Consider the following 203,321-nt stretch of genomic DNA (forward strand, 5'->3'; position numbering starts at 1 on the left):
TATGGAGGGTATTGCTATTGCAGTACTCCAGACCTTGGAGTATTTGCAATTGTTATATGTAATGTTATATATATATATATATATACATAATAGTTGCAGGTCGGCACTGCTTGTTTGAAGTCGTGGTGCACGTGTCTGTGGGATGGCGCCCCCAATGAAATATTACAGAAAAGACTGGCACTCGCTGTAGATCAATCTTGTATTTATTAGTCAATCACATATACAGAGAATAAGTGACGCGTTTCGGTGCTACCGCACCTCATCAGACTTATAGGTCTGATGAAGGTGCGGTAGCACCGAAACGCGTCACTTATTCTCTGTATATGTGACTAACTAATAAATACAAGATTGATCCACAGCGAGTGCCGGTCTTTTCTGTAATATATATATATATATATATATATATATATAACACAAAGCTGGACCTGTACAGCTCTGCACTACCATCTCTATTTTTACTACTTGATTACATCATGGACCCCCCCCCCCCACATACACCAAAGAGGACGAGGAAAGAATCCTACAGGGTTTGGTGAGTGATCCTCAGTTTTTATCCACCCCCACCACTGTTGACCTTAAAAAACAGTATGAAGCTGATGCCAAAAAGATTGCTTCTATGGACTTACATCTTATGACATTGGGTCAATACTACAAAGAACATAGAATTCCCATGGGGATTCGCTCACAATTGAAACCTAACTTATTCCCTGGTGGCTCAGCTTGCGCATTGAAGTTTGTGCAGATATCAAATAAATATGCCTTTGACATCATATTGCTCAATTTAGAGTATTTACAGCAGGAATTGGTGGAAGTGAAGGAGAGACACTTGAAAACTAAAACTGCACTTCAGTCACTACTCAATACAGAGGAATGGGATCAGTATGATCGAAATTGTACTCAATATCTGGACAGATTTGTTAAAGATCAGGAGAGCATAAACAGAAGGAAATGGCTCCGCGACTCTGATGATTATGCCAGAGGAAAAATATACACCTGGCAGGAAGACACGCAAAGGAGACAGATGCCACCCTATCGCTCCTCAGTGAGGAAACAATATCCATAACCTAATCAATACCAGCAGCAACAACAACAAAATAATATGACAACTGTATCCACAATGGACATTGCATCCTCTTTATCTACGCCTTTTTTAGGCCAGGGGCCTACATTAAAAGAACCAGACGGGGAGGGAGGAAGCACCACAAGTGGAGAAAACTTCAAAAATCTGAGACCACAGAAGCAAACGACACGTCCCAAAAAGGGGAACCAGTAGGGGTGGATGAGTCTTCTATCTACAAACCTACAGTGGTAAATATGTCCTCTGTTTCCTTGTCTGATGCTCAGATAGCTTTATTGTCAAAGGGTTTGTCCTTCTGTCCCTCTACGAAGGTCGACTGGTTTCAACTTGAGGTGGATATGCAACGTCTGTTCAGGAATATCAAATTACAAATTTGGTTCTCTGAACATCCACCTCCAGCTGACCACAGATCAATTACAGGTGGGTCTGAACTCACTCTGGGACTAGTTAATTTGTCTCCCAAGAGTGACTTCACAGATAAACCACCACACTGTAGAAACATTTATGAAAGCGGTGTCATTGGATATCAGTGGACTCAAATCCAGGGTCCTTGATACACCTGTGCAACACCCAAATATGACCTCAGCTGACATTAGATCACTGGACGAGTTGTGCCATGACAACAGCCTCACCATCAAACCGGACGATAAGGGCGGTGCGGTTGTTGTCATGGACACGTCTTGGTACATGGGTGAAATAAGGAGACAGCTAAATTACCAGAATGTGTATAGGGAATTGCCAGGTGACCCAAAATTTGAATATATTAAAAAGATCAAAAATGTATTGGATGTGGCACGTGATCATGATATCATTGATGAGGGTGTGTACTCGTTTTTATTAATAGAGAATCCACGCACGCCAATGATCTACGTATTGCCAAAAATACATAAGTCCCTGACAAACCCCCCTGGGCGACCCATTGTGTCGGGTATCGATTCAATCTGTTCACACATTTCCATCTTCCTGGATCGCATACGCCGCACTTATGCACTTATGCAATCAGCACAAAATCTTATATTAGGGACACAGAGTTTTATATGGAAAAAATCTCCGTGTGTCACGAGGGTGTCAAGAACCACGCCTGACTCCGTTATACCCGGGGTCAGGAAGTCGCAGTGGTTGGCTGCGCGCTCTATGTAGAAAGATAGGGCTGTTTCTTTATGGTAGCTTTCTGGGTTTGCTTTGCAACCCTTTTTGGCTCACTCAGGGATCCGTAGCTCCTTCTCCTCAGCCGTTCCTTGTCCAGCACTCCCAACCTCCTTATATTCCCCTCTCCCACTTCTCTGGTTGCCAGATATAGAGCTTCCTGCCTGGACTTCTATACTGACCCACTGGAGCTGTGTTGCTGTGTTCCCTGGTTGTTGTCCCAGAACGCTACCCTCCGGATCCCTGTTGGGCCTTTATTGTCTGTCCTCTCCGTGGTGTTTTCCTCTTAGTGTCAGTGGTGCGGACTAGTGATCCCACCACCCCGTTCACTACCTAGGGCTCATCTTAGGGAAAGCCAGGCTTTAGGCACGTGATCGGCGTACGGGTGAGGAACCCGTCTAGGGACATCAGGGCAGTCAGGTGCCAGCCGCAAGGTGAGTCAGGGGTCACCACCTTTCCCTCTCCCTTGGGCAGGGCCTTCCCTTTTCCCTCCCTTTGCGTGACGCCGGTCATTACACCGCGAGATTGCCTAATGGATGTCTGGTGGCATCTTTTGATGTCACCAGTCTCTATACCTCTATAGATCACGAACGGGGAGTCAATGCGGTCAGGAGATGTTTGGAACGCAGTGATTATTTTGGAGGATGCTGTGATTTTATTATTCAATTGTTGAACCTGGTCCTGAGGCATAATTATTTTATTTTTGGGGAGCAGTTTTTTCTGCAATTACGTGGGACCGCAATGGGGTCCAATGTGGCCCCCACGTATGCAAATGTGTTTATGGCGTCACTTGAGGAGGATCTTGTCTATGTATCCCACCACTTCAGTCAGGTACTGGGGTGGTGTCGGTACATAGACGACATCTTCCTCATTTGGCGAGGTGACATAAAATCCTTGGAACAGTTCCACTGTTACTTGAATGACATGGACAGTGAGATTGTATTCACATTAACATACTCCAACAAACAGGTCCAGTTCCTTGACACAATGGTGTCTATTGTTGGTGATAGACTGTCTACGGACATCTTCACCAAATCAACAGATTGCAATACATTATTGCGATATGAAAGTTGTCACCCTAGACCCTGTATCGAATCCTTACCACGCAGCCAACTACTGCGTGTGAAGAGAATTGTACAGGATCCAGAAAATCTATCGGTCAGATATGAACAAATAGTCAACAAATTTAGACAGAGAGGGTACCCACAATTTTTTTTAGCAAAACATCTTAAGAGAATACAGCATCCGCAGGGGGGGAGGAAAAGAAATCTAAACCTAAACAGATCCCTTTTGTAACAACATATTCAGAGCAGAGTAAGGATATAGCTAGTATATTGAGAAAACACTGGCCTATCCTACAGAGTAATTTCCCCAAGATTGAAACACTGACTAGGCCCCCACTTCTATCATATAGACGACCCATCAACCTGAGAGACAGGCTTGTGAGGGCTGACGTCCCTATAAAAAAGAAAGTGCAGAAGGACGGGATGTTTCCCGTGCCTTACACGCGTGAACTGCACTTATATGATTAAGGGCAATGTGTTTTTACACCCGGGAACTGGAGTACAATATGACATTCATCATTATCTGACATGTGACAGCACGTTTGTTATATACATGTTGAAATGTCCATGTGGTCTCCTCTATGTGGGCGAGACCACATGTGACATGAAAACACGTTTAAACAATCACCGGTTTTCGATAAGACGTAAAAGATTAGACCTACCGGTCCCGAAACATTTTGTGGAATATGGCCATACTGAAAAAGACCTAAAATGTATGATTATAGATCAGGTTCAAAGAGGTAGACGAGGTGGTGATCGCACAGTGACCCTTAAACAACGGGAACTGCGGTGGATACATCGCCTACAGTCATTCAAACCACAGGGCTTGAATGTGGATTTCAAGTGGAATATCATGTACATTGTTGGGGCCTCTTTTACCTCTCTGAGGGTTTGTTTTCCTCTTCTACCAATTTGGTTATGTGATCACCTTTGGTGTCCATTATTCTAATTATTATTTTTTCTATTTTTAGAACTTTCTGGATCCGAAAAGGATTCATCTACTTTTCAAGTTTATTATCGGTGGAGGAGAATGAGGGCGATCGTCTTTGGCGTTTTAGTTCCAGAACAGGAGAATGGGGTTGGAATCAAAAGAAAAATGGATAAGTCGTGAATGGAGGAAGTTATGGCTACAGGAGATGTATAGGGGGTGGATGTGGAATGTAGGGATACGGGGTGTGGACAACACTCTGTGCCCTATGGCCCTATAGGTGTGTAGGGGGGGGGATCACTAAAGTGATGCTCCCTTATATACCGCACCCCCTTTTCTCCATTCAATACATGTTAGGTTCCTATTAAGGACTATAATCCTCTGATATTTACGATTTAATATCCTGATTTATTTATAATAATTATCTGCAATAATCTAGTGAATAGTATCCACAACCCGATCATTCTCTTTCTGTTCTTTTTTCCCTATATAGGCCTCACTGCTGTGCTCTGACTGATCCTGAGGATTGCGATGCGTTGGGGGTAAGCGCTTCCTAGTTGCCAGGCTACGGTTCACGTGACTAGTCATGTGACCGGGAGGCCGGACAGGGAGACGCTGCCTCCCGTATAGTCATGCTTCGGGGGAGGTGCCTGGCGGCTGGTGTGTGCATCATAACCGACGTCACTGTTGAGCGCGGTCTTTGATTGTATACACCGGTATCCAGGATACTGAGCATGCGCAGTGAGGCCCCGGGGACGCCAGGACATCTGCCACCATACTACCCCACTCTGTACGTTTTTAAATTACGCGGCCTATTGACCGCCCAATTAGCACTTTCAGGTGATCACTGATACAAATGCACGAGGCACTTTAGTAATTAGGCCATGTTTGTTTCTGATTTTTTGAAAATCACCTATGAGGTTTGATTATGTATGTAAAATTGTGGCCGATGTATATGAGATATGTAATGAATTCACATGTAATCATGAAAAAATCTTAATGTAATGTTTTTTTATATACTATTGATCATGTTATTGCCAATTACTTTGTTAATTGACTCACTAAGCATTGTGGGTATAAATGTAGATGCTGTGACACCATTGTTATGCTTGAGAAAGACTGCAATGAGCAGTTAAAACGTTGCACAGGGGAAATAAAGCGGATCATTTTTCACTTTTATCCTGGAGTGCTGCCTCTTCTTTGAGAAATATATATATATATATATGTGTGTATATATTTAATTTTGGTGTGTATATATACTGTATATATATATATAACTTTATACACTTGGGGTCCGAATTACCTACTCATTGTGCTTCCTTGCCTACAGCAGTATTGAGGGGGTTTTGTTCCATCTTGCTCGTTGCTAGTTGTTTCAACTACATTATATGTTATTTGTCTAATTATGTTAATAAACATTTATATTTCTTATATATATTGCTGAAGTCCTTTATGTGAAGGGGCTATTGACCTGTCTTTGTAGGTTACATAGCATACTGCTGTTAGCCAGGATTACAAAAGGGAGACATCAGCAAGACAGCTCATGGAATTGCCACTTATCCAGCACTTTGTTCCTAATACTGCTGGATGTACCACAAGTCATATTTTGCACTAAGTAAAGAGAGACTTTTATCCATTTACTTGTGGCCTGATTCTTAAAAACCACCTTTTCACTTCACCCTTCACCAGGGACACAAGTACTACCCATTCCATCCTCTGCAACGGCTCCTCAAGAATGTAAAGCACTACTGATGAGGGCACTCTCGGAGAGCATTATTGCTATTGTGGCACTGTTACTAAGGAGGACACTATGAGAAATAATTATTACTGCAGTACACCGCCCTGCAGGGTGAGGCGAATGGTGAGGTCACAGGGGTAATTACTAACCAAGGGTGGTTGTAGTACTCACAGTCTTTTATATACCCTGGGCAGACGTACAGCAGTGATGGAGAGGCTGGCACAGGGGACCTCTGGGGCACTCTCTGTGTATAGGGACCAGGCCTGATGGTAGATGAGGTGCCCTGGATGTTGCAGGTGTTTTTAATGTGCCAGTGGCAAGATCCCTTCAAATTTGTGACGCCAGAGTCGGTAACAGTGGCACACCGATTTATGGTAGGAATAATTGAGGAACACAATGTTGTGGTGTACCAAATCTTCCTTTTACTGGAACAATTAACTATATACAGCCTTTTGGTCAAAGTTCCATATGTAAGCAGTAACATGCAGGCTTTATATCAATTGGCAGGCACAATGTTCTTGCAAGATACTCAGAGGGTTAAACACTTACAGATCAGGCTGAACTTTTCCTCAGAATCCTGTCTGTCTTTATCCCAAAGCCCGTATGCCCTATTGTTGGCTTTATCCTTGGTTAGAGGAAACTTCCTCAGGTATATGTCTCCTTGCTTTAAATAGATCCTTCTGCCTTTAAGCTCTCTGGTTCGGCTGGAATCACTTTGGCTCTGCACTGTACTTTGTAGGAACTTAGTTTCTCTCAGGAGGTAAACCCTTCTCCTGGTGGCAGCTTCTGAGCTTCTTTACTCAGGACCCTCAGGCAGGCTAGACTGCACTGACTAGCCTCCTGGATTATACTGCACTGCACTGACTCTTTCCTGTCTGGGCCTAACTAAATATACTAGGGGTTCCCTAGCTCCCTCTACTGTCTAGGAGCAGGAACTACCCCTAATAGGCCTGATACAGGAGATACACAGGAAAACACATACAAACATCATATAAATGTCCCGGCCACGGTTATGGCCGTGACTCCTTGGGAGCCGCATACAGTTGCCCGCGGTTTGGGTTGTTGTTTCAACCGCAGCTTGAGGCATCATGTGGTTTGCCTCAAGTGTGGTTGCCGCGGACAACAGCTATGTGTGCGGTTCCCTTGGAGTTGTGTGCGTGTGTGTATGCACTTTTGTATGTCTGGTGTGTTTTATGTTTGCTGCGCACGGACATTTTCCTGCACTGTGGTTGCCCGTGGCAACGTTTGGTGATGTGTACATGTGGTGGCAGTGTCCCGGCCTTTGGGCTGACTCCCAGGACACGGTTGCCACCCATGTCGCTGCCAGCGGTAACAACCACAGTGTGTTTGTTGTGTTTGGACACGGTTCCTTTAAGTTGGTGTTTTCCATTTCCTCTGGTGCTGGAAGGGTTAACTCCCTTCCCAGTGTGTGTGTGTCACTGGGTGTGTCCGACTGTGGGGTGTGGCTTCTTGGCCTATAAAGCCTCACTGTTAGTTCAGGTCTGAGGGTTGCTTCAGTCATGCTTGGCTGGAGCAGCCTCCTGTCTATACTACCTGCCAGTGAGAGCCACCCCTGTGGTCATAAAGATATTGTCCTTATGTTTATGTCTTGCTGTGTGTGATGTTGTATGTTATGTTCTGTTGGGACCTTCTTATGTGTTTTGGTGCAGCTTACGGTTCTGGATTCCTGTTTACGCAGGGATCCAGTCAGCAAGGCTGTGGCAGGTTGGTGGAACTATTAGTTCGCCTGCCATACCCGTAAAGCTGTTTGTGTTCCCTTTGTCCCAGTGGCTTGGCCATGGAGACTCCTGCTCCTCCGTAACTAGGAGGAGTAGGTCGTCTTACCCAGCTCCTAGCTCAGGGATCTGCGGAGGGTAAGTCAGGGCTCCGAGGTTCCTGCGCATGGGTCCTCCTACCTTAAAGGTCGGCCCATGCAGGTAGGAGTTAGGGTCAGGTTAGGGATGCTTGAGGAGGTGACCTGCTCCCTATCCTGTTCTCATGGCCGAGTAGCCACAACATCATCTGGCATCGCACGGCTGAGGGTTTCCCCCATCCTCAGCTGTGACAATAAAATACAATGACCAATAACGTGGCCACATTGACCCTTGTGTAGTGCCCACATTTACCTAGTGGGACACTACATACCCCATTGCTTTGAGGTTGCCTGTCCTCGGCGCAACATAGGGGGCCCGCCCAGCTGGAAACTGCAACCTGAAAGACAAAATGAAAAGCAGGCATACACAATAAGCACTACTTTTGCAGTACGAATATATCAGGCAGCTCCGCTGGCAAAGGAACAGGTGCGGTGACAAGGGGCGTCGTTCTCTTCATACAGGATAGAAAAGGGGCGCTGACCAGGAATAACCAGGATAGTACATAATAATGAAAATTGAAACAATAACATAAGGTCCTGGAGGCTCAAAAGAATTAAATGAGTCCGTACCCGGGTCTTGTAGATAGTTAAACAGGGGTTTCCCAGGAGGGGCTACTCTGGCCCACAATGTAGTCTCCGAATCTCACAGGTAAGTGCCCCTTAGTAGGCCACATGGACTATCTTACTGGCAGAGGCTCTTCCTGCCTTGGCCCAGGGGGGCCAGAGGAATCCACAGGCTCTGGAACCCTTTCAAGTACACCCTGGGACCGGTCATCCTTGGGTTGAGAACTAGCAGGAACTGGAGCCGGTACCACCAAGTTCAACCAGGGTGTGAGGAACCAATGAAGTGGCTCCTTGTCATGTAACAGGTTTTCAACAGCCTGCATAGGATCAACAGGTTGGGCTGACAACTCGGGCTCAGGAGATTCTGGCTCAATGTCTCCTGCTGCAACTTCTTCTTCCACGCAGGGTTTTAAATGATTTCTGTGTACAATTTGGGAGCCTTTACCTTCCCTGGAAATCTGATAAATGTGGGCCTCAGCATTAGGAATAGCAGTTATAACGTAGGGAGTCCTTTCCCACTTACTGTCCAGTTTACTGGTTCGGTGGTTATTCTTCAACCACACCAGGTCTCCTACAGCTAGAGGTTCCGCATGAGCAGCCAGGTCATAGTCTCTCTGCTGTTGCTCTCGGGCACTTTTCATGTGCTCCTGAACAATCTCCTTGGCATTAAGAAGACGTCTTTGATCCTCCACCACCCAATCAGTATTTGGTAGTGGGTTGATGACATCAGGCACTTGTACATCCAGGGAATGGTCGGCAGGCAGCCTCCCTTGACGGCTAAAAATCAAATAGAAGGGCGCGTACCCGGTGGAACAGTGAATTGTATTGTTATATGTATACATAAGTTGTGGCAGCAGAGTAGGCCAATTACCCCTTGTCTCAGGGGGTACTTCTCTCAGCATTTCAATGAGAGTTTGATTCATCTTTTCACAGAGTCAGTTACCTTGCGGATTATAGGCTGTGGTCAGGACCTTCTGGCAATTATGTAGCAGGCACATCTCCTGGAACAACTGTGATTCAAACGCAGACCCCTGGTCGGTGAGGATTTTCTCTGGGCAGCCATAGGGCAGGAGGAAATGCTTTCAGAATGCTTCTGCCGCAGTCTTGGCTGTCAGGTCCTTCACGGGCACTGCTACAACAAACTTAGTGAAGTGATCAATAATGGTCATGGCATAAGTATAACCTGAGCGACTTGGCTCCAACTTCACATGATCAATGGCAACAAGCTCCAGAGGAGTTTTAATCAGGATAGGATTGAGAGGCGCTCTCTGGTCATGGCGTTCACTTCTCCCAACGGCACAGGCAGTACATTCCCGGCACCATTTTTCAATGTTTTCTCGCATCCCAATCCAATAGAACCTTCTGCGAATGGTGGCCTCAGTTTTCTGTACGCCGAAGTGTCCGGACTGGTTATGATACATCTCTAACACCAGACTGGCATCTCGATGGGGTATGAGGATCTGGTACACCCTATCGCAGGACACTGGATCCAGGCTCCTTCTTAGCAACAGGCTTTTTTGAAGGAAGAGTAGGTGGCGATGTCTCCACAATTTCAATAGTTCTGGGTCTGCACTCTTCCTGCGGACTCTTTCAAGTGTCTTGGACACTTGAGTATACCCCCGCCTGATCCCCTTTTCTTTGGCTTTTTGGTGGGGTAATATCTCTAATCATTTGTATGTGTGTTGTTCCAATGGTTGGAATTCTCTTGTTAGGGCCTCACTAGGACTTCCTATACAGGAGCAGAGTTCCAGTCTGGGCCACCCCTTGCAAGGTTTTTTGGACCCCGTCCCTTGGACACACTTTTTAGGGTGGACCAGGACAAGTAGGGAGGCAGTAGGGCCAGTGGGTAATATATACCAACACCTTCTCGCCTGTTTCTCCACGTATATATTTGTCCAGTCTATCATCTATATTTATGTTTGTTTTGTAACCGTCCATGCTCTCTCACCATACCACGCTGAGGGTACGCACGTCTTACTTGTTGTATGTCTGTAGGGGCCTTTTTTATCTCCTATACATTATAAAAAGTAAAGTTTTATTGAGTATACTGCCCCTTATAGTTTTTCCCCTGTTGTAATTTTTTTGTAGTATTCAGGGTGGCATCACTGCCTTTCCTGACTGACCATCTTTATTTGTTCAGTATGAACATTATCTTGCTGAGCAAACTTATTATAAAACGCCGGCATTTCCACTTCTTCCCAGGCAACCTTTGGTTCATCTGGTGCTTCTGTAGTGGGAAGCCGAGACAGGGCATCAGCATTATCATTTGAGCGGCCTGCTCTGTATTTCACAGTGAAGTCATGATTGGCAAGGCGGGAGGCCCATCTCTGCTCCAGGGCCCGTAAATTGGCTGTATTCAGGTGTGCCAGGGGATTGTTGTCCGTAAAGGCGACAAACGGAGTGGCAGCAAGGTAGTCCTTGAACTTTTCAGTCACAGCCCACACTAACGCAAGGTATCCCAGCTTAAAGGAACTATAATTCTGATCGTTTTTCTCAGCTCCCCTCAGGGATCTGCTGGCGTAAGCAATCACCCTCTCTTTGTTGTCTTGCACCTGAGCCAACACGGCTCCCAGGCCTCTTTTGCTGGCATCCGTATAGAGGTGGAACGGGTAACCCAGGACAGGGGGTTCAGTCAGCTTCTTCTTTAGGAGCTGGAAGGAAATCTCCTGTTCTTCATTCCATTCAACAGGGATAGGAGTCTTTGGACTCTCTTTGGGATGCCCCCTTGGGAGTTCCTAGATCGGATCCGCAATCTGTGCAAAATGCGGGATGAAGCGTCTGTAATATCCTGCAAAGCTGAGGAAACTTCTCACCTCCTTCACGGTGGTAGGAGTAGGCCAATTGCGGACAGCAGCCAGTTTATCAGGATCAGGCTGGACTCCTTCTGCACTAACAACGTGTCCTAGGTAATTTACCGCTGGTTTCAGCAGATGGCACTTGGATGGCTTGATTTTAAGGCCATATTTAACAAGGACTTGGAACACTTCAGCCAGATGTTTTAAATGGTCCTCATATGTCTTGGAGTATATAATGACATCATCCAAGTATAGCAGTACAGTCTCAAAGTTCTTATGGCCTAAACAACGCTCCATCAACCGCTGGAACTTCCCTGGAGCGTTACACAGTCCGAAAGGCATGTACTTAAATTCAAACAGGCCCATAGGCGTAGTGAAAGCAGTCTTTTCCCGATTTTCCGGGGCCATAGGTACCTGTCAGTATCCACTGGTTAAGTCAAGAGTTGAGAAGTAGGCTGATGACCCAAGGGCAGTCAAAGACTCTTCAATGCGTGGCAACGGATAAGCGTCTTTGTGGGTGATTTGGTTGATTTTTCTATAGTCCACGCAGAACCTAATACTGCCATCTTTTTTGCGAACAAGAACTAGGGGCGCAGCCCAGTGGTAATGACTGTCCCGGATTATATTAGAGTCCTTCATTTCCTGTATCATCTCTTTTACGGACTGATAGGTAGTAGGTGGTATGGGTCTGTATCTCTCCTTGATAGGAGGATGAGAGCCAGTGGGTATGGTGTATTTGATTACACTGACCTCTCCATAGTCCGTGGAGTGCTTGCTAAAGGCCTTGTGGTGCTCTTTCACCAGATTCAGGACTCCCTCTATTTGTTCCTTCGGGGTAGATTAGTTCCCCACATGAAGTTCCTCCCACCAGGATACTGAAGAGGCGCTGGCAGGGGCACTGCTGCTCTGTGCAGTTTGGAACGTCTCCGTGGCAGGCAGACGGATAACATCCTGGAAGGATACCTGGAAAAGCTGAGCAACCGGGCAGTGCTTAGGGAGAGTAACAGGGTGATCACCGAAATTAATCAAACGGACAGGTACTTTACCTTGAGATACAGTCACCAGGCTCTTGGCTGCTCGCACGAAGGGATGATTCTCCATTTGGATTGGCTCCACTAGGGCTTGATAGTTTTGGCCCTGGATCCCTAGCACAGCACGGCACCACAGGATGATCTGGGAATTCGGTGGTAGGATTACCGGCCGGATATCCCGGATCCGGGCAGTAACTTGGTCCCTTGTCAATAATGGGAGGAAGATGGTTAGCGAGAACTGTGCCCTTGAGTACCTGATGCAGGACTACCAGAAAGACACCAGAAGCACCACCCGCGGATGGCTTGTCTTTCACCATGGGGATGTGAAGTACCCCATATCTGGGGTTACTACAAGTTGTTTATTGTGCATTGTATTTCACTGTTTGCTTCCTGGCTATTATTACCAGGAAGGAAGGTATAGCAAAGGTTTGCCGAAACAGCGTTAACCACTTTTCCTCACCTCTTTGTTGGAGTGGGGGGAGTTCCTGTCTTGAGACAGAGTGAAGTTGGCACAGACTGTAGTTTTTCTATTAACTAAAGCCTTGAAAAGATAACGAAAACAGAGTGAACTGTTAAATTCAGCTTCTGCTGTGATATGAGGAAATGTCACCCTTCACCAAACAACCACCAGGCCAGTATCATCATCCTCATCATAAAGTGCTGAATCGCCACCAACCAACCTGCCTTAAAGGGATTCTGTCACCTCGTTTTCTGTTATAGAGCTGCAAACATGCACGGCTAGATCGCCGCTAGCATGTCTGCAATATACCTGTCCAATAGAGCTGTTTCCTTTTATCTTGTTTAAAAAAATATTTTAGAGATATCTAAATGAGCCTTGTAACGTGCCCAAGGGGCTGTACTAACCTTCCTGGTGCCCAGCCACGCCCCCCTGTGAAGGCTCATTTACTTATTTCTAAAATCATTTTTTAAACAAAATAAAAGGACACAGCCCTATAGGACAGGTATATTGCAGACATGCTAGCGGTGATCTAGCCGTGCATGTCCACAGCTCTATAAGCTAAAACGATGTGACAGAATCCCTTTAATATCCTTGCTGGTACCAGAGAAGAATTGCAGTAAAGTCTGCTACTACTGTATCAATTTAAAGTTCTACATTGCACTTAGTAAAAAAGACTTTGTTATGTTTAACTTTGGCCTCATTCTTCAGTGCTACCACTTTCACTGCAATGGACCCCAGGGAACGATGGCCTGAGGTAGGACACTGTGACACTACAATTACGGCCTTATCACTCCGATGCTCTACACCGCCTTCAGGGGGGCTCGCTGCAGATATTTTTTCCATACAAGCAGGGGCAGTACTAACACATAAAATCCCCACCACTAGGGGGAGCTCAATGCAAAGAGATTATTATAGCATCCCTGTAAATTGTATAAATTCCTACGCATTGAGCTCCCCCTAATGGTGGTGGCCAACTTTGTAGTACATGGGAAGCAGATTTATCAATGTATTTATGCCAGTGGTCTGGTGGTCTGTCCCTCACAAGAGCCTCAGAACGCCTTGAGTCGCCAGTACCTCCCCTTGTGATGACAACTCTACCCCCTCTACTGCAACGTCATGACATCCACTCCCCTCCACTACATCAGCTTATTTGTACAGTTGTAGTAGAGTTAACACACATGCTTAACTAGATGCATTAACTAAACTATTAGTGTTAAGCTGACACCTTCAGTTGGCTTTTGTTACAGGATATCACGATGAGTTAAGAAACTTGAGTTAAGAGTTTGAGTGTTAACGCTACTATATCTGTACTTCAAATCTTGTGCAGTGATGACGTCAGCAGCGAGGAGCATGGGCTCTACATACAGTGAGTCCAATGCCCAAAATAGGCAGTGGCGTGCCTAAGGAGTTTGGCATCCGGGGTGGATCCTTTCTCTGGCACAATACCCCCCCCCCCCCCTTCAATACTTTCAAAAATTGTGCCACCTCACAGTAGCATTGCCTTCACATTGTGCCCCCCAAAAAACCCTTATCCCTTCATTGTTCCCCCTTCACAGTAGTTATGCCCTCTCTGCACCCCTTTATAGTAATAATACCATTGTGCCCCTTTCATATTAATGCCCATTGTGCACCTCTACATAAGACCGCTACATGGCTTTGGTGCTTGGTGCAGCCGGTCATGCAACATACTTTAAACTATGTTAGCTTCCTTGCTGGTGACGTTTAAGACCATTTTACACTCCATAAACTGGCATAAAAAAAGATGAATAAGATGGGACGTAAAGGGAACCTGTCATGTGGATATTTGATTACAATCTAACTAATTATATACAATCATTAACTACTAAAAAGTGCCTTAGATGTATTCACTTACTGGTGTGACAGATGGTTACCTCCTAACATATACACAAAGATGCCGCATGCAAATGAGCTGATTTGAGTCCAGCGTGATGTCATTGAGTCCAGAGTATATTTAATTCAGAGCCATAGCCACTCCCCTGCCCACCTGCTGCTGATTCATATGGAAACAAACTGTCATTCAGCAGCAGGTGGGCGGGGAGAATCAGGAGCTCATTAATATTCATGACTCATCATTATCAGCTGGAGCTTTTCAATACAAGATGTTGGCAGAACAGAAAGAAAGTGACCCAGCATTGTGTTAAGAGAATCAATCACTTATTTATGTTGCCCTTAGTTAGGACACCTTAAAACTGGTGACAGGTTCCCTTTAAGTCATTGTCTACGCCAGAAATTGAAGTAGAAACTGATCTCAGCCCACCTTCTCCCCCTCCCATGATATGCCCCATTTTCGATCTGTTTGAAAAGTGGCGTGATAGGGGAAAATTCGCAGATTTGGTCTGTGACTGATATAAGCCACAAACGTGAAGTATATCAGTTCATAAATGAATCCCTCAGTGTCTTATAATATTGACTCTGTGCATTATTATGTGGACTCTGCATATTATAATATGCATTTTATTATTATATGGACTATGTATTACAATATAGACACTATTGGGGGAATCTATCATAGACCAGCGTTCTAGAATCTCCAGGCCTGGTGGAAGCTTCCATACTCTCTATGATGTCATAATTAATGCCAGGTCTGCTCACACTTATTGTGATGTCATAATGAGTAGAATCTTGATGAGGTCAATCTCTTGTGATGTCATAATGTAGAATGTGGGTAATACCGTCTCACTCCCTGGTACCTATGTCAGTCTTCGTCTGGCTCACGATGTGCTCACGAAAGCGACGCAGATTGGAGATCGGTCAAGTGGAGGAGATTTTGCTTAAGCGATGGAAAGTGGAGGAAGTCGTCCCACACAAGAGACGACGAGTGAAAAGGGATGAAGTTGAGGATATGGAGGTCGGGGAACGGCAGTACCCCGACGATGTAGACATGGTGGATCTGGAAGAAAAATACGACTTTGACAGGGACGGGGACTGCATTATGAAAGATGTCAGCGCCCCCAAACAGTGAACCCCATAATAAGGTGCAGGGATTTCTCATTGTGTTTCTTAATATTGTTATATCCTGAATGCTTGTACTTATTGTTTTGTATTTCTTCTATAAGATCTGGCTGCAAAGAACATGGGAGTCCTTCCTTGGAGATACCAAACTTCACCAGGGATGATTCATGGGAAGAAAAACATCTTATGGACAAATATCTACACAGAAGTGCACAGCTGAACATCCACAGATCACAGCCAAAAATGACAAAAAACTCATTAAAAAAAAATCTTTCAATAAACATGTTTTTCCCCCCTGGGGAAAGGATCATTATATTCTGGCTCTACAGGGGAAGCATTATATACTGGCATTATGGGGACGATGGTGCAGCATTATACATACAGAGGGAACTAAAGGGGCCATTATACGTACTAGCACTACAGGACCATTATATCACAGGGGGCATTACAGGGGTGATTATAATACTGGGGGCACTACAGGGGGTTATAACTGTGGGGTGATTAGAAACTGCAGGGGGGAAGGACATTATAAATACCAGAGAGCACTATGGTGAAAATATTACTTATAGAGCTTCTGTGGGGGCATCATTATTATTGGGTACAGTATGGAGGGTATTGCTATTGCAGTACTCCAGACCTTGGAGTATTTGCAATTGTTATATGTAATGTTAGGTTTTGCCATGTAATGTTAATGTAAGTACAACAGCATGGTAGGAGTGGGCTGGTCCTGCTTCCTGCCAGAAGGGGCAGTCCTAGTCCTGACAGAGTGGAGGAAGGACACACATGCTTGAGCTCCTTCTCCAAGGGTCCTTTTCCAGATCTTCTGTGAGACCACCACTTCAGAGAGATTCAGAAAACCACTTCTATCTTACCTACAGAGCAGTTAGTCAGCAAAGTGACCAGCAATCACAGCTTTACAGACCCTGCTGCAGGTGAGGAATTACAGTTCAGAAACCCATCACCTAAACAACATCCAGGCCAGACTAACTCCCAGTATGTATTATGCAGTGGACACCTATCTCCACAAGTACCAGCATACTGCCTCCTGATGAAGATGAAGCCAGCTCGGTGGCCAAAAGTGCTCAAGGACTTTTCTTCCTGTTTTATCTTTTATATGTGGGAAGGTGTTTCCCCGCTATCCCTGGATGCCACAGTGATATTAGTGTTTGGTGTTTTTGGTGCCATCACTGTACACTATATGACCCTAGCTCTTTATATCCTGTATTATACCAGGTTTTGTATTACATCTCTATGCTGCTGTACCTACACTTTGTGTGACTTTTATAGACTGCCTTATTGACCATAAAATGTATTGGATTTCATTATATTTGCAGTGTTGTGACACACATGGATTTAAAGTGCACTTATTTTAAGTTCTTTATATATTTGTAGGGCCATATGGTGTGTCATTTATATTATTATTATTATTTTAGGGGTTGGTGGATATGTTATTTGTTTAATTGTCTTAATAAACATTTATATTTCTTATATATATTGCTGAAGTCCTGTATGTGAATCGGCTATTGACCTGTCTTTGTAGGTTACATAGCATACTGCTGTTAGCCAGGATTACGAAAGGGAGACATCAGCAAGACAGCTCATGGAATTGCCACTTATCCAGCACTTTGTTCCTAATACTGCTGGATGTACCACAAGTCATATTTTGCACTAAGTAAGGCTACTTTCACACTTGCGTTCAGAGCGGATCCGTCTCAGACAGATCCGCTCATATAATGCAGACGGTGGCTCCGTTCAGAACGGATCCGTCTGCATTATATTGGTAAAAAAATTCTAAGTGTGAAAGTAGCCTGAACGGATCCGTCCAGACTTTTACATTGAAAGTTAATGGGGGACGGATCCGTTTGAAGATTGAGCCATAGTGTGTGATCTTCAAACGGATCCGTCCCCATTGACTTACATTGTAAGTCTGGACGGATCCGCAATCCTCCGCACGGCCAGGCGGACATCCAAACGCTGCAAGCAGCGTTCAAGTGTCCGCCTGCTGAGCGGAGGCTGAACGCTGCCAGACTGATGCATTCTGAGCGGATCCGCGTCCACTCAGAATGCATTAGTGCTGGACGGATCCGTTCAGGGCCGCTTGTGAGAGCCTTCAAACGGAGCTCACAAGCGGACACCCGAACGCTAGTGTGAAAGTAGCCTAAAGAGAGACTTTCATCCGTTTACTTGTGGCCTGATTCTTCAAACCACCTTTTCACTTCACCCTTCCCCAGGGACACAGGTACTACCAATTCCATCCTCTGCACCGGCTCCTCAAGAATGTAAAGCACTACTGATGAGGGCACTCTTGGAGAGCATTATTGCTATTGTGGGCACTGTTACTAAGGAGGACACTATGAGAAATAATTATTACTATTGATAGGTCTATGGGGAGCACTATTACCATGGGGAGGATCACTGTATATATCACTATTATTTAGCAATAGAGTGTGAGCTTTAGGAAGCACAGTAGTGGGGGTAGCAGCAGGATAATATTGTTGTGGCACCAGGACGGGGAGTTTGTGTTGAGAATCTGGGGAGGATAATGTTAAAATGATGAGCCTAAGATGTTTGTGTGGTAAACTGCAGAGACAAGATGCAGCTGACATAATTTATCATGATAGTCTGGCCCAAAAAGAAAAGATGAGGAGAGAGAACATCCATATCAAAGAGATGTAAGGTATGTGGTGCTGTATTCTCCTGTATGTTTGTTATAGCAAAATGTAATGTCCATCTAAATATGTCTTTAGCTGTTGAGCTGGATAAAGAGGTGGGCGCCATTTCAATTTTCGCCTCCAGTAGAAGAGAACCTGGAACTGACCATGGCTTTCCTCTAATGACAGCAGGCTACGACCTCTGCCTGGAGCTCTAGCATCTATCCAGGAGCCTTGCACAGCCTTCATTCAGAAGCAGAAGGAAGAGGTTGGATAGATTACTTCAGAGACCAAGGGCATTTAGTTCCACAGCATGAAGAGAAAAAGAGGCTTCCACCAGCGCAGCATGCTAAAAAATACATTATTAAAACAATAAAAATATATAAAATCACATATAATGCGCTTCGGAGGTGTGCTGTCTCCTTCCTCAGATACAATGATACTACTGGCATGTATATAGCCAAGCAAGTCAAGATGAAAACAAAAACATGAGATGAAGTCCACAAAAGGGTAACGTAAACCACTGTAGTTTGTAACAAGGTCCAGAACATCTGTATGCACTGAGATATATAAATAAATGGACAGAAAACACTATATAAATCACAGAAATAATCCCATCCTCGAACAAAGAAAAACTACGTTGTGGAGCAAGAAAATGTCAGCCAGCAAATATGCAGCAGGAACACAAACTATAATCACAGAGAGGCTCACATGCTTAATGGTTGCAGTGCAGGCAGTCTTGATGGTTACATAGGCACAGTCTATTAGTTACAGCTGGTTGTAGTGGTTGCAGCTGCATCTCATTGGTCACTACTAGAGTTGAGCGGACACCTGGATGTTCGGGTTCGACGGGTTTGGCCGAACTTCACAAAAAAGTTCGAGTTCGGGACCCGAACTTGACCCCGAACCCCATTGAAGACAACTTTTGAGCACTAAAATGGCTGTAAAAATGTCATGGAAAGGGCTAGAGGGCTGCAAATGGCATCAAAATGTGGTTAAGAGCATGGCAAGTGCTCTGCAAACAAATGTGGATAGGGAAATGACTTTAAATAACATAAAATACGTAAAAATGAAAAATAATAATCTTGATCTAAGAGGACGAGGTCCATATGGAGTAGGAGGTTGAGGAGGCAGTGGATGTGGCGGTGTAGGTAGAAGCGGCGGTGGAGGAGCAGGAGGTAGCCTACACTGCTTTTTGGTTTAATTTTTTTTAATTTTTTTTATTAGGGTACACCCCAAAGCTAAACACACGTTCAGACAATACATTGGCTGCAGGGCCATGTGCCTAATTTGGAGACCCAGGAGTTGCAGGGGCAGACCCATCAGTTTGTGTAGGAGTGTGCAAACATACTGCCCCACCATGTCGCACGTCCCCGTGATGTTCACGATCCAAATCGATATCTGCTCTATCAACTTTCGATGTTCTTTTCTGCATTGAGCTCCATCTTGAAAAATAATGCCTTTCAGTTTGGGGACCAGTGGTACAAATACAAATTTGGCACTGAGATGGGTACGCCCATTGCATGTACCTTTGCCAACCTTTATTTAGCTAGACTACAAGATAAATTCATATATTCAGCTGTAAATAGATTTCTCCCATACATGTATACGTATCTAAGATTTATAGATGACGTGTAGTGTTGAGCGCGAATATTCGAATAGCGAATATTGCCACTTCGCTAATTTGCTAATATTTCTAATATAGTGCTATATATTCGCTACATCGTTTTTTTAATCTGAAAACATGATTCCTCCCTGCTTCTTTCTTGTGGGTCAATGAGTCATTGGCCCACAAGCAACTTAAGCAGGAAGGAATCATGTTTTCATATGGAAAAAAAATTACAAATATTCTAAAAAATGAAGTTATAGCAATATAGCGAATATTCGTAAAATACACATATAGACTGCAATTTAGCTAATATAGTGCTATAGTATTTTTTTTTATAGTGTAAATTTTTTCCAAAACTGAAGTTCAGAGGAGACCACAAAAAATAGACTATAAAAAAATATTATAGCACTATATTAGCTAAATTACAGTCTATATGTGTATTTTACGAATATTCGCTATATTGCTATAATATTCTTGTTTTAGAATATGATGAATATTCTAAAAAACAAAGTTATAGCAATATAGCGATTATTCGTAAAATACACATATAGACTCTAATTTAGCTAATATAGTGCTATAGTATTTTTTTATAGTCTAATTTTTTTTGTCTCTTCTGAACTTCAGTTTTGGAAAAAATTTACACTATTAAACAAAAATACTATAGCACTATATTAGCTAAATTGCAGTCTATATGTGTATTTTCCGAATATTCGCTATATTGCTATAACTTCGTTTTTTAGAATATTCGGCATATTCTAAAACAAGAATATATAGCAATATAGTGAATATTCGTAAAATACACATTGTGGGGAACTGTACTCACTTGACCAGTGTACAGAGGCAGGGACACCAAAACGTTCAACAAAAGTCCTCTTTATTTAGGCTCTTCATATCAGTACAGCCAATACATCCGGATCACAGCCGGGTCAAGCAGTTGTAGCACGCTGACAGTGTTACCTCACACTGTCTGCCTTTCCTCCAGACTGAGACACACCCAAGATCCAGCAGCAGGATTAAATAGGATCCCTAGACATGAGCATGCCTCAAGTCCCAGAATGGAAAATGGGGAACAGGCACCAACCCAATACATTGCCTGTTCCCAGTAAAAGCCCGCCCTGAACTAGCTGAACCAGCTACACTATCTATTTTCTGTGTCCACCTAGACTAGGGCTTTTACTCCACCAAGGCCGGGCACCTTAGTGGCACATTCCTGGTAAGCAAGCCGCTTTAGAATGCTTCCTGCAACATTCTGGGTGACACATATCTCCCCTCATAGATTACTCCTGTCACCGCCTCACAACATGTAGACTGTGATTGAGTTAATATAGTGCCAAAGTATTTTTTTTTTATAGTGTAAATTTTTTCCAAAACTGAAGTTCAGAAGAGACAAAAAAAATTAGACTATAAAATAAAGATTACCGTATAGCACTATATTAGCTAAATTACAGTTTATATATGTGTATTTTTACGAATATTCGCTATATTGTTATAACTTCGTTTTTTAGAATATTACAAAAAACTAAATTATAGCAATATAGCGAATATTCGTAAAATACACATATTAGCCATAGCCATAGCCAACCAATAGGAAAGTTGCCTTTTACAGTTAAAAGAAAATCGCAATACGCGAATAATTAAATGGCATATTATTCACGAAAAATAGTATAATGAGGAATATTCGATTTCGACGAATATAAGTTGAATCACTAATAATTACTTGTTCTTTTCTGTCCCGTGTAGGACTGCAGTAAATGATTATTTAAGTAATTGAGTATTCTATCGATTATTTTTTTACTATTAATCGAGTAATCTAATAAGAAAAACCTTCTTAAAATAACGTATTGCTTTATAAAAATTTCCCCCTTTCCCAGTGCCTCCTATGCCATCCTCCATGTCCCCAACTCCCCTAGTGCCATCATATCAGCAGCCCCTACATACCATGTCCCCCAGTGCCCCCATAATGGCACTGCCATCAGCCCCCCTTCCAGATTGCCATGATGTCCCCCTTCCCCAGTGCCTCCATGCCATCCACCATGTCCCCCACTCCCCCAGATCAGCCCCTTCATGTGCCATATCACAGGTGCCCCCATTAACCCCTCTCCCCCCGCCAATAACGTTATACATGCCAAATCACAGGTGCCCCCCTGCCAATAATGTTATACATGCCAAATCACAGGTGCCCCTATTTTCCCATGCCAAATCAGAGGAGCCCCCATTTCCCCCAGCCCATGCCAAATCACAGGTTCCCCCATTTCCCCAACCCCCCCACTGCTGCCTCTACTAACTTTATACTTCCCTTCAGTGCAGAGTGTGCCGACACATGGAGTCTGCAGGAGACGCGTCTTCATCCCAGCATGCAAAGGGGACCTGTCGTCACACACAGCGTCAGGCAGCTCGCTGACGATGTGTGAACGCAAGATCCTGCAGCGCGGTGCCGACGGGAGGCCACGGAGCGGTGAGTGAGAAGCTTCATTTCACTCATGCTCCGTGGTCATGTGATTTAAACGAATCCTCGATGCAGAAAAACTGCATCAAGGATTTTTTTGCCTCGATTACATTGATTAAATCGATAAATCGTTTTAGCCCTAGTCTGGTGAATGCCTAATGTTTGGGGCCTGTTCTCCACTGGCCTGCAGTAAAATAGATATCAAATGACCGTCTAATATACCTCCAGCCACATAATCACTTGATGTTTTCTGTCCGGTGAATGAATCATTTTTGGGGCCTGTAGTCCACTGGCCTGCAGTAAAATTGATATCCATTGACCGTCTAATATACTTACAGCCACATTATTACTTGATCTTTTCTGTACGGTGAATACCTAATGTTTGGGGCCTGTACTCTACTGGCTTGCAGTAAAATTGATATCCAATGACCGTATAATATACCTCCAGCCACATAATTACTTGTTCTTTTCTGTCTGGTGAATGCCTAATGTTTGGGGCCTGTACTCCAGTGGCCTACAGTAAAATTTTTATCCATTGACCGCATAATGTACCTCGAGCCACATAATCACAATTTCTTTTATGTCACGTGAATGCCTAATTTTAAAGGCCCGTATGCCTGTGGCCTTAAATAAAAATTTTCAAGGCTCCAGCAGGGCACATTTCTGAGAATTTCCCTTTAAGACGCATAAAAATGTCCCCTGATTAAGATACATATTTTTTGTGGGAATTTTTGTCATTGATCCTCCTCTAGTATGTCACTGTCCCTGTTGTGGGACTATTTGTGCACATCTACTAAGTATTTGGTGGCTGCAAATATGACCTGAAGGTTTTTCAGGTTGACGTGCCATTAAAGTGAATGGGGCCCGCCGCAAACTTGCGGTTCGCGAACATTTGAACGCGTTCTCGAATCGGCCCAGTCCATGTTCGTCCATCACTACATCACTATTCCTGGCGGATGCTTCAGCACATGTCATGAAATTATCTGCAAAGACCGCAGCTTTATCAAATGACTCTTGTAGGGCAATTTAGTTAAGATCATGGAATGGAGATGCGGCATCAAAAAATAGACTTTGTGCCAACCCTTGTGAAGGGGATTGTTTATTTGTGAAGACCCTGGACGATATCCTAGAGAAGACCTCTAATAAGAAAAATTGCTTCCCTACCAAATAGAGATTCTTTTATCAAAGACGTAATTTTCGCTCCCAGAGACGTCCTGGATTTGATCAGAAAAAGAAGAATCAGGGATCTTCGTGGCAATCGTCGAAAAGCAAGAATAGTGGATTCCTCTTCTCGGATAAGTCCTCTCGTCCAAATACTACACAATGACGCCAGAAGTCCAGTCGGGGGAAGATGAAAAGAATTTAACCAGGCCTGGATCAAATTCATGCATCACCTTGGGTGCTGTCTGTAATAACATCAGGATACAGGCTGGAGCTATCAAATGTTTCCCCAGACAGGTACCTGAAAAATTCAAGGTTAAAAAAGGAGAAACAAGAAGCTCTAGAGGAGCAAATTGCACTTCTACTTCAGAAAGAGGTGATAGTCCAAGTTCCCCCAGAGGAAGAAAAAAGGGGCTTCTGTTCTTCAGTCTTTTTGGTAAAGAAACCAGACGAGTCATTCCGATTGATAATAAATTTGAAGAATTTAAACAAATTCGTAAGATACAAAAAGTTCAAGATGGAAACAGTCAGGTCCACAATCAACCTAATATCCAAAGACTGGGTAATGCCAAAAATAGATCTCTCCGATGCTTATTACCACGTTCCAATCCATCGACATTACCAGAAATATTTAAGAATGGCAGTCTGGATTCGGGGGAGGATCAATCATTTCCAATTCCAGGTGCTTCCCTTTGGCCTATCCTCTGCCCCAAGGGTATTTACAAAAGTTATGGCAGAAGTTTCGAGCTTCTTACATCTATCAGAGATAGTCTTAATTCCATTCCTGGACGACTTGTTGATCGCAGCCCCGTACAGACATTATCAAATTTAGGTTGGATCATTAATGTGAAAAAGTCAGACCTGGTTCCGGAATATCGGAAAATATTCTTTGGTGTACTTCCAGATTCTCATCTAATGTCCTCTTTTCTTCCGGAAGAAAAAAGGAAGACCTGATCAATAGAATAGCAAGGGTTCAACGTTTACGCAAGACCTCTTTAAGAGAGATCATGATGATTCTGGGAATCATGACTTCCACAATATCATCAGTGAAATGGGCCCAGGCTCACTCAAGAACGCTTCAGTCCTTCCTGTTAAAGGGAACCTGTCACCGGGATTTGGGGTATAGAGCTGAGGACATGGGTTGCTCAGCTTAATTTGCATATGTATCAAATCTGTTTTTATACACAATAAAAGCACACAGAGCTATGGGGACTGGGTATTGCGGATGTGCTAGCAGGCATCTAGCAACCCATGTCCTCAGCTCTATACACAAAATCCAGGTGACAGGTTCCCTTTAAGGTCCTGGGACCGAAAACAAATATCTTTAAACAAGAAATTGGATATTCCTTTCCATGTAAGGCGCTCTCTCTCCTGGTGGCTCAGAAAAGAGAACCTTTCCAGAGGCGTGGAATGGCGGCAGTCAGAGCCACTAGTGGTCACGACGGATGCAAGCAGCCAAGGCTAGGGAGCTTACCTGAACAGCAGGACAGGTCAGGTTCTATGGCAGAAAAGCCCTATCCGGTCATCTTCCAACATGCGAGAGCTTCAGGCAGTCTGGCAAGCGCTAAAATTTTTCTCTCCATCCCTGGTCCAGAGTCATGTAAAGATACTTTCCGACAACTCGACTTGCTTACGTGAACAAACAGGGGGGACAAGAAGTCCTCTCCTCTCGGCGGTGGCAGAAAAGATATTTGTTTGGGCTGAAGAAAATCTAAAATCTCTGACGGCGGTCCATATAAATGGAAAATAAAATCATCTGGCGGACTTCCTGAGCAGAGAAAAGCTGAGACAGGGAGAATGGAACTTGAACCAGACAGTATTCGACCAGATTTCGGCAAAATGGGGGATGCCGTTAATCGACTTGCTTGCTTCAAGAAAAAATAAGGAAAATCAGCAAGTTTTATTCCCTATCCTACAAAGACAAACCTCTGCAATTGGATGCTTTAGCGCACAGGTGGCAGAAGGGTCTCCTGTACGCCTTCCCACCCTTCTCTCTAATTCTAAAAGTCCTGACAAAAACGATAGAAGAGAAGTCCCAGATAATACTAATAGCCCCATACTGGCCGAGAAGGGCGTGGTTTCCGGTACTCAAGTCTCTGGCAGGGGAGAATTATTGGATCCTTCCCCTTCTTCCAGACCTTCTACTCCAGGGTCTGGTTCCCCATCCCTCAGCTCCATCTGACAGCCTGGAGATTGAGCGTAACATCTTGAGATAGAAGGGACTCTCCGAAAAGGTAATAGATACTTTAAAGCACAGCAGAAAACCAGTTACTTCAAAAATATATCTAAGGTCCTGGAAAGCCTTCCTGGCCTTTTCTAAGACTTCCTGGGACCCGTTCAGGCCCCCAGACCTGGGACTAGTTCTAGATTTTCTCCAATAAGGACTAGACCTAGATCTTAGAATAAGCACGTTCAAGGTACAAGTGTCAGCATTAAGTGCTTTTATGGGAGAGAAACTGGCTTAAACAGACCTAGTTAGAAGGTTTTTTTATAGGCGCTAGTAGATTACACCCAAAATTCAGATCCTCCATCCCTTCATGGGATTAAATGTAGTTATTTCCGTCGTCTCGGATTCTCCCTTTGAACCCATTTGAGATTTATATATGAGGCTTTTGACTTTTAATACAGTCTTTCTACTAGCAATTACGACAGCTAGAAGGGTTGGGGAGATTCAGGCCTTTTCTATTCAGCCACCCTACCTTACAATACTGGAAAATAGGATTGTTTTATGACATTCTCCTGAATTTCTTCCTAAAGTGGTATCTAAATTTCATTGCCGTCAAGAAATTTCTCTCCCTTCATTCTGTCCTCAGGTTACCTCTGAAGGGGAAAAGAGATTCAGTAAACTTGACGTGTTCTTCAGTATTACAAAGGACTTCAGAAGGACAAATCAGTTATTGGTCCAGTACTTGGGCACTAACCGGGGTAGAGTAGCTAGCAAGGTTTCCATAACACGTTGGATTAAGTCCTGTATATAACTATGTTACAATGAGAAAGAGATGACTCCGCCGTCTGGACTGAAAGCCCATTCTACGCGAGCTATGGCTGCCTCTTGAGCAGAGGGGGCCTCTGCCTCTCTTGAAGTTATTTTCAGAGCAGCGACTTGGTCGAACACTTCTACTTTTTATAAACATTATAAACTGAATGTAATATCCAATAGAGATCTTTCTTTTGGCAGGAAAGTTTTATCTGCCGTGGTCCCCCCGAGTGGATTTCTTTGTTATTCCTCCAGGAAGTGCCGTTGTGGAGGCGTGGGGAAAAGATGAAAATTACTCTTACCGGTAATTGGATTTTCCCTTACCCTCCACAACAGCACGGGGAATTCCCATCCATTTTTTTTGTTTGATTTGATATTGGTCGGCAGTTGACCCTTTTTTTCACTTGTATTGTTATGTTACTTAACCTTATTAAATGATGCATCTACTTTGGAGTTCTAGGTTATTAACAGGTGAAGGTAAAGGGGAGGGGGCTTTATTACGTTGATCTCCAATGTATTCCTGTCCCAGAAGAGGCGGGTACCCTCCAGGAATTGCCATTGTGGAGGCTAAGGGAAAATCCAATTACCGGTAAGAGTAATTTTCATTCTCTGGCAGCACTGGATAAAACCTTCTAAGCCTCTTTACCACCAAATGTGCACAGGCAGAGAACATGTCTCCGTTTGCCCAGACATATAGTAGGGCACAGCCAATTTTTTGCCATAGTTGCTCACTGAATTGATCAGTTGTAAGGGGCAGAGAAAAGCTAGTAGACCTCTCCCTGTGTGGTAAATGACATCAGCTTGTCTGACGTGGTTTCACAATCCATAGCTTCTCTCCCCAGGCATAAAATCTGTAGCATGGCATTGTCTCAGTTTACATGAATAGGGCTCTTGTGTGGAGAAGAAGAGAAGCAAAGCCAGAAGTCAGAAGCTAACCTATCCAGGGGGTTCTGGCAGCCCTGCCTGTGGTTGTGTCAGAGTCCACAAGACTAGACGTATACAGACGTATACTGTCTCTGGTTTCTTGACTTATCCAGGGGCCGGAGATGACATGCATCTGATGGAGAAATCCTGTGACTGCCCCATGTTGACTGCAGCTCCATATTAAGAATGAGATGTCATAAAAGTGTATACTATACCAGTAGACAACCGGAGGCATATGGGTTTTTGTTGTACAGAAATTCCTGCCTAACATCTGCACCTCCAGCCCCAATGAAAAATCAAGGTGAAGGGCCAGCCCTTGGAGCCTGGAAAACAAGAATGACCAGAGCGTTTAGCATCGAGGTCACTTCACAGTTTCTAGGGGTTTTATTGTTTTGGCCAGTTGTTTGCTGTGGTGTGTGTGCCCCCCCCCCCTTTTTTGTCTTCACAGGACTTACCTGAGGTTGATTGTTCCAGTTGTATCCGGTCCAGGTGGTTTTCTGCCCAGCAACAGTCACTATATGGTCACCAATCAATTGGTGCAGTGGTCAGCGGTGGAAAAACGTCTTCATCTGTGACTGGATGGCCCAGTTTTAAGCAGGAGTCCTAACAGTTTAATGAGAGGGGTCGGAGCTATATTAGCCCAGTGTGAAGAAGACCAGGACCAGTGCCCTGCAATCCCTCCCTTTATTAGTCGTGTTGCTTTCTTTGTGGGGATTTTGTCACCCAGCTAATGCTGGGTGGACTTTTGGTCGATATTTATTGGTGGACTTCATAATATTAAATTGATTAATTCAAGGTTATTTATTAATATTTATTTATTGGTGGTTTTACCTTATCTCTGGGTAGACTTCACTACTGGTTTTGGCTCATGATCACTGATGGAAATAACTGAAGTGTGAACTTGGCCTTGGGGTACATGCACATGAACGTTGTTTGGGTCCGCACCCAAGCCGCGTTATTTGTGGCTCGGATGAGGACACATTCACTTCTATGGGGCCGCAATAGATGAGGCCAGCACCCCTTGTGCTGTCTGCATCCATACCTCTGTTCTGTGGACCCACAAAAAAAAAAATTAGAACATATCCTATTCTTGTCCGTATCAGGGACAAGGATAAGACTGGTCTATTGATGGCCAGACCTTCCGTTCCGCAAAATGCCGAATGCATGGGGACAGTATACAGGTTTTGCGGATCTGTGATTTGCTCATAAGAGGAGGTGAGAGCTGCATTTACAGATGCCACTTGAAGCCCCAAAGGACGTCCTCTCACAATTTGGCTCCATTTATCTAAACTGTGGCAGAAACATACACAGCTGTGTGAACATACTCCAAGAATATGTTGTGTAGTATATTTTTTGTACACAGTCGAATTATAAAGTAGATGCTTCTGCATCCTGGCTTCTCAAATGGACATTATTTGACATATGTTTGGCTATTTAAAGGGTTTCTGTCACCAGATTTAACCCTATTAATAAGCTAGCTGACATTAGCGATGTGCTAATGTCAGCTAAACCTAACTAGCCTATTCCTACTTTTATCTATGCCCCCGTTACACCAGAAATCTAACTTTTGTAATATGCTAATTAGACTCTAGGAGCAGGGGGAGGGGGGTGTTGTTCCTGCTTCTAGAGCAGGGCTGGCCAACCTGCGGCTCTCCAGCTGTTGCAAAACTACAACTCCCAGCATGCCCAGACAACCTACAACTATCAGCCTACAGCATGGCATGGTGGGAATTGTAGTTTTACAACAGCTGGAGAGCCGCAGGTTGGCCAGCCCTGTTCTAGAGGCTCCGTTCTCCCACATTTCTCGCCTCCCTCCAAGTCCTGATTGACAGGGCCAGGCAACGCTCGCATCTGTCTGCCGTTCAGCATTCGGTGCAGGCGTAGTGAGGGAAAGACGCTCGCAGACTGCCAGCTTCCTCACCGCGCCTGCGCCGAATACTGAACGGCGCAAGATTTGGCCCTGTCAACTTGGAGGGAAGCAACAAAGGTGGGAGAACGGAGCCTCTAGGAGCAGGAACAACGCCCCCCCCCCCCCCTCCTAGAGGCTAATTAGCATATTATAAAAGTTAGATTTCTGACGTAACGGGGGCATAGATAAAAGTAGGAATAGGCTAGTTAGGTTTAGCTGACATTAGCACATCACTAATGTCCGCTAGCTTAATAGGGTTAAATCCGGTGACAGAATCCCTTTAATGGCTCATGTGGTGGGGCACATATTGCGGCCTGCAAACAGCGGATCCGCAATATACAGGCCATTTTTGCACTGCATCACATGAATGGGTTCACAATACGGAAGGTGCAGTGCGGGACAGAGGCGCGGAACCCCATGGAAGCTCTACGGAAAAAAATGGACCATGTTCAGGCCAGGCTGATCTCAAAGGTACATGATGCGAGGCATCACCTTTGTATTTTGGCAGTGTGAGATCAGTGGTCTGAATTCATTTAATCACGGATGCGGACCCGTTCACTTGAATGGGTCTGCAATCCAGAAGGCGTTCTATTTTTGCGGTGTGGACGGATCTGGATCGGTCTGTGGAATTGCGGTCCCCAATGCACGGAATGGCCAAGCAACAGCCGTGTGCATGAGCCCTAAGGCTGCTTTCACACATAGGTTTTTGCTACCATTTTTCCACCAAAAAAAAACCCAAACAGCTCCAGATGTTATCTGACAGTTTATGGGATTTTTTTTTTGCTACTGGCATTTTAGTTCATTAGGTGGCATTCTTTGTCTTTCTATGTTTTGCCAAATCGCAGCATGCTGCAACTCAACAGCATTTCTTCACATCACATTCTCTACAGGGGGAAAAGAAAACACCATGAAGAAAACACTAGTGGGCAAACACACAATGGCTTATCTCATGCATTGGTGGCATATCGCTAGGATATGCCCCCATGTCTGATAGGTGAGAGTAATGTTAAAACCACCCTAAATGACACCTCCGGGACCCGCACCTTAGAACGGAGCCCGCAGAGTACTCTATTCATCGTGCTTTGCTATTTTCGGAAGTTGCATTGAAATTAATGGGAAGCGCTCTTGTATGGGGAATACAGAAATAGCCGAGCCAGCGCTAGTGATAGGACCCTCAATCTTCAATATGGGACAATCTGTTTATTTTGGCCAAAAAAAAAATGACACTAAAAAACAGCATGTGGTTTTTATGGCTGTATAACGGATCCATATGCAGGAGAGGACTCCGACATAACAGAAACCGGACGGATCCGTTATGCAGGACATAGACTTCTATTATGACGTTATTAATAATGGAGTTAATAATGGAAAGGCATTCCGTCATAGAATTGCGTTATGGTCCATGGTAAAGGAATCCATAATGCAATTCAGTAAATACCACAACACGAACCGAAGACGAATTTTAAAATATGAAATTCGCTCATCTCCAGTGGAAAACCTATATGTACAGCGCCACGGCATGAATGGCGCTTTAATAATTAATAATGTCGGCTCACATATTTGTATTTTTTTTGCTGACCATTAATGAAAAAAATCACAGAGACATGCACTAGTACTTTGGTCTCTGATGTGGACCGAAGACGCCCTAAGCGGAGCTGAGAGCAGTCTAGTTTTTAAACGATTATTGTCCCTTCTCGCCTCCCATAGTACGGTCACGTGGGTGACCATACACCGTGAGCTTTTTTATATTTTATATACTGAACACTAGGTGAATAAATATTCGGCTTCTATTGTCTGCCTATCCGCGGCCATTTTGTTGTAGCAGCTTATACGTCAGATATTCCATATCTCTTCAAGAAAATGGCGTCGTTTAAGCGCAGCGTAATCTCTGACGTCGTAGCCAGTACACACTTCCTGCAGCCCGTCACTGGCTGTGGCCGCGGATAGGCTGAGGTCTCTGCAGCAGCGGTTAGGTCTTGTGTCGCTGACGATGGCAAAGGGGCGGGCTGTGTGAGCTCGGTGTGGGGGCAGGGAGAACCGGCTGGACCGAGGAGGACGTCGTCCACTAAGCTCCAGCTGTACTAGCGACCTCCCTCCTTCCTCTCCCGCACCGACCATGGAGGCTCCGCAGCGGGGCAGCCTGAAGCCGGCTCTGCTCATCCTCGGCCTGTGTGCGCTGCTGCCCGGCCTGGCCTTGGCCATCCAGGAAGATGACGGGACACACCGCAACAGGGAGCCCCCGCTGCCCCAGAGACCCGAGGAGGTGGCCCGGCCAGAGGTGAGGGGCTTACGGTGTCACCCCCTCCTCCATAGATTGTAGGATCAGGCTTACCTATGTGGGGGCTCCATTATGTTCACACCTTATAGTGCAGACCCCCATCTCCCTGCAACATTATGTGCTGGACCCCTGACGGAGGAGCTGTCCTTCTCCTGACCGCTCTCCTGGCCCCTGATGGAGGAGCTGACCCCTGATGGAGGAGCTGTCCCCTCTCCTGACCCCTGATGGAGGAGCTGTCCCCTCTCCTGACCGCTCTCCTGTTGTCCCCTCTCCTGACCGCTCTGCTTTACTAACTACAGTACTTGCATTCCCCATGTAATAACAATTCTGGAGCATCTATTCTTATGACTCCGTGCTGTGACCTTTATTATTCCTGCTAGAAGCGAAGAATGAATTACTAGCAGGGTAGAGATGGATGTTACGCAGTCTGACACGGGAAGCGCTGATTGGCTACTGTCAGACTGTGCAGGGACACCCCCCACAATGGTAAGACCCATCTGGACCTTCATTGCAGACTGCCGACCATTCATAACTTCTAGCAGGAATAATAAAGAACAGCACAGAGCCATAGGAATAGATGCTCCGGAATAGTTATTACGAGGGGGTGTGATTCTGGGAGCTTTCAGTTTGACATTAAGTAATGTAGACAAACCGGTTTGGGGTAAGTGGAGGTGAAGTCATCTCCTGCAGCAGATGAAGGAAGGAGGCCCTCGGCGCCGGCGTCCTCTGCGTCTAGTCGTCTACTACAGGAGATTGCACTATACTCTGTAGGTCCCTGTCCTGGTTTACATGCCGAACACTGACCAAATACTGACCGTGTGAACGTGGCCTTAGGATGAGTTCACACATCGGTCATTTTTCTGAAAGCAAATCCTCACAGTCCACAGTGAAAGCTGCTGATGTTCCACGCAACTGTTTGGTGGATTTTGGCACGGGTTTATTGCATGGCAGTGAATGGAATCTGCAGTGAAAGCGCTGCCTTTCCGCCATAGATAGGGCATGCTGTAGATTTGACAACCCGCGGCATGCCTCCACGCCAGGGGGGATATTTTGCGCTGTGATTGGGGATTATTCAATAAGATTGTGCTGTACCTTGTTGTGTGAGCTCGCCTCGGGATACGGCCACACGTGGAATTACCAGCAGTAGCCTTAAAGGGGTTTCCCATTTGAATACGGGTTAGCTGAGAAGGGTCTGAATGCCGGGACCCCCACCAGTTTGGAAAAGGGTGTTTGAAGTGGTGTCCGACCATGAGCGCTGCTCCTATTCTGACTCTTAGGGACTACTCATCTCCATAAGGACCATAGAGTTTGAAGAGGCAGAAGCGTGTGATTGAACGCCACAGGGGGGGGGGGGACACAGGACCCCGTTCTCAAAACTGGTGAGGGTCCGACTGCTGGGTCAGGCACTTATCACCCACCCTACAGATACAAAGCTTTGATATACCTTTGTGTGTGAATAAGGTACATTGTAGAGCTGTGGAGCAGCAGGACGTCTCATAGTCTGATGATTAGCTGGCATAGCTCTGTGTGCCATGAAATGCCAGCTTCAGTTGCTGAGAAACCTCCGGTATTAATAAAGAGCTGCTGCTGTGGCTGGCACAGAGCTGAGCTGGCATTATATGCACCGCTGGGCGCTGCTGTGTGCCAGCAAGGCCGAGGGCATGGGCTAAGTGCAAAGTCATCTGTATGCACTTAGAAGAGGGCCTGATAACACGCCAAGTACATAGGAGCTGTATCCTGCCATGTTGTGTAGTATCAGGGCACCCCAGTGCCAGTCTATAGCAGTGCCCTCCTTGCTGCAGGAAGGAAGTTAAAGGGGTTGGTCACATTATAGTAAAATGACATCACACGTCCTAAACTCTTACGTAGTATCACATTTAGGGCTGCAACGATTAATCGATGTAATCGATTATATTCGATAACTGGATTCGTTGTCGACGAATCCAGTTATCGAATAATCGCCGATTCGTTGCTATTCGGGCGGGCATTCATGAAGTGGGCGGAGCAGGCGCGTTACGTGATTGAGTGACGTTACGCCGCCGTCCGCTCTGCCTGGCTGTTACAGGAGCGGGAGCGTCATTGTAAAAAGGTAAAATAAAGATGCAAGCGCCGGGGCTGTTAGGGGGAAGGGGGGTCTGTGTATAGCACTGCTATGGGGCGGGGGGAGGATCTGTCTATAGCACTGCTATGGGGAGGAGGGGGGGTCTGTGTATGGCACTGCTATGGGAAGGGGGGTCTGTGCACTGTTATGAGGAAAGGGATCTGTGCACTGTTATGCCCATAACAGTGCACATATCCCCCTCTCCATAACTACGCCGTCCACAGATCCCCCATAATAGTGTCGTCCACAGATCCCCCATAATAGTGTCGTCCACAGATCCCCCATAAACGCCGTCCACAGATCCCCCATAAACGCCGTCCACAGATCCCCCATAAACGCCGTCCACAGATCCCCCATAACCGCCGTCCACAGATCCCCCATAAACGCCGTCCACAGATCCCCCATAACTACGCCGTCCACAGATCCCCCATAATAGTGTCGTCCACAGATCCCCCATAAACGCCGTCCACAGATCCCCCATAATAGTGTCGTCCACAGATCCCCCATAAACGCCGTCCACAGATCCCCCCCCATAAGTGTCGTCCACAGATCCCCCCCATAAGTGTCGTCCACAGATCCCCCCCATAAGTGTCGTCCACAGATCCCCCCATAAGTGTCGTCCACAGATCCCCCCATAAGTGTCGTCCACAGATCCCCCATAAGTGTCGTCCACAGATCCCCCATAAGTGTCGTCCACAGATCCCCCATAAGTGTCGTCCACAGATCCCCCATAAGTGTCGTCCACAGATCCCCCATAAGTGTCGTCCACAGATCCCCCATAAGTGTCGTCCACAGATCCCCCATAAGTGTCGTCCACAGATCCCCCATAAGTGTCGTCCACAGATCCCCCATAAGTGTCGTCCACAGATCCCCCATAAGTGTCGTCCACAATTTGTTTTAATATGGCCTTTGAACATAATTTTTCAAGTAAGATCATATAAACCTCTGTTTTGTAATTTTGTCGTTTTTCCCGATTAATCGATTAATCGTAGAAATTAATCGGCAACTAATCGATTATTCAAATAATCGTTAGCTGCAGCCCTAATCACATTCCAGTGTTATGGGGCTGTTCTGTACTCCACCTCTATACCGGAAGCCCCCCCGCTGCCTGTGGACCGGGTATTTAAACACTGGTCCGCGCAGGTGTCTGTGCAGTAGCTGAACAGTGTTCTTCTCCAAATTCTCAGAGAGCTAATCTTTTATAGGAATTCGTAATAAAGACTATACGTTCCCTGTCTTTACAGACTAGATCCCTAGTTCTGGGACAGCGGGCCAGTCTTGCTGAATTTGGAGGGGTTTACCAGTAGACACAGTGTTGGTTTCCTGTAGTCATTACTCCCCAGTGTGCCCTTCACACTGCGCGGTGAGCACTCTGCTTGTCTATAAGGCTGCATGCACACCAACGTTGTTTGTTTCTGTGTCCGTTACGTTTTTTTTTTTTTGCAGATAGGATGCAGACCCATTCATTTCAATGGGTCGACAAAAAATGCGGACGGCACACCGTGTGCTGTTCGCATCAGTATGTCCGTTCCGTAGCCCCGCAAAAAGTAATAAAACATGTCCTATTCTTGTCCATTTTAGGCATTGTTACAATTAGGGGTGCACCGAAATCCCGGCGGCCGAAAATATCGGCCGAAAATGCACCTAATCCATTTCGGCCGATATTGATACATATCGGCAAAAAATAGCGGGGAGGGACTGGGAGGAGGAGCTGGGGGCCGGTGCGTTCACTGTGCTCCGGCCCCCAGCTCCAGTAGTTATAAAATGTGTACAATTAATAAGGATTCTATTCATGAGGCCCCCTCTGCAGTATTACATTCAATACAGCCACATCCTACTCACAGGGCTGTTATCTTAAAGGGCTTCTGTCACCCCACTAAAGTGATTTTTTTTTTTTTGGGCTAGTGAAATTAGTTATATTGCGATATATCACAATATAATTGTGTTACTTACTTTGATCCAGCAGTTTCTGCTAAAAACGAAGTTTTAATATATGTAAATTCGGTCTCTACCAGCAAGTAGGGCGTCTACTTGCTGGTAGCTGCTGCAGAAATCCGCCCCCTCGTCGTGTTGATTGACAGGGCCAGCCGGGATCTCCTCCTCCGGCCAGCCCTGTCGGCATTTCAAAAATCGCGCGCCTCTGTTGATTCGGCGCAGGCGCTCTGAGATGAGGAGGCTCGTCTCCTCAGCACTCCCTCAGTGCGCCTGCGCCGATGACGTCTTCTATTTCGGTGATGTCATCGGCGCAGGCGCACTGAGGGAGTTCTGAGGAGACGAGCCTCCTCATCTCAGAGCGCCTGCGCCGAATCAACAGAGGCGCGCGATTTTTGAAATGCCGACAGGGCTGGCCGGAGGAGGAGATCCCGGCTGGCCCTGTCAATCAACACGGCGAGGGGGCGGATTTCTGCAGCAGCAAGTAGACGCCCTACTTGCTGTTAGAGACCGAATTTACATATTATAAAACTTCGTTTTTAGAAGAAACTGCTGGATCAAAGTAAGTGACACAATTATATTGTCATATATCGCAATATAACTAATTTCAGTAGCCCAAAAAAAAAAAAAACACTTTAGTGGAGTGACAGAAGCCCCTTAATGCTGGCCGGCCAGGCAGACGAGCGGCAGCATCACGACTGACGTCATGTGCCCGGCCTACTTTCTGAATGAAGGAGGCGGCGCAGGCATGTGACGTCAGTCGTGACGCTGCCGCTCGTCTGCCCGGCCGGCCAGCATTAAGATAACAGCCCTGTGAGTAGGATGTGGCTATATTGAATGTTCTACTGCAGAGGGGGCCTCATGAATAGAATCCTTTTTAATTGTACACATTTTATAACTACTGAACGCACCGGCCCCCAGCTCCTCCTCCCAGTCCCTCCCCGCTATTTTCTATTAATTGTACACATTTTATAACTAGTCTGTACTGGAGCGGCAATGGGGGGGGTGGGTGGGGGTCTGTGGATGGCACTGTTATGGGGTGGGTGGGGGTCTGTGGATGGCACTGTTATGGGGTGGGTGGGTAATATGATTTATTAAATTCATGAAAAAGAATTATTAATAAAATCATTAAAAAAAAAAGTATTTTAAAAGTATTTGGGCAAAAAGGCGGTTTCGGTTTCGGTCAAGGGGTATCCTGAATTTTCGGTTTCGGTTTCAGACCAGAATTTTCATTTTGGTGCACCCCTAGTTACAATGGATCCGCAAAAAAAAGACGGATGTTATTTTATTTTTTGCGAATCCGCAATTTGCAGACCGCAAAACACATTCAGTCGTGTGCATGTAGCTTAAGGGTGTACAACAGGGGTCGGCAACCTTCAACACTACAGCTGCTCTGAAACTACCACTCCCAGCATGCACACTTATTCGGCTGCTCTTGTAACTTCTTTGGAAGTAAAAGGAGGATTCTGGGAGTTGTACTTTCAGCCGGAGGTGCTGATCCCTGGTGTACCAGGTGGATGACAGTGGGGGCTCAGGATTAGCCTGGAGCGCACGCTGTTAATCCAGAGCATGTCCGCTCTCTCGCTGTGGATCAGATAAGGACTGATGAATACAAACATTTTATATTATGTGGTCTGGCTGTTTGCTAGTCATGACCTGTTACTGAATGACCTGGTCATCCACAGATATTGTGCCAGATTGGATTACAGCCTTTTTACTGTTTACTTTGGTGTCTGTATCTTCTACAGGTTTATCCTGTGGATAGATGATACGTGACTGCTAGGGGGTCCACCGCTTGGACCTCCACGATCAGATCACCAATCAGTCCCAAGCCTCCATTAGAAGACATTTGCATGGGGCAGGCGGTCATTCATGTCCCCTGGTGCACCAGTCGGTGCCTATGGGGATATGGTCATTCTGTGAGGAAGAACTAGTCCTTGTCTGAACCCCCAGCAATAATACATTATCCTATACCCTGCATATAGGAGATATATATGGTGGGCTAACCCCTTTGACGGGATAGCGGCCTCAGAATTTAGGTGACCTTATATTACCTCCTTAATTAATCAGGTTAAGGCCTCATGCACACGAACGTATTTTCTTTCCTTGTCCGCTTTTTTTTTTTTTTTTGCGGACTGTATCCGAAACTATTCACTTAAATGGGACTGCATTCTGTTTCCGTATGTCCGTATTTCCATTCCACAAAAAAATAGAATATCCCCTCTTACTGTCCGCATTACGGACAAGGATAGTACTGTTCTATTAGGGGCCAGCTGTTCCGTTCCGCAAACTACGGAATGCACACAGATGTCATCCGTATTTTTTGCGGACCGCAAAATACATCCGGTTGTGTGCATGAGGCCTTATGAAAAGAGACATGCCTGCCCCTCCGGCAGAAGAAGAGGCTGTAGCTGCTGTGATCTTCTTGGACATGGTCATCTTTTTCCTGTGAGATAGATCATGGCCCCTGGGGGTCTCTCCTTCATCCACTACGTCTTGGACCGTCCACTCTGTCACCTCTGGATTGTGGAGGCAGAAAGGATGTTGGTCCTGACATGTCACCCCAATGTTAGGGTGGACGTTTCAAAGCGCAGATGTTTCCCTAGAGAAGTAATGCAACACCAAGACCCTGATCTGTCACATAGGTCCATTAGAGGGAAAGCTTCTGAGCGTCCTAGGAATTATCCAGTAGAGGGGATTTATCAAAACTGGCGCAAAGACAAATTGGAGCCCCCAGCCAGCTACCAGCTTTCCAGAGGTCCTGTGACTTGTCTGAGCGGCTGCGCCGCTCCTGTTCTGCCGGTCTCCCCAGTCCCGCCCCTAGCGATGATATCCTGTCAGACATCTGACAAATGGGAATGTTACCGGACACGTTTGGATACCTTTCTTTTTTATTAACCAGGTGAAGGGTCGCTGATGAGTAGCAGATAAAACTCCCTCTTGCGGGTTTGCTGTAGTGCTGTGATGCTATAATTGGCGAAAAGTGTAAGGTAAATGTGCTTCCAGCCGACCGCCACATGGTGGTAACTGCAGCAAAACCACATGGCGCTTTTCAGATGCGGTTTTAGCTGCACCTCCACCATATTTCCTAACTGCTCAGCTAAACACTACTTTCTGACTGTCTCCAGCTGGGGGGACTGGCAGTGGTTTACCCTTGTTTTTTTCGTTCAGTCCTAAGACCCCCCCCCCCCCCCACTTGTGAAAGAGGCAGAAGTCCACAACATGATCGGACACGCTGAGGTTTTAAAATCCACCCCTCCTTAAGTTGTGCGTGGAGGTTTTCGGCAGCCTTTGGATAAGATTTGTTAGACTCTTATTCACGTTGCCGCTAATGTAAAGTATTGCAGATTTTCTACAAGGAAAAACTGCAGCACGTATGCCTTGTGTGGACGTACCCTTTAAAGGATTTACTGTAATGGTCACTGCGCTGGCACTTGTGGGTAACTAGAGCAGGCAGATACTTCGGAGTGTGTGTAACATGGTGTAATGGTGACTGGATTAAGCTGGTGCCGATGGACGCTAAGAAATGTTCACCCGACAACCTGCTCTCTCGCATTACATGCTTTTCTTCTATTTCTTTCCACAGAAGCTCCCCAGCCAGCCCCCCGCTGTACATGTTGCGAGTGCGGAATTGAGCTCCTCTGCTAACCTGGGGTTCATCCATGCCTTTGTAGCAGCCATATCTGTGATCATTGTGTCGGAGCTGGGAGACAAGACCTTCTTCATAGCCGCCATAATGGCAATGCGCTATAACCGCCTGACTGTCCTCACTGGAGCAATGCTTGCCTTAGGACTGATGACTTGTTTATCAGGTGACTTGTGCACACCGCCCTATGGATGAAAATAGTGTTTAATTAAAGAGTGTAGAGATATAATTTCGGATGACAGAGTGCATTATTCCATTAGATACTGTATATATAAAATCTTTTTAATCAATTTTTTTGCATTTGGAGAATAGTTTGTCAGTTGCCAATATAAAAAATGATTTATCCTGCAGTGCATGCATATTGTGATCAAACCCTAAGGCTGCTTTCAGATGGAGTGTGGTCCATGAAACCCACCAAAGTGCCAGGGAAAAACATTGCTCTCCATGACACATGATGTAAATGAGGAGGTTCTTGCCCGCACTTGATGCCGTGTCCTTGTTTCCTTCCTCAGTGTTGTTTGGATATGCCACCACAGTCATCCCCAGAGTTTATACCTACTATGTATCCACTGCCCTTTTCGCCATATTCGGCATTCGAATGTTACGGGAAGGGTTAAAGATGAGTCCAGATGAAGGTCAGGAGGAGTTAGAAGAAGTCCAAGCTGAAATCAAGAGAAAAGATGAAGAGGTACTTATTAATGCTGGCACGTCTTGTAGACCACTTAGAATTCTTAGAATACTTTTTATGTGTTGAAGGGCAGCTATACCCAGTCATAGGACTTGTTAAAGGGTTTCTGTCATCAGAAAAATCGTTATGTATCTTGCTGACATTAGCGATGTGCTAATGTCAGCAGAACATAACTGTATGACTTATAACTCCCTGCCTGCCGCCATTCGCGCTAAACAATGACTTTTACAATATGCTAACGTGTCTCTAGGTGCAACTGGGGCGTTGCTGCAGCACCTAGAGGCTCTGTCTTCTCAACCTTTGGCACGCCCAGGTCCAGTTGATTGACGTCCTAGTTCTCCTCAGTGCCCCGTAAATCCCGCTCCTGCGCAGTCCTGTTTAGTATTCGGTGCAGTGTGTGAAGACGGCAGCAGGAGAGCGTCCTTCACTCACTGCACCTCCGAGGAATACTAAACGGGACAGCGTGGGATTTTATGGGCACAGAGGAGAACTAGGACGTCAATCAACTGGACATGGGCGTGCCAAAGGGTGAGAAGACTGAACCTCTAGGTGCTGCAGCAACGCCCCACTAACACTGAGAGGCTCATTAGCATATTATAAAAGTCATTATTTGGCGCAAATTGCGGCAGACAGGGAGTTATAAGTCATACAGTTATGTACTGCTGACATTAGCACTTCGCTAATGTCAGTCAGCCACAGAATGATTTTTCTGATGACAGAAACCCTTTAAAGAAGCAATCGCTCAAAAAATTGTATTCTCTGACCTGTTAGTAAGGTACATGAGAAACTGTAATGCAGGTTATCTTCTTACCAGTGACTGTATTTGTGAGTTATAACCTCCCTTCTGATCCTCAGTTGTGTCATGTGACCAACACTCTGATCTCCATCTGACACAGAACAGGAAGTCAGTTATCTATTCATTCCTATGAGACTGACATTGAGGCTCCCATAGGAATACATAGAGAAACTGACTTCCTGTCCACACATAAGATGCTGTGTTATTTGGAATGTCTGATTGCTGGTCACATGACACAGCTGAGGATCAGAACGGAGGGGATAACTCACAAATACTGTCACTGGTAAGAAAATTACCTTCACTACAGTTTTTGTCATGTAACCTTCTAACAGGTCAGAGAATAAACATTTTTGTGAGAGTGCTTCTTTAGGGTCCATTCACACGTCCGCAAATGGGTCCGCATCTGTTTTGCAATATCGGGAACGGGTGCGGACCCATTTATTCTCAATGGGGCAGAAATGGATGCGGAGAGCACACCATGTGCTCTCCACATCTGCATTTCCAGAGCGCGGTCCCGAACTTACGGACCGCGGCTCCGCAAAAAAATAGAACATGTCCTATTCTTGTCCGTGGACAAGAATAGGCAGTTCTATGGGGGGTGCCGGCCGAGTGTGTTGCGGATCCACAATACACTACGGACGTGTAAATGGCCCTTAAGCTGTGCATATTTCTTTCATATTGACTTTTCTCTTTTTTCTGAAGCTTCAGAGAACAAAGCTCCTGAACGGTCCTAATGATGTGGAAAGTGGAGTTGGACCAGCTATTCCCAAGAAGAGATGGATGCAGTTCATCTCCCCAATTTTTGTCCAAGCGTTCACTTTGACATTCCTGGCAGAGTGGGGGGATCGCTCTCAGCTAACTACTATTGTCTTGGCAGCCAGAGAGGTAAATGTGTTCTTTTCAATACCTGTAGTGAGTAGTATGCTTGGTAACTTGTTTTAATGGCATGAGTAGGGTCCAGAAATGTGTGTCCTAATGCTTAGACATGAAACTCCAGCTTTAATATTATATCTCGGATCTCCATAAATACCAGTCTCCTGCTGGTAGTATTGGATACACCCCCAACCTCCATAGGAGTATTTGAAGATCGTTCATCCACCTTTCACTTTGTGTTGTGCCGTGTGAACTTTAAACGAGCGACATATGTTTTGTATGGCACTATTTATTGGCCCAGCAGTGCAGGTACAGGTGAAACTCGGAAAATGGGAATATCGTGCAAAAGTTCATTTATTTCAGTAATGCAGCTTAAAATTAGAATGTTGTGAAAAGGTTTTTCGTGTTTTAATACTGAAAAAAAAACTTTGGGGAAAATGTTTTTCTTTTCATCACGGTATTCAGTCACTCATAAAAAAAATAAAAATAAAAAAAATCTATGGAGCCGTTTCAGGGATAATTGTTTGCAGCACGATATGTAGTTTTTACTGATACCATTTTGGGGTATATGTAACTTTTTTATAATTTGTTATTCCTTTTTTTTCATTTTTTATCATTCACAGTATGTGATAAATATTTTTATATTTTAATAGTAAAGAAGTTTTTGGACCCGGTGATGACTATTTATTTTCTTATTGTTTGGTTTATTTAAATTTTGGGGAAAGGACTTGATTTTAATTTTTATACATATTTTATTTATTTTTATTTTTTTACTTTTAGGCCCCCAAGGGGACCTCAACATGCAATCATCAGATTGCCATTTCTGTTCAGTAATGTAATTTTTTATAAAAAATAAAAAAATTCCGTATATTCCACCTGCAGGCCTTCGTTGGATTATACCAGTAATAGGCCTGGAAGCCTTGTACAGGCTCAGGACCGCCTGTTTTTTGCTTCATGTTCATGCAGTGTTTCTATAAGGATTTGGAGAAGGCTCTGATGAGGACATGAAGCAATGAGCACTGCTCCAATGGCACTCTGTCTTGCTCTCTGTTATAGAAAACATATCTGTAGTTTGTGCTGTGCTGTGCTGTGCTGTGCTGCTATTACACATAAGGGACACTTAAAGTTAAAGGAAATCTGTCACCAGCGACCTACCTATCCATCTGTTTGCATAGACACATAGCTGTGGTTCACCTGATTTAAAGCCCAAGTGTTCATACTTTTTCCTTATATGCAAATCTGGCCCTCAGTGCACCGAGGGTGTCACCATTGCTCTTCTTGCTACCAATCTCCGCTTCTTTCGTGGCCAGCCCCTTTCTCCGTGCTTTGATTCACAGGTCCAAGCAGTGGTAAAGCAGCGAAGAAGGAGCTGGCCACAGAAAGGAGCGGAGCTTGGGTGCACTCCTGCCAGTCATCTGTATGAAGAGGCTGCAGAGGACGGACAAGCTGTGTCCTCTTCACAGCATGCCAAGCACAGCGCTGTACATTGTGTAGTGGCTCTGCTTAGTATTGCAGCACAGACCCATCCACTTGAATGGGACGAAGCTCCAGAAAGGCCATGTAGCTAATGGACGTGATTTCACAGGTCACCTTTCCATCCTCCCAGCAGTTCTGCTTCTCCGGCAACATCAGTCCACCTGGAAGTGAAGGCACCGCTGCTCCACAGGCAGCCGGCAACCGCACCGCTGCTCCACAGGCAGCCGGCAACTATTTGCCCTAGTAAAAAAGGAATATATAATTTTACTCGGCGTGATCGACCCTATCCAGCATTATGCCTGATTTAATAGGATTGATCATGATGACAGAGGCTCTTTAAGTTAGTTAGTTTTTTTTTTTGTTCTAGTTTACAGGTACATGCACCCACAAGCCACTGACAGGTGAAGTGAATCATATTATCTCATTCCTAGCAGTGGTATTCCCTTATGACGGTGGTCTTTCAGCAGGATAATGCCCCGCCACACTGCAAAAATTGTTCAGGAATGTTTTGAGGTCTTAAAGCATCTGCCACAAAGGTCTTAAAATAATGACAGATACCACAGGACACCTTCACACGTCTTGTGGAGTCCTCCTTGCCCTGACAAATCAGAGTTGTTTTGGTGGCATAAGGGGGCTCTACATAGTAATAGGCAGGTGGTTGTAAGGTTATGGCTGTTCAGTGTATATGGCATACAGCGTGTAAACTGTTCCTGAGGGCCCGCTTTTTAGTTTGTGTGTCCGGTATGGAGAAGAACTCTTTACGAAGACCACTCCCAGATCTTTCTGTGGCTGATTTTGATGTATATTAGCCCACCTCTTTGCTCAGGCCACCACTACAATACTGTCTTGTCCACCAGTTTTGAGTGGTCATTTCTTATTAAAAAAAATTGTGAAACCTCTATCTTGTTAGTAAATGCATACTTCATAGTGTTTCTTTTCTTGCAGGACCCATTTGGCGTTGCTGTTGGTGGTACTATAGGGCATTGTCTATGCACTGGGTTAGCGGTTATTGGGGGAAGGATGATTGCACAGAAAATTTCAGTTAGGACTGGTAAGTAACCAAGTTGATTTTTATAGAAATATATATGTGTGTGTGTGTGTGTGTGTGTGTGTGTAAGATGAGGAATATTTACATTTACATACTCTTAAAACAAGATCCAGTGAAGTTATGACACTTGCATAGTTCCGAACCACCTAGTGGTCAATGTGTATAGCACTGTGCATGTCCATCTACTGATCAGACTGCAAGCTCTCTGCATAGTGATCTAATACTAATGGCTCTCTTCTCTGCAGAAAGAGATTGTAAAATTGTTTCCTGTAGTAAAAGTGTACACCTCTTGCCTGGTCCATTCCTTTTAATAAAATATGGACTCGGTCATGGATTTGTGGTAGGTAGAGATGATTTAGCTGGATGCCCATGCAATAAAAAACAGTGTGCAAAAAAAAATGTCACAGGTTATCTCAAACAGTTTAAGAGGTTTTTCAGCACCTGTCTTCAGGATAGGCCACCAATATCTGATTGATTAGCGATGCAGCCTCTTCCTAGGCCATTGATCACATGGCCTATTTTACAGCTCAGTGCTGTGAGGAGACTGCAGCTTTTGTCCATGTGCTGCGGCCCTTTCAAACAGCTGATTGGCAGGGGTACCATGAGTTGGACCCCACCGATCTGATATTGATGACATATTTAATTGAATGCACGTTAAAACACTAAACCATTCAAAGATTCAAGAATAAATAGGCTTGCACAGGCTAAGTGAAAAAAATGTTTTACTAAGTGTGATATTAAATATATTAAAGATAAACAACTCCCATACATAGTAAAAAAACTATCACTCTGACCTGTGTTCAAACCAAAAAGCAAGCTCTAATCTGTCACGCTACCCACACAGCACATGAACAATGCCCGAGGTGATATGAGCGACATCATTCTTCACATGATGTCTCCTGGAGCTTGAAGCTCTTTGTTAATGCGGAAAACTTTACCTCAGGGACATCCTCAGGAGGAGGGTCCAGAAGGTATAATCACTCAGGAAGACGAGACCAAGTAGCTAAGTAACTACATTCAAGGAATATAAAGGTTAATATAATTAAAGGGGAAAATGCCAATCGGTATTAAATTAAGCAAGTCAAACGTCAGTTCCATTATTTCTTGTAAAATCCCCTTTAGTATGTATTTTTTGTATAAACAAGTTACCAATAAGTCTTATGTCAGACTCTTACTGCTTTCTGAAAACAAATGTCTATAGAATACTCAAACTCCTTTAACACTACTCAGTTATGTTATTGGATATGTGACACATAATATGCATGCTGTGACTAGTGTGAATGATGCCTCTAGTGACAGCATTAAAGGGGCTAGTGACGGCATTAAAGGGGTTGTCCAGGTTCAGAGCTGAACCCGGACATACCCTTATTTTCACCCCGGCAGCCCCCCTGAGCCTAGCCTCGGAGCAGTGAAAATGGAGGGATGTCCAGGTTCAGCTCTGAACCTGGACAACCCCTTTAAAGGGGTTTGAGTACTGTATTAGAGACCTGGAAATCTGTAGTAGTATTCTCACATGTGCATCTGTCTGTCAGAAAGTCATTGAGCCAGTCATGTCCTGGCTTAAAGAGGATCTGTCACCACAAAATGCAATCTGCAAGCTTCATGTTCTAGAGCAGGAGAAGCTGAGCAGATTGATATATAGTTTTGTAGGAAAAGCTTCTGTAAACATTTCTTATACATTGATATCTTAGCTTTTTCCACTTCCAGTGAAGAGCTATTGGTACAGGAGATGTTATCAGTGACGGTTTTACTGAATTTGCTCAGCTCCTCCTGCTCTATAACCTGCTGCCTGCAGAGTACATTGCATCTTGTGGTTACAGATCCTCTTTAAGCTTACTCAAGTTTTCTGCAAGTGAAATTTCCAAAGCAAGTTATCAAATTAGTGCTTAACGCGTCTCTTCTGTGTTTCTCTTTCTTTTACAGTGACCATCATTGGTGGAATAGTTTTCCTCGCTTTTGCATTCTCCGCTTTATTTATAAGTCCGGATTCTGGTTTTTAGCTATTTTCTGGTCTTCAGAAATTGACAACGTGGAAAGAGACTGCTTTTTGTACTGTAGTTCTGTATATAATGTATAAAGGTAGAGATGAGACATCTGCTGTACAGAATCGCTCCATGCGGGTGACTATTTTTATGCTCAGTCTCTAAGATTGTGACTCATTCTAACTTCATGAATTCAGTCATTTACAGATGTGAGGTCAACTCTATCCTTAATATTTTAGCTTCATTTCTCTTGTCTTGAGATACGGGTTTAGGGTCTACCTCCACATAGGCAGGAGGAGCAGGTCTAGCTTGGACCATGCTGTTTTGGATCTTGTGGTACCTGTGAATTTTAAAAGAAACTATTGAAATATTTCAGAGGTGTAGTTCACCCTGTACGCATTAGATCTCCCCTATCTCCACGCCTCTGTCCATCACTATTGTGCCGAGAGCGGGCACAGTATCCAGTATATAGCAGTTGTCAATATTTGACATGACGATTGGTTAAAAGCAGAAAGTCCTGGTGTCTAGAAATGTTTTCATTTCAAATAAATGTGTAATGTATATATTTTTTGTTCAAATCTTAAAACTGCTGTAAAGAAAGCCACAATGTTCTGTGTCACTATATAACTGTCATTTCATGAGATTACAGTATTATACTTAAAGGGATTCTGTCACCAGGTTTCACCCCCTCCAGATAAAAATATGGTTATGTTCAGGGAGCTTTAACCATTTCTAATGTGGTCTTATAAATGTAATCTGTAGGCTCATTTTGCTAAAAATACACTATTACTAACCTGTCATTCATAAAAATAAGGTGCCCAAGGGGATGTAAATGGATCCAAGCTGCCGCCCGCAACCGCCGCCGTTCGTGCCCAGCGCCGCCTTTCCCGACCTCAGCGCCGCCTCATAATCTTCTGTGACTCCTCCCGCTCTCCCTCCCTCCCCCCCCCCCTCCTCCTCCTGCTGTAGGATTGCTGTGACGCCTCCCCCCTCCTCCTGCTGTATGATTGCTGTGACGCCTCCCCCCTCCTCCTGCTGTATGATTGCTGTGACGCCTCCCCCCTCCTCCTGCTGTATGATTGCTGTGACGCCTCCCCCCTCCTCCTGCTGTATGATTGCTGTGACGCCTCCCCCCTCCTCCTGCTGTAACATCGCTGTGACGCCTCCCCCCTCCTCCTGCTGTAACATCGCTGTGACGCCTCCCCCCTCCTCCTGCTGTATGATTGCTGTGACGCCTCCCCCCTCCTCCTGCTGTAACATCGCTGTGACGCCTCCCCCTCCTCCTGCTGTAACATCGCTGTGACGCCTCCCCCCTCCTCCTGCTGTAACATCGCTGTGACGCCTCCCGCCTCCTCCTGCTGTAACATCGCTGTGACGCCTCCCGCCTCCTCCTGCTGTAACATCGCTGTGACGCCTCCCGCCTCCTCCTGCTGTAACATCGCTGTGACGCCTCCCGCCTCCTCCTGCTGTAACATCGCTGTGACGCCTCCCGCCTCCTCCTGCTGTAACATCGCTGTGACGCCTCCCGCCTCCTCCTGCTGTAACATCGCTGTGACGCCTCCCGCCTCCTCCTGCTGTAACATCGCTGTGACGCCTCCCGCCTCCTCCTGCTGTAACATCGCTGTGACGCCTCCCGCCTCCTCCTGCTGTAACATCGCTGTGACGCCTCCCGCCTCCTCCTGCTGTAACATCGCTGTGACGCCTCCCGCCTCCTCCTGCTGTAACATCGCTGTGACGCCTCCCGCCTCCTCCTGCTGTAACATCGCTGTGACGCCTCCCGCCGCCTCCTGCTGTAACATCGCTGTGACGCCTCCCGCCTCCTCCTGCTGTAACATCGCTGTGACGCCTCCCGCCTCCTCCTGCTGTAACATCGCTGTGACGCCTCCCGCCTCCTCCAACATCGCTGTGACGCCTCCCGCCTCCTCCAACATCGCTGTGACGCCTCCCGCCTCCTCCAACATCGCTGTGACGCCTCCCGCCTCCTCCTGCTGTAACATCGCTGTGACGCCTCCCGCCTCCTCCTGCTGTAACATCGCTGTGACGCCTCCCGCCTCCTCCTGCTGTAACATCGCTGTGACGCCTCCCGCCTCCTCCTGCTGTAACATCGCTGTGACGCCTCCCGCCTCCTCCTGCTGTAACATCGCTGTGACGCCTCCCGCCTCCTCCTGCTGTAACATAGCAATGTTACAGCAGGAGGAGGAGGGAGGGAGAGAGAGCGGGAGGCGTCACAGAAGATTATGAGGCGGCGCTGAGGTCGGGAAAGGACGGCGCTGGGCACGAACGGCAGCTTGGATCCATTTACATCCCCTTGGGCACCTTATTTTTATGAATGACGGGTTAGTAATAGCATATTTTTAGCAAAATGAGCCTACAGATTTACATTTATAAGACCACATTAGGAATGGTTAAAGCTCCCTGAACATAACCATATTTTTATCTGGAGGGGGTGAAACCTGGTGACAGAATCCCTTTAAAGGGAATCTATCAACCCGATTTTTGACCATTTATCTACAGTAATATATGTAGTACTGCAGATATGGAGTCCGGATCACTGTTTATTTTAATAGTAACATAGTTTATAATGCTGAAAAGGACATCTGTCCATCCAGTCCGGCCTGTTATCCTGCAAGTTGATCCAGAGGAAGGCAAAAAAAAAAAAACTGTGAGGTATAAGCCAATTTTCCTCATTTTAGAGGAGCACAGCAGTCCAGACTGTATTTCAGTGCAGCTTTGAGTGCTGACAGTGGGGGAATGGGAGGCAGTAGGACTGTAAAAAAAAAAATTTGTGATCTGGACTCCATATCTGTAGTACTACTCATGTATTGCTGTAGGTAATAGTTGACATACAACCCCTTTAAAAGGATTCTGAGATTGGAAAAAACAAAACCATGGCTGCGGTCTTCTAGAAACAGCGCCACTCTTGTGCATGACCTGCATGTGGTATTGCAGCTCAGCTACAGTAAATAGAACTGCACTGCAATAATGGTGATGCCCCTGGGGAGCAGTCACAGCGCAGCTCTCATTTTGTTTTCTGCTCTAGAAAAGAGAAAGCTGTGCTGTGATTGGTTGTGATGGGGAACAAAGACACTTTTTTCTTAGACATTGGGCCTGTTTATCATTTAGTTCGATAGTTTTATGGCATAAAAAAAGTAGCAAGCTGTATATTTGCAACTTTTTAAACACCATTTATGCAAAATCTTTTGCACAAGTGGCGTTTTTCCGCCATATTTTCCAAAAAGGAGGCGCGGTGAGAGAAAGGGTGGGGCTAGCAGGCCCTCCACATTTATCTTTTACACTATTTTTCTAGTGTAAAAGAGCACCAAAGTCTATGCTGGCATAGACATCATAGGAGCATGAACTGCAGGATGCTGTGCCTAATTTAGGTGAAGCCTCCAGTAGCAGACGGGGTTATCATAGACCACCACAAGTCCATGATAAATCAGGCTCATTGTCTTCATAGCGCTCTGTTCTGCCTTCTGTGCAGAAAACATGGGGCAGGTATACTAAAGAAAAGTGTAGGAATTTTGACAGCTATGCAACAGGAGTTGTCCACTCTTTACGAGTGATGGCCAATCTTCAGGATACAACCGCCCCTGCCAATCGGGGACCATGGTTTTGCATTCCAGACATTGGGGCAGGCTTACTAAGGCTACTTTCACACTAGCGGCAGGATGGACCCGACAGGCTGTTCACCCTGTCGGATCCGTCCTGCCGCTATTTCACTGGCCCGCCGTTCCGTCCCCATTGACTATAATAAAAGTACTGCATGTCTGACTTTTTAGTCCGGCGGCCTCTCACTACGCACTGCTGTGCTGTGCCAGAGCTCTGCCCCGTCCCCATTATAGTCAATGGGGACGGAGCGGCAGCACGGCAAAATAGCAGCCTGTCTGATCCGTCCTGCTGCTAGTGTGAAAGTACCCTAATGTAGACAGTAAACACACCAAACTTATCAACTGGCTTACTTTGCACTAAAATGCCACGTCTCCACACTTTACAAGGGGCAGTAGATGTGCTGAAACAAGACAAATTTTTGTGCATTTCGCAACATGGTCTAGGTACAATCACAAGAAGTACGCTTCATTATTTTGTTCAAAGTATTTGAGGTTGGCATTCTGATTAAGTAAACATTTTATACCTTTTAAAGCTTATGGACACCTTTTTGAGGCATTTTTTAATTGCACTGTGCTTATTTTGAGATCAAAAATATTTTTCAGTTGGTCTGTATTGAAACATCCGAAGTCGATTTGCATAGAACTTTGTTCCAATACTGTATGGAGCAGGATCTCTGTACAGTATTAGAATGTATTGGCTCCGATAAGCCAAAGTTATTGCTTTGCAAAGTCTCGCGATACTTTGGGTAGTAACTTCATAAATTAATTTGTACTGTAAAAACTATTTCCCGAACTCAGAACCGAAGCTCCTGCTCCATCCAGAGTGAATTGACTTTGGATGTTTCAATACAGAAAATGTTTCATCCGAAGTCTATTCGCTCATCCCTAATTATAATGCTGTGTGACCCAGAGAGTACTGGAATCTTGAATTATACTGACATAATGCTGTCAGTGTAATACCATAGATTCCAGGACCATCAGGGTCACACAGCATTATCAATTTTTATAATGCTGAGCAGTCCTGTCAAAGGATCGAAGGTGAGAACAAACTCAGACTGACACATTGAACTCTTTCAGCAACGCAGAGATAAATGTTACAGACCAGTGCCTCTGACAGATTTCACTGTGAAGGAGAAAGCAGCATTCAGTAAATGTGAAAAGGTACTGGCTGTAGAAGACCAATGGTTGACATTTTATAAAAAAAATAAAGACCAATTGTAAAAATGTTTTTAAGCCAAAAATAGGCACAATCCCTAAAAAAGGGGATTCAAAATTGTACATAGCCCTTCAGTGGTTTCATTAGGCCTCATGCCCACATCTGTGTCTGTAATGCGCCCTGCCTTTGTCACTCCCTTCACTAGAAATAACTATTCTAGTCCACAATAAGGGCATGATATAAAATTTCCAGAACAGACATATGGATGCGGACAGCAACCCATAGAAATAAATGTGACCTTGTGCTGTCAGTCGCATAGGCAGAATGTGGATGTGTGCATGAGCACTGAACCATATGTTGTGGCAGGAATCAGGATAGATTAATAAAGTATGCCCACCATGCCAGTATTTTCTTTTCTGGTGCCGAATGCAATTGACTGATCTTACGCTGCTCCTTTTGTTTGCAGTAAAGCTAGAGTAGCCCGTAGAAGACCAGCTTATCCTGCCATGATGGATTTTGGTAAACTGAAGCTATTAAAGGGGCCTGTAGGATTTTACCCCTGTGTAAGCTCATTGTTATTTTAGAGCTGCTGGTTTTATATTTTTTTTTTCCCCTCCGTTTCGGTATCATGCATTCTTATTGGACATATTTAAAACGTGAAAATACTTGGATTTATTTCCAGAAAATCAGAAAAAGAAACTTTACCTTGCAGTCTGCGGTACAGAACTATTACTTCTCTATCAGAAGCGGACCCTGGCTCTTGATGTCACAATGGAGGGATGGATGGGAAGCAGCTAAGTCTGTTCCCTTCTGGCCATGGTGATACACAGCCAAATATCTAATCCAGCCTGGTCTATGGTAATATGAGGGATAAATAACGGGTCATACTTCTATTTCCATTGCAGCAATGGCTCTTGCCTGTGACCAGCACACAGAAACACCAGTGAAGTGTCCTACAGGCAGCAGATCATTGCTCTCCTGACTTCATATATTTATTAGACACACAAATCTTAATAGGATTGGTTGCTTTTGGCTTCACTTTTCTTCTAATAAATGATGTGCAAGTTTCCCTTGGTAAGAAAAAAAATATCCAGTTTCTTATTCTGGAGTAAAGATAAAACTCAATGAAAAGCTCTTTTGATTGTAGTTTCTACTACAAGGCCTGATGACCCTGTCCACCAAATGCGGATACTTTCCTTGTGCATTCCGCATCCATTCACTTCAATAGAAATACGAAATTTGTCTACAGTGCGGACCAGAATAGGACATGTTCTATCATATGGATATGTGCATGACTCTAGAAGTTAATGCGTCAATGTGCTATCCACAAAAACTGGCAGACAGATAAAAAGGCCTAGTATTGCTCTTCAGTAGGGATGACTTCTGTTTTCAAGTTTGGCGTACAAGGTTTGGTTTATCCAAGACTTTCGTGAAGGATTCTGCTACCACCAACCATATAAGTTATATTCCGTGGTAGCAGAATCCATAACGGAATTCTTAGATAACCCGAACAGAAGTTCGCTCAACACTACTCTTCAGTTTATACACCAGCAGCACTCCACGTTTTATTTTTTGGAAACTATCGGATAGAATAAATGGTAAGCTGCTAGAAGGCTGTGTATAATTCACCATACAGCTACACTTGATTCCTGTGACTTAGGCCTCCTGCATACGAATGTAGGTGTCCTGTTTCCGTATTACAGACCGCATATGCGAATTTGCAATAAACAACACAGTTCCGTGTGCATTCCGCATCATGGATGTGGACCCATTAACGCAAAAAGATAGAATTTGCCCTTTCTTTTTGCAGAACGGGAAGGCCGCACGAACGTTCTCCGTGCATTGGGGGCTGCAAATTGCGGTCCACAATGAACGGAACACATATGTTCGTGTGCAGGAGGCCTTATGGTTGATTTTGTTAGCTGTAATTAGCCACAACTTCAATTGAACTTGATCACTTAAATGCATGGTGGAATAAACGCCTAAAGAGTCTTACAGCAACTGAAGCGGTTTCTGAAAAGTGTTATACTGCTGTAAATCAAGTATTTTGTGGTACCTTTGTCATTTCCATAGGGTGGGCCCAGAGTAGTGAAAAGCTCAGCTGAAGGGGGTTTATAAGTTGCAGCTGTATTTCCCAGGATAACGAAACGATCAAGCAACAGCACTGTTAGGCCACCTGCAGACGAGCGCGGGTGAATGCACACACGATCAGCATGAATTTCTGCAGCATATCGCCACCAAAATCTGCAATTTCTCATTTGTGGATTAGAGGCGGTTTTGCCACCGATCTCACTCTTCCATTGAAAAGGGTGAAATCTGCAGCTAAAACTGCAAACATAATTGACATGCTGCAGATTCGTAAATCCGCAATTCAGTTCAATTTCTGCACTAAAAGTCTGTTAAGCGTACATGAGAATTGTGGAATTTGATACACTTTGCTGGTACTGTACTGCGCGTGCAGGTGGCCTTAGGGTGCCCTCCAACACTGCGCTTTTTTTGCAGAATTTTTCACTCACCTGAATGTGGCTTGCAGAAATCTATGCCCTTGTTCCTCATTCAAATGAATGGTACTGATTAGCAGTTGTGGATCTGCAGTGTGCAACGGCACCCTTAGGGTGCATGTACATGACTGCATGTATTTTGCGGTCAGCAAAAAAGTGGATCTACAAAAAAAAATAATGGTGACATCTGTGTTGCATTTTTTTTTGTAGACCCATTGTAACAATACCTATTAACCACAAAACGGTGTGCTGTCTGCATTTTTTTGCAGCCCCATTGAAATTAATGGGTCCACATCTGATTCACAAAGAAATGCGGGTCGGATGCAGACAACTACGCTCATGTGAATGGGGCCTTACACTTAGTCCTTTATCTAACCACTCTGATGCCATTATATGCATGCAGTGGTGCATGCCACAGGTTAAGGTTATAGGCCTCGTCCACAGTTCAGTGTCACTATGACATACGTGAATTTAAACAACCTTATATAATCTGTGAAGATGTCCATGAAGGATTCGTGGTAAGTCTGCCAGCCGTAATCCACAGACTAAAATTAATTTTGTGAAAAACATTAATTTTTCTATCTGGCTTCTGTGAAAAACACGCACCACAGATGCCATCCGTGTCGTATCAGTGATTTTCATAGACTTCAATGCGAGTGCTTGGTCTGCATCACGGATCAAAGTAGTGCATGTCCCTGTGTTTTTTTTTTACTGGCACACGGTCAGTAAAAAAAAAGAAAAAATCCTGAAAAGTTAACCAATACACTTAAATTAATTGGTACGTGTGCTGTCTGCAGAAAACGCTGACAGTGCACGCGGTCAGTTAAAAACTGAAATGTGAACAAGGCCCTATAAAAGTACCAGCAAAATGAATGACATTTGTCAAAACAGAAAATGTAGAGACTCGGCATGTAAACAGAATACAAAAATGTATGTCCAAAAATGTATCTTTATTGAAATCGATAAGGGTACTTTCACACTAGCGGCAGGACGGATTGGACAGGCTGTTTACCCTGTCGCATCTGTCCTGACGCTATTTCGCTGTGCCGCCGCTCCATCCCCATTTTAATGGGGATGGGGGCAGAGTTCCGGCGCAGCATGGCGAGAGGCCACCGGACTAAAAAGTCGGACATGCAGCACTTTTAGTCCGGCAGCCTTTGGCCATGCTTCTCCAGAGCTTCGCCCCGTTTCCATTATAGTCAATGGGGACGGAGCAGTAGTCCGGCGGCAGGACGGATCAGATAGGGTAAACAGCCTGTCGGATCCGTCCTGCCGCTAGTGTGAAAGTAGCCTAAAACAAATAAATAGATGCATAAATTGGCAAAGACAAACACAACCACATGGAGAGTGCACACAATATGTCGGGACATCCAGTTATTGCATTACAAGTAATGGAAAAACAAGTATAAATAAATACAAAATCAAAACAAGTGGCTCCCCCACCTAGATAAAAAATTAAATAAACATGATTCACAATACAGACCTCAACGCGTGTTTCGTGTCCGCTTCCTCGTGAAACACGTGTCGGTGTCTCTAGGAGGTGCCACTAGCCGGGTCTGTATTGTGTATATGTTGTGAATCGTGGTCTTTTATCTAGGTGGGGGAGCCACATGGTTTGATTTTGTATTTATTTATACTTGTTTTTCCATTACTTGTAATGCAATAACTGGATGTCCCGACGTATTGTGTGCACTCTCCGTGTGGTTGTGTCTGTCTTTGCCAATTTATGCATCTATTCATGTTTTATTGATTTCAATAAAGATCTATTTTTCGATATACATTTTTGTATTATATCTGTGTATATGCCGAGTGTCTAGGAGCCATTCATTTTTGACACTTGTGTTCTATTTGTGTTGTACAGCCGCATTCCGATTTTGTGTTTTATTGCTCATTGATCCCCCCAAAACAGAAAATGTGTTGCTTGTTGTTTTTGGTGCAGATTTGATGGGGATTTTCTGCATTGAAAAGGATGAAATCCGCACAAAAAAAATTGCATGATTGACATGGTTCGGAATTTAAAATGCAAATGACAGATCAATTTCTGCAAAAAGATATATATATTTTTTTTTACATGTTCCGCATCTCCGGACCCATTGAAGTGAATGTCCACGGAAGGGGCGCAATGGGCAGCACACGTTCGTATTTAGGAGGCCTAAAGCTGATATTTTTACTGAGCCTTAGGGCTCATGCACACAAACGTATTTTCTTTCAGTGTCCACATCTACTACATATATCCTGAAGTCCGGTCCTAGGGAAATTATACTAATCCAAAACAAATGGTGAAATGACCAAAAAACTCCCACTAGGGACCCACTTTTTACGTCTTTATGCAATATACGGAATGCACACGGATGTCATCCGTATTTTTCTGCAGACCGCAAAATAGATACGGTCGTGTGCATGAGCCCTTAGGGGTAAGAAGGTGATACTTACAAGCTTAAAAAATAAGTTCTACCCTAGAAAACAGCCTTCAACATGTGCCAAGAGTTTTTGTACGCCAACCTTCAGCAACACAACCCCTCTATCACCTGCATTCTCTTCTAAGATTAGATATTGACGTAGCTTCAGAATATCTAACTCTATATTGGGTTTACATGTGAGATTTGCTGCAGAAATGTGTTACTGCCCCATTTGTGTACTGGACAACCAGTGGCACCTCCACCAATACTTTTATGATTTATTTGCAGTTCCACCTCTTGATTCCTTGCAAACACTTAAAATATACAAAGGCAAAATGAGAAACTTTTTTTTGTACAAAATTAAAACATTTAATGTTCTAGGAAAAACAAATACAATATTCACGGTATCTAAAGACAACCAAAGTGAATTGAACAGCTTGGATGCATTTGCTCAACATGAAGGTCCCAGAACGCTTCTTTGGTTCTGCATCTCGACTGTTAATGACTTCTTTCTGTAATAGAATTCATGGCAAACAGAAATATAATTCATATATACTTTAATCAATGATTAAGGCCTCATGCACACGACCGTGCCGTTTTTTGCGGTCCACAAACCACGACTCCGCAAAAAACGGAAGCCGCCCGTGTACCTTCCGCAATTTTCGGAACGGGCGGCCCATTGTAGAAATGCCTATTCTTTTCTGCAAAATGGACAAGAATAGGACATGTTATATTTTTTTTGCGGACCACTGAACGGAGCAACAGATGCGGACAGCACATGGAGTCCTGTCCGCATCTTTTGTGGCACCATTGAAGTGAATGGGTCCGCATCTGAGCCGCCAAAACTGCGGCTCGGATGTGGACCAGAACAACGGTCGTGTGCATGAGGCCTGAGGATGGTATATGAAAATAGATGTCTACAGACCATAGGGGTTACCACTTCTGCCATGTGTCCTAATAAAGGTGGGGAACTAGCCCCAGGGTCACGGTTTCATTTGAAAATGGACAAGCGCCAGGCACACCACTAAATAGCCTTGTACTGACTGCAACCCTGCTCTGTCTGCTCATGATTTTACCACATGGTCACAATAGATATGCTGTTAGATAGCCACTGACCAGAAAGTCGTAGCTACTAGCAAACATGTGTCATCATGGGAGCAGACATGCTTCTGCACTTTCTTTAAAGGGCTGTAAAGTAAAGTGTGCTGCCGGGCCCGTATTGCGGCACATAAACAGCAGGTCCATAACATACGGGCACTGGCCATTTGTGCACTTGAATGGGTCTGAAATCCGGAAGGTGCTATGCGGTGCAACAGTTTTGTTTTGCGTTCTGATCCATCAGAAGAACAGAAAAAAAAAAAAGGGTGCTTTATTTTTAACATCCATCGTAACCATTTCCCTCTGAGAAGCGATATCTTAGATTAGGGATCAGCAACCTTCGTCACTCCAGCTGGTGTGAAACTACAACTCCCAGCATGCTCTTTCCACTTGTGTGGGAGTTTAGAGAGCAGCCAAGCAAGTGTGCATGATGGGAGATGTAGTTTCACAACACCGGGAGTGCCGATGGTTGCTGACCCCTGTCTTAGAAGGAAAAAAAGTACTTAATGGAGGACTCTTCCCCCCCCCCCCGTCTAAAATGGCAGATCTCAGACGGAAATGGCTAAAACGGATGCAAAATGAGCATAACGGATGCTCAAAATAAAGGATCCATTTTTTTCCTCTGATGGATCAGAAGAATGAAAACAAAACAGTAATGTGAATTTACCCTAACTTGTGTTTTATTCAAATTCCTGCTTACTTTTGGTTTCGGGCGCAGTCCTATCAGTGACTGACCGCCTTCCTTGTATAAATGTACACACACATGTCAGCCAAGGAGCAGTAGACCCCCGAAAGAACAGCACCAATTCTAGGGTTATTTAATGCTAGGGCTACATGGGCCGTGGCCAGGATTGCAGAGTAGCGGTGGTCCCATAGAAATGGATGCGATCACAGCGAGTCACTAAAAATCCTGCATTGTTGGATTTTTTGCTACTCACACTGCGATCCCATTCATTTCTATGGGATCACTGCTACTCTGCGATCCTAGCCACGACCAGTGTTGCTGTGTGGCCCTAGACAGGAGGAAGCAGGAATTACTGACTTGTCATTCATGAAGTGAAAGGAAAAAAATAAGTCTGTGGTTCCCGCCTTTTGTAAACCGGATATGCTAAACCACACGGTGACCTATTCAAACAAAAGATTTTTGAACAGGTGCGTAGTCTAAAATGAAGTCATAATTTAAGGGATTAATAGTCAACTAAAACCAAACCACAAAAGGAAATTCTGCACCACATAAAAAAAACGAACAAGTAAAGTATATGATGATGTGGGAAGGGACTGATGAGTCCTGCTGAAAAGCCAAAAACAGAAAGGTATCAAGGGGTAACATGGCAATGTCGCATATCACCCATTCTATGCCTTATATAGCAAAATACAACAAATAAATATATATTTATACTCATTGACTTCCCCTATATAAAGGCCCCTACAAAGTGCGGGAAGAAGACTTCTTATACATGGGGGAGGCAGTTTTGGAGCTATGTACACCTTCGGAGGCAAATTTTTTTAGGATTCCATTTTTACTCATATTAGGCTAAAAATCATTTTTTCAAGTGGTCTTTATTGAAAATATTGAGCCGTTCTGTCACAAAGGGTTAACTGTCTAGCTGTGTGAATTGTACTGTTTACTCTCCCTTTGTCATCTAATTACCCTTATATCTAATTTACCAATAAGAACACTTATTTAAAGGGTTTCTGTCATGAGAAAAATAGTTATGTAGCTGACTGACATTAGCGATGTGCTAATGTCAGCAGAACATAACTATGATTTATACCTCCCTGCCTGCTGCTGTTCCCTCAAAATAAACGTTTATAATATGCTAATGAGCCTCTAGGTGTGCCGAATACTAAACGGGACGATGCAGGCGCTGGATTTATGGGACACTGAGAACTCTGACGTCAATCAACTGGACCTGGGCGTGCCAAAGGGTGAGAAGACGGAGCCTCTAGGTGCTGCAGCAACGCCCCACTACCACCTAGAGACTCACTAGCATATTATAAAAGTGTTTATTTTGGAGGGAACGGCGGCAGGCAGGGAGTTATAAGTCATACAGTTATGTACTGCTGACATTAGCACATCGCTAATGTCAGCCAGATACAAAACGATTTTTCTCATGATAAAAAAAACCCCTTTAAGCCATATACTTATCAGTAAGATAAGAACTGAACTATAATGAGTGTTTATAAGGTCAGACTAGGATAAGGAGCCCAGAAGAGAGAGAAAATTCAGATCCCTCTATTAGAGCATCTCAGCCCTGTACAGAAAAAAGGGTTCCATATCTGTAATAGACCAATTTAAAAGATGATTTTTAGCTCAAAATGAGTACAATGCAATAATAAAAAAAAAATTCTCCAAAGGTATACATAGCCTTCAGGCCTCTTGCACACGACCGTATGGCTTTTTTTAAATTATTTTGTGGTCCGCAAAAAATACAGATGGCGTCCGGAACGGAACAGCTGGCCACTGATAGGACAGTACTATCCTTGTCCGTTATGTGGACAATAATAGGACATGTTCTATCTTTGAATGGAACAAAAATGTGGAAATGGAAGGCATACGAAGTACCTTCACTTTATTTTTTGCGAATCAATTGAAATAAATGGTTCCGTATACGATCCATATACGGAACGTAAACGTTCGTGTGCAAGAGGCCTTAAACTAAACCTTTGATGACAAAATAAGGGGGCAGAAGCACTGCTCAGAGCACTCTGCTCCTTCCTTTCTTCATCAAAAGCTTAGTTATCTTTAAATAATCTTCTTACAGCATATAACTAGTTTGGGAATTTATGGTCCTTTTACACAGACCGATACAAACACTCATCCTCTATAATCATCCTGGGTTAAGGCATGTCTTAACAGCGATTTACTGCCCAGGAAAAATTATTCTCTATGGGGACAAGCAATCGCTCTAGAAATTAATTTTCCCCATTAGGGCTCATGCCCACGAACGTAAGGGCCCCTGTGCTGCGGACCGAGCCACATGCAGATCGCGGACCCAATCACTTGAATGGGGTCTGCACCGCAAAAAAGTAGTGCATGCACTACTTTTTTGCGGTACGGAGGCACAACCAGAAGCACCCCGGAATCACTCTGTAGTGCTTCCGATCCGTGCCTCCGTGCTTGCGGACCCATTAAAGTGAATGGGTCCGCGATCCGTGGTACACACGGCCGATGCCTGTGTATTGCGGCTCGCTATACGGCCATAGCCAGGCAACGGTCGTGTGCATGAGCCCTAAAACGGAGACAATCTGGTTCATTCTCAGTAATTGCCTGACACATCAGTTGGTTCTGTGGATACATTTGATAGGTTAGGGATCTGCATGGGTTCTGCTCCTCAAATGCTTCTATATTTCTTTGGTTCTCAAATGGCTAGTTTCAGTCATTGTGGGTTACGTTTAAATTATTAGCTCCTCAACCTGTTACGGACACATGACGTACCGGTACAGCATGTTGTCCCGGTACTTAAGGACACATGACGTACCGCTACGTCATGTGCATTTCCGATCACCGGGGGGTGCGCGGGGGGTCCCGTGACCTCCCCCGTGTCGGCGATCGCCGCAAACCGCAAGTCAATTCAGACCTGCGGTCTGCGGCTTTTTATGGTGCGGCGGTGCCATCGGGTGCCCATGCGGCTGTAGGGGGTAACGATGGTATGGAAGGCAGCGCAATGCCTTCCTTAGGCATCTGCGCTGCCTTCCGGTGACGAGCCTGTGAGATCCAGCCCCCTGGATCTCACAGGCAGGAAGCTGTATGAGTAATACACACTGTATTACTCATACAGCCAATGCATTCCAATACAGAAGTATTGGAATGCATTGTAAAGGATTAGACCCGAAAGTGGGACAAAAAAAATTAAGTGAAAAAAAAAGTTTTCCCCCTAAAAAATTTAAAGTTTCAAGTAAAAATAAACCAAAATGTAATTTTCCACAAATAAAGTAAAAAAAAAAGGTACAAAATAGGGGAAGTTGACATATTAGGTATCGCCGCGTCCGTATCGACCGGCTCTATAAACATATCACATGACCTAATCCCTCAGATTAACACCGTAAAAACCCACCAAAATAGTACACATCTAACAGTCACCTCATCCCGCAAAAAATGAGCCCCTACCTGAGACAATCTCCCAAAAAATAAAAAAATAAACTATGGCTTAGAATATAGAGACATTAAAACATAATTGTTTAAAAAAAAAAACTCTATTGTGTAAAACTTACATAAATAAATAAAATATACATATTAGGTATCGCCGCGTCCATATCGACCAGCTCTATAAAAATATCACATTACCTAACCCCTCAGATGAACACCATAAAAAATAAAAACTGTGCTAAATAAACCTTATATCACAAAAAGTGTAATAGCAAGCGATCAAAAAGTCATGTGCCAATCAAACTGTCATCTCATCCCGCAAAAAATGAGACCCTACCTAAGATAATCGCCCAAAAACTTAAATAGAATATGGAGAAAATTATATTATTGTGTAAAACTTACATAAATAAAAAAAAGTATACATATTAGGCATCACCGCGTCCATAATAACCTGCTCTATAAAAATATATCATGACCTAACCCCTCAGGTGAATACCGTAAAAAAATTAAAATAAACTGTAAAAAAAAAAGCTATTTTTCGTCACCTTACATCACAAAAAGTGTAATAGCAAGCGAATAAAAAGTCATACGCACCCCAAATTAGTGCCAATCAAACCGTCATCTCATCCCGCAAAAATCATACCCTACCCAAGATAATCGCCCAAAAACTGAAAAAACTATGGCTCTCATACATAAATAAAAAAAAGTATACATATTAGGTATAGCCACGTCCGTGACAACCTTGTCTATAAAAATACCACATGATCTAACCCGTCAGATGAATGTGGTAAATAACAAAAAATAAAAACGGTGCCAAAACATCTATTTCTTGTTACCTTGCCTCACAAAAAGTGTAATATAGAGCAACCAAAAATCATATGTACCCTAAAATAGTACCAACAAAACTGTCACTCTATCCTGTAGTTTCTAAAATGGGGTAACTTTTTTTTTTTAGAGTTTCTACTCTAGGGGTGCCTGCGCCGATGATGTCACATCTACACCAGGTGCAGGCGCACTGAGGATGGAGCGGCCGAGCGAGTGTCCTCCTCTCAGTGCGCCTGCGCCGACTGAAGACAGGTACGGCGCAGGCGCCAGATTTTGAACGCAAACAGGGCCAGCCAGAAGACGAGGGCGTTCGCTGGCCCTGTCAATCAACATGAGGAGGGGGCGTCTTTATGAAAGGAGGATACGGCTGCTACCAGCAAATAGCCACCCTACTTGCTGGTAGACAGGTAATTTAAATATTATAGAAGTCAGTTTTTTTTAATTAACTACTGAACCAAAATGAGTAATAGCATTATATATTAATATATCGCAGTATAAGGATTATAAGAAGCCCAAAAAAAAAAAAGACTTTAGTGGGGTGACAGAAGTCACATTTTTTAAACAAAAACAAAACATGTTTTAGTCTGAGAGACATAGTTTTGTTTTTGGGCAATTGTCTTAGGTAGGGGCTCATTTTTTGTGGGATGAGGTGACTGTTAGATTGGCACTATTTTGGGGGGCATACGCCTTTTTGATCGCCTGGTGTTGCACTTTTAGTGATGTAAGGTGACAAAAAAATTGTTTATTTAGCACAGTTTTTATTTTATTTTTTTGACGGTGTTCATCTGAGGGGTTAGGTCATGTGATATGTTTATAGAGCCGGTAGATACGAACGCAGCAATACCTAATATGTCTACTTTTCTTTTTTTTACTTTATTTTGGGAAAAGGACGCTTTTTTATTGACTTGAAACTTTAAATTTTTTTGTAAAACTTTATTCAACTTTTTTTTTTTTACTTTTACACTTTATTTTTTGTCCCACTCTGGGACTTCAACTTTTGGGGTCTGATCCCCTTTACAATGCATTCCAATACTTCTGTATTCAAATGCATTGGCTGTATGAGTAATACAGTGTGCATTATTCATACAGCTTCCTGCCTGTGAGATACGGGGGGCTGGATCTCACAGGCTCTCCACCGGAAGGCTGCCACGATGCCTAAGGAAGGCATCGCGATGCCTTCCATGCCATCGGGTACCCATTAAAGCAGCACAGGGACCTGATGGCTTCCACAATTGCCGCTGGAATGACCAGTAAACGCTGCAAACCGCAGGTCTGAATTGACCTGCGGTTTGCAGCGATTGCCAATATGGGGGGGGGTCACAGGCCCCCCTCGGCATTGTCGCATGGTGCCTGCTGCACGGCGGTGATCGGAAATAGACAGGGCGCACAGGTACGCCGTGTCCTTAAGGACTCGGACATCAGGGCGTACCTATACGCCCTGTGTCCGCAAGAGGTCAAAGGGGTTGTCCCATGATTAAATGTAAAAAATGAAAATCAGACCTACACTACATGACAATGATCCAGCCCTGTACCTCACATGGATCCAGAGATCTCCCCATTCATTGCTCTTCTAGATTATTTTTATTATAAGCTGGCAGCTCAGGGGGAGGGTCTTTTCTGCTGCAGTTTGGGGGGCGTGTCCATGCTCTACCTATCACAGCTCAGGAAACAGTTTAAGGCCTCGTTCACACTTCAGTGTTTGGTCAGTGATTTCCATCAGTGATTTGTGAGCCAAAACCAGAAGTGGAGCCTCCACAGACATGAGGTAGAAGGGAAAGATCTGCTCCTGTTCTGTGTTTCGAGTTGCACCTGTTTTTGGCTCACAAATCACTGATGGAAATCACTGACCAAACACTGAAGTGTGAACAAGGCCTAAGGATGGAACTGAGCATGTGCGGCCTTCTCAGTGAGCAGGTCAAAGAAATAAGAAAAAAAAAAACTAACATCAGGTGGCGCTATACGGATATATATTATTGAATAATTGCATTTAATTACATGCAATTATAAAAGTATTCAGATCCAGGTGCTAGTCTGAAAAAGAATATTTTTCGTGGAACAACCCCTTTAGGTTGCCAAAGGTTAGTCCCAGTGTATGCTGTAACTGCTTGCCCGACTTGCTGTTGCACTAAAGCCATATGCCCATTTTTAGGCGCAATGTGGTTGCGACTCCTAACAGACACTGATAAAATACCCTTAAACGCACTAAATGATGGATACAAGTAGAAACCCTTCAGATTCTATCCTGACACCATTTTGGCATAAATATTATTTCGATTGTCTCTTATTAACCTTTTTTTGGGGTAGCAATGGAAAAGAAAAATACCATTGATTTTTGCACTTAAAATTTACAATGTGCCACATACCTGCCATACTACTTTTATTTCATGGGTCATTACAAGTACTGCAATATGAAATATTGCATATTCGTCTCATGCAAAAACAATAGTTTATTTTGCCGCATTCCAAGATCCATAACCTTTCCGTCAATGTAACCATACAAGAAAATGTTTTTCCAGGACAAGGTGTAGTTTCATTGGTACTATTTTGGAATACAAGTAGCATATTTGTCTTCTTTTTTTTTTTTTTTTTTTTTCCACAGGAGGAAAATAAAAAACAATCAGTTATTTTTGTGGGGGAGTTTTACATTGTTCAAGGGGTAGTTTAAATAACTATGTTTATTATACAGGTTCTGGCGAATGCGGTGGTACCATGTGTGTGTGTTTTTCCCACCTTTTACAAAGTAAAACCACTTCTTATAGAAAAAAAAAAATATATATATATATATATTTATTTTTTTATACACTTTATAAGGACTCTTTCACATGATCAAATCTTGGTGATTCACTGGGTCTGTTCACATGTTTTCCTCACACCTCTGTGTTCAGGAAAAATTGAGCATGTTCTATATTGTGCGTTTTTCATGCAGATCTGGCTTCATAAAAGTGAATGGGTCTTGTGTGAAAAACGGAAGGCATCCGGATGCAACGCGTTCCTGATGGTGGCTAGGAGATGTTGAGTGTGTGTGAAAAATGTATTAAAAACTGACTGCATCTGCGCGGAAAAAACAGAATCACAAAAGAATAAGCCATAGCCTTTAATTATTATTTTTAACCCCACTATGGGACATCCGCGGAACAGAGCAGCCGCCCATAATAGAACAGTCCTGTCCTTGTCTGTAATGCGGACAGTAATAGGACATGTTCTATTTTATCTGGAACGGGCATAAGGACATATGAACACGGAATGCACACGGAGTAATGTCCGTTTTTTTGTTTTGGTGGCCCCATTGAAGTGAACAGTTCCGCAAATGGTCCTAAAAACAAAAACGGACAACAAAATACTTTTGTGTGCTTGAGCCCTAACTCTGTCTAAGTGCCTAGATGCCACAGATAATGAGCATGGCATCTAGGAGATTAAGTGGCTGGGTTAAATTCCATCTCGGATTCCTACTGTTATACATAGGGGCACAGCTTGAGTTAGTGCCAGGCTCCCACAGTGATCGGGAGCGGTGTATCAGTGCAGCATGTGTGTGTGGTCTCTTCAGTCCCTGCCAACTGCGCCAAGAGGAATGGCACAAGTGGCAGGGACTTAAAGGGTTTCTGTCATCAGGAACATGGTTATTAAGCTGTCTGACTTTAGACATACTGATGTCAGCTGAAACTAACAGTCTGTCTCCCTTCTTTCTACGCGCCTCAGTTTTTGTCAAAAATGAACTTTTATTTTACGCAAATGAGACTCTAGAAGCAGTGGTGCCCCTACTCCTAGAGGCTCTGTTCTCCCTCCTCTGGTCGCACACTCATCATGCCGATTGACAGGGCCAGACAAGATGACGTGAACGCTGCCTGGCCCTGTCAATCAGCATGATGAGGGTGTGGCCATAGGCCCATTGCTCCTAGAGGTGCATTTACATAAAAGTTCATTTTTCACAAAAATGTAGGCACATAGAAAGAAGGAACAAAGACTGTTAGCTTCAGCTGACATCAGCACGTCTTAAGTCAGCCAGTTTAATAACCATGTTCCTGATGAACAATTGAATCTACAGAGCTGAAACACCAATCCGGACCATAAAAGCAGAAATGCAGATATGCAAAAGGCTTTACATGGCATTCTATGCTGGAAAGTTGCACTCGGTCTGAACAAAAATCCAGATGTGGATCTTTCACCAATTACGCACCTTCTGTGCATCCCCTGATCCCTGGATGCCAGAGTTGCACAACTTCGAAATTCAGTTTCACTTCATAAAAGTAACTGGATATTCAACTATTGTGCAATGTTGTACTGCTCCAGTAGAAGTAACTAGGAATAAGTGCCAATATCTGAGTTGCATAAGTGACATAAGTTTCAGTTGCAAAACTCACACAGCTAAAGTTGTAGTGCTGCCCTAGCCTGAAGGGAGACACAGCAGTGATTTAAATGATAAAATTAACTAGCAATTAAACGCACAAATAAATCTATCAATCCCCTGCACCAGAAATGTGGCGCTAAAAAGTCAAAATTCTGGACAATATTTGCAGACTTTTTGAAAAGTGGATGGGATAAGCGGTGTAGCCATGTTAATAGGGTGCACACCAGATTTATCAATTGCGACTTTTTATAAAGCTTAAAGAGGACCTGTCACCTCTCCTGACATGTCTGGAACATCTATTCTTATGTCTCTATGTTGTGTCATTCCTTTATTATTTCTACTAGAAGTTATGAATGAATTGCTAGCAGTCTGCAGTAAGGGCCCAGAGGGGAGGTAACCAGCTTGGGGGGGGGGGGGGGGGGGGGGAGGGTGTACCTGCACAGACTGACTCTATCCAATCAGTGCTGCGATTTGCAGACTGTGCAGGTACACACCCCTAACTGGTTACCTCCCCTCTGTACCCTTACTGCAGACTGCTAGCAATTCATTAATTCATAACTTCTAGAAGAAATAATAAAGAAATGGCACAACAGAGACATAAGAATAGATGCTCCAGGATTGTTATTACATGGGGAATGCATAAAGCTATTAAAACAGGCATGTCAGGAGAGGTGACAGGTCCTCTTTAAGGCTCACTCCAGTACAAGATTGGTATAAACAAAAAAACTGGAATAACATCTCTAGACAAAAGTACTATTTTTAAAGGTGTGCCAAATTGATCTAAAAACGTGGGAAATTTGATAAACTTGCTGAGCATTACATCAACCAACAAAATGGTTTTAATAGTTTCTACTGCATAGACAGCCAGAAGATGTGCCAAATTTATTAAGAGGCCTGCCTCTTAAAGGGAATCTGTCACCACAGGCCTCCATAGTGCTCTAGACTTATTCCAACGCCCCCCAACCCCATCGGTTCCTGCATTCCTGAGAAATCATTAAGTTTTTGAGATGCAAACTAGCGGTTTGGTAAAGAGAGGGCATCACGGCTGCGCCAAAAGCTCTGCTCCTTATATTGTCCAGTTCCGATCCCCAGCTTTGAATGACAGGGCCAAGCATGGGAGCTGTAATCTGGCATGGCAGGAATTGGTGCATGTGTTGGCCAGGGTTGAAGTCATCTGTATGACGCAGCCCTGACAAGCATAAGGGCTGTACTGCACCGATTCCCAAAGTGCCCTTGTTGCACCAAAGTGATCATAAACACATAAAAATTATAATAATAATAATAAAAAAATTAGACCCTGATCTGGATAGGGAGGAAGGAGCATTGGAAACCGGAGTCCAAACGACATCAAACTGGGATTACTATGGAGGTATGTGGTGACAGGCCCCATTCAATAAATTTGAGGAATCTTAATCCAGCAAACTTTATAGTAAACCTGGTCTATCAAAAGCCAGTCTTTTTAATCTGATCCTTTTCAAAAGCAAGTAGTGCGGAAAATGAGCCATCCACTGGGAAAACTGCAGATATGTTTCCTATTCAATGCAATAGGAAGTAGCTGCACCCTGCAGTAACTCTCTGCACTGTCTAATAAATGTGGGTCCCATACAGCATAGCCTACCCCTAGGACTTCCATATTACTTACTAGAGTATATTTTCCTTGATATTCAATTACGGTACTTTTCACTTTATGTGTATCTATAAAGCAAATACTAGCAAGTGCTGCCATTGTGCACTGCCCTAACAGCATCAGGACAGTGCACACATTATAACCTGACGCTGCACGCAGTCAGGTCACAGTTCAGTGCGGGCCCAGAGAAGACCAGGGAGTGCGACTGCAGGAGGGACCTCTGGAGCTGCAGAGTAGAGGTGGAGCAGGAGAGGCAAGTTAATTTATTTTAGCTCTGACTGGGGTCAGATCTGACATCCGATATGGGGGTTTGATCTGAGGATCTGATATGAGCATGGGCGTAGGGATCACCATAGCAGCCATAGCAATGGCTATGGGGCCCAACGCCACTGGGGGCCCGGGTCGCTGGCTTAGGATTATTATTTTTTTTAAATTCATGTGGCGTAGCTACAGGGGTAGCAGGCCCCTCTGGGACGGACAGAGAAAGCGCTATCTGCAGGGCCTGCAGGCTGTGGGCGGTGCGATAGGGCGCAGCCGGAGGCAGAGAGGCATACCTGCAATGAGGAGATGGAGTGGTCCCGCTCCCAGTCTGGGCGGCAGTCCAACTGGCCGGAAGTGGAGGAGGCGGAGCGTACAGCGAAGCTGCGTGCTGCTGGGCCTGGCAGCGCTGCTGGAGTGTGGGCGCGCAGATGTTCAAGTGGCTGTGAGGTGAGGGCTGGCTGACTCTGGGACTGGTAAAACTTACTGTGGAGTCCTGGACCATTATATCTGGGGAGGAGGGGGAAGCAGCAGCCTGGAGGTCTGGACCAGTACATTTAAGGAGAAGGGGGGGAGCAGGACCCTGGAGGTCTGGACCAGTACATTTAAGGAGAAGGGGGGAGCAGGACCCTGGAGGTCTGGTCTGGACCATTATATAGGGGGGGGGGGGGAAAGGACACTGGAGGTCTGGACCATTATATCTGGGGAGGAGTGGGATCCCCGAGGTCTGGACCATTATATCTGGGTAGGAGGGGGGAGCAGGACCCTGGAGGTCTGGACCATTATATCTGGGTAGGAGGGGGGAGCAGGACCCTGGAGGTCTGGACCATTATATTTAAGGAGAAGGGGGGGGGGGGGATCAGGACCCTGGAGGTCTGGACCATTATATTTAAGTTAAGAAGGGGGGAGCAGGACCCTGGAGATCTGGACCATTATATTTAAGGAGAAGGGGGAGCAGGATCCTGGAGGTCTAGACCATTATATAGGGGGGAACAGGACACTGGAGGTCTGGACCATTCTATTTAGGGAGAGCAGGACCCTGGAGGTCTGGACCATTATATTTAGGGAGGAGGGGGAAGCAGGACACTGGAGGTATGGACCATTCTATTTAGGGGGGAGCAGGACTCTGGAGGTCTGGACCATTATATTTAAGGAGAAGGGGGGAGCAGGACCCTGGAGGTCTGGACCATTATATTTAAGAAGGGGGGAGCAGGACCCTGGAGGTCTGGACCATTATATTTAAGAAGAAGGGGGAGCAGGATCCTGGAGGTCTGGACCATTATATAGGGGGGGAACAGGACACTGGAGGTCTGGACCATTCTATTTAGGAGGGAGCAGGACCCTAGAGGTCTGGACCATTATATTTAGGGAGGAGGGGGAAGCAGGACCCTGGAGGTCTGGACCATTATATAGGGAGGAGCCGGACCCTGGAGGTCTGGACCATTATATATTTGGAAAAGGGGGAAGCAGGATCCTGTAGGTCTGGACCATTATATATGGGGAGTATGGGGAAGCAGGATCCTGTAGGTCTGGACCATTTTATATGGGGAGTAGGGGGAAGCAGGATCCTGTAGGTCTGGACCATTATATAGGCAGGAGGGGGGAGCAGGACACTTGATGTCTGGACCATTATATCTGGGGACTGGCAGTGGAAGATTTAGGGTGGGAGGTCTAGGAGGGGTGTGGGGATGTTGGGGTGGGAGGTCCTGGAAGGGTGTTTGGGTGGGAGCTCTGGAAGGGGTGGGGGTCTGAGAGGTATGTGGGGGTGGGAGACCCGGGAGAGGGGGGCCCATAAAAAAATGTTGCTATGGGGCCCAGTCATTTCTAGCTACGTCCCTGGATATGGGGGTCTGATTGTGGTCTGGTATGGAGATCTGATCTGAGGATATGATATGGGGGTCTGAATGAGATCTGGTTTGGAGATCTGATATGGGGGTCCGATTGAGATCTGGTATAGGAGATCTGATATGGGGGGTCTGATCTGACATCCGATATGGGGGTTTGATCTGAGGATCTGATATGGGGTCTGATTGAGGTCTGGTATGGAGATCTGATCTTAGGATATGATATGAGGGTCTGAATGAGATCTGGTTTGGAGATCTGATATGGGGGTCTGATTGAGATCTGATATGGGGGTTTGATCTGAGGATCTGATATAGGGTCTGATTGAGGTCTGGTATGGAGATCTGATCTGAGGATCTGATATGGGGGCCTGAATGAGATCTGGTTTGGAGATCTGATATGGGGGTCTGATGAAAAATATTTATTTTCCTCCTCTAAAACCTAGATGCATCTTATCAGGCGAAAAATACGGTAAATCGGGTTCAATTGTATTACCAGACACAGCCTACGTACAAGAGTAGACCTGTTTCTGGGAATAGAAAAAGTCTTGTGGGCAGGTTTTAAGTGATGAGTTCAAACCTATGAGAACTAAGACCTATATAGAAAAAAAGAAGCCCTAGGACTTATTTATGAAAGGTCACTGTGGCTTCCAGTCAGATATATACTTTAAAGTTCGTCTGTAACCGATTGATCATTATAAGCAATGGCAACAAAATAAACACAATGTAAGCTAAAAGACTCTAGCACAGTCCGTAGCTACAAGTAGCATATAAGGGACATGGCTGAAGAATACAAGATCCCTTCAGAACTGGCGCTACAGTCTATATGGTCTCGCACCTCCTTCCCTGTACAAGTCCTACAGGATGAACTACCGTAATTCACAAAAATGTATTTTGTTAATGGGGGATGATTGGACTTTAGCCTCCATTTTCTTATATGGTAGAAATACTGTGCTGTAACATAACTTTTGTGCTTCTAAAGCAAATTCTGACCGAAGTCAATGCATTCCTATGACTGTCACCCAGGCAATACACTAATGGAATCATTGGTGTATAGTGCGGAATGTAATTTCCACAAATGTCATTTCAATGTTCACAGGTCCCAGGCTAAAATATTTGTATAAAGTGATCTGCCGAGGTGAGACAAGAGAGAATTGGTAGATGCAGAAAGGGCTCCTTCCTCTTCCGCGGTTTACCCTGAATAGAAGTACAAGGCACTGTATAGAAGAATCTCAGCTGACAGTTTGGGTTATAGCCCTCTATAGACAGTAACAACAGCACAGAGCTGGCTAAAATATATTGTATATTAATAGATTTTTATCTTTTTTTTTTTTGTGCAAATCACTCCTAGAACGGAACCTTAGTTTTTTTTTAAATTCTGTGATTAAAATATCTCTCCCATTACAAAAAATAACTTCTGAGAGGTAAAAGTTTTTACACCATCAAGAAAGAAAAGTGCAAATTTAAACATATTAACAGATAACCATGTAACATGTTGGGAAAGTACTATGGGCAATAGTAAAAAGATATTTGTCGCTTTGATATAGTCATTAATTACCCCAAAAAGAAAGGGGGGGGGGACGGGGAACGCACGCACAATGCACAAGCATACTAATCCCACAACTTATGACACAGTACCACACGCGACAAAATTATAATACACGATGTATAAAAACTGGAAAAAAAACAATAAGAGACGACAATGGGATGGGCATGTCAAAATTCAGGTTCAGAGAGACATAAAACCTACGGCCATGCAGCATATAAAATTTGGTTATTTTTATATTATCCATATATATATGTAATTATTTACAGAATATTTTACACCATCTATACAACAATGAATCCTCAAAATAGTGTTTTGTGGTTTACAAAAAATAGTAATGATTACACTTTATGTTATCAAACGCAGCATAATTTGTAACATGCCGATTGATCTGTCATCGCTGCCACATAGGCCACATGCACGTGACCGTGTACAGTTCGGGAAACGCAGCCCGCGTGTCGACTGTATCTCCCAGACTGACGGCGGGATGTGTTTCCCAGGATGCACACGGTGGCGTGCATGGGGTCTTATCTTTGGTTCTAGAGATTCATGAAAAGAACTGGTCTTAATAATGACAATTGGACAGGATAATAACTGTATAATAATCGTTTGGTCACTTAGGGCCAACCATGTCACACAAAGTGGAGCATAAACTCTTTACAAAAAGCATGTGCAAACTGTCACAGAATAAATTTTTTTTTTTTTTTTTTACACATGTATATATCTATGAACGGTTCAAGTTGCAGTATGTTTTGGCTTCTATTGGTTCTTTTATTTTTAAGATCGGTCTGCTTGTGGAGCTGCAAGTTCAGAACTCAGAGGACAATCTCTGAGAAGTTGGTCTTATTCCCCCCCCATTCCTTCTTTCTAGCCGATGGGTAATACAGCTCTGGAATTTCCTTTGTGAATAACACTATCCTGCTCTGACCACAAACACATCTGCAGTGCTCAGAAGGTTACAAATGTGCACATAACCTTAAAAATTACAGACGTTAGCTTGAAGTGTTATCACCATTGAGTTTCTACTAATTCTGTTGTCCTTAAACACTTAGGCACATCTAATAATTTGGGAAAAGCCTTGAGCTAACTGTACATACACTCTTTGGGCCAACAGCTCTCTCTCCGGATCATCCCATACATATGCATGTTTGGCTTGGCCATGAGTGGGAGAGGGAAGATCACTGCCAGACTTTTGGCTTATTTCCTCAAGAACCAAAAGGATGGGCTGAAATCCAACATGACCAATTCTTATCTACCCTGACATCAGCCACTGGGGGAGAGTTGGGGGGCCCCATATACATTAGATGGTCTAATCTTTATGGCCAGCAGAGGGCAGTATTGCTCCAACTTGCCGGAGAAACAGAGCACTCCACTGATATTCTGAACAGCAATGTCAGAATAACCTACAACAGGTCTCTTAACCCAAGTGCCCGGGTCTTATTGCTCCTGTGTAGCTACAACACAACTACTGCATGCTGAAGATGCACAGTAAAGACCTGAATTAGTATTAGAATTGTCATGTAGGTACTGTGCACAAATAGTATAGAAAGTAAGACACCGGTCTGGACATCAGCCATTTGCAACCCAAGCTATGGGTAAATTTTGCAGAAAATGACCAGCTGCAATACTTTGAGACTACACTGGCACTCTGTCTGTCTAAGAGGGTGTGAGCAGAGTATCCTTGCCCCATTGTGTAGATGTCCAAGCCAATGACATCAATGAAACATACACCAAATAAAAAACACAAACAAACACAAATGCCAATAAGGAGCTATGGGAGTTATCTAGATCATTAGAGAAAAATACTAAGTCTGAGCTTGAACGTGTGCATACATATACATGGGGACTAATCCAAACTGGTCACCCATGTAAAGTTTTTAAGCATATGGGTTGTGGACTAGATATCAGGTCAGATGGGTACCACAGATCTTTCTGTATAAAGCACAGGGTGCAGAAAAGGAGCACCCCTCTGATATCCTGAACAGAATGGTCAGAATAACAAACAAGACTAGTCATTCTGCACTAGGGTAAAGTGAAAGGGTTAATAGAGTAGGGTTGATGAAAGAGGGTTAATAGTTAATAATTTATAGCACATGGCCAGGAATAGGGTCCCAGCAATCAGAAATGTTTATAATGAGAAACACTCCATGGGCTCTGCTTGGTATTGCCATTGAAAATAAAAGGACTCTTCTTCCGAAACCCGGACAGCCCCTTTAACGTGGGGCACACTTGCACATACAATTTACCTAAAGTTCATGAGATTGTTCTACAGCAACTTACATCTTCGCAACCACAAGCAATAAAATGTGTGCATGTACTGATAATAAAGCCCGCTGTGCACAGATATACAAGAGTCTGAAGATGCATTTGGTGAAAGAATCTAAAAACTGGCATCACATAAAAATCTAAAATTGTTATAAGTTTCATATTAAAACCAGAACACAAAAAACCACCAGTACACACTAGTGTGCTTCTACAGAGCGGTGGAAGTTTGCCAGCATCTCTAGGACCAAAGGATAAAATAAAATCACCCTAATGCTGTATTACAGCAGAGCCGTACGACAAAGCATATAAGCTCCCAGTGACTGAACTCCGTCATCTCGTACCAAACATTCATCGCGCTGCTTTAGTAGTGATACCAATCTCAATACTCCCATCAATAGCCTCTTTATAATGTCCACCAGAAGTTATTCCTACAGTTGCTGGACTTTAGAAGGATCACTCATGCTGTCAGTCCTGTGCCGCGTTAACTGCTGCTGGTGGGATGGAGCAAAGGTGCCTTGTTGTACAGGAAAAGAGGAGAGGATGAGCTGAGCGGACTGGTTCCCATGAACTAGCCTGGAGGCCTGGAGAAAAAAAGCAGACACACATCTTGTTACCCATATTGTAAGGGTATTTTTTTTAAAGTACTGATAGGTTCTGTCCCTTTAATTTTGTTCCCTTTTATGATTACCATTCTGTATAATGATGTGCCTTGTAATGTAGTACCAATCCCTCATTGTGCTGATGAGACCACATTCCTGAGTGATCTCAGAGACATGTGTTCTGCACACTAGAGGAGGGGCTAACAGGTTGAAACTCTGTGACATACGTACATTCGAGGCACTCCATTGAAGACTTCATTCTAGGTAGGACGTAAGTATTGATTTGTCCTGTTTCTTGTACACCCTGGGGTGTCGTCCATGCACTATGACACGGCGACCGGAGTGCCACCCCATAATGCATGTTGCATATTTAGGCTAGTGATGTATATTTACTTTTTATTATTCAGTATGCAATTTGTTTGTGTATAGATAGTCAATTAGTAAATATATTTAGTCACTTAGCCTGCGTAAGCTTATTTATTCTCCAATCTTTTGAATTCACATTATGTTACATACAGGAATATCACCCCACTGAAACTCTCAATTCAAAGCTACCCTAAAACTTCCAGTGTGGCCATCTGAAAGATGGCATTACCTGTAAGAATTGTTGTGGCTGCTGGCCTAGTTGTGCTTGAGCTTGCTGTTGTTGCACAGATGGCAGCTGCTGTGGTTGCTCCTGCTGGCTCTGTTGCTGCTGGGTAATGGAAATGGTCTGTGGTTGTTGCTGCTGTGTGGCAAATGTTGAGTACGCAGTTACAACTGGCCCCATGAACATTGTGCTTGGAACCATGACTGCTCCACAAGCCACTGGTGTGGTCACAAGTTTGGTTACTATCTGCTGCGCTTGTGAAAACCTGTAATATAGGTTATATTAAAATCATTTAAGAATTTTTTATTTATTTATAATTATTAAATTTTTTTTTTACTTGCCTAATTTGTCGGTCTTGGGGAAATGTGCTGACAGCGGCTCCCTGGTTACCCTGCTGCATGTTGGATGGCATTGGCACCATATTCGCAGAGGATGGTTGAGAGATCACCATTGTGTTGTACAGTGGTGCCTGGCTGGACATAGATGTCTGCTGAGAATGTCCTCCATGTATGTTTTGCTGGCCCTGAGGTAGAAGAAGGTCTTTTTAGAGCAACAGCAAAGCACCGACTCTGGATGGATGAAAGTATACTACACCTGAGTTCACATCACTATCTTACCTACAATTGAATATGTAAACCGTGGAAGTAAGCACCGTCTTAAGGACTCTTGCACGCGACCGTATGGCTTCTTCAGTATTTTGCGGTCCGCAAAAATTTTTTTTTAAGGAACAGCTGGCCCCTGATAGAACAGTACTATCCTTGTCCGTTATGCAGACAATAATAGGACATGTTCTATCTTTGAACGGAACGTAAATACGGAAATGGAAGGCATACAGAGTACCTTCCATTTTTTTGCGGATGCTTTGAAATGAATGGTTCCTTATACGGAACGCAAAAAAAGGAATGGAACGGAAAAAAAAAACCTTTGTGTGCAAGAGTCCTAAGGAGCACAGAAAACAATGTTCTTTCAGCAACCATGCGTCGTACCTGGCTAGTGTTTTGTAGAGGTGGCTGCTGGAGCATGTGCGGAGCTCCCATGTGGCTGGTGTTCATAGCCCCCTGCAGCTGGTTATTGTGAATCACTTGACCCTGCATGGTTAGCTGTGGTAGCTGCTGAATGTTTGAGCTGGTGCCTGATGAAACCTGCACTGGTCCAAAATTCAAGCCTGGGGTGGGCTGCTGTAGAAACATCTTCAAAACAAAGATAATGGTGTATAAAAAACAATATACAAAATATAACACAATATAGAGACAATTTAAAAGAGTATGCCAATCCTTCATTAGTGAGAAAAACAGGCATGTGCCAAAGAAACAGTAGATGTTCTGTATGGGAAGATACTTCAATGCACAATTCTCTACATACAGTACACACATACCATATTCCTTAAAGAAGCTATTCAGGAGTTACTTAACATTGACATAGTGCAAGAAAATTTTGACTAAAACATTCAGAATCCCAGGTGCATATCCATGAAGCAAACATAATTGCAAAAAACAAGATGGCTGCACACCGTTATATATGCAAACAATAGAGCTAAGAAATGGGGGTCATTTTAGATAAAAGTGGTACAATACAGACTATAAATGAGTAATGGAAGCTCTTAGCGCACATACGTGTCGGGCCCATCTACCAGGCGTCAAGGGGGCTTCTGCAGATGGGAGCCCATCTGCAGAAGCCACCTTGACGCCTGGTAGATGGGCCCGACACGAATGTGCTCTAAGAGCTTCCATTACTCATTTATAGTCGGTATTGTACCACTTTTATCTAAAATGACCCCCATTTCTAAGTTCTATTGTTTGCATATATAACGGTGTGCAGCCATCTTGTTTTTTGTAATTTTGTTGTTAACATTGACATATCCATAGGATAGATTCTCAAAAATCAAAATCAACAGTGATCCCATTCCCAACAGCCACCCCGATCTGTTAAAGTGTGAAGATGAGGTTTCTGATCATTTGAATTCCATTTAAATTTCATTTTAAGACCTGTGAATGCAGGTGCAAGGGAGTAAGGCTTTGTCTATATATTTTATCAAGGTTGTTTTGAGATTCTGACTCACTGTGGATCTGGGAACTTGCCGCTCCAAGGTCTGTGATAGCAGAAGAACGCGTACACAGCGACAATTCTGGAGCGCCTGCGCTGGCTACGGAACGGAGGGAATGGAGCTTTTTGTTTAAGCTGTATAAAGCTGTAACCCTTCAGGAACTAAGTCAGAAGCTCATCCTACAGGAGGCGCCACGCGTAGGGACCTAATTGAGACTCTGGCTGATTTTGCTAAAAGGGCTTCCCAGCTGATGTCGCTGTCAGATGATGTTAACTCAATCGGTGATGTAAGTATCTTCATTCTGGATGTAGTCAGGACTCCAGCTGAAGTGTTGTTATAATTGTGTATGTTCTTTATCCTTTGTATATACTGTAGATAAGTGCAAAAGAAGGACGTTATATCACTACATGGATATACTATTAAAAAAAAGGTGGATCGGATGCAGACCAAAAATACGGTCGTGTGAATATAGCCTAACTAGTATCCGAATCGGAAGTCTTGCTCTTATCAGCAAAACATCTGTGGTTTTCACGAACTGTGGCCTCAGAGCTGCTGGTGCCTGGTTCCGGCGCCAGAGCACAAGAAAACAGCTGGCTGGCACGGGTGCCAGGAGTCAGACCATTGGTGATCTGCTATAGATGTCCTATTCTAAGGATAGGACATCTATAAGTCCCAGACAACCCCTTTAACAAGTCACAAAAAGCTCCTTGTTTAAGCTACTGTAATAAAATGGACAGATTTTGGTAGCTTTTCGAAAAGGGACTCTTGCATCATTCAAGACCCCATAACTATAGGCAAAGTGATGTTCTTTGGGTAGAGATATGTCTGCATTATAAATGGTATAAAATCATGCAGTTATGATAGGAAAAGACCATATTGTGCAGCGAGACACAGGTCGATACCTGGAAGCCCTGACCATGGACCATCTGCAGCTGCTCTTGAATCTTCCGCAATTCCTCCTGCTGCCGGTGAATGTTCTCCTCTATGATACGAGTTCTTTGCTCCAACTGATCCTTCAGGTGTTTCATGGCTCCAAACTGTGCTGTAAACTGAAATATGGACTGAAAATCATTAAGAAAATGGCAAAGGCTCAAAATCATCTAAAATGAACTCAACACAAAAATCACATTTCAGGGTTGTAAAAAGGAGATGTGACGGCAAAAGCATCTGAGTGACATCAACAAAACTATACATAAAATGTTTGATGGGATAGAATACATACACCCCCTAGGCAAGAACATTAAAAATGGCATACAAAAATGTGTTTTATTAACACGCACTGTGTCATTCGGAACTGTATTAAAATCTAGAGCTTTAATTGGATATAAAGAAAATAAATGTATAGATAGAATGGGTAGAGACTGGTTACTATAAGGAATAGTCAATATAGATACAATTAGCTAAATATTTTATCCACCCTAATACATATAATATTTCCACTATCCCATATATATAAAAACACAGCAGTCAAAAATGTATTAAAATGTATATAAGAAGAAAAAATGAAAAATAAATAAAATGTAAAAACTATAGTCCCCCCAAAAAAAGCTCAGTTTTCAAATCAATTATTGATAATTAGTGTTCTTTTTGTTGCTCCATATTTGTATCCAAATCAAATATCTTCATGATTGAGGCAAAAAGTTCTTATTTTACATGATTAATCAAGGGAATTATATTTATCGAACCCAGTGATTGTGAAAGAAACGTAAAATTGTAAAAATAAGAATAAAAATGAGTTTCAATTAATTATAGTGATCTGTGATTTCTTCAATTGTTGTTTCTTGATTTGTTGAAAATATAATATTTAATATATTTTATTTCATTAGATGTCCTTTAATATATTCTATTTGTATATAGTCTCTCTTGTTGTAAAAATAAAGTAAAAGTGATAATATCCCTTAGATCATTAGTTTAGTTCTATAATGCCCCCTATTTTATTCGGAGCAGAGTATTCATTCAGAACAGAATAACCAATAGAGTATGGTTAGAGCGTTATTGCTGCTGAGCAGCTACATTACCGCCTTGACGTCTTCAACAGGAACGGCTCCCCACACACCGAGCGATGTAGCCGCAATGATGTCCTTTCCAGGTTTGGCGTCCCACGTATTAGTAACTTTGCCTTTCCTCTGGGTTAACAGACCACTACTAAGTTTGGGACTATTGAACCTTGACCGAAACCGAGTGTTTATAATATTTCCTTCCGTTTGTCTTTAGTAAATGTCGATCCCATGTTTGTTTGCGTTTTATTAGTGGCTGTAAATCTTGGAATATAATCCTTTAGGGCAGTGGTTCTCAACCTTTCTAAAGCCGTGACCCCTTAATACAGTTCCTCATGTTGTGGTGACCCCCAACCATTACATTTTTTTCCTTGCTACGTCATAACTAATTTTTCTACTGTTATGAATTGTAATGTAAATATCTGATATGCAAGATGTATTCATTCATAACCACAGAACTTTAGCATAAATACAAAATATTTGTAACCCAAATAAATAACTTAAAAATAAATAATAAACAACAAATACCCCCTAAAAAATAAATCAGTGGTGCGCACAGTACCCCCCCCCCCCCAAAAAAAAATAAAAAAATAAAAAATAAATCAGTGGTGCTTCAAGTCCCCCCCAAATAAATAAATCAGAAGTGCTCAGGGTCCCCCAAATAAATAAATCAGAAGTGCTCAGGGTCCCCCAAATAAATAAATCAGAAGTGCTCAGGGTCCCCCAAATAAATAAATCAGCGGTGCTCAGGGTCCCCCAAATAAATAAATCAGCGGTGCTCAGGGTCCCCCAAATAAATAAATCAGCGGTGCTTCATGTCCCCCCAAATAAATTAAGCCTTGCTCAGCCAAATAATTAAAATAAAATTAGCCAGGCTCAATTAAATCATTGGTGGCAGTGGTGCCCAGCGGCGGTGTCATTAACGAAAAAACTCGGACCTCAGCAGACAGGCGGCCTGACTTACCCGTCCAGACGTCAGGCTCCTTCAAGCACAGGCAGTGATAGGACATCACTTCCTGTGCGCGAGGATAAGGGGCCGCTGCCGTTGTGCGGGCGACCCACAATAGGAAGCCTCAGGCGACCCCCAAAGGGGTCGCGACCCCTAGGTTGAGAACTGCTGCTTTAGGGGGTCTTCCTAGATTGCATTTAATCTGTCACCAAACGAGTTTCGGAGCCTGCGCGCTCCTGACAGGTATCCATTCTGTGGGATTTTCTTAGATCATGACAAGCTTTTTTATAGATTGCGTTTGGTGACAGATTAAATGCAATCTAGGAAGACCCCCTAAAGGATTATTTACCGAGATTTACAGCCACAAACAAAACCCAAACAAAAAAAGAGGATCAGCATTTACTAAAGACAAACGGAAGGAAATATTACAAACACTCGGTCTGGATGAAGGTTCAATAGTCCCAGACTTAAGCCTCATTCACACATCAGCGTTCCATGGACCTGTGCTGTACATGTTCTCCACGGACATCACACGCCCCCATTCATTTTAATGTGTGTATTCAGACATCAGTGTTTTAGCACGGTCCGTGGGTCAGTGTTTTTAGCACGTGTGCATGCTCTATTTTGTCCGTGGTCATGGATCCATCACGCCCATTATAGTCTATGGGTCAGTGAAAACCACGGATGCCATCCGTGTTGCATCCGTGTTTCACGGATCATTAGGAAGAGATGCTTTGAAAATTATTTTCAGCTGTTCAGTGTCAGTGAAACACGGATGCAACACGGACAGCAGAAAACAGACACACGGACCAAAACGGATCCTTCACAGATGCATCACGGACCACCTTCTCACGGATTTGAGCACGGACACGGACGTGTGAATAAGGCTTTAGTAGTGGTCTGTTAACCCAGAGGAAAGGCGAAGTTACTAACATGTGGGACGCCACGTGGCACGTCAAACCTGGAAAGGACACCATTGCGGCTACATCGCTCGGTATATGGGGAGCCGTTCCTGTTGAAGACGTCAAGGCGGTAATGTAGCTGCTCAGCAGCAATAACGCTCTAGCCATACTCTATTGGTTATTATGTTCTGAATGAATACTCTGCTCCGAATAAAATAAGGGAAATTATAGAACTAAACTTATGATCTAAGGCAGGGGGGCACAACCTTTTTTGGTCTGAGGGCCAAATTGTCACAACGCTCTATTTCAAGGGGCCGCAAATAAAAAAAAGAAGTTGATTGCCGCTCATTTGCATCAGCCTATTACACAGGCCAATGTAAAGTGACTGGGGGGGGAATGATCGCTATCACAGTCATTCCTCCTTCATTTAGTTATATTGATCATCAGTAGCACATTCCCAATTACACAGAGAGATGTGTGGGGTGATTATACCGGCCAGTTATCATGAACACTTGTTCCCAGTAATTGACCTGAATATCTCCCAGTGTAATAAGGGCCTAAAGGGATTTCCCTGTAAAAATGAATTTTTAACAATTCTTGGCAGCCTGGCCCCTGAAACCAAAGAGTTATACTTATCTGATCCGAAGCGCAGTTTTTACTTGGTAGCGAATGGCCATGGGCACATACACCTCTGCAGCCAATCACTGGCTTCAGCGGTGATGTGGCCACAAGCAGCGTGTCACTGCTGAAGCCAGTCATTGACTGGAGCAGTGTATGTGACCATGGCCATGCACCGACAGGTGTAAAAGTTCAGGAACCAGAAGATGGAAGCTGAGGGGGCCAGTGTGGCATGAAGCAGGTAAGTATGAATCTTTTGTTTCCGGGCCATGCTGCACGAACTTGTTAAGTCATTTTTACGGAAAAGTAGAGACATTTCCTTCCTGCCTCCTATTCATAAAACCGGCGCTTTACTTCACTACAGAGGATGGCGCTCCCTTGTTATTACCACCTCCTGCCAGTTACAGGAGCCATGTAATAACCAGTAAGCATTTTCCCTAGTTGGGAAAGTGCTTATTGGTTAACACTTTAATAACCAGGCCTGAATAGACACTTTTTTTTGTGATTTAGCACATGTGGTGGTTCGAACTGTTGTAACTTTATGTGTTGGGACTACCAAAATAATTTCTGCAACAATTTTTCACTTGACACATAGGGCCTTATAATTTATTTATTTTTGTTTAATTTGGGGGAAACTGTACAAAACATTTTTAAAAAGGATAGATTTTTTTAAAACTATAGCTCCTTATTCTTCAACCCCTTCGCGACATATGAAGTAATAGTACGTTATAACGGCAAGCGACTTGCCGCATTTTGACGTCCTATTACGTCACCCAGCAGTACCTCGGGGTAGCCCGCAGTGTGATACTAATCATACTTTTCATCAGGGCTGTGGAGTCGGTAGATAAATGCTCCGACTCCTCAGTTTTTTGTACTTCCGACTCCGACTCCCCGACTCCGACTCCTCTGTATTTAATATGCAAATGTATTTTATACATTCCTTGAAGGAAAGAAAGAAGTTCTTCTAAGCTCTTCTAGCACAGAGAGGTAGTTGGGCAGAAGCTGCTGCCTTCTCCTTTGTGTGCTGATCTTCTGCTGAAGATCGGGCAGTGGGAGGATCCAGGAAGGGACATTTATTTTAAAACATGATTTCCCTAGAAGAATCCCATAGTCATGTTTAAAGTTTAAGATAACAATCTGAGTTTACACGTTTTTATAGCCTTGGCTGAATGACAGCAGTTTTTCCAATGGTTTACAGCTTCAGTCTTGAACTATTGACCCTCCATTCCCTTCACTTATACAAGTGTCTCTAGTCCTGCAAAACACATATTTACTTAATCCCTTATCAGTGAGAGGCTAGGTAAACCATGGGCATTGTGTTCCCTGTAACATCAGAACACAACACAATGGAAAGTATATGTATTGCCACTCCTAATTGTGCATTGCGTGCCATATAGTGAAACATATGAAAAGCATGCTTCTTCACATCACTGAACGCGTCTGTTTTGAGGCACTGCATGCATTGGCCTTTATTCTTACAGTAGAGAAGTCATTAATTATAACTGTTTATGAATTCGGACATTTAAACTTGCTTTTTTTTATTATTATTCCAATTTAAATTTAGTAGGAGTCGGAGTATTTTTTGCCGACTCCGACTCCAGGTACCCAAAATTGACTCCGACTCCACAGCCCTGCTTTTCATCCTGCAGTCTGATGCTGCATAAGGTCAGAAAACAATCTTTTATCCTCCGTCCGTGCTAATTTGCATTTCAGCTTGAAGTCAAGGGGGCAGCGGCCTCCTTGCTTCAAGTCAAGGTAACCATACCCCCTCTTGCCTTTGAGTGACAGCCCGCAATTCCGCTTTGCTTTACCAAGTCTCGCGCATGTGCAGTGCCCTCTGTTTTACTGCGCGATCCCATGTCAGGGCATAGGATCGCGCAGTAAAATAAGAGGGCACCGCACATGCGCGAGACTTCGGAAAGTGAAGCCAAATTGCAGGCTCTCGCTCAAAGACAAGAGGGGCGTGGTTACCTTGACGAAGCAAGGAGGCCGCTGTCCCCTTGACTTCAAGCTGAAATGCAAATTAGCACGGACGGAGGATAAAAGATAGTTTTCTAATCTTATGCAGCATCGGACTGTAGGATGAAAAGTATGATTAGTATCACACTGCGGGCTACCCTGAGGTACTGCTGGCGGTTTTACATGCATTGAGGAAGGTCACAGGTTCCCTTTAAAGGGTTTCTACCACTTGCATATCACATATTTGGTGATCAGACACTAGCGATCCGCTAGTGTCTGATGTAGCTTACAAGCTAATTATTACCTTAATCCGTTCGGCCCATACCTCAAAAAAAGCACTTATATCTTTATGCAAATGAGCCTCTAGGTGCTATGCAGGCGTTTTTCCAGCACCTAGAGGCTCCGTCTACCTTGCAGTTTGCCGCCCATCGCCTCGCTCCAGCACGCCCATCTCTTACCGTATTCGATCCTCCCCCTGCTTCAGCCTTCAGAAATCCCGCGCCTGCGCCGTTCGTCGCGGCATTCGGAGGCATTCGGCGCAGGCGCAGTCAATGTCTGACCGCTCCGTGCTCAGACATTTCCACTGCGCCTGCGCCGATGTCATCGGCGCAGGCGCAGTGGAAATGTCTGAGCACGGAGCGGTCAGACATTGACTGCGCCTGCGCCGAATGCCGCGACGAACGGCGCAGGCGCGAGATTTCGGAAGGCAGAAGCAGGGGGAGGATCGAATAGAGTTGAAGATGGGCGTGCTGGAGCGAGGCGCTGGGCGGCAAACTGCAAGGTAGACGGAGCCTCTAGGTGCTGGAAAAACGCCTGCATAGCACCTAGAGGCTCATTTGCATAAAGATATAAGTGCTTTTTTTGAGGTATGGGCCGAACGGATTAAGGTAATAATTAGCTTGTAAGCTACATCAGACACTAGCGGATCGCTAGTGTCTGATCACCAAATATGTGATATGCAAGTGGTAGAAACCCTTTAAGTAATAAATATTTTATGAGGTATAACTTTGTTTTAAAAGCAGAGAAATAGAAAGTTTGAAAATTGCGAGTTTTTCAAAATATTTGGTAATTTATATAAAATAATTAAATAAATTAAGGTGAAATATATTGACTCGGGGGGCGGAGCCAACTGAAGAGCAGGACGGCTGCATGGGATTTGAGCTCCTGCTTTCTGAGCTAATTTTTACCATTTTTATGGATTTTAACATCAAAATTGAGTGGCTCTGAAGACACTAACAGACTGGGAGACGACCCAGCTACTTTATTTGGCTGTAATCGCCTTACTTACGGCGAATATCGTGCTATCAGAAGCGAGGCCTGTTCCCCTGCAGGCACTGGTGTCTGCGCTCCCGGAGGAAAACAAAAGCCGGCAGAGGACGAATAGTCCCTCTTTTTCAAACGTTTGCAGTACCCCAGTAATTGTTCGGGACAAGCGTCAACCTACGGGCACTTGCGCTGCGGGATCAAGCTGAAATAGAAGGCACCGGAGCGGCGCTCCTAGCAGAGAGCGGAGCCGATTGAGAAAAAGAAGTCCCGTTTTTTCAAGACCTTACCTACTGAGGAGGATCGGTGACAAACACCCGAAACCTAGCCTGAGGACATCATCGAGGTCAGTGGTATTTTACACTGGATCCTGGAGAAAATTCGTACCGGTGAATGTAGTTCCGGCCGGAGCTACAGCCAGCACATTCTCTGCTTCAGTCCCTGCTTACAAATCCTTCCGCGCCTGAGTCCCGGCACCAGTGTGGGGCCGATAGGTGCTCCTGGGCTGAGAGAACAGGGGCACAAAGTTTAACTAAGCACAAGGCACCACTGTGGGGCCGATAGTTGCCCCAGTGCCCTAAAGAAACGATTGCTGGACCTCCTTGTGTGCGGCTCCAGTGGGATTAATAAAGACCTCACATCCTCAGGCATTAACAATAGATCACAGAGCTGCACTGACACCGATCTTTAAGGCATACATAAAGTTTCTAAAGACTCTGTACCCTGACTTTTTATATTCATAACAGGGCTCAGCTGTGGCCAGAAGAAACTACCGGTATTATTATCTGGAGACACATTTACTGTCACAGGTTTGAGCTGCGCTGCAAGGAGGACTGAAACACTGAATATTGCAATATTGCAGCTAATTAAAGAGTGACTGCTAAAAAAAAAAAAAAAAAAAAAAGGCTAACTGTGCTTCAGAAACTCCTTTTGTTTATAACTCATATCTCCCGGGGAGCGGAGTCTGTACCGGTGCCGAATGGCTATGTGAAGTGCTAGCAGATCCCTCATAGCCCTTTATTATTAGCGAACTGGACTACAAGATGGTCAAGATCGGTGGCCAAAAATCCGCTGACCAAACAGGTCCCAACAGATCGCTGAGCCAATCTGGTGAAATGGAGAAATTCATTAAGAAAGCGGCGGCTGCAGCAGTGAGCAAAGAACCTAAAATGGCGCCAGGGACACCTCGCTCTAGCCACAAGCAAGCAACAGCTGTAAGCGCCGATAGAATAGAAGATGACTCCGGTGACATTGATTGTCTGCCCATCTCCAGGGCTTTCCTTAAAGAAGCCCTAGCTGACGCCTTAGGGCCCCTCAGCTTGGATCTCTCTTCTATTAAAGAAGATGTACGCCACATAGGCCGCAGAGTGGAAGTATTAGAAGACACCCAGGCAACAGTTTTGCAACATCAGAGCGAAATGACCTCCAGTTTGTCCCTTGCCCAGAGCCACATTAACACCCTGTATACCGCTATCGAAGATCAAGAGAACAGGGGCAGGCGGAACAACCTCTGCTTTAGAGGCATTCCGGAATCTATTTCTGCATTGGATATTACGGAAACTGTTATCCAGATCTGTCTTAAACTTCTGGGCACAGACTCTGCGCACGAGGTTTTAATAGAAAGAGCTCACAGAGCACTTCGCCCCAAGCCGCAAGCCAGTGAACCCCCCCAGAGACGTGATCTGCAGATTTCTGCACTTTCCGGTGAAAGAAGCGATTCTGGCTGGTTCTAGGAACTCTGACTCTGTGGAATGGGAGGGCAATCCCATTACTATTTATCAGGATTTAGCCCAATCCACCCTGAAGAAACGGAAAATGATGAAACCACTCACTGACCTGCTGCGTCACCACAAGATTCTATATAGATGGACATTCCCATTTGGACTCTCCTTTCTCCACGATGGGCGCTGCGTCCACATTGCCTCCTACAGCGACCTGCATAAAGCTTACGATCTTCTCCAGATATCGCCGTTGCCGATAGAAAATTGGGACATGGCCCAGAACTTGACCGCCTTGCCGAACCTACCTACGACAACTCCATGGGAACCTCTCCGCACCCCCAAATCCCAAAGATCCAGAAGGGGAAATGTTACACCTACTCCTAAGCGCCTAACTTTAGCTGATAAGTAATATTCCTCTAATCCTTCCTTTCCTTCCTCCTTTCTCTCTTTTCCCTATAAAAGGGACTTTATAGGACTCAATCCTTAGATTCTGGTACTATTACTAATATAATGGTGCTCTCCAAAATTTTTGGCTCTATACTCTGGGTGGTGAACTAGGAGTTTATTCTTTTATCGCCCTTGCTGGTAGCTTATCCCCACTCAGTGTAAGAGGAAGATACAGTAGGGACCCCCATCCCATCTGTTTGAAGGCTATTATAGCTTTATATATGAATAGTAGTTCCTGAGTCATATATGCTAACCCATATACTGTGTCCCCTTTTTCTTTCTCTCCCCCATCCATCCCCCCCACCTATACCTGCGGAGACGGAAGCCCTAACTTAATGATTGTCCCCAGGTTTGATACAATTTCGAGGGCACCCCAACTTAACCTTCCAGTCGTATTAATCCCTTTGAGGGAGCTGCTGCTCTATGGTATTCACCCATATCTTCCTCCCCCCACATCATATCACCTACTCAGGGAACTAGAGTCGACATGTTCCCATTCTCTAGACATCTAACTAACCATCTACGATTATTTTTTCTGGTTTTGTTCTTGAAGTTTAATCTATGTTATTCTGACAGGCGCTCAAGATTTTCCTTGATTGCTCTCCTTATGGGCGATCCCGACATGGTGTTGATTGAGAAGACATGGTCCCGGGACGGCTTGGGACAATGGTTTCGGATACGCTTCTCTCGAGGTGGCACCCTCCTTCCCCCTCTATGGTTGGTCGTTATCCTCTTAGCTATTATGCCAATTAGACCCTGCGTCACACTTTTCTCCATACTCAAAAATGTCTGACCTTAAATTGGTATCTTATAATGTCAAAGGCTTGAGATCCCCCTCTAAGAGAAGCCAAATCTTCTCCTTATTGCATAAAGAGAAATGCTCAGTGATCTTCCTCCAGGAAACTCACTTTAAGCATGACAGATACCCAGACCTCTCTCACTCCAAGTTTCCCTGCTGGTACCATTGTGGAGCCGGGGGTGCTGCCTCGAGGGGAGTCAGTATAGGTTTCTCTAGAGGGCTTCCCTTCCAGTATATGTCCCATTTGCAGGACCCAGACGGTAGATATCTCATCCTCAAGGGCAAAATAGGGCAAGCCATGTTCACATTTGTCAATATTTATGCCCCTAATTCAGATCAGGTTAATTGGCTCTCTAGTACCCTAGCCTTAGCAGACTCACAAAGGGAAGGATTCTTGATCATAGCAGGAGACTTTAACCTGCCCTTTAACCCTCTCATTGATACTTCTTCAAAGAAGTCATCAATTTCTGCAAAAGCCCTCAGATCACTGCATACTAAATTATATAACTTGGGTATGGTTGATATATGGCGCTGCCTCAACCCTGATTCAGTGGATTTCTCCTTCTATTCCTCAGCTAACTCCTCATACAGTAGGATCGATTATATTCTAGCTCCAAAAGAAAAACTTCAGCTTTGCTCCTCAGCCCGAATAGGAGATATTACACTATCTGACCACTCCCCTATATATTGTTCTATACGTCCTGAAGTCAAAAGCAGTAGATATACAAATTGGAGGTTTAATGAATCATTGTTGGGTAACTCCAAACATAAATTACAAATATCATCCTTTCTTGAGGAATATTTTAGACTAAACAACACCCCAGAAATATCCCCCCAGGTCCTCTGGGACGCTCACAAGCCCTATATCAGAGGCAGGCTGATCAGCCTCTGTTCTTTTTTAAAGAAAGAGTCTGAAAGGAAGCTTAATACTTTACTGTCCAAAATCCACATAGTGGAAAAAGCTCATAAACAATCCTTGCTTGCCCATCATCTAGCGGAACTCTCTTCTCTTAGAACACAATTGAAGAACTTATTAAACGAGCGTTCAGCTAAGTTCTATTTGTCGGCTCAACAAAAAATTTTCGCTCACGGAAATAAAGCATCGAAATTCATGATGCGCAGAATTAAACAGAGAAGAGATTCCCGTTATGTGCAAAGCATCAAATCCCCACAAGGTACTCAGCTTTTTAAAGCTGAAGAAATTGCGGACCAGTTTAAACTGTTTTACGAAGCTCTATATAACCTCCCTCCACCTGCTCTTCCAAACACCTCCCTAGACAGAGAAGCCAATATCAAATCTTTTTTGGATACCCTCAATCTCCCGTTCCTAACTACCACTCAGCAAGAATCCCTGTCCAAGCCATTTACCCTCCTAGAACTAACAACGGCCATCAACTCTACCCCCAAAGGAAAAAGCCCTGGTCCCGATGGCCTTCCTATATCGTACTATTCGGCCTTTGGAGAACTTCTACTTCCTTACATGCTCCCCATCTGTAACAGTACACTAACCGGCCACCCACTTTCTTCAGACATGACGAAAGCCACAATCACAATAATCCCCAAAGAGGGTAAAGACCTCACATCTTGCTCCAATTACCGCCCCATATCCTTGCTTAATGTGGACCTCAAGCTCATTGCTAAAATGCTTGCCACAAGACTGCAAAACTTACTCCCTCACTTGATACATCCTGACCAGGTAGGGTTTGTTAAAGGTCGTGAAGGGAAGGATAATACTACTAAAATACTCAATGCCCTGTTCTACGCTTCCCATAAAGCCCTCCCCCTGGTCATGATCGGCACGGATGCTGAGAAAGCATTTGATAGAATAGACTGGACATACATTAAGCTAACCCTCTCAAAATTTCATCTGCCTGTACAATACATAAACGCTGTGTTTTCTATGTATGTGCATTCTTCGGCATCCGTGTCGGTCAATGGACTGATGTCTTCCCAGTTTCCAATAAGAAATGGCACGAGGCAAGGCTGCCCACTATCTCCCCTTATATTCGTCCTGGTTATGGAGTCTCTCCTACAAATTCTTCGGCAAGACAAAGAGATTAGGGGTTTGATGGTTGGGCGTCACGAATTTAAATTGGCGGCCTTCGCTGATGACTTACTAATCCTAACCACCAACCCCCATACTTCCATGCCTAGAATTTTGTCAAAGCTCTCCCTTTTCAGCTCACTATCCAATTTCAAAGTCAATCCTTCGAAATCTCAAATTCTCCACATGGGTCTTTCTCCCCTGAGTCTCTCATCCCTTCAGGTAAACTCCCCATTTAATTGGCAAACCCAACTATTAACATATCTAGGAGTCAGGATTTCCCCCCATTTGCCAGAATTATTTAGCTTAAATTTTAAACCTCTTCTAGCATCTATACAAACCCAAATAGACTCACTGGATTTCCCATACCTTTCTTGGTTTGGTAGGAAAAACATTCTAATGTCCTTAATTATACCGAGACTCACTTACTTAATGCAGGTACTCCCTATAGAAATCCCTAAATCCTTCTTTGCCTCCTTAAATAAGCTCATACGAAAATTTATTTGGAGTGGTAAAAACTCCCGCATCTCATTCCTTACACTAACTAGACCTAAAGCTAAAGGCGGAATTGGACTCCCCGACCCAGAGTCATATATGAAAGCCATACAACTTTCTCGGGTAGTTGACTGGATCAGAAATCCACCCCATAAATCTTGGCCCATAATAGAGAATGCCTTCCTATCTTCCCCCATCAGAGCCCTCTTACTCGCTGATAAACCACCCCCTTCACCTGGCTCCATCCCAAACCCCCTCATCCGTAATACATTAAAGGTCTGGAGAAGTTTCTCACTTGGTTCTAAGGTTTTAAATCTGCCTTCCCCTCTTCTTCAGATAAGAGATGTTATCAACCTAGCTCCCAAAGACTTGAGGGATAGCTGTCCTTTAGCTTTGAGGTCTCTTGATATTCCTGTCTCTCGGCTCCTTGACCCAAACGGTTGTATACTCTCAGACTTAGAAATTTTTAGAGTGCTAGATACGCAGATTCACAACCCAGTCCTTTTGAGTTTCATTAAAACCAAATCCCTTCTCCTCACAAACAAGACCTCTTCTTCCAGCACTACCTGCTGGTTTGAAGATTTGATCAGTAATAAGAAATATCCCTCTAAAATCATCTCCACAATATATAAAAACCTGACGTCCTCCCCTACAGCCCTCAAACCCGCAGTAATTGGTTTATGGGAAAAAGACCTCCAACGAACTCTGACACCTCCCGAAATAGCCAAAGCTCTAATTGCCCCACATAAGATCTCCAGATGTGTGCGTATCCAGGAAAATAGCTACAAGGTCCTTATGAGATGGTACAGAACCCCTGATAAGACGTGCCTATACAACCCGAATGCCACAGATAGGTGCTGGCGTTGTTCCAAATCCAAAGGTTCTTTCTTGCACATCTGGTGGTCATGCGAACTAGTTAACCCGTGGTGGCTTAACTTAAAGGGAACCTGTCACCGGGATTTTGTGTATAGAGCTGAGGACATGGGTTGCTAGATGGCCGCTGGCACATCCGCAATACCCAGTCCCCATAGCTCTCTGTGCTTTTTATTGTGTAAAAAAAATGATTTGATACATATGCAAATTAACCTGAGAGGAGTCCTGTCCCTGACTCATCTCACGTACAGGACTCATCCCAGGTTAATTTGCATATATATCGAATATTTGGCTCTATTATCCATAGGAATAGGGGGGGTCAACTCATTTAAGTCCTCACTCTTCTCACTCCTGATAGCTGCTGCCAGACTACTACTACCGACTTGTTGGCTGTCTTCTGAAGTCCCTAGTTTGGAACAATGGATTAGCAGAGTTGACCAGATCTACAGAATGGAGGAGATCTCCCATTGGGAATCTCGCACCAGACACACATTTCTCCAGATTTGGTCCCCCTGGAGAGCCTATAGGAACTTCTCCTAAGCTCTCCTCCCTCACCCCAATGTCCCTGGGCCAATACCTTAACTCTACTCTAACGCTTCTCATACTTACGCCATGTCGGTTCTATCTTAGTACCCTGTCACAAAGTTAATTTAGAAACAATAATAGTACACCGCGCGCTATATTAGAAGTGGTGCCGAACAAGTTAACCAAAGCACACTCTTCCTTATCGCGTACTTTTACACTATAGGCAGTAAATCTGTGTGTTCGTCCTACCTTTACTCAGATGTATCTGCCGCGATGTGGTGTTCCGTGATGGTCCACGTGTCTGTACTGTGTTTGAAGCAGGGCAGGAGACGTAGATCCAGGAAGGATGGCTGTGGCGTCGGCCTTTTTGGTATTAAGGTATTGGGCAGTGATTCGCCCCGGCCGGTAGCAAAATATGCCCGTTACCTGTTTTAGATTAACGCTCACGTCTGAGCTGGTGACGTCACCGTTGGTATGCTACGGGTAGCAGTGGAGGTCAATCCTACGCGTTTCAAGTGCAACGGCACTCTTCCTCAGGGAATGTTACATCCACTGCATTGAAGCTTGTTATTTATAGTCCGTGCTGTCCATCCTTCCCACCCCTCTAATTCCGTGACTTATTCAAAACCAAACAGTTCAATTTCTGAGTTGAGGCCTTTTGGCAACATGGTATCTAGGTTAAAGATCCATTCTGTTTCTTTTTTTGATTGTTTCTTAATGTAATCTGTAAAGGTGCAGGAATTGTGGGCAAAAAGATAAATACAAAAACCAATCTCCTGCAAGGATTTTTTCCTTGCAAAAGATGTGTCCCATGTAAAAATACAGCTAAAAATACAATTAAAACACAGTACGTAAAAAATCCTGAGGGCACCTTTGAGCAAAAAATAAGGGGTCACATCTCCTGTAACACCGAAGGGGTTATCTATGCCATCAAATGTCCCTGTAATAAATTGTATATTGGACGCACTAAGAGAAAATTGAAAAAACGTATTAGCGAGCATATATACAATATAAAGAAAAAATCTATAGGGCATCCCTTATCTAGGCATTTTACGGAAGAACATGGAGGACGATTAGAAGGTATGTCCTTTATGGGCATAGATAAAATAGAACCAGACGCCCGAGGAGGAGATTACATTAAGAAACAATCAAAAAAAGAAACAGAATGGATCTTTAACCTAGATACCATGTTGCCAAAAGGCCTCAACTCAGAAATTGAACTGTTTGGTTTTGAATAAGTCACGGAATTAGAGGGGTGGGAAGGATGGACAGCACGGACTATAAATAACAAGCTTCAATGCAGTGGATGTAACATTCCCTGAGGAAGAGTGCCGTTGCACTTGAAACGCGTAGGATTGACCTCCACTGCTACCCGTAGCATACCAACGGTGACGTCACCAGCTCAGACGTGAGCGTTAATCTAAAACAGGTAACGGGCATATTTTGCTACCGGCCGGGGCGAATCACTGCCCAATACCTTAATACCAAAAAGGCCGACGCCACAGCCATCCTTCCTGGATCTACGTCTCCTGCCCTGCTTCAAACACAGTACAGACACGTGGACCATCACGGAACACCACATCGCGGCAGATACATCTGAGTAAAGGTAGGACGAACACACAGATTTACTGCCTATAGTGTAAAAGTACGCGATAAGGAAGAGTGTGCTTTGGTTAACTTGTTCGGCACCACTTCTAATATAGCGCGCGGTGTACTATTATTGTTTCTAGTCTTTCTGAGTCTTGTACAGCTAGTCTGTACATTACCTTATTGGCAGGTTGCGGGACTGCTAATACACCGCTGCGAATTCCATGCGGTGTAGCGCTAGTTGACAGCGTTCTATGTACAAAGTTAATTTAACTTAATGTTTTTGTTCCCCTTTATATGATGTTTGCCTTTACATGGCCATATAGGCCTCTCTCTGCGTTTACAAATGCACACTGTACTTTTGACTGTTAATCATAACTATCGCTTATGTATATCTTTATACATTGTATACCAGTCAATGCTCTTATTATGACTATGTTTATGAAAATTAAAAAAAACAATAAAAATTGTTAATATAAAAAAATAAAAGAAATATATTGACTCAAATTGATGACCTATCATGAAGTACAATGTGTCACGAGAAAACAATAAGAATGGCTTGGATAAGAAAAAGTGCTCCAAAGTTATTACCACATAAAGTGACAAGTCAGATTTGCAAAAACTGGCCCGGGGTAGAAGGGGTTAAATATGCAATCTGACACCAAAATAATTTTTTTTTATTAGTTCCCTATTTTGTGTCGATGGTGTGGGTGTTTTTTCTTTTATATATTTTATTCTTTTATTTTTTTTATCTTTAACTTACGGTAATTTTTAAAATATTTCTGCTACAAATACACTGAATTTTTTTAAATTTTTTACTTTTTCATTTTTATTTTAACTTTTATTTGTATTTTATTGTATTTTTTTATATAATTGATTTATTACTTATTATTTAAAATATATTTTTGCCACATAATATGTCCCCCAAGAGGTCACAAAAAGACTGGTGGGGGACAATGAACACTACTATTTTGCACTTTTTTATTTTTATTTTATTTTTAATTTTCTATTTTTTTTAAATATATTTTTGCCACATAATGTGCCCCCCCCAAGGGATCACAAAAAGACTGTCTGTTAGGGGATAGTAAACACTTATTTTGCAATTTTTCCTTTACTTTTCTTTTATTTGTATTTTTTTTAATAAAATTTTCAATTTTTTGCCACATCATATTTTTCCTTTTTCTTTTATTTGTGTTTAAAAAATAAAATTGGTTCAAATTTTTAAAGTAATTTTTTTCCGCATAATTTGTCCCCAAGAGGTCACTGAAAGACCTTTGGGGACACAGACTTTTTTTTTTTTTTGCACTATTTCCACTTTAAATGGGGCATCCAAAGGAGCACCAGTTACAGGGGAAACAAGCCTGCTGTGGGGGCATTGTACACAGGCCTGACCCTGCAGCTCTGCACTCCTCTGCCCCAAGCCGGGTCCACCCTGCATAGTGTGCCACTCACCTATCTGAGGAGAGGGCAGAAGCGCTGATACACTGCTTCTGCCTTCTCCTCGGCTTCCCCACTGTAACTGACAGCCGGGAACAGACCTGCTCCTGCTACAATGCAGGGGCAGAAGCTGTAATGATTCGTCATGTGGCGCTGCAGGTAGAAACTGTCCAGGAGGCCAGGGGCTGCAAACCTTGGCTCTGGGGGCCACATGCGGCCCGTGGGTTGTGCACCCCTGATCTAAGGGATATTATCACTTTTACTTTATTTTTACACCAAGAGACACTATATACAAATAGAATATATTAAATGATATTATATTTTCAACAAATCAAGAAGCAATTGAAGAAATCACAGATCACTATGATTAATTGAAACTCATTTTTAGTCTTATTTTTTTTTTTTACAATTTTACGTTCTTTCACAATCACTGGGTTCGATAAATATTATTCACTTGATTAATCATGTAAAATAAGAACTTTTTGCCTCAATCAGATATTTGATTTGTATACAATTATGGTGCAACAAAAAGAACACCAACAATTGATTTGGGCTATAGTTTTTATATTTTATATATTTTTCATTTTTTCTTCTTTGTATATACATTTTTACAGCTGTGTTTTCTTATATATGGAATAGTGGAAATATTATATGTATTAGGGTTGATTAAATATTTTGCTAATTGTATCTATATTGACTATTCCTTACAGTAACCAGTCTCTACCCATTCTATCTATACATTTCTTTTCTTTATATCCAATTAAAGCTCTAGATTTTAATACAGTTCCGAATGACAGAGTGCGTGTTAATATGATTAATTTTTGTATACCTCTTTTTTGAGAGGCTTTTGGGGTAAGCCTTTTTAACAGGGCACCTCACTCCAGAAATCACGACAGGTGAGTGACTACATACATTATTTTACTATTCTAGAACATTAAAAGTGCTTCTGTCATCAGACACATTGTTATTAAACTGGCTGACTGTAGACATGTGCTAATGTCAGCTGAAGCTGACAGTCTTTGTCCCTTCTTTCTATGTGCCTCCGTTTTAATGTAAAAATGAACTTTTATTTTATGCAAATGAGCCTATGAGCAATGGGGGTGTTGCCCCTACTCCTAGAGGCTCTCTTCTCCCTCCTCTGGCTGCGCCCTCATCATGCTGATTGACAGCACCAGCCAGGATGATGTGAACACTCAATCAGCATAACGAGGGCGTGGCCAGAGGAGGGAGAACTAAGCCTCTAAGAATAGGGGCAACACCCCTAGAGGCTCATTTGCATATAATAAAAGTTCATTTTTCACAAACAGAGGCACATAAAAAGAGACTGTTCAGCTGACATTAGCACATGTGTACAGTCAGCCAGTTTAATAACCATATTCCTGATGGCAGAAGCCCTTTTAAATGAGATTCTTTGAAGAAGTACTATAAGTAAGTGATCTCTGCATACCTGACTTATCCCAGACTGTAGATGGATGGCAGGAGGTGGTTGCTTCTGTACTGGCTGTGATAATGACTGGTTAAGAGACTGCGAGCTTATTGACTAGAAGGGCAAATGAAACGTTATTCCAACCTGTACATACATAGAGGAAAGGCCTTCCTATTTTATGAAATTTTATATGCAAGCACAGCCTTACCTGACTGCTAATGGAGGAGCGCCTCTTATCCAAGCCTGACAGAGCCTGTCGTGGAGGCGTACTGGTGTCTGTTGGAATCTTGGTAGGTGTGGCTAGAGACATACGCATGGAAATGAGAATACCACAAAAACAACGACCATACAGCTTAGAGCAGGGATCAGCAACCTCCGGCACTCCAGGTGTTCTGAAACTATAACTCCCAGAGTGCTCCATTCACTTCTGTGGGAGTTAGAAGAAAAACTGAGCATGTTTACATGCTGGGAGTTGTAGTTTTACAGCAGCTGGAGTGCTGAAGGTTGCTGATCCCTGGTTTTGAGAATGAATAGGATACACATGTATGTATGAGTCCATGGCATACTCACATGATGGATCAGACACGGCCGTGTGAGAAGAGGATTTGATGGAACTCTTGGATGAAGGAGATGGTGTCCTGCTGTCATCAAACCTTTCCAAGGCATCCTTCAGACTGTCCTTGTTTATATGATGGTCTGAGACACTGTCCTGATTCTAAAGAGACACAATGCCAGGTTTTTCTCACAAACCGGACTGTGCAGTGTCCAGATAAGAACCATGCATAACCAACAGGTAACTGCAACACAAACGTCATTAGCATTTCCCTCTCAAGGATATATGATCTAAGCTATCACACAATGTTCTGCTGTGAGAAGGAACAATTACACAAAGGCCTGATGAATAATTATCCATTCCCATCATGAAGCAAAGCTGTGCTGCAAAATGGATTTTAACGAATGGATTGATTTCAAATTCTACCTGCAAGATCTATCCCTGAATAAATACACCAGGAGCATTTTCTCAACCCAAGAGCATCATATAATTCTGCAAATTGCCAAATCCAACATCTAGCCTGAGGTGGTTTCTTCCCATTCTCTTAAATTTTACATGTGAATGGAAAATGACAACCCTTTTTTGCAGATTTTTTTCTGGCCAATATGCAGCAAGCCATGGTACAGATGGAGGTGTGCTACGTTGCAGTGGCAGGCAGCGTGTAAAATGTATAAATGTATTTACTTAATATGCTTAATTCAAGAACCAAAAAAAGTCCAGGCACTCTAAACCTAAAGTCAGGAAGACAAGCACTTACTTTATCCGAGATGATCACTGGTGGGGAATCTTCAATACCACGCTCACGCCTCCTTTCTGAACCAACCTCAGCATAGCTGAAATATCAGATACTTTATGAAGCATTCACTTTAATTAACATATTTTTCACAAAAAAAAACCTCCAAAAAAAACCAACACAGGAATAAAATACCTAAAGACCAAAACCTCTTAACCACCCAACAGGTTTGAAAAGCACTTGAAAAAGGCCATATCAGATCGGCGGGGTTCTAACTTCTGGCACTGCAGTGGCGAGCAGGTGTAATTACAGCTCAATGTTATTCACTTAATTGGGTCGGAGTATAACTACAACTGCTCCTTCTCATTCAAACAGCTGATCGGTGGGGGTGCCGGGAGTCGGAATAGTTCATCAATATCAGTCAACCCTTTAACAGTTCAGCAGTTAAAGGGCGAGGGAGGGCTGTTTAATGTCTAAGCTTTAAAACAAGACCAGATTCACAGCATTATCTCCTCTACATCAGGAGATATAGCTGTTAGATTTCAGGTGGGAGTGATAGCAGCTGAAATTGAAAGCAGGTTTCACCCATTGTTACTCCCAATGGCTATATTTCCTGATGGAGTAGAGATAATGCTGTGATTCTGATCTTGTTTTAAAGTCTGCCAGAATCACTGCCGCAAATGTGAAAGTAGCCTAAAAGAGGAGAGGGGGGTAGGGTTGGAGCTAACAGCCTGCAGTATAGGAGAGAAAAGATATAAAAAAAATATATAAATTTGGCAACATCATAATTGTAGTGACCCACAAAATAAAGACATCATGTTATTTTTAGCAGTGAACACCATAAAAATAATTCCCCCCAAAATAACGTTAAAAATTAAGTATATTACCCCAAAAAAAATTTAAGGGCATTTACAGCAGGTTTTAATTCCAAGAGAGCACTTTTTTGTCACTGTATAACTTTTCACAATTTATATTTTTTTAGACAGAGTTTTAATGCCATATTCTGTGTATCGGTAAGATTACAGCAATACCAATTTGTTTTTTTCTTTTCTCTTTACTTTTGCTGAATAAACACATTGTATTGGGGGGGGGGGAATTGACCGCAACTAAGGAAGTAAAAGCTGTAACGCCCCAGTCACTTGATCGTTTCATGGCCAGGTTTGCTTTGTGGACCGCGTGCAACCAGCATCACCATCCAGAGCTATTAACTTAAATGGGCCCGCGGTCCGCATGTTGCAGACAAAGTCCATGTCCTACCTTTTGCAGCACAGCTTCCATGTGCTTCCTGGTCCGTACAGTCACACCGCAAAACACAGGACATGTCACATCTTTAGTCGCATCTTGCAGATCGCGGACCCACTGACGTTAAAGGACACACGGACAGTGGTCATGTTTTGCAGATCTGTGGTTTGCAAAACGGACACGGCCATTATAATGGGGCCTATTTGTTTGCCTCTATAAAGAAAATTGCATGCATTTAACTAGAGTGCAACTAAATAACTCTATATTGAGAGCACCCATAAGACGACCAATATGAAAAAGTATGTCGCTGTCTGGGGACTGACAGCAGCCCTTGATGTACATTTTCATTGAGGGTCTTTAAAGTAGTTGGCCACAGTCTATTACTAGCTGCACATGTGCTAGGAACAGCATACTAAAAGGGAATGTCAGAAATCCGAAAATTGACTAATGTTCAAATCACATTTTTTTTTTCTTCTTTGGGTGATATTATATTTTTTTTTACATTTTTGCATGTCACTATATTTTAAAAAATTTAGACAATCCTGAAATTTTCACACTGTCCACAAGATGTGGCAGATAAGCTGTGATATCACCTATTGTAAATGGCAGATAGGTCTTGTTTGATTACACGTTCCAAAAATCTATCACTGCCTTCATTCACATGCACTGGTTACAAGTGTGTATGGGCTAGTACCCTTGTTACCCCCAAGAGTGAGTGAATGGAGGCCGCTGATTGATGGGAACTGCCCTAAGTGGCTTTTTTGTAAGTGCAGCACCAGGCAGCAGAAGAGAAGACCTGCAAGAAAACATAAATTAGGCATATTAAACCATCAGACATTGGTACCGATAGTTTAATAATGCTTATTACTAGCTGCATGCATGTGCTATTCCTGGCATATGTGCAGCTAGTAATAGATAGTGGTCAACTCTTTTAAGGGGTTATATAAGACATACTGTAACCTGGGGGTTTCTGTGACAACATATCATTATCACCCCACATGGGTTGACTTGTCAGAACGTTACAGCTTGTTTATGTATATGGTTTTACGTAGAAGAGTGGCGATTCCCAAATCTTTTCAGGTCATGGAATCACAAAACTATATGGATGATATGTCAGCAGACCACAGTGGTTGTGTCCATAGTGGAACATAGTGGAAGCTGCTACCACCCTATATAACACCACAATAAGTACATCTCTGGACACTGTTGCCCCCCTCACACAACAAAATCCGGAAAATCAACAGACAACCCTGGCACACCAACCTGACCAAGAAACTCAGACAAGCTTCCAGGGCTGCTGAGCGGCGATGGAAAAAAATCCCCTTCTAAAGATCATTTCACTGCATACAAGCATTCCCTCCTCATATTCAAATCCTCACTCGCTGATGCAAAACAGGCCTACTTCTCATCTCTCATATCTTCCTTGTCACACAGCCCTAAACAACTTTTTAGCACTTTTAACTCCCTTCTCCGCCCCCCAGCGCCACCACCCTCTCCTCTCTTCTCAGCTGAGGACTTTGCCAAATATTTCAAACAAAAGATAGTCCACATCAGAGAAAGCTTTACTACACAGCCCCCACAGACCCTCTACACAACTGCTCGGTCCTCTCCCCCCAAAACCCGCTTCTCCACCATTACAGAAGAAAAACTCTCCACTCTACTCTCCAGATCACATCTCACCACCTGTGCACTTGACCCGATCCCATCCCACCTCATCCCTAACCTCACCACAGTGTTTATCCCAGCCCTAACTCATCTCTTCAATCTATCACTAAACTCTGGTGTCTTCCCCTCTGCTTTTAAACATGCTACCATTACACTCATCCTCAAAAAGCCTTCACTTGACCCATCTTCCTTGTCCAGTTATCGCCCTATATCACTTCTTCCGTATGCCTCAAAGCTACTTGAACAACATGTCCATTCAGAACTGTCCTCCCACCTCTCCTCCTGCTCCCTCTATGACCGCCTACAATCTGGCTTCCGAACCCACCACTCGACCGAGACTGCCCTTACCAAAGTCACCAATGACCTACTGACAGCCAAAACCAAGAAACAATACTCTGTCCTCCTTCTCCTTGACCTGTCCTCTGCCTTCGAAACTGTTGACCACTCCCTTCTGTTGCAAACTCTCTCATCTCTTGGCATCACTGACCTGACTCTCTCCTGGATCACATCATATCTCACAGACCGGACGTTTAGCGTCTCCCACTCCCGCACCACCTCCTCGCCTCATGCCCTCTCTGTTGGTGTCCCGCAAGGCTCTATCCTAGGATCCCTGCTCTTCTCAATCTACACTTTTGGCCTGGGACAGCTCATAGAGTCCCATGGCTTTCAGTATCACTCCTATGCTGATGACACACAAATCTACCTCTCTGGTCCAGACATCACCACCTTACTATCAAGAATCCCACAATGTCTATCTTCTATATCATCCTTCTTCGCCTCTCGCTTTCTTAAACTTAACATGGATAAGACAGAATTCATAATCTTTCCCCCATCTTGTTCAACCCCCCCAACAGACCTATCTATCACGATCAATGGCTGCACATTATCCCCAGTCAACAAAGCCCGCTGCCTTGGAGTGACCTTAGATTCTGCCCTTTCCTTCCGACCGCACGTCCAAGCCCTTTCCACCACCTGCCGCCTCCAACTCAAAAACATCTCCCGCATCCGTGCTTTCCTTAACTTTGAATCTGCGAAAATGCTCGTACATGCCCTCATTATCTCCCGCCTAGACTACTGCAACATTCTCCTCTGTGGCCTTCCATCTAGCACTCTCGCACCCCTCCAATCTATTCTCAACTCTGCTGCCCGACTAATCCACCTCTCACCTTATTACTCCTCTGCCTCTCCCCTCTGCCAATCCCTTCACTGGCTCCCCATTGCCCAACGAATCCACTTCAAAGTACTAACAAACACATACAAGGCCGTCCATAACCTGTCCCCTCCCTACATCTCTGAGCTACTTTCCCGATACATGCCCACACGCACTCTCCGATCCTCACAAGACCGCCTTCTCTCCTCTCCTCTTATCCCCTCTTCCCACAATCGACTCCAAGATTTCTCCCGTGCATCCCCCATACTCTGGAACTCGCTACCCCAACATATCAGACTCTCACCTACAGTGGAATCCTTCAAAAGAAACCTGAAAACCCACCTCTTCAGACAAGCCTACAACCAGTGACCTTGCTGCCTCTATACCGCCATGACCAACTTAACCCGCACCTACTGTGTCCTTCTCCCATACCATGTAGATTGTAAGCCCTCACGGGCAGGGCCCTCTCTCCTTCTGTACCAGTTTGTAACTCATCTTGTTTATGATTAGTGCAATTGTCGGTGTTATGTATGTGCACCCCTTATCACATGTACAGCGCTATGGAATGAATGGCTCTTTAATAATAAATAATAATAATGATAATAACGCTGTGGGGCATATCCACAAGCATTCCATATATCCCAAAACTCTGCAGGTCAATTGAAGAATAAGGTCAATTATTTCAGGAAAAAGTTCACCTTTTTTTGTCTTTAATTTCATTTTTATTACATTAGTTTTTTGTTAGTTTTTTTTTTACAGAAAAAGGAGATTGGGGTTATGAGACAAGGGTACAAAATAGGAAAAAAGGCAGAAGTAAAAAAAAAAGCAAGTTAAAACCGATGGAGAAGGTTATAACGAAAGACAAAGAAAGTATCATAGCAATACAGGAGTAAACATCAGTGTCGGAGTTTGTCACTGTATTCGTTGCAAGCAGTCCTTATCTTTGAGGACTTGTCCATAGAGTTGTGGATAAGTGCTGAAAGGTATCCCAAGGACTGAAGGTCCTTAATCCAAGCACCTAAATCTGATCTCGATGACGCTTCCAGAACAATTAACGCAAACATTCCACAGTCATCAGCAAATGGAGGAGCAGCCTGGCACAAGAACCTCTAAATGTCCTGGGAGGAACATTCAGAATATATGTTGAGTGTTAAGGTCGATTTGGCATTTAAAAACCAGATTGTAACAAAGATGCTACTTCTGTCCAGAACTCAGTGATTACTGGGCATCTCCAAAAAATGTGGTGAACATCGCAGGGAAGAGCATCTCCAGCAAACATCTGGTATCCCAGAATTATGCTTATGAATCAGTTCCAGGGTATGGTGCCAAGTTATCAGTAGCTCGATTTGGTTTTTCTAGTACGTGTTGCAGAGAGTGCTTGAAAGTGCCCTGGACCAAATCACTTTCGGCAATCAAGGGAACTGAGTATTTAGGAACAAGATTTCTCCAAGAGAGTAATCCGCCTGTGGATGTCTAATACATATGTAAAACATAGTAAACTAACTGCAAGCCAAGGCCTAACCATGGACAGGGTCATGATATCAGGGAGATGTGGAATATATAAAAAAGAGCATGGGACGGTATATTGACTGGACGGCCCCATATCTTGGGGCCAGGGTGAATCGAACAAGCCAAAGTCGCTCCACTTCAGTGTCTATAAGAAAGTAGAGTAGTTCATGAGGCAATAGGTCGTAGATAAGAGAAAAAAAAAAAAAAAAAACACCTTCTCCCTGACTGTGACGCTCTCCGCTGTGATTGGATCGCGGCACAGCCAGGGAGAAGGAGACACCCATTGACAAACCCTGGCGTCTCCTCCTCCCTGTACCGATGCTCAGTATTAACATGCTGGGTGGGAAAACTACAGGGGGGCACAGGAGTGATAAGTATGGATTTCCATTTGTTAAATAACGAGTAAGTGTCCTTATTAATTTAGGTAACTTAGCTTGAAATAAGCATGAATATAGGGGGTAATATGAATCCCTAAGTATGTTAAAGATTTCTCTTGCCAGAAATAAAGGAAATAATATTTTAGGGTAGGCACCTTAATTGAGGACATATTGAGTGGTAGGGGTTCTGTTTTGGAGAGCCAGCTGTATCAATCAAGGGTGTGGTGAAGATTAAAAAGGGAAAACGACAGGGTGAGTTAAGAGTTAGAAGAACATCCTCTGCAAATTGGGAAATTTTAAAAGATTTATTGCGAATTGGTATACTAGATATATGTATACTAATATATACTAATGTAATATATACATATATACTAATATATGTATATTAGATTTCACGCTGATCTGTGTGCAAGAGGCTCAAAACATATAGGAGTAATGATAAGGCTACTTTCACACTGGCGTTTTGGCTTTCCGTTTGCGAGATCCGTTCAGGGCTCTCAGAAGCGGTCCAAAACAGATCAGTTTTGCCCTAATGCATTCTGAATGGAAAAGGATCCGCTCAGAATGCATCAGTTTGCCTCTGTTCAGTCACCATTACGCTCTGGAGGTGGACCCCAAACGCTGCCTGCAGCATTTTGCTGTCTGCCTGACGAAGCGGAGCCAAACGGATCTGTCCTGGCACACAATATAAGTCAATAGGACGGATCCGTTTTTTCTGACACAATCTGGCACAATAGAAAACAGATCCGTCCCCCATTGACTTTCAATGGTTTCAAGACTGATCCATCAAGGCTATAGAAGACATAATACAACCGCATCCGTTCTTGACGGATGCATGTGGTTGTATTATTGTAACCGAAGCGTTTTTGCAGATCCATGACGGATCTTCAAAAAAACGCTAGTGTGAAAGTAGTCTAAAGGACACCCTTGAAGGGTTCCATTATGGATAGCGAAAGTAGAGGCCCTCCAAAGCCAATGTGCTTTAAGATGTGAAACACAAATGACCGATCTACATGGTCAAAGGCCTTTTCTAAATCTAAGCTTAGAAGGAGGGCCACCACTTCTCCCAGTGTCAGAGTTAAAGAGACATCTGAGGGTGTCTTTCCCGGGCTTCCAAGTATGGAAGCTAAAGAGACAACTGGGCCTCTAAAAACTGCCTTGTGCACTTCCAAAAAAGTTGAAGCTAATAACAAGGTTTGGTATTAGTAAGATAACTGGACGAAAGCGATTTGTTACGATGCCAATGAGTCCGTTGCAGAGGGGGAGAAGAAAAGTCAACCTCTACTGAGACAAGTGCATGATCTGACTAAGATATAGATCCAAAGTCGGCAGAAATCAATTTGCAAAGTAGCGGAATAATTCCAAAAAAGTTGTCAGTCCAAGTGTGTGTATGACGAGGGTGACCGTAAAAGTATATCTACACGCCATAGGTCATATAGTGCATGGGTATGAATAAGTCTGCTAAACGCCACGGAAAGGCATTGGATTGACAAAGGCTATATGTCCTTTAATATTGGAGTTTAACGCCTTTACATTAAAAAAAATAAACTTAACCATAATTACCAGTAATCAGGGTGTAGTGCTGTGCCAACCTGGTTAAAATGTTGCGTAATGGGAACTGGGGTTCAGGGAATGCAGTCCAGGCTACTCCTCCTGCTGAGAATGGTCACATCTTGTATAAATCTTGTAAGAAAGAAGGATATATGCGGATGGGAGATAAAGAATAACAAAATAACTATGGTCATAAGGATCCATGAAGAACATATTGAGAAATGAGACTATCAGCCCATACAAGTAGTCTCTACAAGGGAGTGAGAGCTTGTAAACGGGACTCAGCAGTACCATGAACACTACTCTTTTAAGAAAGAGTGAATTGTGAAGATTAAGTTAACTCCCAGTGTGGAACATAGGAGCCACCATGACAAAACATGTTTAACAATATCACCCACTAAAGGCCCGATATAAGAAAAGGTATAGCAAATGAGCCCTTGGACATCCTATGCTGCTGTAGATAAATTGAGGACGATATACAAAAAGACTAATATTAAACTGACTCCATGACATTTATTACCCATGCTATATATGCCTATAAAAGATTCATAAAAAAAGAATGCACTACCACTTAAATCATGGAGGCGGAGTGCGATCACCATCTGAAGTATGGTACCTCCCCTCAAGCTAACCAACTTTTTGCCAGGTGGGCAGGATGGGGGGGGGGGTGTAGTTTCAAAGATCATCTTGAAAACGGAGCGTCGCTAAACTTCTGTTATTTTGCGCGGTCAGGCTGAGGGGAAAGCCTCATCTGTAGAGAATAATATGTTCTCTAGGGGTAGACCTTGCATTTCTGAATGGTAATCCAAGAAAGGTCTTGGAAGATGTGGACCTGTGCACCCAGAAAATCAACAAATAGAGTTGAAAGTGCTTTAGCCGTTATTTCCTCTTTAAGGCGAAAATCATAAATATAGCTAATTATCTCTCTGGGAGTGCCTCCGTCCATTTTTGGGTGGAGATCCCTCTATGCATGGTCCATTATAATCACAGTATATCGCAGCCTCCTTAAATTAGAGTTAAATATATGTTGTAGCTTTTCCTGAACAGGGACCACTCACACTCTAAGTCCCCCACATGGTGTTGTAAATCTTGAATGATGGTAGTTTTGTTAGGATACTGGATTTTGGAAATGATGGACAATTGCCTGCAATGTGTTATGGTCTTTTTCAAGCTGGTTGAGATGCTGACCAGTATTCTGAACATCTTGTCGAATCTCAGCCCTATAAGCTTTCATAACTTCAGAAAAAAAGAGCACAAAAATCCTGTTTGATAGTGAACTGTAGTACATGAGACCATAAGTCAGATGGGGGGTTCATTAACGCTGGCTGAGGCAGCAGACCTTGAGGGTGAGGTGGACCAACATCTTAAAGGAATCCTGGAGTGCAGGAGTTGAGGAATATCAAAATGGTCATAACGACATGAACCCCTATGGGAGAATTGTGCCTGCTGCAGATCCTCTCTTATGTTTTAGCAAGCAAGATCCTCAAGGCAGATACCCGTGAGAGGGAGACATCAGGGTCCAGTAGTGAGGGAGGCAGCACATTATTAAAAGCAGGAGGCTCCAAGGAAGCAGGAGGGGAGTGCAAAGTTAAGGAGCCATCTGAAGCTTGAGGTTGATCCGGATTGCGTTGCACAGTAGAAGGAGAAGGCAGGGCCATCTTGCTGGCTTCTGCTAAGCTTAAGTTCTTTGTTTGTGCTGCTGCAGAAAATATCGGAGATGTTGGCATGTTGATTCTGTGAGATCCCGAGGCCAGGGAGAGTGAGGAACCAGACAACATGTTGGGTGAGAGATACAAAAGGGGGTCCTGACACGCTGGTGGCTATGGACTCAGCGCCAACTTAGATCCTGATGGTGAACTATGGGAGTCTTTGCTCAAAAATGCATCCATGGTGAGAGCGGACGGAAAGGATTGGGGCAATGTTCGAGTCTTCGTAGGTCTTTGTTTTTCCCAATTGACAAGGGGTGCAGATTTGTTGTGCTAAAGTGCCTGTAGGTCTGGGATCTCATAAGTTACATGTCCGCTGCCGTGGTCTTCCGGCCATGCCACTCATTACCACTTTGAGCAACTGATCGTCAGGTGCGACTAAAAATACACGCTCATACCGTGGATCTCGTTACACATATACACAGATTTTAGTCTAAGCGTCCCAACACAATAACAGTTGTACACAAGTACATTTTGATTTGGGGAGAAAAAACAACAACTTGCACATTATACAGGGTGGGCCGTTTATAATGATACACCTTAATAAAATGGGAATGGTTGGTGATATTAACTTCCTGTTTGTGGCACATTAGTATATGTGAGGGGTGAAACTTCAAGATGGGTGGTGACCATGGCGCCATTTTGAAGTCGGCCATTTTGAATCCAACTTTTGTTTTTTCAATAGGAAGAGGGTCATGTGACACATCAAACTTATTGGGAATTTCACAAGAAAAACAATGGTGTGCTTTGTTTTAACGTAACTTTATTCTTTCATGAGTTATTTACAAGTTTCTCATTGTTTACAGCCATTGACATGTCGCCGAGGTTAACACGTGCGGAGCGGATAGAAATTGTGTTGATGTCTGGTGACGCCGTGGGTCAGTTGAATGGCCCCCAAGGTCTCCCGATCTGACCCCCTTAGACTTTTATCTTTGGGGTCATCTGAAGGCAATTGTCTATGCTGCGAAGATACGAGATGTGCAGCACCTGAAACTATGGATACTGGAAGCCTGTGCTAGCATTTCTCCTGCGGTGTTGCTATCAGTGTGTGAAGAGTGGGAGAAGAGGGTTGCATTGACAATCCAACACAATGGGCAGCACATTGAACACATTTTATATGTGGTCAGAAACTTGTAAATAACTCATGAAAGAATAAAGTTACGTTAAAACCATTGTTTTTCTTGTGAAATTCCCAATAAGTTTAATGTGTCACATGACCCTCTTCCTATTGAAAAAACAAAAGTTGGATTCAAAATAGCCGACTTCAAAATGGCCGCCATGGTCACCACCCATCTTGAAAAGTTTCCCCCCTCACATATACTAATGTGCCACAAACAGGAAGTTAATATCACCAACCATTCCCATTTTATTAAGGTGTATCCATATAAATGGCCCACCCTGTAGTTTCATACAGTTATATTGAATCATCAATCCACTTGAAATCTGCAAAGTGAGACATCCTGTCTCATACAGATAAAATATTCACCATCTCCAGATTGTGTGTAGCGGTTAATACAAATCCTAACATCTCCATTTGGGATGGTGTTCTTTAACCAACAATAGCACACACATTGAATATTCATGGGCTGAACAACAGAGAAGTAAAACATGTACAGACACAAGTAGACACTGTCTGGATGTAGGACAGGAATTCAGTGCTCTTACCTTACGACAGTATGTGTGCACACAATGAACTCTGGTCTGGAATTCCACTGATGGTAGGTGATATAATATCGAGTCTGCAGCCAAATCCACTGTTGTCCCTTTGTCAGGAACCTATAGTAACAAGACTTTCCTTTCCCATACTGCATTACTAGAAAAGAAAACAAATACAGAGAAAAACAATTAAACCAGTGAATCATCTAGTTAGTACTGACCGACTATGCTGTCACTATTATCTAAGTCAGGGGTCTTTACTCTTGCTGCGAAACTACAACTCCTAGCATGCCCCATTCACTTCTGCTGGAGTTCAAGGAACACATGCTGGGAGTTATAGTTTCACAACAACTGGAGAGGCATTACATCAAATAGATGGAGGTTATAGAGCTAGTCAGAGTGGCACTGCAATAACTGGATGAGTCCCTTCTGAAGGTGTTGTTCACCGGAGTGCTTAGCAGGGTATTATCCATATACTGCATATACTCCATCAGTGGTGCTCAGCCCAACATGTAACCAAATTGTTACTATTATCATACACTTGAATAATGACAGACAAGGGCGGCACTCACTGGTACTTGCAGAGTGGTTTCTTTATCCCAACATGATGAAAGGTAGGGAGCAGACTTGCATACATGTGTGCATCAGCAGGACAAGGCGATGGCCGTTTCGCACCTAAGTGCTTCGTCGGGCCTATAATCAAGCGGTGAATTTCACCTGCTTTTAAAAGCCTGCTATGACGCGATTCTCTCTGCGCCGCCGTCTTTTTGTAAATGCCGTTGATTATGCTTTGTTTATTGCAAGTTTATCTGTATTATTATTTTAATGTAATAGTTCATTCACACAGTGACGCAGCTCTCCCTCCGTGACGCACAGGTAGGCGCCAGGTGAGCGCAATGCCTGGGCGGCGCAGAGAGAAGCGCGTCATATCAGGCTTTTAAAAGCAGGTGAAATTCACAGCTTGATTATAGGCCCGACGAAGCACTTAGGTGCGAAACGGCCGTCACCTTGTCCTGCTGATGCACACATGTATGTGTAAGTCCCTACCTTTCATCACGTTGGAATAAAAGAAACCACTCTACAAGTACCGGTGAGTGCTGCCGTTGTCCTTCATTATTCAATTACATCAAATAGACCAGGGTTTCTTAACTCCAGTCCTCAGGGCCCACCTACTGGTCAGGATTTGAGAATATCCCACAGAATGAATACTTGTGGTAAGTCCTGATGCATGGACACTAATTCCATCTCGAAGTACGAGTGTGCAGATCTACTGGGCTATATCCAGCCAGTCTGGCAATGGGAAAAATGCTGGATTAGAAAGACTGAGTTCCACATTGTGGACATGTTGTGGGAGAAAACCGCATTGCAAAAAGAACTTGGTTTTAAAGGGAGTCTGTCATCTACTTTTAGCATTCTAGACAGCTCATTTATCGTTATTGCACCCTCATTTAAACAGTACATTTATGCCTCATTCACACGTCAGTTATTTGGTCAGTGATTTCCATCAGTGATTGTGAGCCAAAACCAGGATTGGAGCCTCCACAGACATAAGGTATAAGGTAAAGATCTGCACCTGGTTCTGTGTTTAGAGACGTACCTGGTTTTGGCTCAAAATCACTGATGGAAATCACTGACCAAAACGCTGACGTGTGAATGAGGCTTTATTGTATAGATCCCACATAGAGAAGCTGAAAAAACGTGTTTATAACAATATGCCAATTAGGTCTCACAAGTGCCCAGGGGTGGCGTTATGGACTCAAGTGCCCAGGCCCCTCACCAATGTGCCTGCCTTGCATTCCTCTGGTCCACCCTGCTCTAGTTCGGCGGTGGACAGTGCAGGCGCAAGGTGTCAGGGGCAAGAAGAGGATGATGAACAAAGAGGGAAGGGCGGGTCAGAGGGCTACAAAGGGAGTGGTTAGGCGGGCACATCCGGCGAGGGGCCTGGGAACTTGCGGCCATAATGCTGCCCCTGGGAACTTGGAATCCCTAATTAGCATATTGTTACAATAAAGGTACTGTTTAAATGAGGTGCAACTTCGAAATGAAGCAATATGAGCGGTATAAAGTGCTAAAAGTAGACGACTCCCTTTAAGAGGCAGCAATTGTCCTTGATGCAGCTTTGATACATGTTTTTACCTTAAAAACCTCATCGGCAGATTTCACATCGCAAAGTTGCAGCAATCACAGTAAAAAAAAAAAAATGTACAAAGTGTTTTTTGTTCCAGTTTTCATCACAACTCATCCACAATGTATAAACCCAAACTAAGAATTCTGGACCATGGAGCATTGGATTAAAGGATTACTACTACAGGGCAGGTTAACTTGCACAGGGCTCAAGCTCATTAAAGGGGCTGTCAGAATTTTTTTAACAAATGGGTACTGTTATAATAATAAAAAATGATATTTCTGCCCATGACAATGTACTGGCTGCAGCCATAACATGCCATATATATACTGCTCATGACCGCTGCAGTCAATCACTAGTCTCAATGGAATACGACATGAGATGGGAAGGTACATCGTTTTTTTATAATTTTTATGACCTTGCTGTTTGCAAAAAATACACATCTCGGACAGCACCAAAGGATAGGGATTAACTAACTGATCAGTGGGGATATGACTCCTGGGACCCCCACATTCCTGAGAATGGGGGTCCACTGTTCTCCAAGTTTGATGGAGCAGCATAGCTTAGTGCTGTACTTGGCTATCCCCGGTGGTCCTATAGAGAATGAATGGAGTAGCAGGGCTCTGAATTGGTGGTCCCAACCGTCGGATCTCAGAAATCAGTTCATTATAACTTGCAAACTTGGCCATACAACCCATGCCACTGTCTTTGAAAATAAATCTCAAACTAGTCAGAACTAGTTATCTATAAAACAGTCCCAAGCCACTTACAATGTTGATGACATTTTGCAAGATTCTCCAAGTCGTCCACATGATAGTAATCATAGCCTGAAGTGCCCAGCACCTCAAAAGGCAAGTATCCAATTATTGGAGGAGCTCTAAAGAAAGAAGACATCAGCAATGTGTTTTGAGAAGACATCATACATTATAAAAAGTACCTTCTACAGACACACAAATGTCTTGTAAATGTGTTTGTCCAAGCTATTCAACTTATTCTAGCTCCCTAGCAGGGAGGAAGTAAAGGACTGCAGTAATTCAAGTCTTCTGTTACTCTGTCCCATACTGAAATGAATGGAGCATACTGCAAGTTGATGGTGCCAATAAACAGCATAAAAAACTAACACACACACACACACACAGCTAAAGGCTTCAACTTCCATGTTAGCAGAGCTAAACATGGCAAAACAAAAAATTTCAAATAACAGAATATTTTCAAACATTTTTCTAAGGTACGGTATATTGCCGTAATGTGCAGACAGCAATATCAACATATATATTGATTATCCAACTGTAATAGAATGAGAACCATTGTTTTGTCGCTATGATTTACCATTGAATGCACCACTAAATAAGTATTTTCCTGAATTTAATGTTTACCATTCATACATTAATAGAGAATGGATCAGTCACATGGTACGGAAGATTGTTAAAACCCGAATTATGTTCTAAATTGAATATTGGCTTAGAAATATTTATGTAACCATAGTGTACATAATTAAGAAAAGCACAATGGGCAAGGGACAAGAGCTTCTCATCGAACATCAGGTTCTGCAGAGAAAAAAGGTTACGTATCAAGTAGGTTTGTAGAGGGGTTGTGAGAATAAAGCAAATGACTCAGGGAATGGGGAGAGTACTGCCAGGGAACAGTACATATTCTTATTATTTTATAGCAAATGGTACACTGCCTATATAACATGCTGATTAAGGAACGATGCCAAGCACCTAAAAGAGGCCGCTCATCCTGCAGCAACTCACAGGCTCCCAACTAACCTACCTGTGATCTAGGAAGAGGAACTTCCATTCCAAGCTGTGTCTTGAGGTGAACTCCTCATTAGGTTCCTCCACAGTGCACATTTCCTGGGGTGAGAGACAGAAAACACAATGAAAATAGTCAGTATCAAATAATTACAAGTAGGACCTATTTGTCAGTTCTCCTCTTTGTGAAAAAATTTCGGAAATGACGTGTACTGACATAGTAAGGCCTCTTTCACATGTCAGGGTTTTAACAGCGATTTTCATCAGCGATTGTGAGCCTCAACCAAGATAATGTAGAATGGAGAGATTTTCTCAGGTCCCGTGTTTCTGACCAGCACCTGGTTTTGGCTGACAGAAACCACTGACCTGAAAGAGGCCTTGGCCTTACCGTGCTGAAGCCCCCCTGCTGCCCATGGGTACAGTGTGCAAACACTGGACATTTACTCACATGCAAATCATGGGATACTTTAAATGAACACACTGCAAAGTTGCCTATTTTTCTTTTTTTGATCGTTTTTATTAAACAAGTATTCAAAATACAGAACAAATTCAGAAAATTGTCAAGACTTATTTTAATAATTGACATCCAAATTTCAATAGCGTAAGCAAAAGAAACAAAAATATACCCTTTCAGATGGATACCCTCCCCACCATCCACCAGCTGCAGCCAAAAGGGCTGATCCTCCATGTACCAACATAAAAAGGTCTCCTTTCACATAATTTAAGAACCACGTGAATAGTGGAGTGGTCAGATAGACTTCTCGGCAGGTATGTAGCATCCACTACCAAAGACAACATATCCAGGGACCCTATAGCTAGGACAATCCTAGAGAGAGGGTGATGAGAGCTGGAGAAAAAGGAGAATCTGCGTATGTCCGGATTTCTCACTCACCAGATATGGTGGAAATCTATCTCTCGTAGTACTGTGGCAAAGTTAGTGTCTCTAGCTGCACCCAATGCCCCCATCCTGTCCAACCTTGTGGACGGGCAAGTATTGAAATCACCAATTATTAAAATGGGACACTGAGGGAGCTCCTAAACATAGGCCATTACCTCTTTCAGAAATTTACCATAGGGGGAGGAATATATACTGCGACAAGGATAAAGGAGAAGTGCTATCAAGTACAATACAGGCACACATATCTACACGGGACGAGTGACATGTAAATGGCAGAGATTTGTGAATAAGAACACTTCCCTTCCCCCAGAATGTGTGGAGAGTGTCGAGTGATACGAGTGGCCCAACCATGATTTGTGTAGCAAGCGAGTAGTGTTGGGAACCAGATGCATCTCTGACAGGCATATCACTGCGGGCTGACAATGCTGCAGCGCAAGAAACACCGCAGCACGTTTTGCTGCCTCTCTCTGTCCCCTAAGATTCCATCCTACAATTCTAAGTTTGTCAGCCATGGTAATAAGACATGCCAGGATAAGTATCTCGGGAACTCTGGTGCTCTGACCATCGCTCCATCCATAACCAGATTATCAGTGTAACCGTCTCAGGCTACTTTCACACCTGCGTTCGGGTGCTCCGCTTGTGAGTTCCGTTTGAAGGCTCTCACAAGCGGCCCCGGAACGGATCCGTCCAGCCCTAATGCATTCTGAGTGGATGCGGATCCGCTCAGAATGCCTCAGTCTGGCACCGTTTGTCCTCCGCTCCGCTCAGCAGGCGGACACCTGAACGCAACTTGCAGCGTTCGGGTGTCCGCCTGGCCGTGCGGAGGCAAACGGATCCGTCCAGACTTACAATGTAAGTCAATGGGGACGGATCCGTTTGAAGTTGACACAGTATGGCTCAATTTTCAAACGGATCCGTCCCCCATTGACTTTCAATGTAAAGTCAAAACGATTCCGTTTGCACCATCATGAACAAAAAAAAATAAAAATATTTTTTTTTTTTGTTCATGGTAATGCAAACGGATCCGTTTTGAACGGATCTAAGCGTTTGCATTATAGGTGCGGATCCGTCTGTGCAGACACCAGACGGATCCGCTCCGAACGCAAGTGTGAAAGTAGCCTCACCGCTAAACCCACCCAATCCCCAAACCCAGACAAACAGTTTAAACAAAGACATTTTCCAGAAATGTGTTCAATAAACATTTTTACAAAAAGAAAATATATGGGGCAAAAAACATCCCTGTAGCCGGGCACCAGCAAAAAAACCCTATCAAAAACATATTTTGAATAAACATTGAGCAAGGTTGCTTCTCTAACCTGCCTCCTAGACCGTACAGTCTGCAGTGTGCAACATACAAGCGAATTATGTACTATGTAAAGTGCGTCCTCTCAACAGAGTGGCCTAAAACAGACGTATACACTCTAGTAAAAGTGCACTACCTCTTGGGAACCAATAGTAAGTATTATTACAGAGGCCTAAGAGGTCTAACACTAAAGAGAGAAACTGCAATAACTAAGTAAAAAATATATATTGCACTTAACGGACGAGTCCCATGTATTTGTAGGAGACTTATTCAGCATGTGCTCGCCGAAGCTTTGAGGGAGCGTTCGTTGGTTTCCAACCACTGCGCCACATCCAACAGTGTTTCAAATATACAAACTTCTCCATGCGCTGCCACCCGCAGCTTAGCAGGGTACAGCTTAGTAGGGAATCTTTAAGTCCTGTAGGCGGTGTTTGACATCCTGGAATTTCACTCTTCTGCGCTGGACCTCAGCGGAAAAACCCGGAAAGATAGATATTTTATTTCCATTATATTAGTAGATCAGGATGATCCCTGGCCTTCTCTGTCCCTGACGTGCAGCAGCTTCATCAGGACTGGACGAGGGGGGCCCCTGGTGGCTAAGCGCGGAATGGCACCCAATGTACTCTTTCGATGGCAAACACACGAGACAAAGCGTTCTTGCCGAATTTAAGGGTCACCCAGTCTTCGAAAAACACCACTGGGTCAGATCCCTCAGCCTGAGATTATTTCTGTGCGACCTGTTTTCTAGGTCGTCAGTTTTGGACATTAACAGACACATTATGTAAAATTCTGCCGAGATCCCTCTTCACTGGGGGGTAGCTGATCCTCAACAGTGCTCACTCTATCTTCCACCTCTTTGATCCTCTCATTCACCTGCCTGAGGTCTTGCCTGATGAGGGAGACAGTTCTCTTGCAGACTGCCCATATGTGTATTAAGAATAGTCAGTGAACCGCTGCAGTCCTGTACAGCAGCGAGGATATCTTTAATGGTGGGCTCATCTCCAGTAGTAACAGAGTGCTCCAACTCTAAGTTTAATTGGTACTTCACAGGATGGGGCGTTTTCCTGTATAACCTTTCCCCCTGCTGATTGTAAGGCTGCCATTTTGGGGGCCAAGTGGACCTTTTCAGAGACTCCAGAAGGGTTTGACATGGGCTCCCCTAAGGGGTGTACAGAGGTGTCGACCGCTACCATAGTGTCGGAGGGGGCACAGAGTGAGCGTATTTACCCAGGTGGGCTGCTACTTCCGCTGCAGCGCCATCTTGTTTTGGGGTTGCCGGAGGCCCGACGTCTCTCTGATCCCTCTCCTTCTTCCCAGTGCGAGTCATTCTGGCACAGGGGGGAACCACACAGCTCAGGGAAGCTGCCCAGGGTCTGTAGAAGCGGTAAGTAGCGCTGCAGACTGATGGAGGATTACAGGAAGGCAGGACAGGAGTCTCTCAGTGCTGAGTCCTCTCACATGCCCGACCAGGCCACGCCCCTAATGTGTTTCCTTTTAGATGCACTTAAAGGGAACCTGTCACCTCTACACTGCTACCCTCACTGAGCGTTTCTAAATGTTCATTTTGTTACCCTTAACATATAAATTATACTTTTAATTTCATTTGCAGACGAATTCAATAAACTATTATGCATTTTTGTACTTCCCGCCTTTTATGCAAATTAATATAAAAGAGTCATATCTTACTTGTGTGACCAGAGTAGAGTCATATTTTCAAGCTCTGACTCATCTCAGGATAATTTGCATATGTATCAAATTGTGTTTTTTTACACAATAAAAGCACACAGAGATATGGGGACTGGGTATTGCGGATGTGCTAGCGGCCATCTAGCAACCCATGTCCCCAGCTCTATACCCAAAATCCAGGTGACAGGTTCCCTTTAAACAAATGCTCTGAAAGTGGACTTTCCCTTTAAATGCTAGGAAAGCTCACATACATACTGTACATTGAACACATGTGCACTGCTCAAACATCCTACCTATCTGCAAGGGCGAACAGGAAGAGCAGCAGGCTTGACCCACCGATTAGCAACATCTACTGGGGCTTGTGGTACATGACTTCTGCCTCTGCAGTATTATGCCCCTACACCTCCCCTCTCCGTGTTAGCTATGCAGAGCAAGTCCAAGGAAACATTACTGAGCAAAGCATGCTGGGTTTGGTTAGGAAGCTGATAAAAACAGGAGGTTACAGAAAAAAAGGAAGAAGAAAGCACAGGCATGAAAAACAAGTACATGAGGCAAAAATATGCAGTGTTTGGGGTACTCTGGGAAGATAAAAAAAAAAAAAATTATAAAACTAGAGAACTGATTCAAGGTCACGGGGTGGATTTTGTCCTGGTTGGACGTTCCATAGCAGAATCCACACAGAAACAGCCTCCCATTGTTTTCCGTGCTAACACCATTTTAACTGAAGGTGGCTAAAGATGCGGCTGATTCGCCATGATCAAAGTGTAGAGTCCAAAAAACGCGATGGGAGACTGCCACCAGGCAGCCATCCCGCAGTTTTGGGTGCAGAATCCACCATGTGGGTGAGGCCTTTCCAGAGAAAGCCAGAAGTGTGACAAGTCGGTAGGATAAATATAATTCCGTCCTTTAAGTTTCTAATTTCTCATGAATCCACTTCTGGCTTGCAGTGGTTTTTGTCCGGCTGAATAATGGCATATTTGCCGGGTTGCAGCTGGATCTCCGCCGGTCCCTATTATAGTCAATGGGGCAGGCGGTCTCTGCTGGAACCACTAACGGAAGTGTGAAACTAGCCTTAAAGGGAGTCTGTCACCACATTTTAGCATGTTAGACCGTTAAAATAGGGTTATGTGATCCAGCCAGAACATAAAAACGGTACCTTTGTGGTAGAAAACGGACTTTTCAATTTGCCGAAAACGAAGTTATAAGATTATCTTCTGAGCCCTCTCAAGTGCCCAGGGCGGTCTCTCAATCCTCGGAGCCCCAGGCAGGCACCTCCTAAACGGCTGATAACTCCGCCCTCCGTGCGCCTCTGCCCGCCCGTTTACTCCCCTGTCCCTTTCCACTGCGGCTGTGCGGTACAAATCATAGCGGGCGCATGCGCAATGCGATGCCCGCTCCTGGCAGGGCATCGCAATACCTATTGCGCATGCGCCGGCTAAACGGCGCGAAATCTGCAGGATTAGCCGGCCATGCGCAATAGGTATTGCGATGCCCTGCCAGGAGCGGGCATCGCATTGCGCATGCGCCCGCTACGATTTGTACCGCACAGCCGCAGTGGAAAGGGAAAGGGGAGGGGAGTAAACGGGCGGGCAGAGGCGCACGGAGGGCGGAGTTATCAGCCGTTTAGGAGGTGCCTGCCTGGGGCTCCGAGGATTGAGAGACCGCCCTGGGCACTTGAGAGGGCTCAGAAGATAATCTTATAACTTCGTTTTCGGCAAATTGAAAAGTCCGTTTTCTACCACAAAGGTACCGTTTTTATGTTCTGGCTGGATCACATAACCCTATTTTAACGGTCTAACATGCTAAAATGTGGTGACAGACTCCCTTTAACTGCGCATTTCAAATGATGGGCGAGATTTGCGCCCAAACAGTATCAACTCCGCACCAAAACCTGCTATTATCTATTGCGGGTTTTGGTGCTGTTTGGATGCAGAAATGCACAGAAATCCACGCAGAGATGCATGTGGATTTTCTGCATGTTGACCTGCACCTGTATCCTAAGGCTTCCTTCACACCCTTTTATTTTTTTTGTTGCACTTTCAAATGTTTTTTTTTCTTTATAGAAAAGTCTATACCCAGAGAATGCTGCATTTTGAATGTTAGACTTAAAATGCAAAGTGAAAAACACCAGAAAAAAAATAATAATTGTGCGTTTCAGAATGTCTTATTGACCTACAGCTAACATGTTTGCGCAAAAAAATAAATAACTGTGAACCCCCCCTTCCCCAGCAAAAGAAGACATACCTTAATGAACTGAGGTGTAGCCAGCCGCACAGTAGCTACAAAGCAGATTCGGTCCTCGTATGTGGGCCTGAGCGATCTCTGTAACGTCCCATCAAAGCCATTGTGTGTTGAATTCGACACTAAATTAAGAAAGGAAAGAAAGGTTAGAGGATGTAACTGCACAAACCTATCAACTAGAGCATATGAACGTCAAAAGGGATGACGGTGTGCTCAGAACCTCCATCATCTTAGCCGGAAAGATGGACTCCCAGTATGGCACACTCATAGTAGTCAGTAAAATGGGAAACAAACGGCCGCTTGGAGCCTCTCCAATGAGCACTGCTGAGTGTCCCACTAGTTTTCCTTTGAAAGGAGGTTGTCCCCTTAACAGAAACCCTCTGTTCAAAGTAAAAATAATGTCATCCTCAGACACAAAGGTCTCCCGGTGTCTTAGTAAAAATCACACACTATCGCACAATCCACTGTAAATATACATCGAGATGTGTCCATGATGCATACTGTAAATGTAAGTTACCATTGTTTAAGGACTTGAAGTTTCCAATGCATTTTACAAATTCATATGTGGCTGGTTCTTCTGGGTCCACGGTTCCTCGCAACATGTGGCAGCAGAATTCAAGTTCATTCTTTGCTGAAAGAAAGGGACAGAAAATGCCTGAAAGGTTGAGGATACCCCATATTTTTCGCTTTATAAGACGCACTTAACTATAAGACACACCCCAAGTTTGGACAACAGAAAACTAGGAAAAAATATTTTATAGGTCCTCTTTGAAGTGAATGTGGTTTACGGGTGGTTTACTCAAGTGGAGGGGTCAAGCTAAGTAACATTGAGATGTATTGTGGGGGTGGGGGTGGGCAATAGTTTTGGTTAGCTCCTCTTACCCTTATCTGTAATCAGCTGACCACTGTAACAACCAGAAATGGTGCACATGGTCACCTCATTAAATGTACCTATCCAGATAAATGTGTCTCCTGTCATTACTCTATTTCCTGCCACGCTAGATTACTTTTAGGTATCTGTCACATGGATTATTACTATTAAAGTACAACTATTCCCATGTAGAACATAACACCTCCTTCTCTGATGTACCTTCGATTAAGCATTTCTTATTTTCTATCTTGCGAAGATCATCTTTGTATGATATGCAAATTAGGCAGTAAGGTGCCCAGAGGGGCGTTATTTTCTTTCAGTGGTGCCCATGCAGTGCCCAGGCCCGTCCCCTCTAGCACACCCAAGCATGCCTCTCCTGGGCCGAGACTCCACATCCCCATCAGCGCCACTGCCACCCCTCCCCCGCTATCTCACTGAAGCGAGGTAATGCCACTCACACTTGCCTTCAGCTTCACAGAGAAATCTCGCACAGGCACATGCCCAGTGACACATTTGAGGCTGATGCCCTCAGCATGACATGAAGCGTGCAGGCAGTCTTCGGTACTGTGCCTACGCAATATTTCTCTGTGAAGCTGAAGGCAAGTGTGGGCAGCGTTACCTTGCGTCAGTGACTTAGTGGGGGGAGGGGTGGCAACGGCGCTGATGAGATGTGCTTGGGCTCTGCTGGAGGGCGGGCCTGGGCACTGGATGGGAGCATTCCTGTGCATCATTGACCGAAAATAACGCCCCTCTGGGCGCCTTACTGCCTAATTTGCGTGTCATACAAAGATGATTTTCCCAAGATAGAAAACAAGAAGCGCCGAATGGAAGGTACATCAGGGAAGGAGGTGTTATGTTCTACATGGGAATAGTTTCACTTTAGTAGTTCATGAGCTAAAAGTAAGTGGTTGCTGAGAACCAGCATCATAATCACTGCAGCCCAGGCCTGGAAAAAAGTCAAATCTACTTGAGAAGAGTCCTGGTTATTCCTAATCTCCTGCTCTCCCTAACCATCTGCTGGTGATTGGTAGATTTCTCCTGGAGAGAAAGGGAGAAAACTCGGTAGAAGACATCAGCAGGTGGGCAGGAGAGCAGGAATTCATGAATAACCAGGACTCTTCTCAGGGGGCCAGGACTCTTTTCCAGGCCCAGTCTGCAATGATTGTGATGTTGGTTCTCAGCAACCACTTACTTTTAACTTTTAAATGACAGCCCTCTGAAATCATCTCACCTGTCTCTACTTTATTCTACCTTTAGTATGAGCAGCACAAGGTTGATGACAGGTTCCCTTTTAAAGGGGTATTCCCATCTCAGACAATGGGGGCATATCCCTAGAACATGGCCGATTTCTTCCAAAAACAGGTTATGTGTGGTTCTGCAGCTTAGCTTCAGTTCACGGCAGTGGAGGTGAGCTGAAATACCAGACACAACCGCTGGACAGGAGGGGTGATCTTTTTTGGAAGAACGCTGTCATGCTCTTTTTGTCCTAACCTTGAGCAACGCCTTTAAAAGTTTTGTGACATATTGTGAAATATTACATTTCTGTTAGATCTCGCCAAGCGGAACACACTTTCAATTGGAAGTGTATCTGAGAATGCTATTGTGTAAAGATATTGCTGATACACACTTGTTATGGTGCCCCCTGCTGTTCTTTTGATTCCCTCTCAAAATGAATGTGCTGCCAGTAGTCACTTCTCCAGCCAGTCAGCACACCAGAAGTCACTTTGCTGCTGTGTACAAGAGAAACCGGACAGTGTGATCATCAGCAATGGATACATTAGGTGGACCTGGAACGAGCACCAGGGGGCGCCATAGCAAGTATACAACTGTAATATCTACATACAGGAGCATTATTAACAACTGCTTTCAACTGGAAATTTGTTCTGTTTCATGCGATTTCACAGAGTAAATTAATATCCATCTATAATCTAATATCTATAGGACAACCCTTTATTTTATAAATAGAGGCTATTTTATAAATAGAGTGTTTACTTCCCCTTAATTATCTGGACCATTTTTTTCATTTTAGCAATGGGCCTATCTAACTGCAAACAAGTACCGTATTTTCCAGACTGGAAGATGCACTTTTATCCCCTCAAATGGAATCGGTCATCAGCTTGCAGGAGGAGCGGGGAGTGGTGAGGGAAGCACTGCTCTGTCTCTACTCACCCTACCTGGTCTTCTTCCAGGACCTGCTGTGCACTGTGTCCTGGCAGCGTACAGCACGTACGCGCGCACTATGACCTGACGCTGTGCGACGTCGGGTCATATTGAAGACCGGGGCCTGGAAGAAGACCAGGGAGCAATGAGTCCTGGACCTGCAGACCTGGAATTGGACTTTCTTTTATGCCATCAGATGACTGATATAATAAAAAATAATAATTAAAGGGAACCGGTCACCTCCAAAAGTGATATAAAACTGCCAGCATTACCTTATAGCAGCCCCCAGTCTGTAATTGATTGTGTGTGTGAGCCAGAAATTCGTCAATCCATACTTGTGAAAAACACTTTTATTCTCCCTGAGCGCTCTGTTTGCAATGAGCTTGAAGTCAAGGGGGCAGCGGCCTCCTTGCTTCAAGTCAAGCAATGCCCGCCTCTTACCCGTCTCCTCCTGACTATGATTTACATATTTACCATTCCTTGGGATCATGCCAGTCGGGATTGTGCAGGCGCCACACTGGCATGATCCCAAGGAATGGTAAATATGTAAATCATAGTCAGGAGGAGACGGGTAAGAGGCGGGCATTGCTTGACTTGAAGCAAGGAGGCCGCTGCCCCCTTGACTTCAAGCTCATTGCAAACAGAGCGCTCAGGGAGAATAAAAAAGCGTTTTTCACAAGTATGCATAGACTCACACACACGATCAATTACAGATTGGGGGCTGCTATAAGGTAATGCTGGCAGTTTTATATCACTTTTGGAGGTGACAGGTTCCCTTTAAGGAAAAACTGTGAAAAGTATAAAGGATGAAATGTGTATGTATATTTTACACACACAAAGTCCGCTATACTATTGCTAAAACTCGCAGACTCCTCCCATTGCAAGCATGGTTACATGCTGGAGGTAACTGGTGAGCTGTTTGTGTGTCGGCCTCATGCTCCTGTAATTTGCCCACTGGCTCCTGGTATCGCCGATACGGCGGCTCAGGTAGGAGAGTGTTAGGTCCCGGGCTACTCGAGAAACCTTGACGTGGTGCCCGGGATTAGACATGTTCTACACCGTAGGACATGTTGACTAATCTCTCAATTTTAAAATCAGTTTGAGGGTTTAGTGAGACTGCAGAGTGCACCTGTCTTTGTTATTGTTTTGTTATATTGTTATATTGATTATGACATCCGCACTTGTTACCTTGTGTGAGATGTCTATTGTGGTACTTTTGGTTCGCCGCGGGCATCCTCCACCGTATGCATTTTGCTGGGGATCGTCATTAGCAACGGGCCACAAGTGCAGGATTTGCTCCCCTGTATATATGCACGACTGCATGTGGGTTTGAGCACCTCCTGCTAATGCCACCCTGTCTTTTTGGTTTGTAAAACTAATAAATATATTTTATTTTTTAATTTAACAAAAAAGGGGGGAATGTGTGTGTGTAGATATACATGTAGTCTACTATATTATTGCTAAAACTAGTAACTATAGCCATAACATTTCTTTCTTTTTTTATACATTTTTAAATTTTTTATTTATTTTTTATGGGAAAAAAAGTGAATTAACCCCTTGCTGCCACAGTCAGTACAGAAAGGGATTAATTCACACACTGCAGGCTCACAGTTAATTTTACAGCCAGCAGGGGGAGCCCTCACATCAAGAAGCGCACTGCCCTGTAGGCTTTTTTACAGTGCATTGGATCGCTGTACACGGGAGACCAGTTTGCCTGCTCTCTGGGATTATTACAGTCACTGGTTAATAAGCTGGGCTATCACTTCATACAGATATGAAGCATTACAGCTTCAGTAAGCGTATATCAACTTATAAAAATCCTAGATGTGTACAAGGAAACAATGACAGAATATGAGATGAAAACACTCACTTTTCAGATAATCTGAGCCCAAAGAAGAACTTTCCACCATGCGCGAGGACAAGATTTTATAGATTTCTGAATGTTCCCCCTCGGGGACAAAATTAAATATACTCTGATCAACAAGATCAGACTGAAAGAGAAGAAATAAAATAGTTAAAATCCAATATATAGTTTAATAAGCCAGAACATATAGGTCTAGTCCAGAAACATTACTAGGTAAACGCACACAGACAGATTTTATTATAAGTTCATTATCAAGGACACGTTAAGATTTGTATAAAGTAGATGACTTTGGTTACTTGGAGAGAAATCCTTAAAGGGGTAATCGGTTAGATTAAGTTATCGCTTATCTACAGCGGTAGGGGATAACTATTAGATCGTTGGGTGTCCTAACACTGGGACCCCCACTGATCACAAAAACAGGGGGACCCATACCCCTGAAATGAACGGAGCAGCCGTCGAGCATGCGCGTGGACGCTCCATTCATTTCTATGACAGTCCCAGAGATGATAGAGTAAAGCGCTCACCTATCTCTGGAATCCCCATAGAAATGAATGGAGCAGCTGCACGAATGCCCGACCAGCCGCAAAAAAAATGATCACGCCTGGCAAAGTGTCCCTGCCTAGGGTGGCTTCATTACCTTGGCACTTACATTTAGGTGACACCCTGAGGTGTCTAGTTTCCAAATATAACCTATAACTGAAATGATATCTTGTGTTCCGTGTGTTTATTGACAAGCTGCAGTATTCAGAGTGCACAATAGGTGGCGATAATGATCCAAGCGTCACACAGGTCATTATACCTCATTTATCATGCTTTATTTAGCAAATGACTCATTAAAAGAAATGAATAGAGCCAGATCCTACACACAGTTCACCTGAGGTGAAAGTGTGGACCAATCTAACTACTGTGAAATAAGAAGTCGTATAAATGTACAGTCAGGTCCATAAATATTGGGACATGGACACAAAATTCTAACATTTTTGGCTCTATACACCACCACAATGGATTTGAAATGAAACGAACAAGATGTGATTTAACTGCAAACTGGCAGTTTTAATTTGAGGGTATTTACATCCAAATCAGGTGAACGGTGTAGGAATTACAACAGTTTGCATATGTGCCTCCCACTTGTTAAGGGACAAAAAGTAATGGGACAATTGGCTTCTCAGATGTTCCTTGGCCAGGTGTGTGTTATTCCCTCATTATCGCAATTACAATGAGCAGATAAAAGGTCCAGAGTTCATTTCAAGTGTGCTATTTGCATTTGGAATCTGTTGCTGTCAACTCTCAAGATGAGATCCAAAGAGCTGTCACTATCAGTGAAGCAAGCCATCATTAGGCTGAAAAAACAAAACAAACCCATCAGAGAGATAGCAAAAACATTAGGCGTGGCCAAAACAACTGTTTGGAACATTCTTAAAAAGAAGGAACGCACCGGTGAGCTCAGCAACACCAAAAGACCCGAAAAACCACGGAAAACAACTGTGGTGGATGACCGAAGAATTATTTCCCTGGTGAAGAAAACACCCTTCACAACAGTTGGCCAGATCAAGAACACTCTCCAGAAGGTAGGTGTATGTGTGTCAAAGTAAACAATCAAGAGAAGACTTCACCAGAGTGAATACAGGGGGTTCACCACAAGATGTAAACCATTGGTGAGCCTCAAAAACAGAAAGGCCAGATTAGAGTTTGCCAAACGACATCTAAAAAAGCCTTCACAGTTCTGGAACAATATCCTACGGACAGATGAGACCAAGATCAACTTGTACCAGAGTGATGGGAAGAGAAGAGTATGGAGAAGGAAAGGAACTGCTCATGATCCTAAGCATACCACCTCATCAGTGAAGCATGGTGGTGGTAGTGTCATGGCGTGGGCATGTATGGCTGCCAATGGAACTGGTTCTCTTGTATTTATTGATTATGTGACTGCTGACAAAAGCAGCAGGATGAATTCTGAAGTGTTTCGAGCAATATTATCTGCTCATATTCAGCCAAATGCTTCAGAACTCATTAGATGGCGCTTCACAGTGCAGATAGACAATGACCCAAAGCATACTGCAAAAGCAACCAAAGAGTTTTTTAAGGGAAAGAAGTGGAATGTTATGCAATGGCCGTGTCAATCACCTGACCTGAATCCGATTGAGCATGCATTTCACTTGCTGAAGACAAAACTGAAGGGAAAATGCCCCAAGAACAATCAGGAACTGAAGACAGTTGCAGTAGAGGCCTGGCAGAGCATCACCAGGGATGAAACCCAGCGTCTGGTGATGTCTATGCGTTCCAGACTTCAGGCTGTAACTGACTGCAAAGGATTTGCAACCAAGTATTAAAAAGTGAAAGTTTGATTTATGATTATTATTCTGCTCTATTACTTTTGGTCCCTTAACAAGTGGGAGGCGCATATGCAAACTGTTGTAATTCCTACACCGTTCACCTGATTTGGATCTACAGGGAGTGCAGAATTATTAGGCAAATGAGTATTTTGACCACATCATCCTCTTTATGCATGTTGTCTTACTCCAAGCTGTATAGGCTCGAAAGCCTACTACCAATTAAGCATATTAGGTGATGTGCATCTCTGTAATGAGAAGGGGTGTGGTCTAATGACATCAACACCCTATATCAGGTGTGCATAATTATTAGGCAACTTCCTTTCCTTTGGCAAAATGGGTCAAAAGAAGGACTTGACAGGCTCAGAAAAGTCAAAAATAGTGAGATATCTTGCAGAGGGATGCAGCACTCTTAAAATGGCAAAGCTTCTGAAGCGTGATCATCGAACAATCAAGCGTTTCATTCAAAATAGTCAACAGGGTCGCAAGAAGCGTGTGGAAAAACCAAGGCGCAAAATAACTGCCCATGAACTGAGAAAAGTCAAGCGTGCAGCTGCCAAGATGCCACTTGCCACCAGTTTGGCCATATTTCAGAGCTGCAACATCACTGGAGTGCCCAAAAGCACAAGGTGTGCAATACTCAGAGACATGGCCAAGGTAAGAAAGGCTGAAAGACGACCACCACTGAACAAGACACACAAGCTGAAACGTCAAGACTGGGCCAAGAAATATCTCAAGACTGATTTTTCTAAGGTTTTATGGACTGATGAAATGAGAGTGAGTCTTGATGGGCCAGATGGCTGGATTGGTAAAGGGCAGAGAGCTCCAGTCCGACTCAGACGCCAGCAAGGTGGAGGTGGAGTACTGGTTTGGGCTGGTATCATCAAAGATGAGCTTGTGGGGCCTTTTTGGGTTGAGGATGGAGTCAAGCTCAACTCCCAGTCCTACTGCCAGTTTCTGGAAGACACCTTCTTCAAGCAGTGGTACAGGAAGAAGTCTGCATCCTTCAAGAAAAACATGATTTTCATGCAGGACAATGCTCCATCACACGCGTCCAAGTACTACACAGCGTGGCTGGCAAGAAAGGGTATAAAAGAAGAAAATCTAATGACATGGCCTCCTTGTTCACCTGATCTGAACCCCATTGAGAACCTGTGGTCCATCATCAAATGTGAGATTTACAAGGAGGGAAAACAGTACACCTCTCTGAACAGTGTCTGGGAGGCTGTGGTTGCTGCTGCACGCAATGTTGATGGTGAACAGATCAAAACACTGACAGAATCCATGGATGGCAGGCTTTTGAGTGTCCTTGCAAAGAAAGGTGGCTATATTGGTCACTGATTTGTTTTTGTTTTGTTTTTGAATGTCAGAAATGTATATTTGTGAATGTTGAGATGTTATATTGGTTTCACTGGTAAAAATAAATAATTGAAATGGGTATATATTTGTTTTTTGTTAAGTTGCCTAATAATTATGCACAGTAATAGTCACCTGCACACACAGATATCCCCCTAAAATAGCTAAAACTAAAAACAAACTAAAAACTACTTCCAAAAATATTCAGCTTTGATATTGAGTTTTTTGGGTTCATTGAGAACATGGTTGTTCAATAATAAAATTAATCCTCAAAAATACAACTTGCCTAATAATTCTGCACTCCCTGTAAATACCCTCAAATTAAAGCTGACAGTCTGCAGTTATAGCACATCTTGCTGGTTTCATTTCAAATACATTGTGGTGGTGTATAGAGCCAAAAATGTTGCAATTGTGTCGATGTCCCAATATTTATGTACCTGACTGTATAATGCCATAACCGCCTAAAAAGGGAAACTGTCAGCAGATTCAAGGTGCCCTAACCACTGACAGCAAGAAATGCCGACAGGCTCCCTCAACAAAATGAGCTAGGTTTTACCCTAGAAAGCAGTGGTGTTATAGAGAAAATATAGAGTTAAATGGAATGTATCATCAGAAAATGACTTATTGTTTAAATTATGCCACTTTTGTGGCGTGAAGTTAAAAACTGTGTAACTGACTTTTCAACAGCACTTGCACAAAACTTTTTGCGCAAGTGCAGTTACTCTGCTGGCCCCAGTACGTTTTTGTCCAGCCAAATCCTAGCATATTTGCCGGGCAGTGGCCAGATCTCGGCAGGACCCCACAATAGACAATGGGGCATTACGGTAACATCCTCCAAAGCTGGTCCTAATTTATTTATATATATATATATATAGTTTTAAAATATACTATTTTTGCTGCAGGACGGCAAAGCATAGCGTGCTACACGTCTGGATTTTTTTTCCCTAACGTATAGGTTAAACATGGTACAAAAACATGATGTGAACAGTCCCTAAAAAGGTGATCCAGTAAGGAAAACCCATTTCCATACGCCCTCTATTAATCAATTCTGAGTTAATGGAGGATCTGTTGTTCTGGAGCAGGGATGGCCAACCTGCAGCTCTACAGCTATTTTAAAACTACAATTCCCACGATGCCCTGCTGTAGGCTGATCGCTGTAGGCAGCCTGGGCATGCTAGGAGTTGTAGTTTTGCAACAGCTGGAGAGCCGCAGGTTGGCCATCCCTGTTCTGGAGTCTCAAGTTTCACCAACAATAACAGCTGATCGAAGAGGGTTTCAGCGGGGGACGCTCTCTGACCTGCTTATTGTAAATCGACCCTTATAAGTAGGGATTGTAAAAGACTGTGAGCTGTTAAACCGTCTACTATACAGAAATGGATATAATTAATGCGGCTTTGTCACATCTACTATACTAGTGTGGGGGTCACATAGCATGAAATAGTAAAGCGGAGTTTGGAAATGTGTAGATTCCGTACCATCATGTAAAGCTGCATAACTGCTGCCCGCACAGTGTGACCGCTCTCCCTGTACACAGACTGATAACACATAAGCCGCCATCATCTGTGTGGACAGACGGAAGCACGGCTTGCAGGCTTGCTCTAGGAGTCCGGGCACCGTTTTCACAGATTTTTTTTTTTCCATTCTTAAAGTGAGTAATTCTGCAATAAATCTCTGCCGGCAGTGAATACTTACAGGTAAGTGTTCAAGTAAAGGTGTAACACTCTCTGATACATAGATGATGTTTCCATCCGTCATAACTGCCAGGAAAAATCCATCCAGGGCCTGGAAGCAGAGAACAGACATGCTGTATATCCAGGATGTTCAACCTGCGGCCCTCCAGCTGTTGCAAAACTACAACTCCCATCATGCCTGGACAGTCTACAGCTATTGGAACATGCTGGGAGTTGTAGTTTTTCAACAGCTGGAGGGCCGCAGGTTGGGCATCCCTGCTGTATATAAAAGGGGATTTTCATTATTTTGGGTGTTTTGCTCAAACTGCTTTCACAGTTATTCTGGAAAAGGGCTTAAAGGGGGTATAACCACCCTAGACTTTCATCCAGGGTACGCCGTAAACATCCAAAAGATGCGAGTTTCACATCTTGTTCCAGATGGAGGTCCCTGGACCCAAATAACAACGGGAGAGGCAGCTGTATCCTGACGTAGAGTGAATGGAGAAGTGACCACACATGTACAGCTCTGTCCCTTCATTTACATAGGATTTACAGAAAGCAGCATCTAGATGGTCTGAAATGTATAGCATCATGTATCGCTACCATGATCTACATACGTCATACTAGAGCCAGAGTACATACATGTGACAAAAGACAAACTGTACATGGGCACAATAAACTACCATGTATACAGAAGATGCTGTGCACCGCTGTAGTGTTCTGCATATTGTTACCACTTAAAGGGGTTGTGCCACTAGTAACACTTATTCCCTATTCACAGGATAACGAATAAAGCGTTTGATCACTGGGGGTCCGACAGCAGATCATATAGGGGTCTGCAGGTGCTGCCAAACTCTCCCATGAGAATGCAGTCGGGCTACACCCACTAATCCATTCATTTCTATGGGACTTCCAGGTGCACTGTACCCATAGAAGTAAATGGAGTGGTGGATGTGGCGCCACTGCAATCTCATGAGGCAGTTTGGCGGCATTTACTTAGTTGGCCCCTGAGCGATCAAACACTTAATCCCTATCCTGTGGATAGGGAATAAGTTATTATTTGAGGCACAACCCCTTTAACAGGAGGTTCACAGTGCAATGATGACATGTAAAAGATGTGCACTAATGGAGGTGAGGAGTCTTCAGGGACTTAAAGAGGTTGTCTCATCTTAGACAATGGGGGCATATCGCTAGGATATGCCACCATTGTCTTACAGGTGCAGGACCTCCTGGGACCCACACCTATATCGAGAACGGAGCCCCAAAAGTGGTGGATGCCGCACTGCGCATGTGCAGCCGCCCTCAATTCATTTTCAATGGGGCTATTTTCATTGTGCCCATAGAAGTGAATGGGAGCGATGGACGGTCATGTGCAATGTGTCCCATTAACTTCTAAAGGGAGAGCGCTTGGTGGTGGCCGGACCGGAGTCCTCCAGCCACCAATTTGCACGGCTGCATTCCCGACCGCTGGGACCTGCACCTATAAGACAATGAGGGCATATCCCAGCGATATGCCCCCCTTGACTGAGACGAGACAACCCCTTTAAGGCCCCTTTACACTGCCCGATGTTTGAGCAGATTATTGCCAACAAGCACATATGCACGCCTGTTAGCGATAATCTACCGGTGTAAAGGTGCTGTCGATTACGTGAACAAGCAAAACGCTCATTCATTGGATAATAAGATCATTCTTGTGGTCACTTAAATCATCGTACAGCAAAAATGCATTTGTGAAAGCAGCATAATGCCATCTCTCGTCCCCATACAGAATCATTGTTTGACGGCAGCAGAGTGCTTTTTAGACACCAGCCGTCAAACAATGATTCTGTATGGGGACAGGAGATGGCATTAGGCTGCTTTCACAAATGCATTTTTGCAGTACAGTTTTGAGATCCAGCATGGGGTATTAAAACCACAGCAAAACACTTCTGTTCAAATGATACAACCAGCTGCATCTGTTCAGAACGGATCTGGTTGAGGACACAGTTTTAAATTAGAGGGGCAAAGGTTTAAAAGTAATATAAGGAAGTATTACTTTACTGAGAGAGTAGTGGATGCATGGAATAGCCTTCCTGCAGAAGTGGTAGCTGCAAATACAGTGAAGGAGTTTAAGCATGCATGGGATAGGCATAAGGCCATCCTTCATATAAGATAGGGCCAGGGGCTGTCCATAGGATTCAGTATATTGGGCAGACTAGATGGGCCAAATGGTTCTTATCTGCCGACACATTCTATGTTTCTATGGTTGTATTATACGGAAAATTAAGAAACTCGTGTCCAATAAAAAAACAAAAAAATAATAAACGCATTCGGCACCTTTGACCTACAACGGTTTTTGGTGGCAGATCCAATTGTTTAACTTCCCAAGCCAAACCCCAAAACGCCGCTTGCAGCAATTTTGTCCCCAATATGGGAACACAACAAACCAGAAAGGAATGCATTCTGGCGCCCTCCGTTCTGGTTTCTTCAGTTTTGTCCTCATTGACAATGAATAGGGACAAAACTGAAGCTTTGTGCTGCGGTTTTGAGACCCTGTGCTGGATCTCAAAACCAGACAGCACACTGCAAGTGTGAAAGTAGCCTTAGTGATCATTCCTCCACAAAATCAGCTGTTGGAAGAAGCCCTGTGAGGTCACATTCATTGGTCATGTGACTGAGCTGCAATACCAGACACAGCCACTATACAATGTACGGCGCCGTGCTTGATGCAGTATGAAGCTGCTCAGTTTGAGTGCCAGAAGTTGGACCCCCATCAATCTGATACTGACGACCTATCCTGAGGATGTTATCAATAATTCATCCCTGGAAACCCCCTTTAAAAAAGGGATCGCTTTATGAAAACAGCCCCAGTGCCTATGTCCTATTAGAGAATATGTAGTTCATAGCGAGTGGTTCTCAATTAGCCACATCAGAGGGCTGTTCAATAAGAGGTTCTGGTGGATTTGAGATGTCCATGTATTTCATGCTCAGTCTTTGATTTGAATGGCATCATGTAACCTAATGTGTCCTGCAGCTTACACGTCCACGTCCCCCCCCCCCCCCCCCCCCAGAGGTCCCCAGCTTCTTAAGTAAACTATTCCAGTGATAAAAAAGGCATAAAATGGTAAAGACAGGATGACACTCACTTCCAACATGAGCTGTGTAAACTCCTCATTGCTAAGGAACGCCGGCTTCCAGTCCTGTCGGATTTCACTGGCGTCTGACTGTGCACTAATTTCTGTAGACAAGACATTCAAAATTACTTCAGTATCATTTGTGGTGTACAGGAAAACTGGTTCAATGGACTGCGCTAAGCAGGACTAAAGAGGCTGTGTGATCTCTGCTGAAGGCGGTCTACGCTACTCACTAGTATGGGGTCAAGTCAGGCCTTGTAGGCATTAGAACCACATAAAAATGTAGGTTTATATATTGCGCACACCTCATCGGGTGGTCCTCATACACAAGGCTGAGGGGGGCCACTGTCCACCCAAGACAAAGTGTGCAGGAAGCAGTCTCTGAGGGCAACTGCTGCTGTTCATTCCATTTAAATACACTTTGGAAAAGTCAGACAATCCGTGACAGAAATACCAGGCTGACCCTCAGATCTCTGCTGTGGATTTGTCAGGCCGAGACCCAGCAGTTGTGACAGAAAGTGGCCAGATCACCGCCGGGCCCCATTATAGTCCATGGGGACCCAGCGGAGAACTGTAGAATCCATCAGGCTGCTCTCTGTCAGCCTGCCAGATCAGCTGCCGCAGATGTGAACCTACTGGTACAACTTCTTTTTTTTTCTCTTTGACCCAGATTTCGATGGAGCGCTGAATGCACAGGGATTGTAAAATCTTGGCACAGGGTGAGTGTCAGAATCACCTCAGAGGGTAACTTCACAAATGCACCAATGTCACCTGGCTATACTGGCATATCACAGAGATGATCGAGCAGGTGGCCCGCTGTGATTGGAAGCTCTTTTTTAGTCTTCCACACAAAACATACATTTATTCATGACTCTGGGGAAGGAACTATAAAAGACAAATAGGGCAGATGTAATATTCAGTAATTCTATTAAACACCAATGACATCCATGACCCATGTTACATAATGACAGTAGGCAAAACAAATCCTTTGTCGCTAGAACTGAAAAATATTTTACCTTTGTGTTTCCGCAGAAAATCAATACTCTTTTGCAATACTGTGGATTTATCCATCTTCCGAGCATTTCCCGGCAGCATAGAGCCAAGCTCTTTAATGAGCACATTGAACTGGTCTCTACGCTTCTTCTCAGACTTGTTCCGAGACACCCTATAAGGTAAAGAGTGTTAGCGGCATGAGTATATACAACATTGTACTGTGATTGTATGTACATTTACATCGTGGACCGCATTACAAACGAGCAGCAGAATTTTTATGTACTGAAAGGTTTGTAAAACTGTGAAACCAATATGATAAACTACAATAATGGTACTCACTAATCACTATTGTAATTCACGGACCCGCATGGGAAATTGTAGTGTGAGAGGAGTATTCCAGCAGAAGCATTTATCACCTACCCAATTCTAGATTGGTGGGGACCAGTGACGTGCCTAGGGAGGGGCAGGAGTTGCGGTCCATTACAGTGTGGGGGAAATTACTGTGTGGGTAAAACTACTTTGTGGGAGGCAGTATTGGGAAAATTACTGTTTGGGAGGCAGTGGGGGGAAATTACTATATGGGGGCAGTGTGGGTGAAATTACTGTATGGGGGCAGTGAGGGGGAATTACTATGGGGGGATTACGGTGGGGGAGATTACTATATAGGGGCAGCGTTATTGGGGAGGCACTGTAGGGGAAATTCTATTATTTCTGGGGACACTATACAGGGATTATTGCCTGGAGCACAATATAGGTTATTATTACTGGGGGCACTCTAGAGGACATTATAGCTGCTGTGGACACTATATCAACATTTGGGGTAATTTATCAAACTGGTGTAAAGTAGAACTGGCTTAGTTGCCCATAGCAGCCAATCAGATTCCACCTTTCATTTTTGACTGCTCTTTTGGAAATCCAGTTCTACGTTACACCAGTTTGATAAATGACCCCAATTATGGCTACTGGGGGTCACTATTTTTCAGCAGTATAGTACCTGGGGCATTGGGGGGCACAACGGGCACAGTATTGGGGGTGGCAGCAGGAGGACACTGTGGGGACACCAAGATGGGGAGGTTGATGGAAAAACTGAGAAATCTAAAGTGTCTGTGTTACAGATGTGACTGAAAGAATTTCTCATGGCGGTCTAACTAAGGAGAAGAGGAAAAAGAAGGTCTACATGACAGGAGATGTCCCTGGATGCAAGAGGTATGTGGTCAAGTATTGGGGGGCGAGGGGGGAAGTGCCAGAGAAAGAACCCGCCTCAGGTGCCAAACACCCTAGGTACGCCACTGGTGGGGTCATGATTGCTTGGAGCCTCACGACTGCCAGAACAGAGGACACCAGTTCCCCTGCTTTTCCCAGCTGCAAAACTGTGGCTAGTAGGAGTTTAAATAGAGCAGAGCTCGAGCATGGGCTGAAATAGCAGCGTGCTGTCCTAGCGGTACCGATCTACCATCTTCCAGTGGATAGGTGATAAAAGGATAACATGATACAATTTATATTAAAAGGGTGGTCTGGGTTACAGATATTGATGACCTATCTGCAGGATAGGTCATCAATATCAGATCAGTGGGGGTCTGACACAGAGCACCCTCGGCAATCAGCTGTTTGAAGGGGCCATGGTGCTCAAGCGCTACAACCTCTTACCTGCATGCTATCTACATTGCAGCAGTAGTGCAGTGTAATTACAGTTCCTCTTATTCTAAGGCTCCAGTCAGACGTCCATAGAATGTGTCCGCACCCGTTCCACAATTATTCGGAACGGGTGCGGACCCATTCATTCTCTATGGCGCAGGAAAGGATGCTGACAGCACACAGTGTGCTATCCGCATTCCCAGAGCGCGGCCCTGAAATTCCGGTCCGCGGCTCCGGAAAAAAAATAGAACATGTCCTATTCTAGTCCGCAATAGCGGACAAGAATAGGCAGTTCTATAGGGGTGCCGGCCGGGTGTATTGCAGATCCGCAATACACTACGGATGTGTGAATGTACCCTAATGAACCTTAAAAGAAGCTGCATCGCCACTACAATGGAGACAGCCTGCACATAAACACGGAAGACGACACAGTGACTGCGCAAGCGCCATGGCCCCTTCATTGGCACATCATTACACAGAGCATTCGGAATGCTTTCACTCTTTTCTCATTTTGTTATGTTGCGGCCCCAAAAAAATTATTCTACTTCCCTCCTTCCCCCCCATTATTCTGCACTCAGTACCCCATAACGACAGTGAAACATGTTATTCGAAGTCTTTGCTCATTTATTTGAAATAAAAAACGAAAGTCTTGTATTAACATAAGTATTCAGACCCTTTACTTAGTAGAAGCACCTTTGGCAGCGATTACAGCCTCCAGTCTCCTTGGATATGATGCCATGAGGTTTGCACATCTGGATTTGGGAATTTTCTGCCATTCTTCTCTGCAGATCTTCTCAATCTGTGTCAGATTGGATTGGGACCATCGGTGGACAGCCATTTTCGGGTCTCTCCAGAGATGTTCGATTGGGTTTGAGTCAAAGCTCTGGCTGGGCCACTCCAGGACATTCACAGAGTTGTTCCTAAGCTTCTCCTGTGTTGTCTTACCTCTATGCTTAGGGTCATTGTCTTGTTGTAAGGTGAACTTTCAGCCCACTCTGATGTCCACGGCCCTCTGCAACAGGTTTTCATTGAGAATACCTCTGTACTTTGTTGCATTCAGTTTTCCCTCAACCCTGACCAGTCTTCCCTGTCCAAGCTGAAAAACCCCCCACAGCATGATGCTGCCACCACCATGCTTCAATATAGGGATGGTACTGGGCTGGTGATGAATAGGGCCTGGTTTCCTACAGACATGACTATTAGAATTGAGGCCCAAAAGTTCAATATTTGTTTTAATCAGACCAAAGGATCTTGTTTCTCACAATTTAGAGTCCTTTAGGTGCTTTCTTCAAATTCCAGGTGAGCTTTCATGTGTCTTTTACTGAGGAGAGGCTTCATTTGGGTCACTCTGCCATAAAATCTGCAGTGATGGTTGACCTTCTGGAAGTTTCCTCCATGTGCACACAGAATCTTTGGAGCTGAGCCAGTATGACCATTGGGTTCTTGGTCACCTCTCTTACCAAGGCCCCCCGCCCGATTACTTAGTTTGGAGGGGCGGCCAAACCTGTCCCAAACTTGTTTCATTTAATAATCGAGGTGGGGTGCATAGCAAAGGACCTGAATACTAATGTCCATGCAAAATGTTAGCTTTTCTTTTTAATCAATTTGCTATTTTAAAAAAAAAAATGCTGTTCCCACTTTCTCATTATAAGGTATTGAGGCAGAATGATGGGAGAAAACTGAAATGCTTTTTATTTTTATTTTAGCACAATGTGAAATGAGTGAAAAAAGTGAAAGGGTCTGAAGACTTTCTAAATAGACTATTATATATGACCAATATTTTTCACTTTACATACACCATTAAAGGGGGGCTTCCCAAGATCCCAATGGACTTAGAAAAAATCCCTTTACCATCAAAGGAACAATCATATATTCAGTACAGCATACTGCTTTCCAGACAACCAGTCCGGCAGACAATCATGGCACGGCCCAGTGACGTCCGAAGAATGGCAAACGTCTTTGGGTTATATAATACTAGCTGTGACTCTGGATCAGTATAAGATGTGTAACGTAATCAGTTTGCAAAGATACAAACTTTTTATGTAGTTTATAAAAGTAGTTTGTGCCATTTCTCTATAATCCCTACTATAAATTTAGGAATAAATTACCAGCTTGGGGGGAGGGGGGGCTCACCATTCCCCTTGCTAAAGTGCTACAACTGTACAGGAACACACTCCCAACTATAGTTATTTCATATGGAATGCAATTATATTTATCAAGGGTCGACATAACAGACGCACAGAACGGGCACACCAACATCAACGCGTAGACATAACCTGCACATAAATCAATATGTCCAATTTTCTAGTGGCTTGAAATCTCAGATAATCCAACATCTCGGTGGTCACCAGTATGCCAGATTATTGGTATTTCACTGCAATAAACTCCCATCCCCCACACCTTTTCATGCATACAAAGGGTCTCAACCGGGAACTCAAAATATTAGACTGAAAGAAACCATGAAATACCGTTTTGCTTTATCCCTGTCATCCTCTTCCACAAGTCCATCAAAATTACTCCCATCATCTCTATTAAGACACAAAGCATTGTTACCGACCACAATATAAAAGATTGGTAACAGAACGGTCTACATGTTCACACCTGAACGTCCTTGCCTGCACTAGTGTAAATGCACAACATGACTAGAATACTAAAGAACGCATATAGTCTTAAGATTATCCACTACCCCAAGAGGTGTCGTCAGCGACCACTCCTCGCAAAGCTATATGGAAAAACACTACAGACATGCGCTGGAGCGAGGCGAAGACGCCGAGTGCTGATGGGGGGAGGAAGGCAAGAACTGATTGCAATGATATGCAGATAGAAATGTATATTTGACACATTATTCTTTATAATACTGGTGAGATACCATGTGGGGTTTACGGAAGATATTTTATAGGTGCACACACTGTTAGCCTGGATGCATCTATACATAACGTTACACATTTTGAATGATGACATTTTCACAAATTGTGCAGAATTGTAATTCACGTCACCTGTTCACACTGTGACTGTGGTGTAACTATACCGGTCACTGTGTCCCTATTGTTAGGCTGGAGCTCAGATCTCCTTAATTATTTTGCTATGGACAAGTGGTCCAAACAGAAGCAAGGTCCAGCACCGACGACAATCCTCATACTTTATTTGGTAACCTCTAAAAATACGCTTCAGCTGGGTTCACATCAGGTTTCTGTCTGACATTTAACAGATACATGTTATATACGAGTTAAATGGATGCCTCCGACAGTTGCTGTAGAGTGACAGCCATCATCAAAGAGTTCTATCATTAAAAACAAAAAACAGCTATCCATTTTAGGATACTTTCACACTAGCGTTATTAGAATCCGGCCGGCAGTTCAGTCTCATCCAGAATAACGGATCCGGTATTTACATTTTTCCAAAAATCAAAAGTGAAAATAGCACTTACTATGTCCCGGCACTTGGCCAGACCAGAAAACCGGATCTGGCGGTGCGGCAATTTCCACAACACTTGGTCCTGGATCCAGCATTAATACATCACTATGGAAATCCGGCAAGTGCGGTATTGTGGACAGAAAAAGATACTGCAGCATGCTGCAGTATTTTATCCGGTCAAATACTGTAAAGGATGGAATGGAAGACATCCCGAGGCATACTGAACGGATTGCTTTCCATTCAGAATGCATTAGGACAAAACGGATGCGTTTCTTTTCAGTATTGAGCCCTTTTACCGGATTCCAATACCGGAAAAGAATAATGCTAGTGTGAAAGTACCTAGGCGTCTGACCACTGGGTCCCCCAACAATGATACAATGATGAGAACTGGAGCCTGAATAAGCATGAATAAACTACCCCATAAGCATGGAGCGCATGCGCATCCTCCACTTCATGCTCTTCTATGGGACGGCGGAGTACAGCGCTCGCTGCAGTCCCAAAGAAGTAAATGGAGCTGAGGATGCAGAGGCGAATTACCGCTCCATTCACATGGGACAGTTCGGCGACTACAATAATGAAACGTTTGCATTAGATTAATTTACCTGTCTGTAATGGAGCTCATCTTATGGCTGCTTATGGAAGAGAGCAAAAAATCCCACACTTTAACCTCGTAGGAGACATTTGTAAGCTGGTCTGTGAAAAGATAGGAAGTGATCAAGAGCAAGTCCTGACCCACAAATCCGCATCTATACAACCATCAAAGAGCCTCAACATCAATTCAATGGTTTCTAAACCACAGGTATTAAAATAGGACTCCTAATGATTAACCAGATCTTTCAGGATAACCAGGACAAGCGCTCCATGGTCGACTATGTGTTTGCTTAGGCTGGGGTAATCACTACCAGGCAGCTGCCAATTTGCCAATTTAATGCAAACAGTCAAGAGCAAACAAAGTTCAGCAGATCTATGGAGACAAAAACAAGGCCGAGACGTCTCATAACAAAGAGCCAGAGGAAAATCACAATTTCCTCATCTCTCGCCGCCAACAGACATGTACGGTATCATTATTTATGAGACCTATAAAAGGAATAAAACATTTTTTTTTTAAACTTTCATGTAAATTAAAGAAACAAAAAAAAAACCAAAAAAAAAACACCAACATTTTGCATTACATTACTTATATGCCAACAATATGCGGCTGGAGATTCTGATGACACGAGCAGTGTTGTCATGGGGGCTTTGTGATGATCCCAATACTCAATTGCATGGATGTCAGGTAGGAAGCAGACAACTGTAACTATAATATCTGTGGTCGTTAAAATGTAACATTTATTAAATTATCTAAAAAAAAGACAGGTGGAAATTCTCAAATACATATATAAACTACATATATACACTGTCTTGGGGTGGCACCCACTACATGTATACAGGTGATACCGGCCAAACCCAATACTGTATGTATCGCCAGGGGGGCAGGCCAGTGACCAGATCGGTGGGGGGTGGATTTATTGTAATGTATACTCCTCCATCAACCCCAAACATAAATCAGTCACACACATAAGTCTGCACTCCCTCTTGGGGCTATAATAATCGGCTACCTAGCTGTGTCCCTAAAAGATTTGAGGCTCTCCCCCCTGTGATTTAGGGTGAGCAGCCTAGCTCGACGACGCGTTTCTCTGGTGACTTTTAATACTGCCACCAATTCATCAGGAGCGCTGTAGACCCATACAAACACACACAAAATGTGCTGACATACTCTGGTGCATAGCGTGCAGCACGTAGCCTGCGGCACTGGGGCTGCCGCCCTCCTCCGCCGCTAAAGAAGAGAACGCCACGCCCCCTATGCCAAACGTCATCTCGAGGGAACCAATGGATACGGGGTATGGCTTAACAGAAGCGCGCCCCTGTCCCGCCTCTGTACAGAATTCTCGGAGGCATAGGAGGTAGGAAATATTAAGTGAAGTGACTAATCGGCGGTTAACTTTGTTCCAGGTATGGTCATGCTCAATATATAAACTAACCAGGAACCCTGCTAGAAAACACAGGACCAGCATAAACGCTACAGCTGGTATGTGTGACTGGTTACCAAGCATATAAACGCCTGTATAAGCATTAAAGTGCAAGATGACGTCCATATGGCATCAGTCACAGCCACATGGATAATACGTATAATGTACAGAGATTAACCAGTATAGAGCCAGCACTAACGCAACATGGCTCTACACCTGTAGGACATTATCTGTCATACAAATTACAGGTGGTGCTGGCATATTCAACTTCTACCTGAATAATGTCACCGAATAAAGCTGGTATACGAGATGAAATCATTCAGCCCACGAGGTTTCACCGTCTGTAATGTAAAAGTCCACTGGGCCTCCTTGCGGAGGATGAGGTTGTCCACATCTCCACCTCGTGCAGATACTCTGACATGCTCGATTCCTTGAAATCTGATGCAATCAATAGTGTCGGGATGCTGTCTCAGGATGTGCTGAGCAATTGGCGAGTCGGCTGTGTTCGAGATATCGCATAGGTGTTCACCGATACGGCGTCTAAATTCGCGCTTAGTTTTCCCCACATATTGCAAATTGCAGATACATGTTGCTACATATATCACCCCAGATGTTCTGCATTTAATGAAGGATTGGATCTCATATCTCTTACCTGTGGTCGTGCTCACCACCTCCTTTCCCTTCTTGATAACCTTACACGCCACACACTCACTACAGTTGAAGGTGCCTGACGGTCTATTGGGCAACCACGTTTCCAATACTGGGGTGGAGAAAGAACTGTGTACCAATCTATCTCTCAGATTGCCACCTCTACGGAATGTTATTAGAGGATATTCTCCCACTAAATGTCCCACTATCGTTTTAGACTGTAAGAGGCCCCAGTTGTCTTTAAGAACTTTACGCACTTCCCTATGTTCTATATCAAATGTGCCAATGATTCTTGCTTTAGGGTTCTGGCCACTTTTGGATGGAGTACATTTTCTCTGTTGCATCCAGCGGCATGATGATATGCTTTCTTCAATGGTTCCGCTGGGTAGCCTTTCAGACTAAATCTAGTTCTTAGATCCATCGCCGCAGTCCTAAAATCAGCCCACTCCGAACAACTCCGCCTTGCCCGCAGCTATCGTCCTTTAGGGATGCCGCGCTTCAGTGGGAGTGGGTGACCCCTCTCCTATATGAGCAGCATGTTTGGGCTGTTGGTTTTCTAAACATGTTGGTGATGATTGTCCTATCCGGACCAATCTTAATGCACAAGTCAACGAATGTCAGTTTGGTGTCACTAATGTCACTGGTGAGATACAATCCTAAATCATTCTTATTAAGGATGGAAACTAATTCCTTAAACGCTGAGGCAGTATTATCCCAAAGAATGAACACGTCCTCGATGAACCTCAGACACAAGGAAGCAGACAAGGCAACAATACTTGCTCACTGGTACTTGCTCAGTGCCGTATTGAGGACCAGGCACTCGCCATGTGCACTCCGTATCAGGGATGCAAACCCATTGACTTGAATGGGTCCACATCTGCCAGATGGGACCGAAGATAGGGTTTCACCCATCTTTTGCGTAACGGAGGCACGGATCGGAAGGCCAGAGAAGCACTAGGATTGCCTCTGCACTGCAAAAAGATAGAACAGGTTACATTTTTGGCCGCATGTTGTGGATCACAGACCCCTTGTCAATGGGTCAGAATGCGCAAACGGAGTGCACACGGCCGATATCCGTCACGCAGCATGGGCATTGAGCCATTACGCTCGTGGGCATGAGCCCTTAGGCTGTGGTCTATAACTTCAGTGTATCACTTCTCTGCATTAGACCTCCCACTTGAGCATGCAGGATCAGTCTCATAGAGATGACTACAGTGGCAGTGCATATGCCACCATCTTCATTGCAGGGGGACCTGCAGGGTATGGTGCCTCTAGTCTTGTGATCAGTAGGGGTCCTACTGACAGGACTCCCACCAATTTATTAGGGATTCCCTATCCTGCGGTTAGGAGAGAACTTTAACTGACTTGAATACCCCTTTAACCCCTCAGGGACCGGGCTCATTTTCACCTTAAGGACCAGACCATTTTTTTCAATTCTGACATGTGTCACTTTATGTGGTGATAACTTTAAAACGCTTTGACTTATCCAGGCCATTCTGAGATGTTTTTTTTTCCGTCACATATTGTACTTCCCGACACTGGTAAAATGGAGTAAAAAAAAAAAAAAAAAAAAAAAAAAAAATTTATTTATATATATAAAAAAAAATACAAAATTTACCACAAATTTTAAAAAATTAGCAAATTTCCAAGTTTCAATTTCTCAACTTCTATAATACCTACAAAAATAGTTATTACTTCTACATTCCCCATATGTCTACTTCATGTTTGGATCATTTTGGGAATGACATTTTATTTTTAGGGGACGTTACAAGGCTTAGAAGTTTAGAAATTTTCAAAAACCTACTTTTCAATGACCAGTTCAGGTCTGAAGTCACTTTGTGATGCTTACATAATAGAAACCACCCAAAAATGACCCCATTCTAGAAATGCACCCCTCAAGATATTCAAAACTGATTTTACAAACTTTGTTAACCCTTTAGGTGTTCCACAAGAATGAATGGAAAACAAAACTCAATACTTATGGCCCTGATTCTATAGTTTACAAAAACACCCCATATGTGGTTGTAAACTACTGTACAGGCACACGGCAGGGCACAGAAGGAAAGGAACCATACGGTTTTTGGAAGGCAGATTTTGCTCGACTGGTTTTTTGACACCATGTCCCATTTGAAGCCCCCCTGATGCACCCCTAGAGTAGAAACTCCCAAAAAGTGCCCACATTTTAGAAACTACGGGATAGGGTGGCAGTTTTGTTGGTACTATTTTAGGGTACATATGATTTTTGGTTGCTCTATATTACACTTTTTGTGAGGCAAGGTAACAAGAAATACCTGTTTTGGCACAGTTTTTATTTTTTTTATTTACCACATTCATCTGACAGGTTAGATCATGTGGTATTTTTATAGGGCAGGTTGTCACAGACGCGACAATACCAAATATGACAAAATATAACTTTTTTGGGTTGTTTGTTTCAGTTTTACATAACAAAGCATAAAAAAATAAATAAGATTCTTTAGTCTCCACATTCTGAAAGCCATAGTTTTATTTATTTTTGTTAGGTGCTATTACACTTTTTGTGATGTAAGGTGACAAAAACGGCTGTAAATCGTTTTTTTTTGTTTGTTTTTTTTTTTTTTTTTTTTTACGGTATTCACCTGAGGGGTTAGGTTATTTGATATTTTTATAGAGCAGGTTATTACGGACGCGGCAATACCTAATATGTATAATTTCTTTTTTTATTTATGTAAGTTTTACAAAAATAATATTTTTTAAACACCCAAAGAAATCATGTTTTAGTGTCTCCATATTCTGAGAGCCATAGTTTTTTTTCAGTTTTTGGCTGATTATCTTAGGTAAGGTCTCATTTTTTGCGGGATGAGAAGACTGTTTGATTGGCACTATTTTGGGGTGCATATGACTTTTTGATCGCTTACTATTACACTTTTTGTGATGTAAGATGACAAAAAATGTTTTTTTTTACACTGTTTTTATTGTTATATTTTTACGGTGTTCACCTGAGGGGTTAGGTCATGTGATATGTTTATAGAGCGAGTCGATACAGACGCGGAGATACCTAATATGTCAATTTTTTTTTCTTCTATTTGAGGGAATTTTTTTTTACTTGAAACTTTTAATTTTTTTTGTCCTACTTTGGGACTTCAACTTTTGGGGGTCTGATCCCCTTTACAATGCATTTCAATACTTTTGTATTGGAATGCATTGGCTGTATGAGTAATACAGTGTGTATTACTCATACAGCTTCCTGTCTGTGAGATCCAGGGAGATGGATCTCACAGGCTCTTCACCGGAAGACAGCGCCAATGCCTTAGGAAGGCATCACGCTGCCTTCCATGCCATCGGGTCCCCATTACAGCAGCACAGGGACCCGATGGCTTTGCCGATCCCCGCCGGAACGACCCGTAAACGCTACAAACCGCAGGTCTGGTCACAGGACCCCCCGCGCATTGTCCCAGGGTGCCTGCTGCAGCAGGCACCCAGTTCCGATCACCTCCCGCTGCGCAGCGGTGATCGGAACTACACATGTAGTAAGTACCAGGACATCATGACGTACCGGTAAGTCATATGTCCCCAACAGGTTAAAGGGCTTATCTTGGAAAAGATAATGATGACTTACCCTCAGGATAGGTTACCATCAGCTGTTTCAGGGAGCCGCTGCGCTCACTAAAGCTATGGTGAGCGATGCAGGCTCCCAGCAGCTTTCCAAGGACTGCACTGTACAACTAGGCCATGGGACCAATGTACAGTGATGTCACTGGCCTAGGAAGAGGCTCTGGTGCTCAAGGCCTCTTCTAGCTGATTGGTGGGTGTCCAAGGTGTCACACCCCCGCAGATCTAATGAGGATGATTATGACCTATCCTGAGGATAAGGCTACTTTCACACTTGCGCTTGATCGGATCCGTTCTGAACGGATCCGATCATATTAATGCAGACGGAGGCTCCGTTCAGTACGGATCCGTCTGCATTAATAACTTAGAAAAAATTCTAAGTGCGCAAGTAGCCTGAGCGGATCCGTTCAGACTTTCAATGTAAAGTCAATGGGGGACGGATCCGCTTGAAGATTGAGCCATATGGTGTCATCTTCAAGCGGATCCGTTCCCATTGACTTACATTGTAAGTCTGGACGGATCCGCACGCCTCCGCACGGCCAGGCGGACAGCTGAACGCTGCAAGCAGTGTTCAGCTGTCCGCCTGGCCGTGCGGAGGCGAGCGGAGCGGAGGCTGAACGCCGCCAGACTGATGCAGTCTGAGCGGATCCGCATCCATTCAGACTGCATCAGGGCTGGACGGAAGCGTTCTGCTCCGCTCGTGAGCTCCTTCAAACGGAGCTCACGAGCGGACAGCAGAACGCTAGTGTGAAAGTAGCCTAAGTCATAAACATCTTTTACTGGATAACCCCTTTAAGGATTTGTATGTGTCTGCAATATTCAAAACATATTGATGTCAATACAGATAAATAAGGAGCAGAATTTGAACTTAGTACAGACACTGACAAATTTCAAAGTGGACCATAGAAAAGAGATATTTACCTGCAGATCGTAGGCAGATCCAGTCTTGTTTAGTAGTATCTGCTGTTAACTATGCATATGACCACCAGTGTTGCTAACCATCCATAAATTCCTGGACACTCTGTAAAAATAGGAGACTTTTTTACACTTTCTGTAAAAAGAATGTGATGATTGTGATTTTGTTGAAGCTGGAGAAACTTGTGCAGGTTATTTATTACCTTTGGAATTATCATTTGACAGCTTGTGGAAATACTACTATTGTGTTAATAATAGTATCTAAGCTATAGAAAAGTGTCCGCCGCCATCCTTGCTACACCCCCTTTTCAAGAAAGTGGCGAGGCTGGTAGAGAAACGCCACTTGCACAAACATTTTTGCGCACGTGGAGTTAAAAAAAAAAAATAAAAAACACAAACATGCAATTTGCCACTTTTTCACACCACAAGTGTGACATTTTTATGATAAATCTGCCCTTTTTTTTTTTCCTTTTTTTTTTTGAAAGAAAGGGTGGATGGTTTTCTGGATATACTTTTTTTTACATCACTCCATGTACTCTAATGTAGAAAAAAAAGTTAATACAAGGCACTTACTGATGTATTGCGATTGTCCATATTGTCTCCTTTGCTGGCTGGAGTCATTCTTTCATCGCATTATATACACCACTTGTTTCCGTAATTACGACCACCCTCCAATCCAGCAGTGGTCGACATGCCTGTTCACTATAGAAGAAAGCTCTGGACTATGCACACTACATCGGTCCTGGCCACCAGAAAGGCTGGTGCTTTTTCCTATAGTGTGCAATCATGGAAACGAGCAGTGTATAATGTGATGGAAAATGAAAAAAAGCCAGCAAAGGAAGCAATATGGACAATCACAATACATTAGTAAGTTCCTTGTATTAATTTTCTCTACATGATAAATGCCATTGGCTGAAGCGAGATGACCCCTATCCTTAGAATATCAGTTTAAGGCCTCATGCACACGACCGCTGTGTGTTTTGCGGTCCGCAAATCACGGATGGCGTCCGTGTACGTTCCGCAATTTGTGGAATGGCGCGGACAGCTATTAATATAACTGCCTTTTCTTGTCTGCAAAACGGACAAGAATAGGACAGGTTATATTTTTTTTGCGGACCACGGAATGGAGCAACGGATGCGGACAGCACACGGACTGCTGTCCGGATCTTTTGCGGCCCCGTTGAAGTGAATGGGTCCGCATCCAAACCGCAAATACTGCGGCTCGGATGCGGACCAAAACAACAATCGTGTGCATGAAGCCTAATGCAACTCAGTCAGACCAACACAATGCAAAGGTTATTCTGTGGACATCTTATCTAGGCCTACCAGGTGAACAATAGCTGTCATACAGTTATCCCAAGTCTGCACCTACTATTATAATGAGGATTACCCTTCAGATACCACCTTCATTATCACAGAAAGGAAATTAAAGGCCCTTCCTAAAGGCAGAATGATATTATAAAAGAGTGGCTGTCACTGTGAAAGTATTTTAAAATGTCACACAATAGTATCAATTAAAATTTGCAAATAGTATGTAACCAAAAACATTTGTGATGGACGTGACCCGTTAAAGCAAAATTGAACCACACAGTCAGGATTACGAAGACCTCTGCTTGAGACATACAGGGTTTCTTACTAGGACCTGCAAAAGTTAACCAATACCTTAAAGCATATGATACATCTGTTAGGTATTTTTCTCCTTTTGTTCTTATTCCTAGATGCACACTGTGATACTTCACGACTAGCCTATTCTAACAGGAGGCATCTATGGTTACCTGGCTTTGTGCTGTCAGAGTGAATGGTCTCCTCTGCAGCGTGGGTGGTTCCCGCAGCAATAAATCTTCACAATCACTCCAGCCTTCAGCTTCTCAGGATTCAAATCTGCAAGAAAAATAATGACATATTACTACAGCTCCACTTCCAACATATGTACGTCTACAGAGGGCTAAGCGCAAGCATATCTGTATACGAGGCTATGTCACATCAACGACCTAATACACGTCTAATATCCGGATCAATGCCAATAGGTTCTCCCAAAGGTACAGAAATCCAATGTCTTCATAGATGGTGCTGATGCCAACATGCAGCATCCAATGAAAACTTGTAGGGTTAGCCACTGACAGCTGACTCATTGCTGTATGTTGTGAGCACTTACATAGGCATCCGTGCCAACGTTACAGTATCTCCAGGGACGCAGGGCGGGAGTATCTAAGCCAGTCATGAGCAGCGGTGACTCAAGGAGCTCGGCTGCACTACATTTATAGGGACTGACGAGTTACTGAATATCAGGGGGAAAAGCTTTTTCCCAATTAAAAATCCCTCGGAAATACAGCGGGTAAAAAAAACACTGGAAGCACACAATAAACGGCATCAGCCCTCCGGCGCTGCACAGGGGTATGACCTGTTACTGGGGGGGATGCAGGCCGTCAAGCACAAGAAATTAATTATTAGGAGGGTCTGATGGACTGAGATCAGTTACAGGCCATGCTGCTTCACCCGATGAGTCCAACCACACGCACCTGCAGTCGAAATTCATACTATTAATTATAATAAAGGAGGTGGTCCTAATCAGCTGGTAGACCCCGCTAGCTTTTGGCATCTACAAAAACATAAAAATAAATAAATAAATATATATAGAACAAAAAAGGATGGGACAGGCTCCAGTGTCAGTATTACTTCACAACATGAGAACTAATATAAATTAGTACATGAAAGTTACAACATTGTTATACACTTTTCTCCAACCAATCGCCTGGCACCTCTCTAAGTACCAAAAGCTAAAGGCTCGACTCAACACTTCATCAGGCCTCATGCACATGAACGTATTTTGTTTCCATGACCGTTTTTTGTTTTTTTGTGGACAGGATGTGCAGCAATTCATTTCAATGGGTCCGCAAACAATGAGAACAGCACACTGTGTGCTGTCCGCATCCGTATGTCCATTTCGTAGCCCTGCAAAAAAGATAAAGCATGTCCTATTCTTGTCCGTTTTGCGGATAAATATAAGCATTGTTACAATGGATCTGCAAAAAAAAAAACAAAAAAAACAAACTGATGCCATATGGATGCCAAATGGACATCATCCGTATGTTTTGCGGATCCGTGTTTTGTGGACCGCAAAACACATACGGTCGTGTGGATAAGATGCAAGACAACTGAAAACCGCAACTCTGCCTACACCATTGTGTCCAATACAGCGCAACCTACATCTCGTCACTTCCATCCATTGGCATTCAAGGGGATCTGTCACCCCAATTGTGGACCATTATATACAGTAATACATGAGTAGTGCTGCAGATATGGAGTCCAGATCACTACTTTTTATTGTCCTACTGCCCCTGGTTCAACTGCAGTCAGCCCTTAAAGCTGCACTGAAATACACAGGACCGCTGTGCTCCTCTAACACCATGGAGAGGACTCGTGGGCACATGCCCGGCAGTCCTGACAATGTATTTCAATGCAGCTCTATGCGCTGACAGCAAGGGAACAGGGGCCGTAGGAAGATAAAAAATAGTGATCTGGACTCCATAACTGCAGCACTACTTATGTATTACTATAGATAATGGTCCAAAATTGGGGTGACAGGTTCCCCTTCACTCTCAAGACAACCCTCCAATGTGTTAAGACAAAGCAGCCTTATATCCATTTCTCTTAACGCCTCCTGCAACCCCAGTCTCTGGTATCTACCACTTACTTCCGACACAGATGGCTCATGTTCGTTCTAAGTATATTACGTATAGTGCCACATCATATGATAAGTAATACACTACAATAACAATAAAAAGAACACCTAGAAAACTTAAAGAAGTTATCCAATACTATAAAAGAGCAATCTGTAGGCCAACATAAGAAATTAGCAAAATGCAAAGAAATTGTCATTTTTTAAATCACTTATAGATCAAAATGAAAAAATTCAAAAACTTTCATTTATAAACACTTCATTTATAAGATCATTTATGTAAAAAAATGATTAAAAAATATTTTAAAAAAGTTTAAATCACCCCCCTTTCCGTATAATGAAAAACAAAAAAAAACAAACAAAAAAAACAATAAATATAAACATCCTGGGTATCACCGCGACCAAAAATGCCCATAATAAAATCTAAAAAAAATACAAATCCAATACGGCAAATGGAGCAACAGAAAAAAGGCTCAAAATGGCCGATTTGCAATTTTTTTCATTGCTTCTCTTATTCCAATTTTTTTTATAAAATGTGATCCAAAAGTCATGCACACTCCAAAATGGTATCAATAAAAATTACGAATTGTCCCGCAAAAAATGAGCCCGTAAACAGCTCAGTAGACATAAGTATAAAAAAGTTTTGGAGGCCACAATATGTTGGTGTAAAAAAAAAAAAAAAAATTAAAAAAACCCCCTCAACGTTAACATTTATTTTTACACTATTTACACATAAAAAACCTATACATATGGGGTATTGTTGTAATCATACTGACCCAGAGAATGAAGGGCATGGGTCAGTTTTGCCGTAAACAAAACACCGTGGGAACAAAACCCGTAAAACTGTGGTGGGATTGCGTTTTTTTTTTTCCAATTCCACCCCATTTGGAATTTTTTTCCACGCTTCCCACCACATTTTATGCCATAATTAATGGTGGCATTAGAAAGTACTACTTGTCCCGCAAAAAATAAGCCCTCATACAGCTATGTGACTGGAAATATATATTAAAATAAAAAAGTTATTGCTCACAGAAAATAGGGAAGAAAAAAAAAATGAAAAAGAAAAAATAAAAGGGTTTAAAAAAAAAAAAAACGAACAAAAAATAAATAAAAAATTGTGGCAGCATCATCCCCATACCCCGCTAGTACAGGTATTTAGCTCCTATAAGTAAAACAGATGAAAGGTCCTCTTTAAGGCCTCTTTCACACGGCCGTTGCAGAAAAATGTGCGGGTGCGTTGCGGGAACACGCACGATTTTTCTGCGCGAGTGCAAAACATTGTAATGAGTTTTGCACGCGCGTGAGAAAAATCGCGCATGTTTGGTACCCAAACCCAAACTTCTTCACAGAAGTTCGGGCTTGGGATTGATGTTCTAAAGATTGTATTATTTTCCCTGAATGCATAGTAAAATAATGCTGGAGGCTTACGCAGCTGGCATCTCTCCTGTTTCTTTCTTTGCTGATTGCAGGACCTGTGGTAACGTCACTCCGGTCATCACATGATCTTTGGATCATGTGATGACCGGAGTGACGTCACCACAGGTCTTGCAATCAGCAAAGAAAGAGACAGGAGAGATGCCGGGCTGCGTGAGCAAGTGGATTAAGGCAAGTTAAATTTTTTCTTTTTTTTTTTTTTCTTAACCCCTCCAGTGCAATTTTACTATGCATTCTGTATTCAGAATGCTATTATTTTCCCTTATAACTATGTTATAAGGGAAAATAATAATGATCGGGTCTCCATTCCGATTGTCTCCTAGCAACTGTGCGTGACAATCGCACCGCATCCGCACTTGCTTACAGATGCTGCTGCGATTTTTATGCAACGCATAAGTGATGCGTGAAAAATCACCTCTCATGTGACTAGCCCCATAGAAATTAATGGGTCGGGATTCAGTGCGGGTGCAATGCGTTCACCTCACGCATTGCACCCGCGCGGAATACTCGCCCGTGTGAAAGGGGCCCAAGTACTTTCATTTTCTTAATTCCAGGAGAACCCCTTTAACATGCTGAATTGTAAATGCACGAGTAACGGAAACACAGCAGTAAGGGAGCTACACAGTGCTGATGTCACAGGACACGGTATATATCAGGACACGTGTAAAGAAAGCTCTCAGATACTGTGGGAACAGGGCTGTAACACTGCGCTGTGTAAACAGACCCGAAGGGATTTAGCTAGCACACGCTGTAAAAGAGCAAGTCAATGAACTCTCAGATTCTCTATTGTCCTAGTAACCTGCTGGCCCAGTTACCTACTTTCCCCTACAAGTGCTCACATGGCTGAAGGTTACTATTTATGCACAGAAATAAGTTTAACCACTTCAAGACTATTTCCCCCTGTATATGACCAAGCAGTTTAGCTTTTAGTATATCATATAGAAAATCATCTTTGCTCCTTTTTACCACTATGATTCATGGGGATTTTTATATATATATATTTTTTTTTTCTTAACTCAAAACGTCAGTGTTTATTCACACTTGAGGCAATCGCACAAAACAGCACTTAAAGGGGTTGTCCGAGTTCAGAGCTGAACCCGGACATGCCTTTTTCCCCCCCCCCCCCAGGCAGCCCCCCCTGAGGCTAGCATCAGAGCATCTCATGCTCCGATGCGCTCCCTTGCCCTGTGCTAGATCGCGCAGGGCACAGGCTCTTTTGTTTTCAATCACACACTGCTGGGAGGAAACTTTCGCCCGGCAGTGTGTTCGGTGGGCGGGCTTTAGCTCTGCCCTAGCGTTTTACTGGCTAGGGCAGCGCTAAATCCCGCCCATCAGTGCCAATGACGTCACCGGGGTTCCTGGCAGCCCCATGGAGAGCCTAGTACGTCTTTGTTTAAAAAAATAAATAAAAAATGCCTTTACCTTGCGCGATTTAGCGCAGGGCAAAGGAGAGCATCAGAGCATGAACTGCTCCGATGCTCCCTTCAGGGGGGCTGCCTAGGTAAAAATGAAGGGATGTTAGGGTTCAGCTATGAACCCGGACAACCGCTTTAACTTAGCAGTCTTGGAAAGTTCATATAACAAGTCACCTTGCTGGCAGTTCTGCATCCAGTAGTCCACAGCAGGCGGCTCTCAGCCCTCCAGCACGGCACAAAGCATCAGATCCCTAAAAACAAAGTCATCTCTGCTGAGCCCAGCTGCCTATTTAAGGACAGCCAGGTGCTGCCAAAACCCAGACCGGCACTTAAACTACGGTCTGGCATTTGGAAACCAGGCCAGCCGCACATGCTGGGAGGAAAATACCTGCCTTGCCAGACACAAACCCTCAATCTGTCACATAACACCCCCCCCCCCCCCTCCTTTTGTTCAACCCTGCGGGGGTGGACACACACACACAATGTACCCAAGACAGAGCATCCGCGTTTCCCTGAAACCAGCCTGCTCGGTGTTCTACCAAGAGCTTAAAGTTCTGCACAGACAAAAAACATCTAGTGACCCAGGCATTCCCGTCTTTGCCTGGCTCATCCACTTGAGGGGAGTGGTCGGTCACCAGGCAGAACTTTCTCCCCAACAAATAGTAGCGGAGAGATTCAAGTGCCCACTTGATAGTCAGGCACTCTCTCTCCACTATACTGTACCTGGTTTCGGCTGGGGTGAGCTTGTGGCTTAGGAAGACAACGGGATGCTCTTCCCAGTTGACTTCCTTAGACAGTACAGCACGGAAGCCTCTTAAGTCGGGCGTCACTAAAATCGGTGACCCACACAGGGCCGACTTCAAAGCGGAAAAAAAATCTTCCGCCCGATCATCCCAGCGAACCATCACTGATTTTCGTCCTTTCAAGAGCCCTCACAGGGGCGCGGCTAGAGTAGCAAAGTGGGGAACAAACCTCATGTAATAGCCCACCATTCCCAGGAATGACTTTATTTGCCTAGTGGTGACAGGTCGGGGCCAATTCCGTATTGCCTCTATTTTGTTCACTTGGGGTTTCACGACTCCACACCCAATGACATACCCCTTTGTACTTAGTCTCTACTAACCCTATCGCACATTTTTATTGGGTTAGGCCAGCTTTCCGAAGGGAGTCCGCTACAGCCTGCACTTTGGGTAGCAATGAAGGATGATAATCTCAGCAGCATATCCAGTGCGTCATTTATTGGAAGCCTTGAGCGCACACAAAACAAAAACAAAGTACGACGTTTCGGCTAGGCAGTAGCCTTTGTCAAGTGTCTTACTCAACATACTTGACAAAGGCTACTGCGTTGACGAAATGTCGTACTTTGAGTGTGCACTCAAGGCTTCCAATAAATGACACACTGGATATGCTGCTGTGACTATCATCCTTCATTGCTGTTCCTGGACTGCTGTGGATTTGCGGTCCCATCGCGGCTGTTGCATTCCTGTTTTTTGGTCGAAAGGTCCGGTTGTGCTGCTCTACTAGCTACTATTTGTGCACTTTGGGTAGGTGACTTTTCCAGTCGGTACTGTGGATGACAATATCGTCCAGGTAAGCCGAAACGTACCGACGATGTGGACGAAGCACAATGTCCATTAGTTGCTGAAAAGTGGCGGGGGTGGCATGCAGACCAAAGGGTAAGACCTTATATTGATACAGCTCCTCAGCGTGATGAAGGCAGTTTTCTCTTTGGCAACCTCTGTTAAGGGCACCTGCCACTACCCTTTCAAAAGGGCCAAAACAGAAAAATACCAGGCTTGTGATAACCTCTCGATGAGCTCATCCACCCGAGGCATGGGATATGCATCGAATTTGGAAACCTCGTTAAGTTTTCAAAAGTCATTACAAAACCGCATTGTTCTGTCCTGCTTGGGTATCAATACTATAGGACTGGCCTATTCACTTTTTGACTCCTCAATGACATCTAGCTGCACCTTCTCCGATATGGCTGGTCGCCGAGCCTCTGGTACTGGGTATGGTTTTAATCAGACTTTTGCCTGAGGCTCAGTGACAATGTCGTGCTGGATTATGGAAGTGCGTCCAGGGAGGTCCGAGAAGACATCCGTGTTCTGACTAACAAACTCCCTGGCCTCCCGAGTCTGTTTAGAGGAGAGGGTGTCAGCAATTTTTACTGTGGCAGCCTCCTCTCTTGCATCAGACAGAGGGGCCGGTACCTCTTCTCCTAGAAAACCCAGCCGCAGGCTTTCTTCTGTACAGGTTTCCCTATCCTTCCATGGTTTGAGTAAATTCACATGGAAAACCTGCTCCGGCATTCGCCGCCCTGGCTGGTGTACCTTGTAGTTTACATCTCCAATTTTCTAGAGTACCTCATGGGGGCCTTGCCACCTAGCTAGGAACTTACTGGCACCAGAACCAAAACTCGATCACCCAGGTTAAAAGATCCGGACCTGAGCCTGTCGATTATAGACCCGACTGGGCTCGCTGAGCTGCCTCCATATGCTCCCTAACAAGAGACAACACTGTCTCTATTCGATCCTGCATCTGGGTAATGTACTCAATGACACTTATGTGGAGTGGATTATTGTTCCCATGCCTCTTTGGCCACGTCCAAGAGACGGCGAGGGTGCGAACATGAGATAAAGCAGGACTAGGGATCGACCGATATAGATTTTTTAGGGCCGATACCGATAATCTGTGAACCTTTAGGCCGATAGCCGATAATTTATACCGATATTCTGTGAATTTTCATTTTTGCTAAAAAAAAAAAATAATTCCTACACAAATCTGCTGAAAATGAATACGTTTATTGTTAACGTGTAATTTTTTTTTTTTTTTAACTTTCTTTTTAATTTATAATTAATATTTTGGTGTGTGTTTTTTTTTTTTTTTTTTTTTTACACTATTAGCCCCCTTAGGGCTAGAACCCTTGTCCTATTCACCCTGATAGATCTCCATCAGGGTGAATAGGACCTCACACTGTCCCTGCTGCTCTGTGCTTTGGGCACGGAGCAGCAAGGGAGACTACTATGGCAGCCAGGGCTTCAATAGCATCCTGGCTGCACCACTAATGATTAACCACTTCAACCCCCCTAGCTGAAACCCCCTTAAAGGGATTCTGTCACCAGTTTTTGACCCCCACATTCAAAAATATGTTTATGTGCATGGTGCCCTTGTGATTCCTAATGTGGTTTTATGAGCTAAATCTGTGTGCTCATTTAGTGTAAAAAACGTTTTATCTAACCTGTCATTCATCAGATTAAGGTGCCCAGGAGGACGCTCATGTCTCCAAGATGCCGCCCGCCGCCGTCGTTCGTGCCCAGCTCCTCCTTTGCTTTCTGAAGCGATGTGCCCAGCTCCTCCTTTGCAGTCCTGCTCCAACGGTCTTCAATCTGCCCAAGGGGCGGCATTTCACCTCTCTTGCGCCCAGCCAGCCTCCCCAACTGCCGCTTTGACGCGCCGCCCAGCTCATGAATATTCAGTTTGCTGGGCGGCTTCTGCGGTCCCCGCTCTGAAGCGCTGCGCTGAACAGTGCCCTGCGCATGCGCCGGATCTTGTGAAGTCGGGGACAGTAAGCGCCGCCCAGCGAAGTGAATATTGATGAGCTGGGCGGTGCTTACTGTACCAGACTTCACAAGAGAGGTGAAACGCAAGAGAGGTGAAACGCCGCCCCTTGGGCAGATTGAAGACCGTTGGAGCAGGACTGCAAAGGAGGAGCTGGGCACATCGCTTCAGAAAGCAAAGGAGGAGCTGGGCACATCGCTGATGACAGCAAAGGAGGAGCTGGGCACATCGCTGATGACAGCAAAGGAGGAGCTGGGCACATCGCTGATGACAGCAAAGGAGGAGCTGGGCACATCGCTTCAGAAAGCAAAGGAGGAGCTGGGCACGAACGGCGGTGGCGGCGGGCGGCATCTTGGAGACATGAGCGTCCTCCTGGGCACCTTAATCTGATGAATGACAGGTTAGATAAAACGTTTTTTACACTAAATGAGCACACAGATTTAGCTTATAAGACCACATTAGGAATCACAAGGGCACCATGCACATAACCATATTTTTGAATGTGGGGGTCAAAAACTGGAGACAGAATCCCTTTAATGACCAGGCCACTTTTTACAGTTCTGCACAACACTACTTTCACCGTTTATTGCTCGGTCATGCAACTAACCACCCAAATGAATTTTGCCTCCTTTTCTTCTCATTAATAGAGCTTTCATTTGGTGGTATTTCATTGCTGCTGACATTTTTACTTTTTTTGTTATTAATCTAAATTTAACGATTTTTTTTGCAAAAAAATGAAATTTTTTCACTTTCAGTTGTAAAATTTTGCAAAAAAAAACTACATCCATATATACATTTTTTGCTAAATTTATTGTTCTACATGTCTTTGATAAAAAAAAAAATGGTTTGGGTAAAAGTTATAGCGTTTACAAACTATGGTACAAAAATGGGAATTTCCGCTTTTTGAAACAGCTCTGACTTTCTGAGCACCTGTCATGTTTCCTGAGGTTCTACAATGCCCAGACAGTACAAACACCCCACAAATGACCCCATTTTGGAAAGTAGACACCCTAAGGTATTCACTGATGGGCATAGTGAGTTCATAGAACTTTTTATTTTTTTGTCACAAGTTAGCGACCTGTAAAATCCTAAAGTTGCTCTTTGGAATGTGTGCCCCTTTGCCCACCTAAGCGGCAAAAAAGTGTCACACATCTGGTATCGCCGTACTCAGGAGAAGTTGGGGAATGTGTTTTGGCGTGTCATTTTACATATACCCATGCTGGGTCAGAGAAATATCTTGGCAAAAGACAACTTTTCCCATTTTTTTTATACAAAGCTGGCATTTGACCAAGATATTTATCTCACCCAGCATGGGTATATGTAAAATGACACCCCAAAACACGTTCCCCAACTTCTCCTGAGTACGGCGATACCAGATGTGTGACACTTTTTTGCAACCTAGATGCGCAAAGCGGCCCAAATTCCTTTTAGGAGGGCATTTTTAGACCTTTGGATCCCAGACGACTTCTCACATTTTCGGGCCCCTAAAATGCCAGGGCAGTATAAATACCCCACATGTGACCCCATTTTGGAAAGAAGACACCCCAAGGTATTCAATGACGGGCATGCCGAGTTCATAGAATTTTTTATTTTTTTTGGGCACAAGTTATCGGAAATAGATTTTTTGGGTATTTTCTCATTTCCGCTAACTTGGGACAAAAATTTTAATCTTTCATGGACTCAATATGCCCCTCACGGAATACCTTGGGGTGTCTTCTTTCCGAAATGGGGTCACATGTGGGGTATTTATACTGCCCTGGCATTTTAGGGGCCCTAAAGCGTGAGAAGAAATCTGGAATATAAATGTCTAAAAAATGTTACGCATTTGGATTCCGTGAGGGGTATGGTGAGTTCATGTGAGATTTTATTTTTTGACACAAGTTAGTGGAATATGAGACTTGGTAAGAAAAAAAAGAAAAAACAAACAAAAAAAAAAAAAAAACTATTTTCGCTAACTTGGGCCAAAAAAATGTCTGAATGGAGCCTTACAGGGGGGTGATCAATGACAGGGGGGTGATCACCCATATAGACTCCCTGATCACCCCCATGTCATTGATCACCCCCCCTGTAAGGCTCCATTCAGACGTCCGTATGATTTTTACGGATCCACGGATACATGGATCGGATCCACAAAACACATACGGACGTCTGAATGGAGCCTTAAAGGGGGGTGATCAGGGAGTCTATATGGGGTGATCACCCCCCTGTCATTGATCACCCCCCTGTAAGGCTCCATTCAGACGTCCGTATGTGTTTTGCGGATCCGATCCATGTATCCGTGGATCTGTAAAAATCATACGGACGTCTGAATGGAGCCTTACAGGGGGGTGATCAATGACAGGGGGGTGCTCAGGGAGTCTATATGGGGTGATCAGGGGTGATCAGTGGTTCATAAGGGGTTAATAAGTGACAGGGGGGGTGTAGTGTAGTGGTGTTTGGTGCTACTTTACTGAGCTACCTGTGTCCTCTGGTGGTCGATCCAAGCAAAAGGGACCACCAGAGGACCAGGTAGCAGGTATATTAGATGCTGTTATCAAAACAGCATCTAATATACCTGTTAGGGGTTAAAAAAAAAAAAAAATTATCGCATCTCCAGCCTGCCAGCGAACGATCGCCGCTGGCAGGCTGGAGATCCACTCGCTTACCTTCCGTTCCTGTGTGTGCGCATTCACAGGAAATCTCGGCTATTGCGGGAGGACGCGTATATGCGTCCACCCAGAAGAGCAGGGCCGCCGCCAGGAACGCAATCCTGCGTACGGCGGTCCTGAGCAGGTTAATACTGGGTTTCATTAATTCATATACAGGAGGCAGGAGCTGGCTGCAGAATCACATAGCCGTCTCCCGGCCTCTATGAGCGTTAGCTGCGATCCGCGGCAGTTAACCCCTCAGGTGCAGCACCTGAGGGGTTAACTACCGCGGAACACAGCTACTCGTCATAGAGGTTGGGAGCCGGCTATGTGATTCTGCAGCCATCTCCCGCCTCCTGTATATGAATGATAGAGGTATCTTCATTGGTGGCGCAGTGGCCACAGCCCCTCCCCTCCTCTTGTCCTCCATCCTCTCATTGGTTGCAGCGGCAGCAGCAGCACAGGGGGGAGGGAGACACTGCTTCCTTTTCCCCTGTGCTGCTGAGGGAACACGGAGAGCGTTGACAGCAGCGCGATCCGTGGTCCCGATTAGTTATCGGAATATCAGCAAAATAGATGCCGATTCCGATGACGTTCAAAATCCTGAATATCGGCCGATAATATCGGTATAACCGATAATCTGTCGATCCCTAAAACGGACGTCCGTACTTGTTTTATGTGCAGCAACTTCCAGAGTTCCCTGATCACCTTGGACATAAAAGGGGTCCCTTGGTCGGTCAGAACCTCTTTAGGCAGTCCTACTCGGGAAAACATCTCCATTCATTCCTTAGCTATGAGTTTGGCCGAGGTATGTCGCAGTGGCATAGTCTAGAATGACTAAGATGTGTTGATGCCCTCTGGCGGACTTCGGAACTGGGCCTATGAGGTCCATAGCTATTCAGTCAAACGGTACTTCGATAATCGGGAGAGGTACTAGGGGACTACAGAAATGTGGCTGGGGGCTAGTTATCTGGCAGGTCGGGCAAGACTTACAAAACTCTTCCACTTCTTTGAATATGATGGGCCAGTAAAACCGCTGTAGAATATGATCCTGCAGCCCCAGGCGATCCCCGAGAATGTGTTGGTGGGTTAGACCTAACACAAGCTTGCGATAAGCCTTGGGGACCACCAACTGTTTAATAAGCTCATCCCGTAGTTAGTTTACCTGATACAACATATCCTGAAACCACAAAAGGGGGAAACACTGACTCTGCCTTGGGTTGTTGTGGTTCACCATCTACTAGGCGCGGAATAGGGTTGGGTCCCGACGTTGGGCGGTACCAAAAATTCAGGACCCAGCGGCAAGTCCTCCACGTCTCCCATGATCACACTTAGCGGGGTTGTCTTCCCCTCTTCCACCGAAGTGGCGGTCACCGTTACCGCTGGCCCTTTGGTCTCAAGTTCCCAAGGTTCTGGTCTCTTCCCCCGAGCCAGGCCACTCTGCTAGGGTTACCCCTGTCTCATGGGTATCAGTCACTCTCATTGCAGGCCACAGTGCCAGGAAACCCGGAAAGTCTCTCCCTATTATAAGTTCATAGTGTAGATTTGGGGCAACTGACACTTCTTGAGTCCATCTGCCAGCCCCTGTGGTTAGAGACACCAGGGCGGTGGGATAGTCCTTTAAGTCTCCATGGATGCACATAACACCGACTTTTCTGCCAGTATACTCAGCTGATTGTACCAGGGGAGCCCTTACTAGGGACATCAGATTCCCCAAGTCCAGCAGAGCCTCCGCTGGAGTGTCTCCTACCTCCATCTGGCACAGGTGGTTTAGAGTTTTTGGATCACCTGCTGCACACAGCTTCCTGGCATATAGCAACTGACGTAGCCATAGTTAGTATCCATGGGTTCCACCTGATGGGGAAAGTAAGCTCTTACGTGGCCCGTCTCCTGACACCCCCAGCAGACTATCGGAGACAGGTCCATAGAGGGTACACCCCGGGTGGGTTTGGTTGGTACAAGTCGCTGGGTCAGGGATAGAGGTTCACAGGGTTTGACTGTCCCACTCCCTAAAGAACCCCCTGTAACAGTCTTAGTAGCATCGTAGCGCTCCACCAGGTCCACCATTTCTAGGGCGCTGCCAGGAGACACCTGGCCGATCCAGTGCTGGAGAGGGGATGGCAGAGCCCTCCAGAACATATCAGCCAATAGTCTATCCAGCATAGCCGTGGAACTCAGCACATAAGGCTGTAGCCACTTTTGCAAGAGGTGGAGTAAGTCATAATACTGGATCCTCGCAGGCTCAGCCGGCTTAAACCCTCACTGACATACCCGCTGGGCCGGGACCAACACATTCCCCCCCAGTCTTGCCAAAATCTCACCCTTTACTTGTTGGTAGTCGGCCGCTTGATCGTCTGGCAAGTCAAAATACACCTGCTGGGAATCGGATGCCAGGAATGGAGTGACTACCTCAGACCACTGGTCACAGGGTAGCTTTTCCCTGATGGACACTTTTCGTACATCGTAGGTTTTGATGTCGTCTGTGGGGCTCATCTTAGGAATCACGGACCGCTTTCCGGGCATCGTGGACGCTCGGGGTTGCTCCTGCTGTCTGCAAAGCCATCACGTGTTGTAGCAGCAACTGGTTAGTCTCCTGCTGCTGCTTATTAGCCTCGCGTTGCTGCAGATTAGCCTACATGAGGGCCTTCACAACAGCCTCCATTTTGTCATGGGGCACTGGTTGTAACAGCTGGTTTAATGTACGACATACAACCGTGCCTGAAAAATGCAGAAACCAAAAATATTGGCATTCATGCCAGGTTTACTGCTACCACCGCATCTTCCACCAATTGTGGGGTTTCGCTCTGGTAGATAGGGTAAGCAGGCGCAGTACAGAGGCAAAACACAAGTTCTTAACTCAAAACAAGCGTTTATTCACACTTGAAGCAATTGCACAAACCAGCACTTAACTTTTCAGTCTTGGTGTTAATTCACACACAATGGAAAGTTCATATAACATAAGTCACCTTGCTGGCAGTTCGGCCCCCAGTAATCCACAGCAGGCTTTAGGGGGCCTGTTTTCACAGTGTGCGGCACTCAGCCCTCCAGCACGGCACAAAGCCTCAGATGCCAAAAACAGACATCTCTGCTGAGCCTCGCTGCCAAATCCCAGACCGGCACTTAAACTCCGGACCGATATTTGACCTCACCTGGCTGGAAGCCAGCCCAGCCGCACATGCTTGGAGAAAAATACCTGCCCTTGCCAGACACAGCCCCTCACTGTGTCACTATACACACACACATACATATACATACACACATTTGCTCTCTGTACTGTTAAAATTAAAAGATGTAGGTAACAAATTTAACAAAAAACTAGTAAAATTCGATAATGTAAAAAAAAACATATCAATATATCCATCACGCCCCTATTTCTGTTCCGATCATTTTTATATAAGATATATATAGATGGGTCATCAAGCGTGAGGCTACATATGGTTTGGGCTAGTGCTGGCTTTTACTTTTTATTTTTAGAAAACATACGTACAGTATCATATACAGCGAGACCTTACGGCATACTAAAGACCGCATATACTGAATTTTCGGTGAAACAGTCAAAAGTTTTCCGATGTTTTAGCTACATTAGTAGCATTTTAAAAACAAGCAATGATAATGGGTGTATACGTACAAGTTATGGATACAATATCAAGTATCACCTGCGCAGTTACAGCGATAACAGAAAACATTCCCGTCTTCTTCAGCATGCAGGTCAACAGTTTCATTTCACACAGGTTGTTCAAGGACAAGGCCGACCGATGTATACTAATACAGAGTACTCCCAGAAGTAAGGACAGGCATATCCTAATACAGAGTACTCCCAGAAGTAAGGACAGGCATATCCTAATACAGAGCATTCCCAGAAGTAAGGACAGGTATATCCTAATACAGCGTACCCCCAAAAGTATGGACCGGCATATGTTAATACAGAGTACCCCCAAAAGTATGGACCGGCATATGCTAATACAGAGTACCCCCAAAAGTATGGACCGGCATATGCTAATAAAGAGCACCCCCAGAAGTATGGACCGGCATATGCTAATAAAGAGCACCCCCAGAAGTATGGACAGGTATATCCTAATACAGAGCACTCCCAGAAGTATGGACAGGTATATCCTAATACAGAGCACTCCCAGAAGTATATCCTAATACAGAGCACCCCCAGAAGTATGGACAGGTATATCCTAATACAGAGCACTCCCAGAAGTATGGACAGGTATATCCTAATACAGAGCACTCCCAGAAGTATGGACAGGTATATCCTAATACAGAGCACCCCCAGAAGTATGGACAGGTATATCCTACTACAGAGCACTCCCAGAAGTATGCACAGATATATCCTACTACAGAGCACCCCTAGAAGTATGGACAGGTATATCCTAATACAGAGCACCCCTAGAAGTATGGACAGGCAAGGACTTGTTTAAATCCTAATTTGCCGATAGAAAATCTGCAGTGAAATACAGTGCCAGCAAAGTGAATGGGAGTAGGAGAAATCTCATCCACAGGTTGTGAAAATATTATGGTTTTGGCTCCCTTTAGCCAATTCTCATGTTGGGTCACTTGATCCCACCCTCTCTGAAGGAGGAGGATGCTAAGGGCGCACGTTCTTGCCCTGTAGTACAGCGCATGCACTGCCTGTGTGAGAGGATTCTGTAGTACAGCAGACAGTGGGTCAAGGGAACGCACACAGATTGGCCCATCATATTAGGAGTACAGAGGCCGCTCCCACAGTCTCAGAGGGCTGCAGCTCTGTGGATGTGATGTCGGCAGGAGTAGGGGGCTTGCAGAGTGGACAGGGTCATGCCTAAATGGCAATTACTGTAAACGACAAAATATATTTTGTCAATTGGAGTTTTTTGAGAGCAACTTGGTCAATTCTGGACAATCCCTCTCAGCCGGTCACACACTTCAGATGGCTGTTGGCCGGCAGTTCTTCCTCTCATTGATGCAATCCTGGCACTACTCTCCACATAGCAGTCATAGTTTGTACAACAGGAAAGCCAACATAAAAGATAAATATTGTTGGGGGAAAGACCCCAATGCCGGATGAACAGTGGATTCCGAATTAGAAGTTATGAGAGTTAATATAGTATTATTCTGGATCATTTCCAACTGAAGACGTAGTTAAACATTTCCAACTCATTAAAACCACAATCTGAAAGGAACATCTCTTGGCTATACGCCCGGAGCGTCTCCCCAATCCTAAGTGTAGGTGTTAATCATGTACCAGTCTTTCTAGCAATTATAGAAATTCCTTATTGGACCAGGGTGGTGGGGGCTAGGAGTGACCTTGAGATTATAGAAACCTTAGCAAAGAAGTTCACAGTTCATAACATAAAATAGTAGTAGTAAGCACAAGATGGAATCTGAAGGCCCAATATGGAGTCTCGACCCTCACAATATCAAAGACAAATGTCATTTGGGTTGGTAAATGTGAGCCTTACTAAAAATGCCAGCCGCAACAGCAGTCATTATAGTAAACGCCCCCTAATGTCACCTGTGTGACTATATTTCAGACTTCTTAAAGGGGTTTTCCAGGAGGTTAAAGGGGTTATCCCATGACTAATGTTAAAAGTCTAAAGTAGACATCATATAGTCCATGACAATCTCTTTCTAACAAAGTTATAACCAGCCCGGTACCTCGCATGGATCCAGAGATCTCCCCATTCACTGCTCTGCTAGGTTTATATCAAGCTGAGGAGAGTATTTTCTGCTGCAGCTAGGGGGGCGTGTCCATGTTCTCCCTATTACAGCTCAGGAAGCGTGTCCATGTTCTCCCTATCACAGCTCAGGAAGCGTGTCCATGTTCTCCCTATCACAGCTCAGGAAGCGTGTCCATGTTCTCCCTATCACAGCTCAGGAAGCGTGTCCATGTTCTCCCTATCACAGCTCAGGAAGCGTGTCCATGTTCTCCCTATCACAGCTCAGGAAGCGTGTCCATGTTCTCCCTATCACAGCTCAGGAAGCGTGTCCATGTTCTCCCTATCACAGCTCAGGAAGCGTGTCCATGTTCTCCCTATCACAGCTCAGGAAGCGTGTCCATGTTCTCCCTATCACAGCTCTGGAAGCGTGTCCATGTTCTCCCTATCACAGCTCAGGAAGCGTGTCCATGTTCTCCCTATCACAGCTCAGGAAGCGTGTCCATGTTCTCCCTATCACAGCTCAGGAAGCGTGTCCATGTTCTCCCTATCACAGCTCAGGAAGCGTGTCCATGTTCTCCCTATCACAGCTCTGGAAGCGTGTCCATGTTCTCCCTATCACAGCTCAGGAAGCGTGTCCATGTTCTCCCTATCACAGCTCAGGAAGCGTGTCCATGTTCTCCCTATCACAGCTCTGGAAGCGTGTCCATGTTCTCCCTATCACAGCTCAGGAAGCGTGTCCATGTTCTCCCCATCACAGGTCAGGAGGCAGTTGAAGGATGGACTTGAGCATGTGCGGCCTTCTCAATGTGCAGGACAAAGAGAGAAGACAAAAAATAAACAGCAAGTGGCACTAAACAGATACATTTTATTGAATAACTCAGAGGCTACAGTAAATTTTTTATTACATGCAATAACAAAAGTATTCAGATCCAGGTGCGGGTTTGAAAACTGTTAAATATTTTTTGTGGGAAAACCCCTTTAGGCTACTTTCACACTAGCGTTCGGGTGTCCGCTTGTGAGGGGCTCACAAGTGGACCCGAACGCATCCGTCCAGCCCTAATGCATTCTGAGTGGACGCGGATCCACTCAGAATGCATCAGTCTGGCGGCGTTTGGCCTCCGCTCCGCTCAGCAGGCGGACACCTAAACGCTGCTTGCAGCGTTCTGGTGTCCGCCTGGCCGTGCGGAGGCGTGCGGATCCGTCCAGACTTACAATGTATTTCAATGGGGACGGATACATTTGAAGATGAAATGGCTCAATCTTCAAACAGATCCGTCCCCCCTTGACCTTACATTGAAAGTCTGGACGGATCCGTCTGAGGCTACTTTCACACTTAGAAATTTTTTAACATTATAATGCAGACGGATCTGTACTGAACGGAGCCACCGTCTGCATTATATGAGCGGATCCGTCTCAGACGGAAACGCTCTGAACGCAAGTGTGAAAGTAGCCTTAAAGGGAACCTGTCACCAGGATTTTGCGCATAGAGCTGGGGACATGGGCTGCTAGATGGCCACTAGCACATCTGCAATACCCAGTCCCCATAGCTCTGTGTGCTTTTATTGTGTTAAAAAAACGTTTTGATCCATATGCAAATGACCTGATATGTGTCCTGTATCCGGAGAGGAGCTCAGCGGAAAGGAGCCCTGCACTGCCCCGCGTCCTCCGAATCTCCTCCTTGCTGGCTGACGTCACAGAGCTGGAGCGCCGAAATCTCGCGATGCGCGAGCTAGCGCATGCGCAGTGTCGGCATCATGTTCATTCCCTGTACTGGCAGCACAGGGGACGAACTACGCATGCGCTAGCTCGCGCATCGCGAGATTTCGGCACTCCAGCTCTGTGACGTCAGCCAGCAAGGAGGAGATTCGGAGGACGCGGGGCGGTGCTGGGCTAGTTTCCGCTTTACTCATCTCCGGATACAGGACTCATATCAGTTCATTTGCATATGGATCAAAACTGTTTTTTAACACAATAAAAGCACACAGAGCTATGGGGACTGGGTATTGTGGATGTGCTAGCGGCCATCTAGCAGCCCATGTCCCCAGCTCTATGCAAAAAATCCTGGTGACAGGTTCCCTTTAATGTTGACGGCCTATCTTCAATGATATCTGATAGGTGGGGGTCCGAAAGCTGTTTGAAGAGGCTGCAGCACTCAGTTGAGCACTGCTGCCTGTTTCTAGATCAGCGACGCCATTGGAAACAGGGCCTATTTGATGCTCAGTCCCATTCAAGCTAAAGGTCTTTGTCTGCAATACCATGCACAGCCACTATACAATGTACGGCGCTGTGAGGTACCACTAAAGCGCTGCGCCTCATCAAAAAAAGTCGATCAGCAGGGTGTCGGTATTCGGAGCACCACTGATCAGATAGAGCAGGCATGCTCAACCTGCGGCCCTCCAGCTGTTGCAAAACTACAACTCCCAGCATGCCCAAACAGCCTACAGCTATCAGCCTACAGCAGGGCATTGTGGGAGTTGTAGTTTTACAACAGCTGGAAGGCCGCAGGTTGAGCATGCCTGACAAACAGAGGATAGGCGATCTATACTAAACTATCCGAAAACCCCTTTAATAGACAAGAGGCTGCCTTTGTAAAGCAATATCAGAAAGGACTTCACCCGCAGCAGAACATGCAGTACACGTTTTATTCAGCAATGGAGAAAACTGAAGCTAACTAGACAATAGCGTTTGTACTGATTCAAAGGAAATTTAAAAAAAAAAAAAAAAAAGACCACGCAAATGGAAACCATTCTTAGTCTGCAGCCACATAAAAGCACTCTGGTTATATTGATCGGATGTACTAAGCAGCAGGATCAACTAAAGGTTTACATCTGGAAAAGAATTGAACCGGTTTGTTCCTGGCGTGTGCCACCTCACGAAGAAGGTGGGCAGCGCACGCTCCTAGCAACTAGTGCTAAAATTAAACTGCAAAGCTCTATGCAAGAGAAGCAAAACAAAAAATAATCGGCTCCGGGTCACACGCGGCACACCACAGCAGTCGCATGACGCGCACGATGAGAAGTAAAAACTCTGGAATATCAATGGTTTTCTCAGATCAACTGCACAACAACAACTACAAACGCTACCAGCTACTGAAAGTACGGCGGCATGCTGCCCATCATCATGATGCTGATCCTATGGCACGGGCCTAGAATAAACCAAAAGTTCTCTCAAGAACACGTACACATACATGTGTAACATTGCTACAGGAGCAACAGGGGTGGTGTCGTTACACCTAGAGGCTCTGCTCTCTCTGCAACTGCTGCGCCCTCTGCAGTTTGATTGACAGGATGAGGCAGTGTAAACTGGAGCCCAAATGCTGCAGGGCAGATATGCATGTAATGGAAGACCATGTTATACAAAGTGGGAATCCTTCTCTATAATGTTCATATACCTAGTAGGGAATATAGACAGGACCTGAAACTATGTGCCCCCATCCCACACCCCCACCCCTTTATTTTAAAGGGAATGCAGTCTTTAGAAAAATAAACTATTGTTTAATAGGGCATCTGTCAGCATGAAACTGGCTGACCTGTTACATGTGCACTGGGCAGATGAAGGTATGTTGGTCCCATGTTCATATGTGCCCGCATTGCTGAGAAAACGGTGTTTTAAAGGGGTTCTGCAGTTTGTTTAAACTGATGATCTATCCTCTGGATAGATCATCAGCATCTGATCAGCGGGGGTCCGTCACACGGGACCCATGCCGATCAGCTGTTTGAGAAGGCAGCGGCGCTCCAGCAGCGCCACGGCCTTCTGTTTACCGCAGGCCCAATGACGTCACGACTAGTATCAACTGGCCTGGGCGGGTATTTATGCAGGGGAAAAAATGCGTATAGCAGCACAACGAAAAATTCAAGTCTTATCTTGTGGTGGTGCCAGCCGTGTTGGGAGCCAGTCAGAAGTTCCCCCTTGGATGCGTATTTATGCAGGGGAACCATCAACAGTCTAAATAAATTCTCTCACCTCCCATCAGCCCCCCTCCAACACAGTCCCATGTAAATAACCTCACTCCCCTCCTGTTAGTCCCCCTCCAACACACAGTCCCATGTAAATTACATATCTACCCTTCCCTCAGCCCCTCCAACATACAGTCCCATGAAATTAACACTACTTGCCTCCCACCAGCCTCTCCAATACACAGTCCTATGTAAATAACTGCTCTCCACTCCCTTCAGCCCCTGCCAACACACAGTCCCATGTAAATAACTGCTCTCCACTCCCTTCAGCCCCTGCCAACACACAGTCCCATGTAAATAACCTGTCCCCTCCCTTCAGCCCCCTTCAACATACAGTCCCATCGAAACAACATTGCTCCCCCTCCTGTCAATCCCTCCAACACACATTCCCATGTAAATAACATTTCTCCCCTCCCTCCAGGATCCATGGACATAACATCACAGGAAATAAAATGCTGCATGGACATGGTCATAATAGAAGATAAGAGCAATAAAAGGCAAAAAATATAAAAATACAATCACAAAATTACACCTACTTTGAAAATAGTTATTTTAAAGGGGTTTTCAGAGATTTTAATAATGATTACCTAACCTCAGGATAGGTCATCATTATCCGGTCAGTGGGCGTCTGACACCCGGGACCCCTGCTGATCAGCTGTTTGAGAAGGTGGCAGCGCTCGCAGTAGCTCTATGGCCTTATCTCTGCTTTTCTAGGCCAGTGACGACACGTTTATCACACGTGGCCTGAGCGTGACACCAAGCACAGCCGCTATAACAACGTTCGGCGCTGTGCTTGGTAAGCTGCGAGAAGGCCTTAAGACTCACAGGAGCTCCGATGCCTTCTCAAACAGCTGATCAGAGTGTGTCCCGGATGTCGGACCCCCACCAATCAGATACTGACGACCTGTCCTGAGGATAGGTCAGCAGTATTTAACTCTCAGAAAACCCTTATAAAAGACGTTGATGCAAACCGGAAAACGCCCTCTAAAAAGTCTGTTGTCCATTCTCTTCCCTTTCTCTGCCTCCTTGATCTGTGAGCGCTATGCATACAAAAGAGAACGTGAGAGCACCACTGGCGCCACATCTTATGCCATAGCTCTGAAATTCTATGAAAAACTATACATACTGTACATCATAAATGATGGAGGACAAAAGTATGGCTAGTTTTGCATCTCCGGCATTGTGAACCGGCAGCCAGATCTGGCAGAGAATGCTGGGAATCGTCCGAACACAAACAGCAGCACGCAGCAGTTTCTGTCGGGCGGATTCTCTGCATATTTGCCGGATTGAGGCCAGATATCCGCCGGACACCATTATAGTTAATTGGGCAAGCGGGCATTCCGTTTTCATCCAGCAGTGCCAGATCCGGAGAATTCCAGCAGGGAAGAATTCTACAGGGTGGCCCATGAAAAAGTATCAAGATGAACGAGCAAGTGTTTTTTTATTTTATTTTTTTATTACCCACAAGTCACAAAAGATGCTGAAAGTGGTCCCGGTCGGGTCTATGCATCTTTGGGCACCTCGGATTCTGTTGGGTGATGCTGCAGAAGAAACTGGGGCAACATGCCGCACCTCACGGGACTCACTGACACGGGTTCACAGGGCTCCAGATGGCGACCGAAATGGTCGCCAATGCGACTTAGAATTTACAAATGGCGACAAGACTTTTTAGTCTTGTCGCCATTTGCGACTATACCCGCCGCCGCAGCTCTGCAGTTGAATACAGCGGCAGGGCACAGGAGATGATAGTTCTCTGCCCCGCCGCCGATGTTTTTCTCAGCAGCGCAGTGGAGAAGGAGTCTCTCACTCCACCCTGTGCTGCCACCACCTCCACCAATAAGAAGAGACGGGAGGAGGAGGAGGGGCTGTGGCCACTGCGACACCAATGAAGATAACTGACCTGTTAATACAAATACAGGAGGTGGGTGCCGGAATCAAATAGCCGGCACCCGACCTCTATGACAGGGAGCTGCGATCCGCTGCAGTTAACCCCTCAGGTGCGGTACCTGAAGGGTTAACTGTCGCGGAACGCAGCTCCCTGTCATAGAGGTCGGGTGCCAGCTATTTGATTCCGGCACCCGCCTCCTGTATTTGTATTAACAGGTCAGTTATCTTGATTGGTGGCGCAGTGCGCCCCCCCCCCCCAGTATAATAAACATTGGTGGCGCAGTGGGCAGTGCCAATGAGGGTTAAAAAAGTCTCCTGTTCTTTCTTCAGGACCTGTGGTGACGTCACTGAGCTCATCACATGGTCCATTACCATGGTGATGGATCAGGTGATGTACCATGTGATGAGCTCAGTGATGTCACCACAGGTTCTTTGACAGGTCCTGAAGAAAGAACAGGAGACCGGCATCTACACGTTCAATTGGAGGAGGCGAGTTAAATTTTTTTTTTAGTTTTTAACCCTCATTGGCACTGCCCACTGCGCCACCAATGTTTATTATACTGGGGTGTTGGGGGGCGCACTGCGCCACCAATGTTTATTATACTGGGGTGTGGGCGCACTGCGCCACCAATGTTTATTATACTGGGGTGTATATAATGTTTATTAAATTGACCTTCTATTTTGCATGCTTTATTAAAGAATGCTATTATTTTCACTTATAACCGTGTTATAAGGGAAAATAACACAGTGAATAGACTTTTTCATCCTAGCAGCCATGTGTGAAAATCGCACCGTATCCGCACTTGCTTGCGGATGCTTGCAATTTTTACGCAGCCCCATTAACTTCTATGGGGCCTGCGTTGCGTGAAAAACGCACAACATGCTGCAATTTTCACGCAACACACAAGTGATGCGGGAAAATCACCGCTCATGTGCACAGCTCCATTGTAGTGAATGGGTCCGGATTCAGTGTGGGTGCAATGCGTTTACTTCAAGCATTGCACCCGCGCAGAAATCTCGCCCATGTGAAAGGGGCCTAAGGGTGAATAGGATAAGGGTTCCAGCCCCCTAAGGGGGCTAATAGTAAGAAAAAAAAAAACACACAAAAAAAAACAAAACAAAAAAAACACACAAAAAAAACTAAAAAAAACACTAAGGCTACTTTCACACTTGCGGCAGTGTGATCCAGCGGGAAGTTCCGTCGTCGGAACTGTCTGCCGGATCCGCCAATCTGGATGTGACTGAAAGCATTTGTGAGACTCATGCGGATCCATCTCACAAATGCATTGCAAGAACAAATCCATCTCTCCGCTTGTCATGCAGACAGACGGATCAGTCTTGTATCTTTTTACACATTTTTACCAGTCTGCACATGCGCAGACCAGAAGGACAGATCCTGCATTCCGGTATTTTGAATGCCGGATCTGGCACTAATACATTCTTATGGGAAAAAATGCCGGATCCGGCGTTCAGGCAAATCTTCAGTTTTTTCGCCGGAGATAAAACCGTAGCATGCTGCGGTTTTATCTTTTGCCTGATCGGTCAAAATGACTGAACTGAAGACATCCTGATGCAAACTGAACGGATTACTCTCCATTCATAATGCATGGGGATATGCCTGATCAGTTGTTTTCCGGTATAGATCACCTGTGACGGAACTCTATGCCGGAAAAGAAAACCGCTAGTGTGAAAGTACCATAAAATATTAAAGAGGACCTTTCACTAGAATAAAAAATCTAAACTAACTATAGAGGCTTTTTTTCTCTCAGGCTATGAGCTGAGCGCTGCGATTGGCCAGTGCTACAGCATGGGAGAATGAGACGCCGGCAGGTTCAACTGGGGGGAGCCTAACATATGAAGATACCGGAGGCTATACCGGGAGAACGGAGCGGCGCCTGGGGATAACAGTAAGTGCAGGGAGATCCCTGGGCGCCGCTCTCCATGTCTGTATAGTTAGTTTTAGGGCTGCAACGATTAATCTATGTAATCAATAATAATCGATAACTGGATTCGTTGTCGACGAATCCAGTTGTCGAATAATCGCCGATTCGTTGCTGTGCGGGCGGGCACTGCATCTTTATTTTACCTTTTACAATGACACTCCAGTTGCTATGGGGAGGGGGGGGGGGGGGTCTGTGTATGGCACTGCTATGGGGAGGGGGGGGGGTCTGTGTATGGCACTGCTATCGGGTGGGGGGGGGGGTCTGTGTATGGCACTGCTATGGGGAGGGGGGGGGGTCTGTGTATGGCACTGCTATGGGGAGGAGGGGGGGGGTCTGTGTATGGCACTGCTATGGGGAGGAGGGGGGGGGTCTGTGTATGGCACTGCTATGGGGAGGGGGGGGGTCTGTGTATGGCACTGCTATGGGGAGGGGGGGGGTCTGTGTATGGCACTGCTATGGGGAGGGGGGGGGTCTGTGTATGGCACTGCTATGGGGAGGGGGGGGGGTCTGTGTATGGCACTGCTATGGGGAGGGGGGGGGGTCTGTGTATGGCACTGCTATGGGGAGGGGGGGTCTGTGTATGGCACTGCTATGGGGAGGGGGGGGGGTCTGTGTATGGCACTGCTATGGGGAGGAGGGGGGGGTCTGTGTATGGCACTGCTATGGGGAGGGGGGGGTCTGTGTATGGCACTGCTATGGGGAGGGGGGGGTCTGTGTATGGCACTGCTATGGGGAGGGGGGGGGTCTGTGTATGGCACTGCTATGGGGAGGGGGGGGGTCTGTGTATGGCACTGCTATGGGGAGGGGGGGGGGGGTCTGTGTATGGCACTGCTATGGGGAGGGGGGGTCTGTGTATGGCACTGCTATGGGGAGGGGGGGGGGTCTGTGTATGGCACTGCTATGGGGAGGAGGGGGGGGGTCTGTGTATGGCACTGCTATGGGGAGGGGGGGGTCTGTGTATGGCACTGCTATGGGGAGGGGGGGGGGTCTGTGTATGGCACTGCTATGGGGAGGGGGGGGGTCTGTGTATGGCACTGCTATGGGGAGGGGGGATCTGTGCACTGTTATGGGGAAAGGGATCTGTGCACTGTTATGGGGAAAGGGATCTGTGCACTGTTATGGGGAAAGGGATCTGTGCACTGTTATGGGGAAAGGGATCTGTGCACTGTTATGGGGAAAGGGATCTGTGCACTGTTATGGGGAAAGGGATCTGTGCACTGTTATGGGGAAAGGGATCTGTGCACTGTTATGGGGAAAGGGATCTGTGCACTGTTATGGGGAAAGGGATCTGTGCACTGTTATGGGGAAAGGGATCTGTGCACTGTTATGGGGAAAGGGATCTGTGCACTGTTATGGGGAAAGGGATCTGTGCACTGTTATGGGGAAAGGGATCTGTGCACTGTTATGGGGAAAGGGATCTGTGCACTGTTATGGGGAAAGGGATCTGTGCACTGTTATGGGGAAAGGGATCTGTGCACTGTTATGGGGAAAGGGATCTGTGCACTGTTATGGGGAAAGGGATCTGTGCACTGTTATGGGGAAAGGGATCTGTGCACTGTTATGGGGAAAGGGATCTGTGCACTGTTATGGGGAAAGGGATCTGTGCACTGTTATGGGGAAAGGGATCTGTGCACTGTTATGGGGAAAGGGATCTGTGCACTGTTATGCCCATAACAGCGCCGTCCACAGATCCCCCTCTCCATAACAGCGCCGTCCACAGATCCCCCTCTCCATAATTTGTTTTAATGTGGCCTTTGAACATAATTTTTCAAGTAAAATCATATAAACCTCTTTGTTTTGTAATTTTGTCGTTTTTCCCGATTAATCGTAGAAATTAATCGGCAACTAATCGATTATTCAAATAATCGTTAGCTGCAGCCCTAGTTAGTTGAGATTTTTTATTCACAAGCAGTATCAGCCAACATAATCCGACCTGCCCGAAGATGCAGAGATGTGACCTGTCTCTGACTCATCTCAGGTTAATTTGCATATGTATCAAATCGTGTTTTTTTACACAATAATAGCACAATAAAAAACACAATCCACTCGCTCGTTTATATTGTCATACTACCGCTGGAGGTGGGCTGCTTTTTCGTGGGCCACCCTGTATTTTAGGATTCCTTTAAAAATTTGTTTGTCCCTTTAACACAAAATGTTGATCAAATCAGGAGCTCAAATATATGTAAGACTATAAATAGGGGATGGTTACCAGCTATTTCATCAGCTCTTGCTGCTCCACAGCTTTTTAGCATATCTCCAGTAGGGTGGAGCTAGGATCAACATTTACCAACAGTCTCTACAGGGATTCCTAGGTCTGACACACACTGTCATAGTTCGTGCCTGTTCTCAATGGCTCTTATGTACAAACATAGGTCTATGACAGTCGTAGGGGAGAGAGGGGATTTCTAGTATAGCAAGAGCAGAACGATTGTAAATCACAGACTTCTAAAGCTGAAATGAGGAAAAGATCATCAGGTAATTGATTATATATATATATATATACACACACACACATACACATACATACACACACACACATACATACATAATGACCATGAAAAATGTAGATTCACACTGAAGGCATCAAAACTATGAATTAACACATGTGGAATTATATACATAACAAAAAAGTGTGAAACAACTGAAAATATGTCATATTCTAGGTTCTTCAAAGTAGCCACCTTTTGCTTTGATTACTGCTTTGCACACTCTTGGCATTCTCTTGATGAGCTTCAAGAGGTAGTCACCTGAAATGGTCTTCCAACAGTCTTGAAGGAGTTCCCAGAGATGCTTAGCACTTGTTGGCCCTTTTGCCTTCACTCTGCGGTCCAGCTCACCCTAAACCATCTCGATTGGGTTCACGTCCGGTGACTGTGGAGGCCAGGTCATCTGGCGCAGCACCCCATCACTCTCCTTCATGGTCAAATAGCCCTTACACAGCCTGGAGGTGTGTTTGGGGTCATTGTCCTGTTGAAAAATAAATGATGGTCCAACTAAACGCAAACCGGATGGAATAGCATGCCGCTCCAAGATGCTGTGGTAGACATGCTGGTTCAGTATGCCTTCAATTTTGAATAAATCCCCAACAGTGTCACCAGCAAAGCACCCCCACACCATCACACCACCTCCTCCATGCTTCACGGTGGGAACCAGGCATGTAGAGGCCATCCGTTCACCTTTTCTGCGTCACACAAAGACACGGTGGTTGGAACCAAAGATCTCAAATTTGGACTCATCAGACCAAAGCACAGATTTCCACTGGTCTAATGTCCATTCCTTGTGTTCTTTAGCCCAAACAAGTCTCTTCTGCTTGTTGCCTGTCCTTAGCAGTGGTTTCCTAGCAGATATTCTACCATGAAGGCCTGATTCACACAGTCTCCTCTTAACAGTTGTTCTAGAGATGTGTCTGCTGCTAGAACTCTGTGTGGCATTGACTTGGTCTCTAATCTGAGCTGCTGTTAACCTGCGATTTCTGAGGCTGTTGACTCGGATGAACGTATCCTCCGCAGCAGAGGTGACTCTTGGTCTTCCTTTCCTGGGGCGGTCCGCATGTGAGCCAGTTTCTTTGTAGCGCTTGATGGTTTTTGTGACTGCACTTGGGGACACTTTCAAAGTTTTCCCAATTTTTCGGACTGACTGACCTTCATTTCTTAAAGTAATGATGGCCGCTCGTTTTTCTTTACTTAGCTGCTTTTTTCTTGCCATAATACAAATTCTAACAGTCTATTCAGTAGGACTATCAGCTGTGTATCCACCTGACTTCTCCACAACGCAACTGATGGTCCCAACCCCATTTATAAGGCAAGAAATCCCACAGGGCACACCTGTGAAGTGAAAACCATTTCAGGTGAGTACCTCTTGAAGCTCATTAAGAGAATGCCAAGAGTGTGCAAAGCAGTAATCAAAGCAAATAATGGCTACTTTGAAGAACCTAGAATATGACATATTTTCAGTTGTTTCACACTTTTTTGTTATGTATATAATTCCACATGTGTTAATTCATAGTTTTGATGCCTTCAGTGTGAATCTACAATTTTCATAGTCATGAAAATAAAGAAAACTCTTTGAATGAAAAGGTGTGTCCAAACTTTACACAGGTATATTTCATCTATTTCATTTCATGTTTATGTGCGTCATTGAAAGAGACAGTATCCACTATAACAGTGAGATCTACAGCATCCCACCCCCTTAACAATGACCTCCACAGCCCCCCACACCGCTTAACACTGACGCCCCCACAGTGCCCCGTCTCCTTAAAATGGGACCTACACAGCAGCCCACCCTCTTAACAGTGACCTCTACAGCACCCGTCCCTTAACACTGACCATAGGTTATAGTCCCCTTAACTGTGAACTTCACCATTCCCAGCCCCCTTAACAAAAACCTCCACAGCGACTGCCCCTTTAAAAGTGACTGCCACAGTACCCCACTGCCTTAACAGTGACCTCACAGTACCCTGCTGCCGCTTTAATAGTGGCCTCCACAGTCCCCTCCACTCTTAACAGTGACCTCCACTAGGGATCGACCGATATTGATTTTTTAGGGCCGATACCTATAAATTTGTGAACTTTCAGGCCGATAGCCGATAATTTATACCGATATCCTGGGAATTTTCATTTAAAAAAATAAAAATCCTACACAAATCTGCTGAAAATTAATGTTTATTGTTAATGTGTAGTTTTTTTTGTAAATCTTTCCTTTTCATTTATACTTAATATTTTGGTGTTTTATTTTTTTTAACCTTTTTTTGTTTGTTTTTTTTAACTAACTTTTAGCCCCCTTAGGGACTAGAACCCTTGTCCTATTCACCCTGAGGGGTTAACTACCGCAAATCACAGTTATTGCTCAGAGTTCGGGAGCCGGCTATGTGATTCTGCAGCCAGCTCCCGCCTCCTGTATATGAATTAATGAGACAGTTTTCTTCATTGGTGGCGCAGTGGCCCCCCCCCGTGCCCCCCCCCCCATGTCAGCGACCGTAACAAACCGCAGGTCAATTCAGAAGTGCGGTTTGATGCGCTTTTTGCCGTTTCTGATCCCTTAAACCAAGCACTTAAAGTGACACTGGTCAGATTTGCAAAAAATGGCCTGGTCCTAAGATGTAATAAGGCTGTGTCCCTAAGGGGTTAACAGTGTCATCCACAGCGCCCTGCCCCTTTAAAGCTGACCTACAACAGTGAAGAAAAATGGCTGGGTTGTTATGGAAACCTGGTGTAAAACTGTGTGTATGTGGAGACTAAGGGCCTGCGAGCTTCTATTGGCTGATAAGGGTTATGTGACCAGGCTTATATTTTTGGGGAATATCTCAGGAACAGTACGTGCTAGAGAGCAGAGACACCTGATGTACCTGTGTGCCAAATTTCGTGATTGTAAATGCGATTGTGCAGATTCCTTTAGCGGACATACATACACACACACACATACACTTAGCTTTATATATTAGATATATAGTGTGACAACTCAACCTTCGTAAAAGAGAGCCTGGAGGGTGGATTTAAAAGCACAATACATCTAAACGTCAAATACAATATGAAAAAAAGGAAAATAAAGCCCAATTTGTCATGAATCATTCACATTAACCCGCTGAGAACGTGGGCATGTCGGCATGCAGGAGCTTGTAGTATGAGTCATCCTGGCACACTTATAGTAACTACTTATTTGTATTGTGTAAGGGACTGCTTTTCTCGTTTCTAAAAACCAAGACTAGATATGGATTCTATAAGCTCGCCTGTCTCATGAATGATTCCTACATACCATTCGCTGTTCTACATGTGTTTAAGGGAACCTGTCACCAGGATTTTGGTTATAGAGCTGGGGACATGGGTTGCTAGATGGCTGTTAGCACATCCGCAATACCCAGTCCCCATAGTTCTCTGTGCTTTTATTGTGTAGAAAAAACGATTTGATACATATGCAAATTAACATAAGAGTCATATCTTAGGGCTCTTTCACACCTGCGTTGTTCTTTTCCGGCATAGAGTTCCGTCGTCGGGGCTCTATGCCGGAAGAATCCTGATCAGTTTTATCCTAATGCATTCTGAATGGAGAGAAATCCGTTCAGGATGCATCAGGATGTCTTCAGTTCCGGACCGGAATGTTTTTTGGCCGGAGAAAATACCACAGCATGCTGTGCTTTTTCCTCCGGCCAAAAATCCTGAACACTTGCCGCAAAGCCCGATCCGGAATTAATGCCCATTGAAAGGCATTAATCCGGAACCGGCCTTAAGCTAAACGTCATTTCGGCGCATTACCGGATCCGACGTTTAGCTTTTTCTGAATGGTTACCATGGCTGCCAGGACGCTAAAGTCCTGTTTGCCATGGTAATATGTAATGGGGAGCGGGGGAGCAGTATACTTACCGTCTGTGTGGCTCCCGGGGTGCTTCGGAGTGACGTCAGGGCGCCCCACGCACATGGATGACGTGATCGCATGGACCACGTCATCCATGCGCATGGGGCACTCTGACGTAATTCTGGAGCGCCCCAGGAGCCGCGCGGACGGTAAGTATACTGCTCCCCCGCTCCCCACTACTACTATGGCAACCAGGACTTTAATAGCGTCCTGGCTGCCATAGTAACACTGAACTCATTTTGAAGACTGATCCGTCTTCAAATGCTTTCAGTACACTTGCGTTTTTCCGGGAAATGGAGTACACGACGGATCCAGACAACGCAAGTGTGAAAGAGCCCTTACCTGTGTGACCAGAGAAGAGTCATATTTTCAAGCTCATCTCAGGTTAATTTGCATATGTTTAAAATCGGGTTTTATACACAATAAAAAATAAAAGCACCCAGAGCTATGGGGACTGGGTATTGCGGATGTGCTAGCGGCCATCTAGCAGCCCATGTCCTCAGCTCTATACCCAAAATCCCGGTGACAGGTTCCCTTTAAAGCAGATATGCAATTTTCGGTCCATTGGGAGAGATCAATACAAGCACACAATACAAAGCGAGCAATGGTCTCGTCCCCAGTGCGGTGAGCAACATGTTTATCAATCGGTACCACACATTATCTTAAAACAAGGTCAGGTCTAGTTAGATATGTGAAATAACGGGCCGCTGCTGCTCTTCTCATCTCTCCTGGTAGCCCTGACCCACCTTCCGCTGTTCTAATTCTTCCTGGCCACTAGGCTTGCCCTGTCCCTCTCTCTTCTCCTGCCTGAAGGGCACACGTGCTCCCTCCGGCTCTTAAGGGGCCAGGGCACCCTGATCTTCCAGAGCCAATGGCTGGCATTTGTAGGGTTCTTTAGGCACCTGTGGTATAGTGCCTAAGCAATAGGTTTTCTACCGTGCTGGTATTCTACAAAGTTGTCTGTTCTGTTGTCTGCCCACATACAGACTTTCTACCTATTTACTGCATTCTGACCCTCCGTTGCCGGCCCTGACTTCTGTATTGACCCTTTGCTGCCAGCCCTGATCCAGGACCATTTATAGAATAGCACGCACTCCACCTGCCCTGATCTCGGCTTGTCCCTGACTATGATTCTGACAGTCCCATCAGTGATCTGCACCAGAGTCTCTGACCCCCATAGCTCAGCTGTCAATCATAGGGAGACTTATCCAGGAGGAAGCAGCCTGGTGGTTTCCCTACAGCAAAGTCCAGCTCCCTGTACAGGAGTTAAAAGGGGAAAACTAGAGGAATGCCAGGATTATGCCCTTAGGAGAAGCCCAGTCAAAGCTGTTGGTTGACACAGTGGCTCTACACAATTGCCATAACCTCACCTCATGTTCACAAGCTGAGGTGTTCTCTAATGACGCTCCTGCCCCACAGCAGCACGTCTGGTCCTCACTCCTACCCTTCAGATTGTGAGTACTAGGTGAGGAACTCCGGAGCACAGGGACGCAGCTGAGCCCTTAAATCAGCTGTCATCTGCACATAATATAGAGCTTCACAGTGCCGATACCGGCAGAGACCAGAGTTTACATAGGTCTCTGCTTTCTCACACAGGCCGCTCTGCAGTTTCGTTAAGAGGACGGATTTTATGCTCAGCGGCCATTTTAACTCCTTCACCGATTGTCTCCTAAACAAACGAACCATAAATATTTAAAGGAATTTAAAGGGGTTCTGCAGTTTTTTTAAACTGATGATCTATCCTCTGGATAGATCATCACCATCTGATCGGCGGGCGTCCGACACCCGGGACCCCTGCCCATCAGCTGTTCGAGAAGGCAGTGGCGCTGGCAGTAGTGCCGCGTAGGGCTGCAGTAAACGAATATTTTTGTAATCGAGTATTCTATCGATTATATTTCTCGATTCATCGAGTAATCTAATAAGAAAAAGCTACTTAAAATAACGTACGTAATTAGGTATGTATAAAGTTATTGGTTTGAAGGGGTTAATAACTTTATACATGCCTAATGCCAAGGTGCTTCCATTAACCCCTCCAAACCAATAACTTTATACATGCCCATTGGGTTTGGAGGGGTTAATGGAAGCACCTTGGCATTAGGCATGTATAAAGTTATTGGTCTGAAGAGGTTAATGAAAGCACCTTGGAGGTGCCTTCATTAACCCCTCTCTAAACCAATAACTTTATACATGCCAAGGTGGTGCTTGCAGCCTCCATTAACCACTCTCTCTCCATCTGCCTCCCCCAGCCTCTGATCTGCTTGCCCCCGCCTCTGATCTGGCTCCCCCCCCCGCCTCTGATCTGCCTCCCCCCCCCAGCCTCTGATCTGCCTCCCCCCCCCCCAAGCCTCTGATCTGCCTCCCCCCCCAGCCTCTGATCTGCCTCCCCCCCCAGCCTCTGATCTGCCTCCCCACCCCAGCCTCTGATCTGCCTCCCCACCCCAGCCTCTGATCTGCCTCCCCACCCCAGCCTCTGATCTGCCTCCCCCCCAGCCTCTGATCTGCCTCCCCCCCCAGCCTCTGATCTGCCTCCCCCCCCAGCCTCTGATCTGCCTCCCCCCCAGCCTCTGATCTGCCTCCCCCCAGCCTCTGATCTGCCTCCCCCTCCCCCAGCCTCTGATCTGCCTCCCCCCCAGCCTCTGATCTGCCTCCCCCCCCAGCCTCTGATCTGCCTCCCCCCCCAGCCTCTGATCTGCCTCCCCCCCCAGCCTCTGATCTGCCTCCCCCCCCAGCCTCTGATCTGCCTGCCCCCCCAGCCTCTGATCTGCCTGCCCCCCCCAGCCTCTGATCTGCCTCCCCCCCCAGCCTCTGATCTGCCTCCCCCCCAGCCTCTGATCTGCCTCCCCCCCCCAGCCTCTGATCTGCCTCCCCCCCAGCCTCTGATCTGCCTCCCCCCCAGCCTCTGATCTGCCTCCCCCCCCAGCCTCTGATCTGCCTCCCCCCCCAGCCTCTGATCTGCCTCCCCCCCAGCCTCTGATCTGCCTGCCCCCCCCAGCCTCTGATCTGCCTCCCCCCCCCAGCCTCTGATCTGCCTCCCCCCCAGCCTCTGATCTGCCTCCCCCCCAGCCTCTGATCTGCCTCCCCCCAGCCTCTGATCTGCCTCCCCCCAGCCTCTGATCTGCCTCCCCCCCTCCCCCCAGCTTCTGATCTGCCTCCCCCCCTCCCCCCAGCCTCTGATCTGCCTCTCCTCCCTCCCCCCAGCCTCTGATCTGCCTCCCCTCCCTCCCCCCAGCCTCTGATCTGCCTCTCCCCCCTCCCCCCAGCCTCTGATCTGCCTCCCCTCCCTCCCCCCAGCCTCTGATCTGCCTCCCCTCCCTCCCCCCAGCCTCTGATCTGCCTCCCCCCAGCCTCTGATCTGCCTCCCCCCAGCCTCTGATCTGCCTCCCCCCAGCCTCTGATCTGCCTCCCCCCAGCCTCTGATCTGCCTCCCCCCAGCCTCTGATCTGCCTCCCCCCAGCCTCTGATCTGCCTCCCCCCAGCCTCTGATCTGCCCCCTCTGGTAACGCAACCCCCCCTCCCCAGTATTAATCATTGGTGGCAGTTCCGATCGGAGCCCCAGCAGTGTAATGCTGGGGCTCAGATCGGTTACCATGGGAGCCAGGACGCTGCTTAAGTCCTGGCTGCCATGGTATGTTAGTGAGCAGAGAGCAGCGCATTATACTCACGTGCGCTGTGGCCGGCGGTCGCTCCTTCTCATAGGTCTGTGCGGCGCATTGCTAATGCTGTAAGCATTAGCAATCCGCCGCACAGACAGAAGAAGGAGCGACCGTCCGCCACAGCGCACGTGAGTATAATGCGCTGCTCTCTGCTCACTACTAACATACCATGGCAGCCAGGACTTAAGCAGCGTCCTGGCTCCCATGGTAACCGATCTGAGCCCCAGCATTACACTGCTGGGGCTCCGATCGGAACTGACACTGCCACCAATGATGGGGGGGAGGAGGGGGACCCTGTGGGATATGGCCGGCACATTCATTGGTGGCGCAGTGGCCACAGTCCCTCCCCTCCCCTCCTCCTCCGTCCCTCCCCTCCTCCTCCTACTTGGTCTTCAGCGGCAGCCGCGCACAGTGGGGAGGGAGAGACTCCCTCCTCCTCCGTGTCGGCCGCTCAGTCCTGCCTCTCTGGCTCCGGAGGACACGGAAGCGGTGAGTGAGACGCTTAATTTCACTCCCGCTCCGTGATCACGTGATCTGAACGATTCCTCGATGCAGGGAAACTGCATCGATGAATTTTTTTACTCGATTTAATCGAGTTATTCGAATAATCGTTTCAGCCCTAGTGCCGCGGCCTTCTCGCTGTTTACCGCAAACCCAGTGATGTCACGACTAGTATCAATAGCCTGGGCGGGGCTAAGCTCCATTCAAATAAACAGATTAGCCACACCCAGGCCATTGATACTAGTCGTGACGTCACTGGGCCTGCGGTAAACAGACGCGGCACTACTGCCAGCGCTGCTGCCTTCTCAAACAGCTGATCGGCAGAGGTCCCGGGTGTCAGACCCCCGCCGATCAGATCTATCCCAAAAACACTGCAGAACCCCTTTAAACAAAAGAGGGCTCAATCACAAGTATAACACACTGCAACTTCTGTACTGCAATGTACTATGGCAAATACGGTCAGTATTTTTATGCCAAAACCAGGTATCGATCCAGAACACAGAAGAGTCACAAATCTATCCATTATTCTTTCTATATAAGGGTCTAAACCTGGTTTTAGTTTACGAACCCTGAAACAAGATACTGACCAGAATACTGTCGTGTGAAACTGGCCAAAGGCCGATAGGCTTGCTATTAGCCCCAACCTCCAACAGCCTCTAATGGGTGTAAATGCCCCTTTACATGGCGCGGTCTAGCAAGCGATTGTCAGCAAGGAAGCATTCCTTCCTGACAAACTCTTGCTCGTCAGTGGAGGGGACCACTGTATTTACCATGCAGCAATCTCCTCTACAGCATGGGGTGGAGCGATTGCTAATGCCATCGCTCGTCCCCATACAGAATCATTGTTTGCCGGCTGCAGATCGTGTTATTCAGACATCTGCTGCTGCCAAACGACGATTTAGGTGTCAGCACCAAAGCTCAATTACCCAATAAACAAGAGTTTCGCTCGTTCATAAGGTAATTGGCGGCACCTTTACACAGGCAGATTATCATTGAAGAGCGTCCGTATGAACGCTTGATAGCAATAAGCTGGCCAAACAATAGGCCGTCTTCCGCTTGATCGCATTCCGGAGGAGATGGGCGGGCTGGAGGGACGAGCTGGGCGGCGGCATCTTATGAAGGTAGACCGATCCTCTAGGTGCTAATGACGCCCCCATAGCACCTAGAGGGTCATTAGCATATCAATACAAGTTCATTTTTTAGCTAAACGGCTGCCCCAAAAGCTATTATAGTAGGATTGTTTGGCAGAGCAGACACTAGAGGATCGCTAGTGTTTGACACCTAATTATGTGAAAACAAAGTGGTCTGTATTCGGCGCATGCGCAGTGAATGTCCGACCGCTTCCCTGCGCCTGCGCCGATGGAGCACTATGACGTCATCAGGTGATAGATGTTGGGAGTCTCCATTCAGCCCTCCACTGCAATGAGAACCAACAGGGAGGAGAGTGTGCCAAATGCCATCGTTTCTGCAATCGATAACGTCATCAATAGGGTTAAGGGTCCAAAGACATACTGATAAGGAACGAAGCTTGTGAGCCCCACTGGGACAGCAAGCGATGCTAATGTCTGTTAAGTGCTGCGGAATATGTCAGCGCTATATAAGGGCATAAAATAAATAACATTTCAGCATTTTTAGTTATTCTGAATAACTGCAGTCATCCTCACCAAATCAGTTTCACGCTATATCGGTATCACCTATATGTAAGCAGGTGTCTATTTCAGTCGTCGGCACAGGACTTTCTGGCCTCCCAGTCTCAGACTTGCACATATAAATAGCGGGTCCACAATACACGGGTGCTGGTCGTGTGCGCTCCATATCACGGATCACTTGACTGGGTTTGCAATCTGCAAGATATGGAGTGGTGCGGAGGCACGGAGCGGAAGCCCATGACAGCACTACAGAGCACTTCTGTGGGATTTTTTTTATTTTTTTTGCAGTGCGGACTGAATCTTGTGGATCCTGAACCCATTCAAGTGAAAGGGTCAGCATCTGCAAACAACAGGCACACCGCACGGACCACATGGGCACGGGGTGCATAAACCCATATACAGGTATCCTGTAAAAAAAAAAAATTGGCATGTAAACTGCTCTATTCAATAATGTGTAACCTTCATGCAACAAATGATGGGGTGTAAAGCCGGCCTTCCACACTGCATCTCATGATACGGTCACGAAAGAGAACTGTTTGGCCAGCTCTGTAACATGGCCGGCACTACTGAAGAACGCTTGTATACATCCATCATAAAAACACTGACACTACGCTGATTGGCCTAAAATCCAAGGCTACTTTTACATCTGGAGCCGCTGGGAATCAGAAACAAACCGTAGCGTGCAGCACTTTCTCTCCAGCCAATTCTCGGCATCTTTACCGGATCTCCGCCGGCCAATTGGATGACCTACCCTCAGCGTAGGTCATCAATTTCAGATCGGCGGGGGTCCGACAGCAGACACCCCTGCCGATCAGCTGTATGAAGAGAAGGCACGTGCCGTGCCATGTGCTAGATCATCTCTAAGGAACAAAACTCATTGGCAGGTAATAAAGGGAGTATCAAAATAAACGAATACTAATTATTCTGGCACAGAAAGGGTTAATAGGGAGCACACACACACACACAACAACAACAACAAAAAAAAAAAAAAAACATTTTTCAAGCAAAGAGCGCACAAATATTTCCTGATACAGGACAGACAGCTACCTGGCATAGTTTTCATTTGCATGTCAAGAAGCTATGGCGCCACGTCTTCCCACCACTAGGTGTGGCCAGCTCAGGGCAGATTTATGACACAGGCATGCTGCACTCATAGACCTCTTCTAGAATTACGTTCATGTGGTGCCCTGGACTGCACTTCTATAAGTAGTAGGCAAGGCGTGTGCCTTAGTACAAAACTGCCCTAGTTCCTAGAGTAAAAAGGTGGCGTCATTACCCTTCACCTGGAGGCGCCATTACAAAAACGAGAGGGGCAAGGTTTAGGTAATTTGGTGTGATCATTTTCTGGGAGCATGGAGGTCGTGTTTAGGTCTTCGACGACCGTATATTTGTGTCCACATCTGTTCCACAATTCATTTCCATGGGGCGGCAAAAGATGCAGACAGCACACCGTGTAATATCCGCATCCGCACTTCTGTTCCCTGGCCCCGCAAAAAAAGACTGAACACGTCCTATTCTTGTAAAAACACAAAATACAATCGCACACTGCAACCAGCACTCTGCCCTGCCTTTATGCTGGATGTTGAATAAGGCATTGGTGTACATTTTGGCCAAAGCGTAATAAGCCACTCACCACGTCAAGGTCGCCTTCATGAGTGGTCCCTAACACTAGTTCCTAGCTTTTATGGGCCATGACAGCCACACAAAGTCCAGGGAGCGCAGGCACAGCATGCACGCCAAGCACACTCTGCTTTTAACCCCGTCCGGTGCCATTACAGCTTTCATCGGATCCAGGGATGCAAGTACTCACATGCATGCTGAGCCCACTATATACTTCTATCATAGGGCTGGCCGTTCCACAAAATGCGTTACGCGCACATCCGGGATCCGCAATTTGCAGAATCAGATAAAGTCGTCTGAATGAGCCCTAAATAAACAAATGGCCAGAAAATGAGGCAAGTACGTTTGAGTTTCTTGGGAGATTAGGGCATAAATAGCCAGAAAGGCGGAGGCAGAGCTACCCAGCACCTCAAGACACATGGCAAAAGCTTTCATCGAGAGGCGCATAAGCTAATCCTGGAACCAATAAACCTGTATCATCCTATGTAACAGCTCAGTGACTTCTAATCTGCCAAGGGGTGACCCCTCACTTAGGCCTCTTTCACACGGGCATCTCGGATTTGCTCCGGATGCATCGCGTGTGCATTGCGGGAAACCCGCGCAAGTTTTTTCTGCGCGAGTGCAATGCATTTTGCACGGGCGTGAGAAAAAACTGAATGTGGTACCCAGACCCGGACTCAGGTTTGGTGTTCTATCCATTTTATTATTTTTCCTTATAACATGGTTATAAGGGAAAATAATAGCACTCTTAATACAGAATGCTAGATAAATTGTCCATTAAAGGGGTTAAAAAGTTAACTCACCTTGACCACTTGATCGCGCAGCCGTCTTCTTTCAGGACCTGTAAAAGGACCTTTGATGACGTAAGCACGCTCACCACGTGATGACATCAGCGCAGGTCCTGCTAAATGAAGATAGAAATCTTCTATCTTCATTCAGCAGGACCTGCGCTAATGTCACCGGGCTCACCACGTGGTGAGCGCGATTACGTCATCAAAGGTCCTTTTGCAGGTCATGACAGAAGAAAGAAGACATGCCGGCTGCGCGAACAACAGGATGAGGTGAGTTCATTTCTTTTTTAACCCCTCCAGCCCTATTGTACTATGCATGTTATAAGGGAAAATAATACAGTGATTAGACTTTAATGGGGTCGCTCATCCCGATCATCTCCTAGCAACCATGCGTGAAAATCGCACCGCATCCGCACTTGCTTGCAACTTTCACGCAGACCCATTTACTTCTATGGGGCCTGCGTTGCGTGAAAAACGCTGAATATAGAACATGCTGCGATTTTCACGCAACGCACAATTGATGCGTGAAAATCACCATTCATGTCCACAGCCCCATTGAAGTGAATGGGTCCGGATTCAGTGCGGGTGCAATGCGTTCACCTCACACATTGCACCCACACGGAATTCTCGCCTGTGTGAAAGGGGCCTTAGACATTCAGTGCTGGTAAGTCCATCAACGCCACATTACCATATCATTGGCATCAAGCAGTGGCTCTGACATTGAGAGCGTACATTTATATATGGAGTAGAAAATCCCTAAAAATTTGACTGTTACTGCGGGGAGACAGAGAAAATTTGCGGCAGCGTCGCCATTATCGGATTACTACTTTATATTAGCATAAGGCGTATAAGGTGAACAAAGGTGAGCATTTTTTCAGGGTAGTTTCTCATTCTTCCTACGCGTCTTCCTCTCCTATATGGCAGGGCCTCCAGCTCCCTGAGGCAAAGGCGGGTACGCTGGAAAACCGCCACAGTAGGGACATATCTAGTGAGAATTCTAAAGAGGCAGATCGCTGTACCTGCTGGTGCACACACTTCTCCTAGGTAATTCAGCTGCCATTCTTCCTCTACCTGCTGTTCCATTAGGGTACCTACATGTGCCCATAGCGATTCGGGGGGGGAGGGGGGGGTTGTGGCGTGTGGATATAACCGATTCAGCATGCCCGCTATGAATCAATAAGTGCTGAGGTTCTTGTCCAACTCGTAATCCATGTAGATACCCTGGTTGGTTACAGGCCTGCAGAGCAGTACAAATACGCTAGGCCCACACAGGGCAATGCAGCTTTCAGATGTGCGATGTCCATGTTTACAACGGACAGTGCCCATACTGAACACAGAACGGGTACATTCACACGGGCTACTTCCCACATGGACACTCAGTCCATGCAGAGAAAATGTCAACATGTTCTGTCTTTGTCCTTTTTCCCTGCAAGATTCATTCATTCAAGTGAAAGGGCCTGCAGGGAAAAAAAAATGTATTTCAATCATTTAGAGTATCATTGAAAAGTTAAAGAGGTTTTATGAGATTTTTACCAATGACCTATCGTCAGGACAGGTCATCAGTAGAGATGAGCGAATCCACTTCGGATGAAACATCCGAAGTCGATTTGCATACAACTTGGTTCTAATACTGTACGGAGCAGGAGCGCTGTACAGTATTAGAATGGATTGGCTCAGATGAGCCGAAGTTATTGCTTCTTGTACCGGTATGGTAAAAAAAAAAAAAAAACATTTCCCGAACTTGGATTCAGTTCCAAGTGGTATCTTGGAACCGAACCCGAGTTCGGGAAATGTTTTTTATTACAGTACAAATCAGTTTCGCTAGACTTAGCAAAGAACTAACTTCGGCTCATCGGAGCCAATACATTCTAAGGGCTCTTTCACACTTGCGTTGTCCGGATCCGTCGTGTACTCCATTTGCCGGAATTACGCGCCGGATGCGGAAAAACGCAAGTGAACTGAAAGCATTTGAAGACGGATCCGTCTTCAAAATGCGTTCAGTGTTACTATGGCAGCCAGGACGCTATTAAAGTCCTGGGTGCCATAGTAGTAGTGGGGAGCGGGGGAGCAGTATACTTACCGTCCGTGCGGCTCCCAGGGCGCTCCAGAATGACGTCAGAGCGCCCCATGCGCATGGATGACGTGCCATGCGATCACGTGATCCATGCGCGTGGGGCGCCCTGACGTCACTCTGAAGCGCCCCGGGAGCCGCACGGACGGTAAGTATGCTGCTCCCCCGCTCCCCACTACACTTTACCATAGCTACCAGGACTTTAGCGTCCTGGCAGCCATGGTAACCATTCAGAAAAAGCTAAACGTCGGATCCGGCAATGCGCCGAAACGACGTTTAGCTTAAGGACAGATCCGGATTAATGCCTTTCAATGGGCATTAATTCCGGATCCGGCCTTGCGGCAAGTGTTCAGGATTTTTGGCCGGAGCAAAAAGCGCAGCATGCTGTGGTATTTTTTCCGGCCAAAAAACGTTCCGGTCCTGAACTGAAGACATCCTGATGCATCCTGAACGGATTTCCCTCCATTCAGAATGCATTAGGATAAAACTGATCAGGATTCTTCCGGCATACGACTACGGGACTCTATGCCGGAAAAGAACAACGCAAGTGTGAAAGAGCCCTTATACTGCACTAGAAACGCTAGTGTGAAAGTAGCTTTACAGCATTTACAAGGCATGGTCCATAGACACAATGGTCAGGAGGGGACCTCAATGACTTCTATGGGGGCTTTCTAGGCATGTTCTGTGCCCTGTGCAGAGATCATTGTACAAGGAAAGAATAGATAAGATGTGACAATCACCTATTGTGACTGGTGGATCCTGTCTTATCTATACACAGAGGTGATATCATTACAGGCAGGATTAGAATGAATGCAGTAAAGTGATCTGTACAGACCAAGAAGTGGCGCCCATTATTAGGCTTAGGGGCCAGTGCGAAAACTGCAGGATTTTATCGTTTTTGTTAAAATATAGATATTGACATGGAAAATAAAAAATAAAAAACTGCTTAAAAATGTGTTAAACATAAAAAAGTGATTTAAACAATAGGTAATTTTGCATCTAACATAATTATTCTCAGTAATGCAGAGACATATGAACATGGGACCAACACAGAGGCCTTCAGCTGCCAAGTGCTCATGTAACAGGTCAGCCAGTGTCATAGGCACAAATCTGCTGACGGACGCCCTCTAATATCTCGCCTGCTTTGCTGGTATTATAAAACACGGCAGACTTATCTACGCCCATAGGTGATATATCCAGCTTGTTGCCACAATACACAGTAATAAAACTGTTGTGTTGTTAGCTCCTGTCACCTGAAATGCCTTATATTATAGGGACAGTTAGGTTGATATGAGCAGTCATATAACACAGTAACTGTAGATACACACCAGCCCGTCAGTCACTGCGGAGAGCTGGGTGAGGAGCGCGCTCCCTGTAATATGTGCACAGTCAGCAAAAACTTCAAGGAAACGCAGAGTAACCTGCAAGGAGCTAAAAAAGCTGAGCAGACTTAGGGCTCATGCACACGAACATATTTTTTTTCCACGTCCATTCCGTATTTTATGCAGCCCGTATGCGGAACACATTCACTTCAATGGGGCCACCCAAAAAAACTAAACGACTCCATGTGCTTTCAGTTTTCGTATGTCCAAATCGCTGTTCCGCAAAACAATAGAACATTTCTCCCTTTCATCCTTGTCCGCATTTCAGACAAGGATAGGACTGTTCTATTAGGGGGCAGATGTTCTGTTCCGCAAAATATGGAATGCAAAAGGGTGGTATTCGCGTTTTTGCGGATCTCAAAACAACAATGGCCGTGTGAATGAGCCCCAATATATAGTTTTACAGGGAAAGCTTCAGTATAACTCATTTTAAGGCTTCAAGCACATGAACGTATTTGCACGCCGTATCCGATACGCATTTTTTGCAGATTGCAGAAAGACCCATGCATTTCTATGGGGCTGACAGCACAAGGATGTCATTCATGTGCCGTCCACTTCCATTCACCCACAAGGCAAATGATAGAACATTTCCTATTCTTGTTCATTTTGAGGGCAAGAATCGACATTTCTACAAGAAGTTGCGGGATCCACACGGCCAGTATCCGTACTTTGCAGTTGCGATGGCGAGCAGGTAAACAATAAAGGGAAAGCTGCGCTAGTCTGGGCGCTGATCGGTGGGGCTGCTGGGTGCCAGCCAGTAGAGTGCCACTACAGAGGTCCCGTTTTTCTTCCATTTTCTTTGATTTGAACAGACGGTCGGCAGTTACCCGCAGAGCCGCCAGAGGACACCGCTCGCTGAGTGGTATAGAAGTACAGCCCACTCTTCAAACTGTTCTGGTTAAGGTAAGCGCATTCCCATCATTTTCATAGTCAGATGTAAAGTGAGCCTGCAAACGAGCCTCTGTTAATTTTCCTTATCCATAGCCTGCTGTAAACCTGCTCGTCGCAGCAACTGCAATTACAAGTATGGCGTCTATCGGACAGCTCTGCGGTATTCACTTGATTAGGAAGGAGTCTTCCCATTGAAGTGAATAGGGACGGCTGAGATGTAATTACACCTGCTCACCGCTGCAAATGAAGACGGAGCGTGGCCTTCTCTTCAAACAGGGGTCCTGGGTGTCCGCCCCCGCCAATCTGATATTAATGACCTATCTAGAGCAATCCGCGTTTCATGGACCATTAAGAGGAGATGCTCTGTGCAGTGTCCGAGGAACACGGATGACACACTGACAGCCAAAAACGGACACGCGGCACAAACATACAGATTCTCCCCAGAAATCTTCACGGATGAATCACTGACCATCTTATCACAGATTTCATCATGGACGTGTGAATGAGGCCTAACACAAGTCCCAAGTCCAAATTTGTCAAATCTCATTCACTTTGCTGGTACTACTGTATTACGCTGCGGTTTTTCCGCATGTAATTCAGAAAACTTTGCCATTACTAGTATAAGAGTATGTTCACACAGCGGTTTCTGCTGCAGTTGGCCACTTTGGATGCCACGGACCCGTTTGCAGCTGAGCGGCACTGAATGGAGCTAAACCGTAAGCGGACACCCGCCACAGATTCAAGCGGTGAGGTTGCAGCTTTAAACCGCAGCGCAGCCTCCCACTGCAGGCAGACACCACTCGTCTGTGCCAACATAACAGTGGCATAAACCACAGTGTGACCGTCCCCTTAGGCCCCTTTCACACGAGCAAGTTTTCTGTATGGGTGCAATGCGTGATGTGAATGCATGGCACCTGCACCGAATCCTGACCCATTCATTTCAATAGGTCTGTGTACATGAGCATTTTTTTTTTCACGCATTAGTTCTGCGTTGCGTGAAAAACGCAGCATGTTCTATATTCTGCGTTTTTCACGCAGCCCTGGCCCCAGAGAAGTGAATGGGGCTTCAGTGAAAAACGCATCGCATCCGCGATCAAGTGCTGGTGCGATGCGTTTTTCACTGATGGTTGCTAAGAGATGTTGTTTGTAAACCTTCCGTTTTTTATCACGTGCGTGAAAAACGCATCAAAGCGCATTGCACATGCGCAAATCGCAGACAAAACTGACTGAACTTGCTTGTAGAATGGTGCGAGTTTCACTGAACGCATCGGGAGCCAATCCATCACGCTCGGGTGAAAGGGGCCTTAGGGTGGTTCCATGCAGGTTTTTTTTTGTTTGTTTTTTTAAACGCCACTGCCCTTTTTGGATGCCTTTTTTTGAGCTGAAGACTGTAGTATAGCAGATCCAGCAGGAAGGAGAAGTATACGTCCTTCCTTTATATTTCCTCTTCCTTGCGAATCCACTTATGGCTTTAGGTCACAAAACGCTGCACTAAAAAGACCCTGCATTTTTCCAGAAAATGCAGTGAGAAACCTCTGTTTTTACACTCTCAGTCTGTGGAGCTCATTGTCCTGGACCATTAGCCTTGTTCTCCTCACATATCCATAGTCCATACACCCCCTGACCAGTTCGGAGGTCTCCCACCCTTGCTGTACCAGTGCTGGCTCAGACACGTGCTGGGCGACGGGTTCACATAACCTTACTTATACTCCTCATGCCAACACAGGGGGCTGCTCTCCTGGATAAAATTAGAGTCTACCTACTGTGCCATCTCTAGGCACATGTTTTCGTTTTGAGAACTAGAAGCCATGTTAGGCTACTTTCACACCTGCGTTAGGTGCGGATCCGTCTGGTATCTGCACAGACGGATCCGCACCTATAAATGCAAACTATGGTATCCGTTTAGTATGAATCCGTCTGCATATAGTTAGTCAAAAAAAGTCTAAGCGTAAGTGTAAGTCAAATGGATCCGTCCTGACTTTACATTAAAAGTAAATGGGGGACGGATCCGTTTACAAGTGCACCAATATTGTGTCAATGTAAACGGATCCGTCCCCATTGACTTACATTGTAAGTGATGTCGGATCCGTTTGGCTCAGTTTCGTCAGACGGACATCAAAATGTTGCAAGCAGCGATTTGGTGTCCGCCTCCAAAGCGGAATGGAGGCGGAACGGAGCCAAACTGATGCATTCTGAGCGGATCCTTATCCATTCAGAATGTATTGGGGCTGAACTGATCTGTTTTGGGCCGCTTGCGAGAGCCCTGAAACGGATCTCACAAGCGGACCCAGAAACAGCAGTGTGAAAGTAGCCTTATCTCCGTGTGGCCTCCACATTAGCAGATTTGAACGGCTTGTCTAGTAGACGGAGTAACAAAACAGCAAAAGCAAGACAAACGCAAATCAGAAATCAATTCATACAAGAGACGTTCTACTGCAAACCACTTAATTGACATTATACATTACATACAATGCACAGTCAGATCAACACAGCAAGCAGAGATAGGGCCTTTCTGAGGCATCCACACTGTAAGGAGATAAAAGGGTTTTCCAAGACGTTATTACTGATGAACTCAGGATAAGTCATCAGTATCCGATAGGTGGGGGTCTGATATGCAAGCCCCCCGCTCATCAGCTGTTTGGGAAGGCACCAGCGCTCCTGTGAGCGCCGTGACCTTCTCTCTACTTACCAAGCACAGCGCCGTACATTGTATAGCGACTGTGCCTGGTATCCGCTCAGCCTCATTCACGTCTATGGGGCTGAGCTGCTTCTAGGTCACATGACCGATTAACGTGACATCACTGGGATAGGAAAGGCTGAGAGGAGGGCGCAGCGCTACTGTGAGCATCACTGCCTTGTCAAACGCCACTAATCAGAAACGGATGACCTAACCTATCTGTATTAAACCCCTTCAAGTAGCTGCAAAGGACTAAGGGCAAGCTTCACCAAATCATGTAAATTCCAAATATTTGCTTTCAGATTTCACCCGCACAAAAGAGGTAATGAGAATAAAAAAAAAATCATCATCATCATCTCCCCTGGAGTTTCAAAGGCGTTCTTATCTTGTCTCATGCCGGTGACTGAACAATCCGGCCTCCAGCAATGACGTCCATATGGGACCAGCCACCACGAGGCCGGGTTGTACAGAGAGCAGCAGGCAAGCGCCAGGGGAGAAAAAGAGTGAAAAAAAATAAAAAGTATAATGTATTTTCTTTTACTTATGACTTTCATTACAAGTCTACGCGGAAACATGTGTTGCGCAACAAAAAGGGTACAACTACACTGCGACATTTCTCGTAGTGATAGTCAATGGTGTCGCACTGCAACTCTCAAAGCGACAGGCGCACAGAAATCCGACTTGGATGGACTTTTTGCGACTGTCATGTTGCAGTCATAGCATATCGCACTGCGACACCATTGACTAACAGTACAAAAGATGTTGAGCGACTGTTCTGCGACAAGAAGTCACGCGACACATATCGCCGTGTAGCCCTCGCCTTAAAATATTTCTGCTGCAGTTTCTTCTCATAATATCTCGGAATATCTCATCCATATTGCTGGGACTGGAAAATGTTGTGGACAGAGGACAGGTCATCAGTTAAAAAAATCCTGGACAAAAATAAAAATCAAGGCCGCAATTCCAAGCAGATAACCTCATGACAGCATGGAGTCTCGGGGGTTAACACCGGTGCCGTGCAGCGCTGGGGTCCTGGGTTCAAATCCGACCAAGAACATCATCTGCATGGAGTCGGTATGTTCTCCCCGTGTTTGTGTGGTTTCCTCCCACACCCCAACAATGTATGCCATTGGGGACGGAGAGTGATGATAATGTCTGTACAGAGCTGCGGAATATGTCAGCGCTATACACCGTAAGTGCGTAAAATAAATGATCAGTCATTTCCATCAGGACCTGAAATATGAGGGGAAAAAAAAAAAAAAGGGGGCCACGAGAGACCAGCATAACAATAACTAACAACTGCAAGTTTCTATTCTACGTATCAGCAGATGTAAACCATGTTATATAGAAGGTCCACATACTGCCCCCTACAGGCCATGAATAGTACACTGACGGCTCACCATGTCACTACCAGACCCACAGCACAAACAGGCAGAAAAGATTACAATGTACTATACACTGATAATACACACACACACAACACAACATCACCAGCAGGTACCCAGGAAACTTCTGTAACGTCTGCTGCCCAGTAGACATGACATACCAGTATATACAGACCAGTAGACATGACATACCAGTATATACAGACCAGTAGACATGACATACCAGTATATACAGACCAGTAGACATGACATACCAGTATATACAGACCAGTAGACATGACATACCAGTATATACAGACCAGTAGACATGACATACCAGTATATACAGACCAGTAGACATGACATACCAGTATATACAGACCAGTAGACATGACATACCAGTATATACAGACCAGTAGACATGACATACCAGTATATACAGACCAGTAGACATGACATACCAGTAGACATGACATACCAGTATACACAGACCAGTAGATATGACATACCAGTATATACAGACCAATAGATGACATACCAGTATATACAGACCAATAGATGATATACCAGTATATAGAGCAGTAGACATGACATACAAGTATATACAGACCAATAGATATGACATACCAGTATATACAGACCAATAGACATATGGTACAACAGGGGATATAACTGGGGGGATGCAATAAGAGGACATATCACACGGGCCTTCCTCATGGACACAGACCCGGTGCCCACACACACAGGGCTGCCCTGCTGACTGGGTAGAGCTGAGGGACAGGCGCTCTGTGAGGTGCCATGGCTGCCCAGCCACAGTGGGGCGCTGTGGTGGAGCAGCAGGAAAGTTGTCTCCTGTCAGGGGGTGTGTCCTACCCGGCAGCACAAGTGTTACACGAGGATCACACAACATGCACACAGCCTGACAGCTCACCGCTCGGTCCGCAGCAGGTTGTCGCGCCCGCCGCTCACCACTCCCGGCCTCCTGCTTGTTGAGTCCTGCTGTCTGCGCACCGCGAGCTCCTCACTCCACCACCATCACTAATGCGACAGCTCTGCGCAGGCGCAGCCCAGCCCAGGAAGCAGCTACATGGAGAGCCTAGGACACGACAGGGAAAACGTCCTAGTGCGCAGGCGCTTGGGAGAGCACGTGACGTCTTCTCCCGGCGCTGGGAGAATCCAGTCCTGTCCTGTCAGTGATGGCTGTGGCGCGTTTTTCTGTCTCGTCCTGTGTCTGTAGACAGCAGTGCACACTAGGCATCTCAGTGTGGGTAGCCATAGCGTCAAGCAGCAGAATTGGGGTCCATACAGCTGCCACAAGTGAGGCTTGTTTTCCCATTAGGGTTAGGCAGGTTTTGGTGCGACAAGTCTCCTGCGCCAAAATATCACAGGGCAGCCATAGTAATAGATGGGGTCACAGCGTGGGAAAAATCCAACTATGCTGGATGTAACGTTCTCCTTGAGATGCCATAGGTTACCAGTATAAGTATCCAAGTTCACGAAAACGACTTAGTGGAGTTGGGAATGATAGTTGTAACTAGAGATGAGCGACGCGAGCGTCAGATGCTCCTCCCAAGTCTCTTCGCTAAAAGATTCATTATAATACTGTGCGGAGATCCGTCTCTGTACGGTATTAGAATGTATGGGCTCTGATGAGCCGACGTAAGTTATTCACAAAGTCACGCATGACTCCATTGAATAACTTCGGTAATTGATTATTACAGTGAAAAACCTTGGAACCGAACTTGGCTTGGGTTCCAAGCTACCACTCCGAACGAAGCTGAGTTCGGTTCCGAGTTTTGAAGTAGTTTTTTAATGTAATAATCAATTACCGAAGTTATTTCAACAAAGTCTTGTGCGACTTCGTGAGTAACTTACTTGGGCTCATCGGAGCCCATACATTCTAATACTGTACAGAGACCGATATCGGTACAGTACTATAACGATTTTTTAGCTAAGAGACTTCGGAGGAACATCTGAAGCTTGCTTCACTCATCTCTCGTTGCAACGCAAAGTCAGCAGCCATTCTGACTACACAAAATACCCAGGGCGAACGCGGTGGTCACTTCAGGCTACTCTCACATCTGCATTTTTTCTTTCCGGTATTGAGATGCATCATAGGATCTCAAAACTGGAGAAGAACGCTTCGGAACTGCCTGCCGAATTCTAACAACAACGCTAGTGTGAAAGTACCCTTAAGCGTGTCGTTTTTGACTAGCTGATAAGGAGAGCGAGAGTAATTACAGTAATAAATGCTATTGCTGATTTAAAATTCTGCTATATATTCTCATAGGCTTACCAAAGACATCTATGGTAAGGTTTATGGCAGATACATCAAGAAGTGCGCCTAATATAATTACACGCATTCGCTAACGTGAGTGCACCTAGAGTTTGGTGTAAATTGCACCAAAAAGTGACGTAATTTGGAGCATCTAGGTAGAGAAAGGTTCTGCTCTTTTTCTGAAAACGTGCAGCTTAAAGGGGTTGGCCACTTTCTGGATACTGTTGAACAATGTGTCTGTAAGATGATTTTATGACACTAAGGCCTCTTGCACACTGCCGTTCCTTTTTTTGCGGTCCGCAAACCGCGGATCTGCAAAAAACGGAAGCCTGTGTGCTTTCCGCAATTTGCGGAACGAGCGGCCCATTGTAGAAATGCCTATTCTTGTCCGCAAAACGGACAAGAATAGGACATGCTATATTTATATATACACGGAGTGCTGTCCACATCTTTTGCGGCCCCATTGAAGTGAATGGGTCCACACCTGAGCCACAAAAACTGCGGCTCGGATGCGGACCCGAAAAACGGTCGTGTGCATGAGGCCTAATATAGCCTTTGTTGATCTTCTATGATGTGTCCCCATGTTGGGAAATCTTCTGTGCTATCCACGCAGGAGATGTGTCCATAAGATGGCAGCTGATGGAAGGTCATGTGACCAGGCAAAAATAACTACAGACACATCTCTCAGCCTTCTCCACTCAAATACATCACATCTGCCATCTGCACTTGAAATTCGGAGAGTTTAGTGCAAGTGTGGTGTATTTTAATGGAGGCGACTGAGTGATTTGCCTGGTCACATGACCCTCCATCAGCAGCCATTTTATGGACAGAACTGCTGTGTGGACAGCACAAAGGACTTGGCCAACAAGAGAGAATACCTTATGAACTATAGGAAATGATGCAGAATAGCAACAAAGACTATATTTGTAAGTGCCAAACACATTGATTACCAGTAGCCGGAAACTGGCCAACCCCTTTAATGGAAAAGAGGATGTGGCCTAAGATGTGATGTTTCCATAGCATCATCACGACGGCATACAAGGAGAGATTGACCCCTGACCTCTGTAGGGGCAGGAACAGAGAAAGGTTAAATACCCTCCTCCCACCACCAACACCAGTGTTTCCTGTCCCTACAGAGGACAGGGCAGAGAAAGGTCTCCCTGTATGCAGGGAGATGAAGCTAGGAATTCAGCGTGGATACCTTAAGAAAATCGCCGGCATCTTGCATGGCGTCCCCCTGCCCTCCCGCGGTCCAGTACTAACGCTGGGCAGGGGTGTGTGGGGCTCTACCTCGTCCCGATTTTCGGGGCCTGTTCCCTGGCGCAGTCTCCCCTCCGGCATCAGCGGCAGCTGGGTGCGCGCCGGCGCATTGGGCGCATATGTATGACGTCACGGCCGGCGACCCGGAAGTGACGTCAGTGGCGGCAGCATGGAGCCTAATTTAAAAATCAAGGCCTTCTCCAGACAAACGCTCCCAGGATCGGTCCCCCACTGTGCGGTACCCTTACCTTTTGGAAGAGGCGACCATGTCGGTACCGGAGCGGTCCCCCAGAGCTGAGCCGCCGCCAGCACTACTAACTGTGAGTCCCCTTCGGGGGTATTTATGTATGGGTCAGGGAGTCTGATTGATCCCCCTCTCCCACGAGGATATGGGGAGGAGGGGGCTCTTGCTCCACGCTCAGTGCAGCTACGACAGGGCGCAGGCTCCTACATCCACCCGCATGCCCCCCCACCCTCCTCTTGGTGGGCCATATTCCTTATACTTGCCGTTTCATTTCTTTTAGGCAAAGGAAACCCCGAAAAAGATGGGGAAGACACTCAAATGTGTCTCCTGCTCTAGTAGACTCCCTGAGGGCTACCCCAAAAAATTGTGCAAATCTTGTATTTCAAATATCGTACGGGATGAGGCACCCTCCCTAAAAGAGGAATTAAAAACTATGATTCAGGAGGAGATCCGTTCATCCCTGGCCCACCTGTCCGCTAATCCCCCCGATTTGCCGCAACCAAAGAAGAAGCGGGCTAGATCCCCATCCCCCTCTGATATAGAAGTCGTTGCGGAGGAAAGTGCCCACTCTGTTAAGTCTTGGGAGGAGGGGGAGAGAGTCTCTGACTCAGACGACGAGGGACGCAGATATTATTTTTCTACGGAAGAAATATCCGACCTTCTGAAGGCTGTAAGGTCGACCATGGGTGTGGAGGAGGTACAACGTACCCATTCGGTACAAGAGGAGATGTTTGGGGGCCTGAGGGTTAAGAAGACCCGTGTGTTTCCCATCAATGAAAACATTAGGGATATGATCCTTGATGAGTGGACAGACCCAGAAAAACGACTGGGAGTCCCGGCAACGTTCAAAAATAGGTTACTATTTGATCCAGAGGAATCTAAAATTTTTAATGGAATTCCCAAGATTGATGTACAGGTGGCCAAAGTGAACAAAAAGACGTCCCTTCCATTCGAGGATGCCTCCCAACTCAAAGATTCGATGGATCGTAAGGCGGACAGTCTCCTCAGGAAATCCTGGGAGGCGTCCATGTTTAACGTTAAGACCAATATTGCGGCTACTTCAGTCGCCCGGTCCATGTATCTTTGGTTGGGAGAGCTGGAAACTCATATTAAAGACAGAGCGTCTAGGGAGCAGATTCTGGAGTCTCTCCCCCTTTTAAAGTCGGCCACAGCTTTCCTGGCGGATGCCTCTGCCGAATCAGTTCGGTTTTCCGCCAGAGATGCGGCGCTCTCCAATGCAGCTAGGAGAGCCCTCTGGATGAAGTGTTGGTCGGGGGATAAGACATCTAAGCTAAAGCTATGCTCCATCCCCTTTTCCGGAGAATACGTGTTTGGCCCGGTGCTAGATAAGATCCTAGAGAAGGCCGCGGATAAGAAGAAAGGGTTTCCGGAAGATCGCCCTTCCAAACACCGGTATCCTTTTCGCCCCCCCTCGGGTCAAGAAAAGAGCTACAGGGGAAAAGGGAAATCAGGGCGTTGGAGTTACCCAAAAGGAGGAAGAGGAAGAGGGTCCTTCTCCCAGCAAAAGCCTTCAGATAAGCAATGACGGCCGAGTGGGGGGAAGACTCTCAAGATTCCTGGGGTCATGGGAATTCATCTCCCAGAACCCCTGGATTTCCAAGGTAGTCGGCACAGGCTATCAGATAGAGTGGTCTTCAAGACCCCCAAACAAATTTTCTCTGACACGGTTCCAAATGAACCTTTGGCAAGGAGTCCAGAAACTTCTTCAAATGAATGTAATCTCCCCGGTCCCACCTCTAGAAAGAGGCAAGGGTTTTTATTCAACTTTATTCTAATCAGGAAAAAAGAAGGTACCTTTCGGACGATCATAAACCTGAAACCTCTAAACAAATTCATCCGTTATCAGAAATTCAGGATGGAGACCCTAACATCTACAATCCCTCTGTTAAGCAAAGACGTCTTCATGTGCACTATAGACCTGCGAGACGCTTATTACCATATTCCCATTCACACCAGCTCCCAGTGTTTTCTCCGGTTTGCAATCCAGGATATATCAGGAAACGTCCATCACTACCAGTTCAGAGCCCTTCCCTTCGGGATTTCGTCTGCCCCGAGAATATTTACCAAAGTGGTGGTAGAGATGGTTGCCTTCGCCCGAAGACAGGGACTCATGATAATCCCCTATTTGGACGATTTCCTTCTGGTCAGCGAAAGTCGCAGACAAATCAATTCAAATCTGAAAGTCTTTCTCTCCATCCTAGACGACCTGGGGTGGATCGTAAACAAGGAAAAGTCCGTCCTCACCCCCTCAAGGGAGGTTCGTTTCTTAGGTATGATTCTGGACTCCCGAAAGCAAGCAGTGTTCCTACCTCAGGACAAAATATCAATTCTCCGACAAAAGGTCAGGTCCTTTCAAAAGAGAAGATCTTGCTCTATCAGAGAGGCGATGAGCATGCTGGGTCTGCTGACATCTTGTATTCCGGCAGTCCCCTGGTGTCAAATACACTTCAGACCACTCCAATCCTGGATACTGAGTGTCTGGAACAGGTGCCAATCCTCTTTAGATCGCCAAGTAAGTCCTCCATCTCGAATTCTGCGGTCCCTAAATTGGTGGAAAAACCACGAGAACCTATCCCGGGGAAATCCCTGGCAGAAGACTCCTCAGTTGCAGGTGATAACAGACGCAAGTCTGTCCGGCTGGGGCGCAAAGGTCGGGGACCGTATATTTCAGGGCACTTGGCCAGATCTGATCAGATCCCAATCATCGAATTTCAGGGAGCTGAGAGCAGTTTGGGAAGCATTGAGGGCGGCAGAGGAAATGTTGTGTCATCATCATGTAAAGGTACTATCGGACAACACTACAGCCATTGCCTACCTCTCCCACCAGGGGGGAACCCGGTCCGTAACCCTTCAAGCACTGGCAACAAAGATCTTTGCTTGGGCAGAACAGAAGGTGGCCTCTGTATCGGCAGTTCACCTGAAGGGGATACTAAATCAAGAAGCAGATTTTCTCAGCCGCCACAGGATCGATCACACAGAGTGGTCTCTAAGTCCAGAAGTCTTCAGGTTAGTGGTAAGGAAATGGGGGTTGCCCGACGTAGATCTGTTCGCCACCAGGGCCAACTCAAAAGTGGAAACATTCTGTTCCCTAAACCCCAGGGACAGGCCTCATACATTAGACGCCTTCGCCGTCCGTTGGCATTGGAATCTATGCTATGCCTTCCCTCCACTTCCTCTAATCCCGAAGGTGGTGCAGAAAGTTCTCCAGGACAAGGCCACGGTGATTGTGATCGCTCCCCTGTGGCCAAAGAGAAGTTGGTTCTCATCTCTCCAGAGTCTTTCTCTACAGGATCCATGGCCCCTTCCGGTACGGGAGGACCTACTCCAGCAGGGCCCAGTTCTACACCCAAACCCGCAGTTTCTGAAATTAGCAGCTTGGATCCTGAGTTCCAAACCCTGAAACTTCAGGGACTATCAAACGAAGTTATTGCTACTCTGAAAGCTTCCAGGAAGAAGGTAACGTCAGCGATCTACCTTAAGATTTGGAGACGTTTTTGTTCTTGGAGTGGGGATGAATCGCCACATTTACGTAAACCTAACATCCAAAGAATACTGGACTTCCTACAGCAAGGTCTAGATCTGGGACTTAGGCCCTCTACCTTGAAGGTCCAGATCTCAGCTCTGGCTTGCTTTTTTGACCAAGATATAGCCGGTCATCGTTGGATCAAAAGATTCATCAAGGCAGCGACGAGGCTTCGCCCAACGATCACCGCTCGTGTCCCTTCCTGGGATCTGAACATCGTGCTTACAGGCCTTACTTTACCGCCCTTTGAACCCATGTCTGACTGTCCTATAAAATGATGGTCCTTGAAAACGGCCTTCTTAATTGCGATAACTTCGGCCCGCAGAGTAGGAGAATTGCAAGCCCTATCGATCAGGGAACCCTACCTCCGTATTCTAGATGATAGATTAATTCTCCGTCTGGATCCGGGTTTTCTCCCCAAAGTGGTATCAAATTTTCATCGGAGCCAGGAAGTTACCCTACCTTCCTTTTGTCAACACCCTGCTAATGACAAAGAAGCCACATTTCACTCTTTGGATGTTAGACGGGCAGTCTTAAACTATATCTCTGTGACGAAAAAATTTAGGAAGTCGGACAGCCTACTAGTTCTCTTCGGAGGAAGACTTAAGGGCCAGAAAGCCTCCCGGTCATCTATAGCCAGATGGCTCAAAGAAACTATCAGTCTTTGTTATCAACTACAGAACCTTACATGTCCGGTCCACATTAGGGCCCATTCCACCCGGGCCATGTCCTCCTCTCAGGCGGAGAGAGCTGGGGCTTCTCTGGAGGAAATCTGTCGTGCTGCCACTTGGTCCAGCATTCATACCTTTATAAAGCACTATCGCCTGGATCTTTCCAGATCATCTGATCTGTCCTTTGGACGGAAAGTCCTCCAGGCTGTAGCCCCCCCTTAACTGATATATTTTTTATATCTCCTTGTATGCCGTCGTGATGATGCTATGGAAAAACCGGAATTAGACTTACCGGTAATTCAGTTTCCATGAGATCATCACGACGGCACGTTATTCCCTCCCTTGATTCAATTTATTTGACCTACCCAGGTCTCTAGAAGGTATGGAGTAATACCTTTTTTCTTGTTTTTTACTGTTCTCCACCACCGGGTTGCTCTGTGTGATTTTGGAAACACTGGTGTTGGTGGTGGGAGGAGGGTATTTAACCTTTCTCTGTTCCTGCCCCTACAGAGGTCAGGGGTCAATCTCTCCTTGTATGCCGTCGTGATGATCTCATGGAAACTGAATTACCGGTAAGTCTAATTCCGGTTTTTTGTGCCAAAATTGAGGCATAACATTTTAGCTCATAGTAAGCCATGCAATAGTTGATATAGAGTGATCCCTGCACCACATATATCATCCAGCCTGAGCCCTGGAGATAAAACTAGTGCAGGTCAAGACACCCTGTCTAAAGGTGGATTTACACGGCCCGATATTCGGGCAGATTATCGGGAATGAATGTTCCTGCAAACACTCGTTCCCGGCAATCTACCTGTGTAAGGCCTATTGCACACGGCCGTATGGCTTTTTCAGTGTTTTGCGGTCCGTTTTTCATGGATCCGCTGTTCCGTTTTTTGTTTCCGTTGTGTTTCCGTTTTTCCGTATGGCATATACAGTATACAGTAATTACATTGATAAAATTAGGTTGGCCATAACATTTTCAATAGATGGTTCAGGAAGAAACGGAAGACATACGGATGCATTTCCGTATGTGTTCCGTTTTTTTTGCGGATCCATTGACTTGAATGGAGCCACGGACTGTGATTTGTGGGCAATAATAGGACATGTTCTATGTTAAAACGGAACGGAAAAACAGAAAAACGGAATGCATACGGAGTACATTCCGTTTTTTTTTTGCGGAACCATTGAAATGAATTGTTCCGTATACGGAACGCAAAAAACGGCCAGTAAACGGGAAAAAAAAACGGCCGTGTGCAATAGGCCTAAATGTGCCGCCGATGAACAAGCAAAACGCTTGTTCATCAGGCGATCCGGTCATTCGTGCAGACACACCAATTTTCATTTCTGGGCAGTGGATCGTGCGGTCTAAACAATAGTGACCCCTCGTCCTCATGTTGTGAAGGAGATCTCTGCATGTAAATGAACGAGCAGCCGACTGTCAATTGGCTGCTCCTCGGCCCGTGTCAACCGGCCTAAAGTTTACACCATCTTTAGGATCAGTAAATCCTCTTTTAGATGAGCGAGTATTCCGCGCG

At 44.9% G+C, this 203,321-nt stretch overlaps 2 protein-coding genes across 6 annotated transcripts; one reads left to right on the top strand and one right to left on the bottom strand.

The window, feature by feature from the left end:
• Positions 1-31,253: 31,253 nt before the first annotated feature.
• TMEM165 (transmembrane protein 165) lies at positions 31,254-46,754 on the top strand. The gene is made up of 6 exons (XM_044299242.1): positions 31,254-31,605; positions 39,225-39,450; positions 39,797-39,972; positions 41,471-41,653; positions 44,063-44,168; positions 46,089-46,754. The coding sequence occupies exons 1-6, from the start codon at positions 31,444-31,446 to the stop codon at positions 46,163-46,165; spliced, it is 930 nt and encodes a 309-aa protein (XP_044155177.1). The 5' UTR covers positions 31,254-31,443; the 3' UTR covers positions 46,166-46,754.
• Positions 46,755-69,811: 23,057 nt separating this feature from the next.
• On the bottom strand, positions 69,812-194,846 carry CLOCK (clock circadian regulator). 5 transcript variants are annotated; one of them, XM_044299271.1, is made up of 23 exons: positions 194,721-194,846; positions 146,474-146,579; positions 144,705-144,804; positions 138,141-138,231; positions 136,593-136,652; positions 132,513-132,661; positions 131,509-131,600; positions 128,406-128,495; positions 123,034-123,154; positions 118,650-118,763; positions 118,136-118,254; positions 112,024-112,106; positions 111,021-111,127; positions 108,135-108,282; positions 97,294-97,369; positions 96,554-96,698; positions 96,192-96,283; positions 96,005-96,097; positions 77,844-77,990; positions 75,884-76,087; positions 75,239-75,420; positions 74,904-75,162; positions 69,812-74,290 (listed from the first exon to the last, which is right to left on the bottom strand). In XM_044299271.1, the coding sequence occupies exons 4-23, from the start codon at positions 138,158-138,160 to the stop codon at positions 74,138-74,140; spliced, it is 2,454 nt and encodes an 817-aa protein (XP_044155206.1). In that variant the 5' UTR covers positions 138,161-138,231; positions 144,705-144,804; positions 146,474-146,579; positions 194,721-194,846; the 3' UTR covers positions 69,812-74,137. The 5 variants fall into 5 exon arrangements, with proteins under 5 accessions (XP_044155206.1, XP_044155187.1, XP_044155213.1 ...); XM_044299252.1 differs by having other exon boundaries at positions 77,844-78,002; XM_044299278.1 differs by lacking the exon at positions 136,593-136,652 and having other exon boundaries at positions 77,844-78,002.
• Between the last annotated feature and the right edge of the window lie 8,475 nt (positions 194,847-203,321).

This window comes from Bufo gargarizans, chromosome 1 (genome assembly GCF_014858855.1).
Source record: "Bufo gargarizans isolate SCDJY-AF-19 chromosome 1, ASM1485885v1, whole genome shotgun sequence".
In the NCBI taxonomy this organism is placed as follows: domain Eukaryota; kingdom Metazoa; phylum Chordata; class Amphibia; order Anura; family Bufonidae; genus Bufo; species Bufo gargarizans.

Excerpts from the sequence above, each read along its gene's own strand:
- CLOCK (XM_044299252.1), bottom strand. The coding sequence starts at position 138,160 with ATGAGCTCCATTACAGACAG. Across the intron at positions 128,496-131,508 it reads TTACACAGCTCATGTTGGAA|GCCCTGGATGGATTTTTCCT; the intron begins GTGAGTGTCATC and ends CTCTGCTTCCAG. Across the intron at positions 75,421-75,883 it reads CTCTACAAAACACTAGCCAG|GGCCAGCAAAACATACATGG; the intron begins GTACGACGCATG and ends CTTCTACCTCAG.
- TMEM165 (XM_044299242.1), top strand. The coding sequence starts at position 31,444 with ATGGAGGCTCCGCAGCGGGGCAGCCTGAAGCCGGCTCTGCTCATCCTC. Across the intron at positions 39,451-39,796 it reads ACTGATGACTTGTTTATCAG|TGTTGTTTGGATATGCCACC; the intron begins GTGACTTGTGCA and ends TTCCTTCCTCAG. Across the intron at positions 39,973-41,470 it reads TCAAGAGAAAAGATGAAGAG|CTTCAGAGAACAAAGCTCCT; the intron begins GTACTTATTAAT and ends TTTTTTCTGAAG.